This window comes from Oncorhynchus kisutch, linkage group LG22 (assembly GCF_002021735.2).
Source record: "Oncorhynchus kisutch isolate 150728-3 linkage group LG22, Okis_V2, whole genome shotgun sequence".
NCBI classification, from domain to species: domain Eukaryota; kingdom Metazoa; phylum Chordata; class Actinopteri; order Salmoniformes; family Salmonidae; genus Oncorhynchus; species Oncorhynchus kisutch.
Window position 1 is genome coordinate 19571787 of NC_034195.2, and position 248970 is coordinate 19820756.

At 42.5% G+C, this 248970-nt stretch overlaps 6 protein-coding genes across 15 annotated transcripts; 3 read left to right on the top strand and 3 right to left on the bottom strand.

The window, feature by feature from the left end:
• Positions 1–22837: 22837 nt before the first annotated feature.
• Positions 22838–29843, top strand: LOC109867775 (aminopeptidase Ey). The gene is made up of 20 exons (XM_020457056.2): positions 22838–23519; positions 23626–23768; positions 23883–24031; positions 24194–24320; positions 24539–24693; positions 24942–25055; positions 25254–25397; positions 25583–25648; positions 25860–25925; positions 26291–26472; positions 26679–26755; positions 26952–27085; positions 27190–27245; positions 27358–27505; positions 27635–27726; positions 27894–28004; positions 28389–28556; positions 28797–28937; positions 29068–29149; positions 29277–29843. The coding sequence occupies exons 1-20, from the start codon at positions 22867–22869 to the stop codon at positions 29433–29435; spliced, it is 2967 nt and encodes a 988-aa protein (XP_020312645.1). The 5' UTR covers positions 22838–22866; the 3' UTR covers positions 29436–29843.
• Positions 29844–32599: 2756 nt separating this feature from the next.
• On the top strand, positions 32600–47632 carry LOC109867680 (aminopeptidase N-like). Its single transcript, XM_031801765.1, has 20 exons — positions 32600–33165; positions 35748–35878; positions 36404–36540; positions 36768–36894; positions 36997–37151; positions 37255–37368; positions 37538–37681; positions 40747–40812; positions 41039–41104; positions 41555–41730; positions 42952–43028; positions 43164–43291; positions 43391–43446; positions 43545–43692; positions 43807–43898; positions 43999–44109; positions 44265–44432; positions 45702–45842; positions 46471–46552; positions 46754–47632. The coding sequence occupies exons 1-20, from the start codon at positions 32633–32635 to the stop codon at positions 46904–46906; spliced, it is 2805 nt and encodes a 934-aa protein (XP_031657625.1). The 5' UTR covers positions 32600–32632; the 3' UTR covers positions 46907–47632.
• Positions 47633–49904: 2272 nt separating this feature from the next.
• Positions 49905–50869, bottom strand: mespab (mesoderm posterior ab). Its single transcript, XM_031802189.1, has 2 exons — positions 50147–50869; positions 49905–49964 (listed from the first exon to the last, which is right to left on the bottom strand). The coding sequence occupies exons 1-2, from the start codon at positions 50867–50869 to the stop codon at positions 49905–49907; spliced, it is 783 nt and encodes a 260-aa protein (XP_031658049.1).
• A 34283-nt stretch (positions 50870–85152) lies between these two features.
• Positions 85153–87978, bottom strand: mespbb (mesoderm posterior bb). Its single transcript, XM_020456939.1, has 4 exons — positions 87827–87978; positions 85612–86294; positions 85406–85557; positions 85153–85206 (listed from the first exon to the last, which is right to left on the bottom strand). The coding sequence occupies exons 1-4, from the start codon at positions 87976–87978 to the stop codon at positions 85153–85155; spliced, it is 1041 nt and encodes a 346-aa protein (XP_020312528.1).
• A 667-nt stretch (positions 87979–88645) lies between these two features.
• sv2bb (synaptic vesicle glycoprotein 2Bb) lies at positions 88646–134642 on the bottom strand. Of its 2 annotated transcripts, none has more exons than XM_020457047.2 (13): positions 134530–134642; positions 99270–99994; positions 95937–96117; positions 94716–94867; positions 93812–93945; positions 93523–93612; positions 93281–93394; positions 93084–93172; positions 92719–92883; positions 92060–92193; positions 91540–91740; positions 91046–91205; positions 88646–90873 (listed from the first exon to the last, which is right to left on the bottom strand). In XM_020457047.2, exons 2-13 carry the CDS (start codon positions 99730–99732, stop codon positions 90690–90692), a joined length of 2067 nt encoding a protein of 688 aa, XP_020312636.1. In that variant the 5' UTR covers positions 99733–99994; positions 134530–134642; the 3' UTR covers positions 88646–90689. The 2 variants fall into 2 exon arrangements, with proteins under 2 accessions (XP_020312636.1, XP_020312635.1); XM_020457046.2 differs by lacking the exon at positions 134530–134642 and adding an exon at positions 122203–122355.
• A 3785-nt stretch (positions 134643–138427) lies between these two features.
• On the top strand, positions 138428–234333 carry akap13 (A-kinase anchoring protein 13). 9 transcript variants are annotated; one of them, XM_020456351.2, is made up of 39 exons: positions 138428–138744; positions 162853–162896; positions 173443–173596; positions 177435–177758; positions 181559–181745; positions 184763–184958; positions 185276–187562; positions 190195–190274; positions 204215–204302; positions 207738–207862; positions 209724–210100; positions 210785–210841; positions 211611–211670; positions 212716–212884; positions 213079–213178; positions 214153–214263; positions 216485–216527; positions 216650–216764; positions 218613–218769; positions 221220–221287; positions 221567–221630; positions 221996–222149; positions 222394–222506; positions 222906–223052; positions 223257–223510; positions 223648–223773; positions 223981–224098; positions 224279–224530; positions 224747–224823; positions 225324–225505; positions 225926–226008; positions 226119–226319; positions 228987–229151; positions 229259–229329; positions 229866–229910; positions 230202–230249; positions 230378–230842; positions 231113–231449; positions 231585–234333. In XM_020456351.2, the coding sequence occupies exons 2-39, from the start codon at positions 162864–162866 to the stop codon at positions 231641–231643; spliced, it is 7692 nt and encodes a 2563-aa protein (XP_020311940.1). In that variant the 5' UTR covers positions 138428–138744; positions 162853–162863; the 3' UTR covers positions 231644–234333. The 9 variants fall into 9 exon arrangements, with proteins under 9 accessions (XP_020311940.1, XP_020311938.1, XP_020311941.1 ...); XM_020456349.2 differs by having other exon boundaries at positions 138429–138744; positions 230199–230249; XM_020456352.2 differs by having other exon boundaries at positions 138429–138744; positions 221567–221624; positions 230199–230249.
• Positions 234334–248970: the final 14637 nt, after the last annotated feature.

Here is a 248970-nt window from a genome sequence, read left to right on the forward strand (position 1 = left end):
ATCTGTAAGCTGTGAGGGTCTTAACGACTGTTCCACAGGTGCATGTTTATTCATTTTTTATGGTTCATTGAACAAGCATGGGAAACAGTGTTTAAACCCTTTACAATGAAGATCTGTGAAGATATTTGGATTTTTACAAAATATCTTTGAAAGACAGGGTCCTGAAAATGGGACATTCCTTTTTTTGCTGAATTTATTTCCAGGTCTCTCCAGAGATGTTCGATCGGGTTCAAGTCTGGAATCTGTCTGGGCAACTCAAGGACATTCCGAGACGTGTCCCGAATCCACTCCTAGGTTGTCTTGGCTGTGTGCTTAGGGTAGTTGTAATGATGGAAGGTGAACCTTCACACCAGTCTGAGGTCCTAAGCGCTCTGGAGTAGGTTTTCGTCAAGGATCTTTCTATTCTTTGCTCCGTTCATCTTTCCCTCGATCCTCATTAGTCTCCCAGTCCCTGTCACTGAAAAACATCCCCACAACATGATGCTGCCACCACCATGATTCACCGTATGGATGGTACCAGGTCTCCTCCAGACATTACGCTTGGCATTCAGGCTAAAGATGTCAAGCTTGGTTTCATCAGACCAGAGAATCTTGTTTCTTATGGTCTGAGAGTCCTTTAGTTGCCTTTTGGCAAACTCCAAGCGGGCTGTCATGTGCCTTTTACTGAGGAGTAGTTATGTCTGGCCACTCTACCATAAAGGCCTGATTGGTAGAGTGCTGGAGAGATGGTTGTCCTTCTGGAAGGTTCTCCCATATCCACAGAGGATTGCTCAGTTTGGCTGGGCGGCCAGCTCTAGGATAAGTCTTGGTGGTTCCAAACTTTTGCCATTTAAGAATGATGGAGGCCACTGTGTTCTTGGCGACCTTCAATGCTGCAGAATTTTTTTGGTACCCTTCCCCAGATCTGTGCCTTGACACAATTCTGTCCCGGAGCTCTACGGACAATTCCTTTGACCTCATGGCTTTTTGCTCTGACATGCACGGTTAACTTTGGGATCTTACATAGACAGGTGTGTGCATTTCCAAATCATGTCCAATCAATTGAATTTACCACAGGTAGACTCCAATCAAGTTGCAGAAACATCTCAAGGATGACCTATAGAAACAGGATACAAGTTACCTCAATTTTGACACTCTAGCAAAGAGTCTGAATTACTTAAGTAAATAAGGTATTTCTGTTTTTATTTTTAATACATTTGCAAAAAATTCTAAAAACCTGTTTTCCCTTTGTCATTATGGGGTAATGTGTGTAGATTGATAATTTAAAAAATTGTATAAAGAAAATGGCTGCAACATAACAAAATGTGGAAAAAGTCAAGGGGTCTGAATACTTTCCCAATGAACTGTACAGTCCCGACACAAATCTAGGGTTGCTACCCAAGCCGACTGGTCCGTCATTCTATCGGTTCGGTCGCCAGAGACGCAATCCAGTTGTTAAGACTTTTTGTTGTAAATCTATGGACTCGCGACCCAGTCGTTCACTGTAAATGTTCTGTTGCCATGATGGCTGGCAGTGTTCTTATCCCTTGATTGCTAGCTAGTGATTTTGGGGGGAATACATCCATAACAATGAGCTAATGATGTGCATTTTCGCCTGGCATACAACATTTGTTCTCTCGCCATGCTACTGTTCCGAAGAGATAGGTAGCCAACTAGACAGCAAACACAATCACTTCAAATTGAAACTGGAATGAGAGCAAACTAGCTTAATGTTGTGTTTTTCTATTGAAATGTCTTTGTACACTGAACAAAAATATAAACACAACATGTAAACTGTTGGTCCCATGTTTCATGAGCTGAAATAAAAAATCCCAGAAATGTTCCATGCACACAAAAGGCTTGTGCACAAATTTGTTTACATTCCTGTTAGTGAGCATTTCTCCTTCGCCAAGATAATCCATTCACCTGACAGGTGTGGCATATCAAGAAGCTGATTAAACAGCTTGAGGGCTCCCGAGTGGCGCAGCGGTCTAAGGCACCACATCTCAGTGCAAGAGGCGTCACTACATTGCCTGGTTTGATTCCAGGCTGTATCACATCCGGCTGTGATTGGGAGTCCCATAGGGCGGTGCACAATTGGCCCAGCATTGTCCGGTTTTGGCTGAGGTAGGCCGTCATTGTAAATAAGAATTTGTTCTTAACTGAGTTTTCTAGTTAAATAAAGGTTAAATGTAAAGCATTATACAGTTGAAGTCGGAAGTTTACATACACCTTAGCCAAATACATTTAAAGAAATCAGCCAAGACCTCAGAAAAAATTGTAGACCTCCACAAGTCTGGTTCATCTTTGGGAGGTATTTCCAAATGCCTGAAGGTACCATGTTCATCTGTACAAACAATAGTACGCAAGTATAAACACCATAGGACCACGCAGCCGCCATACCGCTCAGGAAGGAGACGGGTTCTGTCTCCTAGAGATGAACGTACTTTGGTATGAAAAGTGCAAATCAATCCCAGAACAACAGCAAAGGACCTTATGAAGATGCTGGAGCAAACAGGTACAAAAGTATCTATATCCACAGTAAAACGAGTCCTATATCGACATAACCTGAAAGGCTGCTCAGCAAGGAAGAAGCCACTGCCATAAAAATGCCAGATTGTACTTTTTGGACAAATGTCCTCTGGTCTGATGAAACAAAAATTGAACTGTTTGGCCATAATGACCATTGTTGTGTTTGGAGGAAAAAGGGGGAGGCTTGCAAACCAAAGAATACCATCCCAACCGTGACGCACGGGGGTGGCAGCATCATGTTGTGGGGGTGCTTTGCTGCAGTAGGGTCTGGTGCACTTCACAAAATAGATAGCATCACGAGGAAGGAAAATTATGTGGATATATTGAAGCAACATCTCAAGTCATCAGTCACGAAGTTAAAGCTTGGTCGCAAACGGGTCTTCCAAATGGACAATGACCCCAGGCATACTTCCAAAGTTGTGGCAAAATGGCTGAAGGACAACAAAGTCAAGGTATTGGAGTGGCCATCACAAAGCCCTGACCTAAATCCTATAGAAAATTTGTGGGCAGAACTGAAAAAGAGTGTGCGAGCAAGGAGTACTAGAAACCTGGCTCAGTTACAGCAGCTCTGTCAGGAGGAATGGGCCAACATTCACCCAACTTATTGTGGGAAGCTTGTGGAAGGCTACCTGAAACATTTGACCCAAGTTAAACAATGTAAAGGCAATGCTACCAAATACTAATTGAGTGTATGTAAACTTCTGACCAACTGGGAATGTGGTGAAAGAAATCAAATCTGAAATAAATCATTCTCTCTATGATTATTCTGACATTTCACATTCTTAAAATAAAGTGGTGATCCTAATTGACCTAAGACAGGGCGTTTTTACGAGGATTAAATGTCCGGAATTGTGAAAAACTGAGTTTAAATGTATTTGGCTAAGGTGTATGTAAACTTCCAACTTCAACTGTACATTTTTTACATTTTTATATTTTTTATTTCACCTTTATTTAACCAGGTAGGCTAGTTAAGAACAAGTTCTCATTTGCAACTGCGACCTGGCCAAGATAAAGCAAAGCAGTTCGACACATACAACAACACAGAGTTACATATGGAATAAACAAATAATACAATCAATAATACAGTAGAAAAATCTATATACAGCATTTGCAAATTAGGTAGGATAAGAGAGGTAAGGCAATAAATAGGCCATGGTGGAAAATGAATTACAATATAGCAAATAAACACTGGAATGGTAGGATGTGTAGAAGATGAATGTGCAAGTTGAGATACTGGGGTGCAAAGGAGCAAGATAAATAAATAAATATAGTATGGGGATGAGGTAGGTTGGATGGGCTATTTACAGATGAGCTATGTACAGGTGCAGTGGTGAGCTGCTCTGACAGCTGGTGCTTAAAGCTAGTGAGGGAGGTAAGAGTCTCCAGCTTGAGAGATATTTGCAGTTCATTCCAATCATTGGCAGCAGAGAACTGAAAGGAGAGGCGGCCAAAGGAAGAATTGTCTTTGGGGGTGTCCAGTGATATATACCTGCTGGAGCGCGTGCTACGGGTGGGTGCTGCTATGGTGACCAGTGAGCTGAGATGAGGCGGGGCTTTACCTAGCAGAGACTTGTAGATGACCTGGAGCCAGTGGGTCTGGCGACGAGTATGAAGCGAGGGTCAGCCAACGAGATCATACAGGTCGCAGTGGTGGGTAGTATATGGGGCTTTGGTGACAACACGGATGGCACTGTGATAGACTGCATCCAATTTGTTGAGTAGAGTGTTGGAGGCTATTTTGTAAATGACATCGCCAAAGTCGAGGATCGGTAGAATGGTCAGTTTTACGAGGGTATATTTGGCAATATGAGTGAAGGATGCTTTGTTGCGAAATAGGAAGCCGATTCTAGATGTAATTTTGGATTGGAGATGTTAAATGTGAGTCTGGAAGGAGAGTTTACAGTCTAACCAGACACCTAGGTATTTGTAGTTGTCCACATATTCTAAGTCAGAACCATCCAGAGAAGTGATGCTGGACGGGCGGGCAGGTACGGGCAGCGATCGGTTGAAGAGCATGCATTTAGTTTTACTTGCATTTAAGAGCAGTTGGAGGCCACGGAAGGAGAGTTGTATGGCATTGAAGCTCATCTGGAGGTTAGTTAACACAGTGTCCAACGAAGGGCCAGAAGTATACAGAAGGGTGTCATCTGCGTAGAGGTGGATCAAAGAATCACCAGCAGCGAGAGCTGCGTCATTGATGTATACAGAGAAGAGAGTTGGCCTGAGAAATGAACCCTGTGGCACCCCCATAGAGACTGCCAGAGGTCCGGACAACAGGGCCTCCGATTTGACATACTGACCTCTATCGGAGAAGTAGTTGGTGAACCAAGCAAGGCAATAATTTGAGAAACCAAGGCTGTTGAGTCTGCCAATAAGAATGTTGTGATTGACAGAGTCGAAAGCCACAGCCAGGTCGATGAATACGGCTGCACAGTAATGTCTCTTATCGATGGCGGTTATGATATCGTTTAGGACCTTGAGTGTGGCTGAGGTGCACCCATGACCAGCTCTGAAACCAGATTGCATAGCGGAGAAGGTACGGTGAGATTCGAAATGGTCGGTAATCTGTTTGTTAACTTGACTTTCAAAGACCTTAGAATGGCAGGGTAGAATAGATGTAGGTCTGTAGCAGTTTGGGTCTAGAGTGTCTCCCCATTTGAAGAGGGGATGACCGCGGCAGCTTTCCAATCTATGGGAATCTCAGACGATACGAAAGAGAGGTTGAACAGGCTAGTAATAGGGGTTGCAATAATTTCGGGCAGATAATTTTATAAAGAGAGGGTCCAGATTGTCTAGCCCGGCTGATTTGTAGGGGTCCAGATTTTGCAGCTCTTTCAGAACATCAGCTATCTGGATTTGGGTGAAGGAGAAGTGGGGAGGTTTGGGCGATTTGCTGTGGGGAGCGCAGGGCTGTTGACCGGGGTAGGGGTAGCCAGATGGAAAGCATGCCCAGCAGTAGAAAAATGCTTATTGAAATGATCAATTATTAGTAGTAGCAGTGTTTCCAAACCTCAAGGGTATGCCAGAGTATGCTGCAAAATCAATAGAAGACATCATTTGTAACACTAACACTAATTGCAAAGCAATTGGTAGATGTCGGTCAAAAACTTGAATAATCAGAAAATAAACATTTTCTAGTTGAATTAAAGAAATATGAACTAAACTTAGGATGGTGGACGTAACTCTGAGCTGAATGCTGAGAGCTTCCAACCAGAAAACAAACAAAGTGAAGTGACTTCACACAGCCTAATCTGTTTGCAACAAAAATACAATTTTCAGCTACAATTTAGTTAAAAGAAAATGTTTAGTTTACTCAATGGCACTGATTGATAATTGATGACACATTATTGGGTTATGTGCAGAAAGCTTCAACTCCCACCAGGTGGTGCAAAAGCCTTAAGAATGTGTAATGTCCAGCAGACAGAAATGTTACGCCTCTGACTCGGTTTCATTTGTAAAAGTGCAAATTAAATTAATTGGAGATGTCTTTACACAAATACTAAAGCTAGGCCCCACTACGTTAGGCAACTTGATGTTTTCTAACCTTCTGTTTCATTTTATTACAGTGTGATATTACACAAGTGTAGTCTATTATTATCATAATAAAGTCTAACCAATGTTTCATAAATAAAGTTCTGGCATACTGGAACAATTGTAAGAGTGATTTAAAAAACACATTTCTACAGTTTTCTAAAAATACCAAACACACCAGTCAGTATCAAGGTGCTGCATTGGTTTAATAAAAAAATATATATATATTGTCTAACTGTATCAACTACAATTGTCTACTGGTGTCACTATTCAGTGCCATTTTATAATAAATATTACTTGTAGATAACATTGCATTGATATTCATAGCTGTTTAATCTTCAATATACACCCAATAGTCTGTCACCATTATGCAAAACAGGAGATGAACTTTCTGGAGAGACAGTTGATAAAGACTAAAAAATCTAACTGCCTGTAGCTCAGGACCTGAAGCAAGGATATTAATATTATTGATACAATTTGAAAGGAAACACTTTGAAGTTTGTGTAAATGTGAAATTAATGTAGGAGAACAGAACACATTAGATCTGGCAAAAGATAATGCAAAGAAAAAAAACATGCTTTATTTTTTTTCCTTCATCTTTGAAATGCAAGAGAAAGGCCATAATGTTCTACTTCAGGTTAGGCGCAATTTAGATTTTGGCCACTATCAAGAATGCCCAAATGTGCCTAATTGGTTTATTAATACATTTCCAAGTTAACTGTCACTAACTGTCACTCTCCTCAAACAATAGCATGGTATTATTTCACTGTAATAACTACTGTAAATTGGACAGTGCAGTTAGATTAACAATAATTTAAGTTTTCTGCCCATATCAGATATGTCTATGTCCTGGAAAATGGTATTGTTATTTACAAACTCATGCTAATCACATTAGCCTATGTTAGTGTAACAGTATAACTTTAGACCGTCCCCTCGCCCATACCTGGGCGCGAACCAGGAACCCTCTCCACACATCAACAACAGTCACCCCTCGAAGCATCGTTACCCATCGATTTCACAATGCCATGTAACTTTAAAACAGTTACAGAGTTTATTGGCTGTGATAGAATAAAACTAAGGATGGATCAGCAACATTGTAGTTATTTCACAATACTAACCTAAATAGCAGAGTGAAAAGAAGGAAGCCTGTACAGAATACAAATATTTAAAAACATTCATCCTGTTTGCAATAAGGCACTAAAGTAATACTGCAAAAAATGTGGCAAAACAGTTCACTTTTTTTGTCCTGAATACAACGTGCTATGTTTGGGACAAATCCAATAAAACACAGCATTGAGTACCACTCTCCATATATTCAAGCATAGTGGTGGCTGCATTATGCAATGGGTATGCCTGTAATCATTAAGGAGTGAGGAGTTTTTCAGGATAAAAAAATACATGGAATGGAGCCTAGCACAGGCAAAATCCTAGAGAAAAACCTGCTTCAGGAACTGGGAGAGGAATTCACCTTTCGGCAGGACAATAATCTAAAACACAAGGCCAAATATACGCTGGAGTTGCTTACCAAGATGACAGTGAATGTTCCTGATTGGCCGAGTTACAGTTTTGACATAAAACTACTTGAAAATCTATGGCAAGATCTGAAAATTCTATATTTCTGTATTTAATTTTCAATCAATTTGCAAACATTTCTAAAAACATGTTTTCACTTTGTTATTATGTTATTAAAACGTCAATTTTATCCATTTTGAATTCAGTCTGTAACACAACAAAATGTGGAATAAGTCAAGGGGTATGAATATTTTCTGAAGGCACTGTGTCCTGTCAATTCTAGCACATTCTTTATAATTACTTTGGATATCTGCATGCTCCAATTTAGTGCTTACATCCACTAGCGTCCCAAGACATTGCATTTATCAGGAGTTGAGTATATATATATATCTACTTTGCAGTGATCACTATACAATTTACAGTAACCAGGGATAATAAGAAGGGCTAACAGAACACCAATTGGGTAAAGTCAATTAGTAAAAAGTACACTGCTCATACTGTTTTCACACGTTTGAAAGAAGAACATAGAGCTGCTTGTTTTTGAACTCGTGGTCGAGATAATAAAACAAGGGTTGCAAAGTTCAGTTATTTAGTTATATATGCTGTTGAGCCTCTTGGCCTTGGCTTTTCATTGCTGAAATCGTGCAGAACAGATGTGGACCTTGACACACCTCTTTAGCCTGTCTAGTACATGCGCAGCTAGAGCATTGTGATGATAAGACCAGGTGGGCTGGTGATGTGATGCTGCTGCATTATACAGTCAGTATCACATTACTGGACAACAAATTCAAGTTCCAGAATGCCATAAAACCTTTAGTGCGTCAAAGGTCACTGAAAGATTAGTGGAATCTGTGTGGGTAGCTGGACAGGTAGGATGACTGACAGTGAAGGTGAACAGGTGGTCACGTGTCAGGTGACAGAGGAATGGATGAGACTGAGGCAGGAATTCCTTTAACCGTAAAGTGGTATATTTACTGAGTAGTCTGTGCTGCATCACAAAGGAAACAAATAACATGTATCCAATCAAATTCATAATCAAAGATCAAATCATATAATTTATTATTAACATAATTTAGGGAATTCAACAGTCCAGTTCATTAAGAAGTCAATAGTAATCATCCGCGAGTCATTTAGGCTCGTAACTATTTATCATAAATTATGAAAGAATACAAACAGTGAATGGTTATACAATCTATAATCCCCATTATCAAAGTCAGTCAGTTAGCAAACAATGACGTTTCTCATTTCACTCTTTCAATTGTCTTCATGTGTACATATAATTAATTTCAATACACATGAACCATATCGATTGCATAATTGGCCTATGAGGATCCGTAGGGCTATGATCATTGACAATTGACATTACACAATGTGTTTGAAGCTGCGCTCCGCGGTAATAACTATTAACAGTAACTGAATGGCCCACTCTCCCGATCGCCACAGATAATTCAGATGAAAGGTAACAGAGTCGGTGGATTTACGTGGATTCATGGACGCACAGAACTTCGGGATCAGATGGAGTTAAGGAAGAGAAAGCAGTGAGATCAGGCGATGGCAATTTCCTCCTTTTTTGGAGTTGAGATCTGTCGGACATTTCCACCTGACCTAATTAAAGTTCCCCTGGCCCAGCTGAGTAAATGGCAATGAATTAAAGGATTATTCCACCTACTCCATGGGCCTTTTCTACAGTCACAATGCCTTACAGTAATCTTTGTTGAATGACAAACATCTACTATGCCTCTCTTTTATATTCATTATCTTCTGGTTATGTGCGTAAGCAAATGTCCCTTTTGCAAAAATGATGCCAATGAACTTCCTAGAGTGTTTTCTGTTTCTCAAGGGATGGACAGATGCCCCATCCTTAACAGTATCTGCAGTGGAGAACATGAAGTTTCTAGAATTCCTTCGCAATAGCAATATTGGTCAAATAATCAAATTAAATTCAATGTTATTTGTCACATGCTTCGTAAACAACAGGTTTAAAACTAAGAGTGAAATGCTTACTTACAGGTCCTTTTCCAACAATGCAGAGCTAAAGATAAAGAAATATCAAATCAAATAGAAATAGTGACACTAGGAATAAATGACACAGTGAATAACGAATAATTAAGGAGTAAAAATAACATGGATATATAGGGATTATCAGTACTGAGTCGATGTGCAGGGGTACGAGGTAATTGAGGAGGCTATGTACATATAGGTAGGGGTAAAGTGACTCAGCAACAGGATAGGTAATAGACTGAGCTGTAGCAGCAGCATACAGTATGTGGAGCAGTAGCAGCAGTGTATGTGGTGAGTGGGAAAGAGTGGGAGTGGCGCCAGTATGCCTGTGTGCACATGTTAAGTTTGTGTGGGTGTAGGGGCTCCAGAGTGGAGCAGCTGTCTAAGGCACTGCATCGCAGTGCTACAGACGTCACTACAGCCCCGGTTTGATCCCGGGCTGGATCACAACCGGCCGTGATCAAGAGTCCCATAGGGCGGCACACAAATGGGCCAGCGACGTCCGGGTTAGTGGAGGGTTTGGTCGGTGGGATTTATTTGGCTCATCGCTCTCTAGCGACTCCTTGTGGAGGACTGGGTACCTGCAGGCTGACATCGGTTGTCAATTGAACAGTGTGTCCTTCGACACATTGGTGCGGCTGGCTTCCGGGTTAAGCTCTCTGGTGTTAAGAAGTGCGGTTTGACGGGTCATGTTTCGGACATTGCATGACTCGACATTCGTCTCCCGAGCCCATGGGGAGTTATACCGATGAGACAAGATCGAAATTGGAGATACATTTTTATAAAAACTTTTTGTGTGGACGTATGTAGTATGTATGTATGTGTGTGTGGTTGTGTGTGTGTGAGAGTTGGGTTGTCAGTGTAAGTATGTGTGAGTGTGTGTGCATAGAATCAGTGCAAGAGAGTTTGTTCAAAAAAGGGTCAATGCAGGTAGCCAGGGTAGCCATTTGGTTGGCTATTTAGCAGCCTTGTTTAGCAGTCTTATGGCTTGGGAGTAGAAGCTGTTCAGGGTGTTGTTGGTTCCAGACTTGGTGCACTGGTACGACTTGCTGTGCGGTAGCAGAGAGAACAGTCTATGGCTTTGGTGGCTGGAGTGTTTGACAATTTCTTGGGCCTTCCTCTGAAATCCTCTGGTGACATCAACATCAAATTGCCAAGCTTCTCTTTGCTTACAATTAAGTTGATCTTATATTAACATGAACATGTGCAATATGTGAACAAAGCAGCCCATGAAAATTCAGACAGAAATGTTGTTACTGGGAATGGAACATACTTTTTAAATATTTGATCATGATTGATGAAACATAATTTACAGTGCAGCATTGATGTTGTTAAACACACGTTTTCATACGGCATGGGTGTAATTGTAATCAACTGAAGCGTAGCTTTGCTCGAGCCACATTCTGGGCTACAGCAGGTCGAATGGATGACCAACGGTAGTATTAGAGGCTATTTGTTATTGAGCTCCTGGCAGGCTAAGGGCAACAGCCAAAGTAGTTTACTGCAAATAGCAATTTGATGCAATGACCACATTTTGGTCCAGTCTGTTACCCAAACAAGGGCAATCAGTGCTGTAGTCAGTGGCTGTGCAGTCGTTGTACTGATAGCGGCATTTCTCAATAGTTTATAAGTACATTTATTCCCTTGGGAACAGAGCATCAAACTCTGACAGCATTGTTCCTGTCCACGTCTATCTGAGGGGGACCGCCTTCACTCCCAGTGCCAAAGGTCTGCAAATGGTGTCAGTTGGCACCTATGAAGATATTGACTTGTATGATACATTTCATGTTTTTACTTTTGCTTTACTCTAATTAATGGCGTGTGAGTATATGTGTATGTATGTGATTGCGAAACTCTACAGCTAACTTTAAGGGTTGTTATTCAGCAACACTTTGATGTGTGTACAGGTTTTTTTGAAAGTCATTACATATACTGGACAAAATATAAACCATCATCCTCAGACCTTTGGATGTATACAGCTGTGTGCTACATTGAAAGAGATGATGTCATAGCTCATCATTAGCACTCATCATTAGCACATCATTTAGTGCCTTTTCCACCAGTCAGGTACCTGTTGCTACTGAAGATCATACGGAATTTGAACGTCAGACCTTACATTCCATACAGATTTCCCTTGACAACAAGCAGTAAAGAGTAACATTGTGGAAAATATTCCCCTCGCCTTCTATGTACTAATACACTGTTTCAGGGTGGGGAGGGAGGAGGGCAATAGGGTTTTCACATTTTATCCAGCTTTGACCTCATTTGGCCTAAGGTTACACAGAATTATAGGCATTTACGTAACTTGAGAAACCGTTTCCATGATCTGAAAGCCCATACCTTATGACCAGGTCAAATCCCCTCCCAAAAGAAAATACGTTAAAGGTTTATTTTGAAAGGTAAATATCTAATCTCATGTAGCACTGATACTGTACATATCTTCCCACCATATCTTCGTATCAAATCAATGTTTATTAAAAAAATTAATACAGAAATATCTCATTTTCATGAGTATTCACACCCCTGAGTCAATACATGTTAGAATCACCTTTGGCAGCAATTACAACCTTGAGTCTTTCTGGGTAAGAGTTTTGCACACCTGGACAGTGCAACATTTACCCATTATTCTTTTTAGAATTCTTAAAGCTGTCACGACTTCTGCCGAAGTTGGTCCCTCTCTTTGTTCTGGCGGTGCCCGGCGGTCGACGTCTCCGACCTTCTAGCCATCACACCTGGTTCCAATCCCATCAATTTCATGTTGTGTATTTAACCCTCTGTTTCCCCTCATGTCCTTGTCGGTGATTGTTTATTGTAAGTGTATGTGTACGTCTGTACTGGTGTGCGTCGGGTTATGTTACCCATTGATTTTTATGATGTTTTCCGTTGGGTTTTTTGTAAATAAACTGCGCCGTTGCAAACACAGTTATTTCTCTCCTGCGTCTGACTTCTCTGCCGACAGTTCATACACTTACAAAAGCTCTGTCGAGTTGGTTGTTGATTATTGCTAGACAGCCATTTTCAAGTCTTGCCATAGATTTAAGTCGATTTAAATCAAAACTGTAACTAGGCAACTCCAGTGTATATTTGGCCTTGTGTTTTAGGTTATTGTCCTGCTAAAAGGTGACTTTGTTTCCCAGTTGTCACGCCCTGGTCGAAGTATATTTTGTTTGTCTCCATTTATTTGGTCAGGCCAGGGTGTGACATGGGTTATTGTGGTACGTTTTTGTCTTGGGGTTTTGTGGGGTGTCTAGCATAGTCTATGGCTGCCTGAGGCGGTTCTCAATCAGAGTCAGGTGATTATCGTTGTCTCTGATTGGGAACCATATTTAGGCAGCCATATTCTTTGAGTATTTCGTGGGTGATTGTTCCTGTCTCTGTGTTAGTTTGCACCAGTTTAGGCTGTTTCGGTTTTCACGTTACGTTTATTGTTTTTGTATTGTTCGTGTTTCGTCTGTGTTTCGTCTTCATTAAAGATGTATCGAACTAACCACGCTGCATTTTGGTCCGACTCTCTTTCACCCGAAGAAAACCGTAACACCAGTGTCTGTTGGAAAGCGGACTGAACCAGGTTTTCCTCTAGGATTTTTCCTGTGCTTAGCTCTATTCAAAAAATATATAATCCTAAAAAGCTCCATAGTCCGTGCCGATGACAAGCATACCCATAACATGATGCAGCCACCACCACTCAGTGATGTGTTGTGTTGGATTTGCCCCAAACATAACACATTGCCACATTTTTTGCAGTTTTACTATATTGCCTTATTGCAAACAGGATGCATGTTTTGGAATATTTGTATTATGTACAGGCTTCTTTTACCCCTTTTCACTCTGTCAATTAGGTTAGTAATTGTGGAGTAACTACAATGTTGTTGATCCATCCTCAGATTTCTCCAATCACAGGTTTTAAACTCTGTATTAAACTGTGCTGTTTTCTTCCTCTCTGGCAACTGAGTTAGGAAGGATGCCTGTATCGGTGAATTGACTGGATGTATTGATACACCATACAAAGAGTATTGAATAACTTCACCATGCTCAAAGGAATATTCAATATCTGCTTTTATTTTTTTACCCATCTAGTTAGAGGTGCCCTTCTTTGTGAGGGACTTGAAAACCTCCCTGGTCTTTGTGGTTGAATCTGTGTTTGAAATTCACTGCTCGACTGAGGGACCTTACAGATAACTGTATGTGTGGGGTACAGGGATGAGGTAGTCATTAAAAAGTCATGTTAAATGCTGCTGTTGCACACAGAGTGAGTCCATTAAATGTATTATGTTACTTGTTAAGCACATTTTTACTCCTGAACTTACTTATGACTGCCATAACAAATGGATTGAATCCTTATGGATTCGAGACAATTCAGCTTTTCATTTTTTATTCACTTGTAAAAATGTGTAAACATAATTCCACTTTGACATGATGTATTGTGTTTAGGACATTGACACAAAATCTCAATTTAAACCATTTTAAAATCAGGCTGTAACACAACAACATTTTTTAAAAGTCAAGGGGTGCGAATACTTTCTAAAGGCACTGTACATATATATATAAATAATGGAGTGTACAGACAATATTTGAACAGAAAAGGTGTGTACATCAGTAGATATATAGGATTAGCGGAGTGACAAGTCCATGATTTTCCCGGTCTTCCTGTGATACAAAGATAGATATGGGTATCTATCTTTAAAGATATCAAAGGTCGAGAGAGTGGTTAGATTAAATGTGCAGAGTCACACAGGAAAGAATTCTCATAAAACAATAGACCTTCTGTAAGCGTTTTCCGATGTACCACACTCCAACGCTCTTGACTGCGTTCACACCCCTTACGGAAAAACCATGTGATTTTGGAACACTTTCACGTGATCATATTTTAGCTGAACAACGATAATACATGTGTTGCACGTTTGTGTTTCAAAAACAAGTCACATGTGAAATGTTCCAAAAACACATTTTCACATGTTCTTGTAAGTTACCGGCTACCGGGCTGGGGTGAACATAGTGAAAACAACTTTTAATGGATTTCTACAGCTGAACTGTATTTTGTCAGTAAATATACAGCATCATAATGTAGTCAGGATAATTAGGAATTAGGTTTCTTTTTTTAATTAACTGTACCTGAAATTGACCTCAACTTTGGTTAGCACACTTAGATGACATCAACCTGAATGTCCTGCTTTATCACCAGGGCTGAGGCCATGGCAGAGATCGGCCACAGATTTATTGGCAAGAATTACCTACATGGTAACACTTCCTTGTAAGTGGTCCTTATTACATGTGTAATTACACTGTAACAAGAATTGTAGTTAACTGTAACAACTCATAGTTACAATGCAATAACAAGATGTACCTGGTAGTAATTGCGGTCTGTAATTACAGAAGTGTAACAGCGAATTCTTGTTACCATGCTTGTTACAAATGGGCAGGTTTCTACTAAATTTACCAACTTGGTGTTTTGCTTCTTCTCAGCTGCATCCGATTCATTAACAACTGTGACAAAGGTTGGCATCCCTTGTTGATCTGCTGGGTGTCTGAGAGATTATAGCCTATGCTCAGTAGGCTCTAAAGATTTACCCATGAATGTGCCCTCTTCAAAATATATCTCCAGTCAACTTTGTTAGCACTTGCCCCCATAATAAAGTGTACCATCTGGGTTAACATGGTAAAGCTTACAAAAACAGATCTATTTAATACGAGTGTCATCCCAGATGTGGAATAAGACACTATTGTAAAGCATAGTACATGTAATGATGGCCTAAGTACCATGTAATTACTAGGTGTTACAAAGGATTTGCTGGTTAAAATGAAGTGTATCTTGAGGGGTACTTGTAATTATAGTGTACCGATAGCCAGGAGTAAAAATCACCCAATTGTCATTCTTGAGGAAAAGTAAACATACCTTAATAGAAAATTACTGAAGTAAAAGTTAGTCACCCAGTATAAATAATTTCACATTCAACCAAACCAGATGGCACAATTTTCTTGTTTTTCTAATTTATGGAGAGCCAGGGGCACACTCCAACAAATGCCAGATCAGAGGTAGTAGGAATAACCAGGGATGTTCTCTTGATAAGTCTGTGAATTAGACCATTTTCCTTTCCTGCTAAGCATTCGAAATGTAATGAGTACTTATGGGTGTCAGGGAAAATGTATAACCGCATAACCGGGGGCAAACTACCTGCCCTCCAGGACACCTACACCACCCGATGCTACAGGAAGGCCATAAAGATCATCAAGGACATCAACCACCCGAGCCACTGCCTGTTCACCCCGCTGTCATCCAGAAGGCGAGCTCAGTACAGGTGCATCAAAGCTGGGACCTAGAGACTGAAAAACAGCTTCTATCTCAAGGCCATCAGACTGTTAAACAGCCACCACTAACATTGAGTGGCTGCTGCCAACACACTGTCAATGACACTGACTCAACTCCAGCCACTTTAATAATGGGAATTGATGGGAAATGATGTAAATATATCACTAGCCACTTTAAACAATGCTACCTTATATAATGTTAATTACCCTACATTATTCATCTCATATGCATACGTATATACTGTACTCTATATCATCGACTGCATCCTTATGTAATACATGTATCACTAGCCACTTTAACTATGCCACTTTGTTTACATACTCATCTCATATGTTATACTGTACTCGATATCATCTACTGTATCTTGCCTATGTTGCTCTGTACCATCACTCATTCATATATCCTTATGTACATATTCTTTATCCCCTTACACTGTGTATAAGACAGTAGTTTTTTGGAATTGTTAGTTAGATTACTTGTTCGTTATTACTGCATTGTCGGAACTAGAAGCACAAGCATTTCGCTACACTCGCATTAACATCTGCTAACCATGTGTATGTGACAATTTTTTTTTTGTTGATTTGAGTAAAAAGTACATTATTTTCTATAGAAATGTAGTGGAGTTAAAGTAAAAGTTGTCAAAAATATAAATAGGAAAGTAAAGTACATATACCAACAAAAATATTACTTGAAGATGCACTCAAACTTTGGTATAAATTCAGCTAGTTTTAAAATTGATGCTCATATGCTGAGGCAGTGAAGAAAGTAGAGGACGATGGGTCAAAGGGTGAGGGATCCTGAGAGGATCCCTGTGAGTAGTAGATCTGTACCAGCACAGAGGAATAGGCCAACAAGTGATATACGGTGGGGAGAACAAGTATTTGATACTGCCGATTTTGCAGGTTTTCCTACTTACAAAGCATGTAGAGGTCTGTACTTTTTATCATAGGTACACTTCAACTGTGAGAGATGGAATCTAAAACAAAAATCCAGAAAATCACATTGTATGATTTTTAAGTAATTAATTTGCATTTTATTGCACTTTCCCTGGGTCGACCGACTAACTCTCTATTTCGTCCCATGTTGTAACCTCCTCCAGATAGCGCTGCTCCTTACCACGCTGCTTGGTCCTTTGGTGGTGGGTGATTCTGTAACGGTCGTCGTATGAAGGAGAAGAGGAGGACCAAGGTGCAGCGTGGTATGTGTCGATATTTATAAAAATGAACACGGAAAAAACAAAAATACCAAAGAGAAACGACCGAGAACAGTTCTGGCTGGTACAGACACACAACAGAAAACAATCACCCACGAAACACAATAGAAAACAGGCTCCCTAAATATGGTTCTCAATCAGGGATAACGACTGACAGCTGCCTCTGATTGAGAACCATACCAGGCCAAACACAGAAATAGCAAATCATAGAAAAACTAACATAGACAACCCACCCAACCCACGCCCTGACCATACTAAAACAAAGACATAACAAAAGAACTAAGGTCAGAACATGACAAACATACTTTGTAGGTACACTATAATTCAGTGGAGGCTCCTCAGGGGAGGTATGGGAGGATTATCCTCCCCAGAGAATTCCAGAAACATTAGAAAGTTATCCTTTTTAGATTAAAGTATATAAAATATATTTACGTCACCAAATAATTTATTAAAAACACACTGTTTTGCAATGATGGCCTCAACAGCACTCTGTAGGGTAGGTAGCACCATGGTGTAGCCGGGAGGACAGCCAGCTTCCGTCCTCCTCTGGGTACATTGACTTCAATACAAAACCTAGGAGGCTCGTGGTTCTCACGATGAAACTATGAAGGTTTGGCTTGGAACTTTTGCTGTTGAGAAAAAATTATACAATGATTAAATGGATCATGCTGTCTGTATGTGGCTGCTATGAAAGTGAACTACGTTTGCGTGTGACCAGGGGTGTATTCATTCCACCGATTCTGTTGAAAAACGTTCATTAAATGAAAGCAACCAGAACGAAACGGGGATAAACATCTCTGAATTTGTCCAATAGAAACTCATTTGTAACTGTATGACACTCTAGATCAGCTAGATGCAGGCAAGAGTGCACAAGGCGCATTGAATGTGTCAACGTCTGTCACCTTGATTACTCAAATTTCTCTCTACCTGTCCACCTAGCGTACGGTGTAAACTTTCATTCATAGGCTAGGTTGCAGAAACTTCCTGATGGGTATAGGGAAACTTAGAGTATCATAAACAGTGGGGCAAAAAAGTATTTAGTCAGCCACCAATTGTGCAAGTTCTCCCACTTAAAACAATGAGAGAGGCCTGTAATTTTCATCATAGGTACACTTCAACTATGACAGACAAAATGAGAAAAAAAATCCAGAAAATCACATTGTAGGATTTTTAATGAATTTATTTGCAAATTATGGTGGAAAATAAGTATTTGGTCACCTACAAACAAGCAAGATTTCTGGCTCTCACAGACCTGTAACTTCTTCTTTAAGAGGCTCCTCTGTCCTCCACTCATTACCTGTATTAATGGCACCTGTTTGAACTTGTTATCAGTATAAAGACACCTGTCCACAACCTCAAACAGTAACACTCCAAACTCCACTATGGTCAAGACCAAAGAGCTGTCAATGGACACCAGAAACAAAATTGTAGACCTGCATCAGGCTGGGAAGACTGAATCTGCAATAGGTAAGCAGCTTGGTTTGAAGAAATCAACTGTGGGAGCAATTATTAGGAAATGGAAGACAACTGATAATCTCCCTCGATCTGGGGCTCCACGCAAGATCTCACCCATGGGGTCAAAATGATCACAAGAACGGTGAGCAAAAATCCCAGAACCACACGGGGGGACCTAGTGAATGACCTGCAGAGAGCTGGGACCAAAGTAACAAAGCCTACCATCAGTAACACTACGCCGCCAGGGACTCAAATCCTGCAGTGCCAGACGTGTCCCCCTGCTTTAGCCAGTACATGTCCAGGACCGTCTGAAGTTTGCTAGAAAGCATTTGGATGATCCAGAAGAAGATTGGGAGAATGTCATACGGTCAGATGAAACCAAAATATAACTTTTTGGTAAAAACTCAACTCGTCGTGTTTGGAGGACAAAGAATGCTGAGTTGCATCCAAAGAACACCATACCTACTGTGAAGCATGGGGGTGGAAACATCATGCTTTGGGGCTGTTTTTCTACAAAGGGACCAGGACGACTGATCCGTGTAAAGGAGAGAATGAATGGGGCCATGTATCGTGAGATTTTGAGTGAAAACCTCCTTCCATCATCAAGGGCATTGAAGATGAAACGTGGCTGGGTCTTTCAGCATGACAATGATCCCAAACACACCGCCCGTGCTATGAAGGAGTGGCTTCGTAAGAAGCATTTCAAGGTCCTGGAGTGGCCTAGCCAGTCTCCAGATCTCAACCCCATAGAAAATCTTTGGAGGGAGTTGAAATTCCGTGTTGCCCAGCAACAGCCCCAAAACATCACTGCTCTAGAGGAGATCTGCATGGAGGAATGGGCCAAAATACCAGCAACAGTGTGTGAAAACCTTGTGAAGACTCACAGAAAACGTTTGACCTCTGTCATTGCCAACAAAGGGTATATAACAAAGTATTGAGATAAACTTGCAGAGACTTGTAGAGATACTGGTGTGCAAAAGAGCAGAAAAGTAAATAAATAAAAACAGTATGGGGATGAGGTAGGTAAATTGGGTGGGCTATTTATCGATGGACTATGTACAGCTGCAGCGATCGGTTAGCTGCTCAGATAGTAGATGTTTAAAGTTGGTGAGGGAGATAAAAGTCTCCAGACAAAGACATGTATTTTATTTTTGTGTGGATATGGTTCTCGCTGGGCCCTAGAAATCAATAACCAGGGGCCTCCCAGGTGGCACAGTGGTCCAAGGCTGCTGCGCCACCAGAGACTCTGGGTTCGAGCCCAGGCTCTGTCGCAGCCGGCCGCGACCGGGAGGCCCATGGGGCGGCCCATTGGCCCAGCGTCGTCCGGGTTAGGGAGGGTTTGGCCGGCATAGATATCCTTGTCTCGACGCGCACTAGCGACTCGTGGCGGGCAGGGCGTAGTGCACGCTGACCAGGTGTACGGTGTTTCCACATTGGTGCGGCTATTGTGTGCAGCACTAGAGTGAAATTGTAGTGCCTTTCACATTATTGTTTGCAGTGCTTTCCCTTCGAATAACTATTGTTGCTGTGCCATATCAGAATAATTCAGTGTGAGTGAGATTTGTAGTGCTTTTTACCATATTGTTGCAGTGCTGTATCAGAATGATTCTGTGTGTTGCAGAGTCACTTTCACATGCCTTATATTTACCTGAGGGATTAAGGGGGAGGGTATCCTACCTGATGGGAAGCTCTGTGTCGAAAAAGTCAGGGAAATCGTACAGTCTGCTGTGGGAGGTGGGGTAACGGGGTCTGATCCATGTTATGCCCACGAATTTAAAATAAAACTTACCTTGAGCATACTTACCTGTCCTGGTCTTCTGTGTTGGTTGTGTGCTCGAACATTAAATCCTGTGTTGGGTGGCGTTAAAAGGGGTTCATATTAAACTGTGACGGGTACACAACGTACCTTCAGAGGTACACAGAAACTCACACTGGTCGATACCAGTGCCTTCTGGATGATAGCGGGGTGAACAGGCAGTGGCTCGGGTGGTTGTTGTCCTTAATGATCTTTATGGCCTTCCTGTGACATCGGGTGGTGTAGGTGTCCTGGAGGGCAGGTAGTTTGCCTCCGGTGATGCGTTGTGCAGACCTCACTACCCTCTGGAGAGCCTTACGGTTGTGGGCGGAGCAGTTGCCGTACCAGGCGGTGATACAGCCCGACAGGATGCTCTCGATTGTGCATCTGTAAAAGTTTGTGTGCTTTTGGTGACAAGCCAAATTTCTTCAGCCTCCTGAGGTTGAAGAGGCGCTGCTGCGCCATCTTCACAACGCTGTCTTTGTGGGTGGACTATTTCAGTTTGTCCGTGATGTGTACACAGAGGAACTTCAAACTTACTACCCTCTCCACTACTGTCCCGTTGATGTGGATAAGGGGGTGCTCCCTCTGCTGTTTCCTGAAGTCCACGATCATCTCCTTTGTTTTGTTCACGTTGAGTGTGAGGTTATTTTCCTGACACCACACACTGAGGGCCCTCACCTCCTCCCTGTAGGCCGTCTCGTCGTCGTTGGTAATCAAGCCTACCACTGTAGTGTCGTCCGCAAACTTGATGATTGAGTTGGAGGCGTGCATGGCCACAGTCATGGGTGAACAGGGAGTACAGGAGAGGGCTCAGAACGCACCCTTGTGGAGCCCCAGTGTTGAGGATCAGCGGGGTGGAGATGTTGTTACCTACTCTCACCACCTGGGGGCGGCCCGTCAGGAAGTCCAGTACCCAGTTGCACAGGGCGGGGTCGAGACCCAGGGTCTCGAGCTTGATGACGAGTTTGGAGGGTACTATGGTGTTAAATGCTGAGCTGTAGTCGATGAACAGCATTCTCACATAGGTATTCCTCTCGTCCAGATGGGTTAGAGCAGTGTGCAGTGTGGTTGCAATTGCGTCGTCTGTGGACCTATTGGGGCGGTAAGCAAATTGGAGTGGGTCTAGGGTGTCAGGTAGAGTAGAGGTTATATGGTCCTTGACTAGTCTCTCAAAGCACTTCATGATGACGGAAGTGAGTACTACGGGGTGGTAGTCGTTTAGCTCAGTTACCTTAGCTTTCTTGGGAACAGGAACAATGGTGGCCCTCTTGAAGCATGTGGGGACAGCAGACTGGGATAAGGATTGATTGAATATGTCCGTAAACACAGCAGCCAGCTGGTCTGCGCATCAGATCACATCTTTTTCAGAGCTGATCTGATTGGTCAGAATTGGGATTCCTGTCTAAATGTAGTTTCTTGGAAAATTTGATCTCTTTGCATTTTGAAATTCCCTTTATCAAATTAATGCTGAGATGTGTAACACCCAAGGTAGATATTAAACGATACCCAAGGTGAGGTTTTATGGACTCAACTGGAATAACCTGGCTTTAATATCTCAAACTATTGTGAAATCAGGTGTCATAGAATGCATCATAAAGATGTGTTGTACAGATTGTCCTTGAGCTGGTTTAATTACATGGTGATTAATTTATTCTAATACTTCTATCTTGAGAAATGAGAAAACAAAGGCCTGTATAGTGCTTATGAGCCTTGATTGCACAGTTGAACAAGTTGAACAAATTAAACACATACACATCACTAGTAGTAGCTAGTCTCCTCTAGGTCTGAGACTTGGCTAAGCCTTTCCACTCTTCATCTAATCAGCTCACTGCATATGACGTTCTGTAATGATTATGTGATAACTTGACGAACAAGAGCTGTTATGACATTTGTCGGAGGCCTTCCACGTGAGGATAATTCTATCACTAACAATACAAGATAATACTTGTGCATGTAACGAATAACAAGTTATTCTTTAACAGTTTTATTATGTATTCTGACTTCATACCAATCAAATGTAGTTCTACTGAAGCTGTGGTAAAGAATTTACCTGGTGAGGTAATGTAGCTTGATTGTGCAATGAAACTACCACCAAGCATGTCTAAAGAAATCTAATACCCACAACAACGTGCTTTCAACATCGAAAAGACTGCATTTCTACGTATGAGGAATTGGATTAAGTGTTTTTTTTACAATATGTAATATTCTGTACGACCGTATTAAATGGAGTTGCTATTACATGAATAGTGTACCGTCTCAAAATTTGCCTTCAATTCTCTTTCTCCGCCATTTTTTAAGGCCTCCTGTCAAGCAGTGGCAATTGTTACTAAGAGGACAATCCTGGTTAAATAAATCAAATGAACCTAGATCTGTGACCCCTAGAAGTAACTGTGTGTCTCTGCCCACCAGAGCTATGTCCTGTTAATGGTTTAGCCATTAGTCCTGGTGGGAGGAGAGTCCACTGGTGTACCGCTATATAAAAAAACTGCACAGACACCACATCATCTCTTTTGCTGTGTAGTTTTATGCCAGTTGGACATGGGGGGAGGCTTCTATATCAGTAAGTTTGTTGGGGTGGTGGGCATTGTGTTTGGTGCAGGGGCAGTGGCCACCGTCATTGCGTTGGCAGTCGTTTATTCTCAAGAGGTAGCCAAAAATGAAGCTCTCAGTCCGACTAATGGAGGTTCCACTATCAAGCCACCGGTCACCACACCTGGAGGGTCAACTGTCAAGCCACAGATCACCACACCTGTCATACCCACAACTGCACCCTCAAATGAACCATGGGACAAGTACCGCCTCCCAGACACCCTGAAGCCTGACCACTACAACCTAACCCTGTGGCCTCGACTCACAGTCAACGCACAAGACCTGTACATCTTCACAGGGAACTCCTATGTGGTATTTCAATGTGTGAAGGAGACAGACCTGATCCTCATACACTCCAACAAGCTGAACTACACCAAGTGGGGGGATGACCATCTGGCTAAACTGTCTGCTCTTGGTAGCACACCCGCACCAACCATAAAGAAATCCTGGATACAGCCAACAACTCAGTTCCTGGTATTGGAACTGAATGGCAAGTTAGCTGTTGGAGAATCCTACCAGCTGGACACAGTGTTTGTTGGGGAGCTGGCTGATGACTTGGGAGGCTTTTATAGGAGTGTATATACGGAGGAAGGAGAAGAAAAGTAAGTTGTAATGAAGCTTAAACTGTAATGCTGATGTGGATTGACTTGATAGATTACACCTACATTTTTACGAAACAATTCTGAACCATTGTACTGTTTGTCTCAGAGTTGTTGCGACAACTCAAATGCAGCCCACAGATGCCAGGAAAGCCTTCCCCTGTTTTGATGAGCCTGCAATGAAAGCCATCTTCCACATCACACTCCTCCATCCCCCGATGACAGTGGCCCTGTCCAACGGCATGGAGCATGGTCAGTACTGTGAATGTTTAAAGAAGGCTTTGGTCATAATTTAGAAATGCTGCATTATGATTCTTATCAAAACATCTTATTGTCCGCTCTTCTCTTTTCCTAATTCTTGCTCAGCTCCTGTTGAAGTCACTGAGGTGGGGCCCAAGGGGCCTGTGACAGTTTGGAGGACATCTTTCGACAAAACAAAAAAAATGTCAACATACTTGTTGGCGTTTATTGTCAGTGACTACGACTATATTAACAGCACAAATGACAATGTTCTGGTAATGTATTTGACCTATTCTTTAGAATAACTATGTTCAGTCCCACTTTTCCATGTCACATTCAAGGAAAAAGCTCAACGTTCAAGTGTCATAAAGTCTATGTAGATATAGCTGTGTTTGTGATGTACAGTATGAAGTGCAATGCTGCTAAATTGTTTTCAGATCCGGATCTATGCCCGCAAAAAAGCTATCGCTGATGGACAAGGCGAGTACGCCCTCAACAAAACAGGACCCATCCTGAAATTCTTCGAAAAATATTACAATGCCACCTACCCTCTGCCAAAGTCAGGTAAGGGTTTTATAAAAGTTAAATTTCTTACATCTTAATAAGGTTTTAAATGGTAGATTTCTTTATAGGTTTCAGACACTTTATGGGAAGCCGTATGCTGTCAATAAACTCTTATATGGCATCTGTTAAGTCTTTATTCGTGGAGTTATTGTAGCTCTATAGTACCGTATATGGCTGAGAAACTGTCATCCTTTTTGTTTGCCGATTCTTTCTTCCAGACCAGATTGCTTTGCCTGACTTCAATGCTGGAGCAATGGAGAACTGGGGACTCATTACATACAGAGAAACAGCCCTCTTGTACGACCCTAAGATGTCCTCCAATTCAAACAAAGAAAGGATCGCCACCATTATTGCTCATGAACTGGCCCACATGGTATGGGAACTACATACAGTATAATACATACAATATACTGTACCTCCTTGGGTTTTCATAAAACGATTAACTGGGTCATGTACTTTGGCTAACTTGAGACATGAGTAAATGCAGTTACTGTATGTTTTAGCAATTCATAACCTACTGTATATTATCTTCATGTCTTGTGTTAGCTGATTACTTTGGATTGAGGTCAACCTGTTTTATTTTGAATGGTCTTGTAAGTAACATGAATCTCTTCTGTTCAGTGGTTTGGAAACCTTGTGACACTGAGGTGGTGGAATGACCTGTGGCTAAATGAGGGCTTTGCGTCTTACGTAGAATATCTTGGGGCAAATGAAGCAGAGCCTGACTGGAACATTGTAAGTGTTTCAACTATTTCAACTAAGTGTTTCAACTATTCATCTCAGATCTTCATATGGACAGCTTTCTGTCATTGATATTATTTTCTTTGGCTGAACAAATTATGACGACGATGCATATCAATTGTCCACATGGAGTGGACTGGAGAGGTTTCCCCTCATTTACTCAGTGTATAATCATGTCCTTTCCCTCCACAGAAAGACCTGATAGTTCTGGGTGATGTGCACAGGGTGTTTGCAGTAGATGCTCTTGCCTCATCTCACCCCCTGTCCTCCAGAGAGGAGGACATCCAGAAGCCTGAGCAAATCAGTGAACTGTTTGATGCCATCTCTTACAGCAAGGTACGCTCAAGTGTTTTCTCTGCCATGATCTTTGAAGAACAAATAACATTGATGTCAACTTAAATAAAATCATAAAATGTGACTAATTGTGTTGCAGACATTAAATATCTATCCTTGATTATTATACATTTGTTTTAGTTGTAGCTATATCGTGTATCGTCATTTGAATTCTGTGGTGTCCACAGGGAGCATCAGTGTTGAGAATGCTCTCTGATTTCCTGTCTGAAGAGGTCTTCTCCACAGGACTCAGTGTATGTACAGTATATTATCATATTATTAATATAATCCTGAGTAACACTGTACTGCAGGTGGTAGAACAAAAATGATTGTCTCTGGCTGTCATAAGAGAAGAGTAAGTACAGGGTAGATATAGTAAAATGCATCTATAAGTCCAAAGCAATTATGTATGTTTATTGTGTTGCTGAATAACCTTTCTGTATATTCTTTCCCCTATTCTCCCAGACATACCTGAACACATTTGCCTATGATAACACAGTGTATACTGACCTCTGGGATCACCTCCAAATGGTAAGTTCTCGTTTTTCTTTGCTTATTTGAGCTCTTCTTGCGATAATATGGACTTGGTATTTTACCAAATAGGGTCATCTTCTGTATACCACCCCTACCTTGTCACAACACAACTGATTGGCTCAAATGCATTAAGGAGGAAAGAAATTCCACAAATTAACTTTTAACAAGGCACACTTGTTAATTGAAATGCATTCCAGGTGACTACCTCATGAAGCTGGTTGATAGAATGCAAAGTTTGTACAAAGCTGTCATCAAGACAAAGGGTGGCTACTTTGAATGTCAAATCTCAAATATATTATATTTTAAATTGGTTAACACTATATATTTGTTTTAACCTTAACGTTTCTTTCCTTCGTCTCTAGGCAGTAAATTCCACTGGCACGTCACTTCCCACAGGCCAAACTGTGCACAGCATCATGAACCGCTGGGTCCTTCAGATGGGCTTCCCAGTGGTCACCATAAACACAACCACTGGACTGATCAACCAGCAGCACTTCCTTCTGGACCCTTCCACTGCAGGGAGTGTACCACCATCTGACTTCAAGTAAGTCGGAATGTAAATGATGAATAATTGCAAACTAAGTTGAGGTTTAAACAAATGCTAACACTTTACTATAGGGGGGTATACATAAAACCTTTCTGAACCAGTTACCACCTTTATGAGTGTCTCAGTATCATTCATAACAACCTTAATATTAATTTAAAAAACTGTATAGCGCGCAATAACTTAATGATAATGTCTTTCCCCAGGTATGAGTGGATAGTACCAATCAGGTGGATGAACACAGGACTTGTACAGCAACAGATATGGCTAGAGGACAAAACTGGTATGCATTACAACCACTGACGATGTGGGAACCTGTCAAATGTTTTGTGGTATATTTAACGCAATTAACAGTTCACAGATGGAGATGAGCAAAAGCTAGGGATTACAGTACAGCCAAGAGAATCTTATCAAAGAGCATTATTTAGATATATGATGATTTGGAAACTGACATGTTGCTTTTGTCCCTAAATATTAAGCTATTAAGCCTGAAATGACAGTCACTGGGAACAACTGGATACTGGCCAACCTTAACGTCTCTGGATACTATAGGGTTAACTATGATAACACCAACTGGGAACGTCTCCTCGTTGTACTGAGCAGCCATCATGAGGTCAGACATGGATGAAAACAACTGATTCTCCAAATAAACGTCAAATTACACAAAATACAGAAACAGTCATTCATGCTAATGTTGATGGTAATGTTTTTGCATAGTCTATTCCAGTTATCAACAGAGCTCAATTGGTGGATGATGCTTTTAACCTTGCAAGGTGAGTACATGGTTTACTCTATGCGTGATTTAAATAGTAATACTTGGCATTTGATTCATAAATAGTAGGTCTAGAAGGATTCTCAATTCATTTGTATATTTTCTCTGTCAAGGGCAAAATATATCAACACAACATTAGCGTTGCGAACAACGAAGTATCTCAGAAGTGAAAGGGAATATATGCCGTGGGAGTCAGCTCTTGACAACTTGGACTTTTTCTACCTCATGTTTGATCGGAGTGAAATCTATGGGATTATGCAGGTTGGTTTATTATCTAGAAAAGCAATGCTAAAAAATAAAAAGCATGTTACAAATAATATTATGGGCTGTATACTAAACAAAATAGTATTGGAAATGATACTTTTTCTCCTGTTTGTTTTGATCTTTTAGACTTACCTAAAATATCAAATAGAACCACTTTTTAAGCACTTTGGGAATATCACTGGAAACTGGACAAATGTACCCACTGGACATATGGACCAGTGAGTAGATCAATAGCCTTACATTTGTTCATTATAATATAACATTTAATTTTTGCTTTTACCCAGCCATGTCCAAACAAAAGTATCCTTTTCACAATATCACTATTTGAAGGCCAAGACAATCCCCTTACTCTACTCTCCCTTTACTTGTATTTTTCCACCCTCAGGTACAACCAGGTGAATGCCATCAGGGTGGCCTGCAGCACTGGTATTGAAGAGTGCCAGACTCTGACTAAAGGCTGGTACAGTCAGTGGATGAAAGACCCTGCAAACAATCCGTGAGTTCAAGAGGATTTGAATGCAATTCAGATTCATTTCTGAATACCCTTTCAGATGTAGGATCTTAATCTGAGCCAGTTTTCTACAGTAGGAAAATTATCCTGCAGCAAAAGGAAATGTAAATTATTATGTAGATTATAATTTTTGTAGGGGTTGGTACATTTTTTCTAAGGGAAAATGACACCTGAAATTTCAAAATGGAAATGACAAACTTCAGAAGCATTTAGTGTTTTAAGTGTAAATTAGTAAATGTTTTAATTATAATTTGTTTTTTCTTCATTACAAAGTAAGATCCTACACCTGTAACAGTAAATATCTAAATGTTTTGAGTACCACACAGCATGATAGATGCTGAAATATTTATATATTTTATATCCTATTAGGATACACCCCAACTTGAGGACGACAGTGTACTGCAGTGCTATTGCTGCAGGGGGGGCTGCGGAGTGGGAATTTGGTTGGGATCAGTTCCAGGCTGCCACCATCGCTATTGAGGCAGACAAGCTTCGATCTGCCCTGGCCTGTACCAAGCAGCCCTGGCTACTCAACAAGTGAGTTCAAGTTTATCCAGGCCAGACTAAATATAGTAATGTTAACCCTGAAATTGCAATCTGTTATTTGCCCTCTTGTAAGTGTCAGAGAGTATTCAATAAGCAGCAAAGCATTGATTCTCTGCCTGGCGTCAAAAGGAGACCTATTAAAACAAAGCTTGAAAGAGCCTTGTGTGTCTGACATGAATATGAGGTGCTTCAATGCCTCATATTGTCTTTGTACCTCCATGCCACATTTAGGTACCTGGAATACACCCTGGACGCAAACAAAATTCGCAAGCAGGATGCTACCTCTACCATTGTTTACATTGCAAGCAACGTGGTGGGCCAGTCTCTGGCCTGGGACTTTATGAGAGACCGATGGAATTACATCTTTACTCAGTGAGTTTGAGCTTTTAAACACATATTGTTTTGATTGTTTCATTTACAAAGTAATTATTTGTCACACTGATATTTGATCTAACTCTTCACTAGATGCTGTTCTTTAGCCTTACCTCTTATTCTGTCATAGGTACGGTGGTGGATCTTTCTCCTTCTCCAATCTCATCAATGGTGTGACCAAGAGGTTCTCAACAGAATTTGAGCTCAAACAGGTAAAATAAAAGTTTAGGGGATTTTTCAGCACGTACTGCTCAACATGTTTGTATTGGAATACTATGTGGACCCTGAATATTGAGGTTTCTTCACAATATAAGTTCATGTTTCTCTTCGCTGTCACAGCTCAAGCAATTCCAGGCGGACAACTCTGAGGTTGGCTTTGGCTCAGGTACCTTGGCAGTTTCACAGTCCATTGAGAGGACAACAGCTAACATCAAATGGGTGGCGGAGAACAAGGACTCAGTGCAGACATGGTTTACAACAGAGGTTCCTAAAGAATAAAGGGTCACATGGAGAAACAAAACACCTATCCAAAAGCTATGTTCCCGGTTTTTACGAGAGTTGTGTGTCTCTTTAACGGTTAAAGGACCATTTTCATTCTACAGCTATCCTGCCGTTTAATCAGAAATACTATGTATGAATTGAAATGTGCTTTTTCTAACAAAGACTAAAGACATTTTGATACATGCTTACATCCTGAATAACTTTTTGGGGAAATTTATTTTTTATCATAGTATATTTTGCTTAAGTCAGTATTTGTAGATATTTGAACTATCTACAATGCTGATTTGTTATAAAACACTGGTTTATTGTTGTGGAAATAATACACTTGTTTTACACTGCATCTTTTATGTAATTTTGCTTCTTTTGGGCTTTTACATTACTGGAAATAAACGGTTCTCCTTATAACAAGGTAATACATCATTCTATGATAATCAGAGGACATTCTGAAATAGTCACTGGACAAACATTTGATTACAGTAGACATGGTGTCAAGTGCATCTAAGTACAGTGTAACACGTATTGTAATTACTCATTACAACACTGTACTCACAGCAAAAACTCTAAACCCTAACCTTAGCTCTAACCTAAGTAGAGTGTTCACAATACTTGTTACACTGTAATTACAGAAATAGTAACAGAAAGTGTAAAAAAAAAAAGGTCAAATTCAATGGGTTGCCTAGAAGTATTTAGCACTTTTCCTCCAAAACTATTGTGTGTGTCACACTGGTATGAAGGATCGAGAGACCGGCGCAGGAATGCGTAATAGTTTTTTTGTGTGTTATTTTTTTTAAATGTCCCAAATTACGGCGTGCCATGTAAAGGCACGGGGACAAAGACGTATACAAAACACAGGGTTGAAACGCAAACAAAAGAGAGAGGAATACCTCGAATAAATAACACCAGCGCACAATGATTAACACACGGGACGAGACCCGTAATCATCTGCACAATACAAGCAGCACGAAAGTCAAAACAACAAGGCCCAGGTACTCACACAACCAACGGACATTGGAACACTAATCAACAGCCCAATGGTGAACCAAAGGGAACATTTATACAATTACAATCAGGGAAATGGGGACCAGGTGTGCGTATATGACATAGTTCCCGAGGGATCCGTGACAGTATGTCTGTCATACCCAGGGTTGGGGAGTAACATGTAAGGGATTACAAAAAACGGTAACTGCAATCTGTTACGTTTCCAACAGAAAATATTGTAATCAGATTGTAGATACTTTTGAAAAACTAGATGATTACGTCGAGGATTACTTTTAAATTCAGAAAGGATGTTTGTGGAAAAAAATCTTTGACACATCTCTGTTTTCTCAATGACATTCAAATCATCATTGAAAAAAGGAGCAAGTTTTAGTTTGTTCCAACTGAGCGAATCTGACCACAAATCAGAGACCACTATGATGACACATCAAATGTGTTTGATGGATCACGGAAAAAGAGCATGAATATGCTTTTTAGGCTACAGTCCAAACATTTCTTCCAATGGTGCGACTGCTGTCGGCATCCAAAGATGATCCAACTTGAATAAACGCTTGGAGGTAATGATGACAGCAGTGGTGTAGTCTACAGCGATACAGATATCACTTACTATTGATATCTACATTACCAGTTAAAAGTTTGGACACACCTACTCATTCAAGGGTTTCTCTTTATTTTTTATTATTTTCTACATTGTAGAATAATAGTGAAGACATCAAAAATATGAAATGACACATATGGAATCATGTAGTAACCAAAAAAGTGTTAACCAATTTAAAAAATATTTTATATCTGAGATTATTCAAAGTAGCCACCAAATAACCAAAAATCTCAAATTTTTACTAATTTCCACCAAGTCTCTTTTTCTTATTGGTGTCCTTTTAGTAGTGGTTCTGTATACCACCCCTTTCCACAACACAACTGATTGGCTCAAATGTATTAAGAAGGAAAGAAATTCCACAAATTAACAAGGCACACCTGTTAATTTAAATTCATTCCAGGTGAATACCTCATGATGCTGGTTGAGAGAATGCCAAGAGTGTGCAAAGCTGTGATCAAGGCAAAGGGTGGCTACTTTGAAGAATCTCAAATATAAAATACATTTTAAATTGGTTAACACTTTTTTGGTTACTACATAATTCCATGTGTAATTTCATAATTGTGTGTCTTCACTATTATTCTACAATGTAGAAAATAGTAAAAATTAAGAAAAACCCTTGAATGAATAGGCGTGTGCAATCTTTTGAATGGTACTGTACATAGAGCATTGATATAAATCATACTGCTACTCTCTGATTTAGCTATTTGCGCCTTTGGTTGGATTGTGATTGTTGTGGATGGCTGTTCACAAATCTAAATGTGTATTTGAACCCAATAATGGTTGAATTCAAGAAACTTAAGCTGCCTATCAATCATTGGTTTTGAAACCAGTGGACAGCAAAAAATGAGCTCTTGCAACAGCTGCATAGTGCGGATCCCAGCCTTTGGAATAAATGTAGGGCTTTTGTTACTCAATCTAATTCATGCTCATAAAAAAATACATCCATAGGCCTAATGGACACATGCTCAAACTCACACACATTTGATAGACTGCAATCTGTAGTTGCTACATCCATTTTTGGACTTAAAAATTATACATATTAATGTAAAGATATAATTTAATGTAGTAGAAAGCTATGGGTTATAGAAGAAGCCTACATAACCAACCCATCAAGTACAATTTAACATTCATATATGGCCAGCTATGTAAACTTTAACATTGATTTATCCTGCAATAGATGTCATTCAATTGGTAACCTACATTTGTATCTTCTTCTCGTGCCTCTTAAAAGGAAAGTAATCTAAAAGTAACTGAATGTAATTAGATTACATTGGAGTTTTGGTAATCCAAAGGTTACGTTGCTGGTTACAATTTTGTCCAGGTAACTAGTAACTGTAACAGATTACATTTAGAAAATAACCTACCCAACCCTGGTCATCCCTGGAATGGTGATCGATGAATGTGTAAAAATGCCAGTTGCTTATGGAACAACACAATAAAAAGTTATTACTGCCCATTTTTCTCTCTTATCTTCTTTAAGTTGTCAGCAACTCCCCACCCACAAAAGCTACTACTAAATAGATCATCCATTAATTTTGAAGGGAAGCACTGATATCAGCTCAGCCCTCTCACTTAGTGCGTGCTGAGACTCCTCTAGGACATGGAGAAATCCTGCAAAATCAGCAAGTTCTTTATTCTCTGTGTTGTGCTGGGAGTCCTCTCTGTGGCGACCATCGTTACATTGTGGGCTATTGCACTGACAGATAGCGTAGAGATCGTTGCCCCATGGGACAAGTACCGTCTCCCAGACACTCTGAAGCCTGACCACTACAACCTAACCCTGTGGCCCCGACTCACCGTCAACGCACAAGGCCTCTACATCTTCACAGGGAAATCCTATGTGGTCTTCCAATGTGTGAAGGAGACGGACCTGATCCTCATACACTCCAACAAGCTGAACTACACCAAGTGGGGGGATGACCATCTGGCTAAACTGTCTGCTCTCGGTAGCATACCCGCACCAACCATAAAGAAATCCTGGCTACAGCCAACAACTCAGTTCCTGGTATTGGAACTGAATGGCAAGTTAGCTGTTGGAGAATCCTACCAGCTGGACACAGTGTTTGTTGGGGAGCTGGCTGATGACCTAGCAGGTTTCTATAGGAGTGAATATGAAGAAGATGGAGTTAAAAAGTGAGTCAATTGAACTTTCATTATGATAATAGCAGCAGGTAACCTAGTGGTTAAGAGTGTTGGGCCAGTAACCGAAAGGTCACTGGTTTCTAATCCCGGGGCCAACTAGATGAAATGTATGCCGATGTGCTCTTGAGCCCCTAAGGTTGATGTCTGCGCCTGCACGGAAATCTCATTAGCATAATACAACAATCAACATAAAAATCTGTCCGTTTAAGCTCGAGATATTTTTGCATTTTTGTCTCAATCGACCGCATCCGTCTATGTCGCACTTCTGCATCTTCTGCATTGGGGCGGCAGGTAGCCTAGTGGTTAGAGCGTTGGACTAGTAACCAAAAGTTTGCTAAATTGAATCCCGAGCTGACAAGTAAAAATCTGTCATCCTGCCCCTGAACAAGGTAGTTAACTCACTAGGCCGTCATTGTAAATAAGAATTTGTTCTTAACTGACTTGCCTAGTTAAATACAGGTAAAATAAATAAAAAATATGCGGTAAAAGGTGACAGAGTTAGAACGATGCTTGTCAGACCATGAGACATCCCGGAAATCGGTCTTCTCACAAAATTGTCTGTAGCGTCTGGTTTGGCCTACAAACTGTTATGACCCATTTATGGAAAGCCGAGACTCTCTCGAACACGATGGTGTTCTCTGTTTTGCTCTACGACCTCCACAAGTATCAGGAGTTGGTACAACAACTTCTGTCTGTAGCGTCCAAACCGTTTGGGCTACACATTAATATGACACCTCTGTGCAAAGGTGAAATGTCAGTTGTTTTGCTCTAGGTTGCCCACAGGCCTCACAAGACTCATCTGAAAGTCTGAAAAAATGAATGGAAGTACAGTGCCTTCGAAAAGTATTCAGACCCCTAGACTTTTTCCACATTTTGTTGCATCACAGCCTTATTCTAAAATTGATTAAATAGTTTTTCCCCTTATCAATCTACACACAATACCCCATAATGTAATGGCTGTTGGTGGAAGAAGGTGAGGACCAAGATGCAGCGTGGTAAGTGTTCATCATTATTTTAATAAACTGAACACTAAATACAACAAGGAACAAAATAAACAACCGAAACAGCTCCGTCAGGTGCAAAACACACTAAACAGAAAATACCTACCCACAAAACCCATGTGGGCAAGAGCTACCTAAGTATGGTTCTCAATCAGAGACAACGACAGAAAGCTGTCCCTGATTGAGAACCATACCTGGCCAAAAAGAAAGAAATACAAAAACATAGAAAAAATAACATAGAACGCCCACCCTAGTCACACCCTGGCCTAACCAAAAGAGAATAAAAAGCCTCTTTATGGCCAGGGCGTGACACATAAAGACAAAGCAAAAACAGGTTTTTATCATTTTTTTGCAAAAGTATTAAAAAAAACATGCTTCACTGTAGGGATGGTGCCAGGTTTCCTCTAGATGTGACGCTTGACATTCAGACCAAATCATTTCATCTTGGTTTCATCAGACCAGAGAATCTTGTTTCTCATGGTCTGAGAGTCTTAAGGTCACTTTTGGCAAACTCCAAGTGGGCCTTTTACTGAGGAGTGGCTTCCGTCTTGCCAGTCTACCATAAAGGCCTGATTGGTGGAGTGCTGTGGAGATGGGAGAACCTTCCAGAAGGACAACCATCTCAGTTGTCCTTCTGGAAGTTGTAAAAAACAGTTTTTCACTTTATCATTATGGGGTATTGTGTTTAGATTGCTGAGTATTTTTTTAAAAATTAAATAATCATTATTATTTGAAATAAGGCTGGAAAAAGTCAAAGAGTCTTGAGTACTTTCCGAAGGCACTGTATATATTGAGACTGTTTAATGCCAAACATATGGGGTTAAATACATGTAAAAAACAAACAAATGTTTCCTGATCTATCTTATGTCTCTCAGATATAGGAGAGACACTTCAGAACAAACTTCCTTTTGATATTTTTTGGGACTGTTATCTGTTATTCAATGTGTTTCTATGGGCTAATAGCAGTAAGGCCATAAATAAATGGATACTTCAAGGGGTCTTAACATTCATAATCAAAGAGCTAAATGATCCTTGATATGACCTTCTTAAAACAATTCCATATAGCTTAGTAACCCCCCTCCTGTAAGTCACTCTGCATAAGAGCATCTGCTACATGACTTAAATGTTTAATATTTTCTTCCATTTCTCACAAAACGTATCAGTACTCAGTGTCATACTGCATTGAAAACTCTAATAGGTTAAATAAACTCAGTCATATCTAATCATTTACATTCAGCAAAAGTGTGTATCGTAAATATGTACAAATCAAGAGGTGGGTTTCCACTGAAAAACAGGAACCTGAAGTTTTTTTCCCACAGTGAAACAGGAAGTAGCTTTAGAGGAGTGAGTGATTATAGTCTTCCCTTTAAAATGTCCCAGACGCTGTTTGTTTACCAACCTTTGTACAACAATACACAGATACTCAGCTACGTAATATTATGCATATCATGAATCTTGTATTCAATGTGAATGTATGTCTAAATGGTGTAACCTCAATGGTGGTACACCTTATACTCTTGATTTTGACACACACAGACTCAGTAATAATCAAACTATGCTTGTCCTTCACAGGGTTATAGCTACCTCTCAGATGCACCCTACTCACACCAGGAAAACTTTCCCTTGTTTTGATGAGCCTGCGAGGAAAGCAGTCTTCCACATCACACTCCTCCATCCCTGTGGGACTGTGGCCCTGTCAAACGGCAAGGAGCCAGATTAGTTGAAACGGCTATATCCATCCAAACATAGCCCTAGTTTCCAGGAATCACAACTATTTAAAGCTGCAAAATGTAGCTTTTTGGGCAACCTGACCAAATTCACATAGAAATATAAGTTATGAAAGCAGGTCTAAAAAGCTGTAGATATGTTCTATGCGTGCTGTTTCTATGCTTCCCAATCTTAAATTTCATTTTTGCGTCTTTTGCTTTCGGTTTTATACACCAGCTTCAATCAGCTGAAAATCTAATATTTTTGGTTAATGAAAATATATTTCACAGCGGTTTAGATGGTACAATGATTCTCTACACTATGCATTGCTTGTTCGTCACATAAACTGAAATTAGGCAAACTATTCAAATTTTAGCAACCAGGAAATGGCGGAGTGATTTCTTCATATTGCACCTTTAAACTAAATACTGTATTATGTTACTGTTTATACTGAAACCATTTGACAGCCCTTCTTTCAAGGGATCATATTGTCCTGACAATCTGTTCCTGATCTTCTTTAGAAATAGTTAACGCCACCGTATACACAGAGGCTGTCACACAGACCAGATTTGAGCCAACCAAGAGCATGTCAACCTACCTACTGGCCCTGATTGTCTGTGACTATTCATTTATCAGCGCTCGGGAGGGAGATATTCTGGTAATGAAATCAACTCAATGTTTGCATAATTTCAACTGCAGTAACAACAATCATACAAGGTACGCTCTTGCTGAGCCTGTGGATGTATTGTGTACTTTCTCAACCGTAATCTAACCAGTGATGGTTCTTGTCTATGTTGGGTGGGTGTTTACAGTACAAAGTGTACTGTAAGTTTTTACATCAGTAAGAGTTGTGATTGGAATAAATCTCCTGGCCTGTCCGCGCAGATTCGGATCTGGGCTCGTAGAAAATCCATCAGTGAAGGACATGGAGAATATGCGCTCAATCTAACAGGACCAATCCTGTCCTTTTTTGAGGTGTATTACAATACCACCTACCCTCTCTCCAAATCAGGTAAGATTTTAAATTGACCACGTGATTTGCAAATGATATCATCATGATTTGTTTTGGAAAATAAAATAATTGTTGAATTTCTTTTCAAACATTCCTGTATAGACCAGATTGCCCTTCCTGACTTCTATTTTGGGGCCATGGAGAATTGGGGACTAGTTACCTACAGGGAAACAAATCTGCTTTACGATCCTTTAACATCCTCCAATGGAAACAAGGAGAGAACAGCCACCATCATTGCACATGAACTTGCACACATGGTAGGATACAGTCCAGGAAATCAGACTATCATAGCTCGTTCTTAAAAAGACTAATTCAAACATTCATTTAATTTTTATCTGTCATGGTCTTTCTTTTCGTCAGTGGTTTGGAAATCTAGTGACCCTGAGATGGTGGAATGAAGTCTGGCTGAATGAGGGCTTTGCATCCTACGTGTCATATCTTGGGGCGGATTATGCTGAATCCACTTGGAACGTGGTAAGGTTTCCCATTAAAGACAAGACACACATCCATCCCCTCCCGTTAGCATTTGATAAAAAGGTGATAGTGGTGCCAGATGTGACTAGTAATCTAACTTTCTGTGTACAAGCAGTCACAAAGTCACAACATGTACAGTATACTACAGCCCTATCTTTCTCCTCCACAGAAAGATCTCATAGTTCTTGATGAGGTGCACAGGGTGTTTGCAGTGGATGCTTTGGCTTCCTCTCACCCCCTGTCCTCCAAAGACGATGACATCCAGAAGCCTGAGCAAATCAGTGAACAGTTTGATGTAATCTCTTACAGCAAGGTAAACATAAGACAATGTACAGTGCCTTCAGAATAGTGTTCATACCACTTTACTTAATCCACATTTTGTGTTAGAGCCTGAATTCAAAATGAATTACATTTGAAAAATCTCACCCATCTACACACAATTCCCCATAGTGACAAAGTGAAAAGCAGAGATTACAGCTGTGAGTCTTTCTTGGTTAGTCTCTAAGAGTTTACACACCTGGATTGTGCAACATTTGCACATTATTCTTTCCAAATTTCTTCAAGCCCTGTAAAATTGGTTGTTGGAAATTGCTAGACAACCATCTATCCATAGATTTTCAAGTAGATTTAAGTCAAAACTGTAACTCTGCCACTCAGGAACATTCCCTGTCTTCTTGGTAAGCAACTCCAGTGTAGACTTGGCCTTGTGTTTTAGATTATTGTCCTGATTAAATGTTTATTCATCTCCCAGTGTCTGGTGGAAAGCAGACGAAACCAGGTTTTCCTCTAGGATTTTGCCTGTGTTTAGCTCCATTTCATTTCTTTTTTATCCTGAAAAACTCCTCAGTCATTAACGATTACAAGCATACCCATAACATGATGCAGCCACCAGTATGCTTGAAAATATGAAGAGTGGTAGTCAGTAATGTGTTTTATTGGATTTTCCCCAAAAATAGCACGTTGTATTCAGGACAAAAACTTAAATGCCTTGCCACATTTTTTGAAACTGTTTTAACGTCACCATTGGCCAACTGAGTTAGGAAGGACACCTGTATCTTTGTAGTGACTGGGTGTATTGATACACCATCCAAAGTGTAATTAATAACTTCACCATGTTCAAAGGAATATTCAATGTCTGCTTTTTTTTTTACCCATCTACCAATAGGTGCCCTTCTTTGCAAGGTATTGGAAAACCTCCCTGGTCTTTGTGGTTGAACCTGTGTTTGAAATTCACTGCTCAACTGAGGGACCTTACAGATACAGTGCATTCGGAAAGTATTCAGACCCCTTCCCTTTTTCCACATTGTTACGTTACAGCTTTATTCAAAAATATATATTTTTTTATCCTGATCAATCTACACACAATACCCCATAATGACTAAGCGAAAACAGGTTTTTAGAATGTTTGCAAATTTATAAAAAAAAAACAGATATACCTTATTTACATAAGTATTCAGACCCGTTGATATGAGACTCAAAATTGAGCTCAGGTGCATCCTGTTTCCATTTATCATCCTTGAGATGTTTCTAGAATTTGATTGGAGTCCACCTGGGGTAAATTCAATTGATTGGACATGATTTGGAAAAGTAAACATGTCTATATAAGGTCCCACAGTTGTCAGAGCAAATACCAAGCCATGAGGTCAAAGGAATTGTCCGTAGAACTCCGAGACAGGATTGTGTCGAGGCACAGATCTGGGGAAAGGTACCAAAAAATGTCTGCAGTATTTAAGATCCCCAAGAACACAGTGGCCTCCATCATTCTTAAATGGAAGATTGGAACCACCAAGACACTTCCTAGAGATGGCCGCCTGGCCAAACTGAGCATTCGGGGGAGAAGGTCCAGAGCTCCTCTGTGAAGATGGGAGAACCTTCCAGAAGGACAACCATCTCTGCAATACTCCACCAATCAGGTTGTTATCGTAGAGTGGCCAGACAGAAGCCACTCCTGAGTAAAAGGCACGACAGCCCGCTTGGAATTTGCCAAAAGGCACCTAAAGGATTCTCAGGCCACGAGAAACAAGATTCTCTGGTCTGATGAAACTAAGATTGAACTCCTTGGCCTGAATGCCAAGCGTCACGTCTGGAGGAAATCTGGCACCATCCCTACGGTGAAGCATTGTGGTGGCAGCATCATGTTGTGGGGATGTTTTTCAGAGGCAGGGACTGGGAGACTAGTCAGGATCGAGGGAAAGATGAACGGAGCAAGGTTGAGAGATCCTTGTTGAAAACGTGCTCCCGAGCGCTCAGGACCTCAGACTGGGGCGAAGGTTCACCTTTCAACAGGACAATGCAGGAGTGGCTTCGGGACAAGTCTCTGAATGTCCTTGAGTGGCACAGCCAGAGCCCGGACTTGAACCCGATCGAACATCTCTGGAGTGACCTGAAAATAGCTGTGCAGCAACGCTCCCCATCCAACCTGACAGTGCTTGAGAGGATCTGCAGAGGAGAATGGGAGAAACTCCCCCAAATACAGGTGTGCCAAGCTTGTAGCATCATACCAAAGAAGACTTGAGGCTGTAATCACTGCCAAAGGTTCTTCAACAAAGTACTGAGTAAAGGGTCCGAATACTTATGTAAATGTGACATTTCAGTTTTCTATTTTTAATACATTTGCTAAAATTTCTAAAACCTGTTTTTGCTATGTCCTTTGTGTGTAGATTGACGAGAAAACATTTTGTTTTATCCATTTTAGAATAAGGCTGTAATGTAACAAAATGTGGAAAAAGTCAAGGCGTTTGAATACTTTCTGAATGCACGGTATTTGCGTGTGGGGTACAGAAATGAGGTAGTCATTAAAAAATCAGGTTAAACACTATTACCACACACAGAGTGAGTCTATGCACATTTTTACTCCTGAACTTATTTAGGCTTACCATGACAAAGGGGTTGAATAATTATTTACTCATGACATTTCAGCTTTTCATTTTTAATTAAATTGAAAATAATTCACATATGATTCATATTCATTATGAAAACATAATTCCACTTTGACATTGTGGAATTATGCAGTAGATGCCAGTGGCATGGAACTTCCTGGTACTGTGCATGACATCATGAACCACTGGGTCCTTCAGATGGGCTTCCCAGTGGTCACCATAAACACACACACACAAGCACTTCCTACTGGACTCTGAATATGTGGGGAGTGTACCACCATCTGACATCAGGCTGCAACACAACAAATGTGGAAAAATTAAAGGGATGTGAATACTTAAAAAAAAAAAAAAAAGTTAAATAAAAATAAATAAATAAAAATAGATATGTTCATGTAGTTGTGAATGATAGTATTCTACAACCTATACTCTTCAATTTCTGTTGAATTATTTCTGTTTTGAAAGCATTTTAGTTTTCAGCCATTTTGTACTCTCTCTACAGGGGGCATCAGTGTTGAGAATGCTGTCAGATTTTCTAACTGAACCAGTCTTCGTCCAAGGACTAAGTGTATGTATTTCTTACCGTCCCAAGGCACTGCTACAGCCCAGGATCTTCTCTTGATATGATACACATTTATCATAGTTATGTTAAGCATTAAGGAATGCTGTTTGCATAGTGTGTGAGAGGAAAACAAGTGAGTAGACCCCTTGAAAGTGAATTTCTCATTATTAACTGTAGAATATATTGCCTATGATTAATTGTTCTAAGTGCAGAATACATATTTATCCTCTAGAGCTACCTGAATCACTTTGCCTACAACAACACAGTGGGGACAGACCTTTGGGATCATCTACAACGAGTAAGTCCCTTAGAAACTATCAATAACGTGCATTGGCTAGTCCTATTTTCAGCTAGTTACTTTGTACTGTTGGAATGAATTATTCATCTGTGGCAGTACTACACATTCCCCAAGAATGTGGAGAAAATGTATTTATTTAACCTTTATTTAACTTGGCAAGTCAGTTAAGAACAAATTCTTATTTACAATGATGGCCTACCCTGGCCAAACCCGGACGACGCTGGGCCAATTGTGCGCCACCCTATGAGACTCCCAGTCACGGCCAGATGTGATACAGCCTGGATATTATGTGTGCCTTTACAGCAGCAAATGATACTGACCGAGCTCACATTCTATTTACAGTCATGTCAATGAGAATGTGGACTTCTGAATTATGAAAATGCTGCCCTCCTATGGTACAGGAAACATAATACTATCTCTAATCATTCTCCTGTGTGTCTCCCTCTCTAGGCAGTAGATGCCAGTGACATGGAACTTCCTGGTACAGTGCATGACATCATGAACCGCTGGGTCCTTCAGATGGGCTTCCCAGTGGTCACCATAAACACAGCCACTGGACTGATCACCCAGAAGCACTTCTTACTGGACCCTGATTCTGTGGGGAGTGTACCACCATCTGACTTCAAGTACGTCTGACTGGTCTGGAGAGATATACAGTGCCTTCTGAAAGTATTCAGACCACTTGACTTTTTCCATATTTTGTTATGTTACAGCCTTATTCTAAAATGGATTAAATGAAACAATTTCCTCAGAAATCTACACACAATACCACATAATGACAAAGTGAAAACAGGTTTTTAGAAATGTTGGTTAAATGTATAGAACACTAAAAAAAGTAATAACTTATTGACATAAATATTCAGACCCTTTGCTATGAGACTCAAAATTGAGCTCAGGTGCATCCTGTTTCCATTGATCATCCTTGAGCTGTTTCTACAAATGGATTGGAGTCCACCTGTGGTAAATTCAATTGATTAGACATTATTTGGAAAGGTATACACTTGTCTATATAAGGTCTCATAGTTGACAGTGCATGTCAAAGCAAAAACCAAGCCATGAGAGCGAAGGAATTTTCCGTAGAGCTACGAGACAGGATTGTGTCAAGGCACAGATCTGGGGAAAAGAACCAAAACATTTCTGCAGCATTGAAGGTCCCCAAGAACACAGTGGCATCTATCATTCTTAAATGGAAGAAGTTTGGAACCACCAAGACTCTTGGGATTAAAGTAAAGAGAGATTCTTGATGAAAACCTGCTCCAGAGCTCTCAGGACCTCAGACCGGGGCGAAGGTTCACCTTCCAACAGGGCGACCCTAAGCACACAGCCAAGACAACGCAGGAGTGGCTTCAGGACAAGTCTCTGAATGTCCTTGCATGGCCCAGCCATAGCTCGGACTTGAACCCGATCGAACATCTTTGGGGAGACCTGAAAATAGCTGTGCAGCAACGCTCCCCATCCAACCTCACAGAGCTTTAGAGGATCTGGGCAGAAGAATGGGAGAATCTCCCCAAATACAGGTGTGCCAAGCTGGTAGCGTCATACCCAAGAAGACTTAAGGCTGTAATTGCTGCCAAAGGTACTTCAACAAAGTACTGAGTAAAGGGTCTGAATACTTTGGTAAATATGATATTTAATTTTTGCTTCGTCATTATGATATATTGATGAGGGGGGAAAAAAACATTTAATCAATTTCAGAATAAGGCTGTAACCTAAGAAAATGGAAACTCAAGGGGTTTGAATACTTTCCGAAAGCACTGTATATGTAATGAATGGTCATAGCATTTTCATGTATTACATATGATTAAGATTATATATAATACAAAAGCCCAGTTCATTTTGGTGCCTAGGTACGAGTGGATAGTACCAATCAAATGGATGGAAGCAGGAGTGGTTCAGAAAGAGATATGGCTGCTTGAGAAAGAGGGTATGGATACAGAACCTTTTAACTAGTGCCGTCTGTAGAAAACTGTGGACGAATATGAACACATAAAATAGTCAGTAGATCAGATTTGATCTACTCTCCGTAGCTTCACTGTCATGAATTCATTTCCCCCCTCAGCCCTAAACAATAAATTGACAAGTGGTCACTGGGTACTAGCAAACATCAATGTGACTGGATACTACAGGGTTAACTATGACCTTGGCAACTGGGAACGTCTCCTCTTCCAACTGAGCACTAATCACCAGGTAAAAGGAAAAACAGACTCATCACATGTTCGAAGGGTTTTACTGTTTTTTTGCTTCAATACAACATTGATAAGAGTCAGATTTTTGTTTTTCTTGCAGGTCATACCAGTTATCAACAGAGCACAACTTGTGGATGATGCTTTTAATCTAGCAAGGTTGGGGTTTCGACGTTTTTGAACCACCACAATGTCACAAAGTGTTGTGTGCATCATATTTTGGTGATTGTATTTCTAAACCTTATTTCTCTACACAGGGCAAAGTTCATTCCCACAACATTAGCTCTGAAAACTACAAAATACCTCTCCAAAGAAATTGAATATGTACCGTGGGAGTCGGCTCTGAACAACTTGGATTATTTTTACCTCATGTTTGATCGCACTGAGGTCTATGGGACTATGCAGGTAGAATGTCATTTAATTTGTGACAATTAGACATGAGATATTTCGAGACTGATATAGATATACTGATCTCACTTTAATACATACTTAGCATCTTATTCTCTGTCCTTGTCATAGCATTATGTGAGGAATCTAGTGACACCCCTTTTTCAACACTTCAAGACCATTACTGCAGACTGGAGTAAAGTTCCTGATGGGCATAATGAGCAGTGAGTGGAATGATCCAGAGCATTGATATAGTGTATTTGATGTGGTCTGAAATGAGTATAAGGCTTTATAATAACAAGAAGGAATACCTTTCACTTCCAGGTACAACCAGGTGAATGCCATTAGGATGGCCTGTAGCAGTGGACTGGTTGAGTGTCAGAATCTGACTAAAAGCTGGTACAGTCAATGGAAGGCTGACCCTGACAACAATTTGTGAGTTCATATTGGTTATCCATTGATTTATAAACTATAGGAAGTGTCTGGTATCAATAATTTAGCCTATACTACCGTATATCTGGAATTTTTGCGTGGTTTTCAACAACAAAGAATACTACTCTGTAACAACAATGTAAAACATTTGATATCAGGATACATCCTAATTTGAGGATGACAGTGTACTGCAGTGCCATTGCAGCAGGCGGGGCTGCAGAGTGGGATTTTGGTTGGAACATGTTCAAGACTGCCACTATTGCCAGCGATGCAGACAAACTGATGTCATCTCTGGCATGTACTAAGGACCATGAACTTCTGAATAAGTAGGGTACATCTGGTTATTTTGTGAGGGTACTATTAGACATTCGGAAAGTATTCAGACCACTTGATTCTTTCAACATTTTGTTACGTTACAGCCTTATTCTAAAATGGATTAAATGTTTATTTCCCCTCATCAATCAACACACAATACCCTACAATGACAAAGCCAAAATTGTTTTTTTAGGAATGTTTGCAAATGTATTCAAAATAAAAACATCACATTTACATAAGTATTCAGAAGCTTTACTCAATACTTTTTTTAAGCACTTTTGGCAGCGATTACACTCAAGTCTTCTTGGGTATGATGTACAAGCTTGGCACACTTGTATTTGGGGAGTTTCTCCCATTCTTCTCTGCAGATCCTCTCAAGCTCTGTCAGGTTGGATGGGGAGCTTCACTGCACAGCTATTTTCAGGTCTCTCCAGAGATGTTCGATCGGGTTCAAGTCTGGGCTTTGACTGGGCCACTCAAAGACATTCAGAGATTTATCCCAAAGATACCCTTGCACTGGCTTGGCTGTGTGCTTAGGGTCGTTGTTCTGTTGAAAGGTTAACCTTCGCCCCAGTCTGAGGTCCTGAGCGCTCTGGAGTAGGTTTTCATCGAGGATCTCTCTGTACTTTGCTCCATTCATCTTTGCCTCGATCCTGACTAGTCTCCCAGTCCCTGCCGCCGAAAAAACCCTCCCTGACGAAGGTCCTTCTCCCCCGATTGCTCAGTTTTGCCGGGTGGTCAGCTCTGGGTGGTTCCAAACTTCTTCCATCTAAGCATGATGGAGGCCACTGTGTTCTTAGGGTCCTTCAATACTGAAGAAATGTTTAGGTACCCTTCCCCAGATCTGTGCCTCGACACAATCCTGTCTCAGAGCTCTACGGACAATTCGTTAGACCTCATGGCTTGGTTTTTGCTCTGACATGCACTGTGAACTGTGAGATGTTATATAGACAGATGTGTGTGCCTTTCCAAATCATGTCCAATCAATTGAATTTACCATAGGTGGACTCCAATCAAATTGTTAAAAAAATATATATATGTTTTCGCCTTGTCATTATGGGCTATTGTGTGTAGATTGCTGAGGAATTGTATTTATTTAATAAATGTTAGAATAAGGCTGTAACGTAACACATTTTTGAAAAAGTCAAGGGGTCTGAATACTTTCCGACTACATTGTATCATATTGAACTGTTTTCACTTTCCATTGTCTTCATATTGACAAATACAGTAAATTATAACAATCTGTCTAAACGTATCAATACTCTATGGACTCAATTCAGGTACCTGAGATACACTTTGGATTCAGACAAAATCCGTAAGCAGGATGCAACGTCTGTCATCGTGTACATCTCCAGTAATGTTCAAGGCCAAACATTGGCTTGGGACTTTGTGACACAGAACTGGGAGTACATGTTCACACAGTAAGTTGTACCCCCAAAAGGCACTTATATCAGTAAATCAAATACAGTGAGTGTACAAAACATTAGGAACACCCTTCCTAATATTGAGTTGCACCCTCTGTTGCCCTCAGAACAACCTCAGTTCGTCTGGGTATGGACTCTACAAGGTGTCCAAAGCGTTCCACAGGGATGCTGGCCCATGTTGACTTCAATGCGTCCCAGTTGTGTCAAGTTGGCTGGATGCCCTTTGGGTAGTGGACCATTCTTGATACACACACGAAACTGTTGAGCGTGAAAAACCCAGCAGTGTTGCAGTTCTTGACACAAACCAGTGCGCCTGGCACCTACTACCGTACCCCGTTCAAAGGCACTTACATATTTTGTCTTGCCCATTCACCCTCTGAATGGCACACATACACAATCCATGTCTCAGTTGTCTGAAGTCTTAAAAATCCTTCTATAACTTGTCTCCTCCCACTTCATCTACACTGATTTGAAGTGGATTTAACAAGTGACATCAATAAGGGATCATAGACTGACGAGGTGAACCTAGTCATGGAAAGAGCAGGTGTTCTTAATATTTTGTACACTCAGTGTATACTTGGTTTGTGTATGGACATTATTAAATTGTAATTGTCATAATTCCTAGGTATGGTGTTGGATCCTTCTCATTTGCCAATCTTATAAGTGGTGTGACAATGAGATTCTCAACTAAAGCTGAACTTGAGCAGGTAATGTTTTAATTGAAGTGTTTCAATGACTGGGTATACAGTACTTTCTTTAGCTGTACTGTTAATAAATAGCTTACTTTATTAAGAATTGTACTGACTATATTTGTATTTAGTCAAATATAGAACACATTCTCATTCACACCAATGACCTGGGGAATAGTTACTAAGACTAAAATGTAACTTTGTTTTTCATGATGTCAGCTCCAGAAATTCAAGGAGGACAACTCTAAGATTGGTTTTGGCTCAGGGACCTTGGCTTTGGAGCAGGCCATTGAGAGAACTACAGCCAATATCAAATGGGTGGATGAGAACAAGAATAAAGTGTGGGAATGGTTCTTGAGTGAGATTGCCTAAACTCCTCAATGCTTTGGTTGTCCAACAGGCTTAAATATGTTATTTTACTATGGCAGACAAAGTGCTTGGATTATTTGCTGGGTTTTTAATTGTATGTTAAACATCTAATGCAGTAGTTTAAAAAAAAATCTAAATAACAAATCATTTCTGGGTCACAATTAAGTACGTTGCTGTGATTGTTTTCAATTCAAATGGTCAAAAATAAAAATAGCTTCTTAGCAAAGAGCAATTTCCCAAGCAAGAATTTTGCTAGGACTGACGGAGTGCTTGGAGTGGTGATGGGAATACTGAAAACTAGCTGTTGGCAGAGAGGTTTGGAGCTCTCTTATTGCTCGATTAACTAATTTACCGCCTCCCACCAAAACAGGCAGAAATTTCAGGCAGTGTTTTCAAACAGCTCTTACACTAAAAGGGCATTATCATAATTTTCACAATTTCACAGAATTATTCCAACCTCAAAGTGTGGAAATATAAAACACAGGGAAATCACGTTTTAGACTGCACCGGGCTTTTAAATCAGAAATGTTGGGGTAAGGTCATTAACTTCCTGGTGATAACATTTAGTCAATATACCATATTTTTCTCAGTGGACCATACTGCAATTTCCCAGAGCACAATAATATTATGAGTGTCTATGAACTTCTATTATGTTAGAGTTTCAGAGAAATAATTTTGATTATATGCTATTTTGTTGAAAAACAATAAACCTGTCCATTACAAAACGGATGTCAAGCTGTCATGTTAATGGCCTTCAAAGTGTTGGCAAGAGCAAGTAGATGGGAAAGGGACAGATGCAGAGTGTGACATTCTGCCACTGACTGTCTGGGAATCAGGACACATGGATAGCAGGGGGACTAGCTGTCACCTTGACTCACCCACAGCACATGCAGAGATTTAAGCTTTACCTGCCTAGTCTGACCACCCACCCCCTTCATTAAGGTTTACTCTACAAGCAATTTACAGTATATCATGGCTGTGCACAGAAAAACATACCTCATGACTGCCATCTTGATATTGGACTAATGTAGGCTACTGTAGATCAGTCTTGTGGAATCTGAAATGATATTTCACCCAGAAAAAGCTACTCGTTTGAGTAAACATGGTGCTGTCTGTACTGAATGAATAACAAAAGAGGGCTTTTGCTGGGCTTATAGGTCTCATTTGTTTACTCAGGCCAGGAAGAAATTAAGCTTTATTGTCAATTAGCTCAACTTCCAGCCCCTGATAATCCTCTGAAACCCTTACAAGCCCCATGATGGTTCAATTAACACCCCTGTGTAAGGAAGATTGAATATGTGTTTGATCTACCATCCAATACACAAAGTTATTAGTTTAAAGCCTTCTAACATTTTACATACTAAAAAGGTTGTGAGGGGAGTAATATAATAATATAGCAAATTTGACTTTTGTACTATGACTAGACACTATTGTATATATTTCCTATAGCTATTGATGTTAGGCTGTATCACATCCGGCCGTGATGTGGAGTGCCCATAAGGCGGCGCACAATTGGCCCAGCGTCGCCTGGGTTTGGCCAGGGTAGGCCGTCATTGTAAATAAGAATTTGTTCTTAACTGACTTGCCTAGTTAAATAAAGGTTAAAAATAAAAATGTAAAAAAGTTTTTGTCATGGGATGTTTATACCGTTTCCTCTCCAACCGCCTGTACGTCTAGTGATACGTCAGCTTCGTTTCCGCCTTCAACGCGTGAGAAAGAAACGCAGTTACAATTCGTTTCCAACAACCGGATGTAATTCTTTTTTCATGGATTCAGCTAATTCAACCTAGGTTCCTTTTCCGCAGAAAACCAAAAACTAGGGTCAGACGTTTCTTTTGCGACCGCTACGTTAGGTTAGGTTACAATATGCGACCTGCTGTAGCCTAATATGCAGATCTGCTCCGATTTACCTGTATATATTTTTGTAAATATCTTTGTCAATAGTTAACTGAAGTTTATTTTCATCTTACCGGGCGCCTTTTTTTTTGTCGGATACAATAGGAATATGGCCTACTGTATTTTTTTTAAAGCATCCCTCAGCATGTCTGCTGATAAAAAAAAAAACTTTAAAGAACTAGGCAAGTCAGTTAAGAACACATTGTTACGATGACGGCCAAAACCGGACGACGTTGGGCCAATCGTGTGCCTCCCTATCGGACTCCCAATCACGGCCGGATGTGATGCAGCTTGGGTTCGAACCAGCTACTGTAATGACCCCTCTTGCACTGAGATGGCGTGCCTTAGACCGCTGCGCCACACGGGAGCCCAGTTGGCAAAAATCTCATCTCTGGTTTGCAATGAAAATCATATATGTCCTAACAAAAACGATCTATTGAGAAAAAAAAGCATTTTCATCGAATATATGGCTACAGTAATGTTTGTTTAAAAAAAAATAGATTGGGCGAGGCTGAGGTGAGCTGAGCGATGCAGGACGATTCAGGGATACTATACGATTACAAATTGCATAATATTTGTGCAGAATTAGCCTACTTTAGGTTAGTCCTTGCACGGGATTGGTGGCTTAATGTGTTAGAGGTAACTATCAGATGTTTTATCCTCATCAAGCATTTGCATCAAGGTTCAAGGTATACCACTCGTTTATAAAGTTGAAACAAACAATGTTGTAGGCCTGTTTACTAATCTCACTAAGGTAGCCACATTTGAAGTATTCCTCATATTCATCAGTCAATGGATATATTTCATAAATTGTAATTAGGCTTACTGAAGGTCAAAACATGTTCGAGTTTGTTTAATTATTAAATTAATAAAATACACAAAGCAATATTATTGTCTGTTTTTATTAAAAATATGATCCAAGACACGCATAAATTAGATTTAGAAAAATATAATCTCATAAATAGCTGCATACATATCACTTTCATTGAAACAACCAACAATTGTCAATATCACAGTTTATAAATAGATATTTAGGTACATTTTTTTGTCCATAATGTCTCTGATCTAGGCACTGTATCTTCAGGTGTTTTCACCTCTTCACTCATTATTGGTAGTAGGCCATATCAAATGACTTGACGTCACTTTGTAACACCTGGTTGTGCATCTGTAGAAGAGAGTACATTCCTATTAGTTTTAGATCAAATGTAGAATTCAAAGAGGACATGGGATATAATCTATCTGCTTTATAAATTGCTCTTTCTCAACAGAAGCAATGGTTTGCTTTTGGATAATATTAATTAGAAGATTACAGACAATATTATAGAGGTGATATAGAGGCATATTTACCGGATATAAGATCATGTCCTGATAGGAGACCGCTGACGTCAAGTAGTTTGGTTGTGGTTCTGTGTTGTTGGTACATGATGTGACCAGTGGCAGACAGTATTGATCATTGCTCTGGATGTTCCCCTGTAGTCTCTCCTGATACCATTGTCCAGACATGGAGCTTCCCTGAGGGCATTGTGGAATATACTGGCGTGGTGTGGTTTCCATCTCTCTTTTCAGGCATGGCTCCTTTTCGCTGAGCTCTAGCTGGGCTGACAGGTGGGAGATGTACCTGATGGTGAGGCGCAGGGTCTCGATCTTGGTCAGAGTCTGTCCAGCCGGAGCCACAGAGGGGGGCAGGTAGGTCCTGAGGTGGTTGAGGGCTTTTGTCAGGTCTCTCATCCTCAGCTTCTCCCTCTCGCTGGCGCTCTCCCGCTTCTTCCCAGGGAACTTGGACCTAGACCTCTTCTCCTGAGCTGGGAGTTTTTCTATCCTCTTTCTTTTGGCAACATGGCTGATGCAGCCGGAAGCGTCGGAATCTTCCTTCTCCTGACCACCTCCCCACTGTAAACAAGGGGGAGAGAGGCAGAAGGAGTCAATGGAGGAGGCAGGTGACAGGCTACTACAGGCACTGTAATAACCAGGGTCGGAGCTGGGACAGCTCGGCTTCAGAAAGCCATCACTGTCCAGCAGATGCTCTCCAGCCTGGAGAAACAAGAGTTTAGCGAAATCAACGGAATCCATTACTGCAGTGTTTTCTGAGCTATGAATATCTTCAGTTTGGCTGTCCTTGGAGAGGCTGTGAGGAGTACTGGAGGACCCCAGAGCTGCTCCCCAATTTATCCTACAGGCAGGTGTGATATGGCACCATCAGGGTGCCTGGACTTCAAAGTGCCCAAGTACAGATCACACTAGACTTACGGAGTTCCTGGGAAACACCATCCTAGAGCCAGGTGTTAGGTGGCAGGCAGATTAGAATGAAATATGCATCAAGTTCAAGAATTCATGGTGGGAGAGATTATTGTTTTTAACAATTCACTAAATTGGGCAGTATCGGATAGGAATATATTGATTATTTAATATGGACAGATGTATTGATTAATTAATATGGACAGAGGACAAAAACTGGTTGAATCAAGGTTGTTTCCACATCATAAAAAAAAGCAATGTGATGACGCTGAATCAATGTGGAAAACTGGTTGGATTTGCAAAAGGTCTTCTTTTTTTTAAACCATTTTTTTTGTTTGATTTCACAGTGAAATTATTTGACAACGTAACCACATGTAAATCAAAACTAGACGTTGAACTGACGTCTGTGCCCAGTGGGTGGGGACTGTTAAAAACAGTTATAATTATTATATTTGTGTTTTGGAATGCAGATTATGCAAATAACTATAAAAACCCAAATACTATCCTATATCTACATAACACATTGCCGGCCTTCAGCAGAATCTTGTCATTCTCAATGACCAATAGTCCCATGGCTCTCAGCAGACCTCACTGGTAAAAGAAGTGTGCCAGCTGTAATGTGTGAAGTTCACACCTCTCCTCTGTTTAGACAAGCAGACAACTCCTACACTGCCTTGGGAAACAGAGGGAATATAGCTGTTTTGACTATTATTTGCCAACCATATTGTTTGTTTTTTCTCCCTTCATGCTGAGTACATTAAATGTTGTATCACAATTTATAGCGAGTCTTGTTCTGAAGAGATTGGCTCTGCCAAGATCAAGGTGATGGGTGACTTTCTATGCAGCAATTGAATTAGTCACTGGATGCAAAAATAAATAATTGTCTGGGGATGTCTCAATGCGATATCACACATGTGGGTGAAAACTAGTCTATAGTAATTGTCTGTATACAAAACTTGAAACTGGGCTCTAATGACAACTTTTGGAAAGAGTAATTTGATCATTAACAACCTCTAACTCCTTTTCCATATTCATAACCCCTGTGCACAGAAATAACATTGTGTTTTTGTGGTCTTAGCTGTGTTTCTGGGCCTGAGGTGCTATTTGGCACCTCTACCTTTCCCACCCCGGGAGTGTGGATTGCAGTGGTTGTGGAACCGGTCATAAGAGAATGTTCCCACAGAAGAGAGTCACATTTATCCCCTTCCCTCATAGGTGTAGAGCTGTGTTGATGAGACCTAAAACATGGCCAGAATACACACACACACACACACACACACACACACACACACACACACACACACACACACACACATATAGCGTGTCTCACAGCAACACAACCAATGGTTCTTATTAATTTCTACAGTGAGTACAAATATAATGCCCACATTCCACAGTAGAGCCAAATTTGGTAATACAAGAAGGAGAATGGGTAGAATTAAACTACTAGAGTAGTTGACTCTCCACTGACTGATTTCATTCTATTTTTTTAAAGGAAGCATGGTGAGTGAGGAGACACCTCTGTGGCACTGACAGAACTGACAGATGCACTGAAGAACTGGTCAGAAGGTAGCATTCCCGTCTCCTCTCATAACCTCAGCTTAACCTCTAAATCTGACCCTTCTGAATGTGTTGCAAATGTAATATTATGAGTGTTTAGCTACTGGCTATTTCATCGAGGTTAGTGAAGCCAAAATATGAGACATAGTTCTTTGCCATGACTTTGTATCGTAGTAGTGTTTTGTCGGTGTTACATTTTCTAACACTCATAACTTTTTGTATTATAAATTTTGAATGATGAAATATTATTCTTGTATGTTTTCTTTTCTTTTGTTGTATATACTTCTCAACTCTACAGGAGATTTCTAACATGTGATGATGGTCCCTTTAACCAGAATAAGGGATAAGCATAAGAACATCTTGCCATCTTTATGATCTTAGGTTGATTAGCAAATCAACGTGAACTAGTTTTATTCCCAGCTTGCATGGTGAATTGTATATTTCAGGTAAACAACATAAGTCAAATTATTTTCCTTTGTTGGTGTGTTTGGCTGGTTTAAGCTTTCTATTAACACATCAAATGCCCTTGGCAAGCTGATGAAACAGGCGCTTCATTTTAATTCCTCAGATATCCAACACCTCACCTCTCCAGTGATATGCATATCCTAGCTCATCCTCTCTCACATTAGGGTTGTTAAGATAAGGGATCATACTCTCTCTCCAGACTGAGAGGTGCCAAAGCGGTGTCTCTATTGACCTGAGGATCAGTTTGTCTCTCTGCGGCTTGATACATAATTGATACATAGCTAATGCATAGATTATGGCTAAATATCTAATGCATGGCAGATACATAGCTAATGCATAGATTATGGCTAAATATCTAATGCATGGCAGATACATAGCTGTTGATACCTAGCTGTTACATAGTTTTTATTTAACTAGGCAAGTCAGTTAAGAACAAATTCTTATTACATTGACATCCTACTCCGGCCAAACCTTGGCCAATTGTGCACCGCCTGAAGGGACTCCCAATCATGGCTGGATGTGATACAGCCTGGAATCGAACCAGGGAATGTAGGAATGCCTCTTGCATGTAGTGCCTTAGACTGCTGTGCCACTCAGAAGTTGATACTGAAATATAGCTGTTGATACCTAGCTGTTACATAGTTGATACATAGGTGATACTGTTACATAGTTGATACATAGTTGATACATAGTCGATGCATAGTTGAAACATAGTTTATACTGTTACATAGTTGATACATAATTGATATTGTTACATAGTTGATAAATAGTTGATACATAGTTGATACATAGTTGATACTGTTACATAGTTGATACATAGTTGATACATAATTTATACTGTTACATAGGTGATACATAGTTGATACATAGGTGATACAAAGTTGATACATAGTTGATACTGTTACAAAGCTGTTACATAGTTGATACTGTTACATACAGTTAAAGTTGGAAGTTTACATACACTTAGGTTGGAGTCATTAAAACTTGTTTTTCAACCACTCCACAAATGTCTTGTTAGTTTTGGCAAATCAGTTAGGACATCTACTTTGTGCATGGCACAAGTAATTTTTCCAATAATTGTTTACAGACAAATTATTTAACTTATAATTCACTGTATCACAATTCCAGGGGAACATACAATACGTTGACTGTGACTTTAAACAGCTTGGGAAATTCCAGAAAAGTATGTCATGGCTTTAGAAGCTTCTGATAGGCTTATTGCCATCATTTGAGTCAATTGGAGGTGTACCTGTGGATGTATTTCAAGGCCTACCTTCACACTCAGTGCCTCTTTGCTTGACGTCATGGGAAAATCAAAAGAAATCAGCCAAGACCTCAGAAAACAAATTGTAGACCTCCACAAGTCTGGTTCATCCTTGGTGCACTTCACAAAATAGATGCATAATGAGGAAGGAAAATAATGTGGATATATTGAAACATCTCAAGACATCAGTCAGGAAGTTAAAGCCTCAATCCTATGGCCCCATCCTATAGAAAATTGTGGGCAGAACTGAAAGGTACCACGTTCATCTGTACAAACAATAATACGCAAGTATAAACACCATGGGACCACGCAGCCCTCATACCGCTCAGGAAACAGATGCATTCTGTCTCCTAGAGATTAATGTACTTTGGTGCGAAAAGCGCAAATCAATCCCAGAACAACAGCAAAGGACCTTGTGAAGATGCTGGAGGAAACAGGTACACAAGTATCTATATCCACAGAGTTCTATATCGACTTAACCTGAAAGGCTACTCAGCAAGGAAGAAGCCACTGCTCCAAAACCCCCATAAAAAAGCCAGACTACGGTTTGTAACTGCACATGGGGACAAAGATCTTACTTATTGGATAAATGTCCTCTGATCTGATGAAACAAAAATATAACTGTTTGGCCATAATGACCATCATTATGTTTGGAAGAAAAAGGGGGAGGCTTGGAAGCCAAAGAACACCATCCCAACAGTGAAACACGGGGGTGGCAGCATCATGTTGTGGGGGTGCTTTGCTGGAGGAGGGGCTGGTGTACTTCACAAAATAGATGCATAATGAGGAAGGAAAATAATGTGGATATATTGAAACATCTCAAGACATCAGTCAGGAAGTTAAAGCCTCAATCCTATGGACCCATCCTATAGAAAATTGTGGGCAGAACTGAAAAAGCATGTGCGAGCAAGAAGGCCTACAAACATGACTCAGTTACACCAAATCTGTCAGGAATGGGCCAGAATTCACCCAACTTATTGTGGGAAGCTTGTGGAAGGATACCAAAAACGTTTGACCTAAGTTTTCTATTATTCTGACATTTCACATTGTTAAAATAAAGTGGTGATCCTAACTGACCTAAAACAGGGAATTTTTACTAGGTTTAAATGTCAGCAATTTTGAAAAACTGAGTTTAAATGTATTTGGCTAAGGTGTATGTAAACTTCCGGCATCAACTGTAGTTGATACTGTTACATAGTTGATACATAGTAGACAAATAGTTGATACTGTTACACAGTTGATACATAGTTGATACTGTTACAAAACGGATACATAGTTGATAGATAGTTGATGCTGTTACATAGTTGACACATAGTTGATACTGTTGCATAGTTGAAACATAGTTGATACTGTTGCATAGTTGACACTGTTACATAGTTGATACATAGTTGATACATGGTTGATACATAGTTGATGCTGTTACATAGTTGATACATAGTTGATGCTGTTACATAGTTAATACACAGTTGATCCTGTTACATAGTTGATACAGTTACATAGTTGATACATAGTTGATACATGGTTGACACATAGTTGATACCGTTACATAGTTGATACTGTTACATAGTTGATACATAGTTGATGCTGTTAAATAGTTGATACTGTTACATAGCTGATAAATAATTGATAGTGTTACCTAGTTGATACATAGTTGATACTGTTACATAGTTGATACATAGTTGATACTGTCACAACGCTGATACATAGATGATACATAGCTGATACATAGTTTATAATGTTCCATAGCTGATACATAGTTGATACTGTTACATAGTTGATATATAGTTGATACATAGTTGGTACTGTTACATAGTTGATACATAGTTGAAACATAGTTGATGCTGTTAAATAGTTGATACTGTTACATAGTTGAAACAGAGTTGACACATAGTTGATACTGTTACATAGTTGAAACATAGTTGATACTGTTATATAGTTTATACATAGTTGATTCATAGTTGATACTGTTACATAGTTGAAACATAGTTGATACTGTTACATAGTTGATACATAGTTGATACTGTTACATAGTTGATACATTGTTGATACTGTTACATAGTTGATACATAGTTGATACTGTTACATAGTTGATACATCGTTGATACATAGTTGATCCTGTTACATAGTTGAAACATAGTTGATACATAGTTGATACTGTTACAAAGCTGTTACATAGTTGATACTGTTACATAGTTGATACTGTTACATACAGTTAAAGTTGGAAGTTTACATACACTTAGGTTGGAGTCATTAAAACTTGTTTTTCAACCACTCCACAAATGTCTTGTTAGCAAACTATAGTTTTGGCAAATCAGCCAGGACATCTACTTTGTGCATGGCACAAGTAATTTTTCCAATAATTGTTTACAGACAAATTATTTAACTTATAATTCACTGTATCACAATTCCAGGGGATCAGAAGTTTACATACAATACGTTGACTGTGACTTTAAACAGCTTGGAAAATTCCAGAAAAGTATGTCATGGCTTTAGAAGCTTCTGATAGGCTTATTGCCATCATTTGAGTCAATTGGAGGTGTACCTGTGGATGTATTTCAAGGCCTACCTTCACACTCAGTGCCTCTTTGCTTGACGTCATGGGAAAATCAAAAGAAATCAGCCAAGACCTCAGAAAACAAATTGTAGACCTCCACAAGTCTGGTTCATCCTTGGGAGCAATTTCCAAACGCCTGAAGGTACCACGTTCATCTGTACAAACAATAGTACGTAAGTATAAACACCATGGGACCACGCAGCCGTCATACCGCTCAGGAAAGAGACACATTCTGTCTCCTAGAGATTAATGTACTTTGGTGCGAAAAGCGCAAATCAATCCCAGAACAACAGCAAAGGACCTTGTGAAGATTCTGGAGGAAACAGGTACACAAGTATCTATATCCACAGAGTCCTATATCGACTTAACCTAAAAGGCTGCTCAGCAAGGAAGAAGCCACTGCTCCAAAACCCCCATAAAAAAGCCAGACTACGGTTTGTAACTGCACATGGGGACAAAGATCTTACTTATTGGATACATGTCCTCTGATCTGATGAAACAAAAATATAACTGTTTGGCCATAATGACCATCATTATGTTTGGAAGAAAAAGGGGAAGGCTTGGAAGCCAAAGAACACCATCCCAACAGTGAAACACGGGGGTGGCAGCATCATGTTGTGGGGGTGCTTTGCTGGAGGAGGGGCTGGTGCACTTCACAAAATAGATGCATAATGAGGAAGGAAAATAATGTGGATATATTGAAACATCTCAAGACATCAGTCAGGAAGTTAAAGCCTCAATCCTATGGCCCCATCCAATTGTGGGCAGAACTGAAAAAGCGTGTGCGAGCAAGAAGGCCTACAAACATGACTCAGTTACACCAAATCTGTCAGGAATGGGCCAGAATTCACCCAACTTATTGTGGGAAGCTTGTGGAAGGATACCAAAAACGTTTGACCTAAGTTTTCTATTATTCTGACATTTCACAATATTAAAATAAAGTGGTGATCCTAACTGACCTAAGACAGGGAATTTTTACTAGGTTTAAATGTCAGCAATTTTGAAAAACTGAGTTTAAATGTATTTTGCTAAGGTGTATGTAAACTTCCGGCATCAACTGTAGTTGATACTGTTACATAGTTGATACATAGTAGACAAATAGTTGATACTGTTACACAGTTGATACATAGTTGATAATGTTACAAAACGGATACATAGTTGATAGATAGTTGATGCTGTTACATAGTTGACACATAGTTGATACTGTTGCATAGTTGACACTGTTACATAGTTGATACATAGTTGATACATGGTTGATACATAGTTGATGCTGTTACATAGTTGATACATAGTTGATGCTGTTACATAGTTAATACACAGTTGATCCTGTTACATAGTTGATACAGTTACATAGTTGATACATAGTTGATACATGATTGACACATAGTTGATACCGTTACATAGTTGATACTGTTACATAGTTAATACATAGTTGATGCTGTTAAATAGTTGATACTGTTACATAGCTGATACATAATTGATAGTGTTACCTAGTTGATACATAGTTGATACTGTTACATAGTTGATATATAGTTTTTACTGTCACAACGCTGATACATAGATGATACATAGTTGATACATAGTTTATACTGTTCCATAGCTGATACATAGTTGATACTGTTACATAGTTGATATATAGTTGATACATAGTTGGTACTGTTACATAGTTGATACATAGTTGATACATAGTTGATGCTGTTAAATAGTTGATACTGTTACATAGTTGATACATAGTTGATGCTGTTACTTAGTTGATACATAGTTGATACATAGTTGATACTGTTACATAGTTGAAACAGAGTTGACACATAGTTGATACTGTTACATAGTTGAAAAATAGTTGATACTGTTACATAGTTTATACATAGTTGATACATAGTTGATACTGTTACATAGTTGAAACATAGTTGATACTGTTACCTAGTTGAAACATAGTTGATACTGTTACATAGTTGATACATAGTTGATACTGTTACATAGTTGATACATAGTTGATACTGTTACATAGTTGATACATAGTTGATCCTGTTACATAGTTGAAACATAGTTGATACATAATTGATGCTGTTACATAGTTAATACATAGTTGATACATAGTTGATACTGTTACATAGTTGAAACATAGTTGATACATAGCTGATACTGTTACATAGTTGAAACATAGTTGATACTGTTACATAGTTTATACATAGTTGATACTGTTACATAGTTGAAACATAGTTGATACTGTTACATAGTTGATACATCGTTGATACTGTTACATAGTTGATACATAGTTGATCCTGTTACATAGTTGAAACATAGTTGATAGATAGTTGATACTGTTACATAGTTGAAACATAGTTGATACATAGCTGATACTGTTACATAGTTGAAACATAGTTGATACTGTTACATAGTTTATACATAGTTGATACTGTTACATAGTTGAAACAGTTGATACTGTTACATAGTTGAAACATAGTTGCTACTGTTACATAGTTGATACATAGTTGATACTGTTACATAGTTGATACATCATTGATACTGTTACATAGTTGATACATAGTTGATACATAGTTGATCCTGTTACATAGTTGAAACATAGTTGATACATAGTCTATACTGTTACATAGTTGATACATCGTTGATACTGTTACATAGTTGATACATAGTTGATCCTGTTACATAGTTGAAACATAGTTGATACATAGTTGATACTGTTACATAGTTGAAACATAGTTGATACATAGCTGATACTGTTACATAGTTGAAACATAGTTGATACTGTTACATAGTTTATACATAGTTGATACTGTTACATAGTTGAAACAGTTGATACTGTTACATAGTTGAAACATAGTTGCTACTGTTACATAGTTGATACATAGTTGATGCTGTTACTTAGTTGATACATAGTTGATACATAGTTGATACTGTTACATAGTTGAAACATAGTTGAAACATAGTTGATACTGTTACATAGTTTATACATAGTTGCTACTGTTACATAGTTGATACTGTTACATAGTTGAAACATAGTTGATACTGTTACCTAGTTGAAACATAGTTGATACTGTTACATAGTTGATACATAGTTGATACTGTTACATAGTTGATACATCGTTGATCCTGTTACATAGTTGAAACATAGTTGATACATAGTTGATCCTGTTACATAGTTTAAACATAGTTGGTACATAGTTGATACTGTTACATAGTTGAAACATAGTTGATACTGTTACATAGTTGATACATAGTTGATACATAGTTGATACTGTTACGTAGTTGATACATAGTTGATACATAATTGATAGTGTTACATAGTTGATACATAGTTGATACTGTTACGACGCTGATACATAGATGATACATAGTTGATAAATAGTTGATACTGTTCCATAGCTGATACATGGTTGATACTGTTACATAGTTGATATATAGTTGATACATAGTTGGTACTGTTAAATAGTTGATACTGTTACATAGTTGATACATAGTTGATGTTGTTACTTAGTTGATACATAGTTGATACATAGTTGATACTGTTACATAGTTGAAACATAGTTGATACATAGTTGATACTGTTACATAGTTGAAACATAGTTGATACTGTTACATAGTTTATACATAGTTGATACATAGTTGATACTGTTACATAGTTTAAACATAGTTGATACTGTTACATAGTTGATACATCGTTGATACTGTTACTTAGTTGATACATAGTTGATACATAGTTGATACTGTTACATAGTTGAAACATAGTTGATACATAGTTGATACTGTTACGTAGTTGAAACATAGTTGATACTGTTACTTAGTTTGTACATAGTTGATACATAGTTGATACTGTTACATAGTTGAAACATAGTTGATACTGTTACATAGTTGATACATAGTTGATACTGTTACATAGTTGAAACATAGTTGATACTGTTACACAGTTGATACTGTTATGTAGTTGATACATAGTTGATACATAGGTAATACTGTTACATAGTTGATACATAGTTGATACTGTAACATAGTTGATACACAGTTGATAAAGTTACAACGCTGATACATAGTTGATACATAGGTGATACTGTTACATGGTTGATACATAGTTGATACTGTCACATAGTTGATACATAGTTGATACATAGTTGATACTGTTACATAGTTGATACATAGTTGATACAGAGTTGATACATAATTTATACTGTTACATAGGTGATACATAGTTGATACATAGGTGATACAAAGTTGATACATAGTTGATACTGTTACAAAGCTGTTACATAGTTGATACTGTTACATACAGTTAAAGTTGGAAGTTTACACACACTTAGGTTGGAGTCATTAATACTTGTTTTTCAACCACTCCACAAATGTCTTGTTAGCAAACTATAGTTTTGGCAAATCAGCCAGGACATCTACTTTGTGCATGGCACAAGTAATTTTTCCAATAATTGTTTACAGACAAATTATTTAACTTATAATTCACTGTATCACAATTCCAGGGGATCAGAAGTTTACATACAATACGTTGACTGTGACTTTAAACAGCTTGGAAAATTCCAGAAAAGTATGTCATGGCTTTAGAAGCTTCTGATAGGCTTATTGCCATCATTTGAGTCAATTGGAGGTGTACCTGTGGATGTATTTCAAGGCCTACCTTCACACTCAGTGCCTCTTTGCTTGACGTCATGGGAAAATCAAAAGAAATCAGCCAAGACCTCAGAAAACAAATTGTAGACCTCCACAAGTCTGGTTCATCCTTGGGAGCAATTTCCAAACGCCTGAAGGTACCACGTTCATCTGTACAAACAATAGTACGTAAGTATAAACACCATGGGACCACGCAGCCGTCATACCGCTCAGGAAAGAGACACATTCTGTCTCCTAGAGATTAATGTACTTTGGTGCGAAAAGCGCAAATCAATCCCAGAACAACAGCAAAGGACCTTGTGAAGATGCTGGAGGAAACAGGTACACAAGTATCTATATCCACAGAGTCCTATATCGACTTAACCTAAAAGGCTGCTCAGCAAGGAAGAAGCCACTGCTCCAAAACCCCCATAAAAAAGCCAGACTACGGTTTGTAACTGCACATGGGGACAAAGATCTTACTTATTGGATAAATGTCCTCTGATCTGATGAAACAAAAATATAACTGTTTGGCCATAATGACCATCATTATGTTTGGAAGAAAAAGGGGGAGGCTTGGAAGCCAAAGAACACCATCCCAACAGTGAAACACGGGGGTGGCAGCATCATGTTGTGGGGGTACTTTGCTGGAGGAGGGGCTGGTGCACTTCACAAAATAGATGCATAATGAGGAAGGAAAATAATGTGGATATATTGAAACATCTCAAGACATCAGTCAGGAAGTTAAAGCCTCAATCCTATGGCCCCATCCAATTGTGGGCAGAACTGAAAAAGCGTGTGCGAGCAAGAAGGCCTACAAACATGACTCAGTTACACCAAATCTGTCAGGAATGGGCCAGAATTCACCCAACTTATTGTGGGAAGCTTGTGGAAGGATACCAAAAAAGTTTGACCTAAGTTTTCTATTATTCTGACATTTCACAATATTAAAATAAAGTGGTGATCCTAACTGACCTAAGACAGGGAATTTTTACTAGGTTTAAATGTCAGCAATTTTGAAAAACTGAGTTTAAATGTATTTTGCTAAGGTGTATGTAAACTTCCGGCATCAACTGTAGTTGATACTGTTACATAGTTGATACATAGTAGACAAATAGTTGATACTGTTACACAGTTGATACATAGTTGATAATGTTACAAAACGGATACATAGTTGATAGATAGTTGATGCTGTTACATAGTTGACACATAGTTGATACTGTTGCATAGTTGACACTGTTACATAGTTGATACATAGTTGATACATGGTGGATACATAGTTGATGCTGTTACATAGTTGATACATAGTTGATGCTGTTACATAGTTAATACACAGTTGATCCTGTTACATAGTTGATACAGTTACATAGTTGATACATAGTTGATACATGATTGACACATAGTTGATACCGTTACATAGTTGATACTGTTACATAGTTAATACATAGTTGATGCTGTTAAATAGTTGATACTGTTACATAGCTGATACATAATTGATAGTGTTACCTAGTTGATACATAGTTGATACTGTTACATAGTTGATATATAGTTTTTACTGTCACAACGCTGATACATAGATGATACATAGTTGATACATAGTTGATACTGTTACATAGTTGATATATAGTTGATACATAGTTGGTACTGTTACATAGTTGATACATAGTTGATGCTGTTAAATAGTTGATACTGTTACATAGTTGATACATAGTTGATGCTGTTACTTAGTTGATACATAGTTGATACATAGTTGATACTGTTACATAGTTGAAACAGAGTTGACACATAGTTGATACTGTTACATAGTTGAAACATAGTTGATACTGTTACATAGTTTATACATAGTTGATACATAGTTGATACTGTTACATAGTTGAAACATAGTTGATACTGTTACCTAGTTGAAACATAGTTGATACTGTTACATAGTTGATACATAGTTGATACTGTTACATAGTTGATACATCGTTGATACTGTTACATAGTTGATACATAGTTGATACTGTTACATAGTTGATACATAGTTGATACATAGTTGATCCTGTTACATAGTTGAAACATAGTTGATACTGTTACATAGTTTATACATAGTTGATACATAGTTGATCCTGTTACATAGTTGAAACATAGTTGATACTGTTACATAGTTTATACATAGTTGATACTGTTACATAGTTGAAACATAGTTGATACTGTTACATAGTTGATACATAGTTGATACTGTTACATAGTTGATACATCGTTGATACTGTTACATAGTTGATACATAGTTGATCCTGTTACATAGTTGAAACATAGTTGATACATAGTTGATACTGTTACATAGTTGAAACATAGTTGATACATAGCTGATACTGTTACATAGTTGAAACATAGTTGATACTGTTACATAGTTTATACATAGTTGATACTGTTACATAGTTGAAACAGTTGATACTGTTACATAGTTGAAACATAGTTGCTACTGTTACATAGTTGATACATAGTTGATACTGTTACATAGTTGATACATCGTTGATACTGTTACATAGTTGATACATAGTTGATACATAGTTGATCCTGTTACAGAGTTGAAACATAGTTGATACATAGTTGATACTGTTACATAGTTGAAACATAGTTGATACTGTTACATAGTTGATACATAGTTGATAGATAGTTGATACTGTTACATAGTTGAAACATAGTTGATACATAGTTGATACTGTTACATTGTTGAAAGATAGTTGATACTGTTACATAGTTTATACATAGTTGATACATAGTTGATACTGTTACATAGTTGAAACATAGTTGATACTGTTACATAGTTGATACTGTTACATAGTTGATACTGTTACATAGTTGATACATAGTTGATGCTGTTGCATAGTTGATACATAGTTGATGCTGTTACATAGTTAATACACAGTTGATACTGTTACATAGTTTATACAGTTACATAGTTGATACATAGTTGATACATGGTTGACACATAGTTGATACCGTTACATAGTTGATAGTGTTACATAGTTGATACATAATTGATAGTGTTACATAGTTGATACATAGTTGATACTGTTACATAGTTGATACATAGTTGATACTGTCACAACGCTGATACATAGATGATACATAGTTGATACATAGTTTATACTGTTCCATAGCTGATACATAGTTGATACTGTTACATAGTTGATATATAGTTGATACATAGTTGGTACTGTTACATAGTTAATACATAGTTGATACATAGTTGATACTGTTACATAGTTGATACATAGTTGATGCTGCTACTTAGTTGATACATAGTTGATACATAGTTGATACTGTTACATAGTTGAAACATAGTTGATACATAGTTGATACTGTTACATAGTTGAAACATAGTTGATACTGTTACATAGTTTATACATAGTTGCTACTGTTACATAGTTGATACTGTTACATAGTTGAAACATAGTTGATACTGTTACCTAGTTGAAACATAGTTGATACTGTTACATAGTTGATACATAGTTGATACTGTTACATAGTTGATACATCGTTGATACTGTTACATAGTTGATATATAGTTGATACATAGTTGATCCTGTTACATAGTTTAAACATAGTTGATACATAGTTGATACTGTTACATAGTTGAAACATAGTTGATACTGTTACATAGTTGATACATAGTTGATACATAGTTGATACTGTTACGTAGTTGATACATAGTTGATACATAGTTGATACATAATTGATAGTGTTACATAATTGATACATAGTTGATACTGTTACGACGCTGATACATAGATGATACATAGTTGATAAATAGTTGATACTGTTCCATAGCTGATACATGGTTGATACTGTTACATAGTTGATATATAGTTGATACATAGTTGATACTGTTACATAGTTGATACATAGTTGATGTTGTTACTTAGTTGATACATAGTTGATACATAGTTGATACTGTTACATAGTTGAAACATAGTTGATACATAGTTGATACTGTTACATAGTTAATACATAGTTGATGCTGTTAAATAGTTGATACTGTTACATAGCTGATACATAATTGATAGTGTTACCTAGTTGATACATAGTTGATACTGTTACATAGTTGATATATAGTTTTTACTGTCACAACGCTGATACATAGATGATACATAGTTGATACATAGTTTATACTGTTCCATAGCTGATACATAGTTGATACTGTTACATAGTTGATATATAGTTGATACATAGTTGGTACTGTTACATAGTTGATACATAGTTGATACATAGTTGATGCTGTTAAATAGTTGATACTGTTACATAGTTGATACATAGTTGATGCTGTTACTTAGTTGATACATAGTTGATACATAGTTGATACTGTTACATAGTTGAAACAGAGTTGACACATAGTTGATACTGTTACATAGTTGAAACATAGTTGATACTGTTACATAGTTTATACATAGTTGATACATAGTTGATACTGTTACATAGTTGAAACATAGTTGATACTGTTACCTAGTTGAAACATAGTTGATACTGTTACATAGTTGATACATAGTTGATACTGTTACATAGTTGATACATCGTTGATACTGTTACATAGTTGATACATAGTTGATACTGTTACATAGTTGATACATAGTTGATACATAGTTGATCCTGTTACATAGTTGAAACATAGTTGATACTGTTACATAGTTTATACATAGTTGATACTGTTACATAGTTGAAACATAGTTGATACTGTTACATAGTTGATACATAGTTGATACTGTTACATAGTTGATACATCGTTGATACTGTTACATAGTTGATACATAGTTGATCCTGTTACATAGTTGAAACATAGTTGATACATAGTTGATACTGTTACATAGTTGAAACATAGTTGATACATAGCTGATACTGTTACATAGTTGAAACATAGTTGATACTGTTACATAGTTTATACATAGTTGATACTGTTACATAGTTGAAACAGTTGATACTGTTACATAGTTGAAACTTAGTTGCTACTGTTACATAGTTGATACATAGTTGATACTGTTACATAGTTGATACATCGTTGATACTGTTACATAGTTGATACATAGTTGATACATAGTTGATCCTGTTACATAGTTGAAACATAGTTGATACATAGTTGATACTGTTACATAGTTGAAACATAGTTGATACTGTTACATAGTTGATACATAGTTGATAGATAGTTGATACTGTTACGTAGTTGATACATAGTTGATACATAGTTGATACATAATTGATAGTGTTACATAATTGATACATAGTTGATACTGTTACGACGCTGATACATAGATGATACATAGTTGATAAATAGTTGATACTGTTCCATAGCTGATACATGGTTGATACTGTTACATAGTTGATATATAGTTGATACATAGTTGATACTGTTACATAGTTGATACATAGTTGATGTTGTTACTTAGTTGATACATAGTTGATACATAGTTGATACTGTTACATAGTTGAAACATAGTTGATACATAGTTGATACTGTTACATAGTTAATACATAGTTGATGCTGTTAAATAGTTGATACTGTTACATAGCTGATACATAATTGATAGTGTTACCTAGTTGATACATAGTTGATACTGTTACATAGTTGATATATAGTTTTTACTGTCACAACGCTGATACATAGATGATACATAGTTGATACATAGTTTATACTGTTCCATAGCTGATACATAGTTGATACTGTTACATAGTTGATATATAGTTGATACATAGTTGGTACTGTTACATAGTTGATACATAGTTGATACATAGTTGATGCTGTTAAATAGTTGATACTGTTACATAGTTGATACATAGTTGATGCTGTTACTTAGTTGATACATAGTTGATACATAGTTGATACTGTTACATAGTTGAAACAGAGTTGACACATAGTTGATACTGTTACATAGTTGAAACATAGTTGATACTGTTACATAGTTTATACATAGTTGATACATAGTTGATACTGTTACATAGTTGAAACATAGTTGATACTGTTACCTAGTTGAAACATAGTTGATACTGTTACATAGTTGATACATAGTTGATACTGTTACATAGTTGATACATCGTTGATACTGTTACATAGTTGATACATAGTTGATACTGTTACATAGTTGATACATAGTTGATACATAGTTGATCCTGTTACATAGTTGAAACATAGTTGATACTGTTACATAGTTTATACATAGTTGATACTGTTACATAGTTGAAACATAGTTGATACTGTTACATAGTTGATACATAGTTGATACTGTTACATAGTTGATACATCGTTGATACTGTTACATAGTTGATACATAGTTGATCCTGTTACATAGTTGAAACATAGTTGATACATAGTTGATACTGTTACATAGTTGAAACATAGTTGATACATAGCTGATACTGTTACATAGTTGAAACATAGTTGATACTGTTACATAGTTTATACATAGTTGATACTGTTACATAGTTGAAACAGTTGATACTGTTACATAGTTGAAACTTAGTTGCTACTGTTACATAGTTGATACATAGTTGATACTGTTACATAGTTGATACATCGTTGATACTGTTACATAGTTGATACATAGTTGATACATAGTTGATCCTGTTACATAGTTGAAACATAGTTGATACATAGTTGATACTGTTACATAGTTGAAACATAGTTGATACTGTTACATAGTTGATACATAGTTGATAGATAGTTGATACTGTTACATAGTTGAAACATAGTTGATACATAGTTGATACTGTTACATTGTTGAAAGATAGTTGATACTGTTACATAGTTTATACATAGTTGATACATAGTTGATACTGTTACATAGTTGAAACATAGTTGATACTGTTACATAGTTGATACTGTTACATAGTTGATACTGTTACATAGTTGATACATAGTTGATGCTGTTGCATAGTTGATACATAGTTGATGCTGTTACATAGTTAATACACAGTTGATACTGTTACATAGTTTATACAGTTACATAGTTGATACATAGTTGATACATGGTTGACACATAGTTGATACCGTTACATAGTTGATAGTGTTACATAGTTGATACATAATTGATAGTGTTACATAGTTGATACATAGTTGATACTGTTACATAGTTGATACATAGTTGATACTGTCACAACGCTGATACATAGATGATACATAGTTGATACATAGTTTATACTGTTCCATAGCTGATACATAGTTGATACTGTTACATAGTTGATATATAGTTGATACATAGTTGGTACTGTTACATAGTTAATACATAGTTGATACATAGTTGATACTGTTACATAGTTGATACATAGTTGATGCTGTTACTTAGTTGATACATAGTTGATACATAGTTGATACTGTTACATAGTTGAAACATAGTTGATACATAGTTGATACTGTTACATAGTTGAAACATAGTTGATACTGTTACATAGTTTATACATAGTTGCTACTGTTACATAGTTGATACTGTTACATAGTTGAAACATAGTTGATACTGTTACCTAGTTGAAACATAGTTGATACTGTTACATAGTTGATACATAGTTGATACTGTTACATAGTTGATACATCGTTGATACATAGTTGATACTGTTACATAGTTGAAACATAGTTGATACTGTTACATAGTTGATACATAGTTGATACATATTTGATACTGTTACGTAGTTGATACATAGTTGATACATAGTTGATACATAATTGATAGTGTTACATAATTGATACATAGTTGATACTGTTACGACGCTGATACATAGATGATACATAGTTGATAAATAGTTGATACTGTTCCATAGCTGATACATGGTTGATACTGTTACATAGTTGATATATAGTTGATACATAGTTGGTACTGTTAAATAGTTGATACTGTTACATAGTTGATACATAGTTGATGTTGTTACTTAGTTGATACATAGTTGATACATAGTTGATACTGTTACATAGTTGAAACATAGTTGATACATAGTTGATACTGTTACATAGTTAATACATAGTTGATGCTGTTAAATAGTTGATACTGTTACATAGCTGATACATAATTGATAGTGTTACCTAGTTGATACATAGTTGATACTGTTACATAGTTGATATATAGTTTTTACTGTCACAACGCTGATACATAGATGATACATAGTTGATACATAGTTTATACTGTTCCATAGCTGATACATAGTTGATACTGTTACATAGTTGATATATAGTTGATACATAGTTGGTACTGTTACATAGTTGATACATAGTTGATACATAGTTGATGCTGTTAAATAGTTGATACTGTTACATAGTTGATACATAGTTGATGCTGTTACTTAGTTGATACATAGTTGATACATAGTTGATACTGTTACATAGTTGAAACAGAGTTGACACATAGTTGATACTGTTACATAGTTGAAACATAGTTGATACTGTTACATAGTTTATACATAGTTGATACATAGTTGATACTGTTACATAGTTGAAACATAGTTGATACTGTTACCTAGTTGAAACATAGTTGATACTGTTACATAGTTGATACATAGTTGATACTGTTACATAGTTGATACATCGTTGATACTGTTACATAGTTGATACATAGTTGATACTGTTACATAGTTGATACATAGTTGATACATAGTTGATCCTGTTACATAGTTGAAACATAGTTGATACTGTTACATAGTTTATACATAGTTGATACTGTTACATAGTTGAAACATAGTTGATACTGTTACATAGTTGATACATAATTGATACTGTTACATAGTTGATACATCGTTGATACTGTTACATAGTTGATACATAGTTGATCCTGTTACATAGTTGAAACATAGTTGATACATAGTTGATACTGTTACATAGTTGAAACATAGTTGATACATAGCTGATACTGTTACATAGTTGAAACATAGTTGATACTGTTACATAGTTTATACATAGTTGATACTGTTACATAGTTGAAACAGTTGATACTGTTACATAGTTGAAACATAGTTGCTACTGTTACATAGTTGATACATAGTTGATACTGTTACATAGTTGATACATCGTTGATACTGTTACATAGTTGATACATAGTTGATACATAGTTGATCCTGTTACATAGTTGAAACATAGTTGATACATAGTTGATACTGTTACATAGTTGAAACATAGTTGATACTGTTACATAGTTGATACATAGTTGATAGATAGTTGATACTGTTACATAGTTGAAACATAGTTGATACATAGTTGATACTGTTACATTGTTGAAAGATAGTTGATACTGTTACATAGTTTATACATAGTTGATACATAGTTGATACTGTTACATAGTTGAAACATAGTTGATACTGTTACATAGTTGATACTGTTACATAGTTGATACTGTTACATAGTTGATACATAGTTGATGCTGTTGCATAGTTGATACATAGTTGATGCTGTTACATAGTTAATACACAGTTGATACTGTTACATAGTTTATACAGTTACATAGTTGATACATAGTTGATACATGGTTGACACATAGTTGATACCGTTACATAGTTGATAGTGTTACATAGTTGATACATAATTGATAGTGTTACATAGTTGATACATAGTTGATACTGTTACATAGTTGATACATAGTTGATACTGTCACAACGCTGATACATAGATGATACATAGTTGATACATAGTTTATACTGTTCCATAGCTGATACATAGTTGATACTGTTACATAGTTGATATATAGTTGATACATAGTTGGTACTGTTACATAGTTAATACATAGTTGATACATAGTTGATACTGTTACATAGTTGATACATAGTTGATACTGTCACAACGCTGATACATAGATGATACATAGTTGATACATAGTTTATACTGTTCCATAGCTGATACATAGTTGATCCTGTTACATAGTTTAAACATAGTTGATACATAGTTGATACTGTTACATAGTTGAAACATAGTTGATACTGTTACATAGTTGATACATAGTTGATACATAGTTGATACTGTTACGTAGTTGATACATAGTTGATACATAGTTGATACATAATTGATAGTGTTACATAATTGATACATAGTTGATACTGTTACGACGCTGATACATAGATGATACATAGTTGATAAATAGTTGATACTGTTCCATAGCTGATACATGGTTGATACTGTTACATAGTTGATATATAGTTGATACATAGTTGGTACTGTTAAATAGTTGATACTGTTACATAGTTGATACATAGTTGATGTTGTTACTTAGTTGATACATAGTTGATACATAGTTGATACTGTTACATAGTTGAAACATAGTTGATACATAGTTGATACTGTTACATAGTTAATACATAGTTGATGCTGTTAAATAGTTGATACTGTTACATAGCTGATACATAATTGATAGTGTTACCTAGTTGATACATAGTTGATACTGTTACATAGTTGATATATAGTTTTTACTGTCACAACGCTGATACATAGATGATACATAGTTGATACATAGTTTATACTGTTCCATAGCTGATACATAGTTGATACTGTTACATAGTTGATATATAGTTGATACATAGTTGGTACTGTTACATAGTTGATACATAGTTGATACATAGTTGATGCTGTTAAATAGTTGATACTGTTACATAGTTGATACATAGTTGATGCTGTTACTTAGTTGATACATAGTTGATACATAGTTGATACTGTTACATAGTTGAAACAGAGTTGACACATAGTTGATACTGTTACATAGTTGAAACATAGTTGATACTGTTACATAGTTTATACATAGTTGATACATAGTTGATACTGTTACATAGTTGAAACATAGTTGATACTGTTACCTAGTTGAAACATAGTTGATACTGTTACATAGTTGATACATAGTTGATACTGTTACATAGTTGATACATCGTTGATACTGTTACATAGTTGATACATAGTTGATACTGTTACATAGTTGATACATAGTTGATACATAGTTGATCCTGTTACATAGTTGAAACATAGTTGATACTGTTACATAGTTTATACATAGTTGATACTGTTACATAGTTGAAACATAGTTGATACTGTTACATAGTTGATACATAGTTGATACTGTTACATAGTTGATACATCGTTGATACTGTTACATAGTTGATACATAGTTGATCCTGTTACATAGTTGAAACATAGTTGATACATAGTTGATACTGTTACATAGTTGAAACATAGTTGATACATAGCTGATACTGTTACATAGTTGAAACATAGTTGATACTGTTACATAGTTTATACATAGTTGATACTGTTACATAGTTGAAACAGTTGATACTGTTACATAGTTGAAACATAGTTGCTACTGTTACATAGTTGATACATAGTTGATACTGTTACATAGTTGATACATCGTTGATACTGTTACATAGTTGATACATAGTTGATACATAGTTGATCCTGTTACATAGTTGAAACATAGTTGATACATAGTTGATACTGTTACATAGTTGAAACATAGTTGATACTGTTACATAGTTGATACATAGTTGATAGATAGTTGATACTGTTACATAGTTGAAACATAGTTGATACATAGTTGATACTGTTACATTGTTGAAAGATAGTTGATACTGTTACATAGTTTATACATAGTTGATACATAGTTGATACTGTTACATAGTTGAAACATAGTTGATACTGTTACATAGTTGATACTGTTACATAGTTGATACTGTTACATAGTTGATACATAGTTGATGCTGTTGCATAGTTGATACATAGTTGATGCTGTTACATAGTTAATACACAGTTGATACTGTTACATAGTTTATACAGTTACATAGTTGATACATAGTTGATACATGGTTGACACATAGTTGATACCGTTACATAGTTGATAGTGTTACATAGTTGATACATAATTGATAGTGTTACATAGTTGATACATAGTTGATACTGTTACATAGTTGATACATAGTTGATACTGTCACAACGCTGATACATAGATGATACATAGTTGATACATAGTTTATACTGTTCCATAGCTGATACATAGTTGATACTGTTACATAGTTGATATATAGTTGATACATAGTTGGTACTGTTACATAGTTAATACATAGTTGATACATAGTTGATACTGTTACATAGTTGATACATAGTTGATGCTGTTACTTAGTTGATACATAGTTGATACATAGTTGATACTGTTACATAGTTGAAACATAGTTGATACATAGTTGATACTGTTACATAGTTGAAACATAGTTGCTACTGTTACATAGTTTATACATAGTTGCTACTGTTACATAGTTGATACTGTTACATAGTTGAAACATAGTTGATACTGTTACCTAGTTGAAACATAGTTGATACTGTTACATAGTTGATACATAGTTGATACTGTTACATAGTTGATACATCGTTGATACTGTTACATAGTTGATATATAGTTGATACATAGTTGATCCTGTTACATAGTTTAAACATAGTTGATACATAGTTGATACTGTTACATAGTTGAAACATAGTTGATACTGTTACATAGTTGATACATAGTTGATACATAGTTGATACTGTTACGTAGTTGATACATAGTTGATACATAGTTGATACATAATTGATAGTGTTACATAATTGATACATAGTTGATACTGTTACGACGCTGATACATAGATGATACATAGTTGATAAATAGTTGATACTGTTCCATAGCTGATACATGGTTGATACTGTTACATAGTTGATATATAGTTGATACATAGTTGGTACTGTTAAATAGTTGATACTGTTACATAGTTGATACATAGTTGATGTTGTTACTTAGTTGATACATAGTTGATACATAGTTGATACTGTTACATAGTTGAAACATAGTTGATACATAGTTGATACTGTTACATAGTTGAAACATAGTTGATACTGTTACATAGTTTATACATAGTTGATACATAGTTGATACTGTTACATAGTTTAAACATAGTTGATACTGTTACATAGTTGATACATCGTTGATACTGTTACTTAGTTGATACATAGTTGATACATAGTTGATACTGTTACATAGTTGAAACATAGTTGATACATAGTTGATACTGTTACGTAGTTGAAACATAGTTGATACTGTTACTTAGTTTGTACATAGTTGATACATAGTTGATACTGTTACATAGTTGAAACATAGTTGATACTGTTACATAGTTGATACATAGTTGATACTGTTACATAGTTGAAACATAGTTGATACTGTTACACAGTTGATACTGTTATGTAGTTGATACATAGTTGATACATAGGTAATACTGTTACATAGTTGATACATAGTTGATACTGTAACATAGTTGATACACAGTTGATAAAGTTACAACGCTGATACATAGTTGATACATAGGTGATACTGTTACATGGTTGATACATAGTTGATACTGTTACATAGTTGATACATAGTTGATACATAGTTGATACTGTTACATAGTTGATACATAGTTGATACAGAGTTGATACATAATTTATACTGTTACATAGGTGATACATAGTTGATACATAGGTGATACAAAGTTGATACATAGTTGATACTGTTACAAAGCTGTTACATAGTTGATACTGTTACATACAGTTAAAGTTGGAAGTTTACACACACTTAGGTTGGAGTCATTAATACTTGTTTTTCAACCACTCCACAAATGTCTTGTTAGCAAACTATAGTTTTGGCAAATCAGCCAGGACATCTACTTTGTGCATGGCACAAGTAATTTTTCCAATAATTGTTTACAGACAAATTATTTAACTTATAATTCACTGGATATGATACAGCCTGGAATCGAACCAGGGAATGTAGGAATGCCTCTTGCATGTAGTGCCTTAGACCGCTGCGCCACTCAGAAGTTGATACTGAAACATAGCTGTTGATACCTAGCTGTTACATAGTTGATACATAGGTGATACTGTTACATAGTTGACACATAGTTGATAAATAGTTGATACATAGTTGATACATAGTTGATACATAGTTTATACTGTTACATAGTGATACATAATTGATATTGTTACATAGTTGATAAATAGTTGATACATAGTTGATACATAGTTGATACTGTTACATAGTTGATACATAGTTGATACATAGGTGATACAAAGTTGATACATAGTTGATACTGTTACAAAGCTGTTACATAGTTGATACTGTTACATACAGTTAAAGTTGGAAGTTTACATACACTTAGGTTGGAGTCATTAAAACTTGTTTTTCAACCACTCCACAAATGTCTTGTTAGCAAACTATAGTTTTGGCAAATCAGCCAGGACATCTACTTTGTGCATGGCACAAGTAATTTTTCCAATAATTGTTTACAGACAAATTATTTAACTTATAATTCACTGTATCACAATTCCAGGGGATCAGAAGTTTACATACAATACGTTGACTGTGACTTTAAACAGCTTGGAAAATTCCAGAAAAGTATGTCATGGCTTTAGAAGCTTCTGATAGGCTTATTGCCATCATTTGAGTCAATTGGAGGTGTACCTGTGGATGTATTTCAAGGCCTACCTTCACACTCAGTGCCTCTTTGCTTGACGTCATGGGAAAATCAAAAGAAATCAGCCAAGACCTCAGAAAACAAATTGTAGACCGCCACAAGTCTGGTTCATCCTTGGGAGCCATTTCCAAACACCTGAAGGTACCACGTTCATCTGTACAAACAATAGTACGTAAGTATAAACACCATGGGACCACGCAGCCGTCATACCGCTCATGAAAGAGACACATTCTGTCTCCTAGAGATTAATGTACTTTGGTGCGAAAAGCGCAAATCAATCCCAGAACAACAGCAAAGGACCTTGTGAAGATGCTGGAGGAAACAGGTACACAAGTATCTATATCCACAGAGTCCTATATCGACTTAACCTAAAAGGCTGCTCAGCAAGGAAGAAGCCACTGCTCCAAAACCCCCATAAAAAAGCCAGACTACGGTTTGTAACTGCACATGGGGACAAAGATCTTACTTATTGGATAAATGTCCTCTGATCTGATGAAACAAAAATATAACTGTTTGGCCATAATGACCATCATTATGTTTGGAAGAAAAAGGGGGAGGCTTGGAAGCCAAAGAACACCATCCCAACAGTGAAACACGGGGGTGGCAGCATCATGTTGTGGGGGTGCTTTGCTGGAGGAGGGGCTGGTGCACTTCACAAAATAGATGCATAATGAGGAAGGAAAATAATGTGGATATATTGAAACATCTCAAGACATCAGTCAGGAAGTTAAAGCCTCAATCCTATGGCCCCATCCTATAGAAAATTGTGGGCAGAACTGAAAAAGCATGTGCGAGCAAGAAGGCCTACAAACATGACTCAGTTACACCAAATCTGTCAGGAATGGGCCAGAATTCACCCAACTTATTGTAGGAAGCTTGTGGAAGGATACCAAAAACGTTTGACCTAAGTTTTCTATTATTCTGACATTTCACATTATTAAAATAAAGTGGTGATCCTAACTGAACTAAGATAGGGAATTTTTACTAGGTTTAAATGTCAGCAATTTTGAAAAACTGAGTTTAAATGTAGTTTGCTAAGGTGTATGTAAACTTCCGGCATCAACTGTAGTTGATACTGTTACATAGTTGATACATAGTAGACAAATAGTTGATACTGTTACACAGTTGATACATAGTTGATACTGTTACAAAACGGATACATAGTTGATAGATAGTTGATGCTGTTACATAGTTGACACATAGTTGATACTGTTGCATAGTTGAAACATAGTTGATACTGTTGCATAGTTGACACTGTTACATAGTTGATACATAGTTGATACATGGTTGATACATAGTTGAAGCTGTTACATAGTTGATACATAGTTGATGCTGTTACATAGTTAATACACAGTTGATCCTGTTACATAGTTGATACAGTTACATAGTTGATACATAGTTGATACATGGTTGACACATAGTTGATACCGTTACATAGTTGATACTGTTACATAGTTGATGCTGTTAAATAGTTGATACTGTTACATAGTTGATACATAATTGATAGTGTTACATAGTTGATACATAGTTGATACTGTTACATAGTTGATACATAGTTGATACTGTCACAACGCTGATACATAGATGATACATAGTTGATACATAGTTTATACTGTTCCATAGCTGATACATAATTGATACTGTTACATAGTTGAAACATAGTTGATACTGTTACATAGTTGATACATAGTTGATGCTGTTGCATAGTTGATACATAGTTGATGCTGTTACATAGTTAATACACAGTTGATACTGTTACATAGTTGATACAGTTACATAGTTGATACATAGTTGATACATGGTTGACACATAGTTGATACCGTTACATAGTTGATACTGTTACATAGTTGATACATAGTTGATGTTGTTAAATAGTTGATACTGTTACATAGTTGATACATAATTGATAGTGTTACATAGTTGATACATAGTTGATACTGTTACATAGTTGATACATAGTTGATACTGTCACAACGCTGATACATAGATGATACATAGTTGATACATAGTTTATACTGTTCCATAGCTGATACATAGTTGATACTGTTATATAGTTGATACATAGTTGATGCTGTTACTTAGTTGATACATAGTTGATACATAGTTGATACTGTTACATAGTTGAAACATAGTGTATACTGTTCATTTTTAAATTTTTTATTTCACCTTTATTTAACCAGGTAGGCTAGTTGAGAACAAGTTCTCATTTGCAACTGCGACCTGGCCAAGATAAAGCTTAGCAGTGTGAACAGACAACACAGAGTTACACATGGAGTAAACAATTAACAAGTCAATAACACAGTAGAGAAAAAAAGGGGGAGTCTATATACATTGTGTGCAAAAGGCACGAGGAGGTAGGCGAATAATTACAATTTTGCAGATTAACACTGGAGTGATAAATGATCAGATGGTCATGTACAGGTAGACATATTGGTGTGCAAAAGAGCAGAAGTAGGTAAAAATGGGTGGGCTATTTACCGATAGACTATGTACAGCTGCAGCGATCGGTTAGCTGCTCAGATAGCAGATGTTTGAAGTTGGTGAGGGAGATAAAAGTCTCCACCTTCAGCGATTTTTGCAATTCGTTCCAGTCACAGGCAGCAGAGAACTGGAACGAAAGGCGGCCAAATGAGGTGTTGGCTTTAGGGATGATCAGTGAGATACACCTGCTGGAGCGAGTGCTACGGATGGGTGTTGCCATCGTGACCAGTGAACTGAGATAAGGCGGAGCTTTACCTAGCATGGACTTGTAGATGACCTGGAGCCAGTGGGTCTGGCGACGAATATGTAGCGAGGGCCAGCCGACTAGAGCATACAAGTTGCAGTGGTGGGTGGTATAAGGTGCTTTAGTGACAAAACGGATGGCACTGTGATAAACTGCATCCAGTTTGCTGAGTAGAGTGTTGGAAGCAATTTTGTAGATGACATCGCTGAAGTCGAGGATCGGTAGGATAGTCAGTTTTACTAGGGTAAGTTTGGCAGCGTGAGTGAAGGAGGCTTTGTTGCGGAATAGAAAGCCGACTCTTGATTTGATTTTCGATTGGAGATGTTTGATATGAGTCTGGAAGGAGAGTTTAAAGTCTAGCCAGACACCTAGGTACTTATAGATGTCCACATATTCAAGGTCAGAACCATCCAGGGTGGTGATGCTGGTCAGGCGTGCGGGTGCAGGCAGCGAACGGTTGAAAAGCATGCATTTGGTTTTACTAGCGTTTAAGAGCAGTTGGAGGCCACGGAAGGAGTGTTGTATGGCATTGAAGCTCGTTTGGAGGTTAGATAGCACAGTGTCAAAGGACGGGACGGAAGTATATAGAATGGTGTCGTCTGCGTAGAGGTGGATCAGGGAATCGCCCGCAGCAAGAGCAACATCATTGATATATACAGAGAATAGAGTCGGCCCGAGGATTGAACCCTGTGGCACCCCCATAGAGACTGCCAGAGGACCGGACAGCATGCCCTCCGATTTGACACACTGAACTCTGTCTGCAAAGTAATTGGTGAACCAGGCAAGGCAGTCATCCAAAAAACCGAGGCTACTGAGTCTGCCGATAAGAATATGGTGATTGACAGAGTCGAAAGCCTTGGCAAGGTCGATGAAGACGGCTGCACAGTACTGTCTTTTATCGATGGCGGTTATGATATCGTTTAGTACTTTGAGCGTGGCTGAGGTGCACCCGTGACCGGCTCGGAAACCAGATTGCACAGCGGAGAAGGTACGGTGGGATTCGAGATGGTCAGTGACCTTTTTGTTGACTTGGCTTTCGAAGACCTTAGATACGCAGGGCAGGATGGATATAGGTCTGTAACAGATTGGGTCCAGGGTGTCTCCCCCTATGAAGAGGGGGATGACTGCGGCAGCTTTCCAATCCTTGGGGATCTCAGACGATATGAAAGAGAGGTTGAACAGGCTGGTAATAGGGGTTGCGACAATGGCGGCGGATAGTTTCAGAAATAGAGGGTCCAGATTGTCAAGCCCAGCTGATTTGTACGGGTCCAGGTTTTGCAGCTCTTTCAGAACATCTGCTATCTGGATTTGGGTAAAGGAGAACCTGGAGAGGCTTGGGCGAGTAGCTGCGGGGGGGGGGGGGGGGGCGGAGCTGTTGGCCGAGGTTGGAGTAGCCAGGCGGAAGGCATGGCCAGCCGTTGAGAAATGCTTGTTGAAGTTTTCGATAATCATGGGTTTATCGGTGGTGACCGTGTTACCTAGCCTCAGTGCAGTGGGCAGCTGGGAGGAGGTGCTCTTGTTCTCCATGGACTTCACAGTGTCCCAGAAAGTTTTTGAGTTGGAGCTACAGGATGCAAACTTCTGCCTGAAGAAGCTGGCCTTAGTTTTCCTGACTGACTGCGTGTATTGGTTCCTGACTTCCCTGAACAGTTGCATATCGCGAGGACTATTCGATGCTATTGCTGTCCACTGTTACCTAGTTGATACATAGTTGATACTGTTACATATTTGAAACATAGTTGATACTGTTACATAGTTTATACATAGTTGATACATAGTTGATACTGTTACATAGTTGAAACATAGTTGATACTGTTACATAGTTTAAACATAGTTGATAATGTTACATAGTTGATACATAGTTGATACTGTTACATAGTTGATACATCGTTGATACTGTTACATAGTTGATACATAGTTGACACATAGTTGATCTGTTACATAGTTGAAACATAGTTGATACATAGTTGATACTGTTACGTAGTTGATACATAGTTGATACATAGTTGATACATAGGTGATACTGTTACCTAGTTGATACATAGTTGATACTGTTACATAGTTGATACATAGTTGATACTGTTACAACGCTGATACATAGTTGATACATAGTTGATACTGTTACAACGCTGATACATAGTTGATACATAGTTGATACTGTTACATAGTTGATACATAGTTGATAATGTTACAACTCTGATACATAGATGATAGATTGTTTAAACTGTTCCATAGCTGTTACATAGTTGATACATAGTTGATGCTGTTACTTAGTTGATACATAGTTGATACATAGTTGATACTGTTACATAGTTGAAACATAGTTGATACATAGTTGATACTGTTACATAGTTGAAACATAGTTGATACTGTTACATAGTTGAAACATAGTTGATAATGTTACATAGTTGATACATAGTTGATACTGTTACATAGTTGATACATCGTTGATACTGTTACATAGTTGATACATAGTTGATACTGTTACGTAGTTGATACATAGTTGATACTGTTACATAGTTGATACATAGTTGATACTGTTACAACGCTGATACATAGTTGATACATTGTTGATACTGTTCCATAGCTGTTACATAGTTGATACATAGTTGATGCTGTTACTTAGTTGATACATAGTTGATACATAGTTGATACTGTTACATAGTTGATACATAGTTGATACATAGTTGATGCTGTTACTTAGTTGATACATAGTTGATACTGTTACATAGTTGAAACATAGTTGATACATAGTTGATACATAGTTGATACTGTTACATAGTTGAAACATCGTTGATACTGTTACATAGTTGATACATAGTTGATACATAGTTGATACTGTTACATAGTTGAAAAATAGTTGGTACTGTTACATAGTTGAAACATAGTTGATACTGTTACATAGTTGATACATAGTTGATACTGTTACATAGTTGATACTGTTACATAGTTGATACATAGTTGATCCTGTTACATAGTTGAAACATCGTTGATACATAGTTGATACTGTTACATAGTTGAAACATAGTTGATACTGTTACATAGTTGATACATCGTTGATACATAGTTGATACTGTTACGTAGTTGATACATAGTCGATACATAGTTGATCTGTTACATAGTTGAAACATAGTTGATACATAGTTGATACTGTTACGTAGTTGATACATAGTTGATACATAGTTGATACATAGGTGATACTGTTACCTAGTTGATACATAGTTGATACTGTTACATAGTTGATACATAGTTGATACTGTTACAACGCTGATACATAGTTGATACATAGTTGATACTGTTACAACGCTGATACATAGTTGATACATAGTTGATACTGTTACATAGTTGATACATAGTTGATAATGTTACAACTCTGATACATAGATGATAGATTGTTTAAACTGTTCCATAGCTGTTACATAGTTGATACATAGTTGATGCTGTTACTTAGTTGATACATAGTTGATACATAGTTGATACTGTTACATAGTTGAAACATAGTTGATACATAGTTGATACTGTTACATAGTTGAAACATAGTTGATACTGTTACATAGTTGAAACATAGTTGATAATGTTACATAGTTGATACATAGTTGATACTGTTACATAGTTGATACATCGTTGATACTGTTACATAGTTGATACATAGTTGATACTGTTACGTAGTTGATACATAGTTGATACTGTTACATAGTTGATACATAGTTGATACTGTTACAACGCTGATACATAGTTGATACATTGTTGATACTGTTCCATAGCTGTTACATAGTTGATACATAGTTGATGCTGTTACTTAGTTGATACATAGTTGATACATAGTTGATACTGTTACATAGTTGATACATAGTTGATACATAGTTGATGCTGTTACTTAGTTGATACATAGTTGATACTGTTACATAGTTGAAACATAGTTGATACATAGTTGATACATAGTTGATACTGTTACATAGTTGAAACATCGTTGATACTGTTACATAGTTGATACATAGTTGATACATAGTTGATACTGTTACATAGTTGAAAAATAGTTGGTACTGTTACATAGTTGAAACATAGTTGATACTGTTACATAGTTGATACATAGTTGATACTGTTACATAGTTGATACTGTTACATAGTTGATACATAGTTGATCCTGTTACATAGTTGATACATCGTTGATACATAGTTGATACTGTTACGTAGTTGATACATAGTCGATACATAGTTGATACATAGTTGATACATAGGTGATACTGTTACCTAGACGATACATAGTTGATACTGTTACATAGTTGAAACATAGTTGATACTGTTACATAGTTGAAAAATAGTTGATACATAGTTGATACTGTTACATAGTTGAAACATAGTTGATACTGTTACGTAGTTGATACATAGTTGATACATAGTTGATACATAGTTGATACATAGGTGATACTGTTACCTAGTTGATACATAGTTGATACTGTTACATAGTTGATACATAGTTGCTACTGTTACAACACTGATACATAGTTGATACATAGTTGATACTGTTCCATAGTTGATACATAGTTGATACTGTTACATAGTTGATACATAGTTCATGCTGTTACATAGTTGATACATAGTTGATACATAGTTGATACTCTTACATAGTTGATACATAGTTGATACTGTTACATAGTTGTTACATAGTTGATACATAGTTGATACATAGTTGATACTGTTACAAAGCTGAATCATAGATGATATATAGTTGATACATAGTTGATACATAGTTGATACTCTTACATAGTTGATACATAGTTGATACTGTTACATAGTTGTTACATAGTTGATACATAGTTGATACATAGTTGATACTGTTACAAAGCTGAATCATAGATGATATATAGTTGATACATAGTTGATACTCTTACATAGTTGATACATAGTTGATACTGTTACATAGTTGTTACATAGTTGATACATAGTTGATACATAGTTGATACTGTTACAAAGCTGAATCATAGATGATATATAGTTGATACATAGTTGATACATAGTTGCTACTTTTACATAGCTGATACATAGTTGATAGTGATACATTGCCGATACATAGCTGATATTGTGACACGTGTGTGGAATGGCAGCACTTCCAGTCTCTGCCACATCGTGGCATACTGACCACGACATGGCACTTGATCCAAGCTTGATCTAACCTGTTTATAGCTACAATATAGTCATTTCTACCAACAGGTTACCAGCATCCATGGTTTCAGTCAAGTTAAATATTTTAGATAAGTGAAGGAGTTCATTAATTATCCTCCATGCATCTGATTTATGATCCAGGGCAAAAATAGCTTGTTGTTTACTGTGCCCACCAGTACTCTCTCATCCTTGTATTAGCATGGGAGTGCTAAGCTCTTTATCTGGTCTAGGATAAGAGGGGTCATTAGAATGCTAATGTCAGAGGGGAGTGTGGGTCCTGACTTATATCTTCTCTGTGAAAGATAAACAGTGTTCTGAAGTTAAGGAGATTGTGTGGAAGCATACAATAGACCAACGATTGAAGCTTTGGTATGTACAGATGTAGGATCTTAATTTGATCCTGTGTTTCATAGTCATTCTTGATTATGTTATTCTTTCCTCAGTGTGTGTACTGATGTGGAAGGTATAGGCTACTCATGCATTTAAAATATTGGTTTGAAAATGACGTTTTTGACCTACAGAGCGCTCACTTTCATTCAATTGGTGCTGTGGTTATGTTAGCTGGCAGCCGGACTGTTTGAGTTTATTTCTATCAAAGCAGTTATAATGCTGGCAAATCTGCCATGCTGTGTTCCATAATCACAAAATGCACTCCGTGTCATATGCCTCTGTAAATGTCTGGTGGTGTGGGCTGACTTTTATGGAGGAAGTAAAACCGTCTAGACAGAAAAAGTACAAAATATTCCATTAATATTTACATACTGTTACTTACATTTTAAAATGCTTATTTACTTACAAAACCCTTAAGAATCAAATACAGGAATGGACAAAGACACAGTAGTTAGTTATTAATTAATATTTTATTATACATTTTAGAATACGTTCTGTATTTACAATGATCGTTGTATAAAATCTAGAATTTGAAAGTAATAAACTAGCTATATTAACAAATAAATACTCTGTAGATTGAAATGTCTATGACTGGACAGTAGATTCTCTTAAAAGTACAGAATATTCCATTAATATTTCAATACTGTTACTTACAACTTAAAATGCTTCTTTACTTACAAACTTGCTAATTTACTTACAAAACCCTTACTTTTAAATACAGGAATAGCCAAAGACACATTAGTTAGTTATTAGTTAATATTTTATTATACACTTAAAAAAAGTTTTGTATTTACAATGTACATTGTATAAAATCTAGAATTTGGAAATAATAGAAACGAGTTATATTAACATATAAATACTCTGTAGATCAAAGTAAACGTCTATGACTGGACAGTAGATTATCTTGATGAGGACTTCTGTTACATCCAGAAGTCTTGAGGAATGTTCTGATAGTGGACATCTTTTCTGTATATCTGAAGGAGAAAAAAAATATTTTGTTTACTGGTTCAAACAGATTTTCTAATTTCCTTAAAACCATCAAACTGAAAAATTGCAATGAGTGATACCAATTATTGTGAGTAAACAAAATTAACAGCAATAAAACGTGTCATTGACCATATAAATTGAAAAATATTTGAACATCTAAATACTGTACATTGAATCTGTACATACCTGACATGACTGTGCAGCCTCTGCATACTCTGGCGATTCCAACAGCGAATCCATACTGGAGTTGAAGCTGTTGTCGTAAGCACACGTGTCCATCTCACTGCTGAGTGGGTGCCTCTCCATCCCAGTGTTGTGGAGCGGGTACGTGGGCGTAGCTGTGTGGAGGATCTGTTCCTGGCCTGCACGTCTCCCCACCTCTGCTTCCTCACCCCAGCAGTACCCTGAGGAGGAGTTGTTGAACTGGCACAGGCCCACAGAGTCTTGTTGAGGCGATACGTGGTGTCCTGACACGGTGAGGTTCAGCTCTTTCCTCTGACACACAGCCTCCTCGCTGAGCTCTAGCTGGGCCGACAGGTGGGAGATGTAGCCGATGGTGAGGCGCAGCGTCTCGATCTTGGTCAGAGTCTGTCCAGCCGGAGCCACAGACGGGGGCAGGTAGGTCCTGAGGTGGTTGAGGGCTTTGGTCAGGTCTCTCATCCTCAGCTTCTCCTTCTCGCTGGCACTCTGTCTCTGCTTGCTGGGGTTCTTGGAGCGGTTCTTTCTAATCCTCCCTCCGGAGGGTCCTCCCTCGTCGCTGGAGGATGGGGAAGCGGATGCCTTGGCTCCTCCAGAGTGTGTGGACCTGTGAGGTTCTGTGGCGGTCCCCCGAGGCAGGCAGGAGGATGAGAAGTCCATGTAGGCAGAAGGGGAGAGGATGCAGGTCTCTGGAGAGGAGACGTTATAAAACTCAGAGTCCGAACTGGGATAACTCCAGTGGTACTGAACACCAACACCATAGTTGCTGAGAAGAGGGGCAGACATATCCATGCTGTCTGTCTGTGTCCTGTCCTGCGTGTTGAGCAGTAGGGCTGAACTGAAGAGCTTGGCCTGTGGGCTGGTGAAGAGGAGAGCCCTGGTTTTATGCAGGAGTCGGAGGTGTGAAGTGACACCTCTGCAGGCCCTCTCAGGCCATCAACATGGCTTCCCAGAGCTTCCCAGAGCTCAGCCCTACTGGACAGAGAGAGGCTCCACCATGCAGTCCTCTGCTGGGAAATCATACAACTACTGCTGCTCAGAGAGAGACGTGTCAAATTTGACCCCTGACCAAAACAATAAACAATTTTGCTCTCATAATGTTTTTGCCATTGTGGTCTCAAATCATCTGGTTTTGTAATCATTTCCCTCATGAGTTACATCAGCCAAGGATTTGAAAAAGGCCACTGTTCAGAAGTTATTCATTTAGACCATAGTGGTTCAGAGGCTGAATTTTCAGATTCATTGACTGCCTTAATTTTTCATGAGGCGCGAAATAATTGCTCCAATGTCAATGACTGAAACAAATGTTTATGCATATAGAGCCATTATTACACATTAAATGAAATATTATTGAATATTTATAATAATTGTCAATCAATCCATCACTTGATCATTAATCATTGATATAACATAGGGAAAATTTGAAAGACTGCTGCGTAATATAATTTTTAACAATGTAAGTCAGTTACAGCATACCATTCCCTGGGCATGGCATTATGTGTACATTTTGGTCATCACAGCCCACTATGAAAGGTCTTAATTATGTTTGATTATCTCTTTAGTCCCAGTTACACGTGTGGCGTGACTTTCCATTACAGATTCACACAGTGGTTGTGTCTTTAGCTGAGCTCATTAGAGGTGCCAAGTGACGCCTTGGCTGTGAGAGAGTCACTCCTGACTCTTCTCTGAACCTAAACTGACCATCGGTGTACTCTGTGACCGGTTGACCTGTCATGTTGTGGTTTTAGGCTGCCATAGTAGATATGTACATTCACCCTGTACCCCTCCCACACCAACACACACTCCTATACATTGACATTAATTCAAATATGAGCCAAAGAGAATGTTATTGATAGTTACGCAACTGCTAGTAGCACCATAAGTAATGGATGCATTGCCCACCTGATGCACTGGGACTGAGACTGGGGGAGGTCCGTGGGGGTTTTCCTCACACGTTTATGTTTATCCTGAAGCCTGGTTTTGTTAACTCGTGAACATCTCCATGGGAAACAGTGCAGGATTAGGAATTACATGACCCATCTCGACCCTTGGTGAACAGGTCCAGATCACTGAATTTCCCTCTGTAGATAGATCAAGTATATAGCTGTGAATAGAATGTCTAGATCTGGACATTGTGAGAGAAAAAAATGACCCAGATCACTGTGCTGTACACAACTTTGCATTTCCTTATGTGACTAAACATTCAAACCACAAAAGAAAAGGTGTTCATTTCATTTGAGAGTTGAGCTACTGGATACTTGAACATGCTTGCCAATTATTCTCAGTCACATTTTTAGTGGAGCCAGTAGTGTATCTGTATTGCAGTGTTCCATTATTGTACACATTGTACAACGGTTGGCATCCATCCCCATCCCCAGCTGCCCTGGCCCTGAGTGACCCTAGGCTCACCCTGGTCGGGGTGAGAGGGGCCAGTGGGACTGCGGGGGTGAGGCCAGTGGGCCTGTGGTGGCCTTTGGCACCTCAGAGTTACAGCTAGAGACAGAGCTGGCACCTGTCCTGTCCGCCCCCCACGCAACCAGAACCTTCAGCCTGCCTGACATGGCCCAAGCCTTCCCAGGGGCGCACACTCAGCACTCCATAGTTGTTTAAAGCAGTGAGTCTAGTTTTTGCCTTAGAACCCAGTTTGTGGTTTTAGAGAAGAGCTGTGATGGATTTTCACCAGATTCATATTTGTATAGCAGTGAACCTCTATTATGTCCTGTATAATTGTTTACAATTCCTCATACAATATGCAAACCAAGGAATATGATTGATTCACTGTTCGTATTCTGTCCTGCCCTACCTATAAATATCCACAGCTCCCATTTTTACTCTTGTATTGGACCCAGTGTCCTGATGTTGTCCCTGGGGAAGTGAGTTGTTTCACACCTCTGGTAGAGTAAACATCACCACCCACAAATCTACCCCCCCCCCCCCCTTCAATGCTCTCTGTTGAGGACCATCCCCCACGCCTCCAATGTCCCCCCACTCAAAACAGGTGAAATGACGGGAAGCCCTGAATGGGTTCTATGTCTGACTCGAAACATCTCAACCAAGCGTAAAGAGAGCATGTTTCCAACTCAGAATGAATGCGTTATGAGAGTTGTGTAGTTCCTCATGCTCGTGTTTTACACCTTTCATATCACTGGAGAAACCTGAACCAACCAGGTCTGTCTATCACCGAGTGCCATATTACAGCGCTGATGCCAAGTAGAAACCAGACATCGCTCACAGTACACTGATAGATTGGTTTTTATTTTTTTTCACAGTCACAAAACGAAACATGTATGTGAAATGAATGTCTTTTACCGTGACAGACAATATTTTGAGATCAAAATAGAAACATCAAAGAACAAAGCATGGCTTTTTCTGTTTTACAATGACGGACACACAAACTAACTCAGAAAAACAAACCGCCCAAGAACTGTATTCATAAGCCGATCCCTTGATAACCGCGGTGATGCAGTTCAAACATGTGCTTGAGAAAGAAACCAGATTTTATTGAAAAAACACTGTGTACCTTACGACTCGACAGAACCGCTGCATTCAGGTAAGGCGGATAACTTCCGGCAGCTCAGTTGATAACAGCTCCGTGTATGTTTTCAAGAGAGGTATAACAAGTATTAATTACTACATAATGTATCGGCAATAATGTGATTGTGTCTAGGATGGTACAAGTGCTCGATAGACTAGCTAAAGGAAACCAAAGCTCCACTTTGAAGAAGGATCATTCAATATCACCGTCATTCTTGCTTTGTAACTTTCTCTATTTAAAAATGTCTTACGTTATTGTGTGAATATAGTGTAGATACAATAACGATAGTCAAATGTAAAATAGTGTTTCAACAGCAAAGCATGTACCTGTTTGATTGTTAGTATGACAAAAATAATTGGCAAAAGTATTGTTTTGTATTGGAAAATAAATGCAATTGGCTCCTCAATACTTGACAAGAAACAGCTTATGAATGCTTAAACTAACTAAAGTGATTGTTAATTCAAGCCGGTACAGGCTACAATCCAGTCAGTTATTTACATTGACACACACAGCAAACATCATTCAGACGACTTGCTTTTTGAACAACACATGAAAAAGACACAGAAACATTACCTGGTAGGTAGATAACACCCACACACCCACATGCAACTCAGTCGACAGTTATCAATAACAGCACGGTGTGCTTCAGTGAATCCCCCATCCCCAATACAATAAGAGCATTTCCCCCACATATTGTAAAATACATTTTCCTTCATATTTCTATGTGGTACCACTTAAACAGAAAAACTAAAGATGTCGTCGCATAGACAACACAAATAAAGCACAGCCAAGAGCATCATGTGCAGTAACGTGGAGGCTGAAACTGATAACATTTACAAGCAAGCACATAAACACACTCATGGACCAAACAGTTTGCTAAATGAAGTTGCTAGTTAGATTCAATTATGACGTTGGACCCCAAAAATCGACAAAATAAATCGATTTATCGTGGTTTCCAAGGGCATATTCATCAGGAAAATAATATTCGAATGGAACGGTCAAATACTGCAGTAAATTGCAGTTATATGTTGTTTCTCTTGCGGCGACCTACTGCTGGACTATAACTTCTTAACACTCAACTAAAGTTAGACATTCAAAAATACAGTACAGATGTGGTGAAGGATATTTGCTGTTCTCCCACTCCATACCGTAGGTTGATTGTAACACAAGACAAGAACAGGGAGGGAGTGCTACAGTCTACAGAGTTTACATTTTGGCGAGAAAGTAGAGCTATTCATTGAGGACAAGTAAAAAAAAAAAACGTAATTCTGGCAGAACAAAACAACAGTATGTGAATTCAAAATGGCACTGGGGAAAGATTTCCACGACCAGAAATCTGTTTCTGGTTACCGAAGTGGCCGTCGAGGTTTATACATGTTCAGATGTTTCATCTGGTCTCAGATGTACAGTATCATACATTAGTAGGGCAAATTAGGATTCATAGACTGATAAATAAGCGATTGAATTAGAGAAAATGTCCATTTGGTCCCAAGAATAATTTATATATACGGAGTAGATTTGAAAGAATTTCACTCCAAACACATCATAACTGGTGAGACAGAACAGACAATGAAGCACACTGCATGTTATTAAAGGTTCTCAATATGTTGCTGGAAAAAACTCCTGTCAATTCCTGTTGGTCACAGCCAATCTTGCTTAATGCCTGTGTCTCTCAGAGTAACTCCACCTGTAAAGGTTGCTCCTGGCACCTTTGACCTTTTGGCCAGTATGACCACCTCACTGGAGGATCTTCTCCCGGGTCTCGGGTAGCTTGAGGGCAACCAGGCCTCCGCACACCAGAGCAGCGCAGGAGAGGAGAATGGGGACGACTTTGGTGACCCCCACAAAGGAGGCAAAGATGGAGCTACCCAGGATAGCAGCCAGTTTACACAGGGCATTCAACACCCCAAACGCTGTGGCTCTGTGGGAGGAGGTTAGGGACACAGGTTAAGTAACCACAGGAAACCAACTTTATTACTTTCTGATAATGGGTTGACATACGTAGTTCTAAGAGTATAAAAATCAATCATAGGATATAGAATAATCTAGCTATATATCCAATAGGCCTAATCTAAGAAATTGCTGTACGGTACCTTTTGGAGGCTGGGTAGAGTTCCACTGTGATGACCTCGATGCCGTTCCATGCTGCCACGCTGACCCCACAGAACAGACACTGCCAGGCTATGATGGCCGCCTGACTGAAGCTTAGGAACAGGAAGAAGGTGCACCCAGCTGAGATTAGCATGGAGAGGCCTGCAGAGAGAGGAGCAGAGCGGGCTCACGGTAGGATGTCGCTTAGCTCAGTGGCACGTCGTGTGCAGAGGGTGATGTAGCCGTGAGGTGTGCGGTACGATTCATTCACACTTCAATGTTCCTTGATCATATTTCAAGGCTCACACGCATAGATATAACTTCATAACACCTTTCTCATCTGACAATTGCAGAGCAGAATCCCAGGGGAGCAATAGCTGAGCTGCTGCTCTACACAGTATCTGCACTTGTCCTACCTGTCCATCGTAAGAGCTAATACAGCTCAAACGAAAGGAAGCTTTTACCATTGTACTTTGTCCAATGCAGACCTACTCACCTATGATTTTGACCCTGCCTATCTTCTCCATGAACAGAGCTGATATGATGTTGCCGGGCAGAACAGCCAGGGACCCCAGGAAGCTGACCAGGTAGATAAGCACATCGTTCTCCTCGTCGTTGTCCAGGTGACAGCCCCTCTTGTTGTGGAGGAACGTGGTGTTCTCCAGCTTACAGTCTATGAACTTCTCCTCGTACAGGTCTGGAGGAAATGTGACAATGGCATTGATAATACATAAATAGTATACACGGAGCAACATGCATGGCTTTGCAATTCTTAGTCCATTGGTCAATATGTACTGTCGTTTTACAGTGAAACATAGCAATAGTAATTGATGATGCTGGCATGCATTAGACACTGTATGGTCACAATGTTTCATTCATATTGAGCAGGACTTGATTATTGCAAAAGTTCAATCTCCGTTGAACCTTTTTTGCTTTTGGAAACTTTCCAAAGGGTTAAACTTGTTAACAATGTGATGCATTGGTTGGCCTACTGTAACACCTCCAGCGGCTCCCACCTGTGTTATAGAAGACGGTGGATCTGATGGTGCAGTTCTCAAACATTGTTTCAGTGGACTTGATGTCCTCAAAGTAACAATCTTCAAACAGTGAATCCTCAAACTTGACAGACTTCATCTCTATGTTGATGAACCTAAAGGGATGGAACACAAAAGCATGATTCCTGACTTTTTGACCAAGTGGCACACAGCTAACGAATGGTTACATGCTAGAATGGCAGACAGCACTATCCCTCTTCAAAATTGTCTGTCGAATTTTGAAAGAAATTATACACTCCATCAGGACCGCAACTTTCACTGGGGATGGGGCCCCACATTCAGAAATGCTTTTTTGTCCCCCCCCCCCCAGTTTTATAATTGGAATGTGATACAAATGGAGGCAATGGTGTGCTTTAGGACCATGCGGACACCTCCTAGCGGTCAGGAGGATGTTTGGAGTGTTTATCTGACTGGATCATTTAAAAATATATATTATTATAATTATGTCCACCCCACTTCTAAAACCAAAGTTGCGCCCCTGGGCACCATACTTACATAGAATGAAATGTTACACTGTCATGTTAAAGAGACATGATAATGTAATGACTGTAATATTACTACACGTGGTACTTAGGTGTAGTAATGAGAAGGCCCAGAAGGGGGCGATAGAGGTGCCATACTTGTCATTGATGTATTCTCCCTCTCTGTGGATCTGATTCTCCAGGGAGAAGTTGAAGTGGAAGCGTTCCACTCTCTCTCTATGGAACACCTTGACTTTGGACTCATACTCCTCTTGCTGCAGGTATTTGATCATGTCAGGGAACCACACACCCAGTCCATAGTAACTGAAACACAATGGTAACAAGAGTTATTGGACCAATGTAAAAAGGAACATTGACAACCAACGTTAGAATACACATACAGTATTTTTGCATCCTGATTGGGTGCCATTTGTGATGCAGTCTTGATATATTTACAATCAGCTGCACACACTATATATACACTCTTACCTCTTTGGCATCACATATATTGTACATATATTTACCTGAAGGCCATGGTGAACCAGATGATGGCCATGAACAGCGTACTCAGTCTCAGCTCAGGTCCCAAGAGAGAAGCAACGTTCCTCAGCATCTGCAATGAAAACATGGCATAGTGACACGTCACCTAATAATAGCCTGTTACTGTTAATGTTGGTCTCATTAGGTAACACGTTTGTTTTCAGGACATTTTGGGGCCTACCAGTTTGCACAGAGTGAGGGTTCGAACGGCCCATCGCTGTATAGCCGTCCCTGTGGCACTCTGGATCTCAATGAACTCATCCTCATTGGTCTTCGGAGCCTTGATGTGGGTCACCTGACGGGAATGAAATGATGGTCACTCCTCTAGTTAGGTTTCATGATATTCTGTGATGCTGAGAAACACCAAGCAGCCCTTCAAGAGCGTGTTATTTATTGTCAAACTGTTGTCGTGTCGCCACTCACCTGGAAGACCTTCTCAGGCTGGCCCTTAGCCCTCCAGTTGGTGTCATGGACATTCTTCAAGATCATCCACGCCTCGTCATGTTTGGCATTCTAACAAAGACAACCACATACTCTGAGTGAAACCTCAGGATAGTAGCCCTCACTCTTTTTATCTATCAGTTTTGTTTTATTTAACAAAATCTGTGTTGATTTATGAACGGGGAAAAAAGGATTGACACAATATGTTAAACCCACGTTTCTGAACTGTTCATCTGTGAACAATCTTTTAATTGGAGAAAACAGATCTTACTTCCAGGAGGAACCTGGGGCTCTCAGGCATGAACATGAGCCCCACCAGGGAGGTGATGGCAGGCAGGGCACAGACCAGCACAAACACCCTCCAGCCGTGGAACTGGAACTCTGTCCCCATGCTGAAGCCCCAGCCTGGAACACAACACACACACACAACACAATCCTTATTCATTCTCTACGTCTAGACTCAAGAGCCTGGAACACAACACACACACACAACACAATCCTTATTCATTCTCTACGTCTAGACTCAAGAGCCTGGAACACACACACACACACACAACACAATCCTTATTCATTCTCTACGTCTAGACTCAAGAGCCTGGAACACACACACACACAACACAATCCTTATTCATTCTCTACGTCTAGACTCAAGAGCCTGGAACACAACACACACACACACAACACAATCCTTATTCATTCTCTACGTCTAGACTCAAGAGCCTGGAACACAACACAGCCACAACACAATCCTTATTCATTCTCTACATCTAGACTCAAGAGCCTGGAACACAACACAACCAAATCTGTCAATGTGTCTAGAAAACAATCACAGTAAGATATACTAAAAGGGCATTATGATCATTTTCACACTTTCACAGTATTATTTCACAGTATTATAGGAAAATCACATTGTGGACTGCACTGAGATGTATTTCAATGCAAACCTAGAGAGTAAATTACTGGTACTGAAATATATTTTACTGTGCATTTTCAGACTAATATCTTAAAAAAAATCAATCAGCCAGTTAATGAACTCATTAACTATATAATTTGGTTACATGTACACAACATCCAGTACACGAACCACTGTAGCTAAACTTGCTTATGTCAGCGAGATAATATTGATCCCAGGTCATAGTAAGAGTTTCCTGTTGAGTGCTTAGTGTGTACTATACCGTAGCGAGGAATGATGCCCCAGGCAGTGAAGGAGGCGTAGATGCCCCCCACCATCCAGAACATACACAGCCAGCTCAGGTGTTCCCCTCTCTTATCCATCTGCAGGAACTCTGAGAAGTAGGAGTAGACTATGGGGACAGAGCCTCCGATGCTGAAGGGAGAAACACAGGATTAGAATAGGAACTCACCGAGATTGTAGACTACACAACAGATGTGTAATCTTACAAGTATTATCTTTATTTCAAGGTCCAACGCAGCCGTTTTTTGGGGTAACAATGAATTACCTTACTGTGATTGTTTTCAATTAAAATGGTCAAAAAGAAAGACAAATGGCTTCTTAGCAAAGAGCAATTTCTCGAGCAAGAATTTTGCTAGGACTCTCTGGGTGTGGTCTGAGTGGGAGGGGACAACTGAAAAAGCTTTTATTGGCAGAGAGGTTTGGAACTCTCTTTCTTATTGGTCTGTTAAGTAATTTACTGCCTGTCACTAGACAGGCCAAAACTCCATCCCACCAAAACAGGCAGAAATGTCAGGCGGTCTTTTCAAACAGCTCTTACACTAAAAGGGCATTATCATAATTTTCACAATTTCACAGAATTATTCCAACCTCAAAGTGTGGAAATATATATAAAACACAGGGAAATCACATTGTGGACTGCACTGAGATGTATTTCAATGCAAACCTAGAGAGTAAATTACTGGTACTGAAATATATTTTTGGAGCAGGAGACATAAAGGAGAATAGTATTTTTTTGCAGATTTTTGTCAGTAAGTTTGAGCTTCCACAAATATCCAAACATACATGGATACACACGGAACTAATACACCATGCTCTTGCAGCTGAGCTTTTCTTTTTACACAACACAATGTTTTTGCGTACTGTAGCTTTGACCTGATTCTGGAGTCAGTATGCATAGGCTTTTACATCCCTGTGGAACAACGCTATTCTGAGATAGCACAGTGCTGTGTTGTTGTAGGAGGAGGAAGGCTCTGAATGTGTTGTCCTGCAGTAACTATTTCTTGTTTGTTGTAGTTCTTTAGAAGCTGTGTAAGCATCGCGTCGTGCTGTGTAAGCATCGCGTCGTGCGACACATACGTAACATTGTCAACATTTTATCAGGTGGAGAGGATCATGTTCAGGTTAAGCCCCTTAATCCTAGTTACAACCCAAATACCTTTGAGTAGCAATTCATCCCTTGTTTCCACTTTCTCTTTCTTACCCGATGCCAGAGAAGAGCCTAAAGAAGAGGAAGAAGCCGTATCCCTGGGCGAAGGAGGAGAGGAAGGCGAAGACACAGTTAACAGTGAGGGCCCAGATCAGACACTTCTGGCGGCCCAGTTTGTCTGCCATTCCACCCCAGATGAACGCCCCAACCATCATGCCCAGGAACACTATCAAACCTGCAGGAGAGAGAGAGAGGCAAGACACAGTCAGAGGCCAGCACAGCTACAGTTCACAGTTCACTGTATCTAGTGATTTGAGCTCTGTGAATAAAGTGGAAGGCAGATTCCACTCAACACACTGTTGAGATGACCATACAGTCTGGTTGTGACCATACAGTCTGGTTGTGACCATACAGTCTGGTTGTGACCATACAGTCTGGTTGTGACCATACAGTCTGGTTGTGACCATACAGTCTGGTTGTGACCATACATTCTGGTTGTGACCATACATTCTGGTTGTGACCATACATTCTGGTTGTGACCATACATTCTGGTTGTGACCATACATTCTGGTTGTGACCATACAGTCTGGTTGTGACCATACATTCTGGTTGTGACCATACAGTCTGGCTGTGACCATACATTCTGGTTGTGACCGTACAGTCTGGTTGTGACCATACAGTCTGGTTGTGACCATACATTCTGGTTGTGACCATACATTCTGTTTGTGACCCTACATTCTGTTTGTGACCCTACATTCTGGTTGTGACCATACATTCTGTTTGTGACCCTACATTCTGTTTGTGACCCTACATTCTGGTTGTGACCATACATTCTGGTTGTGACCATACATTCTGTTTGGGACCCTACATTCTGGTTGTGTTGTTATGGATCGCAGCGTTGTATTTTAGGAAACATACAATATACAAAGTTGTTCTTGAATTGCTCAACTACTAAAAGAGCGAGCCCCAGTAGCCCCAGCACATCGTGATAGCTGGGCATTGGTGACACTTTGATGTTGTCCACCGTGGGGCAGGCTTGTCCATCTCTCCTGAGAGATGACGGCCTACCCCGGACAAAATGCAGGACACTGTCCTATGGACAGTATTGAGAAATCTCTCATTAGTGAAATAATTAGTGGAATAAAAAACATGTTTAATTGGACACACTCAAAGACAAACACAAACATTTATTGGAATAATTGTACATGTTTATACCCATTTTTTTGTACTCTGCATTCTTACTCTCTCCAGGGCTAGGTCAGAGAGGTAAAACCGTGTTTCTAAGGTAACAACAGACTAAGTGTTTTTGGTCATATTTAACAGCCTTGAGTGGTCTTTTGTAAAGCCTTAACAATGGTAACAGGTATGCTATTTAGATGTCATAATGATTCTTATGTGTTTTTACTTCTCAGTGGGGTGTCTCTTTTTAGAACATACTGTTTAATGTGTACCTTTGTCCATCTTGCAAAGCTTGGCTGGAACAAGTATTTTTAGCATATAATGAAAGCCTGCATCAAGTATAATTTTCTTTTAGTTCAAGTAAATGCTGACATTTGATAGAATCCTGTAGTTGACTGTGTTTGTGCCTCAGCAAGCAAGTACAGTATTTTCAGATAAAGACTATTTAAGCCCCAGATAAGTACCTATAACGTATGTGACCCTTCCAGTACTTTTCTGTGAAACTTTTCTATGCACTGCACTGTATATGTACGCCTAAAGCTTCCCTCAGCTTACATGTAGCCTATCAACCATACCCATCTATCACTGGGGAGGAATCTTCCAAAAATAACTAAATGTATCAATGTGCCTAGCGCCAAAACCTGGTATCACGCTCTGGGCCACGATGTCACTGCAGATGGCACTGCCATGGGGGGTGTGGGTGATGACTGGTGTGAGAGCGAAGGCCCGCCCATCACCGGATAAGGAGAAGACGCCCAATCCCCCACCCTCCTCTCCCCGAAGGATAGTGACACTGCTGCCACTCTGCCTTCTGATTGGACAGCTTCCACCCATTGAGTCAGAATGTATGCTGTGGTGATCACAGTGAAAGTGTGGATTGAGTCCCATTGAAGCTGATTGCTTATAGTTAAGGAGTGAAAATATCAACCCTTGAGGAAAAACCAGAGTGCATTCTGTAAATTTGGACTAAAGTATGTAGATGAAATTACTGTAAAGAGCAGCATTCATGCCACACTAAAACAGAACATCTGCTAACTTATTCCTTTTGAAAGGAGATGCTACATGAGATGTTCCACTGTGATCAAGCATACCCTGTTGCCCCCGAGTACCTAAAAGTACCCTGACACCACCATACCTATTTAATTTAATTCAATTCAAAACATTATTTATACCTGAAGTGCCATTACTTTGGGCATGTCAGTCAGTCTGAGATGTGAGGGCTGCAGAATGTACAGTGCAGTGAATAAAAGGTGATTGTGATTGTGATTGTGATCGCTGCAGCATAAGTTAGCCGAAGGAAAGTGAAGCAGCAGGCGAACAGTACGTATCCTAGACGCAAGGTCAGTAGAGTAGCTATCGATCTCATCTCCTCAGCTACCTGCTGACTCAGTACTTTCAGTACAGCCTGCTTGTGGCCGCTGGGAGGAGGCTGCTGGCTGGAGAGAGGGAGAAAGAAAACTGCCCTCTCATCCCAGATATTTGTCTCCTTGGACAGCTTCCACCCAGAGGCTTCAAAGTGAAGGACTTGTCTCGCGTTGTTAACTCTGAATTACTAATTCACCACTGCACTAGAACAATGTGTCCCACTCTTCAAAGACGTCCTATTCTCAACCTAATTTTCCCATGTCTAGTTTGATTTATCTCCTTCAGTTATTTTAGATAGGCCATTTATCAAGCCTTTGAGTAGAAAACCTTGAGCATTTGAATGCCCTTCTATGTGTTCAAATATTCTACGTCAGTCTCTGAGAAGAACCGTTCAGAAATGTTGCGAACTCGTCTGACGTGCTTATTTAGCTAGCTGCTGTTGTTAAAGTGGAATGGAAAGAGGACCCATTTCCCTCAGACATGGACCTGCAAAATGCTGCATGGTCTCAATCAGTGTGATTGGTGGCGTGCCGCAGACCCGTTCCGGTTGCCAAAAATAATGTGTTATTTGCTGTGGGGATACGGATCATAAATTTCCCACCTGCTTCACTAAGCAGGAATATATTGACGTCCAGTGGTGCATGACAAGCAAACAGATCTTTTTAATCTTGAAATCGACTGTGCCATTAGCTAATTTGAGAGCATTTCTAATTTACGGAGTACTTAAGTACCTCCTGGCTAGTATTGATTGCCAGGCTGCTATTGGCTGGAATCTGTTGACCCAGACATTGTAAACGTGTTAGTATGTCTTCTAACAAGTAATGGCATTTAGCCATGACTCACCTAGCATGCCTTTCTCTCCATTGGATAAGCACATGTCCTTCTCCGCGCTGGGCAGCACGAACCCCACCACAAAGCACTCCACCCCATCAGCCATGAGGGCCAGACCCAGCACTATAAACAAGGTCCACTGGAACCGTCCATGCCCACAGTCCTCCATGATGTCCTCATACTGCTCAGCCAGCTCCTCCAGCTCCGTGGCCCCTGCCTGAGCCTGCCTGGCCTTGGCCCTCGCTGCTCTCTGGGCCGCCTTCACCTCGTCAGGGTGGGGGATCCCCTGGTACTCCCCCTCGTACATCTGGTCCTCGTCATCATGGCCCTCCGTGGCATCGCTGGCTGCGTCCTCCTCCTGAGGGTAGGACTCGCCCTGGTAACCGTAGCCCCCCTGGTCTCCTCCCTCTCCGTAGGTGCCGTAGGGGTCCCCTCCTCCTTGGTGGTACACGTTGTTCTGGTAAGGGTCAGCCATGATGTCGCTGAGACGCTACAGCCAAGTCAGCACTGTTGCAGTGAAATCCTTCAGATGATTCTGGACTAGACTGGCATACTCCTGGACACCTTGTTCTGGTGCTTTGCTCTGTGTGTGTTCTTGTATTCCAGGTGCTATGCTGTAGATGTTTCTTGTTCCTGTTCTGAGGGGGTTGTTGTTCAACTACTCTTTTTAGCAGTACCTGTATTGGAACAATAGTGTTTTTTGCCTGTTCAGTTCTTCACAAGGCCTCATGCTGAACCTGAAAGAGAAAGTTTATTCAGTTATGCTATTCATATTTCTTATGATTGATAACAAAATCTGTTGATTTACTCAGAACACTTGGGAATGTTTCATCCATTTTGTATAGATTTGACTAGGAGCTGAAACTAGACATACTGTAGATCATTGGGATCTACTGCCTCTATCTACTGTAGGGCCTTTTCCCAGTTCTAATGCACTCAATACTGAAACAGCTGGATGCAGTTTCAGATTGCATGAAAATGTCACCGGAGGTTCACTGGCATGATAAATGAATTCCTTGAAATTATCCATTTTAATAGGTTCCTTAGAGAATTCCTACTGCTACCTAAACATGTCTGTCGTAATATGCTACCTTAGGCCATAGCCTTGATGTATAATGTCATACCCTCTCAGATTCAGCTCACACTACAACACAAATGGAATATAGTAGACATCAATATTAACACACACCATACCCAATGAGACGTATAATTGTGTAATTATTGAGCGTAAAAAACATATTTTTCTTATTTCTTGGATACGAATCACTTGCCAAATAAATTCTGCACTACTTGTAGTTAATTTGTGCAGATTGAAATCTAGATTCTAGTTTAAACCTCGAAACCTATAGAGCACATCTAGGTAATTCTGTACCAACTCTTTTCCCGAGCAAACAATACAATTTGAAGGGTAATTATTTCTTTTTTATTTTGTCTTCTTTTTTCTATTGTTCCATTTCAGATGAAGCAGTTTCACGTCTTTGACAACTCTGATAATGACATAACCAGTCAAACAAATCTCCCCCACTAATCCACCCCATAACAGTTCTCTTTACATCTCTACAGCCTGAGCGTGGTAAAGGAGGGAAGCCACGCTGTCACATTCACAAGTAAGCCTTTTCTTCGGCCCTCTCACACAACAAAGAGCCTGGTAATGCTGCAAATGAGATTTGTCTCGCCCGGGTTAATGCTGGCTGGCTGTCACTAGTCTCCACTGGCTCTCTGGATGCCTCAACTACACCCCCTCCTCTCCATCACTTACTACCATTGTGTCACCACACTGTGGCTGCTGTCGAGGAAGTGGAGTTACATGGGTATCATAGTTTAATCGTCAATCCATTAGAAATCACGTGTCTCACTGAGAATAATCACAATGTTTAGTTATTCCTTATTCCTCTAAATATTCTATATCAGCCAACCTTTGAGGATGTAATAGCCTACATTCTGTTGGACATGATCACACCAATGTAGGATCTTAATTTGAGACAGTTTTTTACAGCAGGAAAATAATCTTGTAGCAACAGGCAATGTGAACTATTATGTGGGTTATAATTGATACATTTTTTGTTAGGGCAAATCAAGTCTGACATTTTAAAGTGGAAATTACTAACTTTAGAAGCCTTTTTAAACCTTGAATACACTACAAGTTTGCATTTCCTGTTGTGCGGGAAAATTCTCAGCAACAAAAGAGTGATCAAATGAAGATTCTACATCTGTATACGAGGGACTAAACTTTAATTAACATTCTAATTTGAATCATGGTGTAAAGAGAGACACTGTGAGGGACATTAGCATGTTCTTGGATTCATTAAACAAACACAGAGACCCAGGAGGTATGCAGCCAAGCCAGGTGCTAGTGTGTGCATGTGTGTGTGTAACTCTCCAGGATCTCTGTCCTCCGGGATCTCTGTCCTCCTCTCCGGCATCTCATTAACGCCTCCCAACCTCATTCCCACCCAGCCTGCCTGCCTTCAGCCATACGTCTTCCCAAGACTCCTCCACGCATACCGCAGCCTTCCCTCGCCAAGTACAGTACTTCTGTTCTACACACAGCTCTTACCAAGGGCCTTTTCACTACAAAGATGAAATTCATGGTAATTTGATTGAGAACAGGCTTCATTCCAACAGAGCAAAGCAATACCTGTGACAGACTGGAAGGTTGCCTTGAGTGACACAATCACCCTGAGTGAATAGAATAGGGGGTCAGGGGAAGAAGACTGTGAATATGCCACAAGGTATGGTATCATCAGTAATGCACGGCTCCCCAAGGCATTGGTCCCACTGTGATCCAGTTTGAAGATGGGTGTCTGAGTAAAATCAATTTGTAATACATTTCAAAGCAGCTGTTCCCCCTGCCTAATTCCATAGCTCTCGGAATGATGTTGTTTGTCCGTCTATGTTTAGATTAAAGAATGCAACACAATCAGCTAGAGTTGTTGAGATGGATTCACAAACGGTACAGTACACATTTAGTTTTTTCTTTCATATTGAAGAGGCAAGACTATTAAAAGCATACGATACGGGCCTTGAAGTTCTGCAGTTATGCTGGTTTTCCTCCTGTCCCGCTAGGTTCTTAATGGACAGATACAGCGGTCCTGCATGGCCCAGTGGGTATAGCATGGTGCTTGCACTGCCAGGGTTGTGGGTACGATTCTTGGGGCCACCCATATGTAAAACGGATGCAAGTCAAGTGTCTGCTAAATACAATATATCTTACCATTGGATGATACTGTACTCTACAGTATGTCTATCAGGTAGAACTGAAAACCAGCAACTCTGCAGACCTTAAGACTTGCATTTCAATAACCCTGACATTATCATCTATTTCCCTTCATAAAGTGTGAAAATGCAGCACTTTTGTCCCCTCCTGAAAGCCATGACCATGCCTGAAAACTGCTGAACCTGCTCCAGTGCCACTTTTTATATGTTGACTAAGACAAGTGAAGGTCACAGATAGCGTCCATATAGACTTGGCTCAGGGAAGGAATCACTTTCAGGATGTTTACCAACTCCACCTGATACCCTGTACTCTGAGAACCCAGAGACACAATGAGCTCCTTACTGAGACAGAACAGAGTGGGACAGAGAGAGAGAGAGAGAAGGAAGTATTAACCTATGCTCTGTTTTCCAATTCACCAGTACAACGAGGTGTAAATGGTGGAATTCACTACTGTACAAAGACTGTAGGCTGTGTTTTGCAGCATAGTACAGCCAAAACTTTAAGTTTTTACAAATGCATGGCATGTTAAACATACAAATATCAAGGCACAAGGCGACACCCAGATGCAGACACAGGAGGCAGATGGTTGAAGTCTTACAATGTTTAATAATCCAAAAGGGGTAGGCAAGAGAATGGTCGTGGACAGGCAAAAGGTCAAAACCAGATCAGAGTCCAGGAGGTATAGAGTGGCAGACAGGCTCGGGGTCAAGGCAGGCAGAATGGTCAGGCAGGCGGGTACAAAGCCCAGAAACAGGCAAGGGTCAAAACTGAGAGGACTAGAAAAAGGAGAATAGAAAAGGAGTATGGGGAAAAACACGCTGGTTGACTTGACTAAACATACAAGATGAACTGGCACAGAGAGACAGGAAACACAGGGATAAATACACTGGGGAAAATCAGTGACACCTGGAGGGGGTGGAGACAATCACAAGGACAGGTGAAACAGATCAGGGCGTGACAACAAAAGGCATATAAGGAATTTGATCAGGCTTTTCACTCGTGGTTAGAGTACTGGACCAGTAAGCAAAAGGTTGCTGGATCAAATCCCTGAGCTGACAAGATAAAAATCTGTCATTCTGCCTCTGAACAAGGAAGTTAACCCACTATTCCCTAGGCCGTCGTTGTAAAAAAGAATTTGTGCTCAGCTGACTTGCCTGGTTAAATAAAGGTTACATTTAAAAAATATATATATACAGTGGGGCAAAAAAGTATTTAGTCAGCCACCAATTGTGCAAGTTCTTAAAAAGATGAGAGAGGCCTGTAATTTTCATCATAGGTACACTTAAACTATGACAGACAAAATGAGAAAACAATCCAGAAAATCACATTGTAGGATTTTTTATGAATTTATTTGCAAATTATGGTGGAAAATAAGTATTTGGTCAATAACAAAAGTTTATCTCAATACTTTGTTATATACCCTTTGTTGGCAATGACAGAGGTCAAACGTTTTCTGTAAGTCTTCACAAGGTTTTCACACACTGTTGCTGGTATTTTGGCCCATTCCTCCATGCAGATCTCCTCTAGAGCAGTGATGTTTTGGGGCTGTTGCTAGACAACACAGACTTTCAACTCCCTCCAAAGATTTTCTATGGGATTGAGATCTGGAGGCTGGCTAGGCCACTCCAGGACCTTGAAATGCTTCTTACGAAGCCACACCTTCGTTGCCCGGGCGGTGTGTTTGGGATCATTGTCATGCTGAAAGACCCAGCCACATTTCAGCTTCAATGCCCTTGCTGATGGAAGGAGGTTTTCACTCAAAATCTCACGATACATGGCCCTGGTCTTGGCCATAGTGGAGTTTGGAGTGTGACTGTTTGAGGTTGTGGACAGGTGTCTTTTATACTGATACAAGTTCAAACAGGTGCCATTAATACAGGTAACGAGTGGAGGACAGAGGAGCCTCTTAAAGAAGAAGTTGCAGGTCTGTGAGAGCCAGAAATCTTGCTTGTTTGTAGGTGACCAAATACTTATTTTCCACCATAATTTGCAAATCAATTCCTTAAAAATCCTACAATGTGATTTTCAGGATTTTTTTTCTCATTTTGTCTGTCATAGTTGAAGTGTACCTATGATGAAAATTACAGGCCTCTCTCATCTTTTTAAGTGGGAGAACTTGCACAATTGGTGGCTGACTAAATACATTTTTTGCCCCACTGTATATATATGTGAGAAAGTTGTGGAGGGTCCAGTACTCTAGGTATTGGCCCTTTCCTGTTTTCATTTGAATGTTTATTTTTTATTTAGATTAATTAGGGAGCACCATGCAAAGATAACTTACATTTCAGGCTTACAGGAATCTTACCACATAACTACATTCAATCTTAATGAATTATTCTTTGTTCTAATATTAGAGTGATGCCGTGATAAAAGGAAGGAACTCTGAAACACCAGGAGAGGATACAGCCCTGGAGGGGTTCTACTAGCAGCACCAGGAGAGGACAGCCCTGGAGGGGTTCCACTAGCAGCACCAGGAGAGGATACAGCCCTGGAGGGGTTCTACTAGCAGCACCAGGAGAGGACAGCCCTGGAGGGGTTCCACTAGCAGCACCAGGAGAGAACACAGCCCTGGAGGGGTTCCACTAGCAGCACCAGGAGAGAACACAGCCCTGGAGGGGTTCCACTAGCAGCACCAGGAGAGGATACAGCCCTGGAGGGGTTCCACTAGCAGCACCAGGAGAGGACACAGCCCTGGAGGGGTTCCACTAGCAGCACCAGGAGAGGATACAGCCCTGGAGGGGTTCTACTAGCAGCACCAGGAGAGGACAGCCCTGGAGGGGTTCCACTAGCAGCACCAGGAGAGAACACAGCCCTGGAGGGGTTCCACTACTAGCAGCACCAGGAGAGGACAGCCCTGGAGGGGTTCCACTAGCAGCACCAGGAGAGGATACAGCCCTGGAGGGGTTCCACTAGCAGCACCAGGAGAGGACACAGCCCTGGAGGGGTTCCACTAGCAGCACCAGGAGAGGACACAGCCCTGGAGGGGTTCCACTAGCAGCACCAGGAGAGGATACAGCCCTGGAGGGGTTCCACTAGCAGCACCAGGAGAGGACACAATAGTGTCATAATGTAACAAAGGAAGCTTGACACAGGAGGCTGTCCATGGGAATCGAATCGTTCCTTGAACGAGGTAGGACATTTTGCAGGTAGCATAGAGATGTGCTACTCAAACAGGGATTCCTTTTCACCAATGATACAAAATAAATAGGCTTTATGTTGGAAGCAGCAACATTGTATACATTTACATAAGGCAGACTAGTAACCACAGTGATGATCAAAACACAGTGGTGTATTATTCATTACTGTCCTGTGATTGACCCTGAATGGAGATTGTTTTTAGGCATATAGACACTATTAAAAAAAAAGAAAGTATATCATGGTACTTTGTGTTATAGTTCACTGAACATTTCAGTTGCGTGGTCTGCAGTTTCTCCTGCCAGGTCATCAGTGGATATCAGGATTCAGGCTTCCACAGTGGGAATTGTGTTAGCGACATTGTACCAATGTGTTCTTCCTTTCCTCTGAAACCATTCCTACTCAACCCTATCTGTCTTTTCTTCCTTGTTGTTGGAGAGTGGATGATAGTAATACATAGCTTTTTGAATCTTTCATGGTTCACAGCAATAAATTGCAAGAAAGATGTGATGAGGAGCAGTGAGCCCAGCCAGTCCTGTGCTATTTAGTTGAACAGATGTTTTTCAAACTGATCTCGCTACCATTTGCTTTCAAAACATCCAAAGCTCATTATTTGGAGGAGAGCATGACACGAGAAGTTTCTTTCCACAGACATGGTGGCCTCCTCCCAGGAACAGAAGGGAAATGCCTTTCTATAATGAAGGAGAGCACGGTGGAAAATAAAGGACCATTTACTGATGACCTTGATGCTGATTACTGTGTACAGTGGGATTGGAAGTCTGGTTCTGCTTCATTAACAGCAACTCAGGAAAGGTGTGTGTGTGTGTGTGTGGGCGCGTGTTCATGTGTGTGTGTGTGGGCGCGTGTTCATGTGTGTGTGTGTGTGTGTGTGCATGTGTAGACAGCGGAGAAGAGAATAAGGAGCTCGCTTAAATCATAGGGGAATATCCAGCTAAATGTATTTTCATTTCAGCTTCATGAGCTCTATGCTCATCAGGAGAATTCGAGCGTGAAATATGAGGTTTATTATATATTGTGGTGTTTTCTGAGAGGCAGACACTCTCAAGGCTACAGACTAAATATGTATTACTTTTCCTTTTCGGTAAAATCTCAATATTTAACACATATTAGCATAGATTTACTACATTTGACGAAGCCGGCATAAGCAAACAGACGGGGTAGACTCATATAGCCTCTTACAGTATTTCTCCACCAGACATTGTTGTGAAGGCAATTTGATCGAACTGAACTGGACCCGATTACCATTACATTGATGCTTGTCTTGCAACACCATTTGTTTCCTGTCTGTTGTCTGTGAGTGTATGCCAGCCCCCCTCCCTGTGTATCCTCATTGGTGGGCATAGCCTCTGTTTCCTGGCACAGTGTGTGGCGTATCATGACAACACCAGGTAGATATATCCTGAGGATGGCATTCTGGGCACGAGTCACAACCTGATCTTCAGATCTCTGAGTAACAACGGCGATGCCAATAGTCTCTGCGGCAAGAGCTCCATTTTGTTTGGGCTCTATAACATCGTAACATCGTTATCAGCCATGCTAGATGAGTCACCAGGCTACGCCTGGGCAGAGATTTTGATCAGCTGGCGTCTTGACAAAAGGAAAGATGTGTTCTGCCCTCAATCAATCACGTAATGAGATGATGTAGTGATTTCAGCCTGCATCAGATGCATCTGTAACCATTAGGTTTTTACCTTTCTCTAACATGCCTTCTTCATACCAACGTACCGAGGCTATGGACCGTCACTCCCTTGGCATCCGCCCGCGTAGGCTACATCTGAGGGAGACTGCAGGTGGTTTTGCAGGCATAAATCTGGGTCAACCTGGTAGAAGTGGTCTTTGTTTCTGTAGTCAGGTTTCTTTCGGTTTCGCCTGGATCTGCACATCCGGCCAGCGGTTCATTTTCAGTGCCTTGCTTCTTATCGACTCCCTTATTATAGCTGGTTCTGTGTTTCTAAGGAGTGTATGGTGATGAGGTGGTTATTTCTGAGACGGTAGTACATCATGACTACTCCAGTGATCAAAGGAACAGAGACGGGCATAATGCAGGTAATCAGGTAGAAAGACACAGGAGAACCATTAGGGAGCTAGACTACGGCGAAGAGCACCTGGGTGCTGCGTCAGGCCTGCGGTACACTTACGTAATTGCTGAACCTGTAATAATAGCAACCTCTGTAACAACCCTTCTGTCTGACCTTGACATGCCAAGCTGTTATTCGAGGAAAAGTTTCGGCAGCTAACATAACCCGTGGAAAGCCTAATGTCATACATGACATATTCACGAACAGGGAGAAAGGCATCACATTTCATGAAAGAATTCTCAGTTTGTACAATTCTCAATTGTAACGAGCTTCAAAAAGTTCATTTAAGAGGTTAGTTGCTAATTGACAGGCCCAACAGACCCCTATTCAATCAAACCAAGAAGACATGAGAGGCTGTGAGTCATGTTGATTATTGGCAATTGCTTGATGGAATACATGTTGAGCAATGAGATCGGCGGTTGGCTGGAACTAAATGACATGCAGTACGTGCTGTGCAGTGTTCATACACAATGAACAATCTGTAATCCCCTTGCACTGAGATTAAACCTCAGCCAGCCCCCCCGGCTGATCTGATCCGTGTTCAGGCTGGTCAATAGCACCTCTCCATCTCTCTCTCTCTCTCTCTCCACAGGGAAGGGCCACACCCTTACACTTATGCAGAGAGGGAGAGCGAGTGTGTGTGAAAGAGAGAGAGAGAAATCAGCCATTGAGATCGACAGATGCAAGCCGCAATTTAATCCTGCTTAAGACTGCAGAAATTGCATTCCGTCCAGAGCTGCCTCAAAAGCTTTAGATTACTTTTTCAGCGGCAGAGAAAAAGGGCCAAATATTTTTTTGAAATCAGTACTCCATCCTCCCTTGCCCTGTTATAGTACGACCCTCACTGTGGCATGCAGGACACAGCACTGATAAAGTCAGGATTGAAGGATAGCAGGAGGAGACCTGGCTTTTATTGATGTGTTTGAGAAGGAAATGAATGTCTGGCTGAATGAAGAAACCCTCCTCCATTTCCTTGGTTTGCCTTTCTCCTTTCTCCTTTCTCCTTTCCCCTTTCTCCTTTCTCCTTTCTCCTTTCTCCTTTCTCCTTTCTCCTTTCTCCTTTCCCCTTTCTCCTTTCTCCTTTCTCCTTTCCCCTTTCTCCTTTCTCCTTTCCCTTTCTCCTTTCTCCTTTCCCCTTTCTCCTTTCTCCTTTCCCCTTTCTCCTTTCTCCTTTCCCTTTCTCCTTTCTCCTTTCTCCTTTCCCCTTTCTCCTTTCTCCTTTCTCCTTTCTCCTTTCCCCTTTCTCCTTTCTCCTTTCCCCTTTCTCCTTTCTCCTTTCTCCTTTCCCCTTTCTCCTTTCCCCTTTCTCCTTTCTCCTTTCTCCTTTCCCCTTTCTCCTTTCTCCTTTCCCCTTTCTCCTTTCCCCTTTCTCCTTTCCCATTTCTCCTTTCTCCGGTTTTATGAGACCATGTTGACATCTCTGCTTCTTGACTGGATCTAATCTAGGCATTAGTTGTCTGGAAAGGAGGATAACACAGTAGAAATGTAACCTGGGAAATGTGAAATCTTTCCCTGAAAGTTGACATAGGAGGCCATTCGTAACTTATCTCATCGAAACAATGTCTCATATGAACATCCCTCTTGCTCTGGTCAGAGGGCAGCACTTCTCCCATGATCCTGGGGGTTTCAGGTCACTGCCCCACCCGTCCTGCCGTGGTTCTCACTCTCTCTCTCTCTCTGATGATGTCATGCCCAGCTGGGTGTTACATAACGACAACCTGTGCTTCTCACATTTGGTAAGCACTCTTTCTCAAGCCATATATATCTATATCTATATCTATGACTCTGACTCTATATATTACTAGACCATAGAAAAATGCTGAGGACACTACACATACTCTACTATTATGTCTATGACGTTTGTTTGGTTCGAAGAGATGCAGTACTTTAATGCTTCTGAAGTTCATTTGAAACATCTCGCTCAACAGTTAATGACGTCTTGTAATTTTGCACAAGTTGAAAGAGTTCTCTTCACGTCAGAGTGTGTAACTGGCTGTCCTGTCATCTCTTCTCATCCCCTCTTCTCACTAATTGGGGTCTTACTGTGCTCTCCATTAGCAATACGTATCTCTTTATTTTGGTCTTAATGAGGGCTGAATCAAACATCTGGTGTATCAGATTGAGATCTGATGCTCAAGTAATTCTAATTATAAAGGGAAGATTATGTCACGCCCTGACCATAGAGAGCCCTTTTTTCGCTATGGTGTAGTAGGTCAGGGCGTGACTGGGGTTATTCTAGTTTATTATTTCTATGTGGTGTTCTAGTTTATTTTCCTATGTTGGTGATTTGTATGATTCCCAATCAGAGGCAGCTGGTAATCGTTTTCTCTAATTGTCTAGGTAGCATTTATCCCACCTGTGTTTGTGGGTTATTATTTTGTGTTTTGTGCATGTGCACCACGTAGTCACATTTCGTTGTTAGGTTATTGATTTATTGTTTCACTTTATAATAAATATGTGGAACTCTACATCCTCTGCGCCTTGGTCTGTCTCTCCTCATGAACGTGACAGAATACGTGCTTTTCAGTGTAGTTACCACATTGTGCGCTTTTTGCGAATATAGGCAATGACTAATACTCTAGTTAAAAACAGAATTCAAGGGGCCTCCCAGGTGGCGCAGTGGTCTAGGGCACTGCATCGCAGCGTTAGCTGTGCCACCAGAGACTCTGGGTTCGCACCCAGGAATTTTACCCCCTTTTTCTCCCCAATTTCATAGTATCCAATTATTAGTAGTTACTATCTTGTCTCATCGCTACAACTCCCATACGGGTTCGGCAGAGACGAAGGTCAAAAGTCATGCGTCCTCAGAAAAACAACCCAACCAAGCTGCACTGCTTCTTAACACAGCGAGCCTCCAACCCGGAAGCCAGCCGCACCAATGTGTTGGAGGAAACACCGTGCACCTGGCAACCTTGGTTAGCGTGCACTGCACCTGGCCCACCACAGGAGTCACAAGTGCACAATGAGACAAGGATATCCCTGCCGTCCAAACCCTCACGAACCCGGACGACGCTAGGACAATTGTACGCCACCCCATGGGCCCCATGGGCCTGGGCTCGAACCCAGAGTCTCTGGTGGCACAGCAGCCTTGGACCACTGCGCCACGCGGGAGGCCCAGAATTTGTTCTTAAATAATTTTGCCTAGTTAAATAAAAAGAGAAGAGATCTCTGACTTTGAAAGAGGCGTCTGAAAGGAACATAGGGGGTTTAAAAAATGTCTGTGTCTCAGTCACTAAATCTCAACCCAAATGAACACTTCTGGGAGATTCTAGAGAGCATCCTGAAACAGCGTTTTCCACCACCATCAACAAAACCCCAAATGAAGGAATTTCTCATGTAAGAATGGTGTCGCATCCCTCCAATAGAGTTGCAGACACTTGTAGAATCTTCTCTGCCATTGTGCATTGAAGCTGTTCTGGCATTTTAAAACCCTTTATGTTGGTGTTTCCCTTATTTTGGCAGTTACTTGTATTTCATCAACATCTCACATACAAGTGAGATACAGACACATTCTTATACATGCCTTGAAGATGTTTTTTTTACCTTTATTTACCTAGGCAAGTAAGTTAAGAACAAATTCTTATTTTCAATGACGGCCTAGGAACAGTGGGTTAACTGCCTGTTCAGGGGCAGAACGACAGATTTGTACCTTGTCAGCACGGGGATTTGAACTTGCAACCTTCCGGTTACTAGCCCAACACTCTAACCACTAGGATACCCTGTCACTGTTTAGGTGGTATAGTAAATATCCGAGATACGCTACACGACCAAAAGTGCTTGTCAAACATCTCATTCCTAAATCATGGCCAATAATATGGAGTTGGTCCCCCCTTTGCTGCTATAACAGCCTCCACTCTTCGGGGAAGGCTTTTCACTAGATGTTGGAACACTGCTGCAGGGACTTGATTCCATTCAGCCACAAGAGCATTAGTGAGGTCGGGCACTGATGTTGGGCGATTAGGCCTGGATCGCAGTCGGCGTTCCAAATCATCCCAAAGGTGTTTGATGGGGTTGAAGACAGGGCTCTGTGCAGGCCAGTCAAGTTCTTCCACACCAATCTCAACAAACTATTTCTGTATGAACCTTGCTTTGTGCACAGGGGCATTGTCATGCTGAAACAGGAAAGGGCCTTCCCCAAACTGTTGCCACAAAGTTGGAAACAGAATTGTCTAGAATGTCATTGTATGCTGTAGCGTTAAGATTTACCTTCACTGGAACTAAGGGGCCCGAACCATGAAAAACAGCCCCAGACCATTATTCCTCCTCCACCAAACTTTACAGTTTGCACTATGTTTTGGAGCAGGTAGCGTTCTCCTGGCTTCCGTCAAACCAAGTTTCGTCCGTCCGTCTGCCAGATGGTGAAGCGTGATTCATCACTCCAGAGAACACGTTTCCATTGCTCCAGAGTCCAATGGCGGCAAGCTTTCCACAACTCCAGCCGACGCTTGGCATTGCGCATGGTGATATTAGGCTTGTGTGTGGCTGCTCGGCCATGAAAACCCATTTCATGAAATTCACTATGAACAGTTCTGCTGCTAACGTTGCTTCCAGAGGCAGTTTGGAACTCGGTATTGAGTGTTGCAACTGAGGACAGATTAATTTTTACGTTCTACGTGCTTCAGCACTCGTAGGTCCCGTTCTGTGAGCTTGTGTGGTCTACCACTTCTCGGCTGAGCCATTGTTGCTCACTTCACAATAACAGCACTTACAGTTGACCGGGTCTAGCAGGGCATAAATTTGACGAACTGACTTGTAGGAAACCGGGCATCCTATGATGGTGCAATGTTGAAAGTCACTGAGCTCCCAGTGTGGGCCATTCTACTGCCAATGTTTGTCTATGGAGATTGCATGGCTGTGGGCTCAATTTTATAAAACTGTCATCAACGAGTGTGGTTTAAATAGCCGTATCCACTAATTTGAGGTGGTGTCCACATATTTTTGTATAGTGTATAAACCAAGCCATCCCTACAGATTTAGGTTCTTCATTTGTTTAGTTATGCAAATGTTCCTGCACAACAGGAAATGGAAACTTGTAGTGTATTAAAGGTTTCACTTAAAAAATGTCAGATTTGATTTTCCCTGATGTAAAATGTATCAACCCCTATGAAAAAGTCCATTAACTATAATCTATAAAATAATTCACATTATCCTTATTGCTGCAGGATTATTTTCCTGCTGTAGCAAACTGGCTCAAATTAAGATCCTACATCTGTAGGTAGGTGAATATAGCATCTCTTTAAAGGCCTGTCGTGCCAGTCAGGGGCCAGACTGAGGGATGGCAGTGTGCTGGCAAATGGAGAGGGATAAATAAAAATGAGAGGTCCATTAAACGGAGAGGGGGAGGCCAACATCTAGCACTTGGCCCTGCAGTGTGTACAGCTTTGCTTCAAGGCACATAAAGCAGATCACACATTAACTTCAAGAATGTTTTGTTATCGATTCCCTCTCTGGCCCCTAGTTATAAAACACTTATAAGACGTAAAACACAGTACCAGTAGGAAGAGAAATTGCTATGAGCACCGTTTTACGGATAAACTGGAATTTACTGGATGGATCTCATATCCTGTTGCTCATTGAAACCACTGTTCATTTCCGGGCAGTCTCATCAGTCTCATTCAACAGGTCTCCCAATGACATTGCTGTGTGAACAATGCTTCAGCACAGGAGACAGGACATACAGTACATGTAAACAATGTAGCCAACCAGTCACCTTTTATGTATAAACCCACCTCAACCACTCCAGTACTCCTGCACATTGAACAAGGTAGTGGCACTGACCTGTATATACAACCACTCCAGTACCCCTGCACATTGAACAAGGTAGTGGCACTGACCTGTATATACAACCACTCCAGTACCCCTGCACATTGAACAAGGTAGTGGCACTGACCTGTATATACAACCACTCCAGTACCCCTGCACATTGAACAAGGTAGTGGCACTGACCTGTATATACAACCACTCCAGTACCCCTGCACATTGAACAAGGTAGTGGCACTGACCTGTATATACAACCACTCCAGTACCCCTGCACATTGAACAAGGTAGTGGCACTGACCTGTATATACAACCACTCCAGTACCCCTGCACATTGAACAAGGTAGTGGCACTGACCTGTATATACAACCACTCCAGTACCCCTGCACATTGAACAAGGTAGTGGCACTGACCTGTATATACAACCACTCCAGTACCCCTGCACATTGAACAAGGTAGTGGCACTGACCTGTATATACAACCACTCCAGTACCCCTGCACATTGAACAAGGTAGTGGCACTGACCTGTATATACAACCACTCCAGTACCCCTGCACATTGAACAAGGTAGTGGCACTGACCTGTATATACAACCACTCCAGTACCCCTGCACATTGAACAAGGTAGGGGCACTGACCTGTATATACAACCACTCCAGTTCCCCTGCACATTGAACAAGGTAGTGGCACTGACCTGTATATACAACCACTCCAGTACCCCTGCACATTGAACAAGGTAGTGGCACTGACCTGTATATACAACCACTCCAGTACCCCTGCACATTGAACAAGGTAGTGGCACTGACCTGTATATACAACCACTCCAGTACCCCTGCACATTGAACAAGGTAGTGGCACTGACCTGTATATACAACCACTCCAGTACCCCTGCACATTGAACAAGGTAGTGGCACTGACCTGTATATACAACCACTCCAGTACCCCTGCACATTGAACAAGGTAGTGGCACTGACCTGTATATACAACCACTCCAGTACCCCTGCACATTGAACAAGGTAGTGGCACTGACCTGTATATACAACCACTCCAGTACCCCTGCACATTGAACAAGGTAGTGGCACTGACCTGTATATACAACCACTCCAGTACCCCTGCACATTGAACAAGGTAGTGGCACTGACCTGTATATACAACCACTCCAGTACCCCTGCACATTGAACAAGGTAGTGGCACTGACCTGTATATACAACCACTCCAGTACCCCTGCACATTGAACAAGGTAGTGGCACTGACCTGTATATACAACCACTCCAGTACCCCTGCACATTGAACAAGGTAGTGGCACTGACCTGTATATACAACCACTCCAGTACCCCTGCACATTGAACAAGGTAGTGGCACTGACCTGTATATACAACCACTCCAGTACCCCTGCACATTGAACAAGGTAGGGGCACTGACCTGTATATACAACCACTCCAGTTCCCCTGCACATTGAACAAGGTAGTGGCACTGACCTGTATATACAACCACTCCAGTACCCCTGCACATTGAACAAGGTAGTGGCACTGACCTGTATATACAACCACTCCAGTACCCCTGCACATTGAACAAGGTAGTGGCACTGACCTGTATATACAACCACTCCAGTACCCCTGCACATTGAACAAGGTAGTGGCACTGACCTGTATATACAACCACTCCAGTACCCCTGCACATTGAACAAGGTAGTGGCACTGACCTGTATATACAACCACTCCAGTACCCCTGCACATTGAACAAGGTAGGGGCACTGACCTGTATATACAACCACTCCAGTACCCCTGCACATTGAACAAGGTAGTGGCACTGACCTGTATATACAACCACTCCAGTACCCCTGCACATTGAACAAGGTAGTGGCACTGACCTGTATATACAACCACTCCAGTACCCCTGCACATTGAACAAGGTAGTGGCACTGACCTGTATATACAACCACTCCAGTACCCCTGCACATTGAACAAGGTAGTGGCACTGACCTGTATATACAACCACTCCAGTACCCCTGCACATTGAACAAGGTAGTGGCACTGACCTGTATATACAACCACTCCAGTACCCCTGCACATTGAACAAGGTAGTGGCACTGACCTGTATATACAACCACTCCAGTACCCCTGCACATTGAACAAGGTAGTGGCACTGACCTGTATATACAACCACTCCAGTACCCCTGCACATTGAACAAGGTAGTGGCACTGACCTGTATATACAACCACTCCAGTTCCCCTGCACATTGAACAAGGTAGTGGCACTGACCTGTATATACAACCACTCCAGTACCCCTGCACATTGAACAAGGTAGTGGCACTGACCTGTATATACAACCACTCCAGTACCCCTGCACATTGAACAAGGTAGTGGCACTGACCTGTATATACAACCACTCCAGTACCCCTGCACATTGAACAAGGTAGTGGCACTGACCTGTATATACAACCACTCCAGTACCCCTGCACATTGAACAAGGTAGGGGCACTGACCTGTATATACAACCACTCCAGTACCCCTGCACATTGAACAAGGTAGGGGCACTGACCTGTATATACAACCACTCCAGTACCCCTGCACATTGAACAAGGTAGTGGCACTGACCTGTATATACAACCACTCCAGTACCCCTGCACATTGAACAAGGTAGTGGCACTGACCTGTATATACAACCACTCCAGTACCCCTGCACATTGAACAAGGTAGTGGCACTGACCTGTATATACAACCACTCCAGTACCCCTGCACATTGAACAAGGTAGTGGCACTGACCTGTATATACAACCACTCCAGTACCCCTGCACATTGAACAAGGTAGTGGCACTGACCTGTATATACAACCACTCCAGTACCCCTGCACATTGAACAAGGTAGTGGCACTGACCTGTATATACAACCACTCCAGTACCCCTGCACATTGAACAAGGTAGTGGCACTGACCTGTATATACAACCACTCCAGTACCCCTGCACATTGAACAAGGTAGTGGCACTGACCTGTATATACAACCACTCCAGTACCCCTGCACATTGAACAAGGTAGTGGCACTGACCTGTATATACAACCACTCCAGTACCCCTGCACATTGAACAAGGTAGTGGCACTGACCTGTATATACAACCACTCCAGTACCCCTGCACATTGAACAAGGTAGTGGCACTGACCTGTATATACAACCACTCCAGTACCCCTGCACATTGAACAAGGTAGTGGCACTGACCTGTATATACAACCACTCCAGTACCCCTGCACATTGAACAAGGTAGGGGCACTGACCTGTATATACAACCACTCCAGTTCCCCTGCACATTGAACAAGGTAGTGGCACTGACCTGTATATACAACCACTCCAGTACCCCTGCACATTGAACAAGGTAGTGGCACTGACCTGTATATACAACCACTCCAGTACCCCTGCACATTGAACAAGGTAGTGGCACTGACCTGTATATACAACCACTCCAGTACCCCTGCACATTGAACAAGGTAGTGGCACTGACCTGTATATACAACCACTCCAGTACCCCTGCACATTGAACAAGGTAGTGGCACTGACCTGTATATACAACCACTCCAGTACCCCTGCACATTGAACAAGGTAGGGGCACTGACCTGTATATACAACCACTCCAGTACCCCTGCACATTGAACAAGGTAGTGGCACTGACCTGTATATACAACCACTCCAGTACCCCTGCACATTGAACAAGGTAGTGGCACTGACCTGTATATACAACCACTCCAGTACCCCTGCACATTGAACAAGGTAGTGGCACTGACCTGTATATACAACCACTCCAGTACCCCTGCACATTGAACAAGGTAGTGGCACTGACCTGTATATACAACCACTCCAGTACCCCTGCACATTGAACAAGGTAGTGGCACTGACCTGTATATACAACCACTCCAGTACCCCTGCACATTGAACAAGGTAGTGGCACTGACCTGTATATACAACCACTCCAGTACCCCTGCACATTGAACAAGGTAGTGGCACTGACCTGTATATACAACCACTCCAGTACCCCTGCACATTGAACAAGGTAGTGGCACTGACCTGTATATACAACCACTCCAGTTCCCCTGCACATTGAACAAGGTAGTGGCACTGACCTGTATATACAACCACTCCAGTACCCCTGCACATTGAACAAGGTAGTGGCACTGACCTGTATATACAACCACTCCAGTACCCCTGCACATTGAACAAGGTAGTGGCACTGACCTGTATATACAACCACTCCAGTACCCCTGCACATTGAACAAGGTAGTGGCACTGACCTGTATATACAACCACTCCAGTACCCCTGCACATTGAACAAGGTAGGGGCACTGACCTGTATATACAACCACTCCAGTACCCCTGCACATTGAACAAGGTAGGGGCACTGACCTGTATATACAACCACTCCAGTACCCCTGCACATTGAACAAGGTAGTGGCACTGACCTGTATATACAACCACTCCAGTACCCCTGCACATTGAACAAGGTAGTGGCACTGACCTGTATATACAACCACTCCAGTACCCCTGCACATTGAACAAGGTAGTGGCACTGACCTGTATATACAACCACTCCAGTACCCCTGCACATTGAACAAGGTAGTGGCACTGACCTGTATATACAACCACTCCAGTACCCCTGCACATTGAACAAGGTAGTGGCACTGACCTGTATATACAACCACTCCAGTACCCCTGCACATTGAACAAGGTAGTGGCACTGACCTGTATATACAACCACTCCAGTACCCCTGCACATTGAACAAGGTAGTGGCACTGACCTGTATATACAACCACTCCAGTACCCCTGCACATTGAACAAGGTAGTGGCACTGACCTGTATATACAACCACTCCAGTACCCCTGCACATTGAACAAGGTAGTGGCACTGACCTGTATATACAACCACTCCAGTACCCCTGCACATTGAACAAGGTAGTGGCACTGACCTGTATATACAACCACTCCAGTACCCCTGCACATTGAACAAGGTAGTGGCACTGACCTGTATATACAACCACTCCAGTACCCCTGCACATTGAACAAGGTAGTGGCACTGACCTGTATATACAACCACTCCAGTTACCCTGCACATTGAACAAGGTAGTGGCACTGACCTGTATATACAACCACTCCAGTACCCCTGCACATTGAACAAGGTAGTGGCACTGACCTGTATATACAACCACTCCAGTACCCCTGCACATTGAACAAGGTAGTGGCACTGACCTGTATATACAACCACTCCAGTACCCCTGCACATTGAACAAGGTAGTGGCACTGACCTGTATATACAACCACTCCAGTACCCCTGCACATTGAACAAGGTAGTGGCACTGACCTGTATATACAACCACTCCAGTACCCCTGCACATTGAACAAGGTAGTGGCACTGACCTGTATATACAACCACTCCAGTACCCCTGCACATTGAACAAGGTAGTGGCACTGACCTGTATATACAACCACTCCAGTACCCCTGCACATTGAACAAGGTAGTGGCACTGACCTGTATATACAACCACTCCAGTACCCCTGCACATTGAACAAGGTAGTGGCACTGACCTGTATATACTCGCATTATCGTGTTTCTTTAACTCACATCATAGTTCCTGTGTGGTTTTTATTTGTACTTTTACTTTATAATGCACATTTTGTTGGGTTACAGCCTCAATTCAAAATACATTCAATCGTTTTTTCCCTCACCCATCTACACACAATAACCGATAACGACAAACTGAAAATATGGTTTTAGATTTTTTTTTTTACAAATGAAATACAGAAATATCTCATTTGAATGCAGGCTGTAACACAACAAAATGTGGAATAAGTCAAATGGTATGAGTTATTATTACTATAGTATTATTACAATCTGAGATAATAGCCTAAGTCGTCATGATTATTAACATGTTGTCCCACAGCAGCGGCTGTAGGGAGAGACGAATCACTATGTGCATGTTCAGGCACACAGAGGACATGTCTCCTATGACCAATATGCCTTGGCAGCTAACATTCAAATTGTCGACGATTAAAATCCAACGAATCATTTGGGAAGCCTGAGCTGACGAGACATTATGTTATGAGAAATATGATGGCATGGGTCTGAACAGCCTTTGTGACCCGGGGAGGGAGAGCGGAGGCGAGAGCAGAGGGTCTGCTGGAAGAGGTTCAGTGATGCCAGCCGAGCCGTGGGTTTACGATGAAGTGGGAGATCTACCGTGTCGTTAGGAGAAGTGCCGCTGTGCTTCTGTAGCTCATGGTTACACATTAAAACACTGGCATCTGACTCCACATTCTATTTACTGCCTCCTGTAACCATCCATCCTACAGCAAGAGACACTTTCTCTGAGACGGGTCTCAGGAAGCACATTGTTCTGTTCTTTTTTATTGCCGGTATTGTTCTGGAAGACCATTTTGTTGTAAGTGTGAAAATGTACTTAAATTATGAGAAACATTAGGAATGGTGTCAACAGATAAAATGTAACTACAAAGCGTCAAAACACACCTTTGAGGTGTTCGATGAGACTACGGAGAGAGAAAGGGGCATGAAAAGGAAGAGAAAATGTGGGAGAGTGCCAGAGCAGGGGAGAGAAAGGGAGAGAAAGAGAGAGAAGCTTTAAAACGCAGCATATTAAAGATTCATACTGAGGGACAGTCTGTACAAGAGTATTTTCAGCCGCCAAACCTCTCGGCTGTACAACTAAATAGCATCAATAGACTCTTAAGCAATTAGCATGCGAGTACAGTTTCAACCATTTTGAAATGTTTTGATGATTTCGAGGATGGAGCTCTAATGTATAGCATCATTAGTGTAGCTTTTTTTTAGTTGTCCACTTTTCATTGAAAATGGATATGAATGGATATGAATGGATATGAATGGATATGACTCTTCTGCGTTGATTGCAGGAAGTGATTTTGTATGTGTACAAGCATTAGCATAACATATCAGTCACTTTACTCCCTCTATCAGACACTTACTGTGGGAGGGCCCACTTTAAAAACAAACGACTGGTCCTGGCTCTCAACCCCCATATATTGAACTAACCACATAATGCCCCTGGTACATTCAAAAAGCATTGTGTAAGTATTTGGCTTTTAATTCAGCTATTTGTTTATGAACACAATAGATTGACCTGAAATGACATCTATGAATATTTCATATTGATCTATTTAGTTCTATTTGTTTGTGGTTTTTACTTTATGCCTGAAGTATTCATACCTGATTTTACCATAGTCCTGGTATTTTCACTTTTTAGAATCTACATGTTGCCCCTATATCGACCAACAGTGGAGAAATCGTCAGAGTGAAAGTAGACCTTGGATTGTATGATTTCCCTTGGGCCTTACAGAACTTGTAGCAGCAAAGCATTGATGATTTGTCCTATTGCTCAATATGGAGTCTCCAATCAACCTGTCTATTTTGATCAAACACACATTTCCCCGGCCAGACTATGTACTGTATTGGTACAAACCATATAAGCCCTATCTCAAAGCACACAACCATCCTAAAAATATAATCATCTAAGTGACCCTGTCAACATCTAAAAGTTGGAGCTATTTTTCTGGAGGATTTCATGTAGCTGTTACCCACATAACCTCTTCTGTCTGATCGTGATCAAGATTCATGTGGAATAGAGACAAAAAACCTGACTGAATTACCTAAGGACCACTCTGGGCCTACTGACCTCTGTGACCTGGCATGGAGAGTCCCTATGATGGGTGTCCCATTCCACTCCCATCTGTCAACACTCTCCTCGTGACAGCAGGGTAAGGTAGAATGGAAGTGGGATCTCTGGCTGTTGTCTCGTTAGGAGGGGGATGACGTGCTAACAGGCCGGTTCTGGCTGTGGGATCTAAAGACGGTAACACACTGCCACGCTTGGCTTTTGGCTTGCGTAGGCAAGACATTTATTATGGATAAGTACCACATGTTCCTTTCCAGTGCAGCAAGAACCCTGCCCCCTCACACACACTCTCTCACACACACTCTCTCACACACACTCTCTCAGTACAGCCCAGCTAAGTAGAGCAGCCGAACCTACACCCATTTAGACGCGGCATCAAATCAATTCTGTGATCCAAGTAGCATAGAACACATCAACAAACTCCTGGTTCGAAATGCTCTCATCCATAGCTATTTTCAATGCACACTACCGTGAAAATGAATCGTGCTGGACTCTATGGCAATCCATCTTTCATGAGTATCTTTGTGAAATTACAGTACAAGAAAAGGTCAATGGATGTATCTCCCTTTAGACTTTGTTTTCGCATCCTTGCTATTCTGGTCATGATTTCTTACAGTGATATCAAATACAGTTTCATCGGCAATGCTACATTGATGCATCAATACATTTCAGGGCAAAGTGCATCTGAACTGCATCTATTGATTGTGTAATGTCACCCGTAATCTATCTTGATGAAATTGGAGTTTCATGCTCGCGTGTTAAAAATGCATGGTCCTCCTCATTCATTTTGAAGACGGGTTTTACATTTATGTACATTTTACATTTATGTACACTGTTTACTGCATTAGCTTTTCTTTTAAGGTTTCTCAAAAACACCCCTGTGATGATTTATGTTTTGAGATATAAAAAGTTTTCTGAAACGCGCAAGGCTCTTTGAGATAGCATCTTCAGCCTTTTCCTCTGCTTTTTAACGGGTGAAAACACCATGAATTATGTTTGTCAGAATCTATTTTAAAATCAAGAGATTAGAATGCAGAAATCTGTTATCTTACCAGAGTTGGCATCAAAACAGTTATTCCTCCTTTTGATAAAGACCAAAGCAACCCATGAAAGGGGTCAAACCCAGGACCGGGGCCTACGGTAGTTAAGTAACACAGAGGATGCCTTCCTCTAGCTCCAGTATACGGCTCAGGAACAGATTAGGGTCTGTGCCTGTTATCCGCCCCACTCATCAAAGGAGGAGCTCCCTATCCCTGATCACGCCCACCCCACCACATTCACAATGGTATGGTAGCGTCCACCCAGCCTCTCTGCAACAACAAGCTCCACCCCCCCCCCCGGCAGGAGGAAGAGACACACCGCTGCGCTGATCTGCGTGTTTGTGTGTGCGTGATGGAGTGAGAGTGAAAATGAGGCGAGAGCAGAGAGCAGAGATTGGGAGGAAGGATAGAGGCTGGCAGATGGGGGACTTGTGGGGAAGAAGGGTGGGTGGTGGGTAGCCCGCCTCTATGACAGATGCGTTGATTTAGGTCAAAGTGGAAGTGGATGTTGCTGCTGTACTTCTACAATAGACAGCGGGAGGAGAGGCAGCTCAGAGGTGCTGCTGGTCTTTTGACACTTTGAGATGGGTTTTCAGGAGCAGGGGCTCTGTAGTGTCACACTGGACAGGTGAGTTACTGCAGACTGTCTGTGCTGTTCCAGTTTCCTCTCAAAGATGGAGTGATTTTACACACAGGAGGATGCAACAGGCAGTGTACTGTCAAATACAACTGTAGGCTTCCACACTCCACTGTACCTTGAATGTTTCATAATAGCACCTAAAAACACTGTACTCTTTTAGCTGTTTGTATGATAAAATGACAGGTAATTGAAGCAACCCTGTCATAATCCTCGTTCATCTTAATTGATGAGAGTTCCTTGGGTGGAATTGTTGAGTGATAAATAACCTGCTATTATAATGCGATAAAAGTTTGCTGTCAGAATTAGATTGACTTGGACTTCCACAGACAGATGCTGTGGCTGTTGTTTCCTCTGCCAGAGGCACTATACTGAAAACTAAGGTGGTTGTCTTCCAAGATTAAAACAGTTGACTTAATGATATGGTTTTCATGAGATGGTCAGTCAAAATGCCAAGTTGTCCAGCAAATTTAGATTACTTGATGTACTTTGTTCAATATGAATAATTTTAGGAGGAAATGGCTGTAGTGGTGAGATAAACTGGCCAGTGTGTCAGTGCTCACTATCTGTTTCCTATTGCCAGTGACATTCAACTGAAAATTTTCCGAAATTATCAAATTAATAGAATGACATTCTCTCTCTGATGAGCAATGAAAAGCGCAGAATTAGGAAACTTCTGGTACTTCCTGTCCTCAGACTATCCTCAGATTGCGCATCAATAATTCAAACATCAGTGTTAAAACCCTCTCTCCTTAACCCTCTCTCTGGCCTCGGGCCCATATATTTATATGTACATATTCTTATTCCATCCCTTTAGATTTGTGTGTACTAGGTAGTTGTTGTGGTATTGTTAGATTACTTGTTAGATATTACTGCACTGTCGGAACTAGAAGCACAAGCATTTCGCTACACTCGCATTAACTTCTGCTAACCATGTTAGTAACCAAGACTCTATTGTTTAGTGGCATAGGGAACTTCACACCTATGTGTTAGGCACTAGTTTGCCAGGGAACTCAGTCAGCTGACCAGGGCCAGCCAATCACAGGCTCTACCTGCTAGGGGTTAACAGACCACCATTCCTACTTGTCCTTTAGTTGTTTCCAGGAGGGCAGGTTGAGAAGATTCTGTAAACTCCTGTCCTTCATTACTGGACTTTTCCTGAATAGACAAGCCTTCCTCGGACTTCCCCAACTGTGTGTTAGTGCGTCACTGAACATGTAAGTGGACTGTTTTAGGGGTTAGTGTGCATTTGATCCATATACATGTTATCAAATCAAATTTTAGTGGTCATATACACATGGTTAGCAGATGTTATTGGTCATATACACATGGTTAGCAGATGTTATTGCGAGTGTAGTGAAATGCTTGTGCTTCTAGTTCCGACAGTGCAGCACTATCGAACAAGTAATATCTAACAATTGCACAACAGATACCTAATACACACAAATCTAGTGTGTAAAGGAATGGAATAAGAATATATAAATATAAATATATGGATGAGCGATGACAGAGCGGCATAGGCTAAGATTCTGATGGCCTTGAGATAGAATCTGTTTTTCAGTCTCTCGGTCCCAGCTTCGATGCACCTGTGCTGACCTCGCCTTCTGGATGGTAGCGGGGTGAACAGGCAGTGGCCTGGGTGGTTGTCGTTCTTGATTATCTTTTTGGCCTTCCTGTGACATCGGGTGCTATAGGTTTCCTGGAGGGCAGGTAGTTTCCCCACGGTGCTGCATTGTGCAGACCGCACCCCCCTCTGGAGAGCCTTGCGGTTGTGGGCGGTGCAGTTGCCATACCAGGCGGTGATACAGCCCGACAGGATGCCCTCAATTGTGCATCTGTAAAAGTTTGCGAGGGTTTTAGGTGACAAGCCACATTTCTTCAGCCTCCTGAGGTTGAAGAGGCTCTGCTGTGCCTTCTTCACCACACTGCCTGTGTGGGTGGACTATTTCAGTTTGTCCGTGATGTGTATGCAGAGGAACTTAAAACGTTCCATCTTCCCCACTGCTGTCCCGTCGATGTGGATAAGGGGGTGCTCCCTCTGCTGTTTCCTGAAGTCCACGATCATCTCCTTTGTCTTGTTGACGTTAAGTGAGAGGTTATTTTCCTGACACCCCACCCCGAGAGCCCTCACCCCCTCCCTGTAGGCTGTCTCTTCGTTGTTGGTAATCAAGCCTACTACTGTTGTGTCGTCTGCAAACTTGATGATTGAGTTGGGGGGGGGGGGGGGGGGGCTGAGCACGCACCCTTGTGGGGCCCCAGTGTTGAGGATGAGCGAAGTGGAGATGTCGTTTCCTACCTTCCCCACCTGGGGACGGCCTGTCAGGAAGTCCAGGACCCAATTGCTCAGAGTGGGGTTGAGACCCAGGGTCTCAAGTTTAATGATGAGCTTGAAGGGTACTATGGTATTGAATGCTGAGCTGTAGTCATTGAACAGCATTCTTACATAGGTATTCTTACATAGGTGTGCGGTGTGATGGTGATTACATCGTCTGTGGACCTATTGGGGCGGTAAGAAAATTGAAGTGGATCTAGGGTGACAGGTAAGGTGGAGGTGATATGATCCTTGACTTGTCTCTCAAAGCACTTCATGATGACAGAAGTAAGTTCTATGGGGCGATAGTCAACCTTTGCGGCCTTGGGTACAGGAACAATGGTGGCATTGTTCCTTCTATTGTTTTGTTAGTATGCTTATATACTTATATACTGTATGCTTCCTTAAAATGTGTATATGACAGGATTGCCTACTTCTGTAATCCCATGTTACATATTTCACACAGTTTTCCCTTTAGCATAGGTCTGTGTACCTTTATTTTCAGCCATTAGGGAAAATCTCAGCCCATTGCTTTCTATGAACTAAGATGGCTGCCAGTCATGTCATTCTACATCCTCACCTAAAATGTCCGACCAGTGACATCATGGCCCGGTCACTTCCTGATATGGTAATAGCCACATCCATCATGGCCGCTTGTTAGCATGTTTGCATCCAAACCTTTATAGCTGCCAAAACTGATCCTAACTTGCCCTGATGCTAACCTACAGCCTTTGGCCTACTAGCTCTTGGCCTGCTAGTTTAGCATGCTAGCTACCCCTGTATGTATTGTATACTGTGCTAGTCACTAATTGCATCCTGGTTTATACTGCCTATGCTATTCTATCCCTTACTACAGTATGCTATCATTTGTGCTATGTGGCTTGTTGGCCTGCATTACAACTCCAGCAGTTTATCCTCCTGTGTATTACTGTATATTTATTACCAGCCAATAGTATTAACATACTAGCACCGCTAACGCTACTATAGCCATTACTATTGTGTGCTAGCCCATTACTATGCCATTGCTGGAATTTTTACATACACCAAATACATTTAAACTCAGATCTTCACAATTCCTGACATTTAATCCTAGTAAAAGTTTCCTGTCTTAGGTCAGTTAGGATCACCACTTTATTTTAAGAATGTGAAATGTCAGAATAATAGTAGAGAGAATGATTTATTTCAGCTTTTTTTCTGTCATCACATTCCCAGTGTGTCAGAAGTTTACACTCAATTAGTATTTGGTAGCATTGCCTTTAAGTTGTTTAACTTGGGTCAAACGTTTCAGGTAGCCTTCCACAAGCTCCCACAATATTTGGGTGAATTTTGGCCCATTCCTCCTGACAGAGCTGGTGTAACTGAGTCAGGTTTGTAGGCCTCCTTGCTCGCACGTGCTTTTTCAGTTCTGCCCACAAATTTTCTATAGGATTGAGGTCAGGGCTTTGTTGTACTTTTTGCCACAACTTTGGAAGTATGCTTGGGGTGATTGTCCATTTGGAAGACCCATTTGCGACCAAGTTTTAACTTCCTGACTGAGGTCTTGAGATGTTGCTTCAATATATTCACATACATTTCCTTCTATCCTATCTATTTTGTGAAGTGCACCAGTCCCTCCTGCAGCAAAGCACCCCCACAACATGATGCTGGCACCCCGTGCTCCACGGTTGGGATGGTGTTCTTCGGCTTGCAAGCCTCCCCCTTTTCCCTCCAAACATAACAATGGTCATTATGGCCAAACAGTTATATTTTTGTTTCATTACGCCAGAGGACATTTATTCAAATAGTCCGATCTTTGTCCCCATGTGCAGTAGACTGGATTTTTTATGGTGGTTTTGGAGCAGTGGCTTCTTCCTTGCTGAGTGGCCTTCAAGGTTATGTCGATATAGGACTCGTTTTACTGTGGATATAGATACTTTAGTACCTGTTTCCTCCAGCATCTTCACAAGGTCCTTTGTTGTTGTTCTGAGATTGATTTTGCACCAAAGTACGTTCATCTCTAGGAGACAGAACGCGTCTCCTTCCTGAGCGGTATGACGGCTGCGTGGTCCCATGGTGTTTATACTTGCGTACTATTGTTTGTACAGATGAATGTGGTACCTTCAGGCATTTAGAAATTTCTCCCTAGGATGAACCAGACACGTGGATGTCTACAATTTGTTTTCTGAGGTCTTGGCTGATTTCTTTTGATTTTCCCATGATGTCAAGCAAAGAGGCACTGAGTTTGAAGGTAGGCCTTGAAATACATCCACAGGTACACCTCCAATGGACTCAAGTGATGGCAATTAGCCTATCAGAAGCTTCTAAAGCCATGACATCATTTTCTGGAATTTTCCAAGCTGTTTAAAGGCACAGTCAACTTAGTGTATGTAAACCTCTGACCCAGAGGAATTGTGATACAGTGAATTATAAGTGAAATAATTTGTCTGTAAACAATTGTTGGAAGAATTACTTGTGTCATGCACAAAGTAGATGTCCTAACGGACTTGCCAAAACTATAGTTGGTTAACAAGAAATTTGTGGAGTGGTTGAAAAACTAGTTTTAATGTCTAAACTTCCGACTTCAACTGTATCTAAACCGGCACCTCTATCGGAGTCCACCGCCAGTAGGTGGCGCTCTTTTTCAATCAGCATACAACCCCTGTATAATAACTGTTTACGATGAAATATGTATATGCTTCTCAAATGGTGTAGTAGGATTTCTGCAATAGTCCTAAAATGGAGTTCTGCCCTAGCTGCACAGCTGTGACGTGGGTGATTCCCCCTAAGCCCCTCCCTGTGGCCAGGCAGGAGGGCCCACCCCTGGAGAGGACCAGTTGGTCTGTCCTGCTGCTGTCTGCTAGAACATTTTGGAGAGTAGATGACCCACACAGAACAGGGGGGGAAGATACCTAATCCCCATGCCATATAATTCTGCTCAAAAGAGGATTACTCCCACAAATAGTCAGTCAGGCAGATAAACTAAATATAGGTCATAGACTATCTGTCTTCATCATCACTGACCATTACCATGGTACCACTTATCCTCCTCCACTCACCAATCCCATTCATATCTGTCTGTTTAAGACTTAAATGAACTACACACACCATTAGAATCATTGCACAGTTGTTGTAACCGTCGACACGGGATCGATAAGCTTTGATTCCAACTGACCCCGTGTGTGTGTTTGAGGTTCAGGGAGGAGGCTCTCTGAAGTAGATAGAGCTAGGGGTTCCACTAGGCTCGTGGAATAAAGCTGCGTTTTATTATTGTCTGTGATGTGATTTTGTTGAGTTCAAATCATAAGCCCTGGCTGGTTTATATTTCTCCAGTGGCCATCCAACCTCCTTTGTATGCATAACCACTTTGATTATATCAGTGCGTCTGCATTTCATTAAAGGGCAGCTGAACTAAAAAAGCGAATTCTCTGGTTGAAAACGGCATATGTTTCATCGATAGTCTAGTGTAAAAATGGACTACAATGTGTAAATAGACAAATTTGGGCCATAAAGTCAGCATCTTCCTAAATTGATATTTGCGGGATTTGTGGAAGCTGTTACATTCGTAAAGGTATTGGACATTTGAGGGTTGGGTTTTGGTTACCATCAGGCCAACTAACATGGAATGTTAATTTAACCCTTATGTGAGAAACAGCTCCACTGATTGTGTTCTATTCCAATCGTATGGCAGAACCTACAGACAGTGAGACAGACCAGCACCTCGTACTTGTTTACGTAAGACAACACGTTGCCAATGTTATGTTGAAAGAACACTTGGCCCCTAAGCCCTTTATGGAGTGGCCACTTGATTATGTGTTTGATAGGGATCACACCAGTCTGCCACTGTTTTGGGCAAAATACCATTTTTGACAATGCACACTTGTACCCCAACTGCCACTTGTCAATATTCCAAAATTCAAAACCCATTGGCGAGCATCTTGTGTCCCACCACAACCTGCTTTGTGAAATGATTAACATGAAATACTGCCAGACAGACACACACCAGTAAAATATGGTGAGAAAGTTGTAAAAACACTGAAGCACTTTAGCACTTGCCAGTGACTTAAAAAACGGATTTAGCTCACATGGCCTGCCTGCTCAATGTGCCTGCTAGCTACGTTGTCAAACACAGAGATGGAGCTTACCAAGCCAGGTATTTTTGTTACTGTTAAAACAGTGTATAGCTTCTGCTTTATTTATCATGCTTTGACAGCTTGCTGATGAAGTTGTAGACGTGTTCTCAGAAATCAGTCCTGCTCGGCAGCAGCTGACACACAACTGTCTGCAGTGAATTACTCCTTTTCATGCACATTTCTTTACTTGCGAAATACTGGAGAAAAAACAAACACCTTACCTAAATCGAAAATTGCGCAACTAAGACCTCTCCATTACAGATTTCTTGATGTATCGTCATTAATGAACTTGATTCGTTCTGACTATTTTGAGGGCGAGATGTTGCTACCGTGGCTCAAGGGGGACAAACAACAATAACTACCTGTGTAAGATACAGTGAACATAACACATTCACATCGAACCATGATGCAAATATTGTTTTTCTTAATGAGCTGCAGAAAAACACGTGGAATCGGGGAGTTCAGCCGATCTTTAAACCTTATAGGGATTGCTCTACCCACCACCTCAGGACTTTCTGCCATAGAACAGGGAGTGAATTTCCCATGCGTTTATATGCAGATGAGAAAATGCTGCATTGCTTGAGTGATGGTACCTCTCAGCTCCCTCTATCAGTGACTGGTTGTGCACTGTAAGGGAGGGCCCTGGAAGAATGGGATGGATGGGCCCTCTGGCTTTCTCTTTCCCTCCCTTTCTCTCTCATAAATCAGCCTGGACCCAGAGGAGTATCTCTCCATTTTTCTGCTGAGCCTGTCATCTCTTCTGGATCAACCGCCGCTAAACAGGGATAACGTATGCTTTACTACCGTGGGCTGTAGAACACACTCACACAGTGGCACTGTACCTCCTTCCCAACATATGATAATTACCTACAAACAGATGGCAGTTACCAGACAACACAGGCTCATTTGGCATCAACCCCTGAACACAGGATAATTAACACCCACCACAGTATTTATCATTAATTAACACAAGTTCATTAATATCCGCGAATAAACGATGACCACCAAACGCAGTACAGCCAATTTAGATTACATATCCTACACTATGCTAATAGTGTTTCTCTGTTAGAACACAATTAATTACCTTACCTAACTTTGAATAATTTTCCTGGTTCATAACCCTCTCTGCACACCACAAAAATAATTATCAGGGCTTGTGTCTGCCTCCCCTTGATCTAGCCCAGGGAATAGAGGGGGATGCTTAAAAAGCCTAAAGGAGAACAAAGGATAACAGAGAGCTGGGTCATTCCACGAAATGAGTGCCTCTTTGCGGCCCTTTAATATTTTAAGCAGAAAATGTGCACCAATATGCATTTTAAAACCCTGTTATATTCAATTAAGTTCCCTTTAATATAAATCACATGGAGAATTCAATGAAGCAGATGTTTTAGATGAATAAAGACTTTTTTGACATTTTGACATTTCCCCCCGTGCACCCACTATGACTTCCAGGAAAATGGAACCCCAATATTTCTCAAAGTTTTCCACATCATTGTAAAGCTCCACTTATGTTGTAGCTTTGACAAAGTAATTTCTGAAGATTATTATTCATTTCATGTGATTAGTGATTCATTTACTGTCTCTCATTCAGGTAAAGGTAAAACATTTGATTAATTTGAACCTCTACAGATTCGGTCCCCCACCCACGGGACAGTTAAGCTAACATAACATATGACTCAAATAAACTAATTAGGCATATTTGGGCAGTCTTGATACAATATTTTAAACAGATATGCAATGGTTCATTGGATCATTCTAAAACGTTGCACATACACTGCTGCCATCTAGTGGTCAACATCTAAATTGCACCCAGGCTGGAATAATACTTTGTGGTACAAAGTACAAAAAATGCATGCTGTTTTCTTTGTATTATCTTCTACCAGATCTAATGCGTTATATTCTCCTACATTAATTTCACATTTTCACAAACTTCAAAGTGTTTCCTTTCAAATGGTATCAAGAATATGCATATCCTGGTCCTGATCTACAGGCAGTTAGATTTGGGTATATAATTTTTAGGTGAAAATTGAAAAAAATGGGCAGATCCTTAAGGTCAACCCTGTTACGATAACTGAACTCTCATTTTAATATGGTGAAAATATTCCTTTAAAAATATTTTTACGATTGTTATGATCAACCCTGTTACTTTATATGGCACTTAATAGGCATTTACTATAGTCGTTTGTTTATTTAACCTCTTGAGACGGGAAAGCTTGTTTTTTATTATGTTAAACGTGCTCTTTGTGACGGAATGTTAAAATTAGGTGAAGCCAAAAGTTTTCCCCCCACCAAGTTACACATCTCAAAAGGCACCGAATTGGTGGAACAACCCAGCTACCTGTCTGGCATCTATGATGGAAGCCAGGTGTCGAGGTGTGGGGGCGGAGTGTCTATTCTTCTGCTCTTTACACAGTTGAAAGGCACTGTGGCAGGCAAATGTATGACATCACCCACTGCATTTACTGCAATGGCTACACAGTAAGGGACACCCGCAGTCAATTACCTTCAACCACTACATGTTTAAGTAATGTTTAAGTAATCTTTGATATAGTACAATGGCAGATCTTCCTAATACATATTATGTCATACTTGTCAAATACTACTAGCACAGTACCAAACGTACTTCTGAAACATGTTAGGAGAAACAGTCTTATATCAATATCAAAACCACGTCAAAAACCTATTTTGAATCGTGCCCATGTCACTAGGATCTTGTTATAGCGTTGCTCTGATATACATTGAGCATACCAAACATTAGGAACAAAGCATCAAAGCTGGGACCGAGAAATTGAAAAACAGCTTCTCTCTCAAGGCCATCAGACTGTTAAACAGCCATCACTAACACAGAGCACCTGCTGCCTACATACAGTCCTGAAATCATTGGCCACTTTAATAAATGGATCACTAGTCACTTTAATAATGTTTACATATCTTGCATTACACATCCCATATGTATATACTGTATTTTATACCATCTATTGCATCATGCTGCTCGGTCATTGCTCATCCATATATTTTTATGTATATATTCTTATTCCATTCCTTTACTTAGATTTGTGTATATTAGGTAGATGTTGTGCAATTGTTAGATTACTTGTTAGATATTGCTGCAAGGTCGGAACTAGAAGCACAAGCATTTCGCTACACTCGCATTAACTTCTGCTAACCATGTGTACGTGACCAATAACATTTGATTTCATTTGAACCCCTTCCTAATATTGAATTGCACTCCCCTACACCCTTTTGCCTTCAGAACAGCCTCAATTCGTCAGGACATGGACTCTACAAGGTATCGAAAGCGTTCCACAGGGATGCTGGCCCATGTTGACTCCAATGCTTCCCAAAGTTGTATCAAGTTGGCTGGATGTCCTTTGGATGGTGGACCATTGTTGATACACACGGGAAACTGTTTAGCGTTAAAAACCCAGCAGCGCTGCAGTTCTTGACACCTGCTACCATACCCAGGGTGTCCAGTGGTTAGAGTGTTGGGCCAGTAACCGAAAGGTTGCTGCATCGAATCCCCGAGCTGACAAGATCATATCTATCGTTCTGCCGCTGAACAAGGCAGTTAACCCACTGTTCCCTGGTAGGCCGTCATTGTAAATAACAATTTGTTCTGAACTGACTTGCCTAGTTAAATAAAGGTTCAATGTAAAAAAAAATCTAAATATCCTGTTCAAAGGCACTTACATATTTTGTCTTGCCCATTCACCCTCTGAATGGCACACACACACAATCCATGTCTCAATTGTCCAAGGCATAAAAATCCTTCTTTAACCTGTCTCCTCCCCTTCATCTACATTGATTGAAGTAGATTTAACAAGTGACAACAATAAGGGATCATAGCTTTTTACCTCGATTCACCTGGTCAGTCCATGTCATGGAAAGAGCATGTTTTGTACACTTGGCGTATTCACTGCGCTAGGCATCCTGAGAGCATAACCCTTCATCACTAATGGGATGTAAGGATGCCCCACCAGTGCCTGCAGCTCTTGCCCTGTTCTTGATTGGTAATCCCTATAATTATACAAGGCCATATCCCTGGTGATGTTATGGGGCGTGTGTGAGCAATGAAAGCTATGATAATGATGTGCTGCGTATCTATGAGTCGTGTTAGCTCCCCTGTAGTGTCAGTGCCTTCTGTGTCCCCGTCTTAGCCTTCAACCCTCATTACTCTGATGAATTACCTTGTACTGACTGACCTAGACCATGGGTAATGGCATCATAGTTACACCTGGGCCAACGTCTGCAGAGAACAGGGAGGGAGGGCGGGCTGGAACTCAATAGACAGCTCTCCCAATTAACTCTAGAAAAACAACTGTCTTGGGAACAAATTAATTGTATATTTGTATTAGTTTTGTATATCCAAGTGGGTATCATCAATCCATGTCCACACCCTTTGTCAGAATAGTGGGCTGTGGATGGAATATTTCCTTCTGAAAAATGGAGATGCTTCATTAATTTTCCTTTGAATAAATGGGAAATTGTGGATGCGCTGAGGAAATGAAGGCTCTAATCACAAACGTCATTATAATCTCAAGGCTACAACACTTCTTTCAATAAATATTATTTTCAGACACCTCGAAATGTTTAGAGAAAGTGACAAAGAAACTTCACACTGTTTTAATCTAATTATTTCCACAATCATGAGATGGTAATGTTATAATGTGAAAATCAAAAAAATCGAAATAAATCAAGATTCATGAAATGCTGAAATACTGCAACCCCAACCCTACTGCATCAGAGCACAACCAACACCACAACTAGATGGAGAGCTTTGCAAGGCAAAAATAGAATTAGAATACAACAGAGAATAGTAACAAATCAAAAGTTGCAATAAGCTACAGGTGCTGCCCCACCTTAGGACGGTCTAAGTAGGGAATTGCTCATCTCATGATCAACTGTAACAGCACTGTCTTTATGTATCATTTTGTTAAAAACTAACAATACAACATCATATGTATATAAACACCTGTTCACCTATCAATTTATCACATTATCTTTCTGGGGAGTCAGTGTTAAGTCATTCAGTAATGCTAATAGACTAACAGGACAAGAGGGAAATCTTCAAAGACACTGTATTATGCTGTAGCATGTTTCCCATATAAGTACACTGATATTCCCACAGCAGTTAGTGATGAGGATCCTCGGTAAAATCAGCATGCAGAACTTAGTGTACACCCAGTGAGACCAACAAGTATATATTTGCTTTTTAAAAACCCCTACAATAATCTCTGAGTTCAGCCAAGTTGTAAAAACAAGGAAGATGGAATTTTGTTTACCTTCATCCTGGAGACCGGAGGACCCCTGCACGGCATTCCCTTTGTATTGGAGGGTCCTCCCAGTCCAGCAGAATGATGCAGAGAGAGAGAGAGAGAGAGAGAAAGAGAGAGAGAGCGCAAGAGAGCAGAAGTGCAAGAGAGAACAAGAGAGAACAAGAGAGAGAGGGAGCAAGACAGAGAGAGAGCAGGCCGAGAGAGAGAGAGAGTGAGAGAGAGGTGTAAGGGAGGGAGTATGGTGTGGTGTGTGGAGCAGCAGAGTTTCTTGATGCAGTCTGGGTACTAGCTGAATGCTAATCAGATAGTGGAGGCCTTTCCCCAGGAGTGGAGGAGTGCAGAGCAGACTCCCTCCATATATCTTGTCAGGCTCCCTGCAACACCCACTCACAGCCAGGAACCAGCACAATCAGCACTATCCACTAGCTGGATCAGACTATAGACCCTCCGCCAGCCTGCCTCTAACTCATGACTGGAGGGGCTGTATGTATCGTATGTTAGGTAGCCAGGCAACCTGCCCCTACAGAGCAAACCCTGCTGTATGGGAACAAACAGGATCCAACCTAAACCATTCACACTTCCATCAGCACACTTATACTTTCAACTAATCTGAAAATGGTATTGTGCAAATCAAAAATAAATACATCTGTATTAGCTAACTGTTGTTCTAGCGGACAAACCCATGTTTTGTTGTGTTACCACCTCCAGAAACCCATTGTCTCTGACTGCATGCAGTTCACAGCTAAATAATCTACCAATATCGACGTGACATTACACACTAGCTGCTGCCTGTCTAGGCTGGAGTCTGTCATGCATTATTTCAGAGCGCAGCTTGCAGCAGTCATCTTTCATATTGTATGCAGCATGGGCAGACATTCCACCCCACACACCACCACCATACTAAAGAAGGAAAATATATGGAAATGTTTGTGGCACACCCCTTATCTTGTACATTTTAAATTCTTGGGCCAATTTCAACTGGTTTCCTGTTTATCACCATGTAATAGCTACTATCCTGTAATGTAAAGTGTTATCAGAATAAGTTACATAGAAAGGCTGTTGTTTGAGAACAGATTCACTTCATTAACTTAAGGTGTATGCTGCCTTTTACACAAAAAGATGAACTGTCTGCAGTCTTGTGTAGGCCCTTTTACAGTATTGCAGCAACAAACTATATTAGATGAATTGATCATGGGTTGATCACTTGAATAGAAGCAATAAAAAAATGTAATGTGGCAAGCCAAAAGATGTACATTGTGGTTTTTAAATTGTCCTTTGTTCATTCAGCCAAAACATCCATTGTAAATTTGTTTGAATTACTATGCCAACAGTGCCCTCTACTTGACAAATGAAGCAGTATTCTTTCACTGGTAATGCCCGCACTGTCGGGATAAACACATTTTCATTTATTTTTGACATACTTTGCAATGTCCAAAACTTGATGTATTTCTATTGCTTATAAATACCTTATATGCATTGGCTTGAGAGGATTACCACTTCCAGGTCATGCAAAGTCCTAGCAATCGATCAAGTGTGGTCAAAGTAATGCTGAAGCTAAAAGATTCCAGGGGAATGAATCTCATTGTTGTTAGGGTCAGCATATTGTAAATGAACCCACATTGGAGCTCCTGCAGGATTAGAGAAACTACATTTAGATGTTTTATTACCTCTGTCTGTCAACCTCAGTCATTACTGCCTATTGGTCTTGGCAGGAATCTCTGTAACACATATCACGGGATTTCCTTCCCTGTAGGTCTCCTGCCTGGTGAAGGTGATATGCATTGGATTTCAGTAAGATGTTTTTCTTAATTATCTGTTGAAAGTACATATTATTGCCTTTGTGTAAGTATCATACTATAAAATGGATGATTGAAAACTACAATGCAATTTTATACACATGTACTCCATATCAAGATGTAATCTAACCTAAAATCACTGGTGCAGTAACACAGAATCTACTTGTCGCTTATTTGTGTCCTAACGGGTCAGTGGCCCCCTGTGTCTCTCTCTATCCATCCATCCATCCTCCCAGCCAGCCTACAGTAGCAGCGTCCTACAGCACCTCTGTTGTGATTCCCTCCACGCTCCTCCAACCCCAGCATCATGCCGGATGCAGCCCTGGACAAATGTGTTTCAAAGCAGCCCAGCGTGACAGAAACCCGAGCTGCACCTCCTCACGCCCAGCCTCATATTTATCTAACCTCTGGGTTTCTCACTGAAGAACCAGGCGAGAGAGAGGAAAAGAGACAGCAGAGCATTCTCAGCCTAGAAAAACATTAGAGTTCTTCAAAGCCCACTGACACGTGGTAGCCATGGAACCAGAATGGACTCCAGGGACCCTGCTCTTATTTTGGGGGGAACGGTGGAGGAGAAGAGGGCGGAGGAGCAGGAAAAGGGGGAGGCAGAATGGGAAGAAAATGGCAGAAAGAGCAGACACATTCACCAAAATAATATGACATATTACATCATACTACAGCACGCTAGCCTGAGACTCTACACTCTTAGACAAAAAGGTGCTATCTAGAATCTTAAAGGGTTATTCGGCTGTCCCCATTGGAGGACCCTTTGAAGAACCCTACACAGCAGGTTCTACATGGAACCCAAAAGAGTTCTACCTGGAAGCAAAAAGGGTTGTATAAAACCTAACCCTGTCTCTACATTATGAAAACCCCAAATATGAACAATGAGCAGTACCCTGACTATACTGAGATCCTCACTCCCACCTACATGCAGTGACCACACAGCACAGGTCAGGTCCACACAGATAACATGTATTATCTGCTAAACCATTGAGGATGCGTGATCCATTTCAAGTTACATGGTCCTGGATGGTATGAACAGGTCTCAGCTGAATTAAATTCTTCTAACTCACAAAACCCAAACATATACTAATGATTATAATGTGGTTATTGTGATTATGACTTGTAGCAGCCCGGCTGGGTTTGGAATGACTATACGGCCGTCTCAAGGAGGATTCACATGAACAGTTATCTCCTATAGGTGTCCAAATAGAGGGGGCCAGTGTTCCTGGAGACCAGGCCTCATTCGCATGTTTCCTGACAGACTGCCACACTTCCTGAGGACATAAAACTGGGGTGTATTCTCAGAGTTACCACAAAGCATTCACACCATCTCTCTGCCACCGGGATGAATGAAGTGTGTCACTGTGCACAAGTGGACATAAGTGAATGGTAGTGTGTGCATGTGTGTTTGTGCGTGCGTGCATGCATGCTTGCGTATGTGTGTGTGTGCGTGCGTGTGTGTGTATATGTGGACGGTGTTGTTTCAGCTTGGGAGCAGCTAAGCCTCTGTTTGCCCTCCTCTCGGATTCCAGGAAAAGGACCAGAGTGCTACTGGGTAGCTTGCATGCGGGCTGCTAAAGAGCTCATTCTAGGTCCTGCTGCTAGATCTACTGGTCATGCAGAGCAATGCATGATTGCCATATCAATCACAGTGCTGCTGAGCCTATGTATTAATAGGTTAGAGATATTAGTAAACCATGTCCCTTCGCATAGCCACTAGAGGTCCACCTTACCCACATGGAGTAACCTACATTATTGCCTAATAAAATGCAATGTGTTTTCCCTTAACACATAATGCTCTATGGTTGCATAGCATATTCTACTACAGTCTTATGCATTGATGCTGCCAAAAGGGTTTATGTGAAAATGACCAAGTTGACAACTTTATATACAGTTGTTTCATCACCTGTAATGTCTGCATGTCAAAATATGGCTTGCATAGATAGAAACCCGTTACAATTCCGACGCCCACCCCATTATCTCAGGGGAAAAAAACATCAACACAAACAGAACGATATATTATAGGGATGGCTGAGTGACAGCTTGTTGGACCGGTGAGAGAAGACAATGGAACACAGCTCCAACTCAACCTCATCTCCCAAGTGACGGTATAGCCCGCCCTCTGATGCATGCTTCGTGGACTGATTCAGAAGAATAGAGAGTTGTTGTCGTGAGCAACAAGTAGGTGCTCTGCGAACTATTTAGTAGGCCTACTGTATTGCGTACTAGCGGCCATTCATTACGCTGAGAAGAAGGGGACTTTATATGAAGATTAGATGCTCAAGTGATCTTCTGGACTTCTCTCTGCAGATCAATTAGTACAGATAGGTGCGGTTTGTGTCCCGATAACTTGTGTTAGACCGAACAGGGGAATGCTTCGGAAAGAGGAAAGCACGCATTAAACACCCCAAAGTTCGAGGTAAGATACATTGTAGGCAATAGTACGAGCTAAGTAAAAGGACAGTGTGGTTTTGAAACAACTCTCGTTGGTCTATTTTGTACAAGATACAATTTACATGTTTCGGATGAGCTATGGCACATTATAGCCGTTTTGATTGATCATCTACGGGTCTGGCCTCATGATTGTAACAATGTAACACATGTTGTAGTGACACGGAGGTGGCCTTGCTGGTAAGAATCCAAAGAATCAAAGCCTATTCCGTGGTAAATAATGCGGCACACCTCGGTAGTGGGCTACCCTGTCCCAGGCACCCCCCTAACTTCGGATCAGATTTAAATCCTAGCGGCCATCAAAAAACATGGGGGATTGCACGCCACTGTTGTGCCACTAAAAATGTGCCCAGAATTAATAGAATGACCCCCTAAAAGTCATCCCCAGACCCCTGCCATATTAATAACATGCATAGTTGCTTTGATGTAATTACATGTAATTGTGATGTTAGTTCATGTGGTTATTATTACTTTGGTTCACTAGCTATAAATTACCAAAGTACAGTAGCTATTATCGTTAGGAGTAATGGTGCTCTGATTGTGGTCTGAAACAAATAGCCACATTGAATCAGCTGTGACGTAGATGTAACATTTACTAGTTCATTGCATTATGGTTGTGATAATAACACATGTTTCTGAACAACATATTGTTCATTATAAGCCATCTGGGTGTTTAGAAACATACGTTTATACCCAATGTGCAGTTGTAGCAGCAGTTATTAACATGCATACCTAGGCCAAGATACTGCTTTTTGCATGCCGCATCTAAATGGGTGTGGCCAGCGCCACCGACTCCGGTGCGACTTCTCTAAAGGGCTTGTGATTGGTAAAACATGCCAAGGCCTGGGAGCCAGCCTCCGGGACATGTTAACGGGGACTCATGGATTTCCTGTCTTGAGTTTGTTATTGTTTTGAATTTTTCTTGACCTTTAACCCCCCCTCTGATTACATACTGTAGCCTTGAGTTTGTTGTTGTTAAGACAATTCCCAACGTATGCTGGGTGTTGGGTCTCCGTTTCCCACTGTAGCACCAGCATGCATTAGAGATCACACACAGTTGGACTAGCTGTCTGGCACACATGCATGTTTTGTGTTTCCCCCTCAAGGCTCTATATCTGGCTCATTTGCGCTAAGGTCTTGTCCTAAGGGTTTGGCCAATTGTCTGTAAGCTATCATGCATGTTTTCGTGTAGGACTTGGTCATAGTGGTTCATAAAGACTGATAGAGTACTTTGATAATAGTCCTAAAACCAATCGCTGCACTGCATTCTGTAAATAAGTGTGTCTTGTGTATGAAGCTCAAAGCAATGCAGCCATTCTTGTGAAAAACTAAATCATGTTCACAGAGTGTTTCTTGGTTTTGAAACAAAAGTGTACACCTCACACGCATGGTTATGGGCTTACAAAAAAGAAGACACCTCTGTACCATGTCAGATATGGAGTTGAAATGTATTTTTGAGTTTGCATCCCAATATTACACTTTATACACATCACAGAAGACTGAAATATAACAAAACTATTTTTTTGTCTGTTATATGTTTTGAAATGTTTATTAATGATGAAACTATGCTAGATATGAATAATGTTCCACCCACGAGGCCACTAGTCATTTGACTGCAGGAAAGGTCTACGTGTGTTTTGCAGCTCTGGAAATAGAACTGTCAAACAGGAGAAAGTGGTGGCTGACATTCCTTACAGTGGAATACTCTGTTTAATGAAACTTAAGTGGGTCCATCTGCCACTTACTGCCTGGGTTGGAATTTCAAATCCTTATGAGAGTGGTTCCTCACGGACCACAGGGCCTGCACAGATTGACCTGAAAGTTCTTTCATTGGGGTAACATTGGGGGTAACATTGGGGTATAGGGAATTATCCTGTCTGAGTTTTAAGCCATATGTCTTGTTTTCTCACCAATTTTCTCACTCAGTGATCAAAATATGACCTTTTTTTCTTATTGAAGTGTGATTTTAAGGACTGAGCTGCTAAAGGAAATGGGGTACTGGCATCTTGTCAGCAGCAGTAGAATAGTAGGTGTCCTCGGGCTGTCTAGAGGACATACAGGACACAAATCAAATCCATGGGAGGTCTTTGCATGTAATGGATGATTGGAGAATGCGTTCGCTGCCTGAGTTTCCTCCATTTTCAATGTGGTAAGGCAACATTAAAGACCTCTATGAACATAGTACTGGGCCCCACAGGCCTTTCTGACTAAACACCCATTTTTATTTTTTTTATTTTTTTTTATTTCACCTTTATTTAACCAGGTAGGCTAGTTGAGAACAAGTTCTCATTTGCAACTGCGACCTGGCCAAGATAAAGCATAGCAGTGTGAGCATACAACAAAGAGTTACACATGGAGTAAACAATTAACAAGTCAATAACACAGTAGAAAACGAAGGGGGGGTCTATATACAATGTGTGCAAAAGGCATGAGGAGGTAGGCAAATAATTACAATTTTGCAGATTAACACTGGAGTGATAAAAGATCAGATGGTCATGTACAGGTAGAGATATTGGTGTGCAGAAGAGCAGAAAAGTAAATAAATAGAAACAGTACGGGGATGAGGTAGGTGAAAAGGGTGGGCTATTTACCAATAGACTATGTACAGCTGCAGCGATCGGTTAGCTGCTCAGATAGCTGATGTTTGAAGTTGGTGAGGGAGATAAAAGTCTCCAACTTCAGCGATTTTTGCAATTCGTTCCAGTCACAGGCAGCAGAGTACTGGAACGAAAGGCGGCCAAATGAGGTGTTGGCTTTAGGGATGATCAGTGAGATACACCTGCTGGAGCGCGTGCTACGGATGGGTGTTGCCATCGTGACCAGTGAGCTGAGATAAGGCGGAGCTTTACCTAGCATAGACTTGTAGATGACCTGGAGCCAGTGGGTCTGGCGACGAATATGTAGCGAGGGCCAGCCGACTAGAGCATACAAGTCGCAGTGGTGGGTAGTATAAGGTGCTTTAGTGACAAAACGGATGGCACTGTGATAGACTGCATCCAGTTTGCTGAGTAGAGTGTTGGAAGCCATTTTGTAGATGACATCGCCGAAGTCGAGGATCGGTAGGATAGTCAGTTTTACTAGGGTAAGCTTGGCGGCTTGAGTGAAGGAGGCTTTGTTGCGGAATAGAAAGCCGACTCTTGATTTGATTTTCGATTGGAGATGTTTGATATGAGTCTGGAAGGAGAGTTTGCAGTCTAGCCAGACACCTAGGTACTTATAGACGTCCACATATTCTAGGTCGGAACCATCCAGGGTGGTGATGCTAGTCGGGCATGCAGGTGCAGGCAGCGACCGGTTGAAAAGCATGCATTTGGTCTTACTAGCGTTTAAGAGCAGTTGGAGGCCACGGAAGGAGTGTTGTATGGCATTGAAGCTTGTTTGGAGGTTAGATAGCACAGTGTCCAAAGACGGGCCGAAAGTATATAGAATGGTGTCGTCTGCGTAGAGGTGGATCAGGGAATCGCCCGCAGCAAGAGCAACATCATTGATATACACAGAGAAAAGAGTCGGCCCGAGAATTGAACCCTGTGGCACCCCCATAGAGACTGCCAGAGGACCGGACAGCATGCCCTCCGATTTGACACACTGAACTCTGTCTGCAAAGTAATTGGTGAACCAGGCAAGGCAGTCATCCGAAAAACCGAGGCTACTGAGTCTGCCGATAAGAATATGGTGATTGACAGAGTCGAAAGCCTTGGCGAGGTCGATGAAGACGGCTGCACAGTACTGTCTTTTATCGATGGCGGTTATGATGTCGTTTAGTACCTTGAGTGTGGCTGAGGTGCACCCATGACCGGCTCGGAAACCAGATTGCACAGCGGAGAAGGTACGGTGGGATTCGAGATGGTCAGTGACCTGTTTGTTGACTTGGCTTTCGAAGACCTTAGATAGGCAGGGCAGGATGGATATAGGTCTGTAACAGTTTGGGTCCAGGGTGTCTCCCCCTTTGAAGAGGGGGATGACTGCGGCAGCTTTCCAATCCTTGGGGATCTCAGACGAGATGAAAGAGAGGTTGAACAGGCTGGTAATAGGGGTTGCGACAATGGTGGCAGATAGTTTCAGAAATAGAGGGTCCAGATTGTCAAGCCCAGCTGATTTGTACGGGTCCAGGTTTTGCAGCTCTTTCAGAACATCTGCTATCTGGATTTGGGTAAAGGAGAACCTGGAGAGGCTTGGGCGAGGAGCTGCGGGGGGGGCGGAGCTGTTGGCCGAGGTTGAAGTAGCCAGGCGGAAGGCATGGCCAGCCGTTGAGAAATGCTTATTGAAGTTTTCGATAATCATGGATTTATCAGTGGTGACCGTGTTACCTAGCCTCAGTGCAGTGGGCAGCTGGGAGGAGGTGCTCTTGTTCTCCATGGACTTCACAGTGTCCCAGAACTTTTTGGAGTTGGAGCTACAGGATGCAAACTTCTGCCTGAAGAAGCTGGCCTTAGCTTTCCTGACTGACTGCGTGTATTGGTTCCGGACTTCCCTGAACAGTTGCATATCACGGGGACTATTCGATGCTATTGCAGTCCGCCACAGGATGTTTTTGTGCTGGTCGAGGGCAGTCAGGTCTGGGGTGAACCAAGGGCTGTATCTGTTCTTAGTTCTGCATTTTTTGAACGGAGCATGCTTATCTAAAATGGTGAGGAAGTTACTTTTAAAGAATGACCAGGCATCCTCAACTGACGGGATGAGGTCAATGTCCTTCCAGGATACCCGGGCCAGGTCGATTAGAAAGGCCTGCTCACAGAAGTGTTTTAGGGAGCGCTTGACAGTGATGAGGGGTGGTCGTTTGACTGCGGCTCCGTAGCGGATACAGGCAATGAGGCAGTGATCGCTGAGATCCTGGTTGAAGACAGCGGAGGTGTATTTGGAGGGCCAGTTGGTCAGGATGACGTCTATGAGGGTGCCCTTGTTTACAGAGTTAGGGTTGTACCTGGTGGGTTCCTTGATGATTTGTGTGAGATTGAGGGCATCTAGCTTAGATTGTAGGACTGGCGGGGTGTTAAGCATATCCCAGTTTAGGTCACCTAACAGAACAAACTCTGAAGCTAGATGGGGGGCGATCAATTCACAAATGGTGTCCAGGGCACAGCTGGGAGCTGAGGGGGGTCGGTAGCAGGCGGCAACCGTGAGAGACTTATTTCTGGAGAGAGTAATTTTCAAAATTAGTAGTTCGAACTGTTTGGGTATGGACCTGGAAAGTATGACATTACTTTGCAGGCCATCTCTGCAGTAAACTGCAACTCCTCCCCCTTTGGCGGTTCTATCTTGACAGAAGATGTTATAGTTGGGTATGGAAATCTCTGAATTTTTGGTGGCCTTCCTGAGCCAGGATTCAGACACAGCAAGGACATCAGGGTTAGCAGAGTGTGCTAAAGCAGTGAGTAAGACAAACTTAGGGAGGAGGCTTCTGATGTTGACATGCATGAAACCAAGGCTTTTTCGAACACAGAAGTCAACAAATGAGGGTGCCTGGGGACATGCAGGGCCTGGGTTTACCTCCACATCACCCGCGGAACAGAGAAGGAGTAGTATGAGGGTGCGGCTAAAGGCTATCAAAACTGGTCGCCTAGAGCGTTGGGGACAGAGAATAAGAGGAGCAGGTTTCTGGGCATGGTAGAATATATTCAGGGCATAATGCGCAGACAGGGGTATGGTGGGGTGCGGGTACAGCGGAGGTAAGCCCAGGCACTGGGTGATGATGAGAGAGGTTGTATCTCTGGACATGCTGGTAGTAATGGGTGAGGTCACCGCATGTGTGGGAGGTGGGACAAAGGAGTTATCAGGGGTATGAAGAGTGGATCTAGGGGCTCCATTGTGAACTAAAACAATGATAACTAACCTGAACAACAGTATACAAGGCATATTGACATTTGAGAGAGACATATAGCGAGGCATACAGTAATCACAGGTGTTGAATTGGGAAAGCTAGCTAAAACAGTAGGTGAGACAACAGCTAATCAGCTAGCACAACAACAGCAGGTAAAATGGCGTAGACTAGGCAACGGGGCCAACAGATAAAACAAACAAGCAGAATGGAGTACCGTGATTTATGGACAGTCCAGCGTGCATCAGCTATGTAGCCAAGAGATCAGTGTCCAGGGGGCAGCGGTGGATGGGGAAGGGAAGCTGGACTGGCGAGTGTTATCCAGGTTAAAAAAACGAACAATGACTAAATAGCTTGTAGCTAGTTAGCTGGTTAGCTTCTGGAGGTTCTTGAGTGTGTTCTAAAAATAAATAAAAAATAATAGCGATTCCGTATCACATTGGGTGAGGCAGGTTTCCGGAAGGTATAAACAAATTAAAAGTCAAAAGAGATAGAAAGTAAATATGGGTCCGGTGGGCGTTTGGGACGCGGCGATTCAGGCGGTTAGCAGGCCTGTGCTAACAAGCTAACAGTTTGTAGGCCCGGGCTAGACAAGGTAGCAGTTAGCGGACCGGAGCTGGACAAGCTAGCAGTTAGCAGGCCGAATTAGCAAGCAGGGAGATAGCGAGGGCTAGAGAGTTAGCCTTTGGGGGACGTCGCGATGGGGTGGGTAACCTGGTAGAGAGGGCACCAACTGGGTAACCTGGTAGAGAGGGGACCAGTGACACAGAGGGAGACCATACCACGCTTCTCAATCATCAACACCTCTGGGGATAGTTATTTATATTTCAGTTTTTCAATCTTAATAAACTTTCATCAGTTCGTGTGGCTGTTGGGCTGTTTCACAGGGAAGTAGTGTTTTGAGCGCAGAGCTCAGTGGCCTTATGCTGTCTTCCCTGCCCAGTGATTTGTTTTCTCTTCACTCCCCTTATATGCCTGTGGTTTTGCTGCTTTGTAAGCATGGTCACAATTCCAATCATTCCTGCTTTTCCGGTTTTAAGCTGCTCTCCGACTTCAGAAGTGGTTTTCCAGTGCCCAACTGTCTCGGTGTGATACGAGGCATGCCTGTCTTAGTGCTAACTGCCCCTCGTGAAAGGTTGCGCCCTCAATCGCAGTGCACATTTCCTCCAACAAAGGACAGGACAATAGAAGCACAGTACTTCAGATGGAAGCTGTGTTGGATAGGGTTGAAAACATGATGGCAACAGATCTATTCATAGCACTGAGTCAAGTATGGATTTAGCTAACCAAATTAGCCTTTTTTTGTGTTGAGTCAGTGTCTCACTTGGATTGTACCATGTGTTCTAGTGGAGGACATTGATTGCAAACAGACAGAGGCTCGAGGTCTACCTCTGACATTTTGCTGCGTCAAATTAAACTCTGCACTTCCGGGATCTGCTCGATTACTACAGTATCATCATAATAAACATGAATAACTCTGTCCAGATCCTCCGTTTCAATCTTTCCTTTGTAAACAGCTGGGTTTACAGAAGTGCCCTCAACTGTTCAGAAGGGAGCAGGTGTTAACCAAGCCAAGTCTGTTCCAGAGAAGGCCACCAACAGCACATGTCCCAGGCACTCCAGTGCTGTTGACACACCTGCCTGTGGCTGGCCTGCTCTCCCCCTCTCCCCTGTGACATCACAGCATTTATCTCCCCCTCATCACCATCAACATATTTATCCCTTCTGTAAACAGAGTATATTGCCGCCTGGTCGGCCAAACACTCACACAGGTTCCTCTCGAGTCCGCGCCTGCTTCAAACACTCACACAGGTTCCTCTGGAGTCCGCGCCTGCTTCAAACACTCACACAGGTTCCTCTCGAGTCCGCGCCTGCTTCAAACACTCACACAGGTTCCTCTGGAGTCCGCGCCTGCTTCAAACAGTCACACAGGTTCCTCTGGAGTCCGCGCCTGCTTCAAACACTCACACAGGTTCCTCTGGAGTCCGCGCCTGCTTCAAACACTCACACAGGTTCCTCTGGAGTCCGCGCCTGCTTCAAACACTCACACAGGTTCCTCTGGAGTCCGCGCCTGCTTCAAACACTCACACAGGTTCCTCTGGAGTCCGCGCCTGCTTCAAACACTCACACAGGTTCCTCTGGAGTCCGCGCCTGCTTCAAACACTCACACAGGTTCCTCTGGAGTCCGCGCCTGCTTCAAACACTCACACAGTTTCCTCTGGAGTCAGCGCCTGCTTCGAACACTCACACAGGTTCCTCAAACACTGCCTGGTTGCTTTTTTTGTTTGCTTGTTTAATGGGGAAGTTAAGTCTGCGTTCGATATGTGTATTTCAAATACAGTCATTTTCGTTGAGGTTTTTGTGAAAATGGATGGAAAACAAGTCATGAAAATCACTCAGACCTGCCAGTGGCCAGAGTTTTAAAGTGCAAAGATACTGTCAAAGCAGAACCTTGCCATGAACTTTAGTAACCTTCAGTAACCCCTGAGAGGAAAGGCTCTTCGTCCTCCTTTCCAACTTGTCATCCCTTGTATGAGTTGATCCCACATCTGCACTTTTAATGATGATGTGCCTGCGTGTGAGGAGAGCAGCAGTGTGCAAGCTGGGCCTGTCCTTTCCAGGTCCACATCATTACTGTAGCCTTCACCTCCACCTGCTCAGCCTCTATCTGCCTTTGTCATGCACTGTGGTGGCATAGGTCATGATTATATTTGAGAGAAAATAAAGTCATGTTGAAAGGGATTGTTGCTATTAGTTAACAGTGTCCCTTTTGTAGCCAGTGTGCAGTGAACCCCGTAGACATGACCATTTCTGTTGTGTTATCAGTAATAACACTCATGTTTCTATTTTTCTTAAAGGTTAGGTCAGTAAAGGGCATTTTTTTTGTCTTTTTTATTTGGTATGGTATGAATTCACTACACCCACTTTGTTACTTAATCCGCAGCAACTCAATTTCATATTTTTACAGTATAAATATTTGAATTGATTTTGGGTGTCTTTTTGGGTATGTCCATTAGAGCAGAGGCCATATTTAGCGTTTGGGCGTGGGCATGGGCTTAGTAAGAGATTTCAGATTACTCTCCTCGCAGGAAATGGCTATGTGTTGATAATTACTTTTAATTAGCACTATTTCATGTTCCACTGCGCATCATAGTCTCATATCAGGAGTTTGGAGAGTTTAGTCCTTCTGTGAAGTCAAATCATTCATCCAAATGACCTTTGTACATCCTGTGAACCACATTGGAGTTAACTACTGATGTGGACTATACATGGATGTTTATTAAGCCTTGGTTAACTAGTAAAGAAGACGCAGTGTAAATACCGTGGCAGGTTTGTACAATAGGCCTTTTCAGGGCCTGATAGGCTGGTGTGATAAGACGAACCAGCAGCAGGTGATAAAACATCCTCTCCTCTCGTTAAAGATGTACGACTGCCCTCTACCCCGGCCTTCAGGTATTATGGTCTCAGTCAGGACCTGTAATAGAACATTGACCTGTAATAGAACATCTTTCTTTCTTTAGCCTCTCGTTCCCACATCTCATTAAGCCACATTAAGAAGGCAGGCAGACAGGCAGCTAGGGCTCAGTTTGGGGCACCATGTTATGGCTGGCTGACACTTGTATCAGTTACTAGAAGCTTTTTTTTATTCTGATACCAGTGTTTTATTTTTCACCTCAGACTGATGACAGTCAGTGTAGAGAGGTGGATGGGGATTGTCAATCCGACCCCCTGCCTGCATGTCTGTGCTTCTCTGAATGAGCTGCAGCTCTCTGTCTTTCTGCCAGAGTGTTGCCTATGGAGCGGTCCTAGCTGCCTGGGACTGACCGGGAGGAGTGTCATTGTGTTATCAGACTGGGTTTGTTTACAGACAATACTGCACTAAGCCCTGTCTCTAAACCCTCACTACTCACACTCCGGGTCGGCCCGCTGTGCACAATGATGTGGTTCCCTAATATCTGATTGTTGTGGTGTGATGGTGTTACTGTCATAGTTCTGGTGGATGGAGCTGAGAGATCCTTTCTCCTGCTACAAACAGTGGTTATTCACATCCTGGTGGAGAGCAGCCGTTCCTGGGAAATGATCTAGCAGAATGTCATTCCGGTGTAGAAAGTGATAATGAAGTTATGATGTTGTTTACCGCACTTTAACCGGACAGGTACTTTTTAACAAGGTATTTGAGATTTTACAACTATGCGAATGAAGAGCTTTGTTTTTCACAAACAACAGGCCATATTCTGATTTAGTTCACTAGTTCTTCTCAATAGGCCCGTCTTCCTGCTTGGCTGAATGTACCGCTCTTGGGACGGGGTTTTCCTCTGTGTTTATCGGAGCAGAATGGTTGCTAAGAGCAAGGCTCAAGTTAAAGCCTGGAAGTTTAGTTTCAGGGAAAAATGTGTCTCTCCCTCGTGTCCTAAATTCTCTCATCCACAAACGTTTGATTCCTTGCTGTGGAGGGAGTCTCCTGATGGGGGTATGTTTTGTTCAGACTGCAGAGAAAGGCTGTGTCAGCTTCACATAACTGCTCATTAAAACAAGTTGTGGAAACCTGGACCCCCCCCCCTCTGGGTCTGTGAGTTGTTCGGGCTCTGCTTGCCGGTCACAGCTGTATCTGTGGAGGCCAGGTAAAATGTTGTGGTACATATCCTGATATCTATTAAAGCAGGGCACAGGCAGGCTGATCCTCTCATCCAATAGCAAACCTCTATTGCTCCTCGATCCCGCCTTGAGGACAACCTGTTACAGCAGGAGAGCTACGTTTTGGATGGTTTAAACTGCAGTTTAAATCAGGGGCAGATTCTGGTCTTAACTCCCCCCACCTCCTCTAGCTTCCCCAGAGTCTCGCTTTCTTTAGTGCTCCTCACATGCATGAAAACCTCTCAACAGGCTCTTAGCAATCTCTGTATTTGGGCACCGCCATCTTCAGGGCCAAGCTGTTATCAGGCCCCTTAAATACTCCGTCTGCTCTTGAGTGTTCTCCATCCTTGGTATGCATTCCACCAGAACCCTTCACTGGTTCAGAGGAGCCACTCAAATGCCAAACCTTTTTAAGAAGGTTTACTTCAAAAGATGTCTCCGTTTATTTTTGCAGCACGTTATAAACTAAAATAGTTTTTTATTTTTTTACACTGAATGCCTGCCATATAAACATGACTCTTTAGAGATGAGGTGAGCCGTTGAGGGGAGCATTAACCGGGCCTCTGGTTAAACTTCCACTCGATCATACCACCCTCCTCCACCCTCCTGACCTGAACACATGCCTGTACCCCACCCCCATCAGAACACCCACAGTCACACACAGTCCCTCACCCCAAACTGAGAAGGCTTGTTTAGACAGATTTAGACAGATTTAAACACAGCGAGCGTGGGGCTATTTCTGCTCGACTCTTATCTCCGTGGTAACTGGCTGTTTAGTGTTTTTATGGGGCTATTGATGTGAGGACTGATTAGACACTATTGTTTTACAAAATGCACTCACAGCGCAGCGAGATGAATCACCAGTTGTTGGGTAATTCTGAAGACATTTAATGTATCTGAAACCACTCTTGGCCTTTCTACATCATAATCCCATCCCAGCTGTAGCCATAATATATTCCCTTCTGATTTTGCCAGCAGTTCAGTTCCCTAAACCTCGGAATGACTGGGGCTCCAATTAGAAATCCCGGGGATTGACTTGCAGCAGGGATCTCCAAACAGTCAGTTATAATGTCCAAGCTGCTTTTGTCGGCATGAAGACTTCAACAGTGAGACAGCTGATTGGTTGAGCTCCATGATAAGTGAAGTGCAATGTTCCCTCTAAGCTGCGGACTGCCACACAGAAGAAATATCAACCCGTGCCGAGATTGAACTTCACTCAATTTTCTAAAGTTTTCCCCTTTAGTTAACACCATCAATGTTTCGCTATACTGTGGGAATTGTGCTCGAATCAACCCAATATTGGCCACTTTCAATGAAACATTCCGAAACGAAATTAATTATTCAAGGCTTAGTATGCAAAACGAACTGTGCGTGAGATTTTCTTGTAGGCAAAGCGCATTGGAGTAGGATTCTTTTTGGAGTAGGATTCATTGACAGGCAGGACTCAGGCCCGTACTCTACACAGACCGGTGTGCCATAACCAATCAGAGTGGCAGTAGGCTTTTATGCAAATAGCCATTGCCATATATGGATCTGTGCCATTCACTTTGAACTGGACTGTGTTTATAGTGGAGTATGTGAGCAGAGTTGAGTGATCAGAAATCTCGTTCAAGCGGTGTTTGCGCAAATGCTCAGGCCAACGGCTCCACTAAAAACCACTCCACGCTCACAGGAAAGAAAACTGACGCTCCAAATTGAGATTAAAATGAATTCAAATAACAATTTAACCAACACCCATCTTTTTTTGTTTCTACCTGGACCTACCATTAGGTTTTGAAGCATTGAAACCAAACCACACGATTTGAATTAAAGGTATTTTTTAATAAACTTGAAAAGGTGAATGTAGGAAGCGCTCATCATTTCAAATTGGTTATATGTTATATTAAACAGCATATTAACTATCTAAATAGGTCAGGAGACAGACAGGGAGCCTAAGAAGGACCTACAAGCTTTTAGGCTATATTATTTCAATTATTTCAATGCTATAGCCTACAAAGAAATGCATTGTGAAATACACTTGCGAGTGCGACACACTAGGCTGGTAGGGAGTCAGGGACATTAAGCACTCAGCATTTCAACAACATTTTGTTGTATTAAATCATTATAGTCTATAAATTGTGCACATAGGCTGTGACTTACTTAAGCAGTAAGGCACGAGGGGGTGTGGTATATGTCCAATATACCATGGCTAAGGGTTATTCTTGTGCACGATGCGAAGCGGAGTGCCCAGCCCTTAGCTGTGGTATGTTGGCCATATACCACAAACCCCCAAGGTGCCTTATTGCTATTATAAACTGACTACCAATGTGATTAGAGCAGTACAAATAAATGTTTTGTCATACCCGTGGTATACAGTCTGATATACCATGGCTGTCAGCCAATCAGCATTCAGGGCTCGAACCACCCAGTTTATAATTAGAATTAAACACAAATGAAACAAAAACAAAAATCATTATTAGGCTCAGTATACAGTGCCTTTGAATACTTGTTTTTTTTAGAAAGATGTGTTTGGCCAGAGTGTGTAGCTTCAGGCTCATGCGATGGTGCCTGGAGAGCAGGTCAGCAGTAGAGCATATCCTCTCCACACCTGCAGAGCCACTGGGGATGCTAAACACCCTTTTGGTCACTCTTGCCAGGCTGGGCAGGGATGCGGAGTTGTTATTTCTTCTATACGTCGGCCTTAAGGTTTTTAGGCAAAATAACCCAATCAAAACGGAGAGCTCCTTGAATGTTGGAAGATGACAGGTCTATTGGGCCAAAATCAATTATGGCTTATTGTATAGATAATATAACAAACATGAAGGAAACTAAAAACTTTGCAACAATGACACACTTAGTTATCTACCAACCTCGTTCCTTTCTTTTAGCATGTGCATGCGGTAAGTACGCCATCATGCTTTGGGGATAGGTGTCTTTTCAGATTCCACAATGATTCTTTAGTTGTGGACTCTACATCACTGCACTCTCTCTCTTGGTCTTGGTCCTCCTCATCTTTGTAAGCCACCTTGATTTTGCACCTGTGTGTTCTATCAGTTTCTCGCTGAAAATATTTATATTGGAGTGGGCGAGAAGGCCGACGCATCAGCCTTCGGGAATCTCGCTCCAGCTCCGATCCTCGTCACATACTCTGATTTTTAAGCATTAGTGGTCGCAAGTAGATGCGCATGTTTTGATATCAAAACCAGAGCTGCATCTACCCACCTGTGCACATTTGTTCATATTCTTTGCTAGTTAGTGAATTATTATCCCAGTTATGGGTCGTTTCTAGTCAACAATTAGGGAGTGGTTGCTTCCTGCAAGAGCACAAAATGTGTGTATTTCTAGTCATCTTTGAAAAGCGAGTTAGGTAAAGAGCTTTTTTTGAATGTCTTAAGGGATGTTGGCCTACATTGAACACCACACATTTGCTGCCAGAACAGCTATTTCCATGTTAAAATGTTATGGGATGCATTTATCTCCATAGTTTATTTTATTTTAGTCCACCCTGGTAGTCCTACATGATGATCAAATAGTCACAGCAGCCTACTTGGCCACTGTTGACCTCTACGGGATCGCCCCTCCCCCCACTGCGCGGGATGGTTAAGCTAACGTAGGCTAATGTGATTAGCATGAGATTGTAAGTAACAAGAACATTTCCCAGGACATAGACAGATCTGATATGGGCAGAAAGCTTAAATTGTTGTTAATCTAACTGCACTGTCCAATTTTCAGTAGCTATTACAGTGAAAGAATACCATGCTATTGTTTGAGGAGAGCGCACAGTTATGAACTTGAAAATGTATTAATAAACCAATTAGGCACATTTGGGCATTCTTGAGACAACATTTTGAACAGAAATGAAATGGTTCATTGAATCAGTCTAAAACTTTGCACATACACTGCTGCCATATTCTTGCTTCAGGTCCTGAGCTACATACAGGCAGTTAGATTTGGGTATGTCATTTTAGGCGTAATTTGAAAAAAAGTGTATAAAACTGTAACTTAAAATGGGTACAGCCTCAGTGTTCACAGTAAACACATTTGAACAATAATCATGTTTGCGCCCGGGCAAACCTGAAATTTGCTCAGTCCTCCAAAAGATTTTAGGAAACTTTGGTGACATGCAGTCTCTGTCTTGTCATAATTTAATCAAAATAGCTGTTATGAAAAGCCAAATAAAAAAGAAAATGATATATAAATGTTACATTGTTTTTACCTCAAAGATTCTGGTGGTCGGTATGCTCAAAATCCCCATATTTGCTAAAACTGCATCAAAACCTCAGGAGGGGCAACAGGCAACATTGCTGATTGCTGTATGCAGTGCCTACCTTCCCCTTCATTGAAATGCATAAAAATAGTTGTTACACACGCGCATTCCTGACTCCTACATTCATTTAATTGAGTGATTTCATAGTTTGCGCTTGCGTGTAGCCTTAAAAAGGTTGGTCGTCAGAGATACTCGGCTCTTCCTCTCAGTGGTCATGGGCGTCTCTACATAGTTTGACGCTGGCATCCCCTGAGTGACAACTAACATTAACGAAGCTAGCTACCCACTGGGCAAAAACTGGTTGCACCAACGTTGTTTCCACGTAATAAAAAAAAAATCGATCTAATGACGTTGAATCAATGTGGAAAACGGATTGGATATGCAAAAAGTCATCAAAGTAAAGGAATTTGGTGGTTTTTGTCACCCAACTTTGAACCTAAATCCAATAACATGGTGAAATGTTTTGTTAATTTCACGTTGAATTCACGTTAGCTGAACCAAATGTAAATAAAAACTAGAGGTTGATATGACGTCTGTGCCCAATGGGTAGTTAGCATAAACAATAACCTGACAAAATGGATATATGCACCTCAAACAATTTTCCCTTCATCCAGAAAAGTAGACGAATGGATTTAATTTACATTTGCAATTAGCAGGTCACAGGTGAATGAACATGAGAATAACTGTTTTATTACAAATGTGTAAAACATATGTAACTTGCTCTATCATTAACAGGACCACAGAATACACATTTAAGATCTATACGGTAGAAAAGAGAAGATTTTAAGCTTCGTAACGATATCATAACTCTCTGATCAGCTGTTAAGAGAAAATCCCAGATGTTTGCCGTCATTTTTCAGCCCGGCGCCGTTTGCATTCTGCTTGCAGCAACGCAAGTGTCGCTGTAGAATACATGGTCTGTCTGTTTGTTATTTGGTGTGTGTGGTAGAAAGATGACCTTGCTATTACCTGGGTCACAGTGGCGCCAGTGGTATCAGGTAAGGCTAGGGAGTCTACTTTCCAGAACATGAAAGTTTACATGAACTGTTGGCCGCTTCAATATCTCTTTGAGTGACAGACAGACGCTAGCATGGCATTAAGTAGACTGTGAATCCCACAGTCGATGGTAAACAAGTGTAATAGATCAAAAAAAGGTATTGAATGCATGAAACATTATTTGCCAAAATTGGAAACCTGTCATGGTAGAGTAGATAAGCTGGAGAGCTTTGAAGGTGTTCAGTTAAGCTGGTATTTCCCTAGTGAATGGTTCCTTAAGGTAACCATTATGTAACTTAATGGTGTGTTCCTACCGCATGACTGCTTGTTCATAGAGACACATCCAGGCTTTGATTAAGAGAAACACAAATAGCCCATATCCTTTGTCATGCCTGTTTTCCTGCATATTGGTATAAGCTACGTAACCAGTTGTGTAATGCTGCTATCTATCTGCCTTCGGGGGATGACCTTAGCTGCACATGACCCCTGACCTCTCAGAGGGCCTGACTGGCCCACAGTACAAAGGCTTTCTCATGTTCCAGGGGGAAGTCCCCTAGAGACTGTCCCACATGCTACATCCTGTTGGTGCCACAAGGGGTGTGTGTGTACGCGATCCAGCCCTCCATGTACTGTTATCCCTCTGAGTCAGCTCTGTAGCCACACACACACACACACACACATAGTCCAAAACCACCAGGAAGGGGACATTGACATCCAGACTATTTCTGCAGGCCCTTGTGAATGAGCATCAGCCCCTGTAGCTCAGATTGTTCACGCATTCCTCCACCATGACGGAGGCATGGACATATAACAGCCTGAGAGTCTCCACCATGACGGAGGCATGGACATATAACAGCCTGAGAGTCTCCACCATGACGGAGGCATGGACATATAACAGCCTGAGAGTCTCCACCAGGGCTCCAGCCGTGCTCTGACACCAGGATACCTCATAGCTGCCATGCTTTTCATATAATTACTACGTGTGCAGATGACGGAGGGTTAAAGCTAATCAAATGTAATGTAATGAATGGGTTAGCAAGTAGCCAGCTAATCCGTAATCACCTTATCCTATTTCAGGCTTCATGTCATTCATGGTGCAGTCTTAGCATCATCCACATCCACACAATAATATCCTTCCCTGGTAATTGTGTGGTGCAACAGGGAATTGGCTTACCTAGGCTGAAACTACACTACATTAATGCTGTCTCTTCTCCCTAGACTTACTACTAGGGTCCTCCCTCGCCTTTGATTTGCGGTATGTTAGTTGTGCGCCAGAACTGTTGTGCTTTATGATTTTATTAAGAGGAGACAGTTTAAGTGCAGTTAATTCCCCCCTAACAGAGACCAGGGAGCCGAGGTAGAGCTGAAGAGTGTTTTTTGACGAATTTACCCAGACTAAACAAATGGGTGTTTGGCTCTGGCCTTAGCTGCTGAACTCACAGTTCTCCACACGTTCTGGGATTGACCATAGTTCTCCATTTTTGTTTAGTGGAACACTCTGCTTCTAGGTTTCTAACCTGACAGACTTTGCAACCTGCCCAAACAGTCCGTGTTGCTGCTTTGTATTTCAGCAGATAGCTGAATGAAGTTAAACTCACTGACCTAGTTCTTGTTGTGGACCAGCTATTCTTTCTACGACACTGAGGTATGTGTCCTCTGTTTGCTGATTACCCATCCAGTTCACCACCACCACCACCACCACAGTTCATCAAACTAAAGTTCTTATGGGGCCACTGGGGCTGTGGTTGCAGAGCAAATCAACTCCACACACACGCCTCTCATCCACACAGACTGAGACAACAACCCGAGGATGTACACAAACACAGAGGTAATATGTTAGTTGTGTCGGGGTTTGTCAGACTCCTTGTCGTCGTTATCACCAATAAGCAGTCTCTAGCCTTTTGCTAAAATGTTTTCGAGTGCAGAACGAGTCACTGGTCCTTTTTTAATGCCGTCGCTAATTTTTGGGATGAGAGACTGCAAAACCAAAAGTACAAGCATAATTGTTGTGTTGACAAAAGCATTGCTTGCATAACTGTAGCAGCCATTTTGATTGAAAACAGTACTGGTTTGCTTGGGCTAAAGGCTTCTGTGTTCTGTGGTCTATTGCGAAAAAATTGCAGCCCGTTGCCCAGCCAGGCCCTCTCCCCTCTCTCCCTTTGAAGATCACAGGATGTTGTTGCTTAATAATGGGTATTTTTCTAGATATGTAGAATAATCCCCAGGCAGTGCTCCGTCATGCACCATAGGTACCCTGGCCTGTTTTTAAGGATTAATCAGGGGACGTACGACTAATGTGAAACATGTGACAGTGTTTCTTGATACAGTGGAAATCGTGCTGCTATCATCACTCTCTTGTTCTAGCTATACTGTATGTGCTATTTTGACGTAGTTTTAACTTCAGGATTTTTTGACAAAAAGATTCTGCATGGTACACTCTTAGAAAAAAAAAGGTGCCATCTAGAACCTAATATGGTTCTTCGGCTGTCCTCATAGGAGAACCCTTCGAATAACCTTTTTTTGGTTCCAGATAGAACCCTTTTACATTCCATGAAGAACCCTTTTCTCAGAGGGTTCTTCATGGAACCCAAAAGGGTTCTACCTGAAACCAAAAAGGGTTCTACCTGGAACCAAAAAGGGTTCTCCTATGGGGACAGCCAAAGAACACGTTTGGAATCCTTTTTTCTAAGCATGTAGAGTGTGAAATTCTGAAAGACACGCTTGGCTAGCATCTCCTTTCCTCACAGCTTTTTGACAGCCAGGGGATGTCCAGATGCTTAATAGGTCAGAGTTCAAGCTCTTTGTGGGAGTCAGTCAGTCGGTATATAGGGCTGTGTGTGTCCGTCCCTCTGTCTGGCTGTGAGGGCTTAGAGCGTCAGGGTGAGATCAGTGGGTATAATTAGAGGCAGTTGATTATCCCTCTATCCCGTCTGTATGTCTGACTCCAACAGTAGCCCATTTACTGAGGAAAGAACTAGAAACTGATCCAGGAATAGAGAGCAGAACCTGCCCCATGATGGATGCCCCCTCACTCCTCCTGATTTATTCATGATGCTGAGCTGACTCTGAGCTTCCTGTTGTCCGGACCCCCACTTCCTGTTCTGTCCTGTCCTCTCCCTAATTAGAATAGTGTTTTTTGTGGGGGTTTTGGAGCTGACCAAATGTACAGGTCGAGTTTCAGCGGTGCCAGAGAGCTAGCCAAGGCACACAACCCCCTCCCCCCACCCTTTTTTTTGTGTGAATGCCTTAGGAAATTGATATGGTGTGGAAAACCGCAACCGTAATGCTGATTCTGCAGTTCGCTGCTACAGTCACTCTCCTGGCCCATCCTAGAGGGTTTTTCCCCCTCTTTTTGCTGTTTCTTTTCCTTCGTCATTCTCAATCTCCCCTCTGTAGCCATGTTCAGGAGTATACTGTTCACCACTCTGCCTTCCTTCCACCCTCTGTCCCTGCCTGGTCCTGGCTGCTGGTAGAGATAGAGATGCTCCTCGCTGATGGTGATCACTTCACTGCTCAGTAGGTGGGTGATGTATTTGGACCAAGTTACATGTTAAACCAGCACCTGCTTAGTGTGAGGCCAGCAGCAGCAGGCCAGGCTGTCTGGTTCCTGTCTGGGGCTGAGGGTTGGCCTGGCGCTGAGGCTGGGGATGGAGTTGGAGCCTAGAGCTGGGGCTGAGGCAGAGCCTGGGACTCAGGGTGGTTGGTGTTAAGCTAGGACTGGGATGTGAGCTTTGATGAAGCCAGAGTGGGGCTGGGGCTTGAGCTGTAGAAGTGGCTTATAGAGTGGGGGGTTGGGCAGAGTTATGGTCTGTGTAGTTGTGCTGGTGGTTGTTGAAGGGAATTCTGGCTGGATCTTTGACTTCACAGTGCAGGATTAGCGAGCCCCTCTATGTGACTGACCGGCACCTGCAAGACTGCAATTCAGTTTAAAGTCTGTTTAAATCCGCTTTTCATTTTGTTAGTGGACATGGGTACACCGTGTGACTTGAGACTCAATAATCAGATTGCCTCTTTAAACTCCCCCCTGCAGAATGTGACTTGAAGCTGATTGCTAAACAATAGTGGGGGTGGATTATCATCTTAAGTAGACAGAAGGTGGACAAGATAACAATAAGTAGGATGGGTTTTCTATTTACTCAGCTCTAGGCTCCCATTGAGCGGTTGCTCCACAGATGAAATGGATGCTGTAATGGGTTGACAAGAGCGGACATTTTCCCCAATGATACAATAAAGAGGTTAGTGGTGACTAGTTCAGTGTTGTTGTTGGAGTCTGTGTAAGGCCCGGGTAGAGCTGGTTAGACCCCAACACCCTGTTATAGGTGGGTATCACGCTCGCCAGCTCTCGTGAGATACTCCAGCATGGCAAGGGCGAGCGTTGGGCCAGAAGCGTTGGGCCAGTAAACGAAAGGTTGCTGGTTTGAATACCCGAGCCGACAAGGTGAAAAATTGGTTGAATGGCCATTGAGTAAGGCACGTAACCCTCATTTGCTCCATGGGCACCATACTACTGTGGCTGAGCCTGTAAAACACATTTCACTGCACGTACCTGGTGTATGTGACAATAAAGCACAGCCTGCTCTGTTCTCTCAAAACATAAACCTGTGGTGAGGCGTGTTTCTGCGTCACTCTGTGCACAAAAGCAGGCAGCCTCAAGCGTGTTTGTGTGGTTTTATGCATTGATCAAAGATAATATAATAACTGGTCCAAGTTCAAAGTGAGTTCACAGTGCATGAGGAAACAAAGTTAAAGAGGAAGTAAGCATTGCAGTTGGAAAAGTAATGTGACTGTCTCCTTAGAAGATATTCATTGCTCACTGTAGTGCAACATTGTCTGTTGTGGTCAGTGTCCCTGCACAGTTGCTCTGCCTGTCTTCCTGTTCATATCTATGAGACTCTACTTGTAATGCAAAGTGACATGTTTGGGATGAATGGCAGGGCTCGTGCCAGCCAGGACTGTTAGGCCTCTCTGTTCACTTCTCAATGGAGACACTTCCTGTTGCTGCTTTGAACAGAGCCACATCACACAGACCAGCTGACTTTGGATCAGGTTATTACATGATTATGATTTTGGTGATGATGATTTTGTTTTCATTTCGCACTTCAGTCAGGCCCATAATTATTTGCACCAATGATAACGACGAGCAAAAAATAAGACTATAAAATAAATAATACAAATACTGAGCAATATTATATGATTGAAAAAAAGTATATTATTGTATATTTTTGATTGCATTTTTGTAGCATACAGTATAGATCAGTAGTTGTATTATTTATTTAATAGTCTTTTTTGGTCATCTTTATCAAGGGTGCCAATCATTTTGGATCTGAGATTTTACATGAAACTGAGGCAAAGGAATCGCCTGCTCAAAGGAGTGAAGTTCCACCACATCTACACAGACATGTATTAAACCTCCAGTCCATGAAAACAGTAGCCTGACGACTCACATTAAATTATTCCGCTGCTCTGTCGTTCGCTACACTCACTACATGACCAAAAATAGGTGGACACCTGCTCGTCGAACATCTCATTCCAAAACCATGGGCATTAATATGGAGTTGGTCCCCCCTTTGCTACTATAACAGCCTCCACTCTTCTGGGAAGACTTTCCACTAGATGTTGGAACATTGCTGCGGGGACTTGCTTCCATTCAGCCACAAGAGCATTAGTGAGGTCGGCACTGATGTTGGGGATTAGGCCTGGCTCACAGTTGGCATTCCAATTCATCCCAAAGGTGCTTGATGGGGTTGAGATCAGGGCTTTGAGCAGGCCAGTCAAGTTCTTCCACAATGATCTCGAGAAGCCATTTCTGTATGGACCTCGCTTTGTGCACGGAGGTATTGTCTTGCTGAAACAACAAAGGGCCTTCCCCAAACTGTTGCCACAAAGTTGGAAGCACAAAATTGTCTAGAATGTCATTGTATGCTGTACTAAGGGGCCTAGCCCAACCATGAAAAACAGCCCCAGACCATTATTCCTCCTCTACCAAACTTTACAGTTGGCAATATGCATTGGGGCAAGTTTGGCTTCTACCAATTGGCTTCTACCAATCCCAGATTTGTACATCGGACTGCCAGAGGGTGAAGCGTGATTCATCACTCCAGAGGCCGCGTTTCCACTGCTCCAGAGTCCAATGGTGGTGAGCTTTACACCACTCTAGCCGACACTTGGCATTGCACATGGTGATCTTAGGCTTGTGTGCGGCTGTTCGGCCATGGAAACCCATTTTATGAAGTTCCCGATGAACAGTTATTGTGCTGACGTTGCTTCCAGAGGCAGTTTGGAACTCAGTGGTGAGTGTTGCTACAGAGGACAGACGATTTGTACGCGCTTCAGCACCCTGCAGTCCCGTTCTGTGAGCTTGTGTGGCCTACCAATTCCACTTCACAATAACAGCGCTTACAGTTGACTGGGGCATCTCTAGCAGGGCAGAAATGTGACAAACTGACTTGTTGGAAAGTTGTTATCCTATGACGGTGCAACACTGAATGTCACTCAGCTCTTCTGTAAGGCCAATCTGCTGCTAATGTTTATCTATGGAGATTGCATGGCGGTGTGCTCGATTTTATACACCTGTCAGCAATGGGCGTGGCTGAAATAGCTGAGTCCACTCATTTGAAGGGGTGTCCACATACCTTTTTATATATAGTGTACTTTAGTCTGAGAGTGCCAGTCTTGAAGTTGTTTGTGCTGACGAGGGGCGTTGTAGCAAACAAAGTCATCATCGATTGGATCATCTCTAACCTATCAACGCTTGTGTGTTCTGCTCTGGCCCAACCCATCGTTTTCTGGACCTATCAGATGGCCCAGAATGTGTTCACATTCGGTGAAGGGTCGGGAGGTACTCAGATCCAGACTCATTGCCAGAGAAGAAACTAACGTCCGTGGGCGTGGCGTAGTGTTTGGCGGGAGCAAGGAGTCTGGGTAGCCAGGCAATAAAAACAGCTCACAAAATACTAAACTATTTAGACCTTATTCATCAACAACAAAAGCCCAAACCTCAGGAATTGTCTCTCTCTCAGTCTGCAGCGTTCTACACAGAGAAAGAAGGCAGGGTCGTTCCATATGATTTCATTTACTTTCTGACTGCACCCCTTTTGATTTGAATGAGACCTTTCATGTGCTGAGTGGTAGAAGTGGTCAGGAAGGGACTTTTTGGACCTGAATGACAAAACATTCAGGAGATAGAGAGCCTCCAAATGGACCCAGTTTGCATAAAACCCACCCCACCATATCATCCATGTTACGTCGTCTGAGGTGTTCGTGTTGTGACCGCCAACGGTTGAGATGCAGCATACTCTTGAGTTCAAGGTGTCATTTCAGTCTTAAGTCTTCAGACCACTGCAATTTTGCTGGTACACCATTGAAATATAAATTGAATTGAAACTTTTACTTCCAATTACTACCGGAAAGATGGCCGCTGGTCCATCCACCATCAAATGCCAAATTGAATGGAGATGTCTATTCTATTGTCTATATTTCTGTGATTTCAATACGGTTCCCGTGGAGGAGTGACTGTTTTGATTTAGAAACAATGGATATTCCTACTTAAGTCAACATTCTCTGATGTGTGGACCTCCAACCATCTTTGTGGTACCATTTGAAAGTTTATTCACATTTGAGTCCATTTATCAGCCAATACGCGACACCCATCTTGGATTCAAGAGTATGCTGTGTCTCAACCGATGGAAGGCACAACACAAACACCTCAGATTATGACACAAGTTTCATTAAAACACTTTTTTCTCTCTCTTCTCAATAAATCATCAAATAGTTTAACAACCCTGTTTGTAAGCTTTCACATTGGTATCAGACTCAACCGTTTTATATTTTTCAGTGGTGAAGACATGTTGTCTAATGGTGGGGTGGGTTTTATGCAACATGGCCTAACTTTGAGCACCTCTAACTTTGAGCACCTCAATCTCCTGAATGTTTTAGCAGTTCGGTTCAAAAAGTAACTTTCTGACCACTTCTACGATGGTCAAACATGTATGGATGGCTTCGTTTCGAATCAAAAGGGGTGCAGTCAACAAGTGAACGGAATCATATGAAACGACCCACCAGCTAGACGCCTTAGTTTAGAGAAAAGGGGAAAAGGAGAAACAGGGTGGCCATTAAAGGCCCAGGCAACTAAGTTACTGTAATGTGCTCTTAATTATGGTTATTAAGGCCTGATTTTTGTCTGTTAAATGCCTCGTCTGATCCCAAGCCTGGTGTTGCTGCAGGCCAAACCGCCATCCGTGGGCTGACTCAGGCTGTTGGCCGATTGTGTGGACTGATACAGAGAAGTGGTAGCGTGAGGCTGTATAATGGCTGCTTACCTCATGCTGCCCTCTGCTTCTGGGTTTACTACTGCAACACTGATGGTCTCTCTCCTCTCTCCACAGTGTCCAGTGTCATGAAACTAAATCCACAGCAAGCTCCGCTGTATGTAAGTACTCCACTTTAATCCCAAATCTGTCTGCTGCATCTGAGGAAATGGATTCAAAGCATCAAAACATATTATGGCTATTTTCTATTGCTAATTAAAAGTTATATTTTGGTGACATGTAAATTATATAGTGTTGTTGAAATATTTGGATTAAAGGAACCTAAGAATAAAAGAGAGAATTGCATTCATTATATAGATAGATCGTAAGATGTATGTGTACATAACATTGGGTTGAGTGAGTGATAGATAGAGGCCTAGTCTGTTCTCTGTGACGATGAGGGTGGGTTGTAGGGCTGTGCTGGATAATTGCATGTTGGTGCTTTGTTTGGGTTCGAGCATGTTTCATTCGATTTACACGGGGTATGAGGCGCCCACGTGTCACAAGGGTGGCTGGGCCGGAGACATAACACTGTTACTAGATTATGTGGCAAACCTGTTAGACTCTGTTTAAACATGCAGGCGGTACCTCCCGGTAAAGCTGGTTGTCCATGTTCACCCTGTGTGTTAAACCAGACCGTCTGGTCTATCTGAACATGGATATATAATGGCCGTGTGTTGTCTGTGCTGGTGGCGAGGTCCTCGCCCTATCGTCTTAGTGATACCAAGTCTGCTTTGTAAACATAGTTTAGTATTGCTGCTCATATCCTAGAACCGAATGTGTGGGTTAAATAAGTTAAAGATTTGCTTTGACTTTGTTAAGTTGTTCTTTAATTATCATTTTTTTTAAAGACAAAACATGTTGATGCATCCAGGCAGGGAGGGAAATGTGACATATGACCCATCTCTGCCGGTACTCATTTTGGGTACTGTTTATATTTAGGTGCAGGAACCCCACAATAGGTTTGAGCTAATATTCTATAAGAGGTGCAGGAACTCAAGGAGTAGAACATTTGAGGTGCCAGGACTCAGTTCCCGGTAAGCTCCTGCCCAAGTCAGGCACTGAAAGTAATTCCTAAGTGGGCCTTAAAACGGTGACCGAAGCACTTTGACTTGGCAGTGCGACGCCGTTTTTAGGTTGCCAGTGAATGTTTTTAGCTGGTCATGTTCGTTTTTGCTTCACAATTCGCTTTTTGAAAGTGTATTATTATTGAGATGTTTTCAAAAAACAATGGGTATGCAACAATGGGTATGCAACAATGGGTATGCAACAATGGGTATGCAACAATGGGTATGCAACAATGGGTATGCAACAATGGGTATGCAACAATGGGTATGCAAACCACGTATTCAAAAAGTTGGTTGAATATTTGCGGTGTGCAATTTAGTCATCATACTCTGTTTGAAAGAATGTTTCTAAAGGCTTTCCCAGAAAACCTTCCCAATGAAATGTTGACTAAAAATAAGGACTACCCTACAGACACAATGATGTCATGATGATTTGAACCACTCGCGGGGGGGCATTTGTTTCGCAAACTCTGCCATCACATGTAACCTACGCTGTACATTGTACAGTACAGCTAGCCAAACACAACAGTCTCTTACTAGGTGAGCAATTGAGTCTAAAGGGCAACTACACCCTCCAATTTCTTATGATGATTGTTCCCAGACCTCAAAAGTGGTCTTCTGATGTGGTCGTTGTGGATTTAGAATATCATTTTTTTTTGTCATTGCGCAGATGTTTTTTTCTTTTTCTCCCTCCTAACAGTCAAAGTAAATATGATACTGTTAAGTTAATTCAAATGTAATTATTTGTATATGGAGGGTAGGCTATTATAGGCTGTAGGCTACTTGCTCATTCCGCAAATGAAAGATAATGTTTAAATGTTGCGGACATCATCCGTTTCCCGGGCATGCTAATTTAAAAGATGGCTAGTCATAAATTATCCTGGTTCAGCGCCGGGGAAAATTGGTGCCACCAAATCCTGCCGGTGCCATCAACTGAAAAAGTTGGTCTATAAGTGGAGTCAATGGACAATGTTATCTGTGTGACAATCTCGGTGATTCGAATGGGAGGCCTGCGTGAGTTAGGGATATCTCAACCATCTCCGTGGCCTATTGTTAGTGTGTAGCATGAGTTGGCTCTAGAGGCCTGTAAACTGGGTGTGTGGGTGTGGCTTTGGATGGGGCCTGGCTTCATGTTGCCATTGGATCCCTGAGCTGAGCTTTCAGCTCGGCCTGTGGAGCGGAAGCGGGTACACTGAAGAGAGGGGGAAGGGGGGGTTGTTGCTGTGTGATGTGCGCCCCGGCAGCGTCTGATTTCAGCGAGCAGCCACACGAAGAAGGGGATCAGCTGGGCTCAGTGCACACAGCTAGGTCTGGGCTCTCCTCCTGGCAGAGCCTTCTGAGCATGCTCAGTACACCAAACAGGAAACCCAGGGCCATCAGACATATAGTAGGAACAGGCTCCAGTCTTCCTTTGACAGCCAGGGGTTTTAATTGGGCAGAGACAGGAGACGTCTGTGTCAAATCAGCACTCTAGATGTGGTTTAGGAAGGAGACGTCGTTCATGCAATATGTGCTGATTCATCCTCATTAACAGAGGGAGGAAAGCAAACAGAACCTGATCACTCTGAGGATGCGATCCCAGCCCTCCTCTCCACCACAGATATTCTGCTCTCAGACACGAGATCAGCTATTACGACTCTGATCTAATACATTCATACAGTCCTTAGCTAGCCTCAGATCTGTGGCCTGCTGTATTACCAGGGCTGGAAAGAGTACTGAAGTATCGTGACTTTAATGACATTTTATTCAAGTAGAAGTAAAATTACTGGAGTAAAAAAATGACTCAAGTAAAAGTCAAATGTAGCATTTAAAAAGTACTCAGGGTAAAAGTAATTGAGTTACTTTTAAAATAAAAACATTGACCTTGATAATTAGCTCATTTCACTAAGGTTACCTGAATGTTGTTACATGCATTCAACGGAAAAGGAAGAGGAAATGAATGTGCAGTAGTAATTTCACAAACTCCCCCTTTCACTCACTCACCAGGAGTGGAAACTGAAATATCCTCATCAAGTAGAGGCACTGTTACTTCAATTACATTTTACTCAAGTAGAAGTAAAATGACTAATTTGGAAAAATACTCAAGAAAGTACTCGGAAAAGCTACTCAGTTACATTAAAAGGGTAGTTGTAATTAGTACTTTTACACCTCTGCGTATTACCTCATTTTGCAGCTCAGCACTTGCTTTAAAACTCTACTTGGCTGAGTTTACTGACGTCAATCAAGACTGACGTGTATGTCGTGACTAAAACGGTGTTCTCTGGAAGCGTGCGACCTATCCCTCTTTGTGCCTGTTGTGGTGGGCCATGCTAACTAGAGGATTCTGTCAGGAATCCTCCTTATTAACACATTGTCTAGGAGTACCTCTCCTACACTCAGCCTGGTGTTGTCTTACCTTCCTCAGAACTAGAAAGCTGCAGATCAACGTGACTGAGATGTGCTGCAGTCTGTGGTCACGCTTTTATGCTAGCTTCCTGCCTGTGTGTCCGTTGTCTCCTGTGCATTACGTGACGCCTGCCACCTTTCTGTTCTAAATATTGAACAGGGAACATAAAAAAACAAAAACAAGTAGCAACTGAACTCAAGTAACCCCTTGTACTAAAAGAACACATTATAAGTTAAGTGGTGTGAGAGCAGTTGATACGCTTTGAAACACATGGCTGGTTAGGCCCTGGGGGTTGCAGAACGAGAGAGGGAGTGACTAGCTACACACATGGAGAGGTTCATTCCTTCTCCTCTGTTGGTCTCACTCTCTCTTTCTCTGTCTGTTCCTGTCTCCTCACCTTAGACAATGAGATGGTGAGCTCAGAGTTTGCCCCCCCTGGCCCTATGGTCCCCTCGCGCTGGGTGTGGTGTGAGTAGAGAGTCAGGAATGTAACAGGGCTGGGGCCACTCGTGACAGTGACTCATTCACATGTGCGGGGTGCGCTAGTGTGGCTGGGTTGTGTCTGTACAGGGACCCATTTCAGCAAAGGATCCTGCACATACAAGCTCAAGAAAAAGCAGTTTTGTTCACCTGATAAGTGTGTTGTAACTTGTTTCATTTGAAGGCTCTGATTTTCAGCCGTCAGGGACACCTCTGGTCATGGCCTTGGTTAAGTGCTAAATAAGTTAGAGCAGGGGAACAGTGTTGCTAATTCAATCAGATGCCCTGCCCTCCGTGGATTTGATGTAATTGTTCCAGCCAAGAGAGCAAATGTAGGAATACAGAGTCTGTGTCCTGCCCTTCTAGAAAGCCTGGGTGTGTGCTGTCGGGATACTTTATGCCCTTGGAGTAATACAGCTGTCTCTGAAGAGGAGGAAACACACTCACGCACACACACACACACACACACACTGGGCCCGAGAGCCACCCAGTCTTTTTTGGTGTGAGTGGTGTCAAGGTTAGTCTGTCATTAGAGTACCTCAGTAGCAGGCAGCCAGGCAGGAGCTCCTCCTTGGACTGTCTCTCTCTGGGGTTATTTCCAGGCAGGAGCTCCTCCTTGGACTGTCTCTCTCTGGGGTTATTTCCAGTTAGGAGCTCCTCCTTGGACTGTCTCTCTCTGGGGTTATTTCCAGTTAGGAGCTCCTCCTTGGACTTTCTCTCTCTGGGGTTATTTCCAGTCAGAAGCTCCTCCTTGGACTGTCTCTCTCTGGGGTTATTTCCAGTCAGGAGCTCCCCCTTGGACTGTTTCTCTCTGGGGTTATTTCCAGTTAGGAGCTCCTCCTTGGACTGTCTCTCTCTGGGGTTATTTCCAGTCAGGAGCTCCTCCTTGGACTGTCTCTCTCTGGGGTTATTTCCAGTCAGGAGCTCCTCCTTGGACTGTCTCTCTCTGGGGTTATTTCCAGTCAGGAGCTCCTCCTTGGACTGTCTTTCTCTGGAGTTATTTCCAATCAGGTTCTCCTCCTTGGACTCTCTCTCTCTGGGGTTATTTCCAGTCAGGAGCTCTTCCTTGGACTGTCTCTCTCTCTGGGGTTATTTCCAGTCAGGAGCTCCTCCTTGGACTGTCTCTCTCTGGGGTTATTTCTAGTCAGGTTCTCCTCCTTGGACTCACTCTCTGGGGTTATTTCCAGTCAGGAGCTCCTCCTTGGACTGTCTCTCTCTGGGGTTATTTCCAGTCAGGTTCTCCTCCTTGGACTCACTCTCTGGGGTTATTTCCAGTCAGCTTTTAAAACTACCTCTGATGTTGATCTCTGGAACACAGCATCACAAACAACCCCAGAATGCCTAAGAACACGCTAGACTAGAGGCAAACCAAGACCCAAGAGCAGTGGAACCGTTGGACTCTTTATGGAATGGTTGGGACATTTGTTCTATGAACTTATCTGTCAAAATTCTGGTACACATGTAGCTTACATAATTTGGAACTCATAATCACGTTTTCAAATCCATCAAAAGTATATAAAAAAGGAGGAAGGGAAGCTCTGCTAGACACAAGGTGCTCTTTGGTAAACAAAGTTTAAAAACTCCTACGGGTTTTTCCTGCATGAAGTACACCCTGACGAAGGTCATGCAACCAAAACGCGTCAGAGTTGGTTTCCATTCCATACAAATATAGGCATTTTAATGAATTATATGAAGAGTGCCTTGGTCCTCCTTTCTTTTTGATACATAAAAATTATATTTCACAAACCACTGCAGGGTGGTCTATTGGCAAATGTTTTGGTTTAGTTCTCTTTTTGCTCTTGCTCTCTTTCTTTCGGCTTCAACACCTGTTGTCTATATTGGGCTTTTACAGTAGAAGTGGCCCAAGGCCCAGTTTACCATTAGTGTTCCTGCTCTTCCTCCTGAACACCACTGCATTTTACTCTCATGTTGTGATTCATTCTTTTTTCCAACTAGTCTTTTTTTTTTGTCTTCAGCCTTTCTCATTGTTGAGAAGCACTTCATGGTTTCACTTTGTATTGCTTGGATTTGTTTTAGACTGTGACCTTTTGTACTTTTGATTGCTTGAAATAAAATATTTGTCCTCAGAGGCCTTCCGATCGCCTTTTATATCGCTGATGACAGTCCTGAAGCCTTTTCCAAACAAGTCATACTGGCTGCTCAAATGATTTAATAGCTTTGTGTCACAGGATTTTGTCATTTGACCTCGGTCTAAAACCTGTCTAACTCCCTAGCCACTTTTACATAATGGAAAAACCTTTTGACTGTTCTAAATAAGAACAATTCAAATGAAGTTACTTCTTTCTCCCTCATCACGCCCAACTGGCATCTCCAAATAGAAGCCTCTGTTCAGAGTACAGGCTCCAGTAAACCAATCAGCAAGCCACGTCTGCCACCCTAGGGCCATGTCAACACCACGGAGTAGGACACATCAACAGGTTAAGGAGGTGTGTCCTCCACATCGATCAGAACACAAGACAGGGAGGGAGGGAGCTGCAGACAGACATGCTGGCTACCCTCCTCTTTTTGTGTTGCCGTCGGCTACTCATGTAGAAAATGGCTGCTGCAGTTACAGCAGAAAGATCCCATTACTAATCTCTACCTGTAAAACAAGGGTCTTTCTTTCAGATGATCTGCTCTACCACATAGACAAAAACAGACTTTTAAGATACATACATGAATGTACACTATGTATACAAATGTATGTGGACACTCCTTCAAATGAGTGGATTTGGCTATTTCAGCCATACCCATTGCTGACAGGTATATAAAATCGAGCACAAAGCCATGCAATCTTCATAGACAAACATTGGCTGTATTTGCACTCGCCGTATATAGACTTTTTGTTTTCTTTTGTTCTAATGCATTATTGACAGTATGTTTTTTTTATCCCATGTGTAACTCTGTGTTGTTGTATGTGTCAAATTGCTACGCTTTATATTGGCCAGGTCGCAGTTGCAAATGAGAACTTGTTCTCAACTAGCCTACCTGGTTAAATAAAGGTGAAAAAAATAAAAATGGCCCATACCGAAAAGCTCAGTGACTTTCAACAGGGCACCGTCATTGGATGCCACCTTCCCAACAAGTCTGTTCATAACATTTCCGCTCTGCTAGAACTGCCCCGGTCAACTGTAAGTGCTGTTATTGTGAAGTGGAATTGGTAGGCCTCACAAGCTCACAGAACGGGACCGCCGTGCTAAAGCGAGTAGCGAGTTAAAATCCTCTGTCCTTGGTTGCAACACACAATACCGAGTTCCAAACTGCCTCTGGAAGCAATTTCAGCACAATAACTGTTAGTCGGGAGCTTTATGAAATGGGTTTCCATGGCCGAGTAGCCGCACACAAGCCTAAGATCACCACGTGCAATGCCAAGCGTCTACGAGCAGGTGTCCACATACTTTTGGTCACGTGGTGTATATAAGATGAACCATAGGATGGCTGGGGGTTTTCTGTCCTCAGGCAGTTGGTTCTAAGCACAGCTTTATGTTAAACAGTGCTAGCGTACACGGTGCAAGAGCTTTCCCGTTGGTTCTAAGCACAGCTTTATGTTAAACAGTGCTAGCGTACACGGTGCAAGAGCTTTCCCGTTGGTTCTAAGCACAGCTTTATGTTAAACAGTGCTAGCGTAGACAGTGCAAGAGCTTTCCCGTTGGTTCTAAGCATAGCTTTATGTTAAAGTAAGTGCTGCAGTGTTAGGCAATATGGTTTTCATACTATATTCCCCTGTATTGTGCCTCTCCTCCTCTAACCGCTTGTCATCAGCCACAGACAGACCAGCTGACTGGCATTCAGCACTGAAGGATGTGTGCAGTCTGTCCAAAGTCAACAGTCGTGTCCACATACGCACACTGTACGTCATTGAACATACAAAGCTAGCTAGCTAGCCGCTACAAAGACTACAATTGGTAGCTCCGGATCCGTTGCGTGTATTTGGGAATTGTTTTTTGTTGTTGTTGCGTGTGACTGAGTAAACTATGCATTCTTCTTACCCATGACATCTATGTTTCCCACATGCATTTTCCATCTTCAGTGTTTATTTCTATATGAAAAGATCCTGCCACTGAAGGAGAGAGATGGGTTATTTGGACTAGTCAGTACCTTTGCTGCATGTGATAAGGTGGATATGATGTGGACCTGTGAGGAAAACAACAGACGGTAGGCAGACAGCTCCAGCAGTACAGTGCTTTGGACCGGCCCACGTGTAACCTAGAAATAAGGAAACAGGAAACATAGTCATCCTCCAATCTTACCTTCTTCCTCTCAGGCTTCTTCCTCTCCTGATATGTGCAGCTGTCTGTCACACTGGACCATGCGCTGGTTGAAGCGGAATGACAGGTAGTCATGTGTTTACACTGGGTCCCTCAATATAACAGACCTGTCAGAGAACTGCACACAGCCTGGTTGTAACTCCAGGCTGGGGGCTCTATCAATTTGAAGAGTTCTTAGTATAAAGAGGTCTCTAAAAAAATGTATCATTCGTTATAATACACACACACACACACACACACACACACACACACACACACACACACACACACACACACACACACACACACACACACACACACACACACACACACTTATGCAATACACTGTAATTAAATAAGGCAGGGTAATTATTGTTTTAGCAGGGTTTGTTTTTATGTATTCAGCTGAGTATTCCGCCCTACATTATGGGTTGATAGTGCTATAATAAAACACAGCCTCTTCCTACCGTAATAAACAGGTGCTGATACCTGCCCGTGGGTCTTTTTGTTCTCCTATATTTCTGTGTTTGTTTCTCCTCTGGTTTAGAATAGGGATGGGGGGGGGGGAATCGATACAGTAGAGCAGTGTTTCCACTGGAAAATGTGTTAGCTGTGGGGGGCAGTTAGTGGTAGTGAAAAAATCTAATTAACCACCTAAAATATAATTTCCACCCCCAGAAATGAGCTCAATAACGTATCAGTAAAACTATTATAGTACACAGTCTGCAATTTAAGGTTGAGTGTTGCAGCTGTCTAAAGAAACACAACAGAGACCTTTCTGAAATAAAAAGGTTTATCTTGACAAAATGAACAGAGGAACATTTGACTGAACATGAATTAGAGCCCACTAATTCATGTTCATCACAAAAGGAGAGCGTTGGAAATGTCTTTTCAGGTTCCGACAAAAACCTAGTTCTGACAGACTTTGTCAGAGCACTTTATTCTTCTGGGCTTTTGGAAAAAGATTTCCAACGCCCTCCTGTAATTGAGCTCCTTGATGGGGGGGGGGGGGGGGTGTTGATGGAGAGCCGGCTGGATGCTCTCCCTGCAGTCTGTTTTGATCTGCAATAACAGAAAGAATAATAAGAGAAGGGAGAGGGACAAAGAGAGTCGATCTACTTTCACATTTAAATGTTCTTACTCGTTTCATTGCACAGAAGTCCCTCTCACAATTAACAGAATACACGGGTATAGTCAGGAGTAGTCTGCCCCCACTCATCAAACTGCGAGGCCAGCTGTAACATTGCTGTCAGCTGGTCCAACCCCTAAAATACAGGTGTTTCAACCCCTGAACTACAGGTGTTTATCCTCTCACTTGAGAACACAGCCTGAGGTCCCAACACACCCCAGAATCTCCAGGGGTTGGAACCTCCAGTCTAGGCTGTCCTGGAGCCCAACAAGATATGGATTCATGACCTAATGAGTTAATCCAACACACATGATGTAACATTGGTTCCATCACAGCATTTGAAAACACACCTCCTCTCTGAACCAAGCCCAGAACTGCTCCCTGGTCTTGGTCGTCTCCACCTGGCCTCTCTCTCCTCCGCCTCCTTGATGTTGAATGCTCCCAGACCCATTGGGTCGAGGTCCTGGTGGAGTTGGCTCAGAAATAAACACATAATCCTATAGACTAGTACAGACTAAATATGCACAATTTTTTTTTGTTGCCCATAGCTAGCTAACGTTAGTCAAACAAACAAGCTAACGTACCTTTCTTGCAATTTCTCATGCAGGAGCACTCTGAGGTGATTCAAGTGAATTGTGTTTCGCGCCGCAGAGCATCTGTATCGAGCACTGGTCACAGGCACGCTGTGTTTCTTGGGTTGCAGGCTGCCTGCAACAGCTCACAGAGCTAAATAACCTTCAGAACTGTTGAACCCAGAATGGATGATCTATTTACTAAGAAAAGAGAATGTGCATTACAGAACTTTATTGAAACTATGTTTGGTAGAAATATATTATGTTACTTTTGGTGTAGCAGGAATGATTCTGCCGTGGCGCAGCGCCACACTTAATTGAACGCAGAGGAAACACTGCAGTAGAGTATCGCAATATAATCTTTGCCGATTGCATTTGTGAAATGCAAAAAATAAAACCCATACTTCTTTTGAAATGTTTTAAAGAGTGTGCCAACATGTCTTGAGCACTTTTATCCCCGACACGGATTTCCTCACGCTCTCTCTTGTCTTTCTGCCGCAGACATATATAGAACAATATGTTTGGAACATCGAATCACAATCAAATCGCAGTACTGAATTGCAATACATATAGTATAATCGCAATACATTTCGTATCAGCACCTATGTATTGTGATAATATCGTATCATGAGGTCCCTGGCATTTCCCAGCCCTAGTTTAGAGAGTAGGTCATTTCCTTTGCCATTCTGATGCAAGCTCTAAAGATGTAAACTGAGTTAAACCAATCCAAGTATGTGGCTCAAATGTACAGTATAACTGTATTTCCATCCATCTTGTCTTTTTCCAGGGTGAGTGTCTTCTGACGGTGCAGCTTGGTGATGAAGATCATTTGGAGGATGAGGAGGATGTAGAGTTCTACCTGCTGTTTGCTGGCACCAACCAGAGGCACCTGACCAGCACCTTGAGGATCAGCCATGTCACCCTGCAGGCCGTGTGCCCAGGTAAGTCCCACAATGCACCGCAGGGCGTAAAGGTCCCAAACATTCCATTGAACAGGCCAATGGAAAGTACAGGAGTACTGCCACACTGCAGGCCGTCTGTCTCCACAACACTTCGAGTCGTATTGTATCCGTTGCCACACTGTACACCACACATGGCTACTCAAGCTCACGCAATCCCACACACCCGCAGCCCAATGACTTACCATACCACCATGAGTCCTGGCACTATGGCCGGCATTTTTCCAGATTGAAACTAGACTAATAATTCACTCTGAGACAGTCAAACACACACTGCACTTATGGCTAGAGACCTCTAATTGCTGTTGACGTTCGGAGACATTCCATCTTAATGTAACGGATGTCGGAAGTGGAGGAAAACCTGACAAGGCTTTAGAGAAGTAAACACCGATATATTCAGCTCCTGAAAGCCTTGCCCCGAGCGTGTGTGCATATTGACCCTAGGTACCTGTATAAGGACATGTATTTCCACTCCTTTCCCTTAGTATTAAACAGAATGGAATAACTCAATCCTTATCTCTAAAAATCCCTTTTCCCAAAGTAGTAAACACACCATAGCCTAATAAATACCTACACAAGCCTTGCTGTCATCAGTCAGCCTTACAGTGTGTGTCCGCGTGCCAATCCAGTAAACCATTTCTCCCCCAATGTCGGGATACCTTATCTAGCCTATCTACAATACGCTTCATCCCTGCTGTCGCAGCGCTAAATTAGGTAGAACTGGATGTGCTGCAGACTGTTTAAAACATTCCCTCTGTGAGGTTTAGTGGCTACGATGTCATCTACATAATATAAAATGACCTCACAGCGTAGCTACGGTACATTTCTTCGTCCTGTGGACAGAGCCACAGCAGCAGCAACCGTGTCGTTGGCCTGTTGATATACACAAAACTCCACGGCTCAGTGCGGTGCCAGACAATCAGGGAAGACACGGCGTGGAAGTGGAATAAACGTCTGTGTGCTCTGACAGATGGGCGGCTAGTTGACGGAGAGAGTCCCAGTGAGGCCGGAGGAGGGGAGAACAGAGCGGGGCGGAAGATTCCAGTGGAATGGCTCCATGTGCGTCCCAAATGGCACCCTATTCTCTATTTACAGCGGTGCACTACTTTTTTTACCACGGCCCACAGTATAGGCAGTACGGTGCTGTTTGGGACAATCTGACTGTAACACATGCCACTGTGCAGCAGCAGCTCCTTGGCACGGCCTGTGTAATCAATCCAGTGTAGGAACACTTAAAGGATTTTGGCCAGTGCATCAAGATCTTCAAATGAAGAAGAGCTTCAGAAAGCTCTGTCATCCTCCTCAGGTGCACTTCTGTCTCCCTCACAGAGCTCTGCCGCCGCCGGTGGTCCCGGCTCTTGTTATCGTGAAACTGATGGTTGCTAGGACGTTTTTATCAACAGGATTTAAACACTGACATTTTGTTTTTTTAACCCCACGGGACAGTCAGACGAGAGATGAGGTTTTAAACAGCATTCTGGTGCTGGACGGTGGTACTGGTTGTGTGTTTGTCTGTGTGGCAGAGCCGTTTGGATGAACCAAATCTTTTATAGTTGCACGCACGCGCACGCACACACCACTCTTCATGGGCAAATAGAGACATTTTACATGGGTTTTCAGCTAATGATGTGTGCTTTTTGCTTACACTGCGATGGGACGAGCCTCTTGGCAGCCGACACAGGAATGTCGTCTTTGTTTATGACTGCTTCTCTTCTACATGTACACCACTCTCCCAGTCCTTGGAAATACATTGTTCACAATGTGAGAACTTTGCTCCATAATTATATCTGTCTCGTCTGGTCATTGGTAGTAAACCATGTTTTCATCCACGGGGTGTTTGTCTAGGCAGCCTTAACCAGAAGATGTCAGAGAGATAAATCCCAAATATATTTTTGTCCGGAAGAAAAGTCGTTTTTATATTTAACCCCGGCTTCAGTTATCACCCTGATCACCAGGTCCATGTAAAAACATGGCTGACATGTGGCATATTGATGATGTCGTGATGGCTGCCCCAGCTCGGATTTATCTGTGTTTGTGTTGTGTGTATGGACGTCACAGCAGAGCCATGAATAGGAGTGGGTGGGCCTCCTGAATGTTTGCGTGCTGTCCCCCCTGTCCCCTCAGACCTGTGTCATGACTAATATGAGCTGTAATATGGCTCTCACATGGCCTTTTGCTGTGGAGTCCATTCATTTTCAGAACAGGGAGGGACATATAGGAGTATAGGAACAGAACAGTACATCATGTTACTAAGCCATGTCTTAACCCTTTACACTCGTGGGAATTGGCCTATATGGATAGGGCTCCATGGAAATGTTTCTTACAGAAGAAATATGAAAAGCATAACCATGATAGCAATTGAACGTTTTGAGGGAAATGATTAGACCAAAGTTGAGGACACAACAGTTCACCTGACAAGACAATCCAAACATCACACTGTTGATTTTACATTTACTGTACTTGTCGCCACATTCTGAAAATACTCTGGATACATTCAGTACCATGATACGACTATTCCTGGGAAATGTGGGGTCAGCTAAACATAAGACCAAGAAATGCTAAGGGTTTGAGTGAGAGGACTAACTGGTGTCACCACGTGGCCACACAGGCGCACACCTCTCCAAAGTGTGCACGGTTCCTAAGTCATTTCAATGCACTTTTGTGACTCAAAATAAGAGTCTTCAACGACAGTATAAGGTGCAACAGTATATACTTCAACTACAGTATATTTTTTAGCTCTCCTAGCTGTGCCGTTGAGGAACTAGAGCAAGCACACTCGCCACTGTTTTGTTTGGAACACAGCCCTGCATCACACAATCACTGTTGTTTACACAATCCCCCAAGAAACGTCTCATTATAAATGTTCTATTGCCAACATGACTAGCTAAGTTCTAAAATACGATATTACAGTGTTAGGCCTTCACAGGGCAATTCAGAGAAACAGATCGTACTGTTGGGGCGCATGGAAAGGAGTGGTGTGCATTCAGGTGGTTGTTTTCTTCGTAGGAGACAACCATAGGCTCATTATGTTCAGGACAACCCCGGGTATGACGCCATGTCATCTTGTAACTGTACATCAAACACTGATCATAAACGTCAACAATGTATATGACATGGGTTTTATGATATGGAAATGTGAAGTGTATGACATCAAAGCAGTATTTATTATAATCCTCACCATCTCATCTTTCAGAATACATCGAGTGCTCTTAATTTACAGCATTTCCCTTCACTCAGACAACAAAACATTTGCAAAAGTTGCCCAATTACCAGGAGGGATTTTCAAGCCGTATACGGGTACGAGGGTGAAGGGCTAGACACTTTTCATAGATGCTAACATGTTTTGATGGTTATCACCCCTGTTTGCGACACCTGTAGCTAATGGATATTCCTCTGATTGTGAGAATAGCATATATACCTGTTGGTTCACTGGCTTCTACAATAATAGAATAATATAATATAATAATAATAATAATATTATATAATATATAATATAATATAATACACCTTTAAATAGAATTAAAATGGCCTGTTTAAAGGTCCACTGGGAGGGAGGGTAGATTCATGTTTGTCCACTCTGAAACCTGTTGACACCAGCCAAGTTATTTGGGCAAGCGAAGGCTCAACTGAGCTGTATAGGCTGATACACGCTGTAAAGTCACGCTGTAAAGTCACGCTGTAAAGTCACGCTGTAAAGTCACGCTGTAAACTCACTCTGTAAACTCATGGGTAAAGTATTTTGGCATGTGTCTGTACAGTAACAGACAGGTCCCTTTATGTAAGACGTAAACTAACCCCTTCTCTTCCATCTCTTTCCTAGCCCATGACTGCTCTGAGTCGGTGCAGGTCACGCTGTGCTCGGCGCGGCCTGGCGGCTCCGTGGACCCCGTGGCTGAGGAACGCTTCCAGTTCGTCCAGGACCTGGCCTTCGACATGGCCCAGTTCCTGGTGAGCGCTGCGGGGCAGGCCGACGGTCTGGAGGAGGCGCTGCTGCTGGACGAGTGCCAGATCCCGCTGCAGGAGTGTGAGCGGCTGGACGACAGCCTCTCCCTGGCCCTTAGACACCTGGCCCTGCCCCAGGGGTGGAGCGTCCTGGGTACACACGTGGGCACACCGCCAGGTATCAACCTGGACAACAGCATAGGTGAGTAGGGGTAGGGTCTCCGCTTTGTGTGTCACCGTGGACCTATTTTTGAGTGCTTCTCACGGTGTGATCTGCTTTATTCCCTCTTAATGTGCCTGTAGATTTCATACAGTATGTGCTGCCGTGTTCGGTTCACGCCTCAGTGAGGTAATTAAGTAGACTGAGAAACATTTGTTCCCTTCCTCCCGAACTGAGAGATGATTTGGCCGGGTTCCCGTTCTACTGAATGAGTAGTGGAGCGCGCCCACCGGGTGGTTCACTAACGATACTTCAGCTCCTCCTCCCGGGCATGCATAAAATCTGCTCCAGCCACTCACGGCCTCCGGAGAAAGAGCCGGTCGTGGTAACGACCAATCAGAGATCACTTTGTTGCCTTGTGTTTTTTTTTGGGGGGGGGGGCTCTGACATTTCAATCCCACTGCAGTGATTCTGTTAATTGGCACACAGGAATCCTGACAGTGAGAGGAGTGAGAGTCTGACCAGAAAGGACTGCCCTAGTGAGGAGAGGAAGGGCTCTATCTGAGAGAGGGAGGTTGCCATCATGCCCCAGTGTCCCCTGGGATAGCTCCAGTCCTCCCTCCTGATGTTCTTGGCTGGGCTCTCCGGCTGAGTTTAGATCCACTTTATTTCCTCCTCTGTGTTTCTGTTTTCTGCTCCTATTGGGTCTTCATAAGTCAGGAACGCAATGTCAGATATGCTAAAAACAAACATTCCCACCCAATGAAGAAGTGGGCAGTAACCAACAGTGTTTATTTGGTCTATTAACCAGAGCCTGGGACTTGTTCTGGAGCTCAAAGGGGATTGTTGGGATACATGTCGGGGGCTCTGGTCACAGCTGACTGATGCTTGTTACATTTGGAGCCTGTACGCCTGTTCTTGTCAGTAGAGTGTTAGTGTTCTTTCTCCTCTTTTTCTCTCCCCCCCTCTCTCTTTCTACCTCTCTCTCTCTCTCACTCACTCTCTCTCACTCTCTCTCTCTACCTCTCTCTCTCACATTCACTCTCTCTCACTCTCTCTCTACCTCTCTCTCTCACATTCTCTCTCACACTCTCTCTCTCGCGCTCTCTCTCTCTCTCTCTCACTTTCTCTCTCACACTTTCTCTCTCTCTCTCTCTCTCTCTCTCTACCTCTCTCTCTCTACCTCTCACTCTCTCTCTCTCTCTTACCTCTCTCTCTACCTCTCTCTCTCGCTCTCTCTCTGCACCGGGAATTAAAGAAAGATCGGTTGGAATGTATGGCCCTATAGAGCCATTTAATAGTACAGGACCCAACATGAAAACTATAGGCTCCTGCAGGTCATTTGGAACACCAAATTGAGTGTTGTTGAAACATACGGTCTCATTCAAATTCACTGAAATCTAGAGCCCATATGCTTTTTATGCATGTCTGCATCTGGGCGTCTACTGTCTTTGTATTTTGCTTTGACTGATGACAGATTGTCATACTAACAGAATGTGTTTAATGCTTTAATGTTAGTTACGCATCGTGCATGCTGTCAGAATGTGGAGGATGGAGGCCATGCTGAGCCACTGATGGCTGTTATGGCTAGCAGATGTCCTGTTGTGATGTTACCATGTGCCTCTGTCAGGCATAGATAAGAGGAACACAAAAAATGTTGAGAGCTTAAAGACTGAGAGTGCCCCTCCTCCAGGCTTTAATTTTTTTTTTATCCCATCAGCCTCTTTAAAGGACTACTTGATCTTGGCCTCTCAGTGAAAGATATATCCTATTAAACCTTTTGGGATCTGTAGTATCTGAATGACGTCTGTCCCTTTTTGCTCGGGGATTGAGCTTGTAAGAGCTCAGTGATTTGGCAGAGATATCTGCCCAGCAACAATGTACAGAACTAGCCAACAATGTATGGTGACCTAGAAACACCTGTCAGATTGACTGGTTTATATGTTTCAAGTGGTTCTGGGCCTGACGTGCACTCAGACGAAAGCACTGCAGTCCTTTATGAGGTGGGACATGTGACTCTGCCTATTTCCTCTGCTTTGCATCTCCTCCGGTTCCACTGTGACCTGAGGCCCCTGATAATATTTGATTCCAAAACTCTCTGATGTTTGAAAAAAGATGATCCTGCAGCCAGGTTAAATTCCTCTCCCCAACGGTTGAGTGGGCCAGCTGTGTAATGCCTTCTCCAGCCCTGGCATTTCCTGAAGCTGGTCCCGGGTACCTGGACGACAGGCGGTGAGCCCTGGAACTAGCGGGCCTTAGGTCCAGAGGCTCTCTCTCTCTACTGGCTCTGCTGGCACTGCCCGGCCCCAGTGCCCGGCCCCAGTGCCCAGCCCCAGCCAACAACTCATTCTGGTTGAAATAAAGCACAGAGGGCCATTATTATCATGAAAAAATGCAGTAAAACTCCTAAAGGCATATTTTATCCCTTGTCACATCGACTGCCAACACTCTAAATGCCAACAGAGGATCTGCTAGCATTCCAGAGCTTCGCGTAGCAGTTATACTGAGGGTTTGTGGGAGAGAAGCAGCCATGAGAATCCAGCGCTGGTGGAAAATCTGATTTGTTAGGGTCTCTCCCTCCTCCTGTAAGTGGCTGGAGTGAATACGCTGAGTCCTACCATAGAATGTGGCTGACGGAGAGGAAATGGCGGCCCATGCTCATATTGTCTCCGTGTTTCTGCAAATCAGATGTACTGAACTGAGTCTAGTAGAGGTCAGGACAAGGGTTGATTTTCCTTTTCACATTGGATAGTTTCCCATCAATGTTACAAACCAGCTAACCTGCCATTTGTTTTGTATTGTATTGCGTATGTTTGTCCGTGTGATGCAATAGAGTACGTGCTTCTTGTTTTACTTGCCTTTTCTCTGACAGCATTTCACTACTCTGGTCTGCTCTGATGTGCAGCAGTCATTCAAATGATCTGCTTCAAACGTAGACTCCTGGTGTCAGACCTGGTGCAAACGGTGTTAAATTAGTACCCTCAGCTCCGCTACGACCTAATCCCCAACTCCTCAGCACCGGATTACGTTTCTAGTAGGACTCCTTTTTGTGCAACACCTCTTTTTATGGGGGCTCCAAATTGGTTTGTTGAATTCCCAGTGTGCCGTTGAAACCAGGGCAGTCTCTTTCCCAGACTCTCATTAACCAAAGTAGAACAATCCTCCCACTGTGTGTCCTCGTACTGCTGGGATAGTAATGGTGACCGCCCGGTCGACGAGGCTCTCTGCTCTCGGAATAGAGCCACCTGTAACATTGCAGATAATCTCCTAATACACCATTGTGAGTAGTCTTGCGTTGGGAGAAAGTCTCCATACGACTTAATTACCCACACTGAAATGGGACTGTAGCTGTATGGTTTGTTGTAAAAGACACACCTCCGTGTCAGGCCTTCCGGCTGGTTCAGTGTGTATTGAAGCAGAGGCTCAGCAGTCTGACCAGTGGGAGGGGTGAGAGGGGAAAAGGGGCGGGGTTATTAGACACATGACTCAGACAGGACAGTGGGTCACACAGGTTAGGAGGGCGGGACTCTGACAGGGCTATCACTTCAGGCTTATAGCAAAGGTGGGAGGAGTTAGGGAGAGGGGAGAGAGGGAGGCGCTCGGCCCGTGCATGCCTGAAAATGCACTTAGGGATTTACACGTGAACATACTGCACTGCCAAACAGGTTACTGATCACACAGTGGCAGAGTAAACACGTCGGCTATTAAGCAGAAGCTGGAGTGTTGTTGGATGCCTGCTGGCAGCACATCGTTGCATGTGTGTCGTGTTCTAGTGAGAGGACTGGAACTGTTGACCGTCGCTGAGCCCAGTGTAACTCTCCCTCCCTGTGTGTCCCGTTCAGCTGAGCCCGGTCCACACGAGACCCTCCTGCACTTTGCGGCTCGGCGCGGTCTGCGGAAGGTGGCCCTGTTTCTTCTCCAGCAGCCAGGAGGCAGAGAGGCTCTCAGACTGCCCAACAAGCAGGGCTCCACACCAGTCAGCGTGGCAGAGAAGAGGGGCCACGGACAGCTACAGCAGCTCTTCACTGGGTAAGTACTCACCTGTGTCCCATCCTATATACTTCACACGGGGCCTAAATATGAACAACCTTTACAACAGTAGTGATAACCTTAAGATACACGATTGCTATGCTTCTATAGGAGTAAGCTAGCCAGCCAGTCATTTCTACTACCTCAGGTACGTGTGAAAGAAAAGCAGAACCTGTTAAAGAAACCGTGTCTTCAAAATATATTCTGCTGTTTTCAGAATGTTGTTTGTGAATGAAATGCACAACCCTCTCCACAGCATTTAGTTGCTCTCAAGTCGTTAGGTAGCTCTTCGTCGCCCTTTTCGTTAACACATATTTTTGCATTCCTACAGATGAATAGGCAAGAATTTCAAGCGAGCTCATTAGGATTTGGGATCCAAACCAGCGAGAGGTGTCTTTATGTAACCGTGGGAATGGGAACAGCTCTGGTTAGTTAGGAGCTGGGGATGTTGAAATGTGTTTGGAGTGTTTGGGGAACACAGAGACAAGCAGACAGACCAAGGATGAACTCTGCAGCTTCGCTCTAAACTGCTGCTGTCAGCACAGAGTCCAACGCTATATGCACTTTTAAGTACGTCAAGCCAGACCAGTATTTGGTCGTCTTTGTGGGACAAAAATCACAAAATGTACCTAGCTGGCGCCTCATGATGACATACATTTGAGGTCTGTCTTTTTAATTTGTACTGTTTTAGAATCAGGAGGGGACGTTAACGTGTTGGACGACAGCTCGTACGCTACTCTGTGGTCTCACAGGCTGTACCAGCTGTATGGGATTGGTTACATGTGCTCACACATCTGAGCTATAAAATAACACAAGAAAAAAAATCGCCCAGCCAACATTTTGGTTTCAAAACTAGACCAATGTTAACTCGGCAGCACCAGTAGGTTACATCCCCCAAACACAGATGACAGATTTACCACAGAAAAAAATTGTCGTGAAGATGGTGGGAAACAGTGGTTTCATGGAACTACTATAGAAACTCCATTTCCAATTTATCTAATAGAGATAATTTGCTCCCAGCCACAGCCTCAACTAGCACCTCACCAAACCAGTTTGCTTACCTGCTTTTACCATCAGTGTCGTCCGTGACACAGTGCTGATCTGTTCTCCAGCTGAGCACATACGGTTGACCTCATTACAGAGTTCACCAGAGGTCACTTTTCTCTCTCTATGACATTGAGGTTCAGATGTCACCTAGTCCCAGACAGGGACGTGCTGGACCTGCGTGGACCAGTAGAGACCGGGTCATAGGGACACTCTCAGGCCCCAACACCGCCTGGTGTCTCTCTATCTGCGGCACACAGACTGCTTTACTGTCCCCTGGGTCAACGGTCTCTGTCGGGTCTCTTTCGACCTGGGTTGGTGGAGGCTGTGAAACCCGATCACCGTAGGAGAGCGAGAGAGAGAGAGCAGCACTAGCGGGAGCTCCTCAGAGGCACTGTGTGTGTTACAGAGGAGAACAAAGCAACTGTTTTCACTAGACTAGACCAGGGATTTCTCCGTACCCACTCTTCCTGCGCTTCCTCGTCTGCATGTAACAGTTACACCAGTCACATAGACACCAACCCATGTTCATCTCTCTGATGTTGCTTGGTGTCGTTGGGGAGGCTGTTGTTCGGTGTTGTTTTCGGGAGAGTTGTGGAAAGTTTCCTGAAATGAGTTAAGCTGGGAGTGGAGAGATTGAGTCACCTGGCTTCTGACGTTAAATGCTCTGAGACAGGATTAGTTCAGGTCAGGGACAGCCGGCTGTTTATTTGGCACAGGAGAACAGTTAGATGTCATGGCTGAATCCCAACAGCATAGTTGTGTACATTCCACCCGCTGGCTGTAGGACTAAGCTGGTTAGGTTAAATACCATTAACAAAGGAGAAAAAAAAACCCGTTTATAGTACAGTTGTCTTCATGGCAACTGTGTGTTGTTAAAAGCTCTCTCCCCTGGCTCCCAAGATTGAGCCTGGGTCCTGGCTGCATTCGGGTTCCCTACTCAGGTCCCACAACGTGGCTCTGTTGTGTTCTTCCCCCGTGCCGTGTCCTGCCTTTCATTCCCCAGTGAATGATGTTAGGGGGTTGCCATGGAGACCCATTCAGCCCTGTGCTGGCACCGAGCGCCAAGAGGCAGGTGAGAACAGCCTCTGATCTCATCGCTCCTGCAGACCAAGGCTCAAATACTATTTCCAACCATTGAGTTTTTGCTGTAGCCTGCTTGGAGTGGGATATGGAGCAGGATTTTGGAACTATTCTATTGGTCCGTTAAGCCGGGCAAGCTCAATCAAGCATGGAATAAAGTATTGGAAATGATTTCAAATAGTATTTGAACCCAGGTCTGCACTCCTGTCACCAGGGGTTGGAATCTTACTAATCCAATCCATTTACTGAATGACTCCCTCATGCCCTTTGTTTCCATCAGATTGTTTTGGTTTTGTGTCCTTCTCACCGGAGCTTACCAGTGGTGACATCATCACCCCTGAGTCGATTAGAGTCAGTTCCACTCATTGTGAGAGAGTAGAACAGATGACTCAACCCAGGCAGAGAGAGACTCACACCCAGAGTCAGCAGGACAATACACTACTAAAGTCCCTCCCAGGATTTAGCCATTACAAGAGGCGTTTAGAATAGGTCCATGCAGAAAGCGTCATTTTAGCACGGCTATGTTTGATCTCTTTTCTTAGTTTTTTTGTTCCTCTTTGTAACTCAGTAGAACTGGTTTCACTGGTGGAGGAGATTAGAAAGGGAGAAGTGGCGTTTACGTTTTAAATTCCACCGATATCATAGAACAATGAATTAAATACCAGTTCTGTGATTGAGATAGAAGTAGCAATGAAGCTGACCAGTTTTGGTGGTGAGGTCGGCGGTGGAATGGTGAAAGGTTGGTCTCCGGTGCCTACCCTGGGAATGAACCTGTGGGTCACAATAGCTGTTATAATATGGGCGTAGGTAGTGCTGCTGAATTCTGAGTCAGTGCTGAGTGTTTTGGCTACCTCCGCTCTGACCAGGTGTGTTCTGTTTGTGTTGAGCAGGGTTGAGACCTCGCCGGACACCCGGATAAAGGCAGAGGAGAGGCAGTGTTACCCAGGAGGCCGAGCGCTGCAGCACCACCCTAGACTGAACACCTACACCCTGACGGTGGACACGGTGCCAGGGAAAACTCCGCCCAGCCTGCAGGGAGAGGTGGAGGAGCTACAGAAACTCATCCGCTCACACAGAGACAACAAGGTGAGCTATAGAACTCTGCATTTAACTCCGTCTGCGTTCAACTCTGTCTGCTGTCTTGTTTTGTTGCTTTGAACTATGACTTACTTGCCGTATTCTCATACACTAAGTCATCTCAGAACCCAGAATCAAATCTTCTGGCTAGCTAGCCAGCCTATTGTAAGTTACCTGTGGGTTTTTGTTTGCTCTGAACATTTTGTGCATGTCTTATCTTGACTCGAAGTGAAGATCCCTGTGTGTAATGTGTGATGTATAATGTGTGTAAATGACGTTTAATTAATGAGACAATTATTCACCCTGCGTTTCTGTTTGTACTGTAGGGAGATCATGTGTTCCAGCAGCAGTCACCAGACGAGCTAAACAGTACAGCAGGATCCGGCGGCATCAGCAACACGTCAGCGCACACAGCTTTACACCCCCAACACAGCCATGCCCACCTCGCGGGAGGGGCGTGGCCTTGTCCGAACGGCCAGCCAGAGGAAGGGGAGGCGGGCCCCGCTCAGGCAGCAGTAAAGGACTCTGTGAAGGCGTTAGATAAAAGAAGTGAAGCTGCAGCACGGCGGCGGAAGAGGGAGGGTGAGACTCCAGCTGTCAGCACACCGTCCTGTGGAAACCAGCAGGAGGAAGCTGATAGGGAGAGGACAGGCGTAATCACTGCCAGGCAGAGCAGCAAGGCAGGGCGCCGTAAAAGGAACAAGGAAGAGAGAGAGAAGAGGCGAGCAGAGACTGAGACGGTCGATAAGGCTGCTGCTTTTCCGACGACGGTTACGCCAGCCATGGGCCACGCACAGTCCCAGGAACACCCGGAACACCCGGAAGACAAGCATTGGCCCCTGGAGACTGGGGAGAGGAGTACAGTCAACAGCAGTAGCAGCTGTGGGGACACGAGGGCTCAAAAGACTATGGAAAGGCAGGGGGAGCCTGACAACATCGAGGAGATGGATTGTAGAGCACCCTGGGCTCAGATAGAGGCTGGGGTTCCTGTGGAGAACGGGCAGCACGACAGACATGGCGACGAGGTGGAGTACGCGGAAGCCGCCTCTGAATGTACTCTGCAGACAATGACAGAAGCTGTGAGCCGCCATCAGGCACAGGCTGCACAGTCACAAGACCCCGAACAAAGACAGGAAATCACCACAGCGCTGACGAGTTATTCTGAGGAGCAGGATTTGGCCAATAACAGCAGCCAGACCCGGGGGTCTGAGACTGAAAGAGTTGGTGATTGTGGCGGTACACACGAGAGAAAGAGAGAGGCAGGAAACCCCGGCCAACAGACTAACGGTAGCACTGAGTCAGCCAGCAGCCGAAGTGGAGAGACTGACACAAACAGCATGAAGCAGAGCCCCAGTATGACAGAGGGAGAAAGCGAGAGCAGCCGTTCACACGGACCCAGTAGCGTTACAGCACCAGAGCCAAGTGAGCAGGTCCTGGATCAGACGGCGGAGGGCACAGTGGAGGTAGTGGTACCACCACCACAGCATAACCAGGACGGTGCCCACAGCCAGGGCCACGAGGCTGGGCAGGAATGGGAGGAACAGGCGTCCACCGACTCAGCCAGAAGGACAACTGAGGATGGAGAGAGACTGAGCGTAGAGAAGTGGACCATGGGGCCACAGCACTCTGATGATGTCACAGACCTCAAACCCTCTCGTGAGGAGGAGGAACTCGTCCAGTCGGATAGTTGCTCCGCGGACAAACTGTCTGAAGAGGGGACAGTCACAGGAGAGGAGACCCCTGCAAAGAAGAAGGTGTCTATACAGTGGGCATCGTTAGAAGAGGCAGACTCTCTGCCTTGTAGGGAGGAGATAGCAGCCACAGCTGTAGCAGTGGTGGCCATAGCAGTAGCAGCTGCTGTAGCAAACATAGAACAATGCCACTCCAATTCAATGCTGGAGGCAAGCCGTGTCCCGGAGGCTGTTGACAACCAGAGTGAGCATCAGACTGGACCCAACGACACTGCACCAAGGTCAGGGGTCACTGTTTCTGAGGCTACTGAGACCCTTACCTTGGATGGGGGTCCTATTGTCTCACCTGGGGAGTTACAGGGGGATGTGATGGACAAGAACCCCTCAAAGGGAGAGGATGAGCCTCGTCTTCTACAAGGAGAGGAGAGCAGTGACCTATCCGAAGCCAGACCTGGGAATGAGAATGAAGTGGCCAGACTAGCAGGCCTGAGTCTGACCCAGGGAGAGAGTGTAGAAGCCAGCAGAGAGTGTGGAGACTCCCACCCTCAGACAGACATGTTGTTACATGATGAAAGGGCTGTGGACAGACAGAGCGATGAGGTCATCACATCCTCCTCCACTATCTCCCCAGAGAGTTCCTCAGAGCTGACACATCAGGAGGCTATTCCAGAGAGACCAGCCACACCTGCAGATTTACATACAGCCAGTGACTCTGACAGTGGTACGGCCCAGAGTCCAGAGCTGACTTCCCTCTCGGAGCTAGACAGTGAAACAGGCCCGGGTGAGGAAGTAGACGGTGGATTGTCCTTGGGCCTGCAGTCCCCAGACACACTGGCCAGCCTGGATGGAGCGAGTGAGAGAATGCTGGATACTAAAGTGGAGTGTTCTGAAGCTTTGAGACCCCTTGACAAGTCTGTGAAAGGTAAGGCCACACAATGACAAAACAATGATAACTGTCCCTTTTCATAGCTTGATGTTGCTATTGCTTTTGCTTTGCTCACCTATAGATTCATTAATGCAGATGAATAAGAAAAAACCATTTATTTGAAACATTTCATTCAAGGATTCATAAGTAAGCATTTCACAGTAAGGTCTATAGACCTGTTGTATTTGGCGTATGTGACAAATACAATTTGAGTTGATGAGTTAGTAGAGCTGGGACGAGAAAATGAAAATGACAGACATGGACACTGCCTTCTTCCTACCGAAGCATTTCGCTCACGTCGGGGATTTCGCTACGCAGGGCTTCTGTGGATTGTTCTACAACCATTATTTGGTCAGCGGTAATAGCCTATGCATTATGTCGACTCATGCTCTGAAAGTATCTGTCCCAGTTCAGCTGCCGGCTGCTGTGTGAGTGAGCCACCCTCAGCGCTCAGAGGAGGGGAGAAGCTCAAGCATATGACCGTTACTTAAAATGCAATTGCAGGAAAAATACTGTTTTCAAAAGCAGCTACTGTTGTTCTAGTTTTTTTTCCCCCCCACAAGGAAATTGGTTAGGGGATTGTGGATCTGTCTCCATCCGTTAGTACATTAGCATGTTTGTACGTTAGCCACAGACAACATCTCAGACAACACAGGGACGATTTTGTTCAAATTTAGGTGAATGACGCGTCGTGCCATAGAGAGCCGGCATTTACAAAATGATACTGCTTGGCCCAAAGGGGGCACTGCATCATTCGTGGGGGATGACAGGTTTACTGTTGTTGATTTATCATTATCGCCAAAGAATTGTCAATTTATCCATTTTTTTGTTCATAGTTAGTACAAGCTCAAATTCAAGTATCCCCTTTATATCCCAGCTGCTAAATTCGGGCCTGGTGTGCATTTTTGACGTCTTTCTTAACTGCACCACTGTGTGAGCACACTGTCGTATGACTCTGAGCATGTGACCATTTAGTTCAGCTATGCCTGAGCTTTTACCGTTGCTAAAAGGGGATAGGCTGTCATTTGTCATGGCATTCTGTGGAGGTTGAACCACAGAATATTTACCTCAAAACAGGAAGTAGATTATATTAAAATGTCACTTTTAACACATTTTGTCAGCTACACCATGTCAATTATAGAATGCTTGATTTTCAGGAGAAACATTATATGAGACTCTCTGGCTAGGCTTGGGCAGTATCCAGATTGTCATACCTTCATACAGACCTTGTGCCATACCGGGATATGCTGTAATACCAGCACTGAACAAGGGGCGCTATTTTCAAACAACACTTAGCATCTGTAATCCGAAGGTTAGAAATGCTAATAAGTACATGTAAAATTACATAGAGGTTGCTAACTAAATGCTAACGAGCGCAATGTGAACATTTTATACAGTCTCTGACCTAAACTATTTGCAGGACAGACTTCCCAACTCATAAAGTTTTACAATGAGCTCAGAAATGCTACTCACAGTTTACTCCAAGCACAAGACAAATATTAATCAGCAAGGCTCTTGATCCAGGAGTGGATTTTCTGCTGTTAGGATTTTGGAAGAAGCTAACCAACCACTTAGCTAGATAGCTAACTAGATACTAAATTAGCAAACAAAATGCACAACTGCAGAAAATTTAGCACATTTTAACCCGTTAACTTAATAGTTATAAGATGTCTAGCTGGAAAACATTTAGTTGTGAATTCCATACTGTAAGTAGTTCACCTAACGTGTGCTGTAACAACAGTGAGCGACTGAGCTCCGGTCTCTCATCGTGCTGTGCTTATAAAGAAACACCACATGACTGGGGATTACCGGTAAACTTCATAATGAAAGATTATGTGGCAGATGTAAATTAAGATTGCGATCTTCTTTATCTCCTAACCTATAGAACAAGTTGACTGCAGGGATTTACCTCAAGTTCAGTAGCTTTAAATATTAGAATTTATTCAAAAACTTCTGAGAAATTGTTTAAACGGTATACATGGAGCCTTTGACCTTTTCAGACTGACTCTATTTGGAAATATACCCCGGTATAAGGTATATATGGTATACCACCCAAGCCTATCTCAGGCCTCTCGTCCCTGAGTCAGTCTGAAAAGGTCAAAGGCTCCATGTCAGTCATCTAGAGAGCTGTGTGAATATGTGTGTGTGTGTGTGTGTGTGTGTGTGTGTGTGTGTGTGTGTATTTACGTATCCAAGCAGCAGTACAATGATCTCTCCAGACCTTACCGTAGGCTCTGAAAATAAAGGTATCCTTCCACTCAGAGCCTTCCCTGTCTTGGCAGTCTGTGAGCACATGGCTACACCCAGGCCTTTTCCTGTCTGGATGGGAATATGGAGCAGAATAGATCCTCTGATTCTACACTGATGTAGTATAAATAGAGATCATTGTCCTCTCTTCATGCATGGCAGCTTGTTTATTGTTGCTTTTCTAATGGTTGTCAAGGCCTATGCTGTTTATACATTAGATACTACTGGTATGATTCATTATTTTGAGTTCATATTTTGAACTTGAGTTGAAATGAAGTTTTCATTTATGGAGAGGATTCTGTGTTAGTTTGTTCATAGGGTCAAACGGTCAGGTTCCGTATATGTCTGTGTCATACCTGTGTCACACTGTATCACTCCCCAGACAAAGACACGGTGTGTCCAGCCCAGGGAGAAGAGAAGGGAAAGAAGGAATCTCTCGCATACACGGAAGACTCTACACTGGTGAGTTAACGTTTTATGTTTCAAAGTTTATTCACCACGTGCACATGTGGAAAACAGTACAGCGAAGTTGATACTTTGAGAGCTCATTGCCAAGAAGGCAGTGATAGTAATAATAGTACTGACAATTATAGAAAATATAGAAAACATAAAATATATATATATATAAACAGACACCTTACAAGTCCTCAACTGGCAGCTTCATTAAATAGTACCCCCAAGGCCTCCCGGGTGGCACTGCATCGCAGTGCTAGCTGTGCCACCGGAGACTCTGGGTTCGAGCCCAGGCTCTGTCGCAGCCGGCCGCAACCGGGAGGTCTATGGGGCGACTCACAATCCGGGTTAGGGAGAGTTTGGCCGGTAGGGATATCATTGTCTCGTCGCGCACTAGCGACCCCTGTGGCGAGCCGGGCACAGTGCACGCTAACCAGGTCGCCAGGTGCACGGTGTTTCCTCCGACACATTGGTGCGGCTGGCTTCCGGGTTGGATGCGCGCTGTGTTAAGAAGCAGTGCGGCTTGGTTGGGTTGGGTTGTGTATCGGAGGACGCATGGCTTTGGACCTTCGTCTCTCCCGAGCCCGTACGGGAGTTGTAGCGATGAGACAAGATAGTAGCTACTAACAATTGGATACCACGAAATTGGGGAGAAAAGGGGATAAAATAAAATAAATACATTAACAATTAAAAAAATAGTACCCACAAAACACCAGTCTCAACGTCAACAGAAGAAGGCCAGCATCCTGGAGTCGCCTCTTCACTGTTGACGTTGAGACTGGTGTTTTGCGGGTACTATTTATTGAAGCTGCGAGTTGAGTACTTGTGAGGCATCTGTTTCTCAAATTAGACACTCTAATGTACTTGTCCTCTTGCTCAGTTGTGCACCGGGGCCTCCCACTCCCTTTTCTATTCTGGCTAGAGACAGTTCGTGCTGTTCTGTGAAGGGAGTAGTACACAACGTTGTATGAGATCTTCAGTATCTTGTCAATTTCTCACATGGAATAGCCTTCATTTCTCAGAACAAGAACAGACTGACGAGTTTCAGAGAAAGTTCTTTGTTTCTGGCCATTTTGAGCCTGTAATCGGACCCACAAATGCTGATGCTCCAGATACTCAACTAGTCTATAGAAGGCCAGTTTTATTGCTTCTATAATCAGCATTACAGTTTTCAGCTGTGCTAACATAATTGCAAAATGGTTTTCTAATGATCAGTTAGCCTTTTAAAATGACAAACTTAGCTATTAGCTAACACAACGTGCCATTGGAACACGGGAGTGATGGTTGCTGATAATTGCTGATAATGGGCCTCCATTCAAAATCAGCCGTTTCCAGCTACAATAGTCATTTACAACATAAACAATGTATTTCTGATCAAATACATTGACATTTCTAAGTGACCCCAAACTTTTGAACGGTAGTGTATATGTAAACAGGAGTAATAGTGACCAGTAGCAGAATAATTAAATAGATACTAAATGTAAAAGCAATCCATAATCAATGAACAGCAGCGTAATGGTAGTAATACATCTAGTCAATAATCATTATTATCATTATCACGTTCATATTTTTATCAATTTACAGATCGAAAAACTCTTGGTACTCTAATGATTTGGAACATGAGTAAAACTCTGACTCCTGTCCCCACAAATCAGTTGAAGTCACATATAGTCTGATTGATGTAACATTTTTCATGACTGGGAGATCATTTGTTTCTGGGAAGCGATTATCTTATCGCTGTTCCATGCCAAGCATTCCCACCTGACCTCACTAAATGAACCCTTTTTTTTCATGTTTGCCTTCACTTTTGGGAAAGTCCGTACAAACATGACGCACTTCTCGGCCTGACAAGCTGAACTCTTGTTTCTAAAGGTCAGGTGGGCAGATATGGGAAAGCTGTGGCCACGTGGTACACCGTGTGTGTGCGTGTGTGTGTGTGCCCTACCCTGTTTAACCAGGAGGAGAGAAAAATAAAAGATGACCTCACCGTCTCTTCTCTCCCCTGAGAGGAGTTGATATGAGGGGTGAGAAACAAGCCGTAGAGAGGGAAGCAGAGATAACACAGTCCCACTGACAGTAGCTGCAGCAGCAGTGTGAAGACAGAGAGGAAGGAAGGAAGTGTCTGATTAGCAGCAGGAGACATCCACACCAGCAGGTCAGAGCACTGCCCTCCCACGCAGCTCTAGAAGCACACCTTTTCCTATGGGAAGCCATATTGTTTCCTACCGTTGTCATTCTCTGTTTCTGACTACCTGGTTCTGAAAGGTGACCTTCTATTGTATAGTAGGTATTGTGTTATGGTGAGGGACTGACCGTGCAGTTGTGGGCAGGCATCCTCTGTGATTTTCTTTTGTGATTCTCTACAATTTTCCTGGGTTGTTTTGTGTGGTGCGTAATTGTCAGCATAGTCCACAGGGCCTATGTGACTGAGATGATGTCATACTGAAATGCTTCGGCCATGTCATATCTCTGTTGGGATCACGCCGCAATCTGCAGGCAACTTTCTTCTGGTATGATAATTGTCTTCATGCATGAAGGATTAGGTGTATTGTTCAGCGGTGATTTAGTTCTGCAATTCACCCCCCTCTTGTGAATGTGGCTAAGCTGTGCTGCTTATCTGGAGAGTGGCATGTAGACAGGGCCACTGTCACAGCTCTCTCTTGGCCAGACTCCCTCTGTACTTCATTATTAGCCTTTGAGAGGAATTACACTGTCTTTTATAAGAAGCTCACCAGGTCAAACACAACAGCCAGCCAGACAGCCTGCCAGCCAGACAGACAGCCAGACAGCCAGAAGTCTGTGGCACGTATACCACATAGTCTCAGAGGAGAATAATATTTCAAAACTCTTTTATGAAGATCTTTTTCAATGTACTGAGTCTAGTTTCAGTTAGAAGCAATGTAGTGTACTCTCTGAATGTCTATCAGAGTCAGACACTGGATGGAACCAAGGCTGTGGGTACCACAGTGCTTAGTACAAGGATCAGTGTACATCTGATTTTTAATGTCAGTTAGAAAATAGAAACAGAGTTTGTAGACATGATGTATACCGTAACTGACTGATTGGCTATGAAAAGCCAACTGACATTTACTCCTGAGGTGCTGACCTGTTGCACCCTCTACAACCACTGTGATTATTATTATTTGACCCTGCTGGTCATCTATGAACATTTGAACATCTTGGCCGTGTTCTGTTACAATCTCAACCCTGCACAACCAGAAGAGGACTGGCCACCCCTCAGAGCCTGGTTCCTCTCTAGGTTTCTTCCTAGGTTCTGTCCTTTCTAGGGAGTTTTTCCTAGCCACCGTGTTTCTACATCTGCATTGCTTGCTGTTTGGGGTTTCAGGCTGGGTTTCTGTACAGCACTTTGTGACATCGGCTGATGTAAAAAAAAAAGGGCTTTATAAATAAATGCGATTGATTGACTATGAGACAGCTAAAGATTGGGTGCAGTGCAGGACTCATTCATGTCTTCCTATTAGCAGCTGTTGAAGGTCCATGCCGGGGCCTGCTCCGCTCAGTGCTCTTCCACCTGAAACAAATATCTGCCAGTGAGAGTGAAAGCAGATGCCATTTCTCAGATCCTTTCCGTCTAATTCAGTTTGCTCCAGCAGTGTTCCTCGTTGTTCTGTTGATGGAATCACGTCATTGGTGTCCGCCTCGCTGATTATGACAACCTGTCAGAGAGACAACCTGTGAGCTGTTACAGAGTGGGAGGAGCTGCATGGAATACTAATTTGGTGCTAGCCTTAGTCGCCAGTAGAGGGCAGTCTAACATCAACTGGGGCCACATTTTGGTCCACAGACTCGGCACCAGAGGTCTGTTTGAACGTGTTTGATGGCCAAAGTTTTCAACGATAAGTGGAGAATGTATACAAAACAACGTAGAGCACTACAGTTCAGAATTAGCATCGACATTTACATTGCTATAAAGTGTGATACAGAATGTTTGGTTAATTGAATTGTATGATGCAACACAGCTTTCAGTGTCAATGAGTTTGTGTGAGGTACAGTTGAGTAAATCTTTGTCAAACAGAACTGCGAGTACTGCAGAGAGCAGCCAGGAAAGGAGGAAGTCCTGAAATACGGACAGACTGTGCTGCTGCTGCCTGCCAAAACCATAATGAATGTTCCTGCCAGCTCTGTGTGTCCTCAGGCACCCCCTAGTGTTGTGTTCTGGTATAACTACCTCCCGATGTGTACAGCATTTCAAACGGTTAACAAGAAAAATACAGATTACATAAACATATTTTTGCCAGAATGTTTGGTTCAGTAATATATTGCCAGTCTTAATCTTGCAGAGGCGTGCTTGACAGCCTGCATTCTAGTCAGGAATTGTCATGGTTTATGATTTTCGAGTTTTCACAGGTTACCAAACCAAGCATGATTATAAATGTGCTTCCCTACTGCAGTGGAATGGGCTGCCTGGGCACTGTAGGTCCTGAGGCTGCTCAGTGCATAAAAGGAAGGATATTTTCCTCCATATTGTTTTGGTTTGGGGGGAAGCAGGGGGTAGCTAGTTGCGGTGAATTCTTCAGTGAGTCTGTTCATCGCTCACTGAACCTGACTAGGGTGGGTCTGGCTGTCTGTGTGTCTCTTTACCCACGTCCCTCTTATTTCCCATTCATCCTCCTCTGGGTTCTCTTCCCCTCCCTCTGTAGTTGTACAGCAGGATATGAGGACACACGCAACTGTGCAGTTTCTCTCTCTCTCTCTCTCTCTCTCTCTCTCTCTCTCTCTCTCTCTCTCTTTTTTTTTTTTTCCCTACAGGTCCGATACCAGCCCAGAACTCCATAGGTGCCCAGGCTCAGACCCTCTGTGTTTGTATGCATCAGGGCCTTACAAAGGGCCCTTCACGGAGCGCCCCCTCTCCCCTCCACCACCTCTCTGAACTCACCCCGACCCACCGCCTTTTATGTCAATTGATCCTTCTCTCAGTGGAGGAGCTCACATGCTTCACCACTATGTTTACTGAGCAGGCAGCACGTAACATGGTACACTTATTGACATTTTGTCATACAACCACGTTTTAGGTTGCTTTCAGAGACTCTTAGGTTGCTTTCAGAGAATTCTGCATTCTTCACTATTTGGAATAGGTTGTTATTTACTGTAGACGTGGGTTGAGAGTTTGTTGTGGTATGCACAGTGGTTGTACAGTATGAGAATAGAAGCCAGTCCTTGGTTAGCACAAAGAGAGGCTGGAAGAAATCAGGAAGTGTTGATTAAACCCCCCCCCCCCCTCTCCTCCGTAGTGGTTTTAACCAATGAGAATTGCCATTTTAGAAAAGTCCCCTAAACATGATTATCATGTATCTGGGTCTGTTGTTTTCCTCTCATAATGTTACACGCCGTGTGCCCTGGGGAATAGTAGGAATTGGGGCAAGTTGCTCTTGTTTCCAGGGGTTGTCTTTCGTTCCACTAAGCTGCCCAGACGTGTTAGGACCGACTGAGCCCCAACCCTCTCTCTCTCTCTCTATCTCTCTCTGTGCGTCATGTGGACAGTTTGTAATGGTTGCCATGGTTCCAACTGTTTGTCCGTTCCATTGATGACTGTCTGCAGATGTGGAGTTTTTTTCCCCTGCTCAAGTGTTTCACACAGAGGACACTTCTGCTTTCTCCTCTGCTTCGGGACACCCACTGTTTGAGAACATGTTACATGCATTGAGATTCCAATTCTAAGTGATACGCTTGGGGTGTTTTTCATCACGAGGACCATGTTTGTACTTAAGTAAAGATAGAAGACGTATGATTTTTAATTCCTAAAGGTATTGTCCTTATTAGCAGTGTTATTACATCAAACCTATGGGACAAGCAACAGCAGTTGACTATGTCTCTAGTCATAGTTTATCTGATCTGTTGCTCCTCACTGTGTGTAGGAGAGCTTCCCTCTTCTGGAGCCAGCCTGTATGCAGGTCATGCATCACAGTGGCTTCTCCTTATCAGCCTGTTTCCATAGACACTCTCTCCCTGCCGCTCAGCATCACAGCACCCACTGGGTACAGCTGTTCAACTCGTCACCACACGGGAGAAACGGGGGGGGGGGGAATAGATGCAGATTGACGAGAGGATAAGAGGAGTTGAAATTGAACAGAAAATGGAAAGAGATGAATAGGGGAGAGGAGAGAGAGATAGAGAGAGAGAGAGAGAAAAAATGGCTATGAAAGAGAGGAGAGGAGGGAGGAGTGTGTGTGTGTGTGTGTGTGAGAGAGGGAGAAGGAAAAGAAGGGAGGGTCAGACTGAGGGGCTGGTTCTGCGAGCAGATGTGGGAAGAGTTGCTCATTTCCCCCAAACTTCACAAAGGACTCCACAAGCCTGAGCTTCATGTTGGAATCTAGCGCCTTTCTGTTAATAACCACTACTTTTCACTGCCTGGAAAGATGTACGAGCGACACAAGCGGAGGTATAGTCTGCGTGGAAAGGGGGAGAGAACAGTGGATGTCGTTTTGATAAAGGTACGAATGGACAGAGAATCTTTTTACTTGCCACATGTGTGAGAGAGTGCTCTACGCCTGTGGATGTGGTCGTGAAAGAGACCAACAAAAAAAAACAGGCTGTAGGTTTTCTTAGCAAATTTCATGACGTGTTTTCATGGAGCCTTTCGTCTCCGCTGTATCCTTGTGGTAACACCTGAGATTTCACATCTACACTGGGAAGATGACTGTCACCTTTCGTGTCACGGAAGAGTCATTTACTCTCTTTGTGTGTGTTAGTATTTGTCCGGATGTGTCTAATTTTTAGCTGTTCTTCAGTGTGTGCTCAGGAGGTGTGGAGTGTTTGTGAGCCGTTAGTAGCCTTGAGCAGTGCGCTCTCAGGGTGGACTTTGTCTTTGGATGGAGAATGAAGGCCTGCTGGCCAGATCTCAGGAAGTGGTCCATACTCTTCTCTCTCTCTCTTTCTTTCTCTCATTTCCTCTCCCTCTCTCTCTCTTTCTCTCTCTCTCTCTTTCTTTCTCTCTCTCTTTCTCTCTCTCTCATTTCCTCTTTCCCTCTTTCTCCCTCTCTCTTTCTTTCTCTGTCTCCTCTCGCTCCCTCCTCCTCCCAAACTCTTTCTCCCTCTGTTTACTTTGGATGACACTTCGTCTGTGTGCAAAATGTGAGTCACGGAATACAATGCTAGGATTCTGAATGTGATGCATATTCTGCTGTCTGTGCGTGTCGGGATTGTATATAATTTATGTAAACTTTGTGTAAATTCCTCTGTCTGTTTTCTGTCTCCAAATGTTGTCTATTACTAGTGGCACCATATCTGATTTTGATCGGTTTTGCCTCAAGTATCACGTCAAAGCCTGCCTCATCTAGCTCAACCGATTCATTCGATCAGATCCTGTTTTTCCACAGACACACAGCTACAAGCTCAGGAAAACCCTGAATTTGTTTTTCCTGCGAAACACAATGGCACGGCGGTGCTTTCAGCATAAGGCAAGGGAGGTGTTTCAGTGACGTGACAAATCAGTGCTCCACCAAAACGCTCAGGTTTAAGTCATATTTTCAGCATCTCTTCTCCACCACTTTGAGCATCTCTCTGTACTTTAGCTGGGTGGGACTGGGAACAGCACTGGAATTCCAATGGAATGTGGGATGTGGGCTCTGGGTTGGTGAATATATATATATATATGTGTGTGTATGTACTGGTAAGGAAGGGCACTGTATCTGTATCTGAGAGAGCCCAGACCAAAGCAGAACAGCAGAGCATGTTGGAGCGCTTGGACAGAGTAGAGTGGCCTGTGGATTTGAGGTTTGCGATAAGAGGCCAGGCTGCATCTCTGGGGCCAGGCGTCAGGCTCTATCTTTGGGCATGGGACCTGGGAATTCTCCCCTCTGCTCTCCATCATCTCTGGGTGTCAGAACCCAGGCCAGACTTGTTTTGGACAGGCATGAGGCTGGACTAGATTTGGATGCCTTCAATACAACGAGGAAGAGATCTGCGTAAGAGATGACTTCTTCCTAAAGGATGTCATTATGCACAGGTTTGTTAGATTTCAAAGGGAATAGACAAGATGGTCCATATTAGATGGCCCTATTGCAATTCCACCCCAAAAATGAAGATGAATTGTGGTCAGATCAAATCTCCCCTTCCTTAGCCCTGGTCCTCCCTCTCAGGCTGTGTGTTGTGTTCCCTGAAGGGCGAGGAGGGCAGAGTGAACTTGGTGACAGATAGACGAGGGTAGAGCGTGTCTCGAGTCCAACTCCTGGGAGAAAACATGTCTGAAATGTTTTTTCTCCAGCTATGTCTCTGCTTCAGAATAACTCTACCTATTCCAAGGGCGTGTATTGATTGTTTGGGCCTAAATTAAGCTTGGGAGTGTTGTTGTTTCTGTCTGCAATGTAAGTACTGTAGCAAAGCACTTAAATGTAGCTCTCTCCAAGGACATTCCTCTCCCTTGCTGTGCCTCTGAGTCATGCCAGACATTGGCTGTCACTGTGGAAAGTGCAAGTCTGAAGTCTGCCATTCGTTATATAGGGTTTCTTTTCACCAGGGGCTTCCTTCTCTACCCACATGTATCCATTTATAGCTGATCATCTCCTTTTCCCAGGCAGCGCAGGAGACTGATCTACTAGGCAGCGCAGGAGACTGATCTACTAGGCAGCGCAGGAGATAGATCTACTAGATGGTGCAGGAGACTGGAGACTGATCTAGTAGACAGCGCAGGAGATAGATCTACTAGGCAGCGCAGGAGACTGATCTACTAGGCAGCGCAGGAGACTGATCTACTAGGCAGTGCAGGAGACTGATCTACTAGGCAGCGCAGGAGACCGATCTACTAGGCAGCGCAGGAGACCGATCTACTAGGCAGCGCAGGAGACCGATCTACTAGGCAGCGCAGGAGACCGATCTACTAGGCAGCGCAGGAGACCGATCTACTAGGCAGCGCAGGAGACCGATCTACTAGGCAGCGCAGGAGACCGATCTACTAGGCAGCGCAGGAGACCGATCTACTAGGCAGCGCAGGAGACCGATCTACTAGGCAGCGCAGGAGACCGATCTACTAGGCAGCGCAGGAGACTGGAGACAGATCTACTAGGCAGCGCAGGAGATGGATCTACTAGACGGCGCAGGAGACTGATCTACTAGGCAGCGCAGGAGACTGGAGACTGATCTACTAGGCAGCACAGGAGACTGGAGACTGATCTACTAGACAGCACAGGAGACTGATCTACTAGACAGCACAGGAGACTGATCTACTAGGCAGTGCAGGAGACTGGAGACTGATCTACTAGGCAGTGCAGGAGACTGGAGACTGATCTACTAGGCAGTGCAGGAGACTGGAGACTGATCTACTAGACAGTGCAGGAGACTGATCTACTTTATAAATGCATGTGCTCATCTATGTTTGTACCAGTGACAATTGTAGAATAGAATAAAATAGATTTGAACAAAAACAAACTATTATCCATTGTTGGATAAGAAGGGAAATGTGTCCGTACCTGAACATGTTGTGTACGGTATGTACACGTGTTCTATATTGTACGTTACATGTGTTTGTCTGGTGTGTGTGTCTGCTTCTGTAGGATAAGAGTGTAGTGTTCTCCCTCCGCCCAGCGCTGCAGGGGACACAGAGGCTGCTCAGTGCTGCACTGGGCTGTAGGCAGGCCCATCAATGAGGCCTTGTGCATTGTCCACTAGCCACTTTAAGACTGTACAGAACCCTGGTAAAGGAGCCCCCTGCCCCCACATTCTACTAGTGGGGGAAAGACAATTAACCACAAGCCTGGGGAAATCCACATGTTTTCACATTCCCTACAGACGAGAAACATGTACACATAGACTTTGTTCTCTCTCCCACTCCTTCTCTTTCCCACTCCTCTCTCTCTCTCTTTCTCTCTCTCTCTCTTACGCACACATAACAAAAATGCGTATGGTCTTTAATGAGTTTAATGCTTTTAAATATAATGAACTTTTACAAGACTCAATCAGTTCTGCCATCAGGTCCGTTGTCACTAATAATGAACGTCAGTGCACTTGTCTTTATTGCTCAAGAAAGCAGTGGAATTACTCCATAACTTAATTGTCAGGTCATAAATCATAGTAGCCAATGGATCCTTTGTTCAGGGTTTCTTAATAGTTCCATTGTACTGTCTGTTTCATTCTCCGGCCAATCTGTCTGCTAAACCGTTTAGTCCAGACAGATAACTGACTGACTGATATATTTCCACTATAACAAAAATATCCCAACCTTCTTGAGCTTTCTTTTCTTGCTGGTGGAAACCAAATAGACAGTGAACTAGAATTTTATACTTCATCATTTTTGACCCCGTAACCTACAATTCTGCCCTTTTTGAGAATGTACTGTATAGTGTCTGTTTGAGCCTTCGGAGCGAATATATACTGAGCTACCTCTGAGGTTTATGTGTTCTGTATTCCATATCTCTTGATTACCGTCGCTCTGAAAATTAGCACAAACTAATTGCAAAATCACGTATACGCTGTTAGCTAAATGCTAACGAGATTAAAAACGAACATGACCTAATTTCAAAGACAGGCAAATCCAACTCATAAAGTTATATATCTATATATATAAGTGTAGCTTGTAGCTACCGAATGTAATTTTCAGTGAGTGGGGACATTTACAAGCGAAAGTGAAATTGTGCAACTTAACAAAGTTGTGATGTATGCTTTTCTGAAGGAAAGAAACACTAGAAGAAAGCACAGGGAAAAAATGGCAACTGTAGAGAGAACGGATCCAGAGGTCTTTGACTTCTGGCAGAAAGCCAATATAAGACATCTGATGGCAAACATTTAGTTGTGAATTGCATACAGCACAATTGTAACTTCATCACCTTCTGCGCTCGGCACAAGAGACTCGCCAATAGATTTAGAAGGCTATGGACGTTCTCCCGTTCTGCTGACGCTAATGCGTTCTCCTGTTGTGCTAATGCGTTCTCCTGTTGTGCTAACGCATTCTCCTGTTGCGCTAACGCATTCTCCTGTTGCGCTAACGCATTCTCCTGTTGCGCTAACGCGTTCTCCAGTTGCGCTAACGCGTTCTCCTGTTGCGCTAACGCGTTCTCCTGTTGCGCTAACGCGTTCTCATGTTGCGCTGACATGTTCTCATGTTGCGCTGACATGTTCTCATGTTGCGCTGACATGTTCTCATGTTGCGCTAACGCATTCTCCTGTTGCGCTAACGCGTTCTCATGTTGCGCTGACATGTTCTCATGTTGCGCTGACATGTTCTCCAGTTGTGCTAATGCTTTCTCCCCTTGTGCTATTTCCAAACAAACCCGTGACGGGCTCAACTGGGGAACTACAGTAAGCTTCATAATATCTGTGACAGGTGAAATGAAGAACGAAATCTGCTTTATCTCCTGCAGGTAATAACTTAAAATGTAGCTACAAATATTCAAATGTATTTAAAAACTTAAAATAAATAGTTTTGACGGTATTTACATTTTTCCAAATACCCCTGTATACGGTATATACAGTATACCTCCTCAAGCCTAGTTAACACTAAGGCCATCTATAGGCGATAAAGGAATGGTAAAGGCCTTAAAAGTATCCTCTGTTTTGTGATAAACCATGCTTATGTTCTAACGTGGGTAATCTGTAAGTGATTGTGGGTCGTCTGTCTATCTGACCATGGGTGGGAATTGTGATAAAGCCATTGTGTGGTCTGAGAGGACAGTATCTCTAGGTCACTTGTCCGTATTGTCCCCCTGTTCTGGTTCTGAGCAGCAGCAGCTGTGTGTGATTGGACGGACACAGAGAGGGGCGACGCCCACCCCCCCCTGTGTCACGACACTGAGACCCTGTCCCTCTGAGCAGGGGCGGAACAATAAGGCCCTGTATCAGCAGCCGTGTGTGTGAGGGGAGAATTTCCTGGATTCACACGCAGACACCTCAACATACACACACACACACACACACACATGCAGTCACACTTGCATGCATGAGTACATTCACATATGCACTCATGTAAACACACTCGTACACACACACACACACACTTATTACAAACACACGTACATGAACACATGTACAAGGCGTGGGAGGATTGGCTCTGTAGTTGGCGACCTGATCACATGATGAGTGGTCTGCCAATGGGTGTGATGTCTGGGGATGATGATGGCTGATGAGGAACAGACAGTGAGCTGTATGAATCTAATCTCTGTCCTCATGGAATCTACTCTCTGTCCTCATTCTCAATAAACCCCTCCCTGGAGAAGTGAAGTTGTTGTAGTTAGAGAAGTGTGGTTGTTGTAGTTAGAGAGGTGTTGTTGTAGTTAGAGAGGTGTAGTTGTTGTAGTTAGAGGAGTGTGGTTGTTGTAGTTAGAGAGGTGTAGTTGGTGTATTTGTTGTAGTTAGAGAGGTGTGGTTGTTGTAGTTAGAGAGGTGTGGTTGTTGTAGTTAGAGAGATGTTGTTGTTGTAGTTGGAGGTGTAGTTGTTGTAGTTGGAGAGGTGTAGTTGTTGGAGAGGTGTAGTTGTTGTAGTTAGAGAGGTGTGGTTGTTGTAGTTAGAGAGGTGTGGTTGTTGTAGTTAGAGAGGTGTGGTTGTTGTAGTTAGAGAGGTGTGGTTGTTGTAGTTGGAGAGGTGTAGTTGTTGTAGTTGTAGTTAGAGAGAGGTGTAGTTAGAGGTGTAGTTAGAGAGGTGTAGTTAGAGGTGTAGTTGTTGTAGTTGGAGAGGTGTAGTTGGTGTAGTTGTTGTAGTTGGAGAGGTGTAGTTGTTGTAGTTGGAGAGGTGTAGTTGTTGTAGTTAGAGAAGTGTGGTTGTTGTAGTTAGATAAGTGTAGTTGTCGTTAGAGAGGTGTAGTTGGTGTAGTTAGAGAGGTGTAGTTGTTGTAGTTAGAGAGGTGTGGTTGTTGTAGTTACCATATTGTAACTCTTGAAATTTTCAACTAATGTATTTGGGTTTTAATAAGGGCATCTACTAGAAAAAGTAAGAGTTCTTCTCTGTTCAGTCTCTTTGTTTTTATCTGAGGGTTGGGTGGTGTTCTTCCTCCTCCATTCTGTTCTTACTGCCATCTGAACAATGAACACTGATCATGAGGCGGCAGGTAGCCCAGAGGTCAGAGAGGCGAGCCAGCAACCTGAGAGTTGCCAGTTTGAATCCCGGGTCCGCCTAGATGCCATTGCCTGCTGTTGTGCCCTTGAGCAAGGCACTTAAGCCCCCACAACAACAGTTCCCTGGGTGCCCAGTGTGGCCTAGAGCCTCAGACTGTTAGCAGCTGTCAGCTGAATGTCAATCAGGCCTGATGTTTACATGTGGGCAGAATTCCTCTCCGACTCCCGGTCCAAATTCCCAGCAGCAGCACGTATGGTGAGCAGCAGTTAGAGCTCAACACAGCCAGTTCCAGACACAGAGAGAGAGAGCCTACTGAAGGCTGACTGTAGCAGACCTGGGCCCAGGGAATAGGCCAGATGTGGGCCTGGTGAGTCAGATCGAGGCACAGTCACACTGTTTATGGTCTTTCATTCACGTGATTAGATTCTCTCTACCTGCAGACATGTATTTTCTTCTCCTTCTATGCAAAGCTGTGCTCTGTGGTAGGTCTTCTATGTTCTGTGGTAGGTCTTCTATGTTCTGTGGTAGGTCTTCTATGTTCTGTGGTAGGTCTTCTATGTTCTGTGGTAGGTCTGCTGTGTTCTGTGGTAGGTCTTCTATGTTCTGTGGTAGGTCTGCTGTGTTCTGTGGTAGGTCATCTATGTTCTGTGGTAGGTCATCTATGTTCTGTGGTAGGTCATCTATGTTCAAAAGTAGAGGCCATCAATATTAATGTCCTGAGACTGATACTATTGTATATCTGTCTGACTGTTCTATAACACCAACCTGCCAAGACAGCATGGTTGAGAATACTAGGAATTCTTCCCAGATTCTTAGGTTTTTGAAAATAGAAAGTACTTTGCGGTTGGTGTATATTCAGTAGTCATTTTGTATGCTTACCGCTACTTTACTAAAGACATCTGTTGTATAAGTTCAGTCTTGTTGATCCCAAATGTATTTTTGTTTCTAGATCCACAGAGAGAAGGAGACATTCTACCCTGCCCAGCCCTGCACTGATCCTACATTACAGGTGAAGACTACCATAACAGAATCCACAGGTAAGTCAAAATATGATGATGAAAAAATTTGCTATCTAGAACCTAAAAGGATTCTTTGGCTTTCTCAACGGGAGCACCCTTTGAAGAACCATTTTCTGTTCTAGGTAGAACCCTTGTGGTTCCAGGTAGAACCCTTTTGGGTTCCATTTGGACCCTTTCCACGGAGTATTCTACATGGAACCAAAAAGGGTTCTCCTATGGGGACAGCAGAGTAAAAGAACTCTTCAGAATAATTTGTATTGACCAATCCCAGGCAGTTTATTTCTGCCAGGCAGTCAGTTATCATACAGGTTATATGAGATAGAGAAGAGCAGAAATGAAGATTGGGAGGGTTGTCAGGGGTATGAAGGTCCTTGCTTGGATCATGGAAGAGCACATGTCAGAATATAATTTGATTTCTGGAAGATCTCAGTTGGAAAGACCAGGTTGTAACTTAATTTCAGAGGATTAAGATGTACTGTAGAGAAGAGAGCAGCTCTCTTTAAGAGTAGTGAAAAGCTTAAAATGGCAAGGTCATTGATTCAGATAAGATGGGGATGGCATGGACCTGCTTTAATCTGAACTTCTATCCCTACTGTACCATGTGTCCCCATAGTATCAATCAATGTATCTCGTACCTGTAGACTAGGTTAGCATGTTGTGGAACCCTACCACCTTTGATGTCTGAAGAAGATAGTGTTCACATCTGTGCAGAGATCAGTTGCCATCATAGCTTTAAAAGGTATCCTTACCACTGCATTGTCCTTAGCATCTCTGTATCTTTGTCCCATCCCTTTGAGATGCTTCCAGTCCCATCGTTCTGGTTGCTAGGCCAAACAATGACAAAACAGCAACCCACTCAAACAATAAAATCCTTCTTGTTAAAATAAAAAAAGAGCTTATCATTTTTTCGGCATCTGACGTCATCAACATCATACCCAAGAGGATCGCAACTATCAATGCAACGCAGTTCATTTTTCTTCCTGATCATGTGAAAGGAAGACACGGGGAAAATGTTAAAGATTCCAGCCACCCAAGCCATAGACTGTTCTCTCTGCTGCCGCACAGCAAGCAGTACTGGTGCATCAAGTCTGACACCAACAGGCCCCCTGAACAGCTTCTATCCCTAACTTAATAGCTACAAAATGGCTACATGGATAATCCGAGTTGGCCCTATTTCTCACTGTCTTTATGCAGTCAAACTCCATGTGACCGTTTAGTCCCGGTAATTAGGCTTCTCCAAGCTCTGATGCTGCTGAGGGTCATTAGTAGCCTACCAAACTTGCTAACTGCCTGGTACTCAGCACTCTATTGTCCCTCTAATCACTCTGACATCAATGCAAATCTAATCAAAAATCTAATCAAACACTTCATGAGAGCCCATGAGCTCATGTTGCACAAGGTTTCTGTATGCTGTGCAATTGCGTGAGAAAACAGTGATGGCCTCTACTAAAAAGAGGAAGATTCCATCAGCTTTCTATAGGCTAGGCTTACTACCTTTATTTCTCAACTTTCCTAATATTAAGCACATTGCTTCTCTTTACAACAGGAGTATAGCCTACCTGGCTGGCATGAACATTAACCACAGGAAAAGCGTCCTCCATTCGCTATTTAAGTGCATGGATTACATTTATGTTTCCGCTTCCCCGGTTTCGATACAGGTGAATGATAATGGTCCATTCTAAATCATAACAAAATGTCACACATATATTATTTAGTCTATGTAAGACAAGGTTAAATCAAGAATAGTCTGATGGGTGACAAAATTAGCCTATCAATTGTGAATTATATATTATCACGTATGAATGATGGCCAGCATAAGAAACAATGCCTTTTTTTGCGACTTTTTCCAGTCATAGCCATACACCTCATGTAGCCTAGCCCATAGGCCTATACGTTTTGATACGGTTTGTATCTAAAGTAACTAAAGTGGCCAAATAACTTCTTAAAATGAAGCACATTTAATCTGTTTACAAGGGTTGTAGAGCCTAACTGGCATATATAAGCAGCACGTGAGTTAAGTTTGGGGAAGATCATTTTCACCATTAAAATGCACCTTTTTATAATAAAAGCATTACATGAATAATCACATTTGCGTCACTTTTGATAATGGTGTTTTCCCGCTAATGGAACATTCGTGCTTACAGCCTACTGCCGTGTGCACATTGCTGCGCTTATAATGTGAAGAAATAGCATAATAGATTATCAACATTTTAAGCTTAACGTTCTGATCTGTTGCGTCAGCTATATTGCGTAAAAAATGTTTGGGATGCTCGTGGTTGTATTACTTTGGGATCTATCGCATCCCATAACTGTCCCAGACTATGTTTTTAATATTTATTTCTCTCAGAGAACAGAATAGGTTGATTTTTGTGCTATGGGGGATAGTAGATTGACATAGGCTAGTACTTTTGCTGTTCGTTAGGCCTACTCATCTTGTTGGCTGACGAAAAGTAAATGTGGACAGTTCTTCCAATATCTTCAATATGCACCTCGGAATTAGATTAGGATGCGCTCAGTTGCGTAACCGATGTGTCTGTCTTCACTTGTAGCCTGTGAGAAAGACATGATCACGTGACGGAGAGCCATGTGACTGAGAGGTGATTCGGAGGGCACAACGAGCGCATCAAGTGTCAAATTGTGAATGAGTGACTGATGTAGTGTGTACAGCCTGTGAAAAAACAGAGCAGAACTCATGCCTTTCAAGCAACATTTTTCAAATCATCCTTGGAGTCTCATTATGCAGCCTTATAATGTATTAAAAATCAAAACATATAGCCCCCCGTTTGTAGAACAACTAAAGTTACATTAATAACTCTAAATTCAGCATATAGGAGTACCTATTTCTTATTAACCGCTCAACATAGAATAGCCACATTCCCTCAAATCATTTGGAGAAAATGTCCTTTCTGTTTTATTCAGCTATGTTTTAATTGTATTCTTCATACTATAAAATAATGCCACGGAATTCTAAGCAAATCCTGTCTGCTTAATGAGCTAGTGTAGCCCACAGCCATATGGCATAGCCAGATCAGGACCTAACATAAGGACAATGCAGAGCATGCTTTTCTGTTCCTCTTACTGTTCCTTTTCTTCATAGCATATTTCTTTAGACCTGTCTAAAATAAATCATGGATTCATTGTGATGGTGTAGGCTATATTACATGGATTTATTAGACTTTTTAAAATGTAGATGTTCCAAAGGACTGCATCAGTGGCTTGTAAGGCTATGTGTGGAGGCCAGGAGATGCTGAATGTGTTTATGTTAATTAACGGTCAATTCCCGTGAGACAGACAGTTATTTGCTTGACAATTACCAGCTGATGAAATTTTTGTGACCACCACACCCCTGCACACACACACACACACACACTGACACTCCAACACACACACAAACAAGGCAAGGCCATGGTGAGTATCGGACACTCATCTTGATACCCCTTTTCTCTCTCACAGAATTCCCTGTGTCCCCGTGCTCTGAAAGCTCTGAGAGTGTTGGAGGCTCCTTGTCGACCACTGGTGCCCTGAGAGACTCAATCAGTGATGTGGAAAGTCTGGGAGAGGACAGTGTCTTCAGAAAGGTGAGCACACTGGACTGGACCCAGACACTCGCTTTCAGTCACAATACAATGTAAGGTGAGGAGTAGGAGTCTTCATCGGCTGTGACATGATAGCATATGAGTACATTATGAGTCCGTATGAGTCAGTTCTAGAAAACAAGCAACACGGTCTATGTCTTCCCTGTTGTATGTTTTTGGTGATGTAGTTCCATTGATTTTCCCAGCTAGTCTGTTTGTTAATGCACCTTCAGACCACAGCAGACTGGTTAGCTTCCTCTACCATGTGACATCAGCAGGCTCCCATGAGCCCTCCTTCCTGGGCCAGCAAACCCCATTATGACCTCATCCCCCTCGTTTTCTCCTTTACCACCCTTCCTCCTCCACCCTTCTTTCATAGTGTACACTCAGTGGAGGGCGGTTGAGGCATAACAGCACTCCAACGCTGTTTTTCCACTACAGCCTTGGTCCTCATTTCTTTGCTTTCAACAGGCTTTGGTTTCTCTGCACTCATGAGGTCATTTCCTCTCCGGGCATCTACTTAGCACTAAACCACACATGCACACTGTGACTTCAACTCAGTCTGTAGGCTACATGTTTTATTTCATTAGGTTTTCATGTTGGTATGTAAAAAAAAAAAAGGGGGAAAAAAAGAGTAAGTTAATGAGTCAAATGTTAGAAAGCTACACAAGTCCCCTCTAACTGCTCCCAGACCAGTCTCTGCCACTCCGCCTCCCGTCTTGAGGTTTGTCATTACGCAACAGGTTTTGAAACTTCGGGTGACCTCAGCACTTTGGACAGAGACAGGCAGGCAGTGACCAAAAAAGGACCTGAGTAACATGACTCGATTCTACTAGCCTTTTCATTCCTCGAAGGCTCTTTTTAAAACGATCCTATTCCAAGTCCAATTTTCTCTAGAGCATATTTTCGAAAAGTGCGTTTGTGTGTGTGTGTGTGTGTGACTGCGTTACTGCGTGTGATTAGTGTAGGTGTGTGTTTGTGTAGAGTGTGTTAGCTGGCTGACTGCTTCCCTGCTGCGTGATCTCAGGCAGGCTGAGTCATTTGTTCTGGAAGTTGATTTTCCATAGCCTTCTCCTCATAAAGAGGCCTGTATGGTTATTATGCTCCGAGCCACTGCGGCCGACCGTTAGCGTAACACCCCGCCCAGTGCTGGCACTGCTGGAGAATGTGAAAACTAATGATACACTCCCAATGAAGATCATCTGCAGCCTGCCTCCCTAAAGGATGTGTGTTTCAGTTGTTATGTAACCTTTATAGGGCTGGAAAAAAACTCTCTCTCCCATCAGTATGTCTCTCTCTCTGCCTTGCCCTTTCCTCTCGCCAGTCTGAAGCCCGCAGTAAGCTCAGACTAATGGCAGCTCTGGCCAGTCATCATCAGGCCTAACCTCCCAGGCCTGGCATGTGTGAGAAACAGCCTGAGAGACAATGAGACAGGACATTTTTGTTTTGACATTTAGGGACACATTTGGCATCATGCTTACCAGACTTGTTAGATTAGGTTATAATGTGCAATTCCAGCTAAAATAAGTTTGTTCCAGCAAAAAAGTAATAAAAAAAGTAATATACACACACACTGAAGATGATCTGTGAGTCCCGACATGTTGGTCCGTTTTATTTTTGAATTGCAATATCCCCTCAAATAAAGTTACCTTGGATGGTTTTGAAGTATGGTGTTTTTACACAGCTGCAACTTAATTTGATCACTAATTCATACCCCGTTCTCCCATGACCACCTCTCTTTGTCTTCATACTTGATGCAAAAGAAGCGCTCCCTCTTTTTTGGACCCAAATATAATGCCTTTGAGTTGTGTTGACTTTGACTCGAGTGGTTAACAGGGTCTCTCTGGGTCCTCTCTGTCCCCAGGCTGTGGATGGGCCAAGGGATAGCACCAGCGGGGTGTCAGTGTCCTTCTCCTCCGTAGACGACGTGGCCAGTGTGGGTCCCCTCAGCGCCAGCTCTCAGGGCAGTGTAGGTCCCCTAAGTGTCTCCTCCCTGGGCAGCGTGGGCCCTCCTTGGGCCGGGGCGGGGGCGGTGGGAACTCGGACCAGCTGGAGCTCTGGAGACACCTGGCAGACAACAGGGAAGGGAGGAGAGGAGGAGGAGAGGAAAGACAAGCTGACAGAGGTGCCTGTATGCTCTGCCGTCATGCGCCCGTGTATCCGTTCGCTCTCTCCGTTCCGCCGGCACAGCTGGGGCCCGGGGAAGAATCCCGAAGGAGAAACAGACGTGAACCAACGCAGGTGAGTCCTCTTAGACCCAGACACTGACCTCTTACATGTACCCCACACACACACACTCACATAAACATACAGTACTCCCCAGGAAGGATAGCTATGGTGGTAAAACGTCATCATCTGTGTGAACCATACGCCGCCAACTCCTACAGTATTCTGACTTGTCCTCAGTATGATTATATCTATTGTGGTGCCACTTGAGACTCTGGTAGCCTGGGAAGTACAGTGTACAGAGATGAGACTAGGACAGAGACTGGCTCCCAGAGGAGTGGTCCTCATACGGCCGTGTGTGTGTGTGTGTGTGTGTGTTCTGTGCTTGTCCCTCAGAGGGCCTGTGTACAGTATAGTCAGCCTGGAGGCTCCTCTGTGTAAGTGGACTTTGTGGGAAAGGCCTGGTCCCAGTCAAAGGTTAAACACTGACCTCTGACCTCCTTCAACAGCTGCGCGAGCTGTTTGCGAAGTACTGTACCATCACTCCTCTGACATCACTCATTCTGCTCAATGTTTCAGTCTGCGACACTGAGACACTATCCGGAGGCTTGACTTGAATAGCCTTTGTTTTTATTGCTACCAATTACTTCTCGCTCATTTTCACCCATTTGGTCATGTATTGTACTGTCAGTGCTCCCATCTCTCTCTGTCCATCCCACCTCTCCTGTCTTCTGATCATCTCTCCATTCATCTTCTCAGTTCGTTGCGAAGTCAAGGGGAGGGGAAGCCTCGAAAGCCAACGTTTCATAGGAGAAGGTACCACACTGTTATTTCTCAATGTTTCCATTCTGACTCTCCCTGGTGTGTTGCAATTACGGGAAGAAAATGCTAAACCTACTTTTACCTCTATCACACATATGCTATGGAAAAGTCCTTTCTAAAACAGTACGAGAGTACTGTCAAATTATGTCTGGAGAGAGTGGAAACCAAGCAAAAATTATTTTCCCCCCCAATAAAATACTTTATCAAACCACTCCCAATGGGGGGAAAAAAGCCTACCTTTTACTGCAGTGGGCTAAATCATTGTCATTGTAAATAAGAATTTGTTCTTAACTGACTTGCCTAGTTAAATAAATAAAATAAATAATTAGTCAGGGTCACAGAGTTTTTCTTGGTAGTCTTAAACAAATCTACTTTGAAACAAAAGTATACACCTCATACACATGGTTGTGGGCTTAAAAGGAAGACACCTTTACCATGTCAGATATAGAGTTGAAATATATTCCATTTTGAGTTTGCATCCCAATATTATACTTTATATACATCACAGAAGACTGAAATATAACAAAACCATTTGCCATAGAAGAAACATCAGATTTCTTGTGTAAAAAAAGAAAATAATGTTTATTAATGATGAAATAAATGAACAATATTAATAACATCCGACTGCAGGATTAATCATTAACCCACCACTTTCACCTTTGACCCCCACCCTTCACCCTGTAATAACGTCACCCTGTTTCTCCCTTTGTCCACCCATTTCTCATGTCCCTCTCCATCCCTCTCCCTGGCATCTCCCTGTCAGTATGAGCTGGTGTCCCTCCAACATCCCCCCTCCTCACCCGGAACAGATTGATAGCAGAAGGTATGCCATCACTGTGTGTCAACTAACTGGGAGAGAAATAAAGATGGAAAGAATGCACTGACAGTATAGGAGGATTAACAAGATGAGAGATACAAAAGAGACGGGAGCCTCTGCATGTTCTGCGCTCTGTGCGGGATGTACTGTATCTGGCTTGGTGTGTGTCACTGCTGCTTTCACTGTGGTCCCTTTGTCTTTGTCACTTTGTTGGTCGGTCGTGGTCGACCTCAGGGATGCAGTCACTTCTCTTCTGCCTCTCTCGCTCTGGCTCACTCTCAGAGACAAGGAAGCTAGAATTTAGAGAGGAAGCATCAAGCATCTTTAGAACAATCGTATTTTACTGCTACACTGCTGGTTAACTATGGCAAAGCTTAAAACAACCAGTACAAGCATCGTCATCAGTGAGCCGTACATGTGAGTTGTGGTTTTAGTTCAGTTACCTCGCTTGGCAGCTTCAGTGAGAGGACCAATCATCACACAGTCGGGAACGAGGTGCTAGTTTTTTTGTACACCAATACTGAATGCTGATTTCTTATACATTCATGATCTCAAGTGTGTTATTTGATAGCTGTTATTTAACATGAATTGTTCTGTTGTCTTAAATGTTCTACACTTTTTAATCAACTAAACTAAAGGTTGCCAACCTGAAATTGAAGCTTTGGGGGGAAATAATTTATTATGCTTCAGTTATTTGCCCTTTATATTATGTTTAGGTTTGCATGTATGTGTTCCTTCCTGTTTGTGCTGGTGTTCATTTATTCCTCTTTGGCTATACATGCTTTCCTTCCTTCCTTCCTCCCATCACCTCCTCACTGCCGTCCTGCAGGGATCTAGTTCAGTGTCTACATGTGCATGTACTTGTGCCCTACACTTGTCTGGTTTCAGTTTTGAACCAGCTGATTGATCATCTGCCTGGAGCACGAGGATCTGCTGGGTGTGAATTCACTGCCTGCCTGTGGTTTAAACATCTCTCGGGGCGTTAGTATCTATTGTCCCGACGCAAAATGCTTTCAGTAACTCACACAGTTTTGTTGTGTTGTGGCTGCAGTTACAGTTTGGAGGGCCTGGCTGGAGAGGAGGATGCTGGGAAGGCTTCCGCCGACGTGGGGAGCGCTGGACGTGTGACCCGCCTGGACAGTGAGGAGAGAGGCTCGCTTCTGTCCCTAACAGAGGAGCAGGAGTCAGACCTTGGCGACTGCAGCAGCCTCGACAGCCAGGTATGTGTCCAGGCTTATCTTTACCATAGGGGTCCTGTGTCTTGCTTGCGCAAAGATTTGCGCAATCGCCGAATCTTTGCAACTTCCCGTGTAGAGTGGCTCTCTGTATGTATGCCCAGTAGTTGAGTCAAATTGTGTTTTATTTGATTGCAGACAGCTCACTGATCACTCTCTCTCTCTCTCCTCTATTTCAGCTATCAGGGAGAGTTCTGCCTGTGAGACGTCCCCTCATACCTCACCAAGCGCTCACCAAGTCGGTGTCCATGCTGGCCATCAGTCACAGAGACCTGGACGGTGAGGCTCACTCTAACACGTTAACACTTTCTCTGGGTTCCCCTCTACAGCACACATGTTAAACTCATTCCACGGAGGGCCTTGGTGTATGCGAGTGTTTCGCTCCACCCTTGTACTTAAAGGTCACTGATTAGTAAGGAACTCCCCTCACCTTGTACTGAAGTGGGCTACATTAGTGTCACAGTGTTTCTTGGTAGTCTTACAGAAATCTACTTAGAAACAAAAGTATACACCTCACACATATGGTTATGGGCTTAAAGAAAAGATGTTGAAATGGATTCAATTTTGAGTTTGAATTGCAATATTACACTTTATATACATTGCAGAAGACTGAAATATGACATAGAAACACAGGATTTTCAGTGTAAAAAAAAAACAATGTTTATTAATGATACAATTATGGAGAATATGAATAACGTTCCACCCATGAGGCCACTAGAGGGCGAGTTGGTCATGTGAATGGGAAGCCTTTTTAAACCTGCAGACCCTGCCCTCTGTGGAATGAGTTTGACCCCCCCTGCCCTACAGCCTTCTCTCTGTCTGTGGTGGCATGGTGGCACAAAAGGCCAGGCCTCTATCTATCCAACTATCAAGTCTCCTGTCACCTGCTGTTTCCAACCTCATCCTTCAGGTCCATTTTCCCTCTGTACCTCTGCTGTTCATTTTCCAGACAGTTGACAGGGACAGCATCCAATCAGGTGGTTAGTTCACTCTCTCAATCCCAATCTCCTCTGGGGCTAACAGAGGCTACTGTTACAGCTTCTCCTTACTATCACTGGGGGCGGGGATTTCTCCCTTCTCTGGTTTCCCTGTCCCTTTGTGTGGGGTGTCACTCATTCAATCACTTGGTTAGGGAATGAGGTCAAGTCTGTGTAGGGCTCATTTGATCACTTGGAAGGCATTGAGGTTCGGCCCAGGTTCTTGTGCTCATTTAACGCGTGATTTGATGTCTTTTGTACCCTTGAACTGGATAGCGAGCGGACGGACTCGACCAAAGAGACGCATCTCCTTCTCCTTCAGCATCCCCAAATCTAGAACATTCTTTTCTATTGGCTCTTCCTCCAGTGATGAGGAGGAGGTTGTGAGTAAGTACTGTACAGCTCCCAGAATGCCCTGAGTGCCCACCTAGCCCCTGGCTGCTTCCTGTGTAGTGTGCCTCTTCTTCTGCCCGTGTCACTAAACGGACATCACATCCCGCTAAACTCTAAATCCAACCCTAATCTCTGTTTGGTCCCCTCCCCTTAACAGGGTCAATGTCTCTGAAGTTGTAGACAAGTCATTTGGTTTGAGAGAAATTCAACATGTACATAGCTTTTATTTTCAAAGAAGTAGGTTCTCATCTGCAGTCACCAACACTGAACAGGTGATCAGATATGCACTGGTAATGAAAGTCGATCTAGTGAAAATTCAAGCAAAGTGTTTGTGAATAGAATAAGACAATTGCTTCCACATAGACTATTAGGTCTTGTAAATTGGGCGAGTGTGACCAGTGCACTAATTGTGTCTGTTAAGTTATTGTGCTCTATGTTATTTTCTGACTATGGCTTCATCTATTTTATGAAAGAAATGCCTACAGCTTAGTTCTGAAAATCTTGGTTACCAAGACCAGGACTGAAGAAGAATGAAAGGATTATTCCAAACCATGTCCATGTTTTTCATTTCAGTCTAATTCAAAATAAATAAATACAAATCCGCCAAGATGTTCACATATTTATTAAATGTTCATGAAACAGTCAAGGACAAGATTGACTCTTTTGTCCTTTTAAGAGCGTTGTATTTATGAACGATTTGTACACGGCTGAAAACCTAGCAACAGCAGCAGACTCAATGAGGTCTTTTATACGAATAAATACTGCAGCTTCAGAGTAAAAAAGCCCTCTGCAGTCCAGTCAGCCATCATCATCATCATCATCATTCATCATTCATCATTCAGCCCTTAATGAATATCTGCAGGAGACGCCCATGACCCCAGAATCTATTTCCCACTATTGGTATTGAACGGAGGCTAAAGAATCAGCGTTCTCCTAGCACAGATTTCCCCAGGTCCCCAAGTAGCCCTTTTCCTATTGTATTTGACATGGCTGCCATGCATATTATGTCCCTCCTGTGAGTTTTCCATATATTTCTTCCCCTTTTTCTTTCCATCACTTCTATTTATTCCCTCTAGCCTCCATTCTTTGAAATCCACATAAACACATTTCAAAGTGTTCCTTTTGGGCTTCACAGCTGCTAAAAAGGATTGAGTTTCCTTTTAGGAAATTTCACTGCTGCTTTCACACTCCTTTGAGCCTCGTAAGAACGGCTTGTATATTATTTTGGGGGCGAACGATAGGAAGAAAATCCCTGGCCGGGCCGTTACTGGGGGATGACGTGACGTTTCAGAGGGCTTTTGCGGCTCTAGCGTTTCAGAGGGCTTTCGCGGCTCTAGCGTTTCAGAGCTGCAGCTTAAGAATTGTAAGAGATGTTGCATGGCAGTTTTTGAAAATGTCTCTGTGTTTGTCACGTGATGTGTGCCTTATTGAGCTTTGCTGGAGGACTGTGTTTGTCACGTGATGTGTGCCTTATTGAGCTTTGCTGGAGGACTGTGTTTGTCACGTGATGTGTGCCTTATTGAGCTTTGCTGGAGGACTGTGTTTGTCACGTGAAGTGTGCCTTATTGAGCTTTGCTGGAGGACTGTGTTTGTCACGTGATGTGTGCCTTATTGAGCTTTGCTGGAGGACTGTGTTTGTCACGTGAAGTGTGCCTTATTGAGCTTTGCTGGAGGACTGTGTTTGTCACGTGATGTGTGCCTTATTGAGCTTTGCTGGAGGACTGTGTTTGTCACGTGAAGTGTGCCTTATTGAGCTTTGCTGGAGGACTGTGTTTTGCCCTTAGTAACTTTCTTTATTACTGGCCGCCCATGACTACTGCTCTAAATATATGCTGTCTATTGTTCACATTCGGTAGTGTATGTATTTTTGGGGGGGCTTGATGTGAATTGGCTATGTCCTTAACCATATTACCCAGTGTGCAATTCCACATGTAACCCGTCTTACCAAGTACCCACTGGTTCAGTTGGATGTTTGTACAAATGTGTTATGTGATATCACCTCTGCTTGGAAATGTCTTGTAATGATTATGTAATATGTCATTTATACATGTACTGAACCACAATTCTGATAAAAAAATATGACAAGCCTGTTTCATGGTTATATACTGTAAGTCTATGATATTTTACAGAGGAATTCCAGTCTGTAATTTCAATGTTATTTCAACATGCTTCCATTGGTCCAGCTCATCACCCCCTCTCTCTATTTCTACCGTAGGAATGGGATCCTACTCCAGCACCTCTGGATCACTAGAGTACAGGTACGACAGAGGCTTTCTTTTCAATGGGGCCTTTCTTACAATGTGTACTCTGATTGCTATTTCTCCAGCAGAACAAGTGTAAATGGCCGTATGTTCAGTGCATTTTTCCTTGTCTGGTTCAGCATCTCTGAGGAGGACCCGGGTCCCCTACGGAGTTACACTGAGGGGAGACAAGGGACCAAGGTCAGCCGCACTTTCAGTTACCTCAAGAGCAAAATGAGTACTAAGAAGAACAAGGTGAGTCTGTCCATTCAGCATTTCCTCCTCCTCCTCCTGCTTCTCTTCCTTTCCTCCTCCATTTCCTCCTCTCCTCCTCCTCCTGCCTCTTCCTTTCCTCCTCCATTTCCTCCTCTCCTCCTCCTCCTGCTTCTCTTCCTTTCCTCCTCCTCCTCCATTTCCTCCTCCTCCTCCACTTCCTACACTAGCAGAGCACAGAGCCTGGCTCAGAATTGTATGTGAGAGGATAAATCAAGTTGTATTGGTTAATTGAATTGAAGAAGCCCCAGTAGTACATTTTCACTCTGACCCTAGCGCTATTGTTCCCTCTTGGTCTTTCTGACGTTAAATCAAATGGATTATTAGGTGTTCAAAGGCTTCTCAATACATACAGTTCTATGGATACATTTATACAGAGTACATGTATTCAGAAGGGATTTACAGTATCTTTCTGTTAGGTAAGTGTATCCGTCTGTGAGGTGTGAGTAGCAGAGCGAGGCGCCTGTTCTGCACGCAGTAGGGAAGTCAAACAGGAAACAGAGGCATGCTGTGGTCTTTCTCAAAAAGCCGTCTGTATGGCATCACTGCTTCTGCGAAAACAAACCACTCTCTTAGACTTAATTCTACCATGTTTCCTGATAACATTACAGTGAAAAACAGTCACGCCCAGGTCATGCATCAACACAGTTCTCATGTGATTTTATTTCCCTGTGATTGTATCCCCAAAAATACATTTGATTTCCATTAAGACTTGTTCATACTTGAAAGTATGTACATTGTACATACTGTAGAAATATTTGCTGAGATTGCGAGCCAGAGGCCGGAAGCTGCAGTGGGGCTGCTGTGTAACAGAGACGGCAGAATACAGCAGTGCAGAGGCACAGCACAGATCCTCCCTCCACCAACCCCCTCATCCTACACATGGTATCTCACTTCCTCCTGGTGGGCTGATGGCTGGCGTCATGGGAACGCCAGTGTTCTGTCTGTAGAGGCTGTAGCGCCTTTTGTTCCAGACCAGCGAAGAGACAGACTGTTACTGTAATGTTGTGTAGACGTCTCCTGGCACACGGTCGCTCCCTGAAGCTGAGGGCTGAGGCAGGACAGGATGAGGTAGGGGATATTGGTCATTTGGGACTTCTGGGAAGAAACCGGGAGTTGTTAGTCACCATAATGTACTTAGTCACTAACTACTGCATGTCGAAGGTGTGCCTCGCACTTTCCCAATGTCACTTTTTACTGTATTTGTTTATCATATCTACTAGTTTATTTCTATGACGTCGAACGGTGCAGGGTTTTCGTTGGCAGCCTGTGACTTGTGTCTTGATGAGAAGGGGAAGAAGTGTCTCCAGCCTCGTTGTTTAGAGTTGACTAGTGCCTGGCTCACGGCTCAGATGGGATCACATCATGATACACTCTCTTCTCACCACACATTCTTCCCTCTTTCAGGAGAATTGATTTTAGAATCTTATTTAGGTTGAGTCAGAATCATAGTATATTGGTTGTTTCCTGTACCCGTCATGAATTAGTGTCTATCTGTACAATACACCCGATAGTGTGTTTTCTGTCAGCCCGGTGTATTGTATGTGGTTTCGTTGATATACTGTAACCGTTTGTCGGAATTAGACTTCTAGATAGAAAATACGGAAATATTAGGAATGGGTTTTTGAGACTGTCAAAACACATGCCGTTTTGACTAGTGGTCAATGATGTCAGCATACTTCCTCAGTATATCTTTGTGCATCACGTCTTTGGCTAACTATTATCCAAGCGTGAGATCTATTTGCAAGACCTTGATTGCTTAACTACCGAAAGCATCACTGTGCTTTGACTCAGATAATTGATGGCGTTTTGTCTTTGTATCTCTAACAGGAGAAGGACAAAGATAAGAGTCAGGGTAAGGAGAAAGACTCCAAGGAGAAGAAGACCCTGAACGGCCATCTCTTCAGCTCTGTGAACCCAGCCCCCTCCACAACCTGCCACCAGTGCAACAAACCCATCAACACTAAAGAAGCCTTCCTCTGTACCAGTAAGACACCCCCTCCTCTTCTGTAAACCACTTCCTCCTCCTCCTCTTCTTCTTCTTCCTCCTCAACCAGCCCACGTCAGGTGTTATGAGAGACCAGACTCCACAGTACACAACGTTTTCATTTTGTTCCGGGGTAAGAGACACTGCTCTAGTTTTATTAACCCCTCAAAACCCCTATTTCTTTACATGGTGGTTATATAGGTCTGTGATTGGTGCTGCTCTGAACAATCACCTTGGGTTTCTACCTGTAGGTTTTCAGGGACCCAAGCTGTGTTTGCAGTCATTGTGTATCTGGTGATGGAACGTCCTACTTTGGCTCCAAGCCATGTGATAAAATGGGGACTGCTTACTATATTCAGTTCCCTGAAACGGCCTAGTCAGCTTCTCTAGTTGAGAAAGTCCATACTAAGCAAAACACAGGAAATCCTACACGCCGAGGGTCTGTCTGAGGAGAACTTAAGAGGATGTTGTTTATTTTGGGGCCAACAGAAGTGGACGTATAGAACCTCTCTGTCACGGCAGTATGTACATTCCTGCCACCATCTTTGTATGGACAGCAGCTTGCATTAGAACAGCAGAGCCTAGTTCCCAAGCCTAGTTCTCAAACTCTTTTGTTTGTTGTCAGTCTGTCTGAAGTGTGATGGACTGGGTGGGTCTGTCCCAGTGAACAGGGGGTGGGTGGTTAGATGGAACCAGGGACAGGGGACGGATGTGGCCCCCGGCCCAGCTAGTCCCCTCAGTCTTTCACTGGGTTGCATCACCCTGCCCCTGACACAGCTGGGAGAAGTCAGCTCTGCTCTTACAGCTCGGTTCTGTCTCTCTGCACTTTGCTGTGTGGTGACGAACATCCTGTCTGTCTGTCTGTCTGTCTGTCTGTCTGTCTGTCTGTCTGTCTGTCTCACACACACTAGCGGAGGATCCTGTACTGTAAACCCTAAATTAGGTTTACGTGGCACATTTCTCAGAAGTGACTTAGTTTTAGACATGCAGTGTTTCACAGCATTGCGGCCCACATAGGGTTTGACGAGCACGGACCTAGATTTAAAACAAGCCCTTAGTTTTGACAATTGACCTAGTTATTCAGAGGTACCTTGATCAGTGACAGATCCTCGCCTCTATCTCCTAGCTAGAAAGTCAAATAGGGCTTTGTGGAGAGTGAGGGAGTTTGGTCTGAAATATAAACAAATAGAGTTTCTTCTAATGGACACCTGCCTCCTCTCTCTGTTCTCTCGGCTTAACTTTGAGAGATTCAGTCTGTCAGGATCTGTGTTTGACACACAATCAAAACAACTCCCACAAGCTGGCCACGGAAATATTGAAGGGCACACACCCTGTTGCACAACACAATCCCCTCTCACTGTTTAGGACCTCCATCTGGGAGAGCGCAACAGCCTGTTCATTGTTGTCTTCCTTCCCTTCTGTTCCCTCCCCAAAGTGTTGTTGTTGTGTTTGTTGGATGGGCTGGAGGTGAAGAGGAACTCTTTGAACTCAATGGCCTTTTTATACTCAACATTAATCCCGGATTCTTCTGTTAGTCATTGTGTTGCTTTTATGTGGGTAGATGAGCTGTTTTTTTGATGGCGCCTGCATTTTCTCAGCGTTTTCAGATTAGAGTTTCCTGTTTCTATAGTTTAGGGTGGTTCAAAGAGGCAGTGTTGATTTGGTATGAGTCACGTGATGCAGGTGAAACGAAGCTGTGTTGATTTGGTATGAGTCACGTGATGCAGGTGAAACGAAGCTGTGTTGACTTGGTATGAGTCACGTGATGCAGGTGAAACGAAGCTGTGTTGACTTGGTATGAGTCACGTGATGCAGGTGAACGACGCTGTGTTGACTTGGTATGAGTCACGTGATGCAGGTGAAACGACGCTGTGTTGACTTGGTATGAGTCACGTGATGCAGGTGAAACGACGCTGTGTTGACTTGGTATGAGTCACGCGATGCAGGTGAAACGACGCTGTGTTGACTTGGTATGAGTCACATGATGCAGGTGAACGAAGCTGTGTTGACTTGGTATGAGTCACATGATGCAGGTGAAACAAAGCTGTGTTGACTTGGTATGAGTCACATGATGCAGGTGAACGAAGCTGTGTTGACTTGGTATGAGTCACATGATGCAGGTGAAACAAAGCTGTTTTGACTTGGTATGAGTCACATGATGCAGGTGAAACGAAGCTGTGTTGACTTGGTATGAGTCACGTGATGCAGGTGAAACGAAGCTGTGTTGACTTGGTATGAGTCACATGATGCAGGTGAAACGAAGCTGTGTTGACTTGGTATGAGTCACGCGATGCAGGTATAAGGTTGTATTTTTTTCTACTTACATTAGAATCACAGTATTCTGTCCCGTGAGATGAGTGGAGGCTTTTTCTGCAGTGTTTGACCGATTGTTCGACCGATTGTTCGACCAACTCTTTGTCCTAATGTTGTTTTTCTTCTGATCGTTTCAGACTGCAATGCACAGGTCCATAAGGGCTGCAGAGACAGTCTTCCTGTGTGTGTCCAGGTCAAAATGAAGGTAACGTTTGGCTCTGCTCTGTCTGTAATGCATCTCAACTCACATCTACAATGTGTCTTCACTCACACACACACAGGAACAGAATGTGCCTGCCCTGTTGGAGCTAGAAACACAAGCATTTCCCTACACCCGTAATAACATCTGCTAAACATGCGCATGTGACCAATACAATTTGATTTGATCAGTCTCTGTCTAACGTGTGAATGAATGGGTAACAGGCTTGTTATTGGCATTGATTTAGCGTAATACGTGACACTGCATTTCCGTTGTGTTTTTCAGCAGCAGAAGCAGCAGACCGTGGTAGATTCTGCGTCCGTGTCCGGAGTCATGTTGAGAAGTAAATGTAATACATACTTCTCTGTCCACTAATTCCATGTCTGTCTTTCTGATCAAACCTGTGTCCATGTCTGTGATCTGGCTGCTGAGGGGAGGACGGCTCACAATAATGGCCGGAATGCGGTTAATGGAACGGTATCAAACGTGTGGTTTTCATGTGTTTGATACCATTCCATTCAGTCCATTACGAGCCGTCCTCCCTTCAGCAGCCTCCACTGATTCTCAAGTACTGCATGTATGTATTCTCAACTACTGCATGTATATTTGTAAGTACAGTACGTTTGTGTCCATGTGCAGTAGGCTGCCTGTGCATTTATGTGCACCCACACCTCCACGAAATATATATATACTAATTTCTGTGTTTGTGATCAGCCACGTCGGCGGCGTCTCGGGAGCGTCCGTGGTCTGCCATCTTGCCCCCTGACGACCAGGCCATGGTCATGGTGGCGCCGGTGGTGCCTCGCAGGAATACCAGCATCCTCTCCAGCAACCTGTCCAAGAGCATCTCCATCAGCAACATTGCAGGGTGAGACACAACACCACTCAACCAGCAACCAGTTCACCATCGCCCCCTTCACATACTCGGCTTGTACATTCTCATGCCGACGAGCTCATTAACACTACTGGACCTGTTCTATCACAAGTGTCTTGTCTAATGCATTGTACCGCAATTGTGCAGCCGGAGTGTGTAAGGGACTTGTGTTTTCACTCTCATAGCCCCTCCTTCACTAACTCTGTTTCTCTCTCACCTCGTCTGTCTGTCCGTGCAGGCCACTGATGGACGAGATGCCTCTGAAGGGCCTGAAGTACCTGTCCCAGTCCACAGACTCACTACACAAGATCTCCAAGGTCAACGAGTCCACTGAGTCTCTCACCGATGAAGGTGAGTTACCCTGAGAGACCCCAAGTCACAGAGCCTGTATTGTCTAATCATGTTCCCCAAGTCACAGAGCCTGTATTGTCTAATCATGTTCCCCCATCATTGCCTGTATTGTCTAACCATGTTCCCCCATCATTGCCTGTATTGTCTACTCATGTTCCACCATCATTGCCTGTATTGTCTAATCATGTTCCCAGGCTCGCTTCAAATGAGTGAGCAAATGTGAAACGCATACAACATGTTCAGATTGCCTCCGATGTTTTCAATTGTTTTATTTCAATGTTTTAATGCATTGTATTGATCCTCGCTCAATAACGAACCGTGTATGTGTAGGAGCGTGCTCGTCTGCTCACGGTGAACACCGTACAGCAAGCCCTCATGTGCTCCTGTCTGTTGCCGTAGGGACTGAAATGATGGACAGCCAGCTGATGGGGGAGTTTGAGGCGGAGTCCAAGGATCTGGAGGCGGACTCCTGGACCTTCACTGTGGACAAGAAGTATGTGAAGGGGCTCAAGAAGGAGGTGGTCAAGAGACAGGACGTCATCTATGGTAGGAGGACACTGTCGCGCTACCACTCATGCCATCTCACCGGGATACACTTTGTTTTCGTTCACGCAATTGATTTGAGATGTTATCATATCATCAGCGTGGCGGGTTAGGATATCGGTTACTCAGTACAAACGCAATCGTAGGGTGCTGTTCATTGGGAATTCACTCTATAACCCCTCATCTTTAACCATATATCCTCTCCAGAGCTGGTCCAGACAGAGATGCACCACGTGCGGACGCTGAGGATCATGTCTGAGGTGTACAGTAAGGGCCTGCAGAAGGAGGTGCAACTGGATACCCAGGTGGTGGAGCGAGTGTTCCCCATGCTGGACGAGCTCCTGGAACTACACACACACTTCTTCGCACACCTCCTGGAACTCAAGCGGAAATCGTCCATCGAGGGCCGGGACGACGGTAGCTTCCTCATCCGCAAGATAGGAGACGTGCTCGTCTCACAGGTCAGCATGGGGGGTGGGGGACTCGGGAGTTTAGATGACGTTGTGGAAATGTTGTGGGAATGTTGTGGAAATGTTGATTATTAGGCTAATCGGTTTGTTGGTATTAATCTCACGGGATTTTCTTGTGTGGTGTTCAGTTCTCGGGTCCCAATGCCGACCGCATGAAGAAAGTCTATGGGAAATTCTGCAGCCGCCACAACGAGGCGGTCAACTTCTATAAGGAGCTTCACACCAAAGACAAACGCTTCCAAGCCTTTATCAAGGTATGGTGTCAGCATGATGTTTGTTTACCCATCCTAGTCTCACCATTATAATGTATGGAAAATAATACCTCTCTCCACCAGGGGGTGCCAACACTCTGTTGTGATTTATTTTTTTTGCATTTAAACACACATTGACATCTGCTAAAGTCATCATTAAGACATTGTATGAAGCACTATATGAGTATCTCTATTTTATTTGTTTATCAGAAAAAGATGAGCAGCACAATCGTCCGAAGACTAGGCATCCCAGAGTGCATCTTATTAGTGACACAGCGAATAACCAAGTACCCTGTGTTACTACAGAGGATACTGCAGCACACAAAAGGTGAGAGACACCTCCTGTGAGTCTTATAATTGCACCTCTACTGAGCATTGTTATATAGTGTTATTCTTTATGCTATGAATGCCACTTGGTAGCAGAAAGAACCGCGATGGAGATTGTTGGGAAGTCTTGACCTCTGTACAATATGTATTGAAGTGACATGCTGATCTTTGACATGTGCAGAGAACGAGGAGGACCATGACGATATAACCCAGGCTCTGAGGCTGGTGAAGGAGATTCTAAATGCGGTGGACAGCAAGGTGAACGAACACGACAAGAAGAAACGGTTAAAAGAGGTGTACAGCCGTACGGACAGCAAGTCCATTCAGAGGATGAAGAGCGGCCAGATGTTTGCACGGGAGGACCTGGTGCGAGGCAGGCGGCTGCTGCATGACGGACCACTGCAGCTCAAGAACTCTGCAGGCAGGCTAAAGGGTACGGCACCAGCCTCATTTATCACGGTCTCCCTCTCTTTCTTGCTCTCTCCTGTCTATCCTCTCAATCCGTTTCTCTTTCTCCATCTCCTCCCTTTCTCATCCTCTCCTCTCTATCTGTATTTTTCTTGCCCTTCTCTCCCACTCTTTTATCGCTCTACCCCCCCCCCCCCCCCCTTCTCTCCTCCACTGATCCCGACTCTGTTATTTTCCACAGATGTCCAGGCCATGCTGCTGTCTGACGTGTTTGTGTTCCTCCAGGAGAAAGACCAGAAATATGTCTTTGCCTCACTGGTATGTTATGTTTGTTATTCATCGTGTATTATGCACATTGTTCCCTATGGTGCCACACGCTGTAGTATTTCTACCTCTAAGAATTCATTAAAAAAAACATGTTTTTTTTTTACAATACAAGTATTAGTTTACTGCAAGATGAGCTTGCTCTGCTGTTACAATACAGGTGTATCTATGTTTTTCCAGCTATATTGTGTAAGACTGGCACACAAGGCTATTGTATGGTAGATGCACGTTTTAATGACATTGGCATGGTTACACTCTTGGCAGAATTTTGCTATCCTGCAGTTTTTTAAATCGTTCAGTGGAGATTGGAGTTTTCATTCAGTTCCCTTTTCCTTGGGCTAAACATTGCATTTCCCCAAAGTAGCTTCCATAGAAACCTCCCACTGGTCTATACATCCTTCAATAGAACTCTGGTCTAAACATCCTTCCTCCTGCTCCTTCCCTCTCTCTCTTCCCGCCTCTCCCTCTGTCTTTCCCCTCCTCCCATCCCTCAGGACCAGCGGTCGACGGTGATCTCCCTGCAGAAGCTGATTGTGCGAGAGGTGGCTAACGAGGAGAGGGGTCTCTTCCTGATCACAGCAGGCATAGAGAAGCCAGAGATGGTGGAGGTATTGGCCAGCACCAAGGAGGAACGCAACACCTGGATGCAACTCATACAGGACGCCATGCACTCCATGTGAGTCAGTTAGACAGGAACACACATGGATATAGAAATACTTGAATGGGAGAAGCCCCTCAGACCACAGCAATTCTATTATTCTTGAATATGTCACACACATTGTATATCCACAGATACAGTATAGAGCATATTAGCTTGACACTACATTTACGTTGACATTTTAGTCATTTAGCAGATGCTCTTATCCAGAGTGAATTACAGTTAGTGCATTCATCTTACGATAGCTAGGTGGGACAACCACATATCACAGTCATTGTAAGTACATTTCTCCTCAATAAAGAAGCTATAAGCAAAGTCAGTGCTAGTAGGGAAAAAAGTAAAGACCTGAGTGTTAGTTTACAACAAAAAAAAATGTTTTATATCGTTTTTTTCCCATGCAGTGTAAATGGTTTGATAACTGGTTATGTATGTGAACAGAGAGAAGGATGACGATGAGGGTATCCCCAGTGAGACGGAGGAAGACAAGAGACTGCTGGAGACCAAAGCACGGGAGATGAGAGGTAAAACCTGTTCTCTTTTGTTCTGCTAACCATTTGTCCCAAAGCGGTGGTCAGTGGCGTGATAGACGGGTAATAACCACAGTGGGTCTCTCTCTGTCTGTTCCTCTCAGAGCTGCTGAGGAAGAAGGACGAGCAGATCGTGTGTCTGTTGGAGGAGAAGGTTAAGGTGTTCAGGGACATGTGTGAGGGAGGCAGTGGCCCGGCGGAGGAGACCAGCCCAGCCCAGTCCATCAGGACCAAGATGCTGTTCAGAGCCACCCCAGACTACGTCACCAAGGGAGAGCCCATCATGAAGGATGCCCTGAGGGAAGGTGAGTCAAGAGTGGACGGTCGGCTGCCCAGAGACCACACACACAACACAGGTGACCCTTTATCCAATCACTGGTGACCTATTGAATTACTTGGTCACATGGCCCAACCAGTGATTTTCCCCTGAAGACACACAGAACCAATCAGAAGTAATCAGGGAATTACCTGAAAATCCCCTTTATATAATATAATGCCAGTAGCAGCTGAAAGACCAGGGCAGAGAGATTACAGAATACTGCTGAAAACACGTTTTTGACCTAAGTCAGAGTGATATATGGTTACTTGTCATAGTTATTTATATCCTTGTTTTTCCTCTGCAGACAGGGATGGAATCAATGCATAAATGTAATCTGATTTAGCTGTGTAGAAAGAAAACAAATGGATTGCTTTAATGCAGCAGGTTGAGTAATGGGCCAGATATTGATATTTTCCTCCTTTTCTCCTCCCTAAGTAAGCCAGTTTATGTAGGTCTGACCGGGTTGCTTCAGCTGATAGAGTAGTGTGTGTAGTAGTCTTTACTGAAATCGTACAGTACGATGTGTGTGCGTGTGCGTACATGTAACCAGGCAATGGTCACAAGACCTGGCAAATAGCATTGATAAACAGCACACAACTGTGAATGATTTTATGTCACGGCACTGCAAGAATACAGCACCAGAGTAGAGGTCTGCGCGGGCCTGATATCTTCATCCCGCACCGCCCGCTCCCTCCTGCTTTTCATCCCGCACCGCCCGCACCCACTGCTTTTCATCCCGCACCCGCCGCTCCCACTGCTTTTAATCCCGCACCGCCTGCTCCCACTGCTTTTCATCCGCACCGCTGCTCCCACCGCTTTTCATCCCGCACCGCCCGCTCCCACCGCTTTTCATCCCGCACCGCCCGCTCCCACCGCTTTTCATCCCGCACCGCCCGCTCCCTCCTGCTTTTCATCCCGCACCACCCGCTCCCTCCTGCTTTTCATCCCGCACCGCCCGCTCCCTCCTGCTTTTCATCCCGCACCGCCCGCTCCCTCCTGCTTTTCATCCCGCACCGCCCGCTCCCTCCTGCTTTTCATCCCGCACCGCCCGCTCCCACTGCTTTTCATCCCGCACTGCCCGCACCCACTGCTTTTCATCCCGCACCGCCCACACCCACTGCTTTTCATCCCGCACCGCCCACTCCCTCCTGCTGGCTTTCTGCCCAACTCTCATCCGCTCCCGCAAGAACTTGTTGCGAACCCAACCGCTCTCGCAATGTTATTTAGGGCATATGTGACGCAGCTCACTTGCCAGCCACTTGCCAGCCACAAAATATGCAAAAACAAAAAGTGGAAAAATAACCAAAGAAATAGGTTAAATTACCAGATATTCTCACGTGGCTTATTATATTAGGCCATCGGTATTACTGGACTATATCAGCCAATAGGCTAGACGAGAGCTATGTCTTATAGCCAACCTTTTAGGAGCGGAGTGTGTTCCAGACGGGAACAAATGTGAGTTATTAATATGTATGTCTAGGCAATGTAGTAAACTATAGGCTAATCATATTTAGGAAGATAATGTCTCTGGAAAGATAACTGCCCGATGTTTCTCCACCCATACATAGGCTATAGCCTCTACTGTAGGCTATTTGATTGAGACCACACGCTCACCAGATCTCGCATGTGCTGTACGGCTACTGAACTTGAAGCAGCAAGTCTGATAAGTGCGGGACACTTGCGCTACGTTTGGCATATTTGTATATACCCAGAGTCAGATAAATGAGTAACCAATATTTATTGAAAACGCTCATTCACCATGGTAGCCCATATGCATGCTTTGCGCACAGCTCCTCCTGGGCTGTTCTTGTCTATTAATGTTTTCTGTGGACCCCAGGAGGAGAAGCTGCTGTTTTCGCAACACCTAATGGGGATCCTAATAAAATACCAGATACACTCAAGAAAAACTCAAATTGCTGAAATTAGTCAATGAAATCAATGATGAGAGAATATTCAGATGAACTGATTACCTCATAGTTGAAGATGAACAGCCTACTACTTACTTTAAAACCACCATACCACTAGTTTACTTATAATGGTTTGACGTCTGGTAAAACAAATGTCTTGAGAACATCGTACATAAATCCTAACATGGTCCTCCCACTTGCAGAAAAACCACATGAATAGGATGATCAGATGTTTTGACTGCAGCTCGACTCACTTTGGCTGAGCGCCGTCCACTTCTTTCCGTTATCAATATTTATTTACAGACACTGTAGTAAACCACAGCCTGATCATAGTTAAGTTCATTTCCTTGGAAAGATAACCACTGTCTGATGTTCAGCCCATGCATAGGCAACCTACTCTATTTAATTGAGACCACACATACACTAGGCACACTTGATCTCACACGCCACACTAGGAGAGGTAGGCTACTGAAGTTGAAGCAGCGAATTCTGAGAGTGTATGAATAACGTGAAAAATATGTTATTTTAATACAATGTGTAGGCTAACACATACAAGGCAGAAATACTATTTTTTTTCTAATATTCTGCACCAAAAAAAAAAGTATTAATCCTGCAGTTGTCTGAGCGCCTGCCCTCTCCCGCCCTCAGCATGAAAAATGCAAACCACGCCGCAATGATCTCTATAGCCCTCTACACCAGAGTGCAGGACCTATCTTCACGGGTGTGGTTTGTTTGTTTCGTTTCAGTGGAGACTCTCCATGTGCTGGTGAATGGCAGTCTAGGCGGGGCCGTGGGGCAGCAGGTGTCCAGTACCCAGGATGCATCGGGGGGTAGTGTGGGGCCGGTTTGTCTGCCTCGTCGCGCTGAGACCTTCGGAGGCTTCGACAGCCACCAGATGAACATCTCCAAGAGTAAGAACACCTCCCTCTCTCCCGATGTACCATGACTGGCTGTCGTACTGCAGCTGACTGTCGTTAACAGTAGCTGTGGGCTAAAGGTGTCCTCTTTTTCTGTCCAGACGGAGAGAAAGAAGAGGGGGAGGACTCATTAGACCTTCGGAGGACTGAGTCAGACAGTGTGTTGAAGAAGGTAATTACAACTAAGCTCAGAGATGTGTGTATGTGTGTGTGTGAGTGAGACACAGTAAAGGATGCACGCACAACACACACCCACCACAATGCACACACATAAACACACACACACCACGCACACACAGTGCACTTTGTGCATGAACTTTACATTCTTTTGAACTCTCCTAACCCATGCCATCAGGAGGGATTTAAACTGAGCTGTGTCTCAATAGGCCTGCTTCTGCCCATCACCACCACTGACATTAACAGACAGACATTAGCCCGGCCCTGGGCCCTGGACTGAGGTCTGAGCTAAGCTGAGGAAGTCCATATCGTTAAGGCTCCATTAGGCTAGGTGATGCCCCTGGGCCGGGCTGTGTGGGAGCAGCCCTGTGCTTTGAACGCCTGTAATCTCCTCTGCTCAGGCCCAGGCCTCTCCGGCAGGCAGGTGGGATCAAGCTCTTCCTCCGAGGGGGTGATTAACATGGCCCCTTGCCTCAGTAGCTCCTTAATATCTCAGTAACTAACTGCAGCTGTGCTTGTCTTTATCCACAGGGGGGCAACAACAACCTATTGCTGCTGCTCAAGAGGAACAGTGAGGTAGGTCTGACTCCCACGCTATGTTACACTACCAGCATACTGTACATCCCTGACTGGCTGACTGGCTGTGTGAGAGAGGCATTACTACTTGCTCCCACGGCTCTATTGTCTCTGCTGGACAGCGCTATGCAGTAGGTTATTTCATAGGAAGTAATTTATTGTATTTATTGTATTTATTTATTTATTGTATTTTATTGTATTTATTGTAATTTATTGTATTTATGTGTACCTACTGTGTAACCATATGCAGAAGTGAAGTGTTTTATCATCTCTCTTCCTGACTAATAGCAGGTCCTCCACAGTGTCACATATCTCCATGATCTCCTCAACACGCTGCAGGTACGGACACTCTTCCTCACATCTCCTCTCTGGTTAGACCACAAAGAGCTGCTAACCAGGCACACAGACACACACGCGATCCATTAGTATAGGGGATAAAACTGTTTACATCCGTGTGTGCTCTGCAGGCAGTGGTGGTTCAGCAGGACACCTTCATCGAGGACCAGCGTCATGCTCTGGCTGAGCGGCCAGCCTCCCGCCACTCCTCCACCTCCTCCCTGTCCTCCTCCTCCTCGCGGCCCAACTCCCTGATCGAGCAGGAGAAGCAGCGCAGCCTGGAGAAGCAGAGGCAGGAGGTGGCCAACCTGCAGCGCCAGCAGGCGGCCCACGCCGACGAGAGGAGGAGGAGGGAGAGGGAGTGGGAGGTGAGGGAGTCGGGGCTGAGCGACAGGGAGGCGCAGGTGAAAGAGCAGGACGAGGAGACGTTGAGGAGGCGCGGGCAGCTGGAGGAGGAGAGGCAGGAGCTGCAGAAGAGGAAGGAGGAGTATCAGAGGGATCTGGAGAGGCTGAGGGACGCCCAGAGGAAGCTGGACAGAGACAGGGATACTCTGCGGCGGGAGGCTGAGATGGTGGAGCAGATGAAAAAGGCTGAGGTGAGCTAGAACAGTTGGTTCTGCAATCCCACCGTGCTGCTCATTGCTCTCTGTCTGCCACCTTATACTACTGCGCTCCAGAAAGGACGTATTATGCTATTATGTGACAGCGTTTTTACCACAAATGACTACACATACATTATTTAGTGATGCCCTTAGAATAACTCTTTACTTACTGCTTACCCTAACCTCCACCTGGGCTCAAGCCTGAGCTTCTAATCCTAAAGCTAACTATTTTTCTTGTTGCGTGGTGTTTGATTTGATCGGTAGGCAGAGCAGGCACACAGGACCCAGCGGACGCCCTCCTCCACCTCAGAGGAGTCCATGAAGTTCCAGAGTTCCACCTCTCTGGATAAAGAGCCTGGTGTAGGGGAGGCAGAGCTGTCCTCCTCCCCCGCCACCAAAGAACCCTTTCTCAGGATGGGCTCCAAGAGGAAAGGGAAGAACCTGAACCCCTTCTCGTCCTCTTCCTCCAACGCCAGCTCTAAGGCCCAGAGCAGCACAGAGGGCCAGAACCAAATCCCCAACCGCCTGATGCAGCTGGCCATGACCAAGGACAAGAAGGAGAAGAAGAAGAAGAAGGGGAAAGGACAGCAGTCACAGCCAGGTACAACAAGCAGCACACAGTCTTTGTAAGGAAAATAGAGCCACGGTAAAAGTCTACTTACCTGTGCTAGACACTGAGGGATGTTGTTACAGTGTAGTCTTAATTCAATTATACCTCCATCTTTCTTCTCCACAGATCCCCAGAACACTGGGGTCACAGAGCTTCAAGCCGATGGAGAGATCTTCTTCTGCTAATTCCTTGGTCCTCCACTATCCCACAATGCCCCACACTCACAGTGACTGCATCAGCTGACTGCCCAGACTCTGTACTAGTGTGGGAAGATAGATATGCACCCCATTGACCTGAAGGGGATGGCCATGGACAGGAAGTACAACTAGAGCATTTCCTGTGACCTTTATAGGGAAACATGCAGACGCTTCCCAGCAATTCTGAAGTGTCGAGTTGTGACTTTTGGATGAACAGAATTAGGATTCTGCAAGTCTGATGTGGCATGGATTGGACTGGCTTGCATGGGTTGGTTGCCTTGGCTTTGATAGTGTTCAGATATGATTTGGACAGTTTCAGGAGTTATACCATGGCTAGAGGAAGTTTTATCATTCATGAAGTATACAGTAGATAACATTCATTTTCTATCCGAAGGGAAGATCTGCGGGTGCCGTGGGACCTGTTATAGAATGTTCTGCATTTTGCAAATTCAAGTATACCCTAATAGCCAAAATGACAAAAGAGAGCATACACACTATTTAACAACTCCAGTTCAGTGAGTCAAGCTTATACAATGGTGTTTCTTGTCATACTTGTTAAGGTATTTCTTAACACAGGGCCCCATAATGCTTCACTCCCGCCTGTAAGGAACTAGAGGCTAATTTCTCCCATCAACTCTACATCAAAGGTTATGCAATGTAATCACTCAAATGGGTGGCAGGTAGCCTAGTGGTTAAGAGCATTGGGCCAGTAATCGAAAGGTTGCTGGTTTGAATCCCTGAGCTTCTTAGGTGAGAAATCTGTTGTTTTGCCCTTGAGCAAGGCACTTAACCCTAATTGCTCCTGTAAGTTGCTCTGGATAAGAGTGTCTGCTAAATGACTAAAAGGTAACATTTTAAAAGTTCTCAAGAAAAGCGACTCAAGGTCCGGGCAGAGGAAACATGACTGACTCAGAGTTATGAGAGGAGGATGAATGAGTCTGGGAGAAATGGAAGACAAGCAAAGAGAAAGAATAGCTTATAGCAGAGGAGAGAAAGATGAGCATGTCTCAGAGAGAGCGAGAGAGCCAAATGAGGAAGAAAGAGAGTCTGTAAGGGAGATAATTGTCCACTTTGCAATTGAATGTAATGATGAAAACTGTTTGTTACGGTTCCAGCAGACTGAATGGGTAGAAGAAACATTTGCGGTACTTGTTGTATTCCTCCACTGCACACTTGAATTTGTGAACCATTTTATTTGTCAATCACTGCAATGCAATACTGGCACACACGGTTTGAAGGTGATGAGCACTTTAGATTATATTCACTCTGTTACAAGAGAAGAGTCTTTCTCCTTGACTTTGAGTGACAATCATTCAAATGACCCAGACTGAGTCGAAACTAAGGAATAGCTATTTTACAAGAATGGACCGAAATTCGGATTATCTTCCCATAGTAATATTTGAATGCTGATATTGGAATGTATTAATCTAGACCTGACCAACCATTCCCTTTGTTAATCCCATTGGAATTACACTGATAAATCAGCCTGCGGGACAGGCTGTTCTTTTATTAAAACCAAACCGAACCTTTACTCTGGACAACCCCATATTTCCCTATTTTCCCTGCAGTCTGCTCTTGTATTGATGGACTGTGGTGCCATAAACTCTCTTGTGCCTCTCAAATGGTCCAGAATAATTAATGTCCCTGGATTTTATTCATTGATTTTTTTCCCATCCACGCTCCAGTTTCGGGTTTTGATTCATATAACCAGAGCTGCATAAAGCCTAATATTTCAGCAGAGGTATGTTCTTTCTCTTTTCAGCCGATGAGCAGAATTGAAAGCGAAAGCACAGCAAGGCCATCCCCTCTCCTGACTGTCTGTAAAACTGAAATATGGTGCTAATCACTAACTCATAACTGTTCTGCTTATTTTTTTCTTTCTTGGCTAATCTTGCCTCTTTTTTTTGACCATCAGACAGAGCTTTGTCAATTTCTCGCACCACTATTCACTCTGTGGCATTTGTCATCATGATATCTCACAACAATTCCCTCTGGGCATGTATATAAAACGTGAATCACCACCATCATCACCTTGCTTAGTGATTTTAGGAAAGTGAAAGCATAGGAAGGGATCATTTGGCATTTTGATTGATTGGGTCATTCACACTCTGACTTGCATTAATAGACAGATTCTACTTTTGACAGGTGTGAACACACCTACAGTAGATCCTACCCTACCACTTTATATTCCTCCACGAATATATGCTAATTATCCCGTCAACATGAACTGTCATGGCCGTCTTATGGTGTGGAAGTTGAGCAGTGCTACAGTAGCTCTGAAATGTTGTACATGACGCATTGTGGCAAATGCAAAGATATTATGCTCAAATTGAAATGCACTATTAACCAGCATCTGTGAGGGGTTGGAGTGTGTTTGACAGTGATACTGTAAACCAGTGCTTTTAAGGAAAAAATGTTGTTTGTACTAAAAAGGTACAATTTTTATTTTCTTGCTGAATTCCATGTAAAAAAATAAAATTTAAAAAAGGGCAAAGCAACAATTATGTAAATATGTGTCATGTACAAATTCAACTTTTAAAGTATTGATTGTGGATTTTTTTGATCAATTTAAGCTTTTTATAATGAGGCTTTATTTATCAGTGTCCTCCCTGTTTTGGAGGCATAAAATGTACATTCATTTTCCCCTTAATAAATAACTATTATTGTTTGTCAACTGAGATGTGTGTCTGTGTCTATTTTCTCCCCTTGTTTTCATGTGTTAATAGCTTGTACTAGAATAGAATGGCTTTGGTGTACCTCTGGACCACACATAATGGCCAGTCAGTCAACAGGATCGTGTTTCACAGTTATTGGGTGAATGTATGCCTTAATTGACTTGACTGATGCCAACTGCATGGAGGGTATGTTTGATTTAGCCACCTGTTGTCTCTCTCTCTCTCTCTCTCTACCTCTCTCTCTACCTCTCTCTACCTCTCTACCTCTCTCTACCTCTCTACCTCTCTCTACCTCTCTCTCTCTCTCTCTCTACCTCTCTCTCTACCTCTCTCTCTCTCTCTCTCTACCTCTCTCTCTCTCTCTCTCTCTCTCTTTCTCGTTCTTTGCAGGGGACTTGTCTGTCTTTGAGCTGGTGGGTTCAATTCCATTGACATGATAGAAATATGCTGTTTTTTCTCACTAAAGCTTGCTTCTTCATCCAGCTCACTGCTAGCTCTTTGGGCTGATAGTGGCTTCAGCAGGGATTCTGTGGGAGAGGATGTGGCGGAGCCCACTTCTGGACGTGACTAGCTCTGCCTTTGTCCGTGACAAGTGACCCTGCCCAGCTGGCCTGCACCATACCGCACTGCGCAGAGGAGGAACACAGGACTTTAAGGTAAGAGGAGGGGAAGAAGAAAAGAAAATGGTTTGTAATCAGATCCAATCTTCATCTTATCCCAAGTGTTGACAGAAGAATGTGCACTCATTTTTCTCAAGTTTGTCATAAAAAGAACGGTTCATCCAAATGTTTTTTTAACTCATGAAAATACCAGTGGTATAACTAACCCATTAACCACCCTTAGTTTCTGTGTTACTGAATTTTATGTTGTCCAAATTAGTATCCATATTTGACGTTTAAAGTCAGATTGATAATGGTATTTGGATAAGGATTACAGACCGTTTGTCTTTGGCTGTAATGAGCATTCTCTGGCAGATTCTCTGAAATGTCACACACTCACTCGGGTCCAGATCTATATACATTCCGAAAAGCCCCCGAGCTCCAGCCTACAAGATCTCTGCCATTATAACTTCACCAAACCACATATCAATCTTTGCTAGTATGACCTTTTCAAAGTGTTTCCAAATCCCCTGGCCCTACCTCCCTCCCTCTCCCCCTCCACTGCAGTGGAAGAATGACTGGGCAACCTGTCACACCATTAGAATGTGAGCAGAGCAGATCAGCAAAGATTTGGCTTGTGAAGGATGATATTATCATGCATTGTTCACAATCAGTAGTGACCTTTCTCCAGCTCCTGGTGCAGATTGGTGTGTAATGTGAAAGAGCCAAGCTATTCTGCTCCATCTGGGGGAAGAAAGGAAAGGGACAAACAATCAAAAGAAACCTGAGCCTTTGTTGTGTTGCGTGACGATGGGCATATAAATATCGTCCGTATGTTCGCTAGAACAATAGTGGCAGCCTGGTGACATGAGTCATTATTCTCCTTTTACATACAGTATTATAGGACAAACCTCAATGAGCTGCTCTGTGTGATAGTAAACATAGTGGAGAGCTGGAGTTAATTTTTTTGCATTCAGCATCACCCCGTCAAGGGAAATATAGTAGCATTCTAATAAAGACATCTACATATAGACACGCCCTGATCATAGAGAGCTGTTTATTCTCTATGTTGGTTGGGGAGTGATAGTGACTAGGGTGGGTCATCTAGGTGATTAATGGTTTATGTTGGCAACATACCACGCTGCATCTTGGTCCACTCTTTATGATGAACGTGACAGAAGATCCCACCAAAAAACGGACCAAGCAGCGTGGCCAGGAGGAGCAGACATCATGGACATGAGAGGATATTTTGGACGGTAAAGGATAACGGACGTGGGAAGAAATCATGGCCGGAAAGGATCGCCTTCCATGGGAGCAGACGGACGCAGCAAGGGAGCATCAACAACGACTCCGGGGTTCGCAACCTCGACGCAAGCACGAGAGGCACACGGGGTGGTTGGCGGAGCCAGGTTCCAGACCAGAGCCAACTCCCTGCACTCGCTTTAAGAAGCGTGTGACCGTTCAGGCACCATGTTATGCGGTGATACGCACTGTGTCTCCAGTGAGCATTCACAGCCCGGTGCACTCGGTGTCAGCTCTCCACACTTGCCGTGCGAAAATGAGCATCCGGCCAGGACGGGTTGTGCCGGCTCAGCGCTCCTGGTCTCCAGTACGCCTCCTCGGACCAGGATATCCTGCGCCGGCTCTACACACTGTGTTGCCAGTGCGCCTTCACAGCCCAGTGCGTCCTGTGCCAGCACCCCGCACTTGCCAGGCTAAAGTGAGAATCCAGCCAGGATGGGTTGTGCCAGCTCTATGCTCTAGTCCTCCAATGCGCCTCCACAGTCCAGTACGTCCTGTGCCTCCTCCCCGCACTCACGATGAGGTGCGTGTCACCAGCCCGGTGCCACCTGTACCGGTCCCACGCATCAGACCTCCAGTGCGCCTCCACAGTCCAGTAAGTCCTTTGCCTCCTCTCCACACTCACCCTGAGGTGCATGTCCCCAGCCCGGTGCTACCTGTACCGGTCCCACGCATCAGGCCTCCAGTGCACCTCCAGCTTCCAGCGACAGTTCCCGGTCCAGAGCCTCCGGCGACAGTTCCTGGTCCAGAGCTTCCGGCGACTGTTCCCGGTCCAGAGCCTCCGGCGACAGTTCCTGGTCCAGAGCTTCCGGCGACTGTTCCCGGTCCAGAGCCTCCGGCGACAGTTCCCGGTCCAGAGCTTCCGGCGACTGTTCCCGGTCCAGAGCTTCCGGCGACTGTTCCCGGTCCAGAGCTTCCGGCGACTGTTCCCGGTCCAGAGCTTCCGGCGACTGTTCCCTCTGGAGACGGTCCGCGGTCCGGAACCTCCGGAGACGGTCCGCACCAGAGCCGCCATGGAGGATGATGTATCTGCGAGCGGAGTGGGTCGGAGTCCGCACCTTTGGTGGGGGTTACTCTCACGCCCTGACCATAGAGAGCTGTTTATTCTCTATGTTGGTTGGGGCGTGATAGTGACTAGGGTGAGTCATCTAGGTGAGTAGTGATTTATGTTGTCCTGGTATGGTTCCCAATCAGAGACAGCTGTTTATCGTTGTCTCTGATTGGGGATCATATTTAGGTAGCCATTTTCCCCATTGTGATTTGTGGGATCTTGACCATGTTTGTGTGTAGTTGCTTTCTGCACTGCATGTAGCTTCATGTTTTGTTTATTCACTTTATTGTTTTTATGCTTTAAGTTTCTCTTCTAAATAAAAGGATGGAAACATACCACGCTGCATCTTGGTCGACTCATTATGACAAGCATGACACATATATTTCAGGATGTTGTATATCCCTGGAAATAATCAGAATTCGTGTAAACATTACATTCATTTACAACATTACAAACGTAGCTTGTCCAAAAAAAAGTGATCTTTTGGCACAACTTATCCTAGGTATGGGGTAAGTTGAGCCGTCACCAAATTTCTGTACTGAATGAAATATTACCACTACCTTTTTAACACGATGGCTAGCTCCCAAACACAATTCAACACAATCACAATCACTTTTTTGTCTTTTAATCATTTTCAGCATCTTTTAACACGTGCTTCACACCTAACAAAAATGTTTTTTAGTTACACTTTTAACACAGTTGCTGCCAGTGATAATGCCTTGCGTAATGCAAGCGGACCGTCTCCGGAGGTTCCGGACCGGGGACCGTCTCCAGAGGGAACAGTCGCCGTAATGCCTGCTCAACTTGCCATTGTCTCAACCATAGGCTCAATTTACCCCAAGGCAAACATTTAGAGTTTATTAGCCCACACAGCTACAAGGATGCACTTACATGCTAGGTTTAGGACCTCATATTGAAACTTTGAGAACCCAACTGATGTATAAAACAATCTTAAAATGATCTACTTTGGTTTAGATACAACCATCATGAAACCTCTAGCACAAATTCATTTGACTTTGTGAAAATCATTTTCTATGTGGTTTCTTTCTTCACGGACTCATGATATTATGAACTGTTCCTTAATAATATTTGGTCAAATTATTAATATTGTGTATGTTTCCCTAGAAACAAGGGTGGCTCAACTTACGCCACTCTCCCCTACAGTGTTTTATGATTTGCCTCAGTAGAGTATAGGCCTATAGCCTACATGACTTGGGAAACACCTTGATACCGGATAAAGCATATCCTCCTGCTATTAGAAAATGTAGAGGCATCATCAATGAAAGACTATCAAATATTAAGATATATCATACCTAGACTGTAAGAGGACAGCCTGTCTGGTATTGAGTCTGCTGATGACAACTATGATGAGACGGGCAGTCCTCTCAGATGGATGGCTGCCTGATGTCTGTTTTATGATGAAAGCTGTAGAACTGGCCAGCCTGGGTTTATACAAGCCTGTGCCTCTCACAGGTCTCACATTCTTTTTTTCATTCTGTGTATTTCACCTTGGAAGCACAACAGTTCAGTGGCTCACACTACCTCCCTGCCTCTCCCCTTCCCCCCACGCACCAGGCAGGCAGCACCCTGCCTATGGGTTAATATTGAACTCAGTCACTGTCTGATGTAAATGGCAGGCAGAGGGACTGAAGCCATTTCCATCAATCTCAGGACCTCCTCTCCCTGGGGGTGAGTATGATGAGTTGGCTGCGCTGTGGTTCATAATTTACCCCCTCAGCGGTTCTCATCATCGGCAAATCATATTTCACCTGGACTCTTAAAGGTTCAGAACTAGGCTGCTTCTGCTCTGCAGCGCTCTCTCTCCTTCTCTTCTTGTTTCCTCCATCTTTTTCTCCCTTCCCCACCATTCCTCCCTCTGCCTTTTCAATCTCAATTTCTGCTAATTGATTCTCTATCCCTGATGTGCTGAATAGGCCATTTTTTTGAGCCTTTTACATTACTCGTAAATTGTGGCATTAGGGCTGTATTGATCCCAGTAGAGGCAGAGACACAGAAAACCTGAGTCTACGCCTTCACTATGGTGAATCAATAAAACAATAGAGAAATACACTACGGAAAAAGAAGGAACAGCAGGTCAGAAATCAGCTCAATGGAATGGAAGTATCCATAGAATTGGAACACACTAAACAAAAAACAACAAGAAAAGTTCTCTATCCAAAACGGAGATGCATGGATAAACCAATTCACCAATCTTTTTTGGCAAAAACATATACAGTACCAGTCAAAGGTTTGGACACACCTACTCATTCCAGGGGTTTTCTTTATTTTTACTATGTTTTACATTGTAGAATAATAGTGAAGACATCAAAACTATGAAATAACACACATGGAATCATGTAGTAAGCAAAAAAGTGTTACATCAAAATATATTTTATATTTGAGATTCTTCAAAGTAGCCACCCTTTGCCTTGATGACAGGTTGGCGCACTCTTGGCATTCTCTTAACCAGCTTCATGAGGTAGTCACCTGGAATGCATTTCAATTAACAGGTGTGCCTTGTTAAAAGTTCATTTGTGGAATTTCTTTCCTTAATGCGTTTGAGCCAATCAGGTGAGTTTTGACATGGTATGGGTGGTATACAGAAGATAGCCCTATCTGGTAAAAAACAGCTCAAATTATGAAAGAGAAACAACAGTCCATCATTACTTCAAGACATGAAGGACAGTCAATCCATACATTTTCATGAACTTTCAAAGTTTCTTCAAGTGCAGTAGCAAAAACCACCAAGCGCTATGATGAAACTGGCTCTCATGAGGACCGCCACAGGAAAGGAAGACCCAGAGTTACCTCTGCTGCAGATAAATTCATTAGAGTTAACTGCACCTCAGATTGCAGCCCAAATAAGTAACAGACACATCTCAACATCAACTGTTCAGGGGAGACTGCGTGAATCAGGCATTCATGGTCGATTGCTGCAGAGAAACCACTACTGAAGGACACCAATAATAATAAGAGACTTGCTTGGGCCAAGAAACACGAGCAATGGGCATTAGACTGGTGGAAATCTGTCCTTTGGTCCAAATTTGACATTTTTGGAGTAGGTGAACAGATGATCTCCGCATGTGTGGCATGGAGGAGGTGTGATGGTGTGGGGATGCTATGCTGGTGACACTGTCTGTGATTTATTTACAATTCAAGGCACACTTAACCAGCATGGCTACCACAGCATTCTGCAGCGATAAACCGTCCCATCTGGTTTACGCTTAGTTGGACTATCATTTGTTTTCAACAGGACAATGGCCCAACACACCTCCAGGCTGTGTAAGGGCTATTTGACCAAGAAGGAGAGTGACGGAGTGCTGCATCAGATGACCTGGCATCCACAATCACCCGACCTCAACCCGATTGAGATGGTTTAGGATGAGTTGGACCGCAGAGTGAAGAAAAGGCAGCCAACAAGTGATCAGCATTCAAGACTGTTGGAAAAGCATTCTCTGGTTGAGAGAATGCCAAGAGTGTGCAAAGACATCATCAAGGCAAAGGGTGGCTACTTTTAAGACTCTCAATTATAAAATATATATACCTAGATCTCCTACACAGATAATGTCAGACATGGGCCAAAAATAATGGTGTTCCAAAAAAAGGTCCAGTCTCCAGGACCACAAATACAAATTCAATCTAGACACCGTTTTCCGTTTCAATCTAGACACCGTTTCCCATTTCAATCTAGACACCGTTTTCCTAGAGCATACAAAAAACGATACATATCTTGGCCTAAACATCAGTGCCACAGGTAACTTCCACGAAGCTGTGAACGATCTGAGAGACAAGGCATGAAGGGGCTTCTATGCCATCAAAAGAAACATAAAATCAGTTATAGAACCCATTGCCCTCATTGGTTGTGAGATCTGGGGTCCGCTCACCAACCAAGATGTCACAAAATGTGAAAAAAAACTAATCGAGACTCTGCATTCAGAATTCTGCAAAAATATCCTCCATGTACAACGTAAAACACCAAATAATGCATGCAGAGCAGAATTAGGTCGATACCCGCTAATGATCAAAATCCAGAAAAGAGCCGTTAAAGTCTACAACAGCCTAAAAGGAAGCTATTCCCAAGCTTTCCATAACAATGCCATCACCTACAGAGAGATGAACCTGGAGATGAGTCCCCTAAGCAAGCTGGTCCTGGGGCTCTGTTCACAAACACAAACAGACCCCACAGAGCCCCAGGCCAGCAACACAATTAGACCCAACTAAATCATGGGAAAACAAAAAGATATTACTTGACACACAAATAATTCACATAAAAACAGAGCAAACTAGAATGCTATTTGGCCCTAAACAGAGAGTAAGTACACAGTGGCAGAATACCTTACCACTGTGACTGACCCAAAATTAAGGAAAGCCTTGCTATTGAGAAAGATTGCCTTTGACAGACCTGGCTCTCAAGAGAAAACAGGCTATGTGCACACTGCCCGCTAAATGAGGTGTAAACGGAGCTGCACTTCCTAACCTCCTGACAAATATATAGAGACACATATTTCCCTTAGATTACACAGACCCACAAAGAATTTGAAAACAAATCAAATTTGGATAAAATCCCATATCTATTGGTTGTTACGGTTACATAAGGCAGAAGATTACTTAAGGCAAAAAATGTAAGTAAGGTGGGTGGCTGTATAACGTAAACGTCTAACAACCCAAAGGTTGTGTTTGAATCTCATCACGGATAACTTTAGTATTTGAGCTAATTAGCAACTTTTCAACTACTTAGCTAACCCTTCCCGTACACCTAACGCTAACCTTAACCCTTTCAGCTAACCCTTTCCCTAACCTTAACCATTTAACCTAACTTAACCCTAAATCCTAGCCTAACTAACGTTAGCCACCTAGCTAACGTTTGCAACAAAACATTTGAATTCGTAACGTACCATATGTTTGCAAATTCATAACATATTTTGTCAAATTTGTAACATATAGCGCATTACGAAAATATTCAGACCCCTTGACTTTTTCTACATTTTGTAAAGTTACAGCCTTATTCTAAAATTTATTAAATAGTTTTTTCCCCCTCATCAATCTACACACAATACCCCATAATGACAAAGCAAAAACAGTTTAGAATTTTTTACAAATGTACATAAAAAAGCACTGATATATCACATTTAGCTAAGTATTCAGACCCTCTACTAAGTACTTTGTTGAAGCACCTTTGGTAGAAATTACAGCCTTGAGTCTTCTTGGGTATGATGCTACAAGCTTGGCACACCTGTATTTGGGGAGTTTTTCACATTCTTCTCTGCAGATCCTCTCAATCTCTGTCAGGTTGGATGGGGAGCGTCACTGCACAGCTATTTTCAGGTCTCTCCAGAGATGTTCGATTAGGTTCATGTCCGGCCTCTGTCTGGGCCACTCAAGGATATTCAGAGACTTGTCCCAAAGCCACTCCTGCATTGTCTTGGCTGTGTGCTTAGGGTCCTGTTGAAAGGTGAACCTTCATCCCAGTCTGAGATCCTGAGGGCTCTGGAGCATGTTATCATCAAGGATCTGTCTGTACTGTGCTCCATTCATCTTTCCCTCGATCCTGACTAGTCTCCCAGTCCCTGCCGCTGAAAAACATCCCCACAGCATGATATTGCCACCACCATGCTTCACCGTAGGGATGGTGCCAGGTTTCCACCAGACGTGACGTTTGTCATTCAGGCCAAATAGTTCAATCTTGGTTTCATCAGACCAGAGAATCTTGTTTCTCATGGTCTCAGTGTCTTTAGGTTCCTTTTGGCAAACTCCAAGCGGGCTGTCATGTGCCTTTTACTGAGGAGTGGCTTTCGTCTGGCCACTCTACCATAAAGGCCTGATTGGTGGAGTGCTGCAGAGATGGTTGTCCTTCTGGAATGTTCTCCCATCTCCACAGAGGAACTCTGGAGCTCTGTCAGAGTGACCATTGGGTTCTTGGTCACCTCCCCGACCAAGGCCCTTGCTCAGTTTGGCCAGGCGGCCAGCTCTAGGAAGAGTCTTGATGGTTCCAAACCTCTTCCATTTAAGAATGATGGAGGCCACTGTGTTCTTGGGGACCTTCAATGCTGCATACATTTTTTGGTACCCTTCCCCAGATCTGTGCCTGGACACATTGCTGTCTCGGAGCTTTACAGAGAATTCCTTTGACCTCATGGCTTGGTTTTTGCTCTGACATTTTTTATTTTTTTTATTTCACCTTTATTTAACCAGGTAGGCTAGTTGAGAACAAGTTCTCATTTGCAACTGTGACCTGGCCAAGATAAAGCATAGCAGTGTGAGCATACAACAAAGAGTTACACATGGAGTAAACAATTAACAAGTCAATAACACAGTAGAAAACGAAGGGGGGGTCTATATACAATGTGTGCAAAAGGCATGAGGAGGTAGGCAAATAATTACAGTTTTGCAGATTAACACTGGAGTGATAAAAGATCAGATGGTCATGTACAGGTAGAGATATTGGTGTGCAGAAGAGCAGAAAAGTAAATAAATAAAAACAGTACGGGGATGAGGTAGGTGAAAAGGGTGGGCTATTTACCAATAGACTATGTACAGCTGCAGCGATCGGTTAGCTGCTCAGATAGCTGATGTTTGAAGTTGGTGAGGGAGATAAAAGTCTCCAACTTCAGCGATTTTTGCAATTCGTTCCAGTCACAGGCAGCAGAGTACTGGAACGAAAGGCGGCCAAATGAGGTGTTGGCTTTAGGGATGATCAGTGAGATACACCTTCTGGAGCGCGTGCTACGGATGGGTGTTGCCATCGTGACCAGTGAGCTGAGATAAGGCGGAGCTTTACCTAGCATAGACTTGTAGATGACCTGGAGCCAGTGGGTCTGGCGACGAATATGTAGCGAGGGCCAGCCGACTAGAGCATACAAGTCGCAGTGGTGGGTAGTATAAGGTGCTTTAGTGACAAAACGGATGGCACTGTGATAGACTGCATCCAGTTTGCTGAGTAGAGTGTTGGAAGCCATTTTGTAGATGACATCGCCGAAGTCGAGGATCGGTAGGATAGTCAGTTTTACTAGGGTAAGCTTGGCGGCTTGAGTGAAGGAGGCTTTGTTGCGGAATAGAAAGCCGACTCTTGATTTGATTTTCGATTGGAGATGTTTGATATGAGTCTGGAAGGAGAGTTTGCAGTCTAGCCAGACACCTAGGTACTTATAGACGTCCACATATTCTAGGTCGGAACCATCCAGGGTGGTGATGCTAGTCGGGCATGCAGGTGCAGGCAGCGACCGGTTGAAAAGCATGCATTTGGTTTTACTAGCGTTTAAGAGCAGTTGGAGGCCACGGAAGGAGTGTTGTATGGCATTGAAGCTTGTTTGGAGGTTAGATAGCACAGTGTCCAAAGACGGGCCGAAAGTATATAGAATGGTGTCGTCTGCGTAAAGGTGGATCAGGGAATCGCCCGCAGCAAGAGCAACATCATTGATATACACAGAGAAAAGAGTCGGCCCGAGAATTGAACCCTGTGGCACCCCCATAGAGACTGCCAGAGGACCGGACAGCATGCCCTCCGATTTGACACACTGAACTCTGTCTGCAAAGTAATTGGTGAACCAGGCAAGGCAGTCATCCGAAAAACCGAGGCTACTGAGTCTGCCGATAAGAATATGGTGATTGACAGAGTCGAAAGCCTTGGCAAGGTCGATGAAGACGGCTGCACAGTACTGTCTTTTATCGATGGCGGTTATGATGTCGTTTAGTACCTTGAGTGTGGCTGAGGTGCACCCATGACCGGCTCGGAAACCAGATTGCACAGCGGAGAAGGTACGGTGGGATTCGAGATGGTCAGTGACCTGTTTGTTGACTTGGCTTTCGAAGACCTTAGATAGGCAGGGCAGGATGGATATAGGTCTGTAACAGTTTGGGTCCAGGGTGTCTCCCCCTTTGAAGAGGGGGATGACTGCGGCAGCTTTCCAATCCTTGGGGATCTCAGACGAGATGAAAGAGAGGTTGAACAGGCTGGTAATAGGGGTTGCGACAATGGTGGTCAACATGCACGGTCAACTACTATTATGTAGAGATATGTGTGCCTATCCAGATCATGTCCAATCAATTGAATTTACCACAGGTGGACTCCAATCAAGTTGTAGAAACATCTCAAGGTTGATCAATGGAAACAGGATGTACCTGAGCTCAATTTTGTCTCATAGCAAACGGTCTGAATACATACATAAGTAAGGAATTTCAGTTGTTTATTTGTAATAAATGTGCAAAGATAAACATATCATATGAAATGGATGATGTAAATCCTCAAATTGATACATACCATACGAAACGTAACATATAATATTAAATGGAGTGTGCAAATTTTTGTATAGAAAAGTACGAAATGCTCTGAGACTAGGTTGGGCAGGCATGCAGTTGGGGGGTGCGGTCATCATCTTCTGTGCTCCAGTAAATGCTGCCCCTCACAGCATGCTTTGTCATTTGGCAGTTATTTTCTCCACCACCACCACCTTCTTACTCACCAGCCTACCACGACTAGGCTCTCTCCTAATTCTCCTCCAACATCGCCTAGCTTTGAGGCGGCAACTACAAAGGGTGAGAGGGGGAACATGATGGGGGAGGGGAGTGAAATTAAAAGAGCATCTTCTTCACCCTTGGAGGCTGGGAATATAACGCAAGATTCACAGACACAGGCCACTATAGGACCTATGGGTTGTAGCCGCAGCTGAAGCAATTAAATCCTTTTTGCTCCATTATGGATGTCAACAAGTGTCTTTTAATGTGCCCGTTCACTGGGAGCTTAGCGCTCACGCGGCCGTTGGCGCTGGACTAGTGGAAGGTTCTGGGCTGATTGTGTGTGCTTTCATTAGCACTAGGCTGACCAGGCCCAGCAGCCAGCTATTGGTGAGCAGGCAGGAAATCGCTCTGGCAGAACAATAGATCAAAGGGGCCGCCGGGCCGGGTGAAAATGTGAGAGTCCAATGGGCTCATGCTTTACTTGCTCTGTGAGAGAGAGAGGATGACTTCATCGCATGCCAACCATGGGCTTGGGGCTCCACCATGCTCTGCTCTGGACAGATCAAACGGACCGTTTATTGATCTGACTGGGCCTCCTGGGGGAGCTGCACCTCACAGCCCACTGGGTGTCCTCTAACCAATTACCACAGCCCTCTGTGTCTGTCTGTCTGTAGGTAAATATACAGTATTTTGAGGAAGTGCTCATGCCTGTCACAGTACAGTATGTTGTATCGGTTGGTAGGTGTTTCTGTGATATTAAAAAATTGTTGGTGTCTTTGAAGCCAAACCACAGAGTAGGGGAGAGTGGGGTATGTTGAGTTATTCTTTTACATTCAGCATCTCTACATCAAGGGAAATGTAATATTCTTTCCAACAAAGATATCCACATTCAGGATGTTGTGTATCCCTGGATCAGAATGCATGTAAACATAAGAGTTTTGAAAACATAGCTTGTCCCCAAAAAAGGTATCTTGGCACAACTTAGTTAGGGTAAGTTGAGCATAGGGACAGGGTAAGTTGAGCCACCTTGGGGTAAGTGGGTGATGGTGCTGGTAGGTCAAAGTTTAATTTATGGAATGGGTGTGGTATATTTAAATCTTAAATGTCTGCCTACATTCAGATATAGATAACTCTGTTCAATATCACCTTCCATTGCTTGACCAGTTGTCTGGGACAGGGATATTGTGTCAATGTGCCCATTCATAGTTCTTTACATTTGAAACAACTAAGCCCATGAAACTGGTGCGCGAGATTGTTAATATGTTTATCAAGCTAGACTCCATGTCATCAGATAAGACCTTGTGTGCCTCTGCTACTCTACCATAGCCTCTCTTTTGCACAGTTCCATTACATCTTTTGTCAATATACCTCTTCAGTGTCATTCAGTCTATTTTTTCATCCCTTGCTGCTGCTCTAATGGTTTTCCCTTCTCTCACTTCCTTGGCTGCTCTCTCAAGAACCTCAAGGCAGGGGCAGAGCCAGAATATTTTTGTTGTTGTTGATAGGCCTAGAAAAATGTAGATAGGCATTTTGTCTACTTGTTTATTACATTTGCGATGTGCACCGTATATTATTTCGTAATACAATCGTTTTATACTAGTGCATAGTACTTGGAGTAACCTCGTTACATGTACAAATAATTACCCATCCCAGCATATTAACATAAGACGGTAACTTAAGACCAGTTGCCAACAACATCAAATTAATCTTCAGGCGCATTTTAATCTCGATGGGCAAACAAGCCTATATTTGATGTTATCATGTACAGTTGAAGTCGGAAGTTTACATACACCTTAGCCAAATACATTTAAACTCGGTTTTTCACAATTCCTGACATTTAATCCTAGTAAAAATTCCCTGTGTTAGGTCAGTTAGGATCACCACTTTATTTTAAGAATGTGAAATGTCAGAATAATAGTAGAGAGAATATTTTATTTCTTTCATCACATTCCCAATGGGTCAGAAGTTTACATAAATTAAATTAGTATTTGGTAGCGTTGCCTTTAAATTGTTTAACTTGTGTCAAACGTTTCGGTAGCCTTCCACAAGCTTCCCATAATAAGTTGGGTGAATTTTGGCCCATTCCTCCTGACAAAGCTGGTGTAACTGAGTCGGGTTTGTAGGACTCCTTGCTCGCACACACTTTTTCAGTTCTGCCTACACATTTTCTGTATGATCGAGGTCAGGGCTTTGTGATGGCCACTCCAATACCTTGACTTAGTTGTCCTTAAGCCATTTTGCCACAACTTTGGGAGTATTCTTGGTGTCATTGTCCATTTGGAAGACCCATTTGCGATAAAGCTTGTCTTGAGATGTTGCATCAATATACCCACATTATTTTCCTGCCTCGTGAAGCCATCTATTTTGTGAAGTGCACCAGTCCCTCCTGCAGCAAAGCACGCCACAACATGATGCTGCCACCCCCGTGCTTCACGGTTAGGATGGTTTTCTTCGGCTTTCAAGCCTCCCCCTTTTTCCTCCAAACATAACGATGGTCATTATGTCCAAACAGTTCTATTTTTGTTTCATCAGACCAGAGGACATTTGTCCAAAAAGTACAATCTTTGTCTGGCTTTTTTATGGCACTTTTGGAGCAGTGGCTTCTTCCTTGGTGAGCGGCTTTTCAGGTTATGTCAATATAGGACTCGTTTTACTGTGGATATAGATACTTTAGTACCTGTTACCTCCAGCATCTTCACAAGGTCCTTTGCTGTTGTTCTGGGATTGATTTGCACTTTTCGCACCAAAGATCGTTCATCTCTAGGAGACAGAACGCGAGACAGAACGCTCCTTCCTGAGCGGAATGACGGCTGCTTGGTCCCATGGTGTTTATACTTGCGTACTATTGTTTGTATAGATGCATGTGGTACCTTCATGTGTTTGGAAATTGCTCCCAAGGATGAACCAGACTTGTGGAGGTCTACAATTTGTTTTCTGAGGTCTTGGCTGATTTCCTTTGATTTTCCCATGATGTCAAGCAAAGAGGCACTGAGTTTGAAGGTAGGCCTTGAAATACATCCACAGATACACCTCCAATTGACTCAAATGATGTCAATTAGCCTATCAGAAGCTTCTAAAGCCATGAAATCATTTTCTGGAATTTTCCAAGCTGTTTAAAGGCACAGTCAACTTAGTGTATGTAAACTTCTGACCCATTGAAATTGCGATAGTGAATTATAAGTGACATAATATGTCTGTAAACAATTGCTGGAAAAAATTACTTGTGTCATGCAC

What these genes read in the sequence shown, in the direction of transcription:
- LOC109867775 (XM_020457056.2), top strand. Translation starts at nt 22,867, where the DNA reads ATGGGGGGAGGCTTCTATATCAGTAAGTTTGTTGGGGTGGTGGGCATT. An exon ending in ATGCCATCTCTTACAGCAAG is followed by an intron (nt 25,398 to 25,582) that starts GTACGCTCAAGT and finishes TGGTGTCCACAG; the next exon opens with GGAGCATCAGTGTTGAGAAT. An exon ending in AAAGACCCTGCAAACAATCC is followed by an intron (nt 28,005 to 28,388) that starts GTGAGTTCAAGA and finishes ATATCCTATTAG; the next exon opens with GATACACCCCAACTTGAGGA.
- LOC109867680 (XM_031801765.1), top strand. Translation starts at nt 32,633, where the DNA reads ATGGAGAAATCCTGCAAAATCAGCAAGTTCTTTATTCTCTGTGTTGTG. An exon ending in CTCGGGAGGGAGATATTCTG is followed by an intron (nt 36,541 to 36,767) that starts GTAATGAAATCA and finishes CTGTCCGCGCAG; the next exon opens with ATTCGGATCTGGGCTCGTAG. An exon ending in CTGAATCCACTTGGAACGTG is followed by an intron (nt 37,369 to 37,537) that starts GTAAGGTTTCCC and finishes TCTCCTCCACAG; the next exon opens with AAAGATCTCATAGTTCTTGA.
- mespab (XM_031802189.1), bottom strand. Translation starts at nt 50,869, where the DNA reads ATGGATTCCGTTGATTTCGCTAAACTCTTGTTTCTCCAGGCTGGAGAG. An exon ending in AGGACATGATCTTATATCCG is followed by an intron (nt 49,965 to 50,146) that starts GTAAATATGCCT and finishes TCTCTTCTACAG; the next exon opens with ATGCACAACCAGGTGTTACA.
- mespbb (XM_020456939.1), bottom strand. Translation starts at nt 87,978, where the DNA reads ATGTCAGGCAGGCTGAAGGTTCTGGTTGCGTGGGGGGCGGACAGGACA. An exon ending in CTCCTCAGGGTACTGCTGGG is followed by an intron (nt 85,558 to 85,611) that starts GTGAGGAAGCAG and finishes TCCTCCACACAG; the next exon opens with CTACGCCCACGTACCCGCTC. An exon ending in AGGCTGCACAGTCATGTCAG is followed by an intron (nt 85,207 to 85,405) that starts GTATGTACAGAT and finishes TTTCTCCTTCAG; the next exon opens with ATATACAGAAAAGATGTCCA.
- sv2bb (XM_020457047.2), bottom strand. Translation starts at nt 99,732, where the DNA reads ATGGCTGACCCTTACCAGAACAACGTGTACCACCAAGGAGGAGGGGAC. An exon ending in TGGTTCACCATGGCCTTCAG is followed by an intron (nt 92,884 to 93,083) that starts GTAAATATATGT and finishes ATTGTGTTTCAG; the next exon opens with TTACTATGGACTGGGTGTGT. An exon ending in CACCGTCTTCTATAACACAG is followed by an intron (nt 91,741 to 92,059) that starts GTGGGAGCCGCT and finishes CATTTCCTCCAG; the next exon opens with ACCTGTACGAGGAGAAGTTC.
- akap13 (XM_020456349.2), top strand. Translation starts at nt 162,864, where the DNA reads ATGAAACTAAATCCACAGCAAGCTCCGCTGTAT. An exon ending in AATATGTCTTTGCCTCACTG is followed by an intron (nt 224,824 to 225,323) that starts GTATGTTATGTT and finishes CCCATCCCTCAG; the next exon opens with GACCAGCGGTCGACGGTGAT. An exon ending in CAGACAGTGTGTTGAAGAAG is followed by an intron (nt 229,330 to 229,865) that starts GTAATTACAACT and finishes CTTTATCCACAG; the next exon opens with GGGGGCAACAACAACCTATT.